General features: G+C 43.3%; 3 protein-coding genes across 3 annotated transcripts; 2 read left to right on the top strand and 1 right to left on the bottom strand.

Moving 5' to 3' along the window:
• Positions 1-19847: 19847 nt before the first annotated feature.
• Positions 19848-147121, bottom strand: strn4 (striatin, calmodulin binding protein 4). Its single transcript, XM_039768041.1, has 18 exons — positions 146735-147121; positions 115955-116058; positions 106365-106441; positions 98924-99002; positions 95430-95651; positions 88528-88702; positions 88283-88439; positions 85939-86052; positions 74757-74875; positions 74499-74674; positions 67666-67713; positions 66199-66320; positions 54615-54782; positions 44767-44907; positions 37396-37494; positions 37215-37301; positions 27767-27969; positions 19848-21346 (listed from the first exon to the last, which is right to left on the bottom strand). The coding sequence occupies exons 1-17, from the start codon at positions 146990-146992 to the stop codon at positions 27800-27802; spliced, it is 2316 nt and encodes a 771-aa protein (XP_039623975.1). The 5' UTR covers positions 146993-147121; the 3' UTR covers positions 19848-21346; positions 27767-27799.
• An 87-nt stretch (positions 147122-147208) lies between these two features.
• LOC120538658 (fukutin related protein) lies at positions 147209-187104 on the top strand. Its single transcript, XM_039768042.1, has 4 exons — positions 147209-147830; positions 173960-174007; positions 180423-180615; positions 184353-187104. The coding sequence occupies exon 4, from the start codon at positions 184702-184704 to the stop codon at positions 186277-186279; it is 1578 nt and encodes a 525-aa protein (XP_039623976.1). The 5' UTR covers positions 147209-147830; positions 173960-174007; positions 180423-180615; positions 184353-184701; the 3' UTR covers positions 186280-187104.
• Positions 187105-201210: 14106 nt separating this feature from the next.
• On the top strand, positions 201211-270071 carry rtn2a (reticulon 2a). The gene is made up of 11 exons (XM_039770095.1): positions 201211-201283; positions 209675-209728; positions 210086-210604; positions 223823-223987; positions 239904-240023; positions 257875-258085; positions 262617-262755; positions 263071-263140; positions 263985-264031; positions 264752-264810; positions 269812-270071. The coding sequence occupies exons 1-11, from the start codon at positions 201226-201228 to the stop codon at positions 269852-269854; spliced, it is 1485 nt and encodes a 494-aa protein (XP_039626029.1). The 5' UTR covers positions 201211-201225; the 3' UTR covers positions 269855-270071.
• The last annotated feature ends 10168 nt before the right edge of the window (positions 270072-280239 follow it).

The raw sequence follows: 280239 nt of genomic DNA on the forward strand, positions 1-280239 counted from the left end.
CTATCCCTTTCTTTCTTTTTCCTTTTATATCTCCTTTCTTTCTTTCCTTCTTCACTTTTCCTTTTATGTCACCACGTTTTCTTTATTTGTTTATTTTTCTTTCTTTCTTTCTCCATTCTTGTAGTTTGTGCCCAGGTGTGTCACAAAGTGAGATGGGAACTGAGGCAAAAAAACAAACCTTGGACAGGGTGCAACTCCAGCTCAAGGGGCAGAGCATTCATAATATGCTTGTTATGAAAGGAGTTATATAAAATGAATACTGTCTGGTTGCTCCTGTTTCTATTAATGCAAATTAAAGTGGCTTTTTTGTTATATAGATGTGCTAAAAAAATCTTTTGTTTTATGATCCTATCAGTTGCTGTCTCTTTACTTCTCCTTCCTTCTTTTTTTCAGGTTTTCTTCATATTATGAGATTTTTGAGACCCTGACAACCAATTACTGCCTGCATTGAAAAAGTTCAGCGCACAGCACAGTTGGGGGAATTTGCTGGGTCTAAAAAAATCACATAATATATATATATATATAAAAAAAAATATGCTAAACTCCACACAGATGAAGGCTAAGTGAGGGATTTATAGATAGATAAACATGAAGGCAATAGATAGATAGAGTGAAAGGCACTATATGATAGATAGATAGATAGATAGATAGATAGATTGAGTGAAAGGCACTATATGATATATAGATAGATAGAAAAGCACTATATGATAGAGTGAAAGGCACTATTAGATAGATAAGGCACTATATGATAGATAGAGTGAAAGGCACGATAGATAGATAGATAGATAGATAGATAGATAGATAGATATGTAAGGCACTATATGATAGATAGATAGATAGATACTCATCATCCTTTAAAAGGCAGGATCAAGCCACTTGAACCACCACCAATGTGAAGCGCCCACCTGGATGAAGCAATGGCAGACTTTATGCGGTGGTACACACGCCACACATCAGCCATCAGATGGTGATGGGATTAAAGAGACAGTTACCAATCAGAGACAGGATACATTTAGGGGGCCAGAATGAATGAGTCTTGGTGGAGAATTTAAGCAGGACATCGGGATACAGTCGACTCCTTTTCGAAGGATGCTCTTTTATGCCCACAGAGAGTCAAGACCTCATTTGAAGGGTGCCTTTATTACAGTACAGTGTCCCAGTCACTGCACTGGTGGGCACTGGGTTCCACACACCGAGCACAGGGTAGGAGCCCCCTGCTGGCCTCGCCAGCACCTCTTTCATCTGCAGGCCAAGCATATTCCTAGATGGTCTCCCACTCACATACTGGCCAGACCCAAGCATGCATAGCTTCAGGTGGTACGGATGCTGGACGTGGACTTGGCACCTGCAAGGCAGCAATGTCAGCCGCTGTGCCATCCCTACAGAATAGTTATGAGTCTCTTTTCCAGTCCATTTGCGATTCAAAGTCACACAAGCATTTATGGCCATGCTGCTTACGCGTATCTTTGCTAACTCATGTGTACACTGGGAACATTTGTTCAGATGGTTAATTATTTGAAAGTTCCTGAGCCTGTGATTTATTAACCAAAGCCACCAGAACAGACTGACAGTCCCCACCATGGGATACACAGAGAGCAAGTCTATTCATCCATTCTCTGTATTGTAAGGCATATATCCCAACATCAGAGGTTGGGACCCACCCTGGATGGGATGGCAGTCCATCACATTGCCCACTCACATACTGGTAAAGTTTAAGATGAGGGAGATAAGAGAAGAACGTTCAGGAGATGGAGAGAGCAGACAAAGGTACACTTGAACCCGGATCTCGTGTCACGTTAAGTCGCACCCTTACCCATCATGGCACACTTCCAACATGAGCAAAAGACTTGGCACATCTGACATGACTTTATAGAAACGAAGAAACAATTGTTATTCCAACTGTAAAGAGATTTAAGTTAGAGTTCACTATGGAAAGGCACTATATAGAGGCCAGAACTCTTCACTCGCTACAACCTTCACCTTCTGTGACCCTCAGTGTGTCACTTCACATGCTTACCTTATTAAAAATATGACAAGAATAGTTACTGTGAAAGAACAAGCCCTGGGGAGTAGTTCAGCAGGAAAGGCGCCATAAAAAAAGCTTAAGGAAATGTTTCCACTTCCATTACTGGCCTTCTGTGTGGCTCTGATGGAGACACGTCACATACTTCAGTAATACACTCAGTGGCCACTTTATTAGGTACACCTGTTCAACTGCTCGTTAACTGAAATATCTAATCAGCCAATCACACGGCAGCAACTCGGCCTGTAGACGTTGTCAAGAAGTTCAAACCGAGCATAAGAATGGGGAAGAAAGGGCACCCGAAGTGACTTTGAATGTGACATGTTTGTTGGTGCCAGACGAGCTGCTCTGATTGTTTCAGAAACTGCTGATCTGCTGGGATTTTCACACACAACCATCTCTGGGGTTTACAGAAAATGGTCTGAAAAAGGGAAAATATCAGTGAGCGTCAGTTCTGTGGGTGAAAATGCCTTGTTGATGGTAGAGATCAGAGGAGAATGGCCAGACTGGTGTGAGGAGCTAATAGAAAAGCAACAGGAACTCAAATAAGCACTCGTTACAAGTGAGGTGAGCAGAAGAGCCTCTCTGAACACACAACACGTCAGACCTTAAAGGAGGTGGGCTACAGCAGCAGGAGACCACACCGGGTGACACTCCTGTCAACTAAGAACAGGCAATGAAGGTGACAATTAACACTGGCTCATCAAAATGGGACAATAGAAGATTAGAGAAACATTGCCTGGTCTGATAAGTCGCAATTTCTGCTGTGACATTCAGATGGTGGGGTCAGAATTTGGCATCAACAACATGGAAGCAGGGATCCATCCAGCTTTGTGTCAAAGGGTCAGGCTGCTGGTGGTGTGATGGTGTACGGGATATTTTCTTGGCACATTTTGGGCCCCTTAGTACCAATTAAATGGTACAGCGCACCCGAGTGTTGTTGCTAATCATGTCCATCCCTTTATGACCGCTATCTTCTGATGGCTCCTTCTAGCAGGATAAAGCGCCATGTCACAAAGCTCAGATCATCTCAGACTGGCTTCTCAAACATGACAATGAGTTCACTGGACTCAAATGTCCTCCACAGCCAGCAGATCTCAATCCAGTAGAGCACCTTTGGGATGTGGTGGGACAGGAGATTCACATCATGGTTGTGCAGCTGAGAAATCTACAGCAACGGAGTGACGCCATCATGTCAATATGGAGCATATACCTGAGGAACGTTTAAAGCACCTTGTTGAACCTACGCCATGAGGAATTACAGCAGCTGTGACGGCAAAAGGGGGTCCAGCCAGCAAATAGCGAGGTGTACCTAATAAAGTGGCCGGTGAGTGTAATAGATAGATAGATAGATATGAAAGGCCCTATATAATAGATAGATAGATAGATATGAAAGGCACTATATAAAAGATAGATAGATATGAAAGGCACTATATAATAGATAGATAGATAGATAGATAGATGGATATGAAAGGCACTATATAATAGATAGATATACTGCTCAAAAGAATTAAAGGAACACTTTTTAATCAGAGTATAGCATAAAGTCAATGAAACTTATGGGATATTAATCTGGTCAGTTAAGTAGCAGAGGGGTTGTTAATCAGTTTCAGCTGCTGTGGTGTTAATGAAATTAACAACAGATGCACTAGAGGGGCAACAATGAGATGACCCCCAAAACAGGAATGGTTTAACAGGTGGAGGCCACTGACATTTTTCCCTCCTCATCTTTTCTGACTGTTTCTTCACTAGTTTTGCATTTGGCTACAGTCAGTGTCACTACTGGTAGCATGAGGCGATACCTGGACCCTACAGAGGTTGCACAGGTAGTCCAACTTCTCCAGGATGGCACATCAATACGTGTCATTGCCAGAAGGTTTGCTGGGTCTCCCTGCAAAGTCTCAAGGGCATGGAGGAGATTCTAGGAGACAAGCAGTTACTCTAGGAGAGCTGGAGAGGGCCATAGAAGGTCCATAACCCATCAGCAGGACCAGTATCTGCTCCTTTGGGCAAGGAGGAACAGGATGAGCACTGCCAGAGCCCTACAAAATGACCTCCAGCAGGCCAGTGGTGTGAATGTCTCTGACCAAACAACCAGAAAGACTTCATGAGGGTGACCCAAGGGCCCCATGTTCTCTAATGGGCCCTGAGCTCACTGCCCAGCAGCATGCAGCTCGATTGGCATTCGCCATAGAATACCAGAATTGGCAGATGCACCACTGGTGCCCTGTGCTTTTTACAGATGAGAGCAGGTTCACCCTGAGCACGTGACAGAAGTGAAAGGGTCTGGAGAAGCCATGGAGAACATTATGCTGCCTATAACATCATTCAGCATGAGCAGTTTGGTGGTGGGTTAATGATTGTCTGGGGAGGCATATCCATGGAGGGTCACACAGACCGCTACAGGCTTGACAAAGGCACCTTGGCTGCCATTAGGTATCAGGATGAAATCCTTGGACCCATTGTCAGACCCTATGCTGGTACAGTGGCTCCTGGTGCACGACAATTCCTGGCCTCATGTGGTGAGAGTATGCAGGCAGTTCCTGGAGGATGAAGGAATTGATACCATTGACTGGCCACCACACTTTCCTGACCTAAATCCAATAGAACACCTCTGGGACATTATGTTTTGGTCCATCCAATGCCACCAGGTGTACCTCAGACTATCCAGGAGCTCAGTGATGCCCTGGTCCAGATCTGGGAGGAGATCCCCCACAACACCATCTGTCATCTCATTAGAAGCATGCACTGATGTTGTCAGGCATGCATACAAGAACACAGGGGCCATACAAAGTGCTGCGTACAATTTGGAGTTGCTGCAATGAAATTTGGGCAAAATGGACTAGCCTGCCACATCATTTTTTCACTCTGATTTTTGGGGCGTCTTTGAATTCAGGGCTCTGTAGGTTGATCATTTTCATTTCCATCAAACGATGTGGCATCCTTTCGTTCCTAACACATTACCCAGTCTATATCAGTATAGATATCCACGAGGATTTCTTTGTCCCATTGAGATCTGATGTGTTTTCAAAGTGTTCCTTTAATTTGTTTGAGCAGTTTATGAACGGCACTATATAATAGATAGACAGATAGATAGATAGATAGATATGAAAGGCACTATATAATAGATAGATAGATATGAAAGGCACTATATACTAGATAAATATGAACAGCACTATATGATAGATAGATAGATATGAAAGGCACTATATCATAGATATGTGAAAGGCACTATATACTAGATAGATAGACAGAGATATGAAAGGCACTATATAATAGATAGATAGATAGATAGATAGATAGATAGATAGATAAGATAGACATATAGTGCCTTTCATATCTACCTATCTATCTTATCTATCTATTATATAGTGCCTTTCATATCTACCTAATAGATAGATAGATAGATAAAATAGAGATAGATAGGTAGATAGATAGATAAAATAGAGATTGATAGGTAGATATGAAAGGCACTATATATCTATCTATCTTATCTACCTATCTATCTATCTATTATATAGTGCCTTTCATATCTATCTATCTATTAGGTAGATATGAAAGGCACTATATAAGAGATAGATAGATAGATAAGATAGACATATAGTGCCTTTCATATCTACCTATCTTATCTATCTATCTATTATATAGTGCCTTTCATATCTACCTAATAGATAGATAGATAGATAGATAGATAGATAAAATAGATAGATAGATATGAAAGGCACTATATAATAGATAGATAGATAGGTAGATAAGATAGATAAGATAGATAGGTAGATATGAAAGGCACTATATAATAGATAGATAGATAGATAAGATAGATATATAGTGCCTTTCATATCTACCTATCTATCTCTATTTTATCTATCTATCTATTATATAGTGCCTTTCATATCTACCTAATAGATAGATAGATAGATAGATAAAATAGAGATAGATAGGTAGATATGAAAGGCACTATATAATAGATAGATAAGGCACTATATAATAGACAGACAGACTTAACCGTTTCTGTGTTGCGACACTGTGAGAGGTGACATTGGGGACGAAGGTACATTACATTCATTGTTCTTTGCAGTCCATGCCTCAGCCCCAGTCCACCAGCCCAATGGTGTAGACGTCGTGACTCAGTAAAACTTTATTTAATTTTGCACGTTGACCCCTAGTCGTCTAATCCTAAACCTTCTGGCAGAGGATGAGCCAATCCTTGAGGGGACTCCATTCACCTTGGAGACTCTAAACTGGATGACTGTCCTGTTATCGGATGTCTTTTTCTTTGGTGGTCTTTCCTCCCATTGGCCCAAAGCTACTAAAAGGGGCTTTCAGATGCACACAACCCTTTTATGGCAAAAAACAAAGAAAATCAGAAATATTGGGAAGGACAGATTATGCTAATGACTCTGCTCCCGCCCCCCCATGCTGCCTTCTCATTGGTCCTGCTTGTTTGGTTTTTTTCTCCTCTCTCACCGCTCCTTCCGTTTCTCTTCTTTGATGGGCACCTGTTGACACCCCGGCTGAATGGCCACAACTTCCACTTTTTACAAGCAGCCACTGGACTCTCGACTCTCCTTCAGCAGGCCGTGGAGATGACCCTGAACTTTTCTGCCGAGTGAAATGTTGCCTGAAGCTGCAATTACAGGCACTTCAAGTGCTAATGGAGCAGAGACGCGGACTTTCCATGGGTGAGGCTGAATTTCAATGCTGATTTTTAAACTCCAGCATGCGATGCACACACAGGTCCCGTTCCCATTTTCAGGTGTGTTTCAGTATTACGTGAGAAAGCTCCAGCTGTCATCGTCATACACTACATGGTTTCCGGACACCGGACCACCACACCTGTACGAGCCTGTTGTACTTCCCATTGCAAAGCTACGGGCATGAAGATGGGGTCTTAATGTCTGTTAGGACGTGTGGCTATTGAACCAAAACAGCACTTGTGACATCAGTTAGTGACTTTGGATTAGAAGACCAGCCTCGCCATCGGCGTTCCACGTCATCCCAAAGGTGGTCTGTAGGGTGGAGGTCAGGGTTCTGTGCCGCCCACTCGAGTCCCTCCATGTCTTTATGGAGCTTGCTTTGGGAACGGGGCGCAGTCACGCTGGGACAGAAAATGCCTTCCAAAAAACAGTCGGCAGCACACAATCGTCACAACTGTCTTTGTAAGCCGTCACTTTCACAAGACCCTTCAATGGAACCGAGGGGTCGAGCCCAAAGCCGGCCATGGTAGCCTTCACCTCCAAAACCATCCGTCAGACTTCTAGAAAGTGAAGTGGGACTCGTCACTCCAGAGGACGCACCAGTACGATGACGGCCATGCTTTACACCAGGGGTCCCACACACCAGTCCTGAAGGGGTCTCAATGGCTGCAGGTTTTCATTCTAACCCTTTTCTGAATGAGTGGCCTGTGTTTGTTGCCAATTCACTTCTTTTGATTTCATTTTAATTGACTTGTTCTTGAAGACTCGGACCCCTCAACTGTTTCTTTTTCTTTAATTAGCAGCCAAACACATAATGAGATACAAAATGAGCCAAAACAACTGGTGTCCATCACACAACATCCATCCATTTTCCAACCCGCTGAATCTGAACACAGGGTCACGGGAGTCTGCTGGAGCCAATCCCAGGACAGACACACACACACGCCAAGCACACACTAGGGCCAATTTAGGACCCCCAATGCACCTAACCTGCATGTCTTTGGACTGTGGGATGAAACCCACGAAGACACGGGGAGAACATGCAAACTCCACGCAGGGAGGACCCGAGTCTCCTAACTGCGAGGCAGCAGCGCTACCCACTGTGCCACCGTGCCACCTCACCACAATAAAATCTGAAAATAAAGAACGATGAAGGTCACAGGAATGTCGATCTTCTCAGGTCCACAAAAAGAGAAAATCAACAATTTCAGAAATGTCTGCCAATGCACCACAAGAGCAGCAACAGGCCAACGGGTTTAAAATTAATGACAAGACTCGGCGCCTCATTAAGCAGCTGGTTGGAGTGAAACTGGTTGGAGTTTGGGGCCCTGACTTAGCTGGACGTCTGCTGGCTCCCTCACTTCACATTTCATTTCTGTTTGGGTGCCATTTAAGGAAAGAAATGAAGCAACTTAGGGGAACAAATCTTAAAAAAGTCAATTAAAATGAATGGAAAAGGAGTTAATTAGCAGCACAAACAGGGCACTCATTAAGAAAAGGGTTAGAGTGAAAACCTGCAGGCACTGCGGGGTTAGGGTTGGAGTTTGAGACCCCCTAATTTACACCACCACAGGCGACAAAGTGACGGAAGTTCTCGATGTACAGTACTGGCATACTACAGAGATCTACAGAGCCCTCCAAGACCCGTCTGTCCTTGATGTCCCCCTCTGCTCCACAGTTTCAGTGTACGTCTTTACATTTCCTGACATTAAATTTCATCTGCCACAAATCTGCCCGAGCCTGTCTGCTGTCCCAGTCCTTCTGTGATGATATAACGGACTCCAAATGATCTGCTAATCCACCTATCTTGGTAACCAGCTTGTTACTTCTATTCCTATCTAAATCATTTAAAGATATTACAAATAACAGCGGCCCCAGCACTGACCCCTGCTGGTCACCACTCTTAACATCTTCCAGTTCTGATGAGGGTCCTCACACCATCACCCTCTGCTTCCTGTGGCTGAACCAATTCTGCAGCCATCTGAAACCATCACCCTGAACTCCCACTTCTTCTAACTTGATGCCCAACCTCTCATGTGGCACCTCATCAAATGCTTTCTGAAAGTCCAGATAAATCATCTCATCTGCTCCACTTTGATCGTATCCTTTTGTTGCCTCCTCGTAGAATTCCAGCATGTTAGTAAAACACGACCTCCCTCTTCTGACTCCATGCTGACTGTTCCTAATAACTCCTGTCCTTGCCATGTGTTGCTCAATCTTATCCTTAATAATTCCTTCCATTAATTTTCCTGTGATGCTTGTTAAGCTTACTGGCCTATAGTTGCTTGGGTCTGCCCGGTCACCCTTTTAATATAATAGGATGATATTTGCCATTTTCCAGTCCTTCAGAATCTCTCCAGTGCGCAGTGACTTCCTAAAAATACGTGTCAAGAGTTTACACTCACCTAAAGGATTATTAGGAACAGCTGTTCAATTTCTCATTAATGCAATTATCTAATCAACCAATCACATGGCAGTTGCTTCAATCCATTTAGGGGTGTGGTCCTGGTCAAGACAATCTCCTGAACTCCAAACTGAATGTCAGAATGGGAAAGAAAGGGGATTTAAGCAATTTGGAGCGTGGCATGGTTGTTGGTGCCAGACGGGCTGGTCTGAGTATTTCACAATCTGCTCAGTTACTGGGATTTTCACGCACAACCATTTCTAGGGTTTACAAAGAATGGTGTGAAAAGGGAAAAACATCCAGTATGCGGCAGTCCTGTGGGCAAAAATGCCTTGTTGATGCTAGAGGTCAGAGGAGAATGGGCTGACTGATTCAAGCTGATAGAAGAGCAACTTTGACTGAAATAACCACTCTTTACAACCGAGGTGTACAGCAAAGCATTTGTGAAGCCACAACACGCACAACCTTGAGGCGGATGGGCTACGACAGCAGAAGACCCCACCGGGTACCACTCATCTCCACTACGAATAGGAAAAAGAGGCTACAATTTGCACAAGCTCACCAAAATTGGACAGTTGAAGACTGGAAAAATGTTGCCTGGTCTGATGAGTCTCGATTTCTGTTGAGACATTTAAATGGTAGAGTCAGAATTTGGTGTAAACAGAATGAGAACATGGATCCATCATGCCTTGTTACCACTGTGCAGGCTGGTGGAGGTGGTGTAATGGTGTGGGGGATGTTTTCTTGGCACACTTTAGGCCCCTTAGTGCCAATTGGGCATCGTTTAAATGCCACGGGCTACCTTAGCATTTTTTCTGACCATGTCCATCCCTTCATGACCACCATGTACCCATCCTCTGATGGCTACTTCCAGCAGGATAATGCACCATGTCACAAAGCTCGAATCATTTCAAATTGGTTTCTTGAACATGACAATGAGTTCACTGTACTAAAATGGCCCCCACAGTCACCAGATCTCAACCCAATAGAGCATCTTTGGGATGTGGTGGAACGGGAGCTTCGTGCCCTGGATGTCCCACAAATCTCCATCAACTGCAAGATGCTGTCCTATCAATATCGGCCAACATTTCTAAAGAATGTTTTCAGCACCTTGTTGAATCAATGCCACGTAGAATGAAGGCAGTTCTGAAGGCGAAAGGGGGTCAAACACCGTATTAGTATGGTGGTCCTAATAATCCTTTAGCTGAGTGTATATCTGTACTCACTAGCCTCCTTAAGATCTCGAGGGTAAATATTATCTGGTCCTGATGAATTGTTTGATTTCAACTTATTTAATCGGAGCAGCTCTTCTCTCTCTACAATTTCCAAATCCCTCAGTACCTCCTTAGTGGTCGCGTTTACCTCTGGGAGGTTATCCACACTTTTCTTCTATCAAACACTTCTCTTCTTGATGGCCGGGTAATGACGCTCCTTGGGAACACAGAAATGTGATGGCTTGTTCCTCCTCATCGAAACCTCAGCTCCTATACCAAGCGCACTTGCATCTGTCTACAGAATGAACTCCTTAGAAAAGTCTGGATTCGGCAAAACTGGGAATGAAGACAAAGCAGATCTCTATTCAGAGAAGGACCTTAATCAGCCGTATTTCATCCCAGCTTTACTTACTCAATGCAACCTAAAACGTCCAAATGAAAGACATCACAGCTACAGTTCAGAAAAATGATTAAAAAAAAAAACAAAAACCAGACCTACTGAGATTAATAAAGGATCGGCCCCCCAATGTCGATGTCATTTTGTTGACCCCCCTTTTGCTTTAATGTCAGCCTTGAGTCTGTTGATTCTTCTCTATCAGCTTTGCACATCTTCATTTAGAGCCCACTCAATATTTGCCCCCCACTCTTCTTTACAGTTGAACTGTTCAAGTTCGGTCAGTTTGGCTGGTGAGCTTTGCTGGTCAGCTATCTTTAGATCTTTCCACAGATTTTCCGTGTGATTTAGTTCTGGGCTCTGACTGACCACACCAGGACATTCACTTTCTTCTCCCTCAGCCACTGTGTGCTCCATTTTGCTGTGTGCTTCGGGTCGTCGTCGTGTTGAAAGGTGAACATTCTGCCCGTCTTCAACTTTCTGGCAGAGGGTAGCAGGTTTTCCTTTAGAATTTGACGGGTATTTTTGCCCCATCCGTTTTTCCTTCTACCCTAACGAGAGCCCCAGGCCCCCCACTACAGGATGCTGTCCCCTCCATGCTTTACTGTAGGTATGGTGTGTTGTGGATGGTGAGCTTCATTGGTGGACCGTTTGGTGTTGAGGCCAAACAGTTTGATTTTGGGCTCATCTGACCATAAGACCTTTTTTTTTCCACTTGGCAGCAGAATCTTCAAGGTGCATTCTGGGAAACCTCAAACGAGCCTTAATGCCAAACAAGCCACAGTTGTGGAGCGCTTGTGCACACAATGACCGCTCTTTGCCATAACATCCTGTAACTCCTTCAAAATGGCCATTGGCCTCTCGGTAGCCTCTCCTACCAGTTTCCTCCTTGCTCTTCTATCCAGTTTGGAGGGTCCTAGTCTTACCAAACACTTGGCACTTCTTTATGATGGACTTTACTGAGCTCCTTGCCTTATGTCTGTCCACAACTCTATCCCTGAGATCTTTTGAAAGTGGCCTGCCACCCACAGTCAGTTGTTTTACCAAGCAAGAGAATGAATGGACCAGGAAGAGCTTCACTAATCACACTCATTACAACTGAGCACAGGTGGGAGGAAGCCAGTAACCGCCATGGGAATGGTGGGCACTGCCACCTGATTGAGTTTACGTGGGGGGTGACCCTTTATTAATCCCAGGATTTCTTGTTTTTGATTTTTTTTTAAATTCTTCTGAACTGTAGCTGTGATATCTTTAACTTGGATGTTAGAGATTGCATGGAGTAAGTAAAGCTGGAAAAACATATTAGTTTGTGTGTTGAGAAACGGGACCCGGACACAGACAGGCGGACAACGGTTTATTATATTTACAATATTTACAAGTTATGTCACGTCCCAGTGCCTCCAGCACCGATACCCCAAATGTCCGGGCCTCACAGTCTCTGGCCGCCTCCATTCCCCTCTCCAACTCCGTCCTCTTCCACCCGACTTCCGCTCTCGACTGTTGGGAGGCGGCCCCTTTAATCACATCCCAGATGGGCTCCAGCTGCTTCCCAGCATTCCTCCGCGGACATGCCCCAGTGTGGCAGAAGTGCCAGCTGCGCACCCGGAAGCCCTCCGTGTGTCCCCTTGTCTTCTTCCCCCCAGCACTTCCTGGTGTGGCGGAAGTGCTGGGCTCCAGGGTTCTTCAGGCACCGGGGCGCCGCCTGGCGGTGGCCACGGGTCCCTAGAGGATTGGGCTTCCAAGCCCCCTTACCCGAGGCCACCAACAAAACCAGGGCGGTTGCCCCCTGGTGGTCGGGAGGAGGCATCAGCCCTCCTCCGGTCCCCTCGGGCGTCCCAGCTGGGTTTACATTTAAGGGTGTAAAGCAAAAAAAAAAAAGGGAATATTTCAAAGGAGGCATTCCTTTCTATACCCACTGTACGTACATACATACATAATTAATGAACTAATTAATTAATTGAAATAAAACTAAACACACAAGAGGACCCACCACCCACCTAGACCATTCAATGAACCACAAGGGGCTGTGGGGTTGACCTCAGCCTTTATGGGACCAAAGGCAGACCCTTGATGGTGATGGGCAGGTAGCTCCACCACGTGGGGGATACAAGGAGTAGAAGCACAAGACGCTTTGACAAAAGAAACTAAATGAACACCAATGTCAACGTTAATAAACTTAACAGAGACATCAGAACCCCAGCCAGGGGTCCCATAATTGTTCACAGAAAAACAAAACAAAGCATACCTTGTGACAGGAACATCATGGACCCTGACCTCAGCCGGCAGCTCTTTGGATCTTCTTCTGCAGCTTCTTGAAGGAGTTGTCGCCAAGCCGTTGGGGTCATTCGGGCAGGCCTAAATGTCCTCCATGTTGAGGAGACGGCTGGGAGTAGCAGATCCTTCTAAATGGCTTTGTAACTGGTGTGATGGAGCCAGGTCATCACCAAGCCCCGAAACACGATCACATGAACACAGTTCTGGGTTCAAATAATGGATGGTTTTATTACCCAATACCTCCAAACAGATGTAAGCACAAGCACAAAACAAGTAATCTCTCTTCTCACCACCGCACTGCCCTCCACCAGGAGAGTGTTGCTCCTCGTCCTCCCAGCTCCGACTCCTCTGGATAAGGGAGTGCAGTCCCTTTTATTGAGGACCACTGTGCGATGGAAGCACTTCTGGGTCTTATGAAAGTCCCATAAATTGGGGCATGCATCTCCCTGCAGAACCCAGCAGGCTACAACTCCCAGCATTCCCTGCTGGTTCCTGAATGAGCACGGATATGGAGGGCTGCTGCCTGGGGAGGGGGGGAGATAAATATCCCTCTGTGTCAATCCACCCCTGTCCTCTTCTTTTATCCTGGCCAGGGAAGGAACTGAAATCATGTCCAGCTACGATGTCCACTCATCACTTGGGACAGCCGTGTCCGAGTGCAACCTCCTTTCTCTCTCTCGGCCAGGATTGCCTTTCTGTATTCTTGGGGTCTCCTGTACGGGTAGGGGATCATCCCGATTTCCCGCCGGGATGCCTGTCCAATCTCGTATGCCTCCTACACCCTTTAATGACAGGGAAGTTTCCTGCAATTTGCTTTCATCGAGGCCAAGTGGTGACCACTTCACCGTCCTGGTGAGGTTCAATAGGTGGGGAGGCTGAGGGTCAACAGGGCTGTCTGTGTTCAGTCAGCAGAATCGCATTCTGAACTTTGGTCAGCGGTCCGAAGTTGAGTAACTCAGGGACAAATGACCTTTTTACAACAGGCAATGCAGGTGTACGAGAACTTGACTGCTTTAATAGATAGATAGATAGATAGATAGATAGATAGATAGATAGATAGATAGATAGATAGATAGATAGATAGATAGATAGATAGATAGATAGATAGATAGATAGATAGATAGATAGATAGATAGATAGATAGATAGATAGATACTTTATTAATCCCAAGGGGAAATTCACATATACACTGAGTAGACATTTTAAAATGGTATTAGACAGTGCCCTCCATAATGTTTGGGACAAAGACTCCATTGTCCTTGACTTCCAAACAGACGATTCATTCAATTCTTGGCCATTCAAGAAGTTTCCATTTTTTAGCTTTGAGACAAACTCCTGAGCTGCCTCTGCAGTCTGTTTGGCTCCTTATCTTGTAGGGTGAAGTGCCATCCAGTGAGGGCATTGACTGGCATTCTGAGCAAATCAGATGTTTCGGCACACCTCAGAATTCATTGTGTGTCTGCCATCAGCAGTTCCACCACAAATGAAGAGAAGGGTGCCAGTACCTGTGCCAGCCATACATGTCCAAGTCACAACACCGCCATGGCCAAGCCCGTTCACCCAATTTCAGTCCAATTGAGCAGGCCGTCCATAAGCCGAAGTGAATAGTTAAGGGAGGACAAGTCCCCCAAAAACAAGCAGGAGCTGAAGAAGACCCTCAGCACCTGATGATGCCTATGAATGGCAGACTTCAAGCGGTCATTGCATGCTGGGATATGCGACAAAGTCCTAAATATGACGATGGCTTTAACAGAACCTGCCATTGCTGTGTCCAAACATTATGGTGCCCTGAAATGGGGGACCGTGTAGAAAAAGTGTTGTCATGGCTACGTGGTATAAACTAAAAAAAAAGGTATTTTGGTGGGCTTTAAAAAAGGACTATCATCCCATCTGGGGCTTGTTGAGGCCTTGTCTTCAACGCCACCAGGGTATAAAAAAATGAATGGATGGATGTTTAATAAAGTGAGTGCGCTCATCTTCTGTGTGAGTGCCCACCAACTCAGAGGTGATTCTTTTCATTTTGAGGGTTGGTCCTCTTCATGGTGTGAGGGCTCAGAGCGCTTGTGTGAATTCACATCTACAACTTAATGACAGTCCACTGCTGGAGCCTACAGAACGTGTTGATCACACAGCCAGACACGGCCATTTTAATTGAGTTATCAGAAGTACTGTGTGCCAACCATGATGGTGCCCTGAAATGGGGGACTGTGAAGAAAAAGGTATCGGGTAGCCAAAAGGATAAAACCATTTATAAAGATTGTGAGGGGTCCCGGGACCACTGCGCCCTCAACACCTGAGAAAACAGAAGACGTTTGGAACCAACAGGGTCGACCGTCCAGCTAAACTGAGTAACCAGGCAAGAAGGGAGGACCAGATCTAGAAAGTGCTGTCGTTTCTACATTCAACTGCCCTGAAATAAAAGTCTGCCATTGGCACTTTAATCACGATGTCTGAATTGTTTGATTTGTGATTTTAAACTGTGGAGCCGAGGGGGAAATCAGGGGAATAAAAAATGTGCCCCAAACTTTATGGAGGGCACTGTATGTTCCCATTAGTCAGTCAGTCATTATCCAACCCGCTATATCCTAACACAGGGTCATGGGGGTCTGCTGGGGGCCAATCCCAGAAAACACAGGGCACAAGGCAGGAACAAACCCCAGGCAAGGTGCCAACCCACTGCAGAATATTCCATTTATTAATTAAAATAAAATAAAAGTAAACACGCAAGAGGACCCACCACCCACCTGGAGCATTCAATGAACCACAAGGGGCTGACCTCAGCCTGTATAGGACCAAAGGCAGACCCTTGATGGAGATGGGCAGGCGGTCCCACCTCTTTGGGCACAAGGAACACAAGACACTTTGACAAAAGAAACTAAATGAACACCAACGTCAACGTTAATAAACTTAACAGAGATATCGTCTTTTTTTTTTCCCCCAATTGAAGCCCAGGCGGGTGAAGTGACTTGCTGAGGGTCCCGCAGTGGCACTGGTGGGATTTGAACCCACAACCTAGTGGTTTAGCCTTAACCACCGCCACGATTATCAGATTAGGGCAGATACTTTTTCCCCAGCACTGTTTTTGTGTAAACAGCTATTGTACAACTGCCAACGAAACTTGGCATGAAAAGTGGAAGCAATGCTTGCCTTGCCAAAACAATGCCAACACACATTGGATTCTGCTAATAAAGCACAGAGGAGGTCAAACTGAAGCAAAACACCAAATCCGCCAAACTGCAAACACAATTCATTAGGCTACCGTCACATTTTAAAAGCAATGAGTGCCAAGCCGTGGGGGCCCACAGCCGCCGTTAAGTTTAGGTTAAGTGGGCACCCGGCTCCTCATCTACAGGGCTGCCCTGCAGAAACAGAACAGAGGCCGTGTATCATTTATGTGCAAAATCTTTTTAATCTTTGTTTGCATTTAAATGGCATACAGAAAGGAAATTAATTTGATACAAGCTAAGCATTACAAAAATGTGGTTCTTGTAAATACAGGAAAATTGAAGAGTAAAGTATAATGATGTATAAAATATCACACAGTGATACACTGCTTGAAAGAACAAAAAAAAAAAAAAAGAAAACACATAAAACTAGAGCCCTTTACACTTGGGGTTGACCTTTCTATCAGAATTTGACTTCTTCTTCTTTTTGTTTTGTTTTTTTTACATCATTTACAAAGTTTTCTAACCCTAAATATGCAACTACAGGACATTTTTATTAAAATAAAAAAAAAAGGTATCAAAATGTTTGATGACATCTACAGACACGCAGTTTTCCGTTCTTTACAGTATATACTGGAATGTCATTTTGTATTTTCTTTCTTATTTAAAAATGGAGATGTTTGGGTTGGGGGGGGGGTTCCAATGTAGGAATACAAAGTGTATTCTTTCCGTTCACCACAAGAGGGTGTCATTGAGAGGCATCCAGACTAACGGCTTTGAAGAATCTCAGGGTTCAGGAATACAAAGTGCATTCTTTCCGCTTGCCACAAGAGGGTGCCATTGAGAGACGTCTAGACTAACGGGTTTGAAGAATCTCAGGGTTCAGGAATACAAAATGCATTCTTTCCGCTTGCCACAAGAGTGTGCCATTGAGAGACGTCTAGACTAACGGCTTTGAAGAATCTCACGGTACAGGAATACAAAGTGCATTCTTTCCGCTTGCCACATGAGGGTGCCACTGAGAGGCATCCAAGCTGGACCAACGGCTTGAAAGCCAAGTGACGAATCTCAAGGTTCAGCACTCCCCGTGTTAACCCCCCCACTCATCTCCTTCCCTTTATGTCCTTTCATATTTATACAAAGTGTGCCTCGTGTAGCGCCTAAACCGCACATCAGCCACCGCCATTCTTGCTTTGTAATGAAAATGAAGCAGCTCAGCTCCGGTGGGTCCATTTCATCGATTTTTTTATTTTTCCCCACTTTTTTGAAGGGTGCACCAGTGCAAATACGCAGGACAAAGTCCAGGTAGTAGCGGACTGGCTGCACACATGTCAAAAGTAGAAATGTTTTTTTTTTTTTTGTCTCAGTTAGTCCTATTCCAGTCTGGGAAGGTTTCATTTTTATTGTTGAAATGTTTTGGGCCTTTCAGAAGAAGGGAGTATGACCTTTTTTTACACTTTAAATCGGACATTGTAACAATATTTTTTTTTTTTTCCAGTCTGAGGTATTATGTTCATATTGGCGTAAATGAATAGTCGGCGGAAGTGCAAGAGAGGATGCCGATAACCATTGGGCCACTCTAGTGAGAGCCCTTCCACGTCCCATCAATCACCGTGAATGGAGTACGAGAAAAGCATCACGATTTCGATTAAAAAAAAAAAAATACATAGAAGAAATGTTTACACATGGAAGAAAAAAGAAAAAAAAAAGAAAAGAAAGAAAAGGCGCCTTATCCACACGCACAAGCCAGTTCAGGTAGGCATCAGCCTCCATTGCAGGGCCTATTATTCACCGCCACTGCCGGCAGGTTATTTATTCACCCGTAGGTGCACGACTTGAAATGAAGCTTATGGGTTTTTTTTTTTTGTTTTTTTCCGCTTAATGTCTTTCCCATAGGCTATGGATTCTGGTGGGCCTCTTGTTTACAGATTTATTTACTGTGGGAAGAAGGCCAAAGCGCAAAAAGAAAAAGTCAGCAGACAGAAACAGACGCCAACTGCAAGATACGCAGCCTCTTGTTAAGTTAAAGTCCTGACCTGCTGAATCATAAAGAGATTTTGGTCAACTATGTGCTGTAAAAATAAATATAAAAAAACAAATGAAAAGAAAGGAAGATGCAAAAAGCAGATTGTAGTTTTGTATCCCAATAATGACCTGAACAAACTGAAGGCTGCCCACCCGCCTCTCCCTTTGTCTTTAATAAACTACAGGCTGGCCCGGTCACCCCTCACTGCTACAACACAATACTTTTTGTTTTTCTTCTACTCGGGCACCTTGACACCATCTCGCCACATCTCCCCCACCTACTGGGGTTGGGGTGTCCTATAATTGTTCACAGAATAACAAAGAAAAACAAAACAAAGCATACCTTGTGACGGGAACGTCAAAGGAATTAATTAGGCCGAAGCGACTGTGTGGCAGGTTTTCTTAGGGGTGGGTTAAACAAATTTGGCGATGGGCTGACGTGCCAAGAAATTCTTCACAAAGAAGAGAGGAGCTGCTCTGAGCTGGAAAGGAAGTTCGACGCACCTGCAAGAAAACTACAAACAGGAAGTGAACACAAACTTTCCTTAAATGCCTGGAAGTGGAAAGCTATATTTAAGATTAGAATTCAAAAAAAATAAAAGAACAATGAAGTCGTAAAAAAAAAAAAAAATTGCTCTTTTAACCCTTTCCCATTAATAAGAAGAAGATCACTGTCCTATTTTGAACAGATCACTAAATGGAAGTGGTGAATGGTGCACCTTTCACAGAGCCTGTTGATGGCTCCGCAGGCCTGTCACCCAAAGCTGTGCCCACCACATCCCTCGAGTGTGCCATGCCTGATAAGAAGAAGCGGACCACACGGACGTACGACATTCAATGACCGTTTTCTATGAAAACGAACACAATAGCTTTAACACGCCGATCTCACAATTCACTTCTCATTTAACACCGCGTTCTGGAGAAGTGGGTGAAAATCTGTTTGCTTTAGTGTTATGCGACTCTGGTGTCGCCGACATTCCCAACGAAATATGAAAAAAAACACAACGTCATGTGACGCAGCAGCCATTGTAGGACACGGTCCAGTTTGCACTTATATATCCTCGGCGGGTCACTGCAGCAGCTGCTTAGCTCATCCATACCTGACAATTAGGTGTTCCTAGAAGGCTGACGAGCTATCAAATACACCGTTCCCGATCGTGTATGGTTAATATTTGCAGACATGAAAAAACGTATTTTACAAGAGCAGCATCATCCATCGTTTTAATATGTGCAACAACTTTATTGCTGTATGCAGCACGACTGCTGTAGTAGCAAAAGTTCTAGATCGGAAAAAACTTATTGAGAGCTGTGTCACTGATAGCGTCACTTCAGAATGAATCTTCTACCCGCCCAGAAGAAAGTAATGGACTATTATAAACACTTTTTTTAATGGACTACTTTTAATTTATTTTTTAAAAGGACTAGATTTAACCTTTTTTTTTTTTTATCTCCACCAGTAACTGTCAGATTTACCTCACTAGACTCCAGAAAGGGCAGCAGCTATTTTAATCAGAGCCCTGGACTGAGAAGGAGCTCTTGGGTCAGCCATATACACTTTATGGCTGCTATTTTAATCAGAGCCCTGGACTGAGAAGGAGCTCTTGGGTCAGCCATATACGCTTTATGGCTAAAATGTAAGCTAACCATGGAGGTGTTGGGGGTTGGGGGTTTATATTGCAAAAATAAAGGTATTCAATACCAATTTTTTGTATCAGAAGAGGTGGAAACTGATCCCCTACATGACCAAAAAGAGACCAAAGAAAAACGGGCTGCTTATTCCCAGGTATCTCCTTCATCCCCAGGTTACGCTTTATACACCTTTAAACTTATCTCAGTCCACTCTTCAATATAGCAAAACCTTTTTTTAAGCCATCTAGAATGAACAAAAGAGCAGTCACTAATAATAGACTAATATCTTAATGTATTTAGTCGTCACGTAACAAAGTGAAAAAATAATAAAGACGAGACAAGATGGCGAGTAAATGAAATACTCCTTATTATAAAGTTCTTGTTGGTGAAACAGAACCTTTGCCAGGAGGATAAAATGGTCAGGTGGATAAAGCCGATGTGATAAACACGGCGAGTTTGATAATCAAATTAAAAGGCCGAGAGATGGACAGGGACAGATACAGAGGAGAGCGCAAACTCCCTGAGGACAGGAGCAAAACAAAATGCTATGCTATGAAATGCACACTTGACAATTTTGTGGTCCCTGATTTGAAAACTGTTTTAGCACCAGGAATAAATTACATAACTTAAAAGAAACCGTAATGTTTACCCTTAATGTGAAAATACAAATCACATTGTGGTCTAAAATTTGGGAATTATTTTTACCCCTTCCAAAAAATAAAAGGTCCTAGAAATACAGACAACTTACTGAACACGGCTTCACAGAAAAAACCTAAAGTGGTCGTGGAAAGGAAAATCAAAGCTACCCACTGCTGGATGGGAGAACTAGACGTTGGGGGGAGAGATATCTTACAGTGACCACCATCAAAACGGCTTCTTCGAAGAGGAACGCTGGAGAGCAGCGACCTAAAAAAGGTCAGAGGTAACCACACACCTAATCCTGTACAAAAAGCAGGGGAGGAGAAATCGATGATTCTGATCAGCACCTGTTTCTTTACATCAAGTACATCAATTTGTTTTTAATGTCGACGGCCTCTGAAGAAAGGAAATGAAGATCCATTCAAGGTACTAAAATAGTCTGCAGACAGCTAACAGTTTATAAGACGGCCATTTTGCATTAGTGTTCTGTGCACCACGTCTCCGAGAGGCCACGCACCTGGGGTTTACACTTGCATCAGGATTCAAGGAGGCTTGCAAAGAACGTCTTCCCAGAGTCGCAGCAGAATGCGAGAACATCATCCGTGGAGAAGGAAAGAGGACATCAGAGAAGTCTTTTAATGGTGCAAGAGATACCTTTGGGTGCAGGTGGTCGAGCCCTGAGCTGCTTTTTCTGTTTTTGTGTTTCATTTAGTTGAAAATTAAAGCAGCAGCAGCAGTAGCAGACGTCGATTCGATAAATGAACCTGTAGAAGATGACAAGCTGAGCACACAATCGGGTGGGGCGCCTTGGGGGGCGATGAGGGGGATATGTCACAAGAGCGTGTTCCACCCAGCATGGAGGTTCAGCCGCTTGGTTGCTAACCTGAAATACAAATAAATAGCTCAATGTTAGATTCAAATCTGTTAAAGAGATTTCACGACCGCACCACCAAGGATTTGAAAATAATTCACCTACAATACACAGCTATGGTGCCTTATTTTTATTTATTTCATTTTTATTACTCTTTAATTTAATATTGTTTTTTTGTATCAGTATACTGCTGCTGGATTATGTCAATTTCCCCTTGGGATTAATAAAGTATCTATCTATCTATCTAATGCATGGAAAAGCTGCTATATCAGTGGTTCCCAAATTTGATCCTGAGGACCCCCTGTGGCTGCAGGTTATTTGTTCCAATCACATTCACAACTGATAACAATTGATCTCATTTAATTAGCTGCTCTTTTTTTTTTTAAACTCTGCACTTATTCTGCATTCAGAAACACACCACATTATGGTTTTTACATTTACTAGCTTCGATCGCTAACCCCTTCAAACCCCGTCCCCCAGCCAGGGGAGGTGAACGCACCCCAAGGAGACACGGTCGCTCCTCTGAAACCCCTCTTCAATGGTGACACAACAGGAAACAAATAACAGTTGTTTTTTTTTTTTACCTCCTCGTTGCTCGATCAGCTGTTGGCTTGCTACGTGATCAGCATCTCTCCCCGCGCTCCTAACATTTAAAAGCCTGTACAGCAGCTGTCCATTTGTCTCAATGCCTTGTCTCTCTTCTCCCCCAGACATCCTCAAACACTAATCGATCTCTTTTCGCTGTTTCGTTATTTCACCGAGTAATATTTTCCGTTTGTTTGCGCTAAGGTGATCTTTACTCTCATTTTTTTTTTAGAGACTTTCGAATTTTCCTACTTCCATTATCTCTAACCTGCTCTGCATGTGTATCACGGGACTTGCATCCAAAGGCTGTAAGTATGACGTGACCGTCTCATGGGATGTGAAAGTGTCTCTCTGTTTCTCTTCAACATATACATTTATGATCCATCCATCCATTATCCAACCCGCTATATCCTAACTACAGGGTCATGGGGGTCTGCTGGAGCCAATCCCAGCCAACACAGGGTTCAAGATAGGAAACAAACCCTGGACACGGCGCCAGCCCACCGCAGGACACACACATACACATACCAAGCACACACTAAGGACAATTTAGGATTGCCAATCCACATAATTTGCAAGTTTTTGGACTGTGGGAGAAACCCACGCAGATCAGTTTCTTCCATTCCAACCTCTCCACCACCATGGGCAACATCAAGGAGCTGTCAAAAGGCATCAGGGACAAGGCTGGAATGGGCTACAAGACCATCAAGCAAGAAGCTTGTAGAGAAGGTGATGACTTTTGGTGCAAGTATTCAGAAATGGAAGAAATCTAAAATGACCATCAATCACTCTCGGTCTGGAGCTCCATGCAAGATCTCGCCTCATCATGAGAAAGGTGAGGGATCAGCCCAAAACTATAAGGGAGGAGTCTGTTAATGATTTGACGGCAGTTGGGACCACCACAGACACCAAGAACACCATTGACAGGCCTGCACATGTGCCTTCTTGATCAAATACTCATTTCCCCCACTGTAAAATAGTGTAGCATTGGCATATAAGAGGAGACCTGACTGAAGTGTTTAAAATGATGAAGTGAATTAGTCCAGTGGATCGAGACTGGGACCTTAAAATGAGTTCATCAAGAACACGGGGACACAGTTGGAAACTTGTGAAGGGTAAATTTCACACAAACAGTAGGACATTTTTCTTAACACAGGGAACCACAGACACCTGGAATAAGTGACCAAGTAGTGTGGTGGACAGGAGGACTTTAGGGACTTTCAAAACTTGACTTGATATTTTTTAGAAGAATTCAGTGGATAAGAATGGTGAGCTTTGTTAGTCTGAATGGCCGGATTGTTTTAATGTTCAAATAGCTGAATGTATGACAAAAGACAAGCTCTGCTGAAGGCATACACTGATGTGCTTCAGTTTTATGACAGGAGACGTGCCACTTAATTTTCATTGAACTGTATGCTGATGCATATTTAGTCTCCTGTAGCAACAATATGAATGTAACACCAAAAGTTCACCTTACGTGAAGGATTGAGGAGTCGTAGTGGACTCTATGCTATTGACTTCCCGACAGTGTTCAGAAGCCATTAAGAAGGCTAACAGAATGTCAGGTTATATAGCGCCTTGATGTGTGGAGTACTTCAAGTCACAGGAGGTTCTGCTCAAGCTTTATAACACACTGGTGAGGCCTCATCTGGTGCAGTTTGGGTCTCCAGGCTACAAAAAGGACATAACAGCACAAGAGAAGGTCCAGAGAAGAGGGATGAGGCTGATTCAGGGCTACAGGGGATGAGTTATGAGGAAAGATTAAAAGAGCTGAGCCTTCAGAGTTTAAAGAAAAAGGAGATTAAGAGGAGACCTGAGTGAAGTGTTCAAAATGATGAAGTGAATTAGTCCAGTGGATCGAGACAGAGACTTTAAAATGAGTTCATCAAGAACACGGGGACACAGTTGGAAACTTGTGAAGGGGAAATTTCACACAAACATTAGGACATTTTTCTTCACACAAAGAAACACAGACACCTGGAATACGAGACCAAGTAGTGTGCAGGACAGTTGGACATTAGGGACTTTCAAAATTCGACTTGATATTTTTATTTTAGGAGAATTAAGTGGATAGGACTGGCCAGCTTTGTTGGGCCAAGTGGCCTGTTCTCATCCAGAGTGTTCTAATGTTCAAATAACCTACACACATCCTCCCATATTCTTTGTATATCCAATCTCTAGATTACTTATAATAATTATAATAATAATTTCATTTATATAGCACCCTTCCCATGCTCAAGGCACTTCTATAATACCTATTACAATATAAATGCTATGCAAAGAGTTGTTATATTGTATTGTTTAGGGAATCAGGTCTTTGGCAATTGACATGCCACTTTTCAAAAGATCAAAGGTTTTTTATTTTCCCATTGCAAGACTGTACTTTACACTCCTTCTTGACCTTTGAGGGATTACATTGACCACTTAAATGCTATTTTTAAGAGCCACTTTTTTTTTTTTACAAAAACAAAGGGGGCACAAGATGTGATGCCAAGGGCCTCACAGCGCCTTACAGTAGGGATTGCCGACTGAACAGCTTTGGTTTTAAAGAAGTGCAGAGCAGCACTTGTCACTGAGTGTGCCTGTGTCTGTACCAATAATAGGTTTGTCTGATAAAAGTTTAATATTTACAGTGGACTGATTACCTGCAGCCAGTCTGTGTGGGTGTCCAAGTCGTTTCTAGCTTGTGCAGCCATTTGCATGCGTGTGTGCCACGTATAGACAGCCTTATTAAAGTTTAAAGCCGGTGCCCTGGCCAGGTGTCTATGGGCGAAATGATGCACATACTGTACTTTTACTGGATCGGGGGGAACAATGGTTCAAGGAAGTCCGATTTCATTTTAATTTTTATGGTTAGTGTTCTGGATGGCACGTTGGTTGCTGCCTCACACTAAGGAGACCTGGGTTCGCTTTCCGAGTCCTCCCTGCATGGAGTTTGCATGTTCTCCCCGTGTCTGCGTGGGTTTCCTCCCAAAATCCAAAGATATGCAGGTGCATTGCAGATCCTAAATAGTCCGAAGTGTGTGCTTGGTGTGTGGATGTGTGTGCGCCCTGCCCAGGATTTGTTTCCTGACTTCTGCCCTGTGTTGGCTGGGATTGGCTCCAGCAGACCCCCCGTGACCCTGTGTAAGGAAATAGCGGGTCAGATAATGGATGGATGGATGGATGGATGGTTAGTGGTCATTTAGTTTTCAGGAATGCGTACAGTTGTGCTCAGAATAATAGCAGTGTGTTTAAAAAAGTGAATAAAGCTCCAAATTTTTATAATAGCTTTTATTTCCATAGACACAAATGCATTGGGCACACTGCACATTCTATTGCAAATCAAAGCATGAAGAACAGTTCATCAAATTTGTGTTATTCCTTTACAGAAAGTGAAAAAAATTGAATATTTTTAAACACACTGCTATTATTCTGAACAAAACTGTATGTGTCTTTTGTGTTTTGTTTAAGGGTTGCAGTACTATGGGAAGCGGAAAGATGGAAACCGCTTCCCACCTTGTCTACTGGTACTGCCCAGGAGCTGAGTTAGGGTACGTGAGCGAGAAAGACCTTTGATTTATTTATTTATTTTTTATAAAAAGATGACTATTTCCAGAAAACGGGGTCAATCGATCTACGGTGTAGAACAAGGGTGCTTCACGCGAGCAGAGCCAGACTCCATCTGCCGACCTCCAGAGCTCCACTCCATTGAGGAGGTTGTCGCTTTGTATTACATATGGCAGTGATAACACCTGGATAAGATTAGAGTTGAGGGGATGGCTACCTGACTCATGTGATAAAAAACCTGCAATCCAATTGGCTGTCCGGTAGAGATACTGAATGGCAGAGCTCTCACCTGAAGAGCAGTGTGGCAGCTCAGCAATTCCCTGTCATATGGGAGCTCCCATGGGGCGTTTCATTTAACGCTGGGTAATCCAACATTCGCATGGATTCAGGATAGAACTCAGGTGTAGGAAAATTGAAGTTTGCATTTCAAAACATTATGAATTTTTCTTTTTTTCATGAATATTTTCAATCCATGATTGGTTGAACCCGAGGATACACAGGGCTGACTGAATACTTAATACAAGTAACAAAAGCAGTCTTAACTATTTCTATACTGTTATTTTACTACTCTATAGCTTCAAATGTAGTATATATTGCCCCAATAGGAAGCCACAGGAGGACTGAGTCCACCTTGGCTGCATCTTTTTGGAGTGGCTGCTGCTTCACCACCTGAGGCCACAGGTCCGCCACGCCCTCGACCCTCTGCAGATCGCATACCAGGAGAAGGTGGGAGCGGAGGATGCCATCATCTACATGCTACACCGATCCCTCTCCCACTTGGACAGAGGCAGTGGTGCTGTAAGAATTAAGTTTCTGGACTTCTCTAGCTCCTTCAACACCATCCAACCTCTGCTCCTCAGGGTCAAGCTGACTAAGATGGGAGTAGATTCATACCTGGTGCCATGGATCGTGGACTATCTTACAGACAGACCTCAGTATGTGCGTCTCGAGAACTGCAGGTCTGACATTGTGGTCAGCAGCACAGGAGCGCCGCAGGGGACTGGACTTTCTCCGGTCCTGTTCAGCCAACATACATCAGACTTCCAATACAACTCGGAGTCCTGCCACGTGCAAAAGTTCGCTGATGACACTGCTATGGTGGGCTGCATCAGGAGTGGGCAGGAGGAGGAGTATAGGAACCTAATCAAGGACTTTATTAAATGGTGCGACTCAAACCACTTACACCTTAACACCAGCAAGACCAAGGAACTGATGGTGGATTTTAGGAGGCCCAGGCCCCTCATGGACCCCGTGATTATCAGAGGTGACTGAGCAGAGGGTGCAGACCTTTAAATACCTGGGAGTGCAGCTGGATGACAAATTGGACCGGACTGCCAATACTGATGATCTTTGCAAGAAAGGACAGAGCCGACTATACTTCATTAGAAGACTGGCATCCTTCAACATTTGCAATAAGATGCTGCAGATGTTCTATCAGACGGTTGTGGCGAGCGCCCTCTTCTACTCGGTGGTGTGCTGGGGAGGCAGCATAAAGAACAGGGACGCCTCACGCCTGGACAAACTGGTGAGGAAGGCAGGCTCTATTGTAGGCACGGAGCTGAACAGTTTGACATCCGTGGCTGAGCGACCGACGCTGAGCAGACTCCTGTCAATCATGGAGAATCAACTGAACAGGATCATCTCCAGACAGAGGAGCAGCTTCAGAGACAGACTGCCGTCACCGTCCTGCTCCACTGACAGACTGAGGAGACCCCACACTATGTGACTCTTCAATTCCACCCGGGGGGGTAAACGTTAACATTATACAAAGTTATTGTCTGTTATACCTGCATTGTTATCACTCTTTAATTTAATATTGTTTTTATCAGTATGCTGCTGCTGGAGTAGGTGAATAACTCCTTGTGATTAAAAAAGTATCCATCTGTCTTGGTAAAAGGCAGGAATGTAATCTGGACGGGACAAAATGAAATTATCAAAAAGGGAGAATAACATGCATGTGATTTTTGCAATTTGTTTGTTAACTCAGTTAAGTGCAAAGCTCAAAGGGCACAGTAGATGAACTGGAACCACCGCACCGACTTGACAGACTGCTAAGTATTTGTGTGTTTTTTAATTACTGCTACTCCCATGTTAGTCAGGCAACCCACACCTATACGTTAAAACCAGAAAAAGTGGTTTAACATAATGATTATTGTCAATACCTGGAACTGAGAGAAGGGAGTTTCTTAATAGTTTAAACAACACAAGTAATTACCCTGCCTTTCCAGTAGCACATGTAGGACATCAGACAGGAAGGCTAATATGATTAAACCCCACAGCAAACGCTGAGTGCCGTACCTCATCCAGACGCACATGACGTAGGTGGTGGGGCTACACAAAGATCTTAGCCAGAGCGTCGGCCCCACCACTGGCAATGTACGGCTGACTCGGGTGAAAGGCCACATCATGGATCGCCTCGTCGTGTTTCTTTCGGTGGGCCGTGATCTCCTGCACACACGTCCGGCTGTCCAGCATCCAAAGACGCACTGAGCAGTCATGACCTGGGAACAAGGAATAAAGAAAAGCGTGGATTACTAAGGTCGGAAAATAAAACAACACATCTTTGTCCTAAAACAAGGAAAGCTGAAACACAATTGTTCTTTGATAATGGAAAAAAACATAAAAACAATTGAATTAGAACAATTAGGGCAGACCACTGTAAACATTGCTGTCACTCTAACACAGCGGTGTCAAACTCCAGTCCTGGAGGGCCGCAATGGCTGCAGGTTTTCATTCTAACCATCTTCTTAATTAGTGACCAGTTTGTGCTGCTAATTACTTCTTTTAATTAACTTGCTCAGGCCCTTTAGCCGTTTCTTTTTCCTTAATTAGCAGCCAAACAATAATGAGACACAAAACAAGCCACCACATCACACAAAATCTGAAAATAAAGAAAGGTGAAGGTCTCAGTAAGATTGATCTCTCAGGTCACCAAAACACTTTGACGATGGTCTTACGAAAAACAGAAAATCAACAGTTTTGGAAATGTCAGCTGTGGCAGAACGAGAGCAACAACAAGCCGTGGAATTAAATAACGAGTTTAATTAACAGCAAGAATTGGCTTTTCATTAAGAAACTGGTTGGAGTTTGAAGCCCCAGTTTAGCTGGTCATCTGCTGGCTCGTTTCACGTCTCATTTCTGTTTGGCTGCATTTTAATGAGGAAACGAATCAATTCAGAGGACTGAATCCATCTAACAGGGATATTAAAATGTGAATTAGCAGTGAAAACAGGTCACTGATTAGGAAAAGGGTTAGAATGAAAACCTGTAGCCGCTGCGGCCCTCCAGGCCTGGAGTTTCGACACCTGTGCTCCAATATTACTTAGTGGCGTGACTTGGATTGTTGATTGCATTTGATGATATGCATTATAACAAAACTAGCAACTTGGTGTTGGATGACCACAGTTGAAGGACTCAATCGTAAGGACCTCTCGTCGGGTGTCTCATTGGCACGCTTTTGCCTCTTTCTTTCGCGATCACGGCGTAATCTGTCTTCTCTCTCTGTAGGGGTTTCAGTTGTCTTTCGTTGTGCGGCAGTGACGCGTCGTTGAGCTAATCTGTGTGAATGCTGAGCGTCCATTTCTTGCGAGCGACTGTCAGGCCTTTGCCTCTTTGCTTCGTGATCACGCAACAATGATGGACGGATTAAAAGGAAGAAGTCTACGTGACCATCATCATCATCATCAAGCCCTTCCGTGAGAATCCTAAATCCAAAGAGGACTGTTTCATTTATGTTAGGTAGAATGCCCAGAGGGGACTGGGCGGTATCATGGTCTGGAATCCCTACAGATTTTATTTTTTCTCCAGCCGTCTGGAGTTTTTTTGTTTTTTCTGTCCCCCCTGGCCATTGAACCTTACTCTTATTCTATGTTAATTAATGTTGATTTATTTTTTATAATTGTGTCTTTCATTTTTCTATTCTTTAATATGTAAAGCACTTTGAGCTACTGTTTGTATGAAAATGTGCTATATAAATAAATGTTGTTGTTGTTGATGTGTCCTCTCTCGCAGCAGCAGGTTTAGTTGCGTTTCGTTTCGCCATTGTTCCGTAAGGTCTCCTCCGTACAAGTGCACATGGGTAGCTAAAGACGGAAAGGCATAGTGGGCATAGTGAAACACACGAATTGGTGACCAGGGCAACCATCCGACTCAGACACGGGGCTCAAAATACTCAAGTGCACATGTTATTTATAATTTAATTTTTTTTTTGTTATGAACTTCCGCAAAAGAGTTGATCCCTGTAAATAGTTAATAGTATATCAACAATATAATCTGTTGTAGTACGGGCGTCAATTAGCGTCACACCTCACAACCTGCATACACCACGTGTTTGGCTGTAATGCCAGAAGCGCGGTGGACGCTGTAAGGGTAGGTTGTGGTTTCTGTTTCTTTCGGGATTTTTTTATTTCATTTTATTGATTATTTAATAGGCAGAGGGGAGAAGACGTTAATGTGACGCTCTGTCTGTTTCTTTACTTTTCTTTTGAAAAGATTTTTTGGAACAGGAAAAATAAAAGCAAAGGGGAAAGAATGGAGGGGGGTAAGTAGGAATTCTGAGAGGGGACGGACTGGGGCTTTTCTACGGGGCGGATATACAGCCAAAAGGAACGCAGTCCCGGACATGGACACCGCGCTGGGCTTTTATTATATAGATTAGACAGATGGATACATTTGGGCCCACCAATAGAGATATGACATCAATACTTAGTTGAGCCTCCTTTTGCTCCTTTGATCCTCTAGACGCTGTCCTCCTATAGCCTGTGATGAGTGTCTGGATTCTGGATGGAGGTATTTCTGACCATTCTTCATTCAAAATCTCTCCAGTTCAGTTCAATTTGATGGACAGCCTGCTTCAAATCATTCCATAGACTTTCGATGATATTCAAGTCAGGGGACTGTGACGGCCATTCCAGAACATTGTGCTTCTCTCTCTGCATGAATGCCTTTGTAGATTCCAACTGTGTTTTGGGTCCTTGTCTTGTTGGAATATCCAATCCCTGCGTAACTTCGACTTTGTGACTGATGCTTGAACATTATCCTGAAGAATTGGTTGATATTGGGTTGAATTCATCCCACCCTTGACTTTAACAAGGGCCCCAGTCCCTGAACTGGCCACACAGCCCTACAGCATGATGGAACCTCCACCAAATTTGACAGGAGGTAGCAGGTGTTTGTCTTGGAATGCTGTGTTCTTCTTCCGCCATGCAAAGCGCTTTTTGTTCTGACCAAATAACTCCATTTGTGTCTCATCAGTCCAAAGCACTTTGTTCCAAAATGAATCTGGCTTGTCTAAATGAGCATTGGCATACAACAAGCGACTCTGTTTGTGGCGTGAGTGCAGAAAGGGCTTCTTTCTCATCACCCTGCCTTACAGATGTTCTTTGTGCAAATTGCACTGAATTGTAGAACGATGTACAGATACACCATCTGCAGCGAGATGTTCTTGCAGGTCTGTGGAGGTGATCTGTGGTTGTCTGTCACCATTCTCACAATCCTGATCATATGCCGCTCCTGTATTTTTCTTGGCCTACCAGACCTGCTGGGTTTAACAGCAACTGTGACTGTGGCCTTCCATTTCCTGATTCCATTCCTTACAGTTGAAACTGACAGTTTAAACCTCTGAGATGGCTTTTTGTAGCCTTCCCCTAAACCAGGAGACTCAACAATCTTTGTTTTCAGATCTTTTAAGAGTTGCTTTGAGGATCCCATGCTGTCTGTCACTCTTCAGAGGAGAGTCAAAGGGAAGGAAGCACAACTTGCAATTGACCACCTTAAATACCTTTGACCACTCATGATTGGACACTCCTGTCTATGAAGTTCAAGGCTTCACGAGCTCATCGAACCAAGTAATCAGCATTGAGCAGTGACAGGCATTCAAATCAGCACAATGACAAGAGGACCCACATTTGTGCACAGCCAGTTTTTCACATTTGATTTAATTTCTTTCAACTAAATACCGCTTCACTAAAAATCTTTGTTCGGAAAACACCCCATTACTCCGATGTTCCTAGGAAATGAAAGACATACCACTGGTATCTTTTCTGTAGAAAGAAGAGTCAATTATCATGCAGGCTGAGAGGGTTTCCCAAACTTTTTCCTAAGACTTTATGCACCAACGCCAGCTGCCAGTCCACACTCCAAGGCAGTTTTGGAACTCTTTTTTTCAGGAATGGCGCTGCACAAAAATTCCTAACTCGAGTCGCCGCACAAAACCCTCACATGGAGTTGGCATACAAAAACTCTGACTCCTCAATTTATGGTACCACTGACACAAACTCCAACGATTTTTGTATTTTTGACAAAATTTGAAACCTTTTATTTATCAAGATATCATTACATTGATTTAAAATATAGTTGAGGCATTACTAGTATGTATAATGGTGTGGAAAATACAAAACCGCTTGATCAATCTGGTGTACGTGAAAGAGCCATGTAAAATTCTGCTTGCCCATGGCGAACGTGACAAAGGCTCATGTAGACCTTGCGTGCCTAAAGTGTGCGTGCTAAGTGCTACTTCTTGTTTTAAGGTTACTACACAAAAAAAAAAAAACGACTTATCGAGCCCCAAACTAAGGAAACTAACAGATGTATTCCACCTTTAGATATCTGGTAATGCTGATTCAGGCTAATATTTTGAAATACTTGTGTAACTAAAGTCATAAGACCTATAAAAATTTGGGACACCGACCCCTCGGGGCAGGTGTCCTAGGACTGTGCTTCTCTGTCATTTAACCTTTGCCTGGTGTATATCAATAAAAGATTTTTACTAACTTTAATTATATCTCTCTGTCTTTAGTCACAAGAAATGACACCATAGAAAAAGTGTCAACAATCGCTATTACTCTTTGAAAATAGTGTTTTTTTTTTATTTTTTAATTTATTACCCGCACATGGCTGCAAAGCCCCAGTTTTCAGCAGCCATTCCTTACGTGTCCAATCGGTCAACTTTCTTTGCTTATCCTTAATTAGTCAGAAGTTGAAGCTAATCAGTTATTACAGAAACTTTTAGCTCCGCTGAAACCTGTTATCCTGATCACCTGTGTTCCAAGTTATTGGAATTCCTAAACTTCAAGTCTGAGTTAAAAAATGGCCAGAATGAAAGCTCTTCCTCAAGTAACATGTCAGTCTAGTGCTGTTTTTTGTTTTATTTTGCAGAATGAAGGTTGTTCCATGTGACAGACTGCCAAGAAACCGAAGACTTGATACAATGGCTGTGTGTTACTGTCTTGAGAGAAGACAGCAAACTGGATCTGACCAGGACAGAAAAATAAGGGGAAGGCCCAGATGAACAACTGCATAAGAGGAGGAGGAGATCAGAGTGTGTACGTGGGACGTTCAAAAAGTTTCCATATTTTTTTTTTAACTCTGTTCATCAAGAGTTTTAAAAACAAATGACGTCACTTTACTACTTAGTCACGTTCTTTTGTGATGCAATTTTCCCAGCGTCGTACCAACTTTTTAATGCCACCAGCAAGAAACGTTTTTGGTTGAGCCCTTAGTCATTGATGCACCGCTATTTTCACGTCGTCATCATCATCATTACATGGCTGTTAGCTGGACATCAGGACCGCTCTTCATCCGTCATACTAGTGCGGCCATTTTCGAACATTTCAATCCACTCATAGATGACTCAATGAGAGAACACTTTACCCTCATACTGAGTGCTCATGTGGAAATGAATTGGCGCTCCTTCTACCCACAATAAGTGTATGACAGAACGCTGTTCCTCTTTGGTGCAGCCATCTTCACCACAGGGTGATAACTCTTATACTATAAACTGCATGGGCAGCCGGCTTGCCAGACAGAAGAGTCACATGACCCTCTCAGACACGCCCAATTATTGCTGCTCCTCCCACCTTCAACGTTTCCAACGGAAATATAAAAGTGTGGCAACTTTTTGAACGACCCTCGCAGTTTGAGAAATGAAGGCCTTCCTAACATGAAACAAGAGACAAAACTTCTAAAATAAAAAGGTTGTAATAATTTTATCAAAAGGCTAAAAGACAAAAATAGTTTATAGGTGAAATCAGAAATTTTAACACATTATATGATTATATCTTGCGGTGGGCTTGGGTCCTGCCCGAGGTTTGTTTCCTGCCTTGCGCCCTGTGTTGGCTGGGATCGGCTCCAGCAGACCCCCCCCGTGTCCCTGTAGTTAGGGTATAGCGGGCTGGAAAATGGATGGATGGATAATTACATTTCACCTAAAGAAGGGGCCTCAGTTGCCCTTGCATATTGTAATCTTTTTAGTTAGCCAAAAAAAGATGTCATTTTGCTTGACTTCTCATTACATTCATAATGGCTAACACGGTACAACACCCTAGTACTACAAACACATTATACTGCGATTTACATTTAGTCATTACAGCTTTACCGACTCCAGCAACCCAAGAATTGCTTCTGACTCCACACTCCACTCTGACTATTTTTTATTATTATTTTTTACTAATTGATCGATTTGCAGGAGCAATCTGCAATGGGATATTGTTGCACAAATCTCTCCTGTTTCAACTTGTGCTTGTATGAACACACACTCGAAACACAGGTGGGCCTCAGATAACAAACAAGTTGACGTTCCTGCTGACATCCGTAATCCAACTTTATATACAAGTCAGAACTTGAACTGAAAATGGCAGTTAATAGAAAAAAAAATGTCAAAAATGCATAATGCTTTAAATAGTTCCTTTCTCTTTGACGTCTTGTAAAGCACTTTGAGCTACACTGTATTTAAACGTGCTACAGAAATACAGGATGTTACAGAAGAACATTTAGAAGCTGCGGGGGTCTGCAGCTGGACCCCTCTCACCTGAAGAGCATTGTGGCGGCTCAGCAATTCCCTGCCATATAGGAGCTATAAGTTTGCTCCTTTGAGACATTTCATTTAACTCCCACGGGATCAGGGGGTATGCCAACATTTGCATGGATTCAGCATAGTACTTGGGGCGTGGAAAATTGAAGTTTTGCATTTCAAAACTCTATGAATTTGTTCTTTTTTTTTTAATGAATATTTTCGATCCTTGATTGGTTGAACCTGCGGATGTGGAACAGATGGATACACAGGGCTGACTGAATACTTAATACAAGGAACATAAGAAGTCTATTCAGTTACCTTAGTTATTTTACTACTGTTTAACTTTATATGTAGTATTTATTTGTTTATCATTTGACCTGTTTATCTAATGGAAAGCCACAGGAAGCCCGAGTCCACCTTGGCTTCATCTTGGTAAAAGGCAGGAACTTAAACTAAATGGGACTGGCAGGCCATAACGCAGTGAAACTACCGTATATACTCGTGTATAAGTTGGGACTTGAAACCCAAAAAATCGATAATAAAATCAGACCCCGACTTATACGGCCATTCAAAAACGCGACACTTAAAAGTTTTTTGTTTAACATCTTCTTGCCGCCTCCAATTTCGCACCAGTTTCTCTGATGCATTGAATTTTGTTGCAGCAGCGCAGTTACCAATTTATTTCGCTACTTCAACAACTTTTAATTTAAGACCAGCTTCATATTTTCTTCTGATCGAATGCTCCATCATAGACAAGGGATGCTCTTACGATAAAGGTGTATGAGGGTGTGAGATACAAATAACACTAAACAGTGCAAATGTCACTTCGGAATAGTTCGGGTATTACCGTGTGGTCACGTAGGCACAATAGAGACAGAGACAGAGAGAGAGAGAGAGGTAAGGAGCACACGCTGATACAGCACATTGCCACACCCACATACAAAATAAAGGCAGTGCGCTCCGTAGTTACTCTCTCAGGTGGGCATTAGCATTTCATAACCTCTTGGACCAATAGCGTGAGAGTTTTCCGTATTCGACTTATACGAGCGACATTACAAAATACCGAAATTATACGGTAAAATCAAGTCCTGACTTATCCATGGGAGAACTCATCTGCGAGTATATACGGTATCAGAAGGAAGAATAATATGCATATGCGTTTTTTACAATTTGTTTCTTAACTCGGTTTAATCCATGAAATTTATTTAATTAAATAAAAGGTGAAACAATATAACTGTACTGTAAATCACAAAGTAAATCATTTGAACTAAAATGAATCACAAGTACCGCATATACTCATGGATAAGTTCTCCCGTGTATAAGTCGGGGCTTGATTTCACTGTATAATTTCCAGTATTTTATAATGTTGCTCATACAAGTCGAATGCGGAAAACTCACACCATTGGTCCAACAGATTACGATATGCTAATGCCCACCTGAGAGAGTAACCATGGAGCACACAGCCTTTTTTTTTGTATGTGGGTGTGGTAATGCGTTGTATCAGTGTGTGCTCCTAACCACTCTCTCTCTATTGTGCCTATGTGATCACACGGTAATACCCAAACTATTCCAAAGTGACGTTTGTACTGTTTTGTGATTTTCGTATCTCACACCCTCATACACCTTTATCATAAAAACCACTCCCTTGTCTATGATGGAGCGTTCGATCAGAAGAAAATATGAAGCTGGTTTGGAATTAAACGTTGTTGAAGTGGCGAAAGAAATTGGTAACTGTGCTGCTGCAACAGAAACCGATGTGTGTGAGAAACTGATGTGAGATTGGAGGAGGCAAGAAGATGTTAAAAAAGGAAATTAGTCCAGTGGATCGAGACGGTGATTTTAAAATGAGTTCATCAAGAACACGGGGACACAGTTGGAAACTTGTGAAGGGAAAATTCTGCACAAACATTAGAATGTTTTTCTTCACACAGAGAGCCACAGACACTTGGAATAAGATACCAAGTAGCTTGGTAGGCAGTAAAACTTTAGGGACTTTCAAAATTTGATGTTATTTTAGAAGAATCAAGTGGATAGGACTGGTGAGCATTGTTGGGCTAAATGGCCTGTTCTTGTCCAGATTGTTCAAATTAAATAAGCTCGCTTTAGACTCCAACTTATGACATGACCCATCTTTTAGGGGCTCTGTTTCTCAAGATATTCTTATTTAGACACTTTTGATTTTCCTCACATTTAAATCAATTGGAAAATCCTGAGGATATTATTACTTCCTTAGAATCACTGCTGGTTATGTTTTAACTTTTTTATTTGTGGATATTTCACTCTCTTTTTTCCACAGCAGCTTCTCTTTTTGTGAACAGTAAAACTTGGCATTATTCAAGCTGGTGTTTATATTATTACTAGCTGTGTAAGCCCGTGCTGTAAAAAGCCTGGGCTCCAAGAAACTATTGAACTCGTCAGAAAAAAAACTGAAATGGAGAGTCGGCAGTTTCGTTTTTCGGACGTGCTCGCCCTCCATTATCTATCAGTTGGAGGTTTCGTTTTGCCGATGTGCTCGCCTTGCTTGTGTATCAGCAGCTAAGCGAATTTGTCTTTTGTCGTTTCCTTCAGCTTCATACTGTAGCCTTACACTTCTTTCTTCTTCCAACTTGTTAACATGAAGCCGCCTTGCCGGCTCTTTGAGCTTCATGCTGTAGCCTCGCACTTCCGGGCCGGACGGACAGACAGACACACAATTCAACATGTAGACATTTACATGTAAGATTATATGCCACTAAAACTGACCATTTAAAAAAAAATGTTCATTTTATCACAACAATGGTATATGCAGCTACCAGACAGCTGGTGAGATTCACACTCACTTATTGAAAGCAATTAAAGATTAAACTTTCATACCAGGAACAACTTACTTTTTCATAAACTAAGTTCAAATTTGTAGTTTTTTAAAAATATGATACATTTCTCAAGTTTACATGGCATCAAAGCCCATTAACTTACTGCCTGAAATGAGGTAAACTCCACTGGGATCTGCAGCCAGGCAGGTGACAGCGTCCAAGTGTGCCACCATGGAATGGATAATTTTACCTGAACAGCGGATTACAGAAATCAGAGTCAACTAAATTCATTTCTGAATTTTTACAGTAGGTGCACAGAAAGAGAATAATGGGAAACACCATACCAGTTTTATTGTCCAGGAAGCGGATGCTGCGATTCTCGTGAGCGGTAATGGAGATGGGCAAAGATGGGTGGCTCACAATGCGGTTGACCAAAGTGCTTCCTGTAAAAGGAGAGAATGACAGAAAAACTGAGACTGAAGTCGCAAATACTTAAGGGAAAGGTAAGCAGGTCCTACTGTCCTAGTGTCTGATAAGTAAAGCATATTGTTCATGCTATGTTAATATAAACCACAACATACATATCTGATAAAATTTCTATGTTTGAATTATTTTCTAATTCCCATCATACCTTAATTTACTAAATCAGTTCTATGTGATTTTACTTCTGCACTACATCATACTCCTTTAATTGAGGGATAGGAAGATCAATTACAAATGCAGTAAGTAGCTGGAAAAGAATAAAATTTTATGCTAATATTAAGACTTTGCATCCAGCAGCACATTACCACAAACACGGTTGGCATTACATTCTTACTGGTGAATTCTAAACCTTCAGTTATTTTAGGAACACCACAGTAATAATATTCCATGGCTGCAGTGATATTTAGTAATACTAGCCAAGAATAATATGTGACATTCATAAACAGGAAGGTCTTGGGTAATGGCGGTCTCGACTTACGGCTGTCCTTCATGAAAACCCTACATTTTTCTTTGACTGAATTTTAATTAATTTTCATCTAGTGACATCCAATTTCTACTTATGAAGGAAGCAAACTAGATTTGTATAAGGAGGAATACTTAGCAGGTGTTATTCATGGAGAGGAATAGTACTCCACTTATAGATTTTGTCACCATTTTCATTGTGCCGAATCCAAACAGTAATGTGTACAATAAGCTCAATCAAAGTAATGCAGCTGGCAGTTTAGCCGAACAGTAAAAGTTTCTGCCTGGAATTCCCAATGTCCAAGGTATGTGTGCCTGTCACACAGTCTTGGGGAGTAAGGTCTCCAAGAAGGGAAAGCAATCCTCCAAGTAAGCCATCAACAAATGCAGCACCTTTCTGCTGAGGGACCAATCGTCACTTAGCCAGTCATTTTCTAACTCACTTAGACTTGAACAGGGTCACAGGGCGCCAATCCCAGCTAGCACACAGTGCAAAGCAGGTACAAACTCTGGACAGGACAAGATGTTTATTTTTTTATCATCATTATACCTTTTCCATCTCCCTGAGGTACTGTGTCATATATTAAAATATGTAGTATTTTTAAGCATAAGGTTCAACATACTGGACATACCCGTGGTTCATTTTTGTTTAAATTAGCTGTTCCTGTGGCTCTGCCTGTGAAGTAGTGAAACAGGATAAACTTTAAAAGTCAATAAAAAATTTTTAAAAAATGTAATTTGTACTGAGACAAATTTAGATTGATAGCTTTCATATCCGAAGGCCTCTTGATCTATACTAATAAAAGGCAAAGCCCTCACTGACTGACTCACTCACTGACTTGTCACTAATTCTCCAACTTCCCGTGTAGGTAGAAGGCTGAAATTTGGCAGGCTCATTCCTTACAGCTTACTTACAAAAGTTGGGCAGGTTTCATTTCGAAATTCTACGCATAATGGTCATAACTGGAAGCTATTTTTCTCCATATACTGTAATGGAATTGAGCTTGATGGCGTGGGGGTCTTGGGTGGAGTTTCGTGCGACATCATCACGCCTCCCACGTAATCACATGAACTGTCAATGCAATATGTAGAAACCAAGGAAGAGCTCCAAAAAGCGCTGAAGAAAACATGCATTATACAATTGAGAAGGTAGCGAAACAATAAGAAGCGAGCGACTGACACATACAACCATATTCATGAGTGCAGCTACTTCGGTAACAAAGCACGGTGTAAACCTAAAGTTTAAATTAAGTTCATAGACAGGCTGCCGCTGGCATTTGTCATGCCCACGGCTAATGTGGGATACAAGTTTAATGAGAGGACGCAAGATATAAACTAGAGTTTTGATCACTTTGTAACTAAGTTAAAATTGCTGTTGAAGGGCTGTGCTTATGCAAATTCTGAGAGACTGTCTTTGTGGGGGGATTGACAGTTAAGGCTGGTGGGGAAGTCACGTCATCATCTCCCCTCCCATTCACCTAATTTCGCTCTGAGCTGAGCTCCACAGCTAACGCAGTCTTGCGGAACCAACTTTGTGACGCTGCCACCAAATACTCACAGAAAAATCCACAAGTTAATACACACGCTGTCTCTACAGTTTCTCCACACTCTGAATCTCCAGGCACTACTTAAAAAAGGTTACATTGACAATCATGTTACGTTATTTTTAAAATCTTTCCTTTTCTTAGCACAAGCACAGCTGAGAAGCTTCGATGCATGTGCTCCATAACGCGTTAAAAAATAACGCATTTAATCACACTTTGCATTCCAAGCAAAGGGGAACTTCTCTCAATTCATGATTTCCTGGTACACCGATTACATTGATCAGCGCTTCCCAATTCATTTTACCCTCTCACCCCCTTGGTTTGAGAAGAAGTATGAAAAAATATGAGGTTAACGCAGAAAAGCAGATCACCAATTGAAGCTTTATGAATAATCGATTCGCCATCAATAATTGTTTTGGTAAAGCCATACTCAGTGTAATCCCCCTTCCATTTTATAATTTTTCCGCGACTAGCCATGATTAAATGAGCAGTAAAAAAGTAAGAGCGAAGCAAGGGTGACTTATTCAGGCAGGCAGGCGACAGCTCAATAGCTCGAATTTGAATATAAAGTAGGTTCTATTTAGTCGCCAGAAATATCTTTGGTAGGAATGGAAGTAAAATTTTGTCTTTAAATTTCTAATGTGAAGAAAAATGTATGCAATGATGACTAAATTCAACTTACATTCCTACTAAACATATTTCATTCAACTAAATAAAAATTACTTATATTTAAAATTTAAATAGAACTTGAACAGATATGATACCCACGCAGCACTAAGTGCATGTAAGAGCAGGAGTCATCCGTTTTAACAAGCAGCATATTGCACTGACATGAAATAGCCTGCCCATTTAATTATTTAGGAATGGATAAATTAACATTTTGTACAAATAATGTTTTTAATATATATATATATATATATATATATATATATATAGATGTAGATATACATATATAGATAGATACATACATATAGATACATACATACATACATATATATATAGTATATATATATATATATAGTATATATATATATATATATATATATAGATATATATATATATATATATATATATATATATGTGTGTGTGTGTGTGTGTGTGTGTCTATATATGTATGTGTATAAATGTTGGCAAGGTTTTTCTGGCCAAGCGTAAAGTAGAAATGTCAAACATTGGCACTGTACTTGATCATGTTCAGATCTGACGGGAGAGCGTCCCCCACATGGAAAAAAACAGTATGTGGCTGTGATATCTCTGGCAATGATCAGCTACCCTATAAAATACACTTAGCTCTGAGCTCTCTCCGAAAAACATCAAACATTACTCCTTAACAATCTGTAGATGATAATGTCTGCTGAACAAACAGGTATTGCTAGCTAAGCAGAGGCAAGGTACGCTCCAACACATGGCGAGAGGTAGAGCAACTCGAACGGAGGCTGGCGCGTGAATGAGAAGGGCTCCGCCTGACTCCTGAGGTCCAGCCACACCCTCGTCTCGGGCCCACAGCCTCTGTCTCGGATTTGTGGAATTAAATCTGTACTGCAAGTGAACTATGATACTTCGCAAGAGGAGAGAAGTCACAAAATCAACTGGAATGTTCAAGCACATTATAAAGAAAAAACACGATCTAAATCCGTTAAGTAGTTATTTTGTGAAAAGCGGACAAACAGACAGACGTTGGATTTTATATATACAGTGGAACCTCGGGTCACGAACATCTCTTGAACACGTACAAATCGGGTTACGACCAAAAAGTTTAACAAATTTTTGCATCTGTTCACGACCACACACTCAGGTGACAAACAAGCAAGTTTCCCTTCTGGTTTGTATGCGCCGATGACTTCCGCACATGTTCAGTCTCTCCCTGAGCATTCGTTGTGAACTCTTTGTGCTCCGTTTCATTTCCCATCCGGTTCGTACGCGCCGGTGATTTACGCATGTGTTCAGTCTCTCCCTGTACAGTACATTGTTCTCGGTTAGACATGCAACGCGCAGTGGGACTTTACCTCAAAACTGTAATCTCCTCTCCACCCAGCTCCTGCTCACTTCCTTCATGCCAGAACTTGACTCATGCAAGGTTAGTTTTCTTGGTTGTTTATGGTTAGTTTTTGTATAAATTAAGGATTTGTCAAATTTAAATTTTTTCCCTGTGCTTAAAACTCATTAAAAAAAAAAAGTGTTTACAGTGAGCGGTTCGTAAGGCTGTAGCATGAACTCTTGCAATGTTAGTTTTCTCTGTTCAAGGTTTTCTCAGTTTTTTTACATTTAGTTTACTATTACACTGTGCATTCTATGGTATAAGTAACTATTTTTGTGCTTAAAAATCTTTAAAAAAATATATTTACATACAGCTTGTACGGTCCAGAATGGATTAATTGTATTTACATACAATCCTATGGGGGAAATTACTTCAGGTCACGACCAAATCGGGTTGCGACCAGAGTTTTGGAACGAATTACGGTCATGACTCGAGGTTCCACTGTAGAGAGATATTTTATGAGTTGTGATTTAATGTGCAGTGATTTTGCTTCAAGTTCATTTCATTACTGAGTTTGAAATGGATTCTACAAAATACGCAATATATCATTAGGCATTTTTACCATATTTTCTGAATTGATTCCATCATTCTAGAAAGAAGGTGTAGGATAGAGAGCAAAACAGAGGAGGAGCAGTGTGGTTTTATACCAGGGAGAGGAACAACTGATGAAGTCTTTGCATTGTGACAGCTTATAAAGAAGAATCAAGAAAAACAGAAAGGTCTGCATATGGTGTTTATATATCTGGAGAAGGCTTATGATGGAGTGTCACGTCAAGAGGTCTGCAGGTGCATGAGAGAGAAAGGACAACCACAGAGGTGTGTGGGAGATTGTACAGGATGTGTATCAGGGAGTGAGGACTCGGGTTCAAAGCAGTGTTGGGGTAATGGACAAAATCCTACATAGAGTAGGCTTGCACCAGGGATCGTTCTTTAAGTCCTTACTTCTTTGATGTGGTTATGGATGTATTGACTCGTGGCATAAAAGACCAACCACCCTGGTGCAAGGTGTTTGCTGTTGACATTATGTTGTGTAGCACCAGAAATAAGGAAGTTTAAGAGTGGAGAAGGGCTTTGGAAGATAGAGGATAAATGGGGGAAGAAGAACAAGAAGGACGACAGAATATCTGAGGTTTAGTGATGATCAGAATTCAGAAGTTTGAGAAAGGAGGACCAGAGAAGTGTGTGAGGATTGTCCATGATATGTATGAGGGAGTGAGGACTCGGGTTAGAAGCAGTGTTGGGGTAACAGACAAGATCCTGGTTAGAGTAGGTTTGCACCAGGGGTCTTCTTTAAGTCCTTACTTCTTTGATGTAGTTATGGATGTGTTGACTCAAGGGATAAAAGAACAATCCACCTGGTGCAGGGTGTTTGCTGATGACATTGTGTTGTGTAGCACGAGAAATGAGGAAGTTTAAGAATGGAGAAGGGCTTTGGAAGATAAAGGATTGAAGATAAATAGGAAGAAGAAAACAGAATATATGAGGTTTGATGATGATCAGAATTCAGAAGTTAGAGAAAGGAGGACCAAAGAAGTGTGTGAGGATTATCCGTGATATGTATGAGGGAGTGAGGAGGTTAGAAGGTTAGAAGGAGTGTTGCAGTAACAGATAAGATCTAAGTTCCAGTAGGTCTGCACCAGGTATCTTCTAGAAGTCCTTGCCTCGTTGAACTGGATATGGATGTGTTGTCTCGAGGGATACAAGACCAGTGTCTCCTGGTGCCAGCTTTGTGCTGATAACATTGTGTTGTGTAGCACCAGAAAGGGTGGAATGGTGAGGAAATTGGAAGAAAGAAGAAAGGCTTTAGAAGACAGAGGAAGGAAGATAAATAGGAATAAAATGACAGAATATCGGAGGTTTAATGATGATCAGGATTCAGACGTTAGCCTTCCAGGAGAGCCACTGAAAACAGTGGAGAAGTTTAAATATCTAGGATCAGTGGTAGCCTAAGATGTAAAACTAGATGCATAGTGCAGTGTGGATGGAACAATCGGAAGAAGGTATTGGGAATGTGATTGAAGAATGAAGGTGAAGGTTAAAGGTAAGTTTAATGAGACCATCAATGACATATGGAGCTAAGACATGGACAGTAAAGAGAGCACAGAAGGAGAAGTAGTTAGATATGATGGATGAGCAGAGTCACAAAAAAGGACAGAATAAGAAATTAAACAATCACAGGAACAACAAGGGTGGGAGAGATGTCTAAAAAAGTACAGGTAAGTAGGCTGAAGTGGTATGGACATGTGATGAGGAGAGACAAGGAAGATGTGGGCAAAAGGGTGATGGGAAAGGAAACACAAGAAAGTGAGGGAGGACAAAGAGGTGAACAGATAAAGTAAAAGAAGATCTGAAGGAAAAGGGCTTGACTGGTGTGGAGAAGGTTCATCAAGCACATCCACCCCACACAGAAGTGGGAGAAGATGAAGAGGAAGAAGGCGTCATTTTTGCCATATTTTCCATTAACGGACATCTTCAGTGCAAATTCCGACTTGCATATAAAATAGGGTTACGATTCCCTGTAGTAATGGAGCTTATTTGCAATCCAAGGCCCGTCTGTGTTTGAAGCCTTTTGCTATCAGAACGTCCATAATAAAGCAAGAAACAGCTATGAGATAGACCAGATTTCTGAGTCCAATATTTCCCTGGAGCATAAGCAGGAATAACGTTTCCAGGTTTTGCATTAAAATGTCTGCTGACTACTACCTCCTTGATTATCTTAAATTAGAGATGCATAGAATGTAGAAGATCAACATTTACATCAGATGAGTTACACGAACAGGAAAGGTTTTAGTTGGGACAGCAAGAAGGGTAAGATTTGTTATAAACTGACAACATACACCAAGCTCTGATGTGAAAAAATACATTTAATATTATGGTGCCAAGTCATTACAGTGTCACACACGTGCATATGGGAAGCAGCTAGAGGGCATAAATAATAGTAATACCATGCCAGACCAGGGGGAGGCGAGCTGCACTAACTCTCTCTCTCCATTCTCTGCAGACTATCCTCAGGAAATCCCACTAGGTGCCGGAGGCTTTAAAATGACCAAACTGGAAAGGAAACTTGGGCCTCACTGTACACTTGATAAAGGAAACTCTGCAGGGCTCATTTATTGCTTTACACATCACACTTACAGCAATGAAAGAACTATGACTTTTCAAAATTACAAAAAACATATCTGACTTACCCTCTTTGCTTTTCGAGTCCAGCTGTAGAATGCTTTGCTCAGAGTTAAGATCATACAGGACCGTCTCTCCTCCATTAAAAGAAGCCACAACCTGCGTGGGGTCAGAGTTCACAAAGGCCACTGAGGTAGGAATCCCATACTCTGTAATGGGAAAAGACAGGTTGAGAAATAAAAAAATAAAAAAAAACAGGCAGTGGTCTCCCCTCGACTTTCTCGTATACTCAGATATGGGGATGGGTATTTGAGGAGTAAGCTGCAAGTAAACCAAAATCTACATTTTGTACCTTATACTTGTATGCAAAATTTGGTTGACCCAAGTGAAAGCGTACTCAAGTTATCGTGACACACACACACGATTCCAAAAAACGGTATTTTTAGACTCAGGGAGGTCTAAAACATTGAGACTCATCAAAATCTCGAAATCGAATTTTTTGGACGATTACGAAACTTTCCCTATACTTAGTATACAAGAAAGTAAAACTCTGATACCCGACCCTGTAACTGATGCACTGACATTAGAAAATGTGCCCTGTAGAAATATGATACGCAGATTGCTTGATCAGGTAGTGACTCTGCTCAGATTGGTGCGAGTGGTGACTGCATCGTCCACTGAAGTGGTGAGAAGTTCTAACACCCTCAGGAGATTAAAGACAAGGCTGTGAACCAACATGGCACAGAATAGACTCAACAATTTTGCTGTCTGCCATGATCATAAAGAAAAGCTTGATCACTTGGACAAATTGCTGGCGGAGATGTTCTTAGGCACATCTTTAGGTTCTTTCTTTAGAAAACACAACCATGAGGACTCACCTGTACACACACACGAGTTGTAATGATAGTGGCCTTTATGTCAACTGAGTGACTAGAGGACTCTGAGCAGAAACCTCTGAGAGGTTTGTATTTGCAAATCTGGATTTTAACTTTAGGCATCATACAGTTTACACAATGTGTGTTGACACAGTTCTAAACCGTTTGATGCATCGAGGTATTTTTATTATAGTCGTTAACTGCATAAATATTCGAATGAGTGGCACTGTCGAGTCCTTCCCAATAAATACGGTGAAGAAAATCCCCTTTAAATATGAAATGAAATGTACATCTTTTCCTGCAGTTGCCAATGCATGTGCAGATGTCAGGGTGTAACTAATGAGTAGGACTTCACCTTAAGTGAAAATGTACTCAAATTACTTATGTACCGTATATACTCATGTATAAGTTGGGTCTTGAAACCTGAAAAATTGATCATAAAATCAGACACCGATTTACAGTAATCCCTCGTTATATCGCGCTTCGACTTTCGCGGCATCACTCTATCGCAGATTTTATATGTAAGCATATCTAAATATATAACGCGGATTTTTCGCTGCTTCGAGGGTTCTGCGGACAATGGGTCTTTTTACTTCCTGTACATGCTTCCTCAGTTGCTTTGCCCAGCTGATTTCTTACAAGGGACGCTACTGGCGGATGGATGAGAAGCTAACCAATCAGAAAACGCAGATTTTGGTCTCGTCCGATGCGAGAGATGGACGTCTGAAGTGGAGCTCCGCTAGCAGTGGTGCTATTTTTCATATTATTTGCTTATTATTCTGAGATATCCTGTATTTATTCAACCCGAGAGGGACCGCTACAGTATATGTAAACACATATAAACATGGCCAACAAGAAGGGGGGTCCGAAAGAATCGAAGACTAAAGCTACATCCAAGCTGCGATCAGCAAGCCCTAGTTCGAGATACGGCCTCTCAGAGACAGACCTGGATCAGATGGGCGAAAGTACAGACTCCTCGGGACCACGGTCCGCTACATCGTCGCCTGCTGAGAGCGAAAAGGGGAGCGAAGGTGCGATCGTGAGTGCAGATGTGGATAGCTCGCCGATTGGAGAGGATTACCTGAAACTGGAAAAGGCCGGGAGGTCCGCGGCTTCAGTTACGCAATCACGCGGGACTGGAGCAGCGGGACACCGCTTCAGCAGAGTCTGCTGCTTCATCTACGGTACAAGAAGGCACATTTGAGCTATCTGAACTGAAAGTGTTGCTCGCTGACCTCAGGCAAGATATAAAGAAAAGCGAGAAGGCTAATGAGAAAGCAACGGCAAAGGCACATGAGAGACTGAAACAGGAGATGAAACAGGCCAATGAATGTCTGCGACAGGAAATCCAACAGGCAAATGAAAGGCTTCGTCAAGAGGTACAGCTTGAACTTCGACAGGTGCTGGGTAAAATTGAAGAGCGCATTGAGAAAAACTCGCTAAACTGAGCACGCTTGCTGATCGATTGGAGCATCTTAGTGAGACATTCACGAATCGGATCGAAATAGCGAACATCTAGCTGCCAGTGCCGAGGAAAGAGCAGTAAATGTCAGTTTGGAATGTAAAAAACTCGGAGAAAAACTTGGAGACAGACTGGCTGCTTTAGAAGATGGGAATAGAAGGTATAATGTCAGAATTGAAGGCTTGCCGGAGAATCGAGAAAGTTTAAACCCGGTGAAATTCGCAACTGAACTTTTTTCTAAAATAATCGGGGGCGACTTTAAAGCAGAATCTGAGATAGCAGCGGCTTACAGCAGACGCTGATCAAACACCGTCAGACCCGACCAAGATCTTTTATAGTCCGTTTTGAACGATTATCATTTAAGTTAGAGGTGATGGAACTCCTCAGGAAAAAAAAGGAAGATATTATATATGAAGATTGCCAATTCGCGTCTTCCCTGACTTCTCTCCAGCAACAGCTATCAACCGCGCCGCCTTCTATAATATTAAACAGCGGCTACGGCAAGCCAATGTCAAATACGGCCTCCTGTATCCGGCAAAACTGAAAGTGGAATGGCAGGGCATTTCTATGTTTTCGCTAGCAAGGAGGAGGCAGAAAACGAGTTAAGAAAGCTGATCCCGGGACTATTCTGATACATAATTGTGAGTCATGGCGGTAAATGATAAAGCTAGGATTAATAATCTACTGTCTGATCTATTTGTTTTAAAATACGGGTTTTTATCAGCATATATTCTCATATTCTTATATTATTATTACTTACTTATTACTTATCATTACTTAGTATTACTAGGCTAAATGTTTGTGTTTTATTGTGCTTAATTACGTTTTCCTCCTTTTTTTTTTCTTTTCTAATTATTTCATGTGTACCCTAAATGAGACTGTTCAATATCATACCCTTGGTTTGCTGTTATTGCTATTACTGCATTAAGACTTGTTATGCTTGTTTTGGACACATCTTTAACACCATCACCTGGGTTTATTATCTGGGGATATCATCTTAATGCACTAAAATTGATGAAGATTATATGTATGTATGTATGTATGTATGTATGTATGTATGTATATATATATATATATATATATATATGTATATGTGTATGTGTATATATATGTATATATATTAAGTGCAAAATTCTTTTTTTTTTTTCTTTTTCCTCTTTTAAAGACTATATTGGTAACAGATATCTCTATCTTTTAACCTTAAAGCGCCACTGCATGGGGGCTTGATGTGCTTTGGACGTGCTCTGTCTCTGGGTATGTCAGAGGACTGGGACTGCATGAAGTGGGTTTTAGCCTCACCTGGGGAGGCAAAAGGGAGGGTGGGGGTTAAGGGGAAGAGAAAGAGAGCAGGCTTGATCTATATCTAATCTATCATCTCAATCTTTATAATTATAACTATCAACGTAATAATAAGCTGCATGGCAACAACTCTTGGGGGAATAGGAAATTAAGACCTAAACTATTTCACTTCCAGTTAAGACTATAATATGACACCAAAAACTCAGAATCAGTGTCTCCATGATGGGACAGTTAACTTCGTAAGCTGGAATGTTAAAGGCCTGAATCACGAATTAAAGAGAAAGAAAGTACTTTCTCACCTAACAGGTCTAAATGCTAAAATAGTATTTTTACAGGAAACCCACTTACTAAGTAAGGATCAGTTCCGGCTGCAAAAAGACTGGACTGGCCAAATGTTCCATTCTAGTTTTACAAAGAAAACTAGAGGGGTGGGAATTCTCATACATAGAACAGTACCATTTGTAGCATCAGATGTAGTATTGGATCCTGAAGGGAGATATGTGATGGTCATGGGAGACTTATCTAACTGTAAAATGATTTTGATAAATGTTTATGCACCTAATGTTGATGATAAGGAATTTATACAAAATTTATTTGCATCCATTCCCAATCTGAACACTCATAAACTTATAATGGCTGGGGACTTTAATTGTGTTCTAAATCCACTTTTAGATAAGACTTCCTCCACAGGGGGCAACGCAACTAACACCGCAAAGATAATTACAAAGTTTATAACTGATCACAACTTATCAGATCCCTGGAGGTTTTAAACCCAAATTCAAGAACATATTCTTTCTACTCACCAGTACATCATTGCTACTCAAGGATTGATTACTTCTTTATAGATAATAACTTCTTGCCTAAGATTAAATCTTGTAAATACGATGCTATTGTTATTTCAGACCATGCTCCGATGATCTTGGAGCTGAAATTACTAAGCCCCATACACTCACCCGCAGATGGCGTCTCAATCCGCTTCTATTAGCTGACGAGAATTGTACTGAATTTATATCCAAACAAATTGAATTCTTTCTAGAGACAAATACATCCCCTGAGATCTCTGCAGGAACACTCTGGGAAACTCTTAAGGCCTTCTTAAGAGGACAGATTATCTCATATCTTTCCCACAGAAATAAATCCGCGAAGAAAGTAGCAGAGATAAAAAGCGAAATTACTAAAATAGATGAAGAACATGCCAGACTACCAAGCGAGACTCTACATAAGAGGAGGCAGGCTCTACATTCAGAATTAAACCTCTTGACAACTAAAGAAACCGAACAACTAATTTACAAATCCAGACATCATTATTATGAACATGGAGAGAAAGCTAATAAGCTTTTAGCGCAACAAATTCACAAGCAAGAAGTGCGCAACGCAATCTCGTAATTACTAACACGAATGGAGATAAAATCATCGAACACAAAAATATAATGTGCACTTTTAGAGACTACTATAAATCCCTATATACTACTGAGTTTAAAGAAGACAATATACAATCTAATGCATTTCTGGATAAATTACAGATACCACAAATTGACGCTATTAGTGTGGAGGAGCTCGATAAACCTCTGTCATTATCAGAATTACTGGATGCTATAAAGTCACTCCAAGGTGGAAAAGCAGCAGGCCCTGATGGCTACCCTGCAGAGTTTTACAAGAAATTCTCCGCTCAGCTAGCTCCCTCCTATTAGCAACATTTACAGAAGCCAGAGATAACCAATCTCTTCCACAAACCTTTCGCCAAGCACTAATCACTGTCTTTCCAAAACAAAATAAGGACTTATTACAATGTGCATCATACAGACCAATTTCACTTCTGAATAACGACGTTAAAATACTCTCTAAAATCATAGCTAGAAGGATGGAGAAAGTGCTCCCTCAATAATATCACAAGACCAAACTGGATTTATTAGGGGCCGACACTTATCTTCAAATCTTCGACGCCTGTTTAATGTAATATACTCACCAACTAAATCAAACACCCCAGAAATATTATTATCATTGGATGCAGAAAAGCATTCGACATGATTGAATGGAAATACCTTTTACTATTTTGGAGAAGTTTGGGTTTGGCCCAACATTTGTGCATGGATTAAATTACTGTATACTAACCCAGAAGCTTCAGTTTGCATCAATAACATTTGCTCAGACTACTTTAAACTAGAACGTGGCACAAGACAAGGATGCCCTTTGTCACCACTGCTGTTTGCAATTGCCATTGAACCACTGGCAATACATTGTCGAAATACTGATCAGATAAAGGGGATTAGCAGAGAAGGACTGGAACAGAAAATCTCATTATATGCAGATGACATGGTACTGTATATATCGGACCCAGAAAATTCTGTGCCTGCAGTCTTAGCAGCACTCACAGAATTTCAAAAGCTCTCTGGTCTCAGAATTAATCTGAATAAAAGTGTACTCTTTCCGGTGAATTCGCAAGCATATAATATTAGATTAGACACCCTTCCTTTTATCATTGCAGAACAGTTTAAATACCTCGGGTAAACATCACAAGTAAACATAAAGCTCTTTATCAAAAAATTTCGTCGTCTGTATGGAAAAAATTAAACAAGACTTGCATAGATGGTCAACCCTTCATCTCACACTAGCTGGAAGAATTAACACTGTTAAGATGAATATTCTTCCTAAGCTCCTTTTTTTATTTCAAAACATACCAATATACATTAATAAATCGTTCTTTAAGCAATTAGATTCAACAATAACCTCATTTATTTGGAATTCTAAACATCCACGCATCAAAAGAGCGACCCTACAAAGACAAAAGGCAGAAGGCGGCATGGCTCTACCTAACTTCCAGTTTTATTACTGGGGCAAATATACAGTCGATAAGAACCTGGACACAAATAGAAGAACATACACAGGCATGGACCGCAATAGAAGTAAAATCCTGCAGTACTTCTTTGTATTCCTTGCTTTGTGCTCCAATAAACACACGTTATCGGCAATACACTAATAACCCAATTGTGCTCCACTCACTTAGAATCTGGAACCAATGTAGAAAGCATTTTAAGACGGAGAAGCTTCTTTCTGTGGCACCCCTGCAAAAGAACCACCTCTTTCAACCCTCACAAACATATGCAGTTTTTAATATCTGGAAAAATTTGGAATTAACTTGCTTAGAGATCTTTATATAGACAACGTCTTTGCATCCTATGAACAATTACGTTCCAAATTTAACATTCCAGCTACAAATTTCTTTCACTATCTTCAAATCAGGAACTTTGTTAAACAGAACCTTCCAGATTTTCCTCATCTTGCACCCTCATCCACGCTGGAAAAATTATTGCTCAATTTCAAGGAGTTAGACTCCATCTCTACAATATATAAAATCCTTTTACAATCCCTTCCTTTCAAAGATCCAAGAGGACACTGGGAAAATGACCTCTCAATTAATATATCAGAAAAGGAGTGGAAAGTAGCAATGCAGAGAATTCACTCAAGCTCCATATGCAAAGCATACAATTATACAACTCAAAATTATATATCGAGCACATCTGTCTCGACTAAAACTCTCAAAATGTTTCCAGGGCATGATCCAACCTGCGAACGTTGCAACCAAGCCCCAGCCTCACTAGGTCACATGTTCTGGGCCTGCTCCAAATTAACATTATTCTGGACAAAAATTTTTAATTACCTCTCAGACAGTCTTGGACTCACAATCCCTCCTAACCCATTAACAGCTGTGTTTGGGGTTCTTCCAGAGGGTCTTAAAGTGGAGAAAGACAAACAAACTGTGATTGCATTCACTACACTGTTGGCACGCAGACTTATTCTGATAAACTGGAAGAACCCAAACTCTCCTCTTTAAGTCAGTGGGAAACTGATGTGTTATATTATTTAAAATTGGAAAAAATCAAATACTCAGTTAGAGGATCTGTGCAGACTTTTTTCAAAACATGGCAGGATCTAATCAGTAATATTTTGAAATGATTTTATAAAGCACAGAGAATTTGTTGATTTAGGTATTTTTAAAAGCCTTAAATTTTACACCGTTTGGCTTGCTCTCTCTCTCAAGGGTGGGGATCGATCTGTTCTTAGCATAATTCTTTTTTTTTGTAAAACTTGATTGCTATGTATTGATTGTAATAAAATTAATAAATAAATAAAAAAAAAAAAAAAAAGAAAACGCAGTTAAGTTCCTGTGTGCTGAATGGCTCAGCTGACGGGCTGAATTCGATTCCACGGCGTTAACCAGGAAGTCTCGTCTCGCTCATTCAGCATCAGCGTGTTTCGCTGTGTAAAGAGTTAACTTTTGTGATCTTTTGTGTTTATCTTTGTGTATAGTCAAGCCCTTCATTATGGCTCCAAAAACGATCTACGATCTGCTACTGCTTCAGGGGCTGTGCCCAAGCGCCAACGGAAGATGTTATCGATTGCCGTTTTGGATATGTTGAAGGAAGGGAAAAGCTACACCGCTGTAAGACGCCATTACGGCATCAATGAGGCTACGATTCTTTTTATTTAAAAAGTAAGAAAGGAATATAAGATCTACGGCCGCAGTGTCCTTTAACCAGGGTGCAAAACGAGTTGTAAGTGGATGTAATAAGGCGGTAGTCCGGATGGGATCTGCTTTAGGGATTTGGATTGAAGAAGAACAACGGCGGTGCTACACAGTCACCTGAAGAGGCTCCTTTAGAAGAGCTGTGACGCTCTCCTTTGTTGTGCAGTAAAATTAAACTCATCGTTATCTGACAAGTCATCGAGTCATTGTTGGTGAGTAACCATAATTAATTTTCTACTTACAGTACTTAGTACATGTACGTACGTTTAGTGTCACTGTACACACATTTACTGTATACTATTTTTTTTGCATTGTACGTATTTATTGCTGGTGGCCTGTCTATCATAATGGCTGTAACATATGTGATATCGGAGACACTCGATATCTTTCAAATAATATTTAGGTTTTACTGTATATAAACAGTGTGTTTACATACATACTGTAATTTCAATGAATCTTACCTAATATGTAAGAGAATACAAAGGGTTTATGCTGTATAACTGTGCGGGAAATGTTTAAAAGAGTGTGGGAGAGTTTATCAGGGCTTAAAATATATAAAAATAACCATAAAAACATATGGTTTGTACTTCACGGATTTTCACCTGTCGATCGAGGAGGGATTACTTATTATTTTTTTTTTACATCTTCTCGCCTCCTTCAATCTCACACCAGTTTCTCAGACACACTGAATTTTGTTGCAGCAGCCACAGTTACCAATTTCTTTCTCTACTTCAATGACTTTTAATTTAAAACCAGCTTCATATTTTCTTCTGATCGAACGCCATTGTAGATGAGGGATACTCTTATGATAAACTTGTATGAGGGTATGAGATACAAAAAACACAAATCAGTGCAAACATCGCTTCGGGATAGTTCAGGTATTACGGAGGCACGATACATAGAAAATAAAGGCCGTGTACTCTGTGGTTACTCTCTCAGGTGGTCATTAGCATATCATAATCTCTTAGACCAATAGCGTGAGTTTTCCACATTCGACTTATACGACCGACATTATAAAATACCAGAAATTATACGAAAAAATCAAGCCCCGACTTAAACGCGAGTATATAAGGTAGTTAAATTTCAAATAAGACACAAAGTGTTGTTATGGATGGCCGTGAAGCCAGCCAGGTGGAAGGACCGAAGGAGAGAGAACAGTTGGGACATAATCTCAGCTGGGATGCTGGAGGGCAGCTCCTCTGGGTTGCTGTGGCACCACGGATTCCCACAAGGCAAGCTGGAGCAGCCCCGTTGAGTTCCGTGGGCACCGCCAGAGGGTGCTGCAGAGATGATGGAGCCCTTCGAGGCTGTGTTTTCTGCCACACTTGGAAGTTAAGCCGGGAGAAGGTCAGGGAACATCTGGAGCACTTCCCAGGTGCCCTGTAAAAGGAGCCACCTCACTGCAGTTGAAAAGTCAGCATTGGGAGGAGGTGGACAAAGCTAGCTGGATGAGGAGTGGAGACAGAGAAAGGGAGGCAGAGAAGAGGAAGAAGAAAAGGACTGTGTTTATTTGAGCATTTGGTGCTGGTACTGTGCTGTGTAGTGGGGAGCAAAAAAAAAACATCTCCCCTCTTACTGTGCAGCAGTACCGGGCTCTGTGTCTATTGTGACTGGGGTTTGAGGAACTGTACGCTCCCTGGTGGTCCACAGTGTACAGTAGTGACATAAAAAATTGCATTTTATAACATATAGCACTTGATGAAGTTTTCTACCATGATATTTAACCAGAACATTTCAAACAGCTATTCACATGACCTTTATCTTTGTTGAAGACACTGAGGCAGGCCGGAGTCGCGGAGTCGTCCCAGATGCGGATGGTTCCATCAGCAGAACAGGAGGCCAGGCGCTGCTGATTCAGACTGAAGGCTAAACCCCATACGGCATCAGTATGTCCTATCATCATGCTGTGCTGAACGCTGGGATCTGCAGCAAAAAGAAAAACAGAGGGATGATTTGATTACTATTTGCAAAATAAATGAAGTGGCAAATGTAAGCATAAATAAACAGGTGCACTCATTACAAGGGAGGACAATTATCTTTAAGCTACAAATATTTATCCATTCATTATTTTAATTAGAACAATCTGGACGAGAACAGGCCATTCAGCCCAACAAAGCTCGCCAGTCCTATCCACTTATTTCTTCCCAAAAAACATTGAGTTTTGAAAGTCTTGCTGTTCGCCACACTACTTGATCGCTTATTCCAAGTGTCTATCGTTCATTGTTTAAAGAAAACCTTTCGAATGTTTATGCGAAATTTACCCTTATCAAGTTTTCAACTGTGTCCCTGTGTTTTTCATGAACTCATTTTAAAGTCGCCGTCTCGATCTACTTGACTGAATCCCAACACTTCACTAAGGTCTCCTCTTAATCTTCTTTGTCTTAAACTTTAAAGGCTCAGCTCTTTTAATCTTTCCTCATAACTCATCCCCTGTAGCCCTGAATCAGCCTCGTCGCTCTTCTCTGGACCTTCTCTTGTGCTGTTATGTGCTTTTTGTAGCCTGGAGACTCCAGATGAGGCCTCACCAGTGTGTTATAAAGCTTGAGCAGAACCTCCTGTGACTTGTACTCCACACATCAAGGCGCTATATAACCTGATATTCTGTTAGCCTTCTTAAAGGCTTCTGAACACTGTCTGGCAGTCGATAGCATAGAGTCCACTGCGACTACTAAATTCTTCCCATAAGGTGGACTCTCAGTTTTCCGACCACCCATTGTGTATTTAATCCTAACATTTTCACTTCCTATGTGTAATTCTTTACATTTACTGACATTAAATTTCATCTTCCACAAGTCTGCCCAAGCCTGTCTGCTGTCCAAGTCCTTCTGTGATGATTTAACGGATTCCAAATTATCTGCTATTCCCCCATCTTGGTATCATCTGTTAACTTAAACAGCTTGTTACTTATATCCCTATCTAAATCCATTCATTATCCAACCCGCTATATCCTAACTACAAGGTCACGGGGGTCTGCTGGAGTCAATCCCAGCCAACACAGGGCGCAAGGCAGGAAACAAATCCCGGGCAGGGCGCCAGCCCACCGCAGGGCACACACACACACACGCACATACCAAGCACACACTAGGGACAATTTAGAATTACCAATGCACCTAACCTGCATGTCTTTGGACTGTGGGAGAAAACCCACGGAGACACGAGGAGAACATGCAAACTCCACGCAGGGAGGACCCGGGAAGCGAACCCAGGACTCCTAACTGCGCGGCAGCAGCGCTACCACCACCGTACCGCCCAATTCAATTTAATTCAATTCTTTATCATCATGTGTATAAGTACAAGTAGCATGAACAATAAAAAGTTTGCTTGCACGTGCCCCCCCACAGACAGTGAACACACAATAAATAAATGAATATAAATAAGTAAATAAATAAAACCAGAATCCTAGGAGTAAATAGGAGACAGTGGCAGAAGTTTATGTGCAGGTAGCAGTGGAGGTGACACAAGGTTACTGATTGTTCATGAGTGTGACTGCAGTTGGGTAGAAACTGTTCCTGAACCTGGAGGTGCGCGTCCAAATGGACTTTAGTCGCTTCCCAGATGGGAAGAAGGTGAAAAGTGACAGTGTAGGTTGCCTGGGGTCCCGCCTGATCCTGAGACAGTGTGTAGTGTGGATGTCATGGATCGCAGGGAGCTGTGTAAATTCATGAAAACGTAACAGGTTTAAATACATTAAATAAATAGTACGTAAGCGTGAACATTTTATTCACGAGGTACCCGACTCTGTCCATTATGTAAGCATAATGTATGGTGGACCAAAATTACCTTTATGAATATTTATGACGGCTCCACATGAATATTCAGAATCTATTTTGAGACAGAAGTTTCCATTTTCAATGACCTCTCCTATTTAAATCCTCGACATTTACAGCAAACCCACACTAAAAACTCGAGACAAGGAACAAATGGATTGCTCTTAACCAAGCTCCCTCTTGAATATTTCAGCTACATTACCATCCATTTGTCGCACAAGCTTGTTTAACAATTTACAGGGTTTTTTTAAAGTAAGAGGATATAAAAAAAGAGTAGTACCACAGTAATTAAAAGTAAGTCTTGCGGGGGCCAGACGTGATTCTAAAACGACAACACACATCCAAGGACAACCCGTTAAAAATCCAAAGTGAACAGCAGTGGAATCTTGAGCTGCAAAGGCTCCACACACAGACCTCCAATTTCTTCAGTCTGTGCATTTTGATTGTTTAGATTGATGAAGTATTCAAGCCCCTTGAATGTCATCCTAATTTTCTCCATGACAAAAAAGTTGTGGAGATATTTATCTATTCAGGACTTTTACTATGAACTCTTCTGCTGTAACAATACATTTCCAAAGTCCAAAGAAACCATTTTCTGCAGACCTTTAACTGGAGAAGAAAAACTCAAGTTTTTGTTTAAAGTTTATAAGTTTATGTTTAAAGTATTTAAACCTCTGTATGCTGGTTTACACAAACGAATCACAAATGACGCAAATGTGACAGTCGTAATCTCTATATATAATCTTCATTTCGATCTTGATCTTTGTTTGTCCGTGAATGAATTAGAAGAAGAAGCACTAGATGGCAGTAGAGAAACAGCTAAAACATAGGCATTGCATTAAGAATCTCCTCCAGGCTTATACTACTGAAGACTGTAGTACGCCAGTCACACCTCAAAACACAGACATTCAAACTAAACAAATTGTTGTGCTTTAAATTAACTAAAGAGATCTTCATTTAGATCTTGATCTTTGTTTGTCCGCGAATTCCACGCATGCGTAGACCACCTTCCAGTTTAGTACGTTGTTGTTACTCACGGATGTACCAACAATGTGCCGGAATAACGAAAGGGGTGGTGGACAGTGTTACGCTGGTTAGCTCCTGAGGCCTGCTTAGAGAATGAGATTGCCGAAGATAAAAGGTACGTGCCTACGTAACATATGAATGAAAGAAAGACAGTAGGGCGGCACGGTGGCGCAGTGGTAGCGCTGCTGCCTCGCAGTTAAGAGCAGGGCTGTGGAGTCGGTAGATAAATGCTCTGACTCCGACTCCTCAGTTTCTAAATCTTCCGACTCCCTGACTCCTCTGTATGTATATACTATGCTAATGTATTTTCTACATCCATTGAAGGAAAGGAAGGCAACATACATGTCATTTCACCACAGAACTACTGGCTAGGAAGCCAACACTCTACTATAATGCCAGATTAAAGACAAACACAATTGATTGGCGGCCGTAGATTGCGGGTGTCCACATGGACGGGCAGATCCAGCTTGCTGAAAATCTCGACCACCGCCCCCATCCAAAGTAATGTGATGCCTCTGTCTGCTGCAGTGGCTGTCTCCTCTGTCAGCCAGCCGGACGTTTAGTGCATTGTGTCACACACCGGCCAGCTGATCAGCAGAACGAGCCTCTGCTGGAGACAGGTAGGGAGATCTGTGTTCTCGGCTCCTTCGGCCCCCTTCACTAGCGCATAGCGAAGGGGAACCGATGGAGCTGAGAACACACCAGATGAGTTTTCAGTCGTTTGACGAGTGATGACTCGTTGAACGGCCGAAAAATCGGCAGTGCATCTGTAAATGTATGGGGGGCTTTAGGCTAGGTTCACAGTTCCCTGTAACAGTGGAACACGACACAATGGAAAGCGGTGCCGCACCTTACCTGTGCATTACATCCCATATAGTGACGCATACAGTCAATGAAAAGCATGCTTCATGGTTACTTGACATGTTCGTTTTGTGGTAACATTATGCACTGCATGCATTGGGCTTTATTCTTACAGCAGAGAAGTAGTTCATTATGACTGTTTGTGAATTGGGACATTTCAACTTACTTTTTTAATTCCCATTTAAATTTAGTAGGAGTCGGTTAACTTTTTGCCGACTCCGACTCCAGGTACCCAAAATTGTCTCCGACTCCGACTCCACAGCCCTGGTTATGAGACCTGGGTTCGCTTCCCGGGTCCTCCCTGTGTGGAGTTTGCATGTTCTCTCCGTGTCTGCGAGTGTTTCCTCCCACAGTCCAAAGACATGCAGGTTAGGTGCATTGGCGATCCTAACTTGTCCCTAGTGTGTGCTTGGTGTGTGGGTGTGTGTTCTGTGGTGGGTTAGCACCCTGCCCAGAATTGGTTCCTGCCTTGTGCCCTGTGTTGGCTGGGATTGGCTCCAGCAGACCCCCGTGACCATGTGTTCAGATTCAGCGGGTTGGACAATGGATGGATGGATGGAAAAACAGTGGGTAAAATGAATGACAACATAACAGCACGTTCCGGAAATCATTATTGTTAAATTGTAGCTGGCGAGTGCTGCGCGTCTCACAGTTGTACCGTGGCTTGCTCACATGTCAGTGAAGTGATCCCTATTCATGCTTTGAAGAGCCTGGATACCTATGTGTCCCCCTTTTATAACCATTGCTCCGTGTATATTGCCTTACTCTTTGGATTGCCACAAAGCAACCTGCGAGATTGGAGAAAGGTTGATTAGATAGATAGATAGATAGATAGATAGATAGATAGATAGATAGATAGATAGATAGATAGATAGATAGATAGATAGATAGATAGATAGATAGATAGATAGATAGATAGATAGATAGATAGATAGATAGATAGATAGATAGATAGATATGATAAGGCACTATAAGATAGATAGATAGATAGATAGATAGATAGATAGATAGATAGATAGATAGATAGATAGATAGATAGATAGATAGATACTTTATTAATCCCAAGGGGAAATTCACAGAGAAGAGATTATGAGAGCAAACAATAGTGTCGTGAAAACGAGACGGACTGTGAATGGACAGAAGCAGAAATGCTCCCACACCACCACATAATTACGATTCGGACAGTGATTCCGAGTAGGCCGTTCCTATCGAATCAATGTCCAAGGGTTTTCTTTTGTAATTTTGTTTCCCTTATAAAAAATCATAATGCTGTGCTACAAAGGGCCCAGTTCACGACTGGCAGCCGCGTTTAAACAGGGAGCCCTTCACACACAACTTTAACACGCGCAACGAAGTTGGCTGCACATGGCTAGTTAAACATAATGAGGTGCTATCCATGAGTCTTTTCTCTCTGGATATAAGAATCTCCCCTTGTGAGGGCCATAGTATTTGTTGGACCATCACTGCAAAAATGGCAAAGAAGCATCTACTAATGTGAGAAATAAAGTCATCAAAATGCACAAAGCAGGAAATGCTACCAAAAAAAAATATAAAAGAGTTTGAATGTCCTGCTGCACACTGCTGGATCCATCACTAGAAAATGGAAGGTTCACAACAGCACCCAGAATCTGACTAGAACAGGCCATCCTTCAGAGTAGGACGTCGACTGGTCAGAGAGGCGACTAAAAATCCAACCGTCACTCTCAGAAGTCTGCAGTGCTCTTTGCTGACACTGGAGTGGAAGTGCAGAGTCCACAATTTCAGGAGCTCTCCATAAAACAGGAGAGTAGTGAGAAAGAAGCCATTCCTTAAGGAGGTCCACATAAAAGCATTTTGCTACAAAGCAGGAGGAAGACCCAGTTAAGACGTGGGAGAAGATTTTATGGTCAGAGGAGACCAAAACAGAACTTTTTGGCCAGACTTCAAAGAGGTATGTGTGGTGTAAAACTAACACTGCCCAGGCCAGAAGAAACGCCAGACCTACAGTGAAATATGGCTGTGGCAGGCGGGATGCATTCACAAATTGGCACTGGGAATCTTGTGAAAGTTGAAAGGACAGAGGATGGACACAAATACCGCACAGAATTGCAGGAGAACTTGTTCCAGTCTGCTATGAACCTATGGTGGCTGAGGAGAAGATTCATTTTTCAACATGACAGGGCCTCTAAGCATATGGCAAAAGTCACACTGCAATGGCTCAAAAATAGAACGGTGAATGTTCTGGAATGGCCAAGTCAAAGCCCTGATCTTAACCCTATTGAGAATCTGTAGCACTATTTGAAAACTGCTGTCCAGACGTGCCATCCCACCAACCTAGAGGATCTCAATCAATTCTGCCAAGAAGAATGGGAGAAGAATCCCTCCTGAACAATGTGCAGAACTGGGACATACTGACATGGCCTAAAGAATGAAGGCTGTTATGGCAGCAAAAGGCTTCTCGACAAAGTAAGAATGTGGTGGGCTTGAATACTTAGGCAAACACAATCTCTGGAGTTTGTCTTCTTCAGTTAAAATTCTACAGTAAATGATTTACTTGGACTTAGGAAATGTATTGTTACAGCAATTGAGTTCACATGTAAAATACTGAAAGGATAAATATATGGAGAAATCTTTTGTCATGCAGAAAATTAGGATGATTTTCAAGGGGATTGAATACTTTTGTATGCCATAGTCGGCCAGCCAGTTGGCAGAACTTTACTTGTCCCCAGAAGGAAATGTCTTTTAACAGAAGCCCTTTAAATACAGTAAATAAATAAATACGTAAATAGATAAATAAACACACACACACTTTGGTTTGAACACACACCAGAATGACTATAAAGCACAAAAATTAAAAGAAATAAAAGTTCTGACTTGACTGTCACAGTCCCAGTGAGGCGCTATACAGGTGTATTGCTGTTGGCATAAAGGAGCCCCAGTTGTGTTTCTTTGCCCACTTCTGCTGAACAATTCACTGGCTGAAAGTCCTCAGTGTTGGTGTGTCGGACAGAGGATGTTCAGCATTGTTCATAATGGCACTCAGTTCTGTTTTAATTCCCTCCTCTACTACAAACTACAAGGGGTCCATAGTGCATCCAATAGCTGAGCCTGCCCTTTTAATTTGCTTGTCAATTCGGTGGGCCTCTCTTGAAGTGATGTGGCCAGCTCAGCACACCACAGCATAAAAAAATTGCACTGGCCAAGTAGATTATTTGTGCCAATGTAATTTGTGAAATTTATTTCACAAATCCATTGTGCCGCACACCCCTCTGACGGAAGGACCAGGAGAGAGAGCTCCTGCGTGACACTACCTCCCATGGGACACTAGAGGGCAGCCCTCCCGGGCGGCAGTGGCACCACGGATTCCCACAAGGCACGCTGGCAGTTTGGTGAAGCTCTGTTGGGTTCCATGGGGGCCGCCAGGGGGTGCTGCAGAGCCTTTTCTTGAAGTTCCATCACACCTGGGAGTGATTCCAGGTAACGCTAATGAACCACCTGGAGCACTCCTGGGAGCAACATAAAAGGGGTCGCCTCACTCCATTCGGAGAGCCAGACTCGGGAGGAGGTGGACGAAAGGGAAGGAGTGGAGGCAGAAGAGAAGAGCAGAGGAAAAGAAAAGGACTGTACTATTGACTTGGTGTTTGGTTGTTCTGTGGGGAGCAAAATAAAAGCGCTGCCCCCCCACGTGAATAAAATGTGTGTACTGGACTTGAACTTGTGTCTGCCTGTCTGTGTCGGGTAGGGTGGCTAGTACGCCCCCTTGGTGGTCCACACCATGTCATTCAGCTGAGAGAGAGAGAAAACCAGGGAGATTGACAAATGACAGCTGTAAATCAGATTAGGGACATAAGGAGAAAACACGTGAAGGACACAAGCAGGTTGTTTTGGGAAGTGCTGATGTCTGCTTAATCAATATGGCTCCAGAACTCAGTGTGTATGAAGGTATTAATAACCAGCCAATTCTGACATGAATTCTATGAAAATGTAATTGTGTGATTATAATGACGAAGATCCAGCATGACGTTAGAAGCGTCACTATGCCACCCAACATTCTCACTGTTGGATAGAGACATCCGATTTGTCAGCATTCTCCCACTTGGCTGTGATATCCTAAAGCTTCTCTCCGGCCTAAATATGTATGTATACAGGGTTATGCATTATATTTAATGGTACCTGTTAAAGCAAGTTAAGTGCATTGTATGGTTTCTATACTCTTTTGGGACTCCCCCTAACAAGACGACACGCCAAAGAGCATCCCAAAGCAAGATCGTTGCATCTGTGGAAGACAGCCTATCTGTTGCAGGGGCAACCGCAGGCTCCCAACGAAAACAAATCCGAGCCGACCACGTTCGTGTTATAAGTGCCTGTCATCGATGGGGGATGCAAGGAACATTATAAATGCAGGGAACAGGATTATTTGGCCAATAACCCAACTACGACCCTGCCGGATTGTCTGGGTATGGCTGAGTAGTATACCCCGCTACAATAAACAACCCTGCTGTTCCCGTTTCAAGCTGAATAAAGCTGGTTTTGCTAAAGTACTGAGACTCAGCCTTGTGTTTTGGGGTGCAAGAGAGGGACTCGCACGTCACAACATACATCACTTTCTGCACCATATTTATCTCTCTTGTAATTATTTTCCGCAAATAAAAAAGGTATGGCTTCTAGTCAGTTCTCCATCAAAAAACACATTCCAGGGAGAAAGAGCGCCACCTGCTGGATACAGCATTACAGTTTAAAACCTCTACTGGGGTTTCAGGGAGAAAGCAAAAGATACTGAACAAAAGCCTTGACGGCGAGAGAAAATAAAAAGCTAAACTTTCTGTTATCCATTTAGCAGCTAAGTACAGCAAAGTAACTGAAGCTTAATAATTAATTTGCATGTTGTAATGAGCACTGTGACAGTGGAGACTGACAGACAGACAGACACACAGAGACCACTGCAGCTACTGGAGCTCCACCTGTTTCAGACGTGCCTCAGTCTGCTACAATATCTTTCTGTAAATTTAAACTATTACATCACTACATGACATAATAACAGCAAATCAGGTTTAGATAAGCATTGTGGGCTGTAGAGATACGTCGTGTTAAAACACCACGGATATTTTTGTCATGGCATGTCTGATTAGACAGTCATGTTAAATTTCTTCAGTTATTCGTTCAGACGTGAAGACAGAAGGTGGATGTTGTGCAGCCTCATCTGTGCATCTACTGGAGTCGTAAGGCTGATTTATTATTATTCAGGTGTTTTGAGTCCTGAAATCTGCATCTCCTGTGCCTCATCACGATCAGCTCTTAATGGCAGTCCTTTTGACAGAGTGCGACATGCTGTTTATTTCAAACGCATATTCCTGCAGTTTATACTTTGATAACTATAGCTGCCAGTTCTTTCAAGCTTACATCGACTCCTGTGCTATCACCGTAACGCTGAACAGCAGACAGCACACATGGCACCTGTGACAACGTACTGTTCATGTTTACCAGTCGTCTATGGATGTCTTCAAATGCTAAAGTATCATTTGAACAGAAAGGTTTTTCCCTTGCATCAGTTCATGTTTAGTTTTAACACGTACTTTCTGCACACATGGCACACATTTATAGATTATTTAATAGGACTGTTTTAAGGAGACTTTTCATTGCAAACAGAAGCTTGCCGTCTGTCAGATCAGGTTGATGACTGCACCTCTGATCAAAATCCTCGCCCCTGCTTTGAGCATTGACTTCAGGTTGGATTAGTTTTGAAATGCAACGTCTAATCGTTACCACCCAGTCTTCAGCAAAATTCAATAATGATGCTCTCCAGACGTATATAATAAACGTCTGGCTTCAGCAAGACTATATATTTAATAGAGAGTAACCAACAAGTAGAAAAAGAGAACATTTAAAATAGCATAAATATTTACTCTTGCTGGTTCCCACTCATAGTGTTTTAATTCCCCGTCACTTGACAAACAGTCATATGAAAAAGTTTGGGACCCCTTCTTAATTCTTTGGATTTTTGTTTCTCATTGGCTGAACTTCCTTTTAATATCTGACATGCCTTATGGAAACAGTAGGATTTCAGCAGTGACATTAAGTTGATTGGATTAACAGAAAATATGCAATATGCATCATAACAGAATTAGACAGGTGCATAAATGTGGGCACACGAACAGAGATATGACATCAATACTTAGTTGAGCCTCCTTTTGCTCCTTTGATCCTCTAGACGCTGTCCTCCTATAGCCTGTGACGAGTGTCTGGATTCTGGATGGAGGTATTTCTGACCATTCTTCATACAAAATCTCTCCAGTTCAGTTCAATTTGATGGACAGCCTGCTTCAAATCGTCCCAAAGATTTTCAATGACATTCAAGTGAGGGGACTGTGACGGCCATTCCAGAACATTGTACTTCACTCTCTGCATGAATGCCTTTGTAGATTTCCAACTGTGTTTTGGGTCATTGTCTTGTTGGAATATCCAACCTCTGCTTAAGTAACTTCAACTTTGTGACTGATGCTTGAACATTATCCTGAAGAATTTTTTGATATTGGGTTGAATTCATCCCATCCTTGACTTTAACAAGGGCCCCAGTCCCTGAACTAGCCACACAGCCCAACAGCATGATGGTACCTCCACCAAAATTGACAGCAGGTAGCAGGTATTTTTCTTGGACTGCGGTGTTGTTCTTCCGCCGTGCAAAGTGCTTTTTGTTCTGAACAAATAACTCCATTGTTGTCTCATCGGTCCAAAGCACTTTGTTCCAAAATGAATCTGGCTTGTCAAAATGAGCATTGGCATACAACAAGCGACTCTGTTTGTGGCGTGAGTACAGAAAGGGCTACTTTCTCATCACCCTGCCATACTGATGTTCTTTGTGCAAATTGCGCTGAATTGTAGAACGATGTACAGATACACCATCTGCAGCGAGATGTTCTTGCAGGTCTTTGGAGGTGATCTGTGGGTTGTCTGTAACTATTCTCACAATCCTGCCCATATGCCGCTCCTGTATTTTTCTTGGTCTGCCAGACCTGCTGGGTTGGTTTAACAGCAACTGTGCCTGTGGCCTTCTATTTCCTGATTCCACTCCTTACAGTTGAAACTGACAGTTGAAACCTCTGAGATGACTTTTTGTAGCCTTCCCCTAAACCAGGAGACTCAACAATCTTTGTTTTCAGATCTTTGGAGAGTTGCTTTGAGGATCCCATGCTGTCTGTCACTCTTCAGAGGAGAGTCAAAGGGAAGGAAGCACAACTTGCAATTGACCACCTTAAATAAATTTAACCACTCATGATTGGACACTCCTGTCTATGAAGTTCAAGGCTTCACGAGCTCATCCAACCAATTTGGTGTTACAAGTAATCAGCATTGAGCAGTGACAGACATTCAAATCAGCACAATGACAAGGGGACCCACATTTGTGCACAGCCAGTTTTTCACATTTAATTTAATTTCATATGACTAAATACTGCGTCACAAAAATCTTTGTTCGGAAAACAACCCAATACTCAGATGTTCCTAGGAAATGAAAGACATACCACTGGTATCTTAATTGTTGAAAGGAGACCAATTATTATACAGGCTGAGAGGGGTTCTCAAACTTTTTCATATGACTGTATACTGGACTGTAAGCTTGCAAACGTAATAAGGCATTTTACGGAAAAAAAGAGAGTATAAAAGAATAACTGATTCACGGTTCCATAATAATGCTCTCTTTTATTACTCACCATAATTATCATAAGGATCCACATTTAAATCAGGAATCTTCCAGCAACGCACACTGCCATCGAGACCACCACTGTAGCAAAAGTCACCATTTTCCCCCATAGCGAGTGAGAGCACAGATCCACTGGAAAGAAAAAAAACAACAATAACATTCAGAATACAGGTAACGTGGATTTAAAATTGGAACTTGATTCGAGTAATTTAGGTTGGCACAGTGGGGCAATGCGGTGGGCTGGCGCCCTGCCCGGGGTTTGTTTACTGCCTTGTGCCCTGTGTTGGCTGTGATTGGCTCCAGCAGACCCCCATGACCCTGTAGTTAGGATATAGCGGATTGGATGGACAGTGGAGAGTGCTGCTGCTTGGCTCACTGACAGGGTGACAGAGATGTTCCTGTACCAGCCCAATTCAACAGCCATGGACACGGTGAGAGGGACTTTAAAGTCACAGTGCTTATGGGCAACTTCAGAACACAGCAAGAGAGAAAAGAATGGGATGTTAAACTCATGCTAAAATATAACACATTACATCCATCCATCCCGCTATATCCTAACTATTTGGTGCACAGAAAATCCAAATCCATGAGAAAGGCCTTCTCATAACTTCACTTTAATTTAATCCTGATACTCTGTATATTCAATTCATCACAATAACTATTCATGGTGGCTCTAAAATCCGTAATGACCCCTACTCTCTCTTGTTTCTTTTTCTGGTTTCTTTGTGGTGGCGGCCTGCGCCACCACCACCTACTCAAAGCATCATGATGTTCCAACATTGATGGACTAAAAGCTAGAAGTGTACATGACCATCATCATCAAGTCCTTCCGTGAGAACCCTAAATCCAAAGAGGACTGTCTCATTTATGTTAAGTAGAATGCCCAGAGGGGACTGGTCAGGGGGTCTCATGGTCTGGAATCCCTGCAGATTTTTTTTTTCTCAAGCCGTCTGCAGTTTTTTTTTTTTTTTTTTCTGTCCTCCCTGCCCATCGGACCTTACTCTTATTCTACGTTAATTAATGTTGACTTATTTTTCTTACCGTGTCTTCATTATGTAAAGCACTTTGAGCTACATTTATTGTATGAAAATGTGCTATATAAATAAATGTTGTTGTTGTTAAAGCAGTGCTAACCACTGCGCCAACATACTGCCCCTTCAAAGACCAAACAAGTTTTAATCAAAGACAACTATTTGCTCATTTTACAAAAACAACTGCTTCTGTTAAGAAACGTACTGTAATACATTCACTATTATTATTATTGCGAAAGAGGAAATTGCAGCCTTAATAAACAAAAACATTGCGACTATCAGAGACGAGTGCTGGCATGTGCCAGGAGCACTTGGAATGTCTTATTTATTTTCTGCTTAACTGGAAATGTCACAGTGGCATCTTAGATGTTTCAGATTCATTTCTGAGAAGAAGGCAGGTACTGTACATTCCAAAGTAGTACTGGGCCAAAATAAAACTCTCATACCTGTGTGCCCGAAAAGTGTATATGGGTTCCACATCCAGGACTGCATTTCTGCAAAAGACAAAAAAAAAAATAGTTTTCTATGATAACGACAGTAATAAATTCCAGATCACAAAACTTTGCCCAGTGGTTAGTGGTGTTCACCAGGACTCTATCTTGGGCCCCACTTCCACTTATCATTAACCCTCTTCCTTTAAGTCATATTTTTATGAAATTTGATATTGACTTGCACTGTTATGCTGATGACACTCAACTGTATCTGTCTCCTAAAAGCCTGATTCCACCCTTCCACTCTCTCTGACTGCTTGTAGGAAGGTAAATTAGGGTTCTCTGCTAACTTTCACAAATTAAACAGCGATAAAACAGAGGTTCTTCTGGTAGGAACTAAAACTGTCATGGCCAAATGTGGCAATATTTCTTTGACAATTGAAAATTCTCTAGTTCACGCTTTTGTTTTCAGATGGCTAGATTACTGTAACGCACTCCTCCCAGGACCACCCAAAAAAGACATCAATCAGTTACAACTCGAGCAGAATGGAGCTGCCAGAATTTTAACTAGGAAAAGAAAATCTGAGCACATCACCCCAGTTCTGATGTCACTACACTGGTTACCAGTGCCATTTAGAATTGACTTTAAAATACTGCTGATGGTTTACAAAGCCTTAAATCATCTTGCTCAGTCCTATATTTCAGAATGGCTGTCACCGTACACTCCAAATCGTAACCTCAGATCTTCAAATGAGGGTCTACTTAGAATTCAGCTACAGCTACACTTAAAAGAAGTGGTGAGGCGGCCTTTTGCTGTTAGGCACCTAAAATCTGAAATAGCTGACTGACAAATTCACCAGGCTGATACGGTGGAGCACTTTAAAAAACAGATTAAAAACTCATTTTTGTAACATGGCTTTCTCATAGCTTCATTTTAGTGTAACCCTGATATTCTGTATATGCATTGATTTATCTTTCTTCATGGCTCCTCAATCCATAATAACCCCCAATTTCTCTGCTGTTCTTTTTCCGGTTTTCTGTGGTGTCGATCTGCGCCCATTGTGTATAGGCAATTTCTTATTCATTGTTTTCAGACATTACGTATTTTTATGCATTTTTTCCATTACAAAAAATACACCGTTACTATTATTTAACATTTCAATAAAAGCTTTAAATGAACAACTTAACACAAAACCTCAGCAAACAAATAAAGGCCAATCTCAACAACAACACAACACAATGACTCTTTGAATAAAAGTTTTTAGGCCAGGAACATACATGGGGTTTAGGGCCTGTACAAAAGTTGTAAATCCAATGTCCTCCACAATGGAAAATGGTTGAAAGTCACTAGCTATCATTTTAGCCAGCTCCTCGTCGGCACTTATTTGTTTGTCTGGCATCATTTGTTTTGGAATAAATGTGCTTATTTTGGTTTGAACTGAAGACCGTGTTATACCTGTAGTTTTCGGTAAGACAGTGGATGCTGCAGCAGAAGTACTTGTCTCTTTTTCAGGGTCAGTGGATGGCAGGAGAGAGGGCATGCTCTCCTCCAGTTGCACAGATGGGTGGGTGGATCTTATAGCCTATGTCTGTGCAGGTTTGTTGTTGACCCTGCTCTAACGGATATTTTCATATTACAAATTCTGCACTTTGCTTTGCAGTCTCCAATATCACTTAAATGCAGCCAGATGCTGCTTCTTTTTCGGCTTTCACTCATCTCTTTACTCTTCTTTTTTTTCTTCACGATGCGCTTGCATTTAAAAATGGCTCCTCGTCTGTCGCATCGACAGGTACATAGAGCGACATTGTCATGGCCTGTACCAACACTCGCTGTCTTCGGAGCATCTGCCCCCCCTTCCTTCTTTCACATAGTGGTACGATCCTAGTCCGATGTGTCATTTGTGAACGAGCCGGCATTATGAGCAAATGTTCTGTGTGTCCATATAAATAAAGTCCCATCCCTGCCGAATGGATTTTCAGCAGAGCTGAGCAGGAGCGGCTGAAGCTTCGGCTCTGCTCGACGGGCATCGGCTCCTCTCGTTCGCTTCAAAGCATCGGTTCTTAGAGCCGGCTCGTTCACGAACGACACATCACTAACGTGAACCCTGAATACCATGAGGACTGATTGTGAGGTCATTGATATCAGGTAAAATGACTAGAAGGGGCTGGCTGGGTGGTCTCGTGGCCTTGGAACCCCTGCAGATGATTTTTTCTCCAGCCGTCTGGAGTTTTTTTTTTTGTCCTCCTGGCCATCAAACCTTACTTTAATTCTATGTTAATTAGTGTTCCCTAATTTTATTTTCTTATTTATTTTGTCTTTTTTCTCTTCCTTCATCATGTAAAGCACTTTGAACTCCATCATTTATATGAAAGCAAAAAAAAAAAATATATATATATATCTTAAATATAAATATATATATATATATATATATATTGTGGAAGACTGCCGGCTTCCCAGGCCGGTCTGCACCCCAGGCCGACAGGAGGAGCTCTCCGGCAGCAGGATCGTGCCCGAGGTCCAGCAGGGCCTTATGGACTCTGTAGTGTTTATACACAGCCCTGCTGGATACCCTGGGGACCACCAGGAGGCGCTGTGGGAGGACTTGTGGGATCTGTTGTGCCCTATGACCGGAGTACGTCACAGTCACGTGGACGGGAAGGAATGGCGTGCTCGGGGTGAAGTAAAGACTGATTGCCCTGACCGGAAGGAATAAGGAACTGTGGACTGCTGGGACAGGAACACCTCCGGGTCAGGGGCTATAAAAGGACAGTGCTTCAGTCCAGACACTGAGCTGAGCTGGGAGGTAGAGGAGCAAGTGTCTGGGCGAGGAGGAGTATTGAGTATTTGTGAGTTTATTGAATGAGTAGTGTGGAAGGTGCTTGGTGCACTGTGAGTCACAATAAAAATATTGGACTTTTATCCGTTGTTTGGAGTCATCCCTGAGGGTTCAAGGGCTATATAGCGCCTTTTCACTATATATATATATATATATATATAAATATATAAATATATATATATCTTAAATATAAATATATATATATATAAATATATATATATACATACACACACACATACATACTTATATCTGTGTGTGTATATGTATAAAAACATCTACGTGTGGAAGTGTGTGTCTCTCTGTCTGTCTGTCTGGCCCAGGAAGTGCGAGGCTACAGCATGAAGCTGAAAGAAAGCGACTCCATCACCAAAGTGAAACCGACGAGGAGAGACAAAATGAGAGAGAAATTTGCATAGCCGCTGATGGACAAGGGGGGTGAGCACATCTGCAAAACGAAACCACCGACTCTGCATTTCAATTTTTTTTTCCCTGAGGATTTCAATAGTTTATAGGAGTCCAGGCCTTTTTACAACACAGGCTTACAAAGCTAGTAAATATTATATCTCTCTATTATAAAAAAAAATCTTAGAGAGAAACAGTAAGGTGACGAGACGTGATCTTTACGTTAAGATCAAGGAAGACACTTGAAAGACCCGCGAGACTAAAGAGATTGGCCACGGAGCGTCTCGCGGGGACCTTAAATATGAGACTTTGTGCAAAGAGATTGACCCCGGAACGTCTCACGATGACGTAGATCAGGAGATTCTTGCAAGACACGTCCTACTTACAAATAAATAAGAGCACGGGCAGCCAGCAAACACACTCAGTTGTGCTTTGGCTTTGAGCAGACACAGATCCAGAGCTCTCAGTGCACATAAAGTATAAGGACAATACGTTATAAATGGAACACAGACGACTAAGTGAAGAAGAAAGCAGCACAGAGAAAAGAGACTCAAAAGCGTTGGAGAGACAAAAAAGAAAAAGAATAATCTCGGTGCAAATTCAGAAAATAAGGAAAGTAATTATCAGCCCGGAACAAGTGGAATTAAATAAAAAGCAGGCCCAATCTGGACGTTGGCACTAAACACATGCAGAGCAGGTTAGAGATTAGGAAAGCTGTGGAATTCGAAAGGCTCAAAAAAAAAAAGTTGTCACAATACACATGTGGAGAAAGTTAAAGAATATGAAAGTAGGAAAATTAAAAATTATAAAAAAAAAAGAAAGAAAAGATTGCAGGAGCGCAAACAAATGGAAATTATTACTCGAAAAAGGCAAAATAATCTCCACAGACCAGGAGTCATTGAAACAAAAGCAGGATAAATCGAGGTCAGAAATAAAAGACAAAGAGTAGAAAACAAAGTAAAACACCATAAAGAGGTTAAAAAACAAGGGGGCCAAACACATCCACAGCAGGTTAGAGAAAATGAAAACTGGAATTCAAAAGACTCGTAGAAACACATGCGGAGCAAGATACAGAATATGAAGGCAGAAAAAAATGACAGGGTCAGAATAAAGAAAGTAAAGATGGCATTAGCGCAAAGAAAGAGAAATTATTACTCTGAGAAATAACGAAAAGGCGAATAGAAATCGAATATATGGACACAGGTGATATGTCAGAAGTATGTAAATATTGTAAGGTTTTGAAGTTTAAGTCAAGTGAATTTCAAAAACGGAGTTTACTGCACATGCTTTTATTGGTTAATTTGCAAAAAAAAAAGATTAACTGCTGATGATGTCGATCGTTCTGTCTGTGCTTAAATTCCAAAGAGATACACCTATCCTGAATTATGGTACAAAGTCATTCAACACGACTCACTGACCTCATTAAAAAGATTCAGCACATTGGGATTCAATAGATTCCAAGTACTGTTTTTCACAGATGTTCTGAAATAAAAGTGAAACTAATGAAATATCAACAAATCAAAGAAAAAAAAAACGTAAAAGTGCGTATCCGGGAAAACAAAAAAGGGGGTTGGTGTGTGGGTGTGTGATAAAGTGAATGTGTGAAATTAGGAATTCAAAGCATGAGACAATTAAAATTTCAAACATTTCCTTGGCATTCTATGCAATGCCAAAAGGCAAACTGGCAAGTCATTCTGTACAATGCCTAGGGAAAGTATATAGCATATTAAAGTAACACAGACATTTCATGCGTTGCCTAAAAACATCACACATTCTATAGAATGCCTAGGCATTCGGTACAATACCTGCTTTTATACTGCCGGTAGCACACATTATCTCTAAATATATAAAATCCAACATCTGTCTGCCTGTCTGTTTTTCATGAGAAAACTACTTAACAGATTTAGATCGGGCTCTTTTTTCGAATTTGCTTGAACATTCCAGTTGATTTTGCGACTTCTCTTATCACACTAAGAATCATAGTTTTGCTTGCAAGAGCGATATATTTGTGATAATCTGAGTCAAAGGCTGCGGGCAGAGGGGAGGGAGTCATGTGACATCAGGAGTGGGGAGATGGGTGAGGACCTCCTCGCTGTCTTGTTTTACTTCAACACAGGCAGAGCCACAGGGCATAGTTAGTATCTTTATACAATATCTCTCTTTCTCTTTATATATATATATATATATATATATATATATATATATATATATATATATATATACACACAGTGGTGTGAAAAACTATTTGCCCCCTTCCTGATTTCTTATTCTTTTGCATGTTTGTCACACAAAATGTTTCTGATCATCAAACACACTTAACCATTAGTCAAATATAACACAAGTAAACACAAAATGTAGTTTTAAATGATGTTTTTTTTTATTTAGGGAGAAAAAAAAAATCCAAACCTACATGGCCCTGTGTGAAAAAGTAATTGCCCCCTTGTTCAAAAATAACCTAACTGTGGTGTATCACACCTGAGTTCAATTTCCGTAGCCACCCCCAGGCCTGATTACTGCCACACCTGTTTTAATCAAGAAATCATTTCAATAGGAGCCGCCTGACACAGAGAAGTAGACCAAAAGCACCTCAAAAGCTAGACATCATGCCAAGATCCAAAGAAATTCAGGAACAAATGAGAACAGAAGTAATTGAGATCTATAAGTCTGGTAAAGGTTATAAAGCCATTTCTAAAGCTTTGGGACTCCAGCGAACCACAGTGAGAGCCATTATCCACAAATGGCAAAAACATGGAACAGTGGTGAACCTTCCCAGGAGTGGCCGGCCGACCAAAATTACCCCAAGAGCGCAGAGACGACTCATCCGAGAGGTCACAAAAGACCCCAGGACAACGTCTAAAGAACTGCAGGCCTCACTTGCCTCAATTAAGGTCAGTGTTCACGACTCCACCATAAGAAAGAGACTGGGCAAAACGGCCTGCATGGCAGATTTCCAAGACGCAAACCACTGTTAAGCAAAAAGAACATTAGGGCTCATCTCAATTTTGCTAAGAAACATCTCAATGATTGCCAAGACTTTTGGGAAAAAACCTTGTGGACTGATGAGACAAAAGTCTCATCAAATTCCTGACCTGAATCCAATTGAGATGCTATGGCATGACCTTAAAAAGGTGGTTCATGCTAGAAAACACTCAAATAAAGCTGAATTACAACAATTCTGCAAAGATGAGTGGGCCAAAATTCCTCCAGAGCGCAGTAAAAGACTCATTGCAAGTTATCGCAAACGCTTGATTGCAGTTATTGCTGCTAAGGGTGGCCCAACCAGTTATTAGGTTCAGGGGGCAATTACTTTTTCACACAGGGCCATGTAGGTTTGTTTTTTTTTCTCCCTAAATAATAAAAACCATCATTTAAAAACTGCATCTTGTGTTTACTTGTGTTATATTTGACTAATGGTTAAATGTGTTTGATGATCAGAAACATTTTGTGTGACAAACATGCAAAAGAATAAGAAATCAGGAAGGGGGCAAATAGTTTTTCACACCACTGTATTATGCAGGCAGCACAATAACCTGACCCTGTTGCATATTTTTTTAACTGACTTTTTGGTCAAGTTACCCATAGACTAAATCAAGTGCTAAGACTGCTCACTTCTTGGAGTGGATGGCCTTGTGCAAATTCCAGAGTTTGAGGGTACCATCCTCAGATCCTGTCAGCAGAACTGCTTGGCTTGGATGGAAGGCCAGCCCTCGGATCCCATCAAAGTGGCTGCGCAGTGTAAAGCGGGGATTCCACGTCTTTTTGAACTCCTCCCGGCTATCCTGCAACTACAAAGAACAGAACAGCTTATCATGCGCGGCCACAACTTTATTTAGGAGATCCAAGAAGACCACACCTTTAAATACTTACGTCAATTGTCAGGTCATTGTCATTGGCCACCGTGAGGTCTGCAAGTTCCCCCAAGTTCATATCTCCACCCCCCACGGTATCCAAAATAAAGACATCAGAAGGGAAACCCAGAGAACTCCCTGAAATAAAATCCCAGTAATATCAAACATTATACCAAAACCAAGGAAAGATATTTTTTAAATTCAGTTATTACATTATTATCTAACTGAAAAAAAAAATCCAATGAAGTATCACTGAAAGAAGCAAAGGATTAATGAGAAAAAGCAAACAAATACCAAAAAACACCTTGACAATAATAATAAATACATTTACATTTTATTTATACAAAGGCACCTTTCTAAGCACTCAAGGATACCAAACAAGCAATAAATAAAAAGCACATCTGTTATGGTGTATAAAATCTGAACATTTTGGTTTAATTTTCCAATTATGTTTTGGTCAAGATAAGACAACAGATGAATTACATTCAGAACAAATCAAAGCATGTCATCTTCCCTTACACCTCACTTTTATAACAGTTGTTCACAGCATAGTGTTAAAATGGTATTACAGCCTGGGAAAGGAAGACTGAGCCATGCCTCAGGTTACTGATTACTTTATGGATGGACATCTGGGGCAACAATTTGGTTCACAGCATGGGAAAGGAGGACATGAGGCAATATCAAAGAACTTTATTATCTGGGAAGAGTTTGAGCAAAATTCATCCATCGTATTGACAGCCAGCCAATCAGGTGCATGTGTTGTGAAACCGCGGCATGACATTTCATAATAAATATGCCTCATTTTGAAAGCAACATCAGAAGAAGAATGTAAGGACGCAAGGAAGGCGGGAGGAAGATGAATGGACGAAGACGTCACTGGTCATCAGAAAAGCATCTTGAAAATCGATTGCTAAATCAAACGCCGCCCTGGGACATTCATCCTTGACATCTGTTAACTTTTTCGTAAGCTTTTTCTAAAAACTATATACTGTACATCCAGACTTTCCTATCGGGTAACTATATTCTATTATTCGTTGTTCCAGCGGTATTATTATTAATCCTGTAATAAATACCATGCTGCTTTTAACTTTCTATGCTTTGTCTTCATGTCTTGAGTGATTGAAGTAATAAGGTAGATTTCTTTGAGCACCTAGTGCAGCCAGATATTTGCCATTACCTCTGTGCTACGAGGTTTATTTTGGCTGAAGGTGAGAGCTCCACTCAATAGTAGGAACAGTAAGTGAAGAAGGTATTCGTGACTGATAAATGGCCTATAGTCAAGAGTGCTGAGTCTTTGTATGTTTAAATGTATTCTTGTAGACCAAGAGTAATATTTAGGTCTGAGATATCATTAAAACATCGTATGTTGTTCGTGCTGATAATAAGTAAGTCTCTTGAAGTGCTGAGTGAGTGAAAGGCTGTGTTATTCCTAAAGCACTTGTAAGGTTTAAAGTGCTAAAGGTTAACGTGTGTGTGTGTCATTCATGGGGCACTGTTGTGGTGAGGATCTGTGTGTATGCGTATAGCTATGTATGTATGTATGTATGCGTGTGTTCGTCTTAGGCCGGAGTTATACTTCACGCGACGCATGCTGCAGCGGATGCTCCTGTTACGCCAGCGTTGTAGTGTTTATACTTGCGTGCGTACTTTACGTAAATATGGAGGAATCCACCTGGTGGCAGTGCGAGATATAATCACGGTGAGAACATGTTCGGCTTCTCTGTGTTGTGAATTGCCTAAAACACCTATTAAATTCTGATAACACCTTAAAAGGATGTTTATTGATTAAATCCATAAATCCAGGGATGTATGTGTCCATTCCAGGAAGCATTGGGCACGAGTGAGAAACCGTCCCTTGACGAGGCCTCAGCTCATCGCAAGGTGAATACAAGCACACACATACACTAGCGTCATTTTAGCGGCACCAAATCCCCAAATCTGCACATCTTTGGAAGGAAACCGGAGCACAGTGTGGAATACCAGCAACATAACTCCCTGCGAGACAGCAGTGCTATCGCTCCGCCACCGTGACACCCCCATGCGTGTGATTATTGCCTCATGTGTGAATTTATTAACAGTATTCATTATTTAAACGAAATTATATGTAAAATGTAACATACACATTTTATTGCATTTCATCATGAAAGTGATATCAAGTATAAATCTAAACATTCTAAATGTGCAGAAAGTTGGAATATCATACATTTAATTTGTTCTGTTTGGCGATCTATTGCTGCTTTCCGCTGCTGAAGCAAAATGCTGACATACAGATGCATTCGTGGTGCTTTTATATTCAAGCGTCGCATATTCCCGATCGTAATGACACGATACATTTTAAAAGTCTCACATACCATCTTTTGTGCCATCTATTTTTTATTGTTTTACTTTACCTGCTGTCAGGTCCAAGAAGCTCATAGCGATTAAAAACTGGGATGACGTTTACGACCGTCTGCTTTAATGATAAAGTAAACTACGAGGTGAAAGAGGACATTTCGAGATTAAAGCCGAAATTTCCACTTTAATCACAAAATACACGTTTTCACCGTGTCCTTTATTTTTTTCTCAGTGGCTCAAATACAGTGGAACCTCGGTTCACGAACGTCCCGGTTCACGTACAACTCGGTTCACGACCAAAAAGATCGCCAAACTTTTGCCTCGGTTCACAACCACACACTCGGTATACAAACAAGCCAGGTTCCCTTGCCTGCCTGCAAGCTGAGCTGAAAGAGAGAGAGAGAAAGAGAGAGAGAGAAAGGGCGAGCGAGCACTTGCCTGCTAGGGAGGTGGAGGAGGAGATTGCTGCACGTGTTTGCTGAACAAGCCAGTTTCCCTTGCGTCCTCAGTTGAGAGAGAGAGAGAGAGAAAGGGCGAGCTAGCACGTGCCTGCTGGGAAGGGGGAGGAGGAGATTGCTGCACGTGTTTCCTGCCTATCTGTAGGCTGTAGTGCAAGCGAAAACATCATTTAAGCAAAGCCGCTCCTTGTTCATTGTTTTCAATAAGACGTGCACTCTCTTTGTGCTCTACAGTATTTCGTGTGCTTTTGCAGTTAACTATGGCTTCTAAGCAAGTGGAGAGTTGTCAGAAGAAAGTTTTGAAGAAAATTGAAATCGAAGTAAAGAAAGAAATTACAAAAGGTGGAAAAAATGTTTACCAGTTTACTCATTTACCAATCGGAGAACCCTCGTGCTTTCAAGCAGCATAATTTAAACAAAGCCAGACTGCCAGTAATGTGGAGGGTCACAAGAACGTTCTTTTTGGAATGGCTGCATGAGGCTTTCACTCCCACCAGCTAAACAGCTAAAAGCACCAGAAACCCAAGAAATCACAAGAGAGAAAACACCTGAAGGAAAACACTTCATGCCAGAACTCGTTTCATGCAAGGTTAGTTTTCTTGGTGGTTTTTGTATTGCGGATTTTTCAAAAGTTAATTTTTAGTTCATAATGCGATATGTTGCAATGTTATTTTTCTCTTTTTTCAAATGTTCGCTTTTTTCCTTGTGCTTAAAACTCATGAAAGGTTTACAGATGGAGTTTTTCATAGCGATTAGGTCGATGTTACATTTCTCTTTTCAAATGTTCGCTTTTTCCTTGTGCTTAAAACTCATTAAAATTGTTTACATGGAGGACTTCATCGTGTGATTTGTTGCAATGTTACTTTTTTGGTTGCTTGCGAGTTGGTTTTTAAATGAAGTTCGGATTTGTGCGATGTTTTTTTCTGCTGTGCTTAAAAGTCATTTTAAAAACATTGTTTACAGCGATCAGGCTTTAGGTTTAATAGCGTGATCTCCTGCAATCTCGCTTTCTTGTTTGCTTGTGAGTTGGTTTTGCAAGCGCTTTGGAATTTTTTCTGCTGTGCTTAAAAGTCATTTTAAAAAATGCTGCGAGCACGTGCTACAGAGAGATTAGAGAGCCGGGCAGCTGACAGGGAAGGGATTGGGGGGACGGATAGGTGTGTGTGTGTGTGTGTTTGTGCTCGCTACACAGAGAGAGAGCGTGAGCGAGCCAGCTCCTGTAGCTGATCAGGGAGCCTGGGTGTTTTGTGTCAGTGTTATTCAATGTTTTTACATTAGTTTACTATTACACTGTGGATTCTATGGTGTAATTAACTATATTTGTGCTTATCTGTACATATTTTTACATATTTGCATACAGTTTGTACGGTCTGGAACGGATTAATTGTATTTACATACAATCCTATGGGGGAAACTGCTTCGGTTCACAACCAACTCGGTTTACGACCAAAGTTCTGGAACGAATTATGGTCGTGAACCAAGGTTCCACTGTATAAGGTTATGCATTATGTTGCTGTTGTTAAGTTGCAAAAATGAAAACATAAAAAAGACATATATAAATGACACGATACATTTTAAAAGTCTCACATACCATCTTTTGTGCCGTCTATTTATTTTTTTTTTTTGCAACTTCACATCGGCTACATAATGTATAGAGCTGTATTTGAGCCATTCATCAAACAGCAAAGTGTGCACATCGATCCCCGAAGGATCTCCATAGAGGCTTGCTGTCACATGGAGATAGTAAACAGAGACTCTGACGTCACGTTCCGACTTTGAGCACACTGCGCCCCCCGACTTTTTGCTGGTACTGCAACTCGCGCACGCGTTAATTTCTGAGGACCTGCTCAGAGGACGCGTGAAATGAACGCTGGGAACGCATGGCAGCCATGATGCGGGCGCGTACGCGTTCTGAGCCCTTAAAATGCAACAGTACACCAACCCGATAAACTTGACGAGAACACTTACTCTTGAGGGAAAACAGGTAAAGGGTAAATAGAGGGAAATACTACGATAATACAACATTGTAAACAGAACTAAAAGTACCAGAAAATAAGATGGTAAAACCAAACAAAGCCATTGTAATCACAAAGAAAAAGCCATTTTGAACAGATGGGTTATAAGTTTACGTTTGAATGTTGAGAATGATTCAGTATTTCTAAGCTCAGTTGGTAGTGAGTTCCAGAGCTTGGGAGCAGGATGGCTAAATGCTAAGCTCCCAAAGGTGGTTAGAGGGGAGAGAGGGACGCTCAGGTGGATGAAGGAAGGAGGAGGATCTAAGTGTTATGAGAGGGAATGGCAACATGAAAAAGGTCGGACAGGTATGGAAGGGCGAGGTTATGAATGGCCTTAAATGTTAACAGAAGAATTTTACAATCAATTCGAAACTTAATCAGGAGCCAATGAAGCTTTTGCAAGACCGGAGTAATATGGTGACTAGGCGGGGTTCAAGTAATGATGCAGGCAGCAGAATTCTGAATTGCAATAGTCCAGACAAGAAGTTACAAGACTGTGAACAAGGATGGCAGTGGTATGGGATTTGAGGGAGGGGCAGATGTGATTAATATTACGTACGTGGAAGTAGGCAGATCGGGTGATGTTTTTAATGTGAGATAGGAAAGATAAGAGTACTGTCAAAGATGAAACCAAGTCAAGTCAAATTGGGGAGCATGCACTGGCACAGTGTATTGCCGCACCCACTACACAACGAAACAACTAGGGATCCTGGTTTGCAACCCCCCAGGCAGACACAAGGTTCAATCCCACCCTCAGGAAATGACCCTTTATCTGCCACAACCAGGTTTTACGTGGGCGGGTCCAGCCGCTCGGGTGTCCAACAATGAGGATCTTACAAGCCGGATCACCCTCTGGGAAATGCGCCACATGGCCGTAGTGCCGTAACTGATATTCCACCACATAATGTGGTAATGTGCCTCATTCGGGAGTCCATGAGCAACACAAAGTCAAACCAACGGTACCCAAGGATTTTCCAGAGTGACACAGTAGTGAAGGAATACAGTCTTCATCTCAGGTCACTGGATATCGTCCATGTCTCACAACCATATAGCAAGACAGGACTCTAAAGACTTGGACCTTCATTCTTTTGCATAGATATCAGTAGCACCACACACCCCTTTCCAGCGAACTCATGACCCCCCATGCTCTGCCAATCCGTCTGCTGATTTCATAGGAAGAGTCACCAGAGACATGAATGTCACTGCCGAGGTAAGTAAACCTCTCGATGAGGTTGACACTCTCTCCACAGACAGACACACTGCTGATGGCCATGCTCAAGAGGTCATTAAAGGCCTGGCTCTTGGTTTTTATCAGGACACACACAAGCCCAGACATTCAGACTCCTCACTCAGTCTCTCGAGCGCCCCAATCAGAGCCTCGATTGACTCAGCAAAGATTACATCATCGTCAGCAAAGTCAAGATCCATGAACCTTTCTTCACCAACAGATGTCCCACAGCCGCTGGACCCCACGACCTTGCCCAAAACCCAGTCCATACAAGCATTGAACAGAGTAGGAGAAAAACACACCCCAGATGGACCCCAGAATCAGCTCCTACTCTACTCTGATTCTGATGACACCCCAATAACATAAATATCCATTGTAATTGCCTTCAGCTTTTCTGGATATTTCTCAACCGCCACCTATCAAAGCACCACGATGTCCCTACATTGATGGATTAAAGGCCAGAAGTCCACATGACCCTCATCATCAAGTTCTTCCATGAGAACCCTGAATACCATGAGGACTGATTGTGAGGTCATTTATGTTAGGTAGAATGCCTAAAGGGGGCTGGGTGGTCTTGTGGCCTTGGAGCCCCTGCAGATTTTATTTTTTCTCCTGTCATGTGGAGTTTTTTTGTTTTTTCTGTCCTCCCTGGCCAGCGGACCTTACTTTCATTCTATGTTAATTAGTGTTCCCTAATTCTACTTTCTTATTTATTTTTGTCTTTTTTTCTCTTTAGTCGTTATGTAAAGCCAAACCTCAGATTCAGGAGGAACAGTGTGGTTTTTGTCCTAATCGTGGAACAGTGGACCAGTTCTACACCCTTAGCAGGGTCCTGGAGGGTGCATGGGAGTTTGCCCAACCGGTCTACATGTGTTTTGTGGACTTGGAAAAGGCGTTCAACCGTTTCCCTCAGGAAATCCTGTGGGGAGTACTCCGAGAGTATGGGGTACCGGACGACCTGATAAAGGCCGTTCGGTCCCTGTACAACCGGTGTCAGAGTTTGGTCCACATTGCCGGCAGTAGGTTGAATCCGTTTCCGGTGAGAGCTGGACTTTGCCAGGGCTGCCCTTTGTCACCGATTCTGTTCATAACTTTTATGAACAGAATTTCTAGGCACAGCCAGGGTGTTGACGGGGTCCGGTTTGGTGGACTCAGGACTGGGTCACTGCTTTTAGCAGATAATGTTTTCCTGTTTGCTTCATCAGGCCGTGATCTTCAGCTCTCTCCGGATCAGTTCGCAGCTGAGTGTGAAGCAGCTGGGATGGGAATCAGTACCTCCAAATCCGAGACCATGGTCCTCAGCTGGAAAAGGGTGGAGTGCCCTCTCAGGGTTGGGAGCGAGATCCTGCCGCAAGTGGAGGAGTTCATCAAGTGGAGGAGTTTAAGTATCTCCGGGTCTTGTTCACGAGTGAGGGAAGAATGGAGTGTGAGATCGACAGGCGGATCAGTGCGGCATCTGCAGTGATGAGGGCTCTGCATCGGTCTGTCGTGGTGAAAAAGGAGCTGAGCCGTAAGGTCATGAGCTATGGGTAGTGACCAAAAGAGCGAGAAGGCGAACACCATGGGCTGAAATAAGTTTCCTCCGCAGGGTGTCTGGGCTTTCCCTTAAAGACAGGGTGAGAAGCTCAGTCACCCGGGAGGAGCTCAGAGTAGAGCCGCTGCTCCTCAGCATTGAGAGGAGTCAGACGAGGTGGCTCGGGCATCTGATTAGGATGCCTCCTGGACGCCTCCCTGGTGAGGTGTTCCGGGCACGTCTAACCGGGAGGAGGCCACGGGGAAGACCCAAGACACGCTGAAGGGACTATGTCTCTCGGCTGGCCTGGGAATGCCTTGGGATTTCCCCGGAAAAGCTGGAAGAAGTGGCCGGGGAGAGGAAAGTCTGGGTATCTCTGCTCAAGCTGCTGCCCTCGCGACCTGACCTCGGATAAGTAGAAGAGGATGGATGGATGGCATTATGTAAAGCACTTTGAGCTCGATCATTTGTATGAAATTGTGCTATAGAAATAAACGTTGTTGTTGTTAAGTTACAAATGAGACCCGTCACATAGCTAAAAGCTGGCAGTGAAAAACGTCTGTCCTCTGAAAATTGATAAAATGGAAAGCAGTTGTCCCTTGAATACCTGCATGTCTTTGATATGTCATCGAGTAAAGCAAAGCAAGCGTGACAACTGACCAACCACAAAAACTCTACACAGAGATTTTAAAATGGCCTGGACACATTTGTTGGGACATCTACAAAAGATCCTGATATCGGATTTAACAGATTTTTCAAACTCACTGCTTTCCTGAATTCGTATCACACATGTATCGAATTGTGCCATCAGTCTTTCAGCCGAGTTAAAAGAAGATAAGTCATCACTCTGCTGTTTGGTGTCAGTGTGTGTCGCACACTGAACATGGACCAGAGAAAGCAAATGGGAGAGTCTTCTGAGGAGTCCAGAAAGAAAATGATAGACCAGCATGTTAAAGACAAAGGCTAGAAAACCATCGCCAAGCAGTTTGATGTTCCTGTGACAACAGTATCAAATATTATGAAGAAGTTTAGGTTCCGTTTGACTGTAGCCAACCTCTCTGAACACGGCCTCAAAGGAAAATCAACCCCAGAATGGGCAGAAGGATAGTGAGAATGGCAGACATAAAGCCAAGAAGAACATCCAAAGAGATACAAGCTGAATTCCAAATTCAAGATCCATCAATGTCTGACTGCACCATTCGTTGCATGTTGAGTGACAGAGAAGCAATGGAAGAAGACCCAGGAGGACTCCACATATAAAAAAGCCAGAGTGGAATTTGCTAAAATGCATAAGCCATAATACTTCTGGGAGAAGGTCCTTTGGACAGATGGGACACAACTGGAGCTCTTTGGCGAGTCACATCAGCTCTACAGTGGGATGAATAAGTACTTGATCCCCTATTGAATTTGTAAGTTTGCTCACTTATATATAAATGGACACTCTAATTTTTATGGCGCAGTTTCATTTTAATGGAGAGAGAGACAGAATATCAACCAAAAATCCAGAAAAAAACACATTTCATAAAAGGTATACATTGATTTGCATGAAATTGAGAGAATTAAGTACTTGATCCCCTACAACCCAGCCAGAATTCGGGCTCCTACAAATTGGCTGTGTGCATCAATCAATCAATTCCAGATACTTCAGATCTCAACTTGTTACGTGTATAATGCACAACTACCTGTCCACATAATCAATTTCTTCCATTCCAACCTCTCCACCACCATGGGCAACACCAAAGAGCTGTGAAAAGACGTCAGGGACAAGACTGTAGACCTGCACAAGGCTAGAATGGGCTACAAGACCAAGACCATCATTGGTAACAGTCAAGAAGGCACATGTACAGACCTGGATGTTCATTGGCAAACTTAAGATGGAGCTGTACACGTGTCTTCTTGAGCAGGGGGACCTTGCGGGTGCCGCAAGATTTCAATCCATTACGGCGTAGTGTGTTACTAATGATGTTCTTGGTGACTGTGGTGATCACAACTGCCTTCAGATCATTAACAAGCTCCTCCTGTGTAGCTTTGGGCTGATCCTTCACCTTTCTCATGATCATCTTCACCCCATGAAGAAAGATTTTGCATGGAGCTCCAGAACGAAGGCAATTGATGGTCATTTTAGATTTCTTCCATTTCTGAATAATCGCACCAACACTCGTCACCTTCTCTCCAAGCTTCTTGCTGGTGGTCTTGTAGCCCACTCCAGCCTTGACCCTGAAGTCCTTTGACAGATCTTTGGTGTTGCCCACGGTGGTGGAGAGGTTGGAATGGAAGAAACTGATCCTGTGGACAGGTGTGCAAGTTGAGATCAGGAGTATCTGTGATTGATTGAGGCACACAACCAATCTGTAGGAGCCAGAACTCTGGTTGGGTTGTAGGGGATCAAAAACTTACTTCACTTAATGACATGTAAATCAGTATATAACTTGTATGTAATGTGTTTTTTCTGGATTTTAGGATGCTATTCTGCCTCTCTCCTTTAAAATGAAACTACCATAAGAATTAGAGACTTTTCATCTCTTTGTAAGTGAGCAAATGTACAAATTCAGCAGAAGATCAAATACTTATTTCCCCCACTGTATGTCCACAGATAAAAAATTAAAAAAAAACCCAAGGACATGGAGGAGGATCACTTTGGTTTTGGGGATTATTTGCCATGTCTGGCACAGGTTGCCTTGAGACTGCACAGGAAACAATGAAATCTCAGGACTATCAAGACAATGTGGAGTGAAATGTCGTGCCCTGTGTCAGAAAGCTCTGTCTCAGTCACAGGATAAGGAGCCAAAACATGCAATGAAAAGCACCCAAGAATGGCTGAGAACAAAACATTAGACTAATTCAAAGTGGCCTTCTATGAGCACTGATTTGAAACCCATCAAGCAGAAGGAACTGAAACATGCAGTCTGGTGAAGACCCCCATCAATCCTGACAGAGGTGGAGCAGTTTGCTCAGGACGAGTGGGCCAAACGACGTGTGGACAAGTGCCGACATCTCATGGAGAGCTCCAGGAATCGCTTGTTTAAAGTGATCGCCGCTAAGGGTTGTGCAACCAAATATTGGGTTAAGGGTCCCATCATTTTTTTTCATGCCATTGTCATTTGCGTTATTACTTGAAAAATTTGGTTGAACCAAAAGTCTGAATAAACAATGATGGGTGGCAATTACTTTTGTCACATTCAAGTTACTTCAGAGGCAATTGTGGGAAGTTCTTTTTTTATGATAGATAGATAGATAGATAGATAGATAGATAGATAGATAGATAGATAGATAGATAGATAGATAGATAGATAGATAGATAGATAGATAGATAGATAGATAGATAGATAGATAGATAGATAGATAGATAGATAGATAGATAGATAGATAGATAGATAGATAGATAGATAGATAGATAGATAGATAGATAGATAGATACTTTATTAATCCCAAGGGGAAATTCACATAATCCAGCAGCAGTATACTGATACAAAGAAACAATATTAAATTAAATAGTAATAAAAATTAAATAAATTAAAATAAAATTAATATGGAGGGGGTACCAACAAATTTGTCCACGTTTGTAATAGTAAAGATGTGCCTATAAAATTCAACACAAATGTTTTCCTATTAACTATAAAACAAACAGGTAGCTAACACCATAAGTAACTTACCTTCATTGGCTCTGGACTGGGTGGGTCCTGTGGAAGAGATGGCGCATTTTGTAGATAAACCATCAACGTCACGGAGATCAGAAAGCATGCCCTGAAGTTTATTCCTTCTGTTCTCTGCAAAGTGGAGCAAAAATAAGCAATGATTAAAAACAAATAGTTAGGAATATGCATTTTTAATACAATTTTTCCCCTGCTTCAGGGCACTATTGGACAACAGTTCATTAACATGAAGACACACACATATGCAGCAAACCTTCACTCACTCACACACGACTTATTCTGAATCATTTTATCCACCTAATGTTGGACAAGTGAACCAGTGAATGACTAACCAACCCACCATGTTTTACTTTGGGGTGTGGAAGCATATTGGACGGCCAATATCCAGTTGTGTTGTCTGAGATATAGCGGGTCCACGGCTCCGAAAGAATGGTGGGGTTTATAAATAATCCATTGGCCGTGTCAGCCTCCGTGAGTGTGCTCGCACAGCTGCAGGGAGTGGATGAGGTTGAGGTTGAGTTGGGGTGAGTCACACCTGCACGTGAGGGTGCCATCTTTCTCAGTTACTTCACTGGCTTCCAGCGGTGCACGATTGAGGTGCTGTGCCCATGGAGCTGTATAAGTATGGGCTGGCACAGTAGGGGAGAAATGAAAAAGGAAGTGAAACAAAGGAAAAAGGAAAGAAAGGCAGACAGAGTGAGAGTGCGCCATCGGGGCAGTGCAAGAGAACGAGCCAGCCGGCTGAACAGAGACAGAAAGAGAAGGCAGCCACCCACTAAAGAATTGTTTTCTAATTTGGGACGTCACCGTTTGGAGGAATGCTGAAGTTTGTTCGGAAGGCGAGATGCATAGTGATGATGGGCTCTTTGTTTTTAAAGAACGCTTTGACAGCAAAAAGCAAGGTGTGCACCGGACCAAGACATGTTGCAGACTGAAAACTACAAGGGATCGCCTTTCAAAGGACCCAACTCAACTACCTTCACCTCACACAATGACCTGGAGAAATGGGGTACCTCATTTTGGCTCACCCTGTACCTCCAGAGGAACATTCATTAGTTCATTCGGTTGTCAGCTCTCCTGCACACACAGTTAACCCCTCTGTGTGACTAGAGGTCCGTGGCAAAGCACAAGTTTTAAGTAATCACATCCCGGAGCAGGCAGGCTCCGATAGGGTGCAATGGAAAAATCTGGTAACTGCCATTTTTTTTTGTAGTTTTTAGCGTTACTAGGTCGTTCTTTATGTTAGAATGTAGTGGTGATGACCAAATATGTCTTCGTTCCGGTCATAGCACGATGGAAGAAGCTGGTATGAACCCAGTATTGTACATACTGCAAGACAAAAACGTAGCAGCTCCACTAACCAATGAGGAAAGACCGCCCACCAATGAAAACATCTTATTACGATCACATGATTTAAATGCTGTGACTGTGTGATTTAAATGGCAGACATTGTTGATTCATGAAAAAAAAAAAAAAATCAATATTGTGTACGTGAAGCTTGGGGAAAAATTAAATCTTGAGATTGTTGATTATAGGGGTGACATCAACCTCTCTATTTGCCGAAAACTTGAAAGATGTGACATACAAGGTTTTTTTCCACAGTTGGCGAGAGGTGTATGCAAATAAAAGTCACTCCGGGGTTGATTGGGCTGCTTGGCTGATCGTCTTCTCACGTGCAAACGCGAGCGGATCAATCTGACGCCTCATTCACACCTAAGAGGAAGTGGAGTACCACATCCCTGCCCAATCAGCTAGGATATAAGGGAAGCCTGCACGGCAGAAAAGAAAAGACAAAAAAGGAAAGGAGGATGAAGACAGACAGAGGTTAATGGAATCGAAAGGAAAGGGCAGGAACAGCACAGCAGCCAATGTGATTTGTGAGGGGAAGCAGGCGACCAAGAAAGTGATGCTCAGGAGAGGAGTGTGTGGCTGACGCTCAAGAGGGAGCTGAGGGTTGCTTCTGCAGTGCAGCCAGGGAGTAGGAGTGACCAACCACTCCAGGAAGACTCCTGTGTAAGGCCGAGGATCGGCAACGGGAGGTGAGGGTGTAAAGCACGGCACCTTGTAATGGCCACCAGACTTTAACTTGGGAGTTTTTCCCCTTCAGTTAAATATCTGCTTTATTTTGACTTTGGAAACGTATTGTTACAGCATAAGAATTCACAGTGAAAGTACTGAATGGATAAATATGTTCAAATCTTTTGTCATGCGGAAAATTAGGATGACTTTCGAGGGGATTGAATACTTCCGCACACTACTGCAAAGGAAGAAAAGCAACATTAAATAACAAAACGTTGTAAATTAAATTCTAAATAATATAGTAATAAATTACAATCTGTATTACCTAGCTCTCTGCCGTCTCCAGAGACACGGGCCTCTCCCGCACCTTCGCCTCCTTCTCCGGAGCCCAAAAAGTCAAACTCATTCAAAGCGTCCTCAGAGTCATCCTCGTCCTCCTCATCCTCTGGCTCAAATTCTGCTCCAGTCGGCTCTGACCCCATCTGAACAACAGGAAACAGGGAGTCAAGGATAGTGCAGTTTTCTTTGTTGAGCCATGTTTACCACCTCCGCGTTCTGAATAAAAACTACCTTGACTCGATCCTTTTTGTGCTGCCTGGGGCCATCGATGCGGTCTGTGGTGATGCCATGGAAGTCATCCTCCTCATCGCTGTCTTCATCTTCCTCACAACCCCGTAAAAATGGGATCTTCTCCAAAACCGAACTAGTGATGTGGTCTTTTGTGGACTCTTTACCTGCAGCATTTCTAAATACAATAACAAATATATTTTACACAAATAGGTGGAAGGGTAGCAGAGTGCTTACCACAGTTGTCTCACTGATTCAATGATCTAGGCTCTTCAAGCATTTCTGTGGGTTCTCCTCCATGCACTCTAGAGATGGATGGATGGAAAGCAGGGCCGTCACCTGCTATACATCCAGTGCCGTGGGATAAGCTCCATTCAACTCTGAATTAGATTAAGAGGCTGTTTTTGATTAGAACACTTTTTAAAAATGTTATCCATGTTGGTTGCATTTATTTTCTCGTCTCTTATTTTTCCTAATATTTTGTGGCTTTACACCATGTGGAATTAACCTGTCTCAGTTTAAAGTCTATTGAAAGTACTTAAAATGACTTCACATCCTCATGTGACACCATTTTGTTTTCATGGGTGTTGCTATTTTGTGTCAGTGTCGCTATTAACAACAAAACTTATTTCTATAGCACATTTTCATACAAATGGTGTAGATCATAGTGCTTTATAAGATAAAGTTTATATGAAACAATACTAATTAAAGAATAAAGTAAGGTCAGACGGCCAGGAGGACAGAAAAAAAAAAAAACTCCAGAGGGCTGGAGAAAAAAAAAACAAAATCTGCAAGGGTTCCAAGGTCTCATGTGAAAGAATTTGATGATGATTACACAACAAACCGCTACTAGGGGACGCCACCTGGAGGTCCCATCGCTTTTAGGTGAAGTTATCATTTTAAAAAGTTTCATTTTGTTTGGAGTGTGTTTAACATTTCCAGGCAAAGAATTTGGTGAACTCTTCCTGATTACAAATTAGGGTTATGTAATGAATTTGGTAATTGGACAGACAGTGACATTCGGCCTCGACCACAGCATATTTTTGACCACAATTAGTAAAAAAAAACAACTTTTTTTTCCTCCTGCCATTTTTACTTTCTGGTATACAAAGTATAGGGAAAGTATTGCAATCATCCAAAAATCTGATTACGAGATTGTGAAGAATCTCAACATTTTAGACCTCCCTGACTCTGATTTACTTTCTGATAGGAAAGTATTGTAATTGTCCAAAAATTTGATTTCAAGATTTTAAAGAATCTTGACGTTTTAGACCTCCGAGTCTGAAAATACCATTTTTGGAATTGTGTGTATAAACACGATAACTTGAGTATGCTTTCACAACTCTCTATCAACTTTTGAGCTATTTCTGCTAACTGGAAGTACTTGTTTATTAATTGCAGATGCAAAGTCAGATTTATTCAATACTAGCAAAATACCCGCGCTTCGCAGCAGAGAAGTAGTGTGTCTGAGACATTACACACTGCATGCACGGGTTTACCTTTCCCAGTCCTTCAATGTCAGTTCATGTGAGCCGCTCAGAGTACATGCATCGAAGATTCTCAGCTGTGCTTGTGCTATCCCGTGCGATCTCGCGATGTCCACGGATTAATTTAATGTTAGCTCAGATACTTGCGCTTCACAGCGGAGAAGTAGTGTGTCTTAGACATCACACACTGCATGCACGGGTTTACCTTTCTCAGTCCTTCAAAGTCAGTTCATGTGAGCACCTCGGAGTACATGCATCGAAGATTCTCAGCTGTGCTTGTGCTATCTTGTGTGATCCTGTATGCGTCACTCGCTTCATATTCTGTTGCTGCCTTCTCAATTGTGTAATGCGTTTTTTGAACAGGTTTCATTCATGATCACTACCCAAATCGGTACTCATGAATCTAAGATGTTTAACAGGCATTCCCGGTATTAAGTTGTGGATTTTCTTGCGAATATTTAGTGGCAGCCTCATCTTCGTTTGCATAAGCACAGTCCTTCACCCGCGAATATTTAGCGGCAGTGTGTCTATTGGATAGTTGCTGACGGACGGCCTTATATGAGCAGGCACTCAATTACATGGGAGGTGTGACGATAAGGGTCGCAACTCCACCTCACACGGCGACCGAGCTGCAGGCTATGGCCATATATATGTACCGAAGTAGGTTCCAGTTATGACCGTTATGCGTAGAATTTCAAAATGAAACCTGCCCAACTTTTGTAAGTGAGCTGTAAGGAATGAGTCTGCCAAATTTCAGCCTTCTACCTACATGGGAAGTGGAGAATTAGTGATGAGTGAGTGAGTGAGTCAGTCAGTGATGGTTTTGCCTTTAATTAGTATAGATTACTTATTTAAATAATTGTTCAATATATTATAATGTACATAATATAAAAATATAATCATTGTCTTGCGGTTTACTCCACATATACAAAAAAGTCGAAGGGAGACCACTCCCGGCTTTTTTCTTAGAATAACAGTGGCTTTGAGAATGCAAGTACAAGTGGAGTCAGAAAGTATTGAGACCCCTTCTGTTTCTGCATACTTTATTGTGCTACACACTTTATTTAAAATGGATAAGTTGCCAGTAGTCTACACCCAATAAACTATAATGACAAAATGAAAAGCTATTTTCAGGTTTGCAAATACTACATTAAAAATCAAAAACTTTAATCACTTATTCATATAAGTATTCAGACCATTTGCTGTGCAAGATTCAAGATGCAATACAATGAAATATCGTTTGGAGAAAGCCTATAGATGGCTTAGATAAAGTTATATAAGAGTTGATAATAAACTGAGTAAGCATTAAACTATGAGACGCACGGTTACTATTAAAAGATCCAAATATACACAGAGTAAAAGCAAAGGTAAACATGTAAGCATAAAGAGATAAATAATAAATTAAGTCACGGTGAAGATTTCAGTCAATATAATGGCAATGAGTTCCACATGGGTCATGTACAAGTGTGTGACTATGCATGATTGCAATCAGTGGTGGTCTCAGTTATAGGAAGGGACCGGGGTCGCTGTGCATTTAACACTAGAATTACCAAAGCCTATGAACAAACTTGTAAATCAGGCCCACCTTAAATCCCTTTGCACCTCTCCGTCAGCGTCTTTTGTCTTGTAAATGTGTCGATCAACACAAGCAGCAAGCAGCCTGCTATTCCATCCCACCCAACAGTTCTCCCAGCTCAAGCCTGGATTATCTGGGAGTGAAGTGCTGGAGTTTTAGAGGGGAAATAATAGATTGTTATTTGGAACACATGCATTTCATGTGTGTTCCGTGTCTACAGCAACCTATGTAAACACATTGTTAAAACAGAAACGTTTTTCATGTTTTAGTAATAAATAACAAAATGTCGACTTGAACTATATAATGTGTGAAGGCTGAAGTCCAAATATCAAATAAACATTTTCACAAAAGGAGCATGTGGAATACGACAGTTTCCGTGGTGTAGCGGTAAGAACTGTTGACTTGTAATCTAAAGGCAGTGGGTTCGATCCTGGGTGGCACGTAAATTTACCGTTTTGAGTACGGAGACGCTCTTATTGTTAATATTATACAATAAAAACATACATTTGATTTGCATCTGTAACATACAGTGTAAATTTATAGTACTTGTAAAAGTTTTTTTTTTCCACTTTTATTCTCTCGATCACGATACAAGAAGGGATCGGACACGGTTACTTTTTATTTGAAACTGGGAATAATTATAGATGTGAGTGGTGTTTTGAGACAATGGAACTGGAAATTCTCTTTACAACACAAAAGATGCTGACAGAGAGGTGCGAAGGGATTTAAGGTGGGCCGGATTTACACGTTTTTTTCGTAGGCTTTGGTAATTCTAGTGTTAACAGGCTGATTGCTTTGGGTTATAAGCTGTTCTTCACTGTGCACATGCAGGGCTCTGGTACTCCAAACTGTGCTCAGGTGCCTCCTGTTTGCTTTTATTCTCCTTCTGACAGTGTCTAGAACTTGTGAGGGGAGTCCACGTGTGTTAAACAGAACTGACTGGGCGTCATTTAGAAAGGCGCACATGTGCCTGTGGATAGAAGGTCCTACAATTCACGCTGCATGTCAGGACAAAAAAAAAAAAACAAAAAACAAGCCATGAAGTCCAAGGAACTCTCTGAAGACCTCTGTGATCCAAAAAAAAAAATCAGGTCAAGAGGATTAAACTAAACATTTTGAGTGTTCCCAGGACCATTGCAGTCTCAATAACTGTAAAACAGAAGAAGTTTGGAACCGCCAGGAGTTGACCGTCTGGATAAACTAAATAACCAGGCAAGAAGAGAGGTCCAGGTATAAAGAGGGTCGTCATTTTTACAGGGTGTGACCGTAACGTATACAAATGCCCTTAAATGAAAGTCTACAGTGTGCACTTTAATCACAATGTCTGAACTGTTTGATTTGTAATTTTAAACTGTGGAGCAGAGGGAGAAACAAGAAAAAAAAATGTGTTTTTGTCTTATGAAGAGCACTGCACTTCAAAGGTCAACACAATACATAATCTGGCCAGGGATGTCCAAACTTTTGCACTTTGGCACAATAGCTGTGCTTACCCAATACGCTTCATGTATTTGTCAGTTCTGCCTTATTTTATTTGATTAAAACATACATTTTAGGTAAAACTCAATCCAGAGGCGTAGCTCGAGTTTGTGCCGCTCGGGGCGGGGTGGGGCTTCAATTTGCCGCCCTCCAACATATTTGAATATGTTAACCTATTTAAAAAGAAAATTTAAATCACATATAGAGAAAAATGAAGATAAATTTTGCATAGATTTGTTCATATATAGAAAAACAGCAATAATTTTTCACATATAATTATTTATAAGCATCAACTAGACAAGAATATTGTATAGACGCACTGATAAGCCGTGTTCTAATTATTAGTTTAATATAATTACGCTGCGAAAACCAGAACCAGTGCAATGTAAAGTGATAGGTGGGGATGTTTTCTGCGCAGAGCAAGAATGCATTCAGATTGATAACGAAACAAAATGATAAATTAGTTGTTTATCTTCCTAGAAATGATTATCGGTGTAATGTTCATGTTTATTTTTGTTATTGCCTCATAAATTTCAACTGCTGTGTCTGATGCTGTCACAGAAGGAGAGTCTGAAAATTATTTTTGAAGCATTTGTGGATAAAAATCCAAGAATTTTACTGTTTTCATTCATGAGTGATATTTTTCCGAACCCTGCTGCTTACATACAAATTGTACTGAGCCTTTTGGCCAATAATGCCGCCCCCAACTACGCCACTGACTCAATCTGCATAAATGCATACATATGGTGCTTCATTGCTAACAGAAACAAAAAACAAATCAAGCTTGAATAAGTCAGAGTGTCCTCCTAGTGTTTAAACGTGGATCTACTAAAGCCCTTTTGAAAGACGTGGCTCTGTAAACTGCACCTTAATGGTCACATTTTGCTCTTTGGTGCTGGAATAAGTGTAAAATTTGTAAGCAGTATATTTCATTTATGTTTTCCAATTTCACCATCTAGTGGCCAAAAGATGTAGTTACACTACACAAAGAATGAATGTTATGTATGTAGTATGTACTGTATCCTCCTCCTCATCATCATCCTCATTCAATGGCAACTCTAAAAAAAAACCACACAGGGCCATTTATTGTACCAGGAAGTAATCAGGTGGAGGCAAAAACAGTAAAATTTATTTAGTTATTTATTTTTACCACACTTAAAAATTAAGCTTCTGTTGCTTCATGCACCCAACTTCTTGAATCTCATCACCTGTCATTGACCATATGGAGTTTGCATGGTCTTAGGCTTTCCTGCAGATACCTTAGCTTTTCTAAAACACCAACAAGAAAGTGCAGGTTAGGTATGGATTCTAAGCTGGCGCTGTGCAAGTGTTAATGTGAATGCGAGTGTAAGTCAGCCCTGCGACTGACAGGCGAGTCTAATTAGTGTTAGATTGGTGGTAAAATTTTGACTTTGGTACCGGTACCAAAATGGTTCCAAATCAATTACCGGATAACTCCCCAAAAACCCAGCCATCTTATTCCAGCCTCACTGGTGCCACACCATGCGCCACTTTCCTCTTGCCAAGAAGCTCTGATCGCACAAAAGCAATAATACGTCCGCTGCAAAATCACCTTCACGTTGAAGCAATAGTGTGTGCCCCCTGAACTCAACATCACATCTGATGCAATAAGGGGTTGGGGGGATTTGGATTGCATAGGATGTGCCAGTCGCAGAGAAGCAGGCATTTCCATTTCATGAATCCTATAACCTAACCGCAACTGTAATAGCGAGGAAAGCCGATGCTTACTTGCAGTACCAAAAATCCCAAAATGTAAGTAAGCATCAATCCATTTTAAAATTTGAGTTTTTGGGTATCCTTTTCCATTACCAGTATACCGTGTGCTCCTACACCCAATACTTGAGAATGGCTTATGATACCCCACAGACCCAAAAAATGGGTTAAGGGGATTTAAGAATGTCATATGGTACAAAACTGACAGTATAAATAAAATAGCATTTCAGAAAATATTTTTATTCATAGGGCGGCATGGTGATGCAGTGGTAGCGCTACGGCAGTTAGGAGACCTGGGTTCGCTTCCTGGGTCCTCCCTGCGTGGAGTGTGCATGTTCTCTCCGTGTCTGAGGGGGGTTTCCTCCCACAGTCCAAAGACATGCAGGTTAGGTGCATTGGCGATCCAAAATTGTCCCTAGCGTGTGCTTGGTGTGTGTGTGCCCTGCCTGGGAGTTTTATCCTGCCTTGTGCCCTGTGTTGGCTGGGATTGGCTCCAGCAGACCCCCGTGACCCTGTAGTTAGGATATAGCGGGTTGGATAATGGATGGATTTTTATTCATCCCACTCCAGTGACTGTACATCTCCTGCTCATGACTTTGAAAATGACCACAGACCCACTTTTCTGTACTCACCTCTTAATCTGCTCTTCAATCTGTTTTACCAGCATTGACTCTCCAGCCACACTTCCTCCTACTCCTCCTCCAACTCCACTTCCTGCTCGGGATTCCACATAGGGATCGCTGGGCTGAGTAGCCGTGCCGTTTACTTCTGAATTACCACGACCCAGCAGCGAGCGCACCCTTTTGGAACGCATATCTAGTATAGTGTCTGTGTAGCCCACCTCCTCTAGATACCTGTAAATAATAATTAATAACGGATTACTCAACAGGAAAAGCTACTAGCACCAGAACCAGTTCATTAGAAAAATTTGCGAGAACAGGCCATTCAGTTCAACAAAGCTTGCCACACTTACACATCTAATTTCTCCAAACAAAGTTCATTTTTGAAGGGCCTTTAGGTTCCCTAACCATGATGTGTCACAGGTCATCTGCATGTTAAGAAAAAACATAAGTTTCCAACTGTGTCCCCGTGTTCTCGATGAACTCATTTTAAGGTCACAGTCTTGATCTACTCGACTCATTCCCTTCCTAATTTTAAACACTTCAGTCAGGTCTCCTCTTAATCTCCTTCTCCTTAAACTGTGAAGGCTCAGCTCTTTTAATCTTTCCTCATAACTCATCCCCTGTAGCCCTGAATCAGCCTAGTCACGTTTCTCTGGACCTTTTCTTGTGCTGTTATGTCCTTTTTGTAGCCTGGAGACCAAAACTACACCCAGTACTCCAGATGAGGCCTCACCAGTGTGTTATAAAGCTTGAGCAGACCCTCCTGTGACTTGTACTCCACACATCAAGGCGCTATATAACCGGACATTCTGTTAGCCTTCTTAATGGCTTCTGAACACTGTCTGGAAGCTGATAGCTTAGACTCCACTAGGAACCCTAAAGTGTACTTTCGATTTTCAAATCTCCCACTGTCAATTTAAACCTAACAATTTTACAATATGCAAGCTTTCGAGGCAACTCAGGCCCCTTCTTCAGGCAAGATGTAACCTTGTACATCTTTCCTGAAGAAGGGGCCCGAGTTGCCCTTGCATATTGTAATCTTTTTAGTTAGCCAATTAAAAGGTGTCATTTTGCTTGGCTTTTCTCTACATTCATAATGGCTAACACGGCACAACATCCTAGTACTACTTTCTACAAGTAATACTTTACATTTTCTGACGTTACATTTCAAGTGTCACAAAGCAACTCAACCCTGAATACCGTCCAAGTCCCTCTGTATTGATTCAACAGCCCTGACTCAGCCTCGTCGCTCATCTCTTGACCTTCTCTTGTGCTGCTATGTCCTTTTTGTAGCCTGGAGACCAAAACTGCACCCAGTACTCCAGATGATGCCTCACCAGTGTGTTATAAAGCTTCAACATCAACTCTTGTGACTTGTACTCCACACATCAAGGCGCTATATAATCTTTCTATCACATATACTTACAAAGTTACAACTACTTTAAATGGGACACAGACTTTCTGGACACCCTGTATTTATATGAGCCTTCATATTAGGACGTGCCAGATAGATAGATAGATAGATAGATAGATAGATAGATAGATAGATAGATAGATAGATAGATAGATAGATAGATAGATAGATAGATAGATAGATAGATAGATAGATAGATAGATAGATAGATAGATAGATAGATAGATAGATAGATAGATAGATAGATAGATAGATAGATAGATAGATAGATAGATAGATAGATAGATAGATACTTTATTAATCCCAAGGGGAAATTCACAATGTTGTGAAAATATACTTTACTTTTTTAAACGTATTTCTTTGTCACAAATGTCTCCCACCTTCTTGTGGGTTCCACTACAGAGATGAACCTTTTGAATTTAAGACTAAGAGGGGAAATTATTGAAGTTATTGTTATTATGAAATTAATTACTATAATGGACCCTAGAGGTTACTTTAAAATGAGTTCTTCAACAAGAAGACAAGGATAGTAATGGAAATTTATTACATGGAAAACTAAGGGGCTCGGCCCCGTGCTCGCTTCGCTAGCCAAACCCCGGGGGGCAAGTCATGGCTGACCCGCCCGAAGGGTGTTGGGGTGCTTCTCTGTTACAGAATACGATTCCATTTAAAGAGATGGCATATAGAAGAGTACGACAGTTTGGTCCTTAGTTATTATAGATTGAGTATTTAACTATAACTGTCTATTTTAAATTCCAATGAATAACAAAACATAGTAAAAAGTAGAAGTAAAAAAGTCAAACATAATAAAACATAAGAAAAAGTAAATAAAAAATTTAATCACATTAATGTGTCAAAAACAAAACTGCTAATTACTTATCCTCTAACTTACATTCTATAAACTTTGCCTTTTTGCGTTTCTGTTTACATTTTGATCAAGATAGTTTTCTCTTTTTCACTTATTGGACGATTCCCTTTGTTCTTGATTTTTATTATATGCAACTGTTTTTTGTTCATTTTCTTCTTTTTTTTGACATCCATTATCAGCTCTTGCCACTGTTTGTCTACTGCAATCTAAAATCTGACGTTCTTGAATAGACAATTTGCTTTTCCGCCTCGCCATTATAACCGACAGCATTGAAGGGCGAGTTAGCAACTGAGATGGAGAGAGGATGTGCACAGTAGGAGTAATGATTGGGCGAGCAGTGTGGAGGGGTGTGGTCAAGGCTGAATAATGGCGACACGATAGAATACTTTAATATAATAGAGAGATATGACAGAAGTGATAGAAAGCTTTTCTTCTGACACATGAAATAAATTACCAAAAAGTCTGGAAGACAATAGAACTATAGTGACTTTAAAAAAATATTCAGGAAAAATTAAGTGGGGAGGATTGGCAAGCTTTGTGGGGCTAAGTGGCCTGTTCTCTTCAAAATTGCTCACAGACGGCCTACCACAATGGACTAACGTCTTTTTGAGATGTTTTGTTGGAATTTATCAAGCCATCTATCTTTTGGTCCTTTTCTCTGAACTAAACTATTGAGCCAACGCTCCAGCCACAGACGTGGATCTTGTCCACAGTTCCTGTTGTACCAGAGACTCTTGTCTGATGAAACTGAAATGTTGCCCTTAAAGCTGCGTGTTTCAGGAAGTTAAACTAACATTACATGTTAAGCAAAGGGCTATTTCTCTCTAATGTTAAGTGTTTTGTTGTACACTCCCTATTCAGAGGTGCGTCTTGGTGCATTTTTTCCTCTATTAATGGGCTGTCGGGTAACAATAACTTATTTTTCAAGGGCCACATTTTAAATGTTGTAGTAAAATGACTGGAAGCAAAGCAGACATCACTGGCCCACTCTTCTCTGGTGATTTCATATGAAAAATAGCTGCACTGTTTCATGCTATTTTTTTTTTCCAAAATTCCCACATGGAAAGAGAACTTTTAAACAATAAAAAAAACTTGCCTTTTCCCCTTAAAAACCTTGCACATCACGTATATATTTGGTACATACGTCAGAGGCTCACATTATGCTAAACTGCACTACCTTGAGTTGACGTTAGTTTTCAAACGTTTAGAATGAATACTTACTTGCGCAGAAGCTGGCGTCCATCTTTCCAGGACATCTGGCTTCCCTGTTCAGCATCAGAGTCCAGTGGCCCATTAGTGACTGTTGGGAAAGTTAGGTTATGACAGATCAATAGAGAAACCTTACCCTGTAACCATCCTTCCCTATTACTACCCGGCAATAGCTGTTCATTTTATTAATACGATAGCTTGGGACATTAAAAATCCTGAACTGCTCTGCTTGAAGTTCTAGTGCGCAAAGAGCATCTACTGTTCTGACTGCTAGTACACCATGTCTTCTCACCTAGGTAGAAGAATCCTAACTTAATTAGTTGTAGGAGATGGCCCGGTCACAGACAGGTAGACATGGTTAAATCACCCAATACACGTTTATTTACACAACTACTATATACAAGGTGCAGCACAACCCCAAAACTCCCCCAAAAACCCAGACCTCACAATGCCTCTCTCTTCTCTTCAGGCCGCCTCCGCTCCTCTCCTCCAAGACTTTGTCCTTCTTCCACCCGACTCCAGCCATCAAATGGAGTGAGGCGGCCCCTTTAATACACACACGGATTTGCTCCAGGTGCCTCCCAATTAGCTTCCGCCAGCTCTCCCCAGTGTGGCGGAAGTACCGGCTGCGCACCCAGATGCACTCCGGGTGTCCCTGGTCTTCTTCTCCCCAGCACTTCCGGGTATGGCGGAAGTGCTGAGGGCCAGGGTTCCTCAGGCATTGGGGCGCCCCCTGGCGGTGACCACGGGCCCCTATACGGTTGAGCTTCCAAGCTCAGTTACCGCAGGGCGGTTGCCCCCTCGTGGTCTAGAGGAGGCATAATCTCTGCTCCAGTCCTCTTGGGTGTACCGGCTGGGAACCACCCCCAGTCTCACGCCACATCTACATAAATATAAAATTCTTTTCATGTTTGAAACGGAAATTGCATATGACCACGCGAAACAGAAATTACGTATGACCACAGAACATATTATAATACAGGAACTAATCACTTTGTTTGTGGACGCCATTTTTATATCGTCTTTACGAATTGTTATTATTTGTGCGAGAGTTATTTTACTGATATTGAAAAGAAGTAAACACAAACACACCGATCTATCCCATAGAAGCGCGCCCCGCGTCGCCCTCCTCTCTCGACTCCAGCGCTGAGCTGTCCGCCGCCAGGCGCATTCTGACAAAGAAGTTTTATATATTCGTCCGTGTGTCTGTCATGGATTGTCACATTGTAACTTTTTTTAATTGGCAGTACTTGATAGTAGAACAGATGAAGAAAACAGCTTTGCGTCTTTGTACTTTTTAACTGCGCCGAGCTGTAAACAATGTGAAGATGAGACCGCCTTCAGCGGCGAGGGGTCGTGACAACAAAGTGGACGCTGGGAGGTGCGGAATGTCGGGCTGCTCCGCCGGGTCGAGCTTTGCAGTTTCGGGCAGTGTCCTCTCTTCCCACACCGTTTGTGACACTTCAACTGCCCCGTCGGCTCTTTGGACAGTGGAAATCTTAACGAATGAGTGTAATGGGCGCATTCAAAGCGTGACTCTCTTGGTAAACTGAGCTGCACGGCTACTTACTGTGCCTTAAGGCGAGTTCAGGTCACTAAAACCCCGCAACATTCAAGGTTGCTTTTGTGATCGATTCTTTTAAAAAGATGGAGGGTTTACATCCAAGAAGATGTACCGACCTCTTCATGTGAAGTATTGGACTTGGGAATTGTTTGGACCTTCTGCCCGTTAAGCACGGAAGGGCAGCGTCCAGATTTCTCAGACAACTTTTTTCTCTTAAATCACAGGCACGTAGTGCAAGGTTGTCAAGCAGGTAGTTTACCCGAAACCACTGCAGTAGTACTCAATGTATCTTTACTTCTTAAATGTTAACGTTTTACTGTTTAATAATTTATACACTTCTTATATGTTCTTCAAATTCTTTTATCAAAATGTTTTACTACTTAACAACTTATTTTATAAATACTACATTTTATTTTTTTCCCTTGCACTCAGTGAGCAAAGCTACTGGGTAATCAGCTAGTAGTATATAAAAAAGGGAATCAGGGGCCTATTTGACTTTAAAGTTGAGAAAATGTAAAATTATGAAATACTTATGGGCGATGACTTAAAAATCTTTTCAATAAGCATATTGAACTATGGCTAACGTATTGGCCATTTCAGTATTTTTGTATGATCATATCAATGGGGAGGGTTACGTCAGGAAGGTGTAAAATTTTGCGAAATCAATATGCGGACAACAATTTTGGATGATCCGCTGTGGCAACCCATAACGGGAGCAGCCAAAAGAAGAAGAAGATAACATAGGATGGCGTGGGTACTAATAACGTACTCTAAAGCACGTTTTTTTTAAAAACAGTACGGTACCAGCAGTTTGTTAATAATTTTGCATCAGAAGTGAACAGTCATTTTCATGCACCTTGCACTCAGTTATTTCCAAGCGTAAGTGGAACTCCGTGGTTTGATTTTAATATACAGTCCCCTTCAAAACTATTTGTTTTTGCTGTACACTGAAGACATTGGTGTTTGAGATCATAAGATGAATATGAGCAGAGAGATCAGAGTTTCAGCTCTTATTCCCTGGTACTTAAAAGAGAAGAGAGCACAGTTTGTAACAAGCCACACCGTTTTTCAAATGTCTTCACTGCACAGCGAAAACAAATTTGCTGGCCTTACCGTTCCAATACTTTTGGAGGAGACTGTATGTATTCAATATGCCTCAAGTCACCAAAGGGCCCAAACCACTCTTTGAACAGATACGGGGTTATGGAATGAGTATCTGATCCCCTGCTGAATTTGTAAGTTTGCTCACTTACAAAGAAATGAACCATCTCCGATTTGTATGGTAATTTTATTTTAACGGAGACAGACAGAATATCAACCAAAAATACAGAAAAAAAAACACGACATATAAAGTTATAAATTGATTTGTATGTCATCGAATGAAGTTAAGTTTTTGATCCGCTAAAACCCAGCCAAAATTCTGGTTCCCACAGATTGATTGATTGTGCCACAATTAATCAATCAGTTAGCAATACTCCTGATCTCAACTCAAACACCTGTCCACAGGATCAATTTCTTCCATTCCAACCTCTCCACCACCATGAACAACACCAAAGATCTGTCAGAGGACGTCAGGGACAAGACTGGAGTGGGCTACAAGACCAAAGTGACGAGTGTTGGTGCGATTATTTGGAAATGGAAGAAACAGAAAATGACCATCAATCGCCTTTGGTCTGGAGCTCCATCTTGCCTCGTCATGAGCCCAAAACTACACGGGAGGAGCTTGTTAATGATCGTAAGGCAGCTGGGACCACCACAGTCACCAAGAACACCACTGGTAACACTCAAGAAGGCACGTGCGCAGGCCCGTCTTATGTTTGCCAGTGAACATCTGGGCCTCTACATGTGCCTTCTTGAGCAGGGGGACCTTGCAGTTTATTTTGTTTTATTTTAGTGAACGTTCTCAAAACTATGGATTTTTTTTTTAATACTGAAATGCTTCTCTTTAATAGGTTGTGAATTTTGTTTAATATGAATGCAATCAGTGTATCTTTTGTATAATAGTTCCTGTTACCTGTTGTAGCAGGGGGGGCTTTAATTAATGAAACACCCATAGGGTGCACATGTAGCGTAACAGCAGGGTCACGGCAAGTTAAGGGTGCAGGTAAGACGCTTCTCAGTATTCTCCGTCTCTTGTGTAAGCTAACAAGTTTTGAAATGGTGTATTCTGTCTCAAACTGCATAGAAACATCACGTCATGTGATTATTGATGCATCTTGAGGTTCTGTCGTCACTTTTTGTTTAATCTGTCGGAGATCCAGCCTCATGAGCGTATTGTCTGGCTTGCTACAGGAGACTGAGAGAGCGCCTGTCGCTGCGTATGTTGACTGTGCCCCTTACTGCTCGTCTTATCGCTGGATGACATTGCTGCAGAATAAACAGCAGAATTTGGATACGGGTGTGTCCGTCTTCCGTCAAAGCATCAGCAACCATTTTAAAGCCGTTACACTTGCATTGCAAGATTCCAATCCATTACGGCATAGTGTGTTACCAATGGTGTTCTTGGCGACTGTGGTGGTCCCAACTGCCTTCAGATCATTAACAAGCTCCTCCCGTATAGTTTTGGGCTGATCCCTCACCTTTCACATGAAGCAAGATCTTGCGTGGAGCTCCAGACCGAGGGCGATTGAGGGTCATTTTAGATTTCTTCCATTTCCAAATAATCGCACCAACAGTTGTCACCTTCTCACCAAGCTTCTTGCTGGTGGGCTTGTAGCCCATTCCAGCCTTGTTCCATCATCCTTTGACAGCTCTTTGGTGTTGCCCATGGTGGTGGAGAGGTTGGAATGGAAGAAATTGATTCAGTGGACAATTAATGAGTTGAGATCAGGAGTATCTGTGATGGATTGATGGATGGATGGATGCACCAGCCAATCTGTGGGAGCCAGAATTCTGGCTCGGTTGTAGGGGAACAAATCCTTATTTCTCTCAATGGTATGCAAATCAATTTATAACTTTTATGTCTAATGTGTTGGGTGGCACGGTGGCGCGGTGGGTAGTGCTGCTGCCTCGCAGATAGGAGACCTGGGTTCGCTTCCCGGGTCCTTCCTGCGTGGAGTTTGCATGTTCTCCCCGTGTCTGTTCTGGTTTCCTCCCACAGCCCAAAGACATGCAGGTTAGGTGCATTGCCGATTCTAAATTGTCCCGATTGGTGTGTGTGTGTGCCCTGCAGTGGGCTGGCGCCCTGCCCGGGGTTTGTTTCCTGCCTTGCGCCCTGTGTTGGCTATAGATTGGCTCCAGCAGACCCCTGTGACCCTGTAGTTAGGATATAGCAGGTTGGATAATGGATGGATGTAATGTGTTTTATTTTTTGGATTTGTGGTTGATATTCTGTCTCTCGCCATTAAAATAAAACTACCATACAAATTGTAGACCGTTCATTTCTTCGTAAGTGAGTAAACTTACAAATTCAGCAGGGGATCACATACTTATCCCCCATTGTGGAAAAATCCAAAGAGGAGGTTCCTCTTTTCCTCTTATTGATTCACATAGTGCGGCGCACAAGAGAGGAACGCATGCATGCAGGCTGGGGGAAACGCAAACAACAAAAAAAAATTAAATGGCACTTTTCAAGCGTTTTGTTCTAGTCCGATCAAAACAATAAACGTGCTGGAGGAGGCCCCTCTTAAGGAGAATGTATAGGCTGGTTTATACTTGATGCATCTGCACTGGGATTGAGGGCCATGTGGCATAACTGGCATCAGGTTTTCGTCATGTGTCGTGCACAGAATCTGGTGATGCAGATGAACTGCCACGTATCCAAAGTGGTGAATTTCAAGGATAGGCTGGTTACGTGGGTGCCAGAATGATGAATGAAGGGTTCAATATGTGCCAAGCGTTGGACTGCAGTGGTGCAGGGAGGCGCAGGTTGGGGGATCAGAACTATATTCAGGTGCTATATAGCCTAGAAAGGTTGGTTTATATTTGACGTGCCGGCACTGGGCGTGAGGGCCACACATCAGGCACAAAGGCAAGCTCATGATGGGTTTCTGCTGTATGCTGTACGTATACAGTGTGGTGAATTTCGAGGAGAGGCTGGTTACATAGGTGCCAGAAAGATAAACGTAGGGCCGAACAGAAGGCAACACGTCATCAAAACGCAGGAAGCCTCAGAGTGCCGTGTGCCAGCTGTGTGCATGCGGGCTGAGGAAAGAAACAAAAAAAAAAAAAACAAAAACTAAATGGTAATTTTTAACCACCTTGTTCTCTGTCCTTCATAAGCACAACTGGAATTGTAAGGGAGGCCCAATTTAGAGCCCTCAAACCCCCAATACGAACATATATTAATGAAAACCTACTGCACGGTCCAAAGCGGAGGCTCCTCTCATAGATGTGCGGAGTACAACAAAGAGACACAACTGTGCACCCGAGTAGCGAGGCGCATGTGTATGTGGGCTTAGGAAACAAAGCAGATGTGCGATGATTGGGAGTTACTCATTACTTGCTTTCGGAACCATTTTGGTGCCATTACTGAGGTCCACGAGCTGGTATTTGCACTGAGGTCAAAATTTTAGCAATGCTCCAACACTATTACAGTATGTCAAATTAATTTTATCGCTACACATCCTTATCAACATTTCACCTGTTATCAGTTAGGCATGTCTTAAGAGAGCCCTACATGCTCCTACTGACTTGCTGGGAGATGAAGTCCCCTCAGCAACACCTTTACAGACTCAGCTCATTAAGAACAATTAAGAGCAAAACTGCACTCTAAGAGCCTAACGAGACCAAAGATTTCACTTAACCATTATTACTAGTGACAGGGAAATAATGCAAACTGGGAGAAAGATGGAGGTGGCTTACACGTTTCCCAAACTGAACACCTTTTGGTATCACGCTATTTACAAGTGCAATTATGCTCTTTAAATTCACTGAGTTGATGCCCCATACAGGCCTGCACCAATGACTGCATGTCTTTCTGAGTTGCTTCCTAACAAACTCTCTGCACTCTGCTTCATACTTTAAAATGTGCGATCCTTTCTCACCGATGGGCTGCTGCCACTCAAACATCTAGCCCCGCCCATACGGCTACCACTGAAAACGTTTTGCCCCACCTAGATGTGATGCCACTCAAACATCTAGCCATGCCCATCCTGCTGCCACTCATATCTAGCCCCGCCCCTACTGTTGTCACTCAAATGTCTAGCCCCACCCATACTGCCACACTAAATGTCTAGCCCCACCCACACTGCTGCCACTCAAACCCAGATGTGGTGCCACTTAAACATCTAGCCATGCCCATCCTGCTCCCACTCAAATGTCTAGCCCCACCCATACTGCTGCCACTCAAATGTCTAGCCTCACCCACACTGTTGCCACTCAACATTCTAGCCATGCCCACACTGCTGCCACTCAGATGTCTATCAACCCCACACATTGCTACCCCTCAAGCTTCTTACCCCATCCAGATGTGCTGCTACTCAAACATCTAGCTCCGCCCATATTGCTGCCACTCAAATGTCTAGCCCTGCCCAGACCCACTGCCACTTGTTAGAGTTAGTTTTACAGCCAGACACTACACTTTACTGGCCAGCCATGGAATCCAGTTGTCACAAGCATGATCTTTATTACAAACAACTGTGGATGATGTCCAGCAAGCCCATTTTTTTAGTACACCACAGACGGCACAGTTTGCGTCATTTAGCACAAGACATTAGACACAAATTAAAATCAAAAATAAAAAACCTATGAGGAACTAAGATATACAGATATGGTAAAATTAATTTATGCAAACTGAAAAAAAGCTAGTCACTATAATCTAGGTACAATTTTTTGGGTCAGTCGTTGCCACAGTCTAATGTGACAATAGAGAAAACAAAACAGTACTGCCGTTTACATATACAGTATTAGCATATTAAAGTAGGTTGGCACAGTACACTGTGTCATTACCTTGCTCTGTTTCTGTATCTGCCTTCTTCTCCCCCTGATTTGGGTCATTACCAGATTTCAGTTTTTGATGTTTTGCTCTGTTTAAGAAAGAAAAAAAAAAGATGCATCAAGTCTACGGCAGGACACGGACCCTTCCTATGAAGTGAAGTCTTGAAGTTGAGACGCTTGGGCTGGGGAGGTTGTCAAAATAACCACCGGGGTGTTCGTGCAATCTTTTTATCATTAAAGTTCCAATCATACCGTGCCTTATATTAATGTTAGGGGCAAAGACCCACTTGTCCTTAATTTCCCCCTCTGCTCCACAGTTTAGAGCTACACAAACAATTCAGACATTGGGATTAAAGTGCACATTGCAGACATTCATTTCAGGGGATTTGCAGACATTTTGGTCACACAACACTTTTTCTACATCTTCCTCCTACTTCAGGACACCATAATGTTGGGGACAATTAGCGTCACAGGTGTTTGTGATTCCCGAGGTGGGTTTCATGGTTTCATAAGATACCTCGGCTGGCTTCTACCCTTTGGAGTCTGTAGTGGGCCATTGTTCAACATGAGGACATAAGTTGTGCCAATGAAAGGCAAATGAGTTATTATGAGGCTGAAAAACAAGAATCAAACCATTAGAGACATCGGTAGAACTTCAGGATGAATGAAATCAACTGCCTGTAATATCACACTGGTGGGCTCAATAATAACAATGGGACTGGTAGACCAAGGAAGATCTCCACTGCCGATGGCAGAAGAATCCACACTATGGGCAAGAAAAAGCCCCCAAAGCCTGTATGACAGATCATGCAATCTTCAGGGCGCCAATGTGGACGTGTCAGAGACAAATATCAGCAGAAGACTTCATGAACAGAAACACAGAGGACACACTGCAAGATGAACACCACAGAAACAGGATGGCCAGATTACAGTTTGTGAAAAAGGAACCTCAAGGAGACTGCAGAATTCTGGGAAAATGTCTTGTGGACAGACGACACAAAGATGAACCTCATCAGAGTGATGGCGAGAGCAGAGTGTGGAGATGAACAGGAACTGAACAAAGCAGACCACCTCATCTGTTAAACATGGTGCTGGGGGGTGTTATGACTTGGGCATGTATGGCTGCCACAGGTCCTGGCACACTTCTCTTCATTGATGACATGACTGCTGATGGTAGTGGCACAACGAATTCTGAGGTGTGTAGAAACATCTCATCTGCTCAAGTTTCAGTAAATACCACCAAACTCTCTGGATCGCCCGTCATCCTACAACAAGATTATGAGCCAAACAGACTGCTGAGGCAAAGCAGGAGTTTATCGAAGCTAAAAAATGGAAATTTCTTGACTAGCCAAGACAGTCACCTGATTTAAATCCAACTGAGCAGGCCATCCATAAGCTGAAGAGAAAACTTAAGAGGACAAGCCCACCAAAACAAGGACGAGCTGAAGATGGCTGCATGAGAGGCATGGCAGAGCAGCACCAGAGAAAGACCCTCAGCACCTGCTGATGTCTATGAATAGCAGACATCAAGCAGTCATTGCACGTGAGGGAAATGCGACAAAGAACTAAATATGACAACAGCTTTAACAGACATGCCATTGCTGTGTCCAAACATTACGGTGCCCTGAAATGGGAGGACTGTGTAGAAAACGTGTTACCATTTCAGTACGGTGTGACTGAAATGTATTCAAATCTCTCTATTAAAAAAAAAAAAAAATCTTGGGCGGGAGACGAGGGAAACGAGACGTAATCTTCTCTGAAGACAATTTGACGTCCCACGAGAGACACTTTAACGTCACGCGAAACAAGGCAGTGAGACAGGAGGACAGCTGCTGTACAGGCTTTTAAATGATCGACGCGCAGCGTGCCAAGCAGAACATGCAGCTCGGCAACAGCAGCACAAACCAGCAGCTGATCTATCCGCATCTCCTTAGCGTGCGTTCAGCTCCCCTCTTCACAAGACGAGCGGCAGAGACGGCAGAGCGGGGTTAGGGTTGAGGGGAATGAGAAGCAAACAAGACGTGATCATCTCGGAGAGACACTTTGACGTCACGTTAGACGAGACATTACAACCTTAGGAGGCAAGACCCGTGAGACGGTGACTTTTGCACGTCACACCCTACTTACAAACAATTTAAAACAAGTTCACGGACCTGGAATGCTTTTGGCAGACACACTTCATGTGCTCCCAGCTCTTAAAACAAACGACGAGCGTCAAGCAGAACAAGCAGCTCGCCAGCAGATGATCCAACCGCATCTGCTTAGCGTGCGTTCGGACCCCCTTTAAAACTTTTGTAATGCCCGGGGCCGGAAATAAAGGACAAATATTGTTTTTACAAAAGTTTTAAAGTAAAAATGAAAATAATGCATATGTAGCAATTCCCATGAAAATAACAGTCTCCACACTTGTTACAATTCAGAACCCTTAGTTGCCTATTTAAGTTTTAATTGTTGCCTGTTTTCGTAACCAGACATAAGTTAATAAGGAAATGTAGATAATCAATAAACCAACAGCTCTCCAGCTAATATGCTCCCTTGTATCAGGTCAGGTCAGGTTGGGAAGCATGCAATGGTACAGCATGTTGCCGTACCCACCATACAATAAAAGAGTTCGGGGTGCCGATTGACAACAAGGCAGACCAGTCCCACCCTCTGGAAATGACCCGCTAAGTGTTATGTGGACGTCCCCTTGGCCTGGTTCAGCCACTTGGTTCCTCAACAATGAGGATCCTGTGAGCTGGATCAACCTCTGGGAATCGTACCACATGGCCATAGTGCTGTAACTGACGCTTCCTCACAATGCAGGTCATGTGCCTCATTCAGGATCCATGAGCAACCGCTCATTAGACACAAAGTCAAACCAGTGGTACCCAAGGATTCTCTGAAGAGATGCAGAACTGAAGGAATCCAGTCTTCATCCCAGGTCACAGGATAGCGTCCATGTCTCACAAACAGGAAGCACCAGGACTCTAAAGACTTGAATTTTTGTCCATTTGCAGAGATATCAGGAGCGCCACAACCCCCTTTCCAGCGACCACATGACCCCCAGTGCTCTCCCGAATCCATCTAATGACTTCATAGGAAGAGTCACCAGAGACATGAATGTGACTGCCGAGGTCAGTAAACCTCTCGATGAGGTCCATACTCTCTGTGCAGACAGACACACCACTTCTAAGAACATACAGAACAATATCATTTTGGGTGGAGAATTTTATTTAGACAAATGTTACAGTTCAATGAACTCCTACACATAAATAACACAGAATAGACAGACGTCCCATTGGCCTGATCCATCCACTCAGGTCCTCAACAATGAGGATCCTGTGAGTCGAATCACCCTTGGGAAATCGCGCCACATGGCCGTAGTGCCGTAACAGACACTCTCTCACAATGCAGGTCATGTGCCTCATTCGGGACTCCATGAGCAACACAAAGTCAAACCAGCAGGACCCAAGGATTCTCTGAAGAGAGACAGAACTGAAGGAGTCCAGTCTTCATCTCAGGTCACCGGACAGCATCCATGTCTCGCAAACAGGAAGCACCGGGACTCTAAAGACTTTTTGCATTGACCTCATGACCCCCATGCTCTCCCAATCCATCTACTGACTTCATAGGAAGAGTCACCAGAGACATGAATATCACTGCCGCTGCAAGTAAACCTCTCGACGAGGTTGACACTCTCTCTGCAGACAGACACGCTGCTGATGGCCGTGCCCAAGAGGTCATTCTGAAGGAAGAAAAAAAAATGACTTGTTACAAAACTACTCTTCTTCTTTCGGCTGCTCCTGTTAGGGGTCGCCACAGCAGACCATCTTCTTCCATATCTTTCTGGTCCTCTGTGTCTTGTTCTGTTACACCCATCACCTGCGTGTCCTCTCTCACCACATCCAAAACTATTTAAGAAAAACATATAACTGACTCTTGGATGAAGTAAACAAAACAATGCAAACTGCTCCAACTTTCATATCTAGTAAGAGCTGCCAAATGCATCTGAATGTGACACCATGCCGACATTGTCTTTCTTTCTCCACTTGATTATGGCAATCCAGCAGTGACATTGTTTCTCTTGTTATCTGAATGAGGGGTTATCAAGCACTTGCCGTGTGGATGCTCTCTGGATCACACAGTAAACATCCATCCATCCATCCTCTTCCGCTTATCCGAGGTTGGGTCACGGGGGCAGTAGCTTGAGCAGAGATACTCAAGACTTCCCTCTCCACTGCCATTTCTGCTAGCTCTTCCAGGGGAATCCCGAGGCGTTCCCAGGCCACCCGAGAGACATAGTCCCTCCAGCATGTCTTGGGTCTTCCTCCCAGTTAGACGTGCCTAGAACAACTCACCAGGAAGGCATCCAGGAGGCATCCTGATCAGATGCCCGAGCCACCTCATCTCTCGATGTGGAGGAGCAGTGGCTCTACTCTGAGCCCCTCCTGGATGATTGAGCTTCTCACTGTATCTTTAAGGGAAAGCCCAGACACCCTGTGGAGGAAACTCATTTCAGCCGCTTGTATTCACGATCTCGTTCTTTTGGTCACTACCCATAGCTCATGACCATAGGTGAGGGTAGGAACGTAGATCGACTGGTGAATTGAGAGCTTTGCCTTACGGCTCAGCTCCTTTCTCACCATGACAGACCGATGTAGACCCCGCATCACTGCGGATGCCGCCTGTCGATCTCCCGCTCCATTCTTCCCTCACTCGTGAACAAGACCCTGAGATACTTGAACTCTTCCACTTGGGGAAGGATCTCACTCCCAACACCTGAGAGGGCACTCCACCCTTTTCCGGCTGAGGATCACGGTCTCGGAGTTGGAGGTGCCTATGCCCATCCCAGCCGCTTCACACTCAGCTACGAACCAATCCAGAGAGAGCCGAAGATCACGGCCTGATGAAGCAAACAGGACAACATCAACTGAAAAAAGCAGTGACCCAATCCTGAGTACACCAAACCGGACCCTCTCAAAGCCCTGGCTGTGCCTAGACATTCTGTCCAAATAGAATCGGTGACAAAGGGCAGCCCTGGCGGAGTCCAACTCTCACCGGAAACGGGTTTGACTTACTGCCGGCAAAGAGGACCAAGCTCTGACACTGGTTGTACAGAGACCGAACAGCTCTTATCAGGGGGTCCGGTACCCCATACTCCTGAAGCACCCCCCACAGGATTCCCCGAGGGACACGGTCAAATGCCTTTTTCCAAGTCCACAAAACACATGTAGACTGGTTGGGCAAACTCCCATCAAACAGTAGAAAGTGTTCCACAATGGGTAATTTCACACGAAGGTCCTACTAAGCACACTACATCCCATAAACTTCAGATGCCCTTCTTTGGCTAGCACAGTCGAAAGAGCACATTCTGTTCATTACATGGCGAGACAGAGAATGGTTCAACTCGAACATCTCTAAGAGGAAGGCGTGTGCAAGACGGAGGCTGAGCGAGCTATCAAAGTGGCTTGATTCAGGTCAACAAGGAGGAAATCCAGACAGAGGTTGGGATTACACAGTCACCTTTATTTGCATCCGTCTGAACATATCTTTGATTTTCTGTGATACCCAACTCAGTTTTCATCTAAACAGCAAACAAGACCACAGAAACGCTGAACTGGAACAGAGACCCACATTCTAATGTCTGATACGATTTCACCTTTCTCAAATGAGTGAAGATGCACATGTTGTCTCGTGTTTTTTTTGCCCAAGTCTAAAACAATTTGCCAAGATTATGGTGCAGCATAAAGTGGATTTAAAAAAAAAAAGTCTACACACCCCTATCAATATCTCAGATTTTGTGTAATTAAAAAAAAAATGAAACCCAAGAGAAATGGGAACTCATTCCAGCTTTATTGTAAAAATGCAATCTATGCTGGAGGTTGGCAAGTCCGGTTTTCATTCTATTTTTTTTTTTTTAAACGAGTGTCCTGTTTGTGCAGCTAATTAACTTCTTTTGAATTCATTTTAATTGAATTTTTTTTTTTAAAGATTTGCTCCCCTGAATTTCTTCATCGCTCCTATGAATTGCTTCATTACTTTCCGTAAATGGCACCCAAACAGAAATGAAATGTGAAGTGAAGGAGCCGACAGAAGACCAACTCAGTCAGACCCTCAAACTCCAACCAATTCCTTCATCAGGCGCCGATTTTTGTCATTAATTAAACCCGTTCTTTAATTCTGTGGCTTATTGCTGCTTTCATTCTGCAATAGCAGACATTTCTAAAATTGTTCATTTTCTCTTTTCTGTTAAAATTTTTGTGGACCAGAGCAGATTGACATTCCTGAGACCTTCATCTTTCTTTATTTTCAGATATTGTATGACGGACACCAGTTGTTTTGGCTCATTTTGTATCTCATTATTGTTTGGCTTCTAATTATGGAAAAAGAAACAATTAAGGGGTCTGAGCCTTCAGGAGCAAGTCAGTTAAAATGAATTCAAAAGAAGTTAATTAGGAGCACAAATAGGTCACTCATTAAGAAAAGGGTTAGAATGAAAACCTGCAGCCACTGTGGCCCTCTGGGACCGGAGCTGTGGACGCCTGCTCTACACAAAAGAAAGGTCTCTCAGTCTGAAAGGGGGCTTTGGTGGTAGTACAGTCCTTGATAGATACTGTATAGAGCAGGGGTACCCAACTCCGGTCCTGGAGGGCTGCAGTGGCTGCAGGTTTTCATTCTAACCCTTTCTTTAATGAGTGCACTGATTGTGCTGTTAATTAACATCTTTTGAATTAATTTAAATTGAATTGCTTTTTTATTTTTAAGATTTGTTTCCCCTGAATTTCTTCATTTCTTTTCCTTAAATGGCACCTAAACAGAAATTAAATGTGAAGTGAGGGAGCCGACAGAAGACCAAGTAAGTCAGGGCCTCAAACTCCAACCAATTTCACTCCAACCAGCTGCTTAATTAGGTGCAAATTCTTGTCGTTAAACTCGGTATTTAATTCCTTGGCTTGTTGCTGCTCTCGTGCTGCATTACAAGACATTTCCAAAATTGCTAAAATGTTTTGTGGACCTGAGCAGATCAGCATTCTTGAGACCTTCATCTTTCGTTATTTTCAAATATTGTATGACGGTCACAGTTTGCTGGTCCTGTTTTGGCTCATTTTGTATCTCATTATTGTTTGGCTTCTAATCAAGGAAAAAGAAACAATTAAGGGGTATGAGTCTTCATTTCTTTCCTTAAATGGCACCCAAACAGAAATGAAATTTGAAGTGAGGGAGCCAACAGAAGACCAACTCAGTCAGGGCCTCAAACTCCAACCAATTTCACTCCAACCAGCTGCTAAATGAGACGCCAAGTCTAGTTATTAATGAAACCCGTTCTTTAATTCAATGGCTTGTTGCTGCTATCGTGCTGCATTACAAGACATTACCAAAATTGCTGATTTTCTCTTTTCTGGTAAAAGGTTTTGTGGACCTGAGCAGATCAGCATTCCTGAGACCTTCACCTTTCTTTATTTTCAGATATTGTATGATGGTCACCAGTTGTTTTGGCTCATTTTGTATCTCATTATTGTTTGGCTGCTAATCAAGGAAAAAGAAACAATTAAGGGGTCTGAGTCTTCATTTCTTTCCTTAAAAGGCACCCAAAAAGAAATGAAATGTGAAGTGAGGGAGCCAACAGAAGACCAACTCAGTCAGGGCCTCAAACTCCAACCAATTTCACTCCAACCAGCTGTTTAATTAAGCGCAAATTCTTGTCGTTAATTAAACTCGTTATTAAATTCCTTGGCTTGTTGCTGCTCTCGTGCTTCATTACAAGACATTTCCAAAATTGCTAAAATGTTTTGGGGTCCCGAGCAGATCTGCATTCCTGAGACCTTCATTTTTCTTTATTTTCAGATCTTGTACTTTGGACATTATTGTTTGGCTCCTAATTAAGGAAAAGGAAACAACAAAGGGGTCTGAGAGTCTTCAAGAGCAAGTCAGTTACAATGAATTTAGAAGAGGTTAATTAGCAGCAAAAACAGGTCACTAATTAAGAAAAGGGTTAGAATGAAAACCTGCAGTCACGGTGGTCCTCCAGGACCGGAGTTGGTGACCCCTGATCTACGTAAAGAAGGTGAAAACAAATCAAAAGCTGTTTAATGAAAAAAGGAAAAACAAATCCTACACAAACTTGCTGTCATTAGGTGTGCAGACCCCCTTTAATAATCAAGGGGCAGAGTTCAGAATCCACCAATCACATTGCGTCTCATCTCAAATAGTAGTTCGCAGACAGCTGACATTAAAGTGGCTCTGATTGATTGAGATGTTCATGTACGATTGTTCTGATATCCTCCTGATTACAGCCATGGTGTACAAAGAGAACATGAACGGGATCTCATCACTGACAGGGCTACACGAAAGTATCCAAAGTATTAAACATCCCATGGAGCATGGTGAAGACAGTCATCGACAAATGGAGAAAACATGGCTTACCAGCGACTCTTACCACAATCAGCACGTCCCACCAAGACTGATGAGAAGACAAGGAGAAAACTGCTCGGGGAGGCCACCAACATTAATGAAGCTGCAGGATTTCCTGTCAAGTCCTGGTCGTTCCCTACAGGTGACAACAGTCAGTCGTGTTCTGCATATGTCTGGTTGTGGGTTAGGGTAGCAAGGTGAAAGCCTTTTCTCACAAAGAACATCCAAGCCCAGCTAAACTTTGCACAAAGGTATCCCCCCATCTCCCACCACCATGTGCAAAAATTGATTAAGGTCTGATGAGACCGAGATTGAACTATCTGGCCATAATTCCAAAATGAATGTTTGGTGCAAAAGTAACAACAGCACGTCATCAAAAGAACACCACAGCCACCAAACTGAAGCATGGTGGAGGCAGCATCGTGCTGTGGAGCTGCTTGTCTTCAGCTGGAACAGGGGCTTTAGTCCAGGTGGATGGAATCATGAAGACCTCCAAGTGTCAGTCGAGGTCCAAAACCTTCAAGCATCTGCTAGGAAGCTGAAGATGAAGAGGAACTTCACCTTTCAGTATGATGACAACATCAAAATCAACAAAGCAGTGGCTTCATCAAAGGAGGGTCAATGTGCTGGAATGGCACAGACAGAGCCCACCCAGACCTGTGCACAAGGGATGCCCTCATCATTGGACAATGGGCCAAAATCGCCAAGTCCAGCTGTGTCAAACTGATAGGACGGAGTGCGGGAATCAAATCAAAAGGGGCTTCAAATAAGTCTTAGTTTAGAGGGTCTGCAAACTAAAGGTTTCTATAGGATTTTTTTTCCACTAAACATTTTCTGATTTGTTTTCACCTTCTTTGCATAGATTGCAATTTTGCAGTAAAGGTGGAACAGGTTCTGACAGGATTTGTTTTTTTATAACACATAATTTGTGATTTTGGCAGGGGAGTGTGGACCTTTTCCTATCCAGTGTATCTAAGTAGCTTCTTCAACGTACCCCTCAAGCAAATGGATGGGTGGCTAAAACATAATCAATAAAGGTTACAGGTTGCTACAGGGAGATGACAGGCTTAATTTCATTTTGCAAAAAACCTAAGATGAAAGTCGCACAGACGAAAAATTGGATTTGATGAAATACCAGTTGGCAAGGTCGAGACTGATTGCAGTCGGGACGTGTTTGCAGTATTCAAAACAAATATGGCGATGCTTACCTCTCTTGTTTAAGAGCATACTCCAGCATCTTGATTCTCCGCACTAGATCTTGCTTCATGTTTTCTTGGCCTTTCCTCTCACCCTGCAGAAATGCAACCTGAGCCTGAAAAACACGATAAAAAAAAATTTGGACATGAGTGTCATTTGACTTTGTGTCTTAGGGAACCAAGTTACCCAAACTATTCTCTAACATTTCAGTAATTATTTACCACTCTGATTATAATTGTTCTGATCAAAAAATAGGTCATTATGATAGCAACTGAGCCCCGGGTTCACTTCTTGGGTCCCCCCGCGTGGAATTTGCATGTTCTCCCCGTGTCTGCGTGGGTTTCCTCCCACAGTGCAAAGACATGCAGGTTAGGTGCACTGGTGATTCTAAATTGGCCCTAGTGTGTGTGTTTGGTGTGTGCTTGGTGTGTGTGTGTGTGTGTGTGTGTCCTGCAGTGTGTTGGCACCATGCCCAGGATTGGTTCCTGCTTTGTGCCCTGTGTTGGCTGAGATTGGCTCCAGCAGACCCACGTGACCCTGTAGTTAGGATATAGCAGGTTGGACATACAGTGGTGTGAAAAACTATTTGCCCCCTTCCTGATTTCTTATTGTTTTGCATGTTTGTCACACAAAATGTTTCTGATCATCAAACACATTTAACCATTAGTCAAATAAAACACAATTAAACACAAAATGCAGTTTTTAAATGATGGTTTTTATTATTTAGGGAGAAAAAAAAATCCAAACCTACATGGCCCTGTGTGAAAAGTAATTGCCCCTGAACCTAATAACTGGTTGGGCCACCCTTAGCAGCAATAACTGCAATCAAGCGTTTGCGATAACTTGCAATGAGTCTTTTACAGCACTCTGGAGGAATTTTGGCCCACTCATCTTTGCAGAATTGTTGTAATTCAGCTTTATTTGAGAGTTTTCTAGCATGAACCGCCTTTTTAAGGTCATGCCATAGCATCTCAATTGGATTCAGGTCAGGACTTTGACTAGGCCACTCCAAAGTCTTCATTTTGTTTTTCTTCAGCCATTCAGAGGTGGATTTGCTAGTGTGTTTTGGGTCATTGTCCTATTGCAGCACCCAAGATCGCTTCAGCTTGAGTTGACGAACAGATGGCCGGACATTCTCCTTCAGGATTTTTTGGTAGACAGTAGAATTCATGGTTCCATCTATCACAGCAAGCCTTCCAGGTCCTGAAGCAGCAAAACAACCCCAGACCATCACACTACCACCACCATATTTTACTGTTGGTATGATGTTCTTTTTCTGAAATGCTGTGTTCCTTTTACGCCAGATGTAACGGGACATTTGCCTTCCAAAAAGTTCAACTTTTGTCTCCTCAATCCACAAGGTATTTTCCCAAAAGTCTTGGCAATCATTGAGATGTTTCTTATCAAAATTGAGACAAGCCCTAATGTTCTTTTTGCTTAACAGTGGTTTGCGTCTTGGAAATCTGCCATGCTGGTTTTTGCCCAGTCTCTTTCTTACGGTGGAGTCGTGAACACTGACCTTAATTGAGGCAAGTGAGGCCTGCAGTTCTTTAGACGTTGTCCTGGGGTCTTTTGTGACCTCTTGGATGAGTCGTCTCTGCGCTCTTGGGGTAATTTTGGTCGGCTGGCCACTCTTGGGAAGGTTCACCACTGTTCCATGTTTTTGCCATTTGTGGATAATGGCTCTCACTGTGGTTCGCTGGAGTCCCAAAGCTTTAGAAATGGCTTTATAACCTTTACCAGACTGATAGATCTCAATTACTTCTGTTCTCATTTGTTCCTGAATTTCTTTGGATCTTGGCATGATGTCTAGCTTTTGAGGTGCTTTTGGTCTACTTCTCTGTGTCAGGCAGCTCCTATTGAAGTGATTTCTTGATTGAAACACGTGTGGCAGTAATCAGGCCTGGGGGTGGCTACGGAAATTGAACTCAAGTGTGATACACCACAGTTAGGTTATTTTTTAACAAGGGGGCAATTACTTTTTCACACAGAGCCATGTAGGTCTGGATTTTTTTTCTCCCTAAATAATAAAAACCATCATTTAAAAACTGCATTTTGTGTTTACTTGTGTTATATTTGACTAATGGTTACATGTGTTTGATGATCAGAAACATTTTGTGTGACAAAAATGCAAAAGAATAAGAAATCAGGAAGGGGCCAAATAGTTTTTCACACCACTGTAGATGAAGGTTCGCTTCCCGGGATGTTGAGTTTGCATGTTCTCCCCGTGTCTGCGTGGGTTTCCTCCCACAGTCCAAAGACATGCAGGTTAGGTGGATTGGCGATCCTAAATTGTCCCTAGTGTGTGCTTGGTGTGTGTGTGTGTGCCCTGCGGTGGGTTCCTGCCTTGTGCCCTGTGTTGGCGGGGTTGGCTCCAGCAGACCCCCGTGACCCTGTGTTCGGATTCAGCGGGTTGGAAAATGGATGGATGGATGGATGGATGGATAGCAACTGATGAGAAGAATTCATAATTAATTGCAGAACGATGGTATCTGAGGGTTCCTCTAGAGCAGCACTTCCCGATTCATTTTACCCTCGCACCCCCTGTGACACACAAGGCTGATTTCGCACCCTCTTTTGAGAAGAAGTATGAAAAAATATGAGGTTAACGCAGAAAAACAGATAACCAATTGAAGCTTTATGAATAATGGATACTTTATTCTCTATCAATAATTGTTTTGGTAAAGCCATACTCAGTGTAATCCCCCTTCCATTTTCTAATTTTATCACAACTAGCCAGGATTAAATGAACGGTAAAAAAGTAAGAGCGAAGCGACGGTGACTTATTGAGGCAGGCAGGCGAGAGCACAATAGCACGCGGGCTCGATGTGGTGCGCGTCAAGTCGATCTAAAATGCGCGGTCAGATTCGAAAAAATATTTCTATTTTCTATAGTTCTACTTGGATATAAGTAGGTTCTATTTAGTCGACAGAAATATCTTTGGTAGGAATGTAAGTCAAATTTAGTCTTTAAATTTCTATGGTGAAGGAAAATGTATGCAATGATGACTACATTTAACTTACATTCCTACCGAACATATTTCTGTCGACTAAATAAAACTTACTTATATTTAAAATTTTAATAGAACTTGAACAGATACGATAGTTCATAATACCCACGCAGCACTAAGTGCACGTAAGAGCGGAAGTCATCCGTTTTAACAAGCAGCGTATTGCACTGATACATATTAGCCTGCCCATTTGATTATTTAGGAATGGATAGATAAATTAAGATTTTGTACAAATAATGTTTTTCATTTTTCTTCCTCGATGGATTCTGGCACCCCCAGCTGCTCTAGAGTCGTGGTCTCAAACTCCGGTCCTGGAGGAGCCCCAGCGGCTGCAGGTTTTCATTCTAACCTTTTTCTTAATTGGTGACTTGTGTTTGCTGCTAATTAACTCATTTTCCTTTTTATCGACTTGTTTTTTTAAGATTTGTTCCTCTGAATCGCTTCATTCCTTTCCTTAAATGGGACCCAAAGAAAAATAAAAATGTGAAGTGAGGGAGCCGACAGAAGATCAACTAAGTAAGGGCCTCAAACTCCAACCAGTTGCATAATTAGGCACCAATACTTGTTAATTAAACCCGTTCTTTCATTCTCTGGCTTGTTGCCGCTCTCATTGTGCAATAGCAGACATTTCTGAAATTGTTGATTTTCTCTTTCTAAGAGCACTGGTAAAATGTTTTGTGGACCTGAGCAGATCAGCAGTCCTGAGACCTTCATCTTTCTTTATTTTCAGATTTTGTGTGATGGTCACAGTTTGCTGGTCATGTTTTGGCTCATTTTGTATTTCATTTTTTGTTTGGCTGCTAATCACGGAAAAAGAAACAAACAATCAAGAGGTCTGAGTCTTCATTTCTATGTTTAAATGGCGCCCAAACAGAAATGAAATGTGAAGTGAGGTAACCAACAGAAGACCAACTACGTCAAGGCCTCAAACTCCAACCAGCTACTTAATGAAGTGGAGAGTCTTGTCATTAATTAAACTTGTTGCTGCTCTCGTGCTGCATTACAAGACATTTCCAAAATTGCTGATTTCCTCTTTTCTGGTAAAATGTCTTGTGGACCAGAGCAGATCAGCATTCCTGAGACCTTCATCTTTCTTTATTTTCAGATATTGTATGATGGTCACCAGTTGTTTTGGCTCATTTTGTATCTCATTATTGTTTGGCTGCTAATCAAGGAAAAAGAAACAATTGAGGGGTCTGAGTCTTCATTTCTTTCCTTAAAAGGCACCCAAAAAGAAATGAAATGTGAAGTGAGGGAGCCAACAGAAGACCAACTCAGTCAGGGCCTCAAACTCCAACCAATTTCACTCCAACCAGCTGCTTAATGAAGTGGAGAGTCTTGTCATTAGTTAAACTTGTTGCTGCTCTCGTGCTACATTACAAGACATTTCCAAAATTGCTGATTTCCTCTTTTCTGGTAAAAGGTCTTGTGGACCAGAGCAGATCAGCATTCCTGAGACCTTCATCTTTTTTTATTTTCAGATATTGTGTGATGGTCACAGTTTGCTGGTCTAGTTTTGGCTCATCTTGTATTTCATTCTTTGTTTGGCTGCTAATCACGGAAAAAGAAACAATCAAGAGGTCTGAGTCTTCATTTCTATGTTTAAATGGCGCCCAAACAGAAATGAAATGTGAAGTGAGGGAACCAACAGAAGACCAACTACGTCAAGGCCTCAAACTCCAACCAGCTACTTAATGAAGTGGAGAGTCTTGTCATTAATTAAACTTCTTGCTGCTCTCATGCTGCATTACAAGACATTCCTCTTTTCTGGTAAAATGTCTTGTGGACCTGAGCAGATCAGCATTCCTGAGACCTTCATCTTTCTTTATTTTTAGATATTGTATGATGGACACCAGTTGTTTTGGCTCATTTTGTATCTCAGTATTGTTTGGCTGGTAATCAAGGAAAAAGAAACAAGGGGTCTGAGTCTTTAAGAGCAACTCAAATAAAATGAATTCAAAAGAAGTTAATCAGCAGTAAAAACAGGTCACCAATTAAGAATAGGGTTAGAATGAAAATCTGTAGCCACTGAGGCCCTCCAGGACTGGAGTATGAGACCTCTGCTCTTGAGTGCATCTCTCTCTCTTACACGATTTGGCTCAAAAACTAATCAGTACAGGTGGCACGGTGGTGCAGTGGCAGCACTGCTGCCTCCCAGTAAGGAGACCCAAGTTCGCTTCCCTGCGTGGAGTTTGCATGTTCTCCCCGTGTCTGTGTGGGTTTCCTCCCACAATCCAAAGACATACAGATTAGGTGCATTGGCGATCCTAAACTGTCCCGTGTGTGTGTGCCCCGTGGTGGGCTAGCGCCCTGCTTGGGGATTTGTTCCTGCCTTGCGCCCTGTGATGGCTAGAAGTGGCTCCAGCAGACCCCCCGTAACCCTGTGTTAGGGTATGGACAATGACTGACTAATCAGTACATCATCATCTCAGAACAGGCTTAAGTTTCAAGTTTGGCATTTTTCAGTCCAGCTCTTTTATATCTAGGCTGTCCTCAAGAAATTGTGACACACGCACACAGACAGACACAAACCCATCATTGAGATATCGAGAACCCTAAAAACGTTGAGATCCATTTAAAAACGGAAAGAACGAATCTAAAGCTTTAGCTCCTTCCCCTACAGACGATAGGTTATGGTGGAAGAGGGCACAAAAGCAAAAAGGAAAAGAATGGATTAAAAACGATATCTAACATTTTTTGGAAGCACAGTAGCATAATGGCTGGCCGTGCTGCTGTACAGTTCCAGCATGGTGGGTTCCAATCCCATGTCTGCTTACTGTCTGTGTGGAATCTGTATGTTCTCCTGTGCAGGTTAGGTCAGCTGATGAAATGAAATCATTGCATTGTGAATGTGGCTGTGTGGCCCTGTGGTGGACTTGCCCAGTGCACTGGATGACCAACTCTGACCCCGAACAGTATTATGCGCATTTGAGAATGGATGGAAACTCGGTTAAGAAGTGAGGTGATGATTAGTGAGCAGCAGTGTGATTTCATGCCAAGAAAGTGCACCACAGATGCAATGTTTGCTCTGATGATGTTGATGGAGAAGTTTACAGAAGGTCAGAAGGAGTTGCATTGCGTCTTTGTGGACCTGGAGAAAGCAAATGACAGGGTGACTGAGAGGAGCTGTGGTACTGTACGAGGAAGTTGGGAGTGGCAGAGAAGTACGTAAGAGTTGTACAGGATATGTACAAGTGAGTGTGACCGTGGTGAGGTCAGCGGTAGATGCATTCAACGGGGAGGTGGGATTACATCAGGGATCAGCTCTGAGCCCTTTCTTATTTGCAATGGTGATAGACAGGTTGACAGACGAGATTAGACAGGAGTCTCTGTGGTCTGTGATGTTTGCTAATGACGCTGTGATTGGTAGTGAGCAGGTTGAGGAGACCCTGTAGAGGTGGAGATATGCTCTAGAGAGGAGAAGAATGAAGGTCATTAGGACCACCAAGACAGAATACATGTGTGTAAATGAGAGGGAGATCAGAGGAATGGTGAGGATGCAGGGAGTAGAGCTGGTGAAGGTGAGTGAGTTCAAATACTTGGGATCAACAGTACAGAGTAGTGGGCATTGTGGAAGAGAAGTGAAGAAGAGCGTGCAGGCAGGGTGGAGTGATTTGTGACAGACGAGTATCAGCGAGAGTGAAAGGGAAGGTCTACAGGACGGTAGTGAGACCAGCTATGTTATATGGGCTGGGGACGGTGGCACAGGAGACAGAGCTGGAGGTGGCAGAGTTAAAGATGCTAAGATTTGCATTGGGTGTGACGAGGACGGACAGGATTAGAAATGAGGACATTAGAGGGTCAGCTCAGGTTGGACGGTTGGGAGACAAAGTCAGAGAGGCGACATTGTGTTGGTTTGGACAAGTGCAGAAGAGAGATGCTGGGTATACTGGGAGAAGGATGGTAAGGATAGAGCTGCCATACAAGGGGAAAAGAGTAAGGTCAAAGCAAAGGTTTATGGATGTGGTGAGAGAGGACATGCAGGTGATGGGTGCAACAGCAGAAAGATATGGAAAAAGATGATCCACTGTGGCGACCCCTAACGGGAGCAGCCGAAAGAAGAAGAAGACGCATCTCTTAACGTATAAAACATTACTGACTGATCCTGGACAATGAAGCAGTAACTATCAACTTTTGACCAATCAAGAACAGCATGACTGACATGTGACTCCTTTGCTGTGAATATGCACAGCCCAGTACATCACAACACGAACCCAATTTCTGTCCATATTGTGTGCTTCTCTAAATACCATACCATACCATATTTATTTGTTGAGTGCTTAAAAACACAGCATTACAACTGACCGAAGCGCTGTACAGTTACAACAAGCAGGACTAAAAGCAAAATATTAAAAACAAACATTAAGAGAGAATTAAAACAGAGATACTAAAAACAGGTCAGAGGACACAATAAAACTGAGAAATAGGAAGAAGCAAGTGGAAATGAGACAGGTTAAGAATTAAAAGCCAATGTGAAGAAGTGCGTTTTTAGGCGTGATTTAAATGTGGCGACTGAGGCGGCTTGCCTAACCACTAAGGGTGCACAGACGGAGAAAGCCCTTTCACCACGAGCTTTAAAACGTGCCTTGGGAACGGTTAGGAGCAACTGATCTGCGGATCTAAGAACACGAAGAGGATTGTGACAATGGAGCAAGACACTCAAATATGCGGGCTAGACCGTTTAGCGCCTTATAGGTTAAGAGGAGTATCTTAAAATCGATTCTGAATCTAATCAGCAGCCAGTGTAGGGTTTTTAAAATCGGTGTAATGTGTTGGCTTCTGCTGCTTCCAGTTAGGAGCCTTGCAGCCGCATTTTGAGCCAGTTGAAGTCTAGAAAGAGTGGCTTTACTGATACCAAAAAGGCAGGAATTAGAGCAGTCGAGCCGGGACGTAATGAATGCATGGATTACTGACTCCAGGAGGTGGTTAGACAGAATAGGCTTGAGTTTGGCGATTCGCCTGAGATGGAAAAAGCAGGATTTTACTGTGCTGTTGACTTGAGCATCCATTTTCAGGACCGTATCCATTTTGATTCCAAGAGTGGAGACAGACGAAGTTACTGGAATGGGAAGAGAGTCGAGGCCAAGGGGTGGGGTCCGTTTGCAGTCGGGACTAAAAACAATGACCTCGGTTTTTGAATCGTTCAGGTGAAGGAAGTTTACAGCCAGCCAGTCCTTAATGTCAGATAGACAGTCGAGGAGAGGTTTGGTGGAGTCAGTTGGCTTGAGGGAGAAATAAATTTGGCAGTCGGCAGCATATAGGTGATATGAAATTGCATGTTTTCTAAAAATTGCACCTAAAGGCAGGATATAGATTGAAAAAAGTAGTGGCCTTAAAATGGAACCCTGGGGGACCCCACATGGGAGTGGGACTGATTCAGATGAAAAATCGTCTAGCGTGAATCTTGAGAGTCCTGTTGCAGAAATATGACCTAAACCAGTCGAGGGCTAAGCCACATACACCAGCCCAGGATTCGAGTCGGGAGATCATGATGTCGTGGTCGATTGTGTCAAAAGCAGCAGATAAGTCGAGAAGAACCATAACCACGTGGAGTCCTGAGTCCAATGCCAAAAGGACATCATTTAGGACACGTAAATGCGCAGTTTCTGTGCTGTGTTGGGGCCTAAAGCCTGACTGAAAAAGATCCATTACCTGATGGTCCTGTAGGTGATGAGTTAATTGCTCATAAACTACTTTTTCTAGTATTTTTGACAAGAAAGGTAGTTTAGAGATTGGATGAAGATTGGAAAGAATGGCAGGGTCAAGATCAGGTTTTTGAACAATTGGATGTACAACTGCGTGTTTGAAAGCACGAGGAACTATAGCCGAGGACAGACTACTAGTTATGATCTTTCGGACATCATATCGAATCACAGGAAACACATCTTTCAGCAGTCTGGACGGCACCACATCGTCCGGAGAGCCCGAAGGCTTCATTGAGGCGACGATTTTTTCCAGATGGGGGAGTGAAATGGATTTAAAGCTGGTGAGGGAACCGTGTGCAGGAGCGGCTAAATCAGCAGAGCCAGAAGAAGAAATGGAGATCTGGGATCTAATGTTCGTGACCTTATAAATATGTGTGTCATGGCCGTCCGTGGATCTGACGATGATGCTGTACATCCATTTATCCACTCCGACACTCCCTCTTCTGTGAGTACGCTGGTGGGAGAGCAGACACTGGGGGGAGATTCAAGATTCTTTATTTGTCACATGCCCAGTACAACATGTATTAAAATGTGCCCTGATCGGCTAAGAGAGGCTGTGCAATAAATTAAGTGTATTTCATTACCGTCTTTTCTTTTTACCTTGGTTGACACTTGTGGCCGATGGCCAGGGGCAGCGCACGGCTGGGACGTCTCTCTGTATGGTCCGGGGGAACAAGCATGGACAGAACAGTACCTCAGTGGGACGCTAGATGGCAGTGGTGCCTCAGATTCGCGCAGGGCTCCATGGGATGTTGGGATCCGGGAGTGCCACCAGGGGGCACTGCAGTTGTTACTGATCCTTTGTGGGAAGTGCAGCTGGAAATAGGTCAAACACCTGGAGCACTTCCTGGTGGGCTATAAAAGGAGCCAGAGTCGGGAGGAGGGAGACGAAGCTTGCCAGAGAAGAGTGGTGGAGAAAAGTAAAGAGAAGAAGAATTGTGTGGCATTGTGCTTGTAGGACTGTGTTGTGCCTGTGGGGAACGGGGGAGGCGTTGCCCACAGACAAAGAAAAAGAAATAAAAACATTTTTTTTTTTCATCAGTGTCCCTTCTGCGTCGGGTTGAGCACCGGTATAGCGTCATCGTCACACACTCCGTTGTTCACCTGTCATCACGTTCCCATTCACAATATTCTAAGACCCGGAATTAGTAAGATCACTAACAATTCTAATATAAATATGGCGGCAGCCTCAGTATCTTTCTATAATATTAAAGTTTTCTGTTGTGACGCCGTTATTCAGCCTCGACCACACCCCACCACACCGCTCACCCAATCATTACTCCTACTGCGCACATCTTCTCTCCATCACACCCTGTGACACTTTCAGTGCTAACTCACCCTTCAGCGCAGTCGGTTATAATGGCAAGGCAGAAAAACATATATATTCAAGAACATCAAATTTTAGATTGATTGTTTTTGATGAGATGTCAATGTAATTACATTTTGAATTTAATTCATACTACATTTTACTTTTCTCTACATTTTATTATTCATTGGTGTTGTAGTGAAATACTCAAGTAACTGATTTTCTATCTATAATAACTAAGGACCAAACCGTCTTCCTCTTGCTCCCTGCATATTCTTCTATATACAGTACCGTCTCTTTAAATACAATCCCCAACGCCCTTTGAGCGACTCAGCCATAAGATAGCAACGCCTGGCGCCAGCCCCTGAAGATTGGCGAGTAAAGCAAGCAGTGGACAGAGCCCCCTAGGTCACCGAAGCAATAAAGTGGAGGGGATGGATGACATCAATCGATTATCTGTCAACAATCAGAGCACATCCTAGTTTAGAGAATGCATAGCTCATGAGGGGCCACAATACGAGCCCTATAAGTACTGCATGAAGGCAGAAGGAGGCTCAGAGTTCAGCATTTTTGCAGCTAATATCAAACACTACCCTGCTCGCTCAAGTATTAGTCCATCATTATTAAGTGCTTAATTTTAAACAATGCCTTTCATACAAAGTACTAGGCTTTATAGTGCAATTAAGAACGAGAAGTTCCAATCGTGACCATAAATTCATTTTCTAAACCTTCGCTTTTTTCAGTACCAGGTTATGTGAAGCCTAAAGCTTCACCTCCTCAATAAGACCACCTCAATAAACCTGCTATTCTTAATAAGTTTCAGTCGGGTTTCAGCACAAATCACAGAACAGAAACTGCACTAATTAAAGTAGTCAATGACTTGTGGGTAAATGCAGACAGAGGCCGTTTATCCGTTTTCATCCTCCTAGACGCGAGTGCTGTATTTGATACCATATATCACAATATTCTTAGAAATTGCCTCAGTCAATGGGTGGGCCCCTCTGGCAGGGTCTTAAATTGGTTTGAGTCTTACCTGGCAAGTAGAACATTCTGTTTTAGTTGTAGTAATTATACTTCAAAGACCCCTGATATTCTATATGGTGGTCCACAAGGCTCTATCCTGGGTCCGCTGCTCTTTTCGATCTACATGCTTCTGTTAGGTCAGATTATCTCAAGTCCTAACATGAGCTACCACAGCTATGCTGACGACACACAACTGCATTTTGCAATAGCGCCTGATGACCCCGACTCTCTTGGTCCACTGACCCCAATGTCTTACTTGTATTTCTGAATGGACGAGTAGTAATTTTCTCAAACTAAATAAGGATAAAACAGAAATTTTAGTGATTGGCAAAAATGGATATAATGAGGGTATTAGAAATAAACTTGATGTATTAGGATTAAAAGTCAAGGCAGAGGTAAAGAATTTAGGGGTAACTACGGACTCTGACCTGAATTTTAAATCACATATTAATCAGATTACTAGGGCACCATTTTTTCACTTAAGAAATATAGCAAAAGTTAGACCTCTTCTAACGTTGCATGATGCTGAGAATTGAGTTTACGCTTTTGATTTTAGTTGACTAGATTACTGTAACACACTCCTCTCAGGACCACCCGAAAAAAGACATCAATCGACTGCAACGAGTGCAGAATGCAGCTGCCAGAATCTTAACTAAGAAAAGAAAATTCCGAGCACATCACCCTAGTCTTGATGTCACTACACTGGTTACCCGTGTCATTTAGAATGGACTTTAAAATACTGCCGATGGTTTACAAAGCCTTCAATAATCTCACTTCATCTTATATTTCACAATCGCTGTCACCTAACACTCCAAATCGTAACCTCAGATCTTCAAATGAGGGTCTGCTTAGATTTCCAAGAGCTAAACTTAAAAGAAGTGGTGAGGCGGCCTTCTGCTGTTATGTACCTAAAATCTGGAATAGCCAATAGAAATTCGCCAGGCTAATACGGTGGAGCACTTTAAAAAACTGATACAAACTCATTACTTTAACATGGCTTTCTCAAAGCTTCATCTTAGTTAAATTCCGATGCTCTGTATATTCAATTAATTATCATTCTTATTCACGGTGGCTCCACAATTCGTACTAACCCCTACTTTCTCTGCTGCTCTTTTTCCGGTTTCCTGTGGTGGTGGTAATCTGAGCCCCCACCACCTGATCAAAGCACCGTGATGTCCTACATTGATGGATTAAAGACCAGAAGTCCACATGACCGTCATCATCAACTTCTTCTATGTGAAGCCTGAATAGCATGAGGACTGATTGAGGTCATTGATGTCAGGTGTAATGCTTAGAGGGGGCTGGGTGGTTTCATGGCCTTGGAACCCCTGCAGATTTTACTTTTTTATTTTTGTCCTCCCTGGCCACTGGACCTTACATTTATTCTTTGTCAGTTAGTGTTCCCTAATTGTATTTCTTCTATTTTGTCTTTTTTCTATTTCTTCATCCTGTAAAGCACTTTGAGCTACGCCATTTGTATGAAAATGTGCTATAGAAATAAATGCTGTAGTTGTTGTAAAGCGGTTATCAGTTGCAAAGCAGGGATCAACTCTGAAAATAAATCTTTACCACTACCATAGAGAGTACTAATGATAAAAAAAAAAAAAAACTACCAGGACAAAGCAGACTTGGACAACTCTGAGATGCGATAGAAATCCAAAATATACACACACTGATAGAAGCAAGACAGTGAATGGACCAGAAATCAAAGTTAGTGCTGTGGAGCTGCATGGCAGTCCTGTTAGCCACCCTGCTGTGTCAAAATGTCACGACAGAATAACAAGATAACAAGAGGAATCTTCAAGTACACAGCTTTAATGAGCAAACCTCTTCTTCTTTCGGCTGTTCCCGTTAGGGGTCACTACAGCAGATCATCAGTTTCCATCTCTTCCTGTCCTTGTCATCTCACTCTGTCACCAACATCACTACATCCATTAACCTCCTCTTAGGCCTTCCTATATTTCCTCTTGCCTGGCAGCTCCATCCCTAGCATCCTCCTCTCAATATTAACCCAGCCACAGGGGATGCACAAACCAGTATGTTTCTTCGTGTCGGTCCCAAGCCCAGAAAAAGGAAGGGTTACATCAGGAAGGGCAAATTTTAAACACTTTAAAATTTCAACACACGGATAGCCTAATGAGCAAACAATTTGGGGGTTGAAGGCAGCATCACCCAGCAGTTTAACTAGAACTCCACACCAGCAGGGTCTTCTCAGTGCTGTGAAAAACACAACACCAGTTGCCCTTTACGCCGCCTTCTTATTTTTCCATTTTTATTTGGAGTCGATGTGCTTGATCAGCCTCCTCCACGCAGCTCGGTCCTGCACCTCCTCACCAAGTCAAGTCAAGTCAAGTTGGGGAGCATGCATTGGTACAGCAACAAAACAACTCAGGATCCCGGTTGGTAAACCCCCAGGGCAGACAAGTGGTCCAGTTCCACCCTCCGGAAATGACCCTCCATCTGCTGCAGCCAGGTGTTATATGGGACACCCCTTGACCTGGTCCCCTACAATGAGGATCCTACGACTGGATCGGACTCGGGGGAAACACGCCACATACCCGTTGTGCCGTAACTGATGCTCCCTCACAATGCAGGTCATGTGCCTCAGTCGGGACTCCATGAGCAACACAAAGTCAAACCAACGGTACCCAAGGATTTTCCAGAGAGAGACAGTAGTGAAGGAGTCCAGCCTTCATCTCAGGTCACTGGATAGCATCCATGTCTCATATAGCAAGACAGGAAGCACCAGGACTGTGAAGACTTCGCCCTTTTGCAGATATCAGGAGAGCACCACACACCCCTTTCCAGCGACCTCATGACCCCCAATATGCTCTGCCAATCCGTATACTGACTTCATAGGAAGAGTCACCAGAGAAACGAATGTCACTGCCAAGGAGTGTAACTCAATGTTCCTTGCCTTCTAGGTGTTCAAACCACTTGTATCACATGTGAAAAGTAGGTTCCTAACAGAACTTCACTGTGTGGATCAGTTTCTACATGATGAACCAGCTGTAACACTTCTTATCATTATCACCAGTCAAGCCATTTTCCTTCAGATTTTCTTTTCCTTTTTCCATACACTTCCGCTTTGGCCTCCCTCACTTTTTTCTACTCCTGGACATCCACTCCCATCACTTTTTTTGAGCTTCTCTTCTCATCACAGGTCCATACCACTTCAATCTACTTACCTGTACCTTCACCTTAATTCTTCCTGCCTTAATTAATACCTTCATCCAACTGTTCTGGCCACACTGCACTCTGTGGGTTATCCCTGCATCCAGTTTTCCATCTTGGGCTACCACTGATCCTAGACATTTAAACTTCTTCACTCTTTTCAGTGGCTCTCCTGGTAAGTTCACTTCTGAATCCTGATCATCATTAGCCCTCAGATATTCACTCTTCTGCTTCTTCTTCCTATTTCTCTTCCATCCAATATCTTCCAAAGCCCTTCTCCATTCTTCCAACTTCTTCTCCACTTTCCCCTTTCTGGGGCTATACAACACAACGTCATCGGCACAAAACCTGCACCAGGATGAGGACTGGTCTTGTATCGCTTGAGTCCACACATCCATATCCAGTTCAAAGAGGCAAGGATTTCAAGAAGACCCCTGGTTGCAGACCTCCTCTAACTGGGATCTTCTCTGTTACCCCAATACTGCTTCTAACCCAAGTCGTCACTCCCTCATGCATATCCTGGACAATCCTCTCACGCTGCTGTGGTCGTCCTCTCTCTCATGCACCTGCGGACCTCTTGACGTGACACTCCATCATAAGCCTTCTCCAAATGCATCAACACCATATGTCGGCCTTTCTGTTTTACTTGATCCTTCTCTACCAGCTGTCTCAATGCAAAGACTGCATCAGTTGTTCCTCTCCCTGGCGCAGAAACAAACTACTCCTCTACTATGGTGGTCTCTTCCCAAATATTCATTGTGTGTGGCATCAGCTTTATCCTGCTATGTCACAGGTGTTGAACTCCAGTCCTGCAGGTTTTCATTCTTACCATCTTCTTCATTAGTGACCCGTTTTTGCTGCTAATTAACTTCTTTTAATGAACTGGACTCAAGCCCTTTAGTTGTTTCTTTTTCCTTAATCAGCAGCCAAACAAAAATGAGGCACAAAACAAGCCGCCACATGACTAGCTAACCTGTACCCATCGCACAATATCTGAAATTAAAGTAAGGTGAAGGTCTCAGTAACGTTGTTCATTCAGGTCACCGAAACATTTTGACGGCGTTCTTAAAAAAAAAAAAAACAGAGAAATCAACAGTTTTGGAAATGCCTTCTGTGCCACAATGAATGCAGCAACAGGCTATGGAATTAAAAAAATGGGTTTAATTAACTGAAAGACTTCTCGTTAAGGGACTGGTTGGAGTCTGAAATCCCAGTTTAGCTGGTCATCTGTTGGCTCGTTTCACGTCTCATTTCTGTTTAGCTACCACTTAATGAAAAATTAATCGGTAACACTTCACATTAAGTGTCCATAATTACACTGTAACTACTGCGTAATTACCTGTTGTGGTATATGGCTGGTTTGTCATCCCGGCCAATACCCCCAGACCGCCAGATGGAGCCCTCCCAGCAGTATGGAGGTGCCCCGAAGACCAGCAGGGAGTCATGGACTATGTAGTTTTTATACACGACCCTGCTGAATACCACAGGGGCCGCAAGAGGGAGCTGCAGGGAGGACCGAAGACTCATTAGTGCCCTACAACCCAAAAGTGCGTCAAACGAACAGCGACGTGCTTCCGGGGTGAGAAGGAGGACTTGTACCTGACCCGGAAATGATAAGAGAATCACATGGACTGGGGATTGGGAACACTTCCAGGTGAGGAAGGATAAAACGACTGCGGGAGCTCCCAGATGGCGAGCTGAGCTGGGTAGAAGGGTGGCAACGCCTCTGGCAGTGGAGGGATTGTTTATTGTGATTATTGTGTATTATTTAATGAGTATGGTGGAGGAGAGGGTGCTTTGTGCACTGTGGCTTACTAATAAAGTCGATTATTGGACTTTTACCTGGTGTCTGGAGTCGTGGACAGAGGTTCAAGGGAGCGATACAGCCCTAATCTGTCACACTGTACAAGTACAGTGTAACTACGAGTTATGACTCCGTACTTACTGTGTAATACAAACTAACGCTATAGTTAATTACTCAGTTGTCACTGTTATTCTACAGTTTATATAATTACAATGTAACAATTTATCGCTGATCCAAAAACAAGTGTACTTACATAGTTACATTGTATCCGTACTTTCAAAATGTAATAAAAACATCGGAGTATGTAACTACAACTATGTAACAGATGTTCCATTGCCTGGGCAATTGTAATGGAGAATTGCAATGATAACTGCATAGGTTTTCAATGATATCTCAAGATCTTCTCTAAATGGTGAACACGCCTTTGCAAAATGGTTTTTCCCAAAAATCTGGAGGGGCACCTCCTTGACATGTCTCGATTAAACAAGCATTTGTCACATTCTTGTAGTTGTGTTACACTATTTATTGTTAAATTTTTTGGGCTATTATTATACCCATCCCAAACATAATTCTGCCATACTTGCATCATTCAATCAAGGTACACAGGACCGCAGACCCATTCCAAGCATCACCGGGCACAGAGGGCAGGAAACGGCCCAGGATGGGATTACAAGGCCCACTGAAAAAACATACCAGCACTCGCGCTCTCAAACATTTGGCCATGTAACCCAACCTACATGTCCCTGGGATGTGCCAGTGAAACCCATGAAGACGACATAGGGACACGTGTAGAACGTACAAATTTTACACACATATCCATCCATCCATCCATTTTCCAACCCACTGAATCCGAACACAGGGTCATGGGGGTCTGCTGGAGCCTCCAGACAGAATTCCATCTCAGGATAATGGATCTGTGAGGCAAAAGCGTTAACTATTTAAAAGCGTCTAACATTCCTCCGAGCAGAGAGGGAGTGCCTGTGATGTAACAGTGAGTTTTGTCGCCCTCTACCCCTGGATGTCAACTTTTATCGACATGCGCCCTCAACCCCTCCTGTCGACAAAAGTCGACATCCACCCTAAAAATGTTAAACTGTAAACACTCAGCTCTTTTAAACTTTCCTCATAACTCATCCTCTGTAGCCCTGAATAAGCCTCGTCGCTCTTCTCTGGACCTTCTCTTGTGCTGTTGTGTCCTTTTTTGCAGCATGGAGACCCAAATTAGTGCTACCGGACTAATTCCCTTTATAAATTTAAACACGTTAATTCCTTGACTTAAACTGTAAAGGCTCAGCTCTTTTACTCTTTTCTCATAACTCACCTCCTGTAGCCCTGAATCAGCCTCGTCGCTCTTCTCTGGACCTTCTCTTGTGCTGTTGTGTCCTTTTTGCAGCCTGGAGACCCAAACAGTACCCAGTACTCCAGATGAGGCCTCACCAGTGTGTTATAAAGCTTGAGCAGAACCTCCTGTGACTTGAAGTACTCCACACATCAAGGCACTATATAACCTGACGTTCTGTAAGCCTTCTTAATGGCTTCTGAACACTGCCTGGCAGTTGATACTGTAGAGTCCACCATGACTCCTAAATCCTTCTCATGAGGTGGACTCTCGATTTTCTGACCGCCCTTTGTGTATTCAGACCTCACATTTTTACTTCCTGTTTGTAATTCTTTACATTTACTGGCATTAAATTTCATCTTCCACAAATCTTCCCAAGTCCTTCTATAATGATTTAACAGATTCTCAATTATCTGCTAATCCACCTATCTTGGTATCATCTGCCAACTTAACCAGCTTGTTACTTCTATTCCTATCTAAGTCATTTATAGTTATAAAAATACCAGCAGCCCCAGCACTGACCCCTGCTGGACACCATTCAGTTCTGAAGAGGTTCCTCACACCATCACCCTCTCCTTCCTGTGTCTGAGCCAATTCTGCACCCATCTAAAAACATCACCCTGAACTGCCACTTCTTTTAGTTTGATGCCCACCCTCTCATGTGGCACCTCATCAAATGCTCTCTTATCATGCGTCTAAAAATAAAAGATTTGAGAGCCCTCAAGTTCACCTTTCTCTCCATATCCTCCATCTTGACTATCATGTGGTTTTTATGCCGGAGACTGGGCCGACACCCCTCATCCAGAACAGACTGTTACGTCAGGCAGCATCCGGTTACACTTCTCATCTTCGATGTACCAACGTGTAAAACTTCCTTCCTCTCCCCTCTGACACTTTTCCTGCATCTGCTTCATAACAAAGGATTTGTCCATTTTTGCTTGTGCAAGCATGTAAACAAATCGCCTTTCACCTGATTGCATGTTTCATTTTCTGAGGATTCTCTAGACCAGCGGCATCTAACTCCTGTCCTTGAGCGCTACTCTAGCTGCAGGTTTTCATTCTAACCCTTTTCTTAATTAGTGTCCAGTTTTTGCTGTTAATTAACCTGTTGACAATAACAGCATGATGCTTACTCATGTGTTTAGACCCAAATCATCACTAGTGGCATGCATGGATCTTTTTAATTATTCATTTTCGCTCATTTTCATGGACTTGACTGTACACACTCACTTGATTTGTCCACTGGCGCCCCCTAGGCTCTGATTTACTTTAGTAACTCGTCTGCCTTCATTTTAATTGACTTGCTATTTCAAACTCAAAACACCTTAATTATTAGCCAACCAATAATGAGATATACAAAATGAGACAAAACCCAGCAAACTGTGTCCATCATACAACATCTGGAAAATAAAGATGAACGTCTCGGTAATGCCACCTATTCAGATAACTAAAACACTTTGACAGTGGTCTTGGGGGAAGAAAACAGTTTTGGAAATGTCTGCTGTGGCATAAGAAGAGCATCAACAAGCCGTGGAATTCAATAATGTCAGTCACTGTCTCACCTGCTTAGTCCTAAACAGGGTCACCGGGGGGTCTGCTGGAGCCTATCCCAGCAAGCACAGGGTGCAAGGCAGGAACAAACCCTGGACAGGATGCCAGTCCATTAGAGGGCAAATACACACACACACACACATTAGGGCCAATTTAATGTCACCAGTTCACCTAATCTGCATGTCTTTGGACGGTGGGAGGAAACTGAAGCCCCTGGAGAAAACCCACACAGACACAAAGAGAACATGCAGACTCCACGCAGAAAGAATCCAAGACGTGAACCCTGCTCTCCTTACTGCAAGGCAGCGGGTTTAGTGAATTAACAAGAATCTATCAATAAGAATTTGAGGCCCCGACTTGGCCAGCCATCTGTCGGCTCACTCACGGCCGTTTAAAGGCCAGGTTTATATTTCACGTGATGCGACGCGTGCTCCAGAGGACACTACTGCTACGCAAACGTTTTACTGTTCATACTTGTGTGCGTACTTTACGTAAATCTAGAAGATTCCACCAGGTGGCAGTGTGAGATATCATCACGGTGAGAAAATGTTCGGCTACACTGTGTTGTGAATTGCCTGAAACATCCATTAAATTCCGAGGACACCTTGCCACAATATCTCTGAAAAGGATGGATGTTTATAGATAGATAGATAGAATAGATAGATAGACAGACGTGAAAGGCACTATATAATAGATAGATAGACAGACAGGCAGACAGATAGATGTGAAAGGCACTATATAATAGACAGACAGACAGATAGATGTGAAAGGCACTATATAATAGATAGATAGATAGATAGACAGACAGACGTGAAAGGCACTATATAATAGATAGATAGACAGACAGACAGACGTGAAAGGCACTATATAATAGACAGACAGACAGATAGATGTGAAAGGCACTATATAATAGATAGATAGATAGATAGATAGACAGACAGACGTGAAAGGCACTATATAATAAATAGATAGATAGATAGACAGACAGACGTGAAACGCACTATATAAAAGATAGATAGATAGACAGACAGACGTGAAAGGCACTATATAATAGATAGATAGACAGACAGACAGACAGACAGTCAGTCAGTCAATTAATCGCAAGGGGAAATTCACAATTCACATCAATCCTGGGATGTGCCCATTCCAGCAAAAATCAGGCGTGAGACAGAAACAAAAGCCTTAAACGGGGAATCGGCTCATCGCAAGGTGAACACAAGCACAAGCACACACACACACACACACTGGTGTCATTTTAGTGTCACCAAATCCTCAAAACTTTGTGTTTTTGGAAGGAAACTGGAGCACATGGTGGAAACCCACCAGGAAAACAGGCAAACTCCAGGCAGGGAACACCAGGGACGTAACTCCATACTGCAAGGCAGCAGTGCCACCGTGTCGCCACAAGTGTAATTATTATCAGTATTCATTATTTAAATGAAGTTAATGATTTATCTGTAAAATGTAACACACATACTTTAACATATTTCACCATGAAAGTGATATCAAGTATAAATCTAAGGATTCTAAATGTGCAGAGAGCTGGAATATCAGAAATGTAACATGCTCTGTGTGGTGATCACCGCCTGCATCTGCTGTCACGTCAGAAGGAAGCTCCAGAAACAGGTAGCCATTAACAACTGGGTCGCTTTAAAGATGACGTTTACGACGATCTACTTCAACCAATTGGAATTTGAGGCCCCGAATTAACGATTCATCTGTCGGCTCACTCACGGCGGTTTAAGGGGTAAAGTGAAGAAAAGTTAGAGGACCGAGCTTTAAAAAACATTTCAAGTGAAATGAAAGGTAAAGATGTGACTTAACACCAGAAAAACTGGGCACCAATTAAGAAAACGGTTTGAATGAAAACCTGCAGCAGCAGCAGTAGTAGTGCTCCGAGACCGGAGTTGGAGACCCCCACGCTAGACCTTCTTCACGGATCGCCCTAAGTTTTGGGTACTGGAATAAACATGTGTTTCTCTTTCATAGATCAGACAAAAGTTGGTCAAGTCAATTCATTTATTCGTTCATTTGACTGAATGCTAGAAAGAGAAAAATAATACACCGTTAACATTAAGTTTACGTTTTGTTACACCAAATGGAACTTTGTATCTAAGAATGAGTTGATGAGGAATTCACCGTGAACTCCTATGTGATAGGACAGCAGCAGCAGACTGGGGACAAAGCAGCGTATTCATTCTGTTAGACTTCAGTGCAGCATTTGACACTCGGGTCAGACGTGACATTCTACTGTCCAGAATGATAGAGAACATGCTGGGTATCCCTGGCACTGCCCTCCAGTGCCTTATGTGATCGATTGGCAGGTGTTTTTTTAGCAGGTCCATCTCAGTGCCAGTCATTTGAGAGGTTCCTCAGGGCTCTGTCCTCGGCCCCTCTGCTCTTCCGTGTCTGTATGCCTCTCCTCGGCCATATCATTCCTAGCTATGGACTGGCTTGTCATCGTCACGCAGATGAAACTCAACTCTACTTCAATGTTAAAAGTGAAACTTCATCAGAGCTTTCTCAGCTCGCGACGTGTCCTGAATGGAGCAGAACTCTTTAAAATTAAACTGCAACAAAACTGAACTCCTGCAAACTGGCACAACGTAAGAACATGAGCTCCTTCTCAGTCCCATCAGACCTTCTTCTGATGGAAGGAATCTTGATGTCATGTCTGATTCCTCCCTTTCTTATTCCACCCACATAAACCACGTTAAGAAACTTTCTTATTCCCATCTCCTTAACATAACCCGTCTTCACTTGTTCCTCTCCTCTTCTAATGCTGAGACACTTGTCCCTGCTTTTATCTCATCCCGCACCCATTACTGGGACTCCCTACTGGCAGATAGGTGCCCCTTCTACTCTTCTATCACAGTTCCAGTTGATTCAAAATTCTGCTGCACAGACCAGTAACAGCGAGCACATCCCAGCCATCCGGCTTTGCCTCCACTGGCTCCCTGTGTCTTATTACATGACTGAATATAGTACTAGGGTGTTAGCCATTATGAATGTAGTGAGAAGTCAAGTAAAATGACAACTTTGATTGGCTAACTAAAAAGATTACAATATGCAAGGACAACTCAGGCCTCTTCTTCAGGCACTACATACAGAAACTGGAGTTCCCTGTGCTTATGTAGACAGCAGGACAGATAACACTGGGAAACCTTTAGGTGAGACATCTTGGATGTAAAAAATTACCAGACAGTTGGGAAACTACAGCAGATGTAGTAAGGGTGACAGCAAGAAGGGTGCTTGGCATGGCATCTGGACAGATGATGGAGGAAAGGGAAACCTGGTGGTGGAATGGGGAAGTACAGGAGAGTATACAGAAGAAGAGCATGGTGAAGAAGGACTGGGATAGTCAGAGAGATGCAGAAAGTGGACAAGAATACAAGGAGATAAGGCGCAAGGTGAAGAGAGAGGTGGCAAAGGCTGAAGAAAAGGCGTATGATGAGTTGTATGAGAGGTTGGACACTAAGGAGGGAGAAAAGGACCGGTGGGCTACAGAGAGGGGCCGAGTTGGGAAAAATGAACAGCAGGTCAGGGTGATAAAAGAAAAAGATGGAAACGTACTCACAAGCTGTTTCCTGAAGAGGCATTAGCTCTCTTGGAAATGTGTTCTTTTGAAATTGTGGCATATTAAATAACTAAATATCGTAATATACCAGAAAAGGCGATATCCCTCCCATCGTGATTACGGCGGTACAAGAATCACATGAGAAAAAATATATTTTAGCTTACATTTACTGATGGTTAACGCGGTTACAGACGGAAGGCAAATGGACAGACTTTATCCAGGTGGGAATCTGGATCAACACAGGCTGCCATTTCTCGTCCCCACGCTGGGAGGTTTTTCGAACTTTGTCGACACAGCCTCAAAGGGTCTGGCTGCTGTCCAAGCCTTTATACTGTTCTTCTTCAATTTGCTGGTCTTTTCTCTCTCCAGACAAGGGCTGAATTCCTCCTCCACAAAATACAGAAATATCATAGTGCTTACATGCCGGTTCTCATTCTCCCAATAAGGAAAGAAGATTTTGCGCTGACAGAGGACAGAAATACACTATCCTGTGTTTAAGGTGACTATATAAGCCTCCAGTTGTCTTTGGCTATCTAATCCAATGCCTGACTAGCACCTCCAACTGCTGAGCCCCTGTGTGCCAAATTTAACATGCACATGTGAATAAAACTCATAACAGTATTGTCCAGATATAGTGACATAAAGAAAAATGTAGTATAACACAAGCAAGGAGAGTGTGTTGAGAAGATGGAAAGAGTACTTTGAGAGGCTGATGAATGAAGAGAACAAGAGAGAGAAGAGGTTGGATGATGCGGAGATAGTGAATCAGGAAGTGCAACGGATTAGCAAGGAGGAAGTAAAGACAGCGATGAAGAGGATGAAGAATGGAAAGGCCGTTGGTCCAGATGACATACCTGTGGAAGCATAGAGGTGTTTAGGAGAGATGGCAGTGAAGTTTCTAACCAGATTGTTTAATGGAATCTTGGAAAGTGAGAGGATGCCTGAGGAGTGGAGAAGAAGTGTACTGGTGCTGAAATTTAAGAATAAGGGGATGTGCAGGACTGCAATAACTACAGGGGGATAACATTGATGAGCCACAGCAAGAAGTTATGGGAAAGAGTAGTGGAAGCTCAGTTAAAAAGTGAGGTGATGGTTAGTGAGCAGCAGGATGGTTTCTTGCCAAGAAAGAGCACCACAGATGAGATGTTTGCTCTGAAGATGTTAATAAAAAAGTAGAGAGGAGGCCAGAAGGAGTCGCATTGCGTCTTTGTGGACCTGGAGAAAGCATATGACAGGGTGACTGAGAGGAGTTGTGGTGTTGTATGAAGAAGTCGAGAGTGGCAGAGAAGTAGGTAAGAGTTGTACAGGAAATGTACGAGGGAAGTGCAACCATGGTGAGGTCTGTGGTAGGAGTGACGGAGGTGGGATTACATCAGGAATCGGCTCTGAGCCCTTTCTTATTTGCAATGGTGATGGACAGGTTGACAGATGAGATTAGACAGGAGTCCCGGTGGACTGTGATGTTTGATGAGGACGCTGTGATCTGTAGTGAGAGTAGGGAGCAGGTTGAGGAGACCCTGGAGAGGTGTAGATCTGCTCTGGAGAGGAAAGGAATGAAGGTCAGTAGGACCACCAAGACAGAATACATGTGTGGGAATGAGAGGGAGGTCAGTGGGATGGTGAGGATGAGTGAGTGGAGTTGGCGAAGGTGGATGAGTTTAAATACTTGGGATCAACAGTACAGAGTAATGGGGATTGTGGAAGAGAAGTGAAGAAGAAAGTGCAGGCAGGGTGGAGTGGGTGTAGAAGAGTGTCAGGAGTGATTTGTGACTGACGGGCATCAGCAAGAGTGACAGGGAAGGGCTACAGGATGGTGGAGAGACCAGCTATGTTATATGGGCTGGAGACGGTGGCACTGACCAGAAAGCTGGAGGCAGAGCTGGAGGTGGCAGAGTTAAAGATGTTAAGATTTGCATTGGGTGTGACGAGGATGAGCAGGATTAGAAATGAGGACATTAGAGGGTCGGCTCAGCTTGGATTGTTGGGAGACAAAGTCAGAGAGGCGAGATTGCGCTGGTTTAGTCATGTGCAGAGGAGAGATGCTGGGTATATTGGGAGAAGGATGTTAAGGATAGAGCTGCCAGGCAAAAGGAGAAGAGGAAGGCCTAAGAGAAGGTTTATGGATGTGGTGAGAGAGAACACGCAGGTGATGGGTGTAACAGAACAAGATACACAGGACAGAAAGATATGGAAGAAGATGATCTGCTGTGGCAACCCCTAACGGGAGCAGCCAAAGGAAGAAGGCGGCTGAGATTCATTCAGCAAGAGAGGAGAACAATGTATGGTCAAGATCTTTGGATAAGATAACTAACTGTCCAACAAAGTCTTTTGAAGTTTCTGAGGTGTTTTTCAATACAATGTGGGTCTGTGGACAGGTGCTCTGTGTCAGTGTGAGAGATGCAAACAATATGCAGTGTCTCCATGGCTGTTGAAGTGAACTGCTACAGGAACATCTGTGTTGGACACTGTGAAGGGTCTTTAAAGTCACAAGGCTTATGGGCAACTTCAGAACACAGCAAGGGAGAAAAGAATGGGAAGTTAAACTTGCGCTAAAATTGAACACATTGAGTCAAGAGTTTTATGGCCAGATATGAGGACTGTTTGCATCTCTCAGACTGACCCGGACAATCTGTCTACAGACAAACATTGTGTTGAAAAACCTCATCAGGAACGTCCAAAGACTTTGTTGGACAGTGTAGATGCCACACGGGCTGGACGGACATCCCAGCCAGGAAAGGAAGCAGACCCGGAATGAAGAAATTGACAGACAGCCCCCTATAGAAGCAGAGAGATCGCTAGAGAACTGTTAATCCCCCAGCACGCTAGATGGCAGCAGTCCCGGATATCTCCATCCAGTGGGAAGCCAGCAGGTAATGCTGGGAAATGAATTCTGGCAGGGCAGCCCTGCTCGAGTCATGGGGTGTCGCAAGAGGGTGTTCCAGGGAAACAAGGTACCTACGCAAATAATAAACTTCCATGTGACCCAGAAGTACATCCATCAGGCAATCACCCTGGCACCAGAAGTACTCCCGGGTCTGTAATAAAAAGGGACTGCACTCCCTTACTCAGGCGAGTCAGAGCTGGGTGGTAGAGAGGCAACACTTGACTGGAGGAGGGCAGTGCGGTGGTGAGAGGAAAAGGGCCGGTGTTTTGAGAGTATTGGTGATATTTCTGGAGGTATTTACTTTGATAAAGGACTGTGTTTTGGTGATCGTGTTGTGGTTTGGGGGATCACAGACGCCCAGGGTTTATCACAACAGTCATCGTATCCAAAGATCTTGACCATACATTGTTCTCCTCTCCTCCTTTTACATTTAAGATGTCTCACTTAAAGGTTTCCCAATGATGTACCTTTCCAGATGCCATGCCAAGCACTCTTCTTGCTGTCACCCTTACTACATCTGCTGCAGTTTCCCAAATGTCTGGTAATTTTTTACATCCAAGATGTCTCAGTTAAAAGGTTCCCCAATGTTGTCATCTGTCCTAGTGTCTACATAAGCACAGGGAACTCCAGTATCTGTATTATATCTTGGCCTGAATTGCCTCGAAAGCCTACATATTTTACTTAGCCAATAAAAGATGTCATTTTGCCTGACTTTTCCCTTGGACTGAATATAAAATTCTAATATTAAACTACAAAGCTTTAAATGGCCTCACACCGCACCACATAAGTGACCTTCTCTTCTCCATCGATCAGCTCCTGCTCGCTCACCGAGGTCCTCTGATTCCTGTTGTGCCCCACACTTACCTGTACTCTGTGCGTGACAGGACTGTCAGCTGGTATATAGCGCCCTGACCTCAGCTGACGCCATTCATTCTTTCAAACCTCATCTGTGCAGGAAGGCCTTTAACTTCACCTGACGCTCTGACCCTTCTTTCAGTTCACCTCTCCGTGCAGACGCTCAGGATAACGTGTGTGTGATATCACAAATAATATTAGCATTTTACTCTGCTTTATCATCGCTTTGCATATCCTGTATTTATCTGTTTTAGTGTTTGATGCAGAAATATTTGTATCCAAGGTTTCACATACCTGCTGTTCTTTCTGAGACTCTGTGCAACGCCTTGAGCGCGGGAAAGGCGCCATATAAATGAAATGTATTATTATTATTATTTTTATGGCTGTTCGAAGGGAGCCTTCTTTATATAAAACTGGCTGTGTAAGCCCGTGCTGGGTCCAAGAAACTATTGAATTCGTCACAAAATAAACTGCAATGTAGAGATGTCAGATAAATTGAAAGGAACTACTCTGGGTGTCTCGCTCTCTCTCCTAGGAAGTTTCGTTTTGCCGACGTGCTCACCTCGCTTGTGTTTTAGCGATGGAAGGCAATGTAAAAGGGATACCTACGTTTTGCCGATGTTAGCGGCTAAGTGACTTTGTCTTTCTTCGTAGGTTTCATTTTGCTGACGAGCTCGCCTTGCTGGTGTTATTAGTGGCTAAGTGAGTTTCCTGTTCCCTCAGAGGCCTTACCCCGACTCCATCTCTCACTTCCAGGCCGGACCGACAGACAAGACACTTCCAACACATAGACATTTATTTACAAGGCTATAATGTTACTTTACCCTATCGGGGTACGATCATCACAATATGGCTAATGGAAAAGGATCACGCCTTGATCAAATCGCTAAAGTCTCAGACAGCAAGTCTCCATTGCTTACAAACCTACAATGGTTTATCCATCCATTCATTATCCAACCCGCTATATCCTAACTACAGGGTCACGGGGGTCTGCTGGAGCCAATCCCAGCCAACACAGGGTGCAAGGCAGGAAACAAACCCTGGGCAGGGGGGCACACCCACACACCAAGCACAATTTAGAATCGCCAAGGCACCTAACCTGCATGTCTTTGGACTGTGGGAGGAAATCCATGCAGACACAGGGGAGAACATGCAAACTCCAAGCAGGGAGGAAGCGAACCCAGGTCTCCTAACTGCGAGGCAGCAGCACTACCTATTGTGCCGCCCTCAATGGTTTACCATAAAGGAATCTTTCCAAGGCCCGTGTGTATTTTTTTAGCTCTTTAAATCTCTATAGGTACTTCATTTTCTAGTTTTCAATGTGAAATTGAACTCAGTCTTATTACTCTACTGAGACATGTAAACGGACACCAAAACTGAGACAACCTGTCACACTACATTTGCATTTGCGTATTTGGCTTTTGCCTTTTTCCGTACTGACCCCAACTCTCTCTTCTGTTTCTTTTTCCGGCCTGCGCCACCTCCACCTACTCAAAGCTTCATGATGCTCCAACAATGATGGATGGATTAAAAGGCAGAAGTCTACGTGACCATCATCATCATCAAGCCCTTCCGTGACAACCCTAAATCCAAAGAGGACTGTTTCATTTATGTGAGGTAGAATGTCCAGAGGGGACTGGGCGGTCTCATTGTCTGGAGTCCCTACAGATTTTATTTTTTCACCAGCCGTCTGGAGTTTTTCTGTCCCCCCTGGCCATTGGACCTTACTCTTATTCTATGTTAATTAATGTTGATTTATTTTGTTTTCTTATTGTGTCTTTTATTTTTCTATTCTTTATTATGTAAAGCACTTTGAGCTACTGTTTGTATGAAAATGTGCTATAGAAATAAATGTTGTTTTTTCCTCAAGTTGGATGAGATTTTGGTACAAACAAACAAGCTCCATGTACTAAATGGTCTTTTCTCGTCCGTTTTAATGATTTCTCATTTATGTCTCAGTGTTTGTATGGTACTTCCCTACTGCATGCCCCTCGTTACTTATTAGCACCAATTTCTCGGCTGCGTTTTATGTTGCCTACATTTGCTTCACCCTGAATGGCTGGACTGCACTTTAATTGAAACAACTACAGCTGGAGCCCAGACAACTACCCAACACCATCATCCAATAGTCAAGCTGCTGTGCTGACTTCTTGTCCAAATCAAACTCCTCTTAAATAGTCAGTTGTTCTGGTACAAAGCCTTAAATACAAAAAGAGCTAAAAATGCTGCCTAAACTACCTTTTTAATATAAACTAGCCACGGTACCCATCTAGGATGGGTTGAAATCTAAGTAATCAGCAGAGACCCTCGATGTTAATGTTTGTATCTATTGGAATGTATTTTGTAATGCATGTACTAATAAAATAAAAAGCATTTGTCATTCCAATAGATGGAGCATCACATACACTTGTAGTAATAAAACGCATAACTACAAATTTTTGCAATGCACCATCTGTTGGAATATCAGGGACATACAAGGTAACTGAACAGACACACAAATAATACACTTTACCAACGTGGATTGTCTGATTTCTCTCCATCCGGCAGTTACTACCTGGTGGATGTATTCAGTGCACCGTTTGTTGGAATGCATTTTGTAATGCATGTAGTCATAAAATACAGTGCATTTGTCAATCCAACAGATGGTGCATCACATACATTTGTGGTAATAAAATTCATTACCACAAGTGTTTGTGATGGCCCATCTGCTGGAATGGCAAAAGCAATGCATATATTTCTGATACATGCCATTTGATTGGGGATTTGTAAAAACAGTGTTAATGGTAGTGACATGCCATCTAATGTAATGGCAAATGCAATGCATATGTGTATTACATGCCAATTGATATGGGCTTCATGAAAGCAGCGTTACTGCTTGTGATGCATTACACTATTGCGATGCATTTTATTACTACAAATGTTTGTGATGCACCATCAGTTGGAATGACAGATGCAATGCATGAGTTTATAACATGTCATTTGATATGAGACTCGTAAAAACAGTGTTAATGGTAGGGACATGCCATCTGTTGGAATTGCAAATGTCTATGTCTGTTTGATGCCATTTTGATATGAGATTCATTAAAGCAATGTTAAGGTTTGTGATGCAACATATAAATGTAATGCATTTTATTACTACAAATGTTTGTGATGCACCATCTGTTGGAATGACAAATGCAACCCATATGTTTATAACTTTCCATTTGATATGAGATTCATAAAAACAGTGTTAATGGTAGTGACATGCCATCTGTTGGAATTGCAAATGTAATGCCTATGTCTGTTAGATACCATTTGGATATGAGATTCATAAAAGCAATGTTAATGTTTGTGATGCAGCATATAAATGTAATGTATTTTATCACTACAAATGTTTGCGATGCGCCACCTGTTGGAACTACAAATGCAACCCATATGGCTCTGTCATATGCTATTTGGTATGAGATTCGTAAAATCAGTGTTAATGTTTGTGATGCACCATCTGTTGGATTGACAGACTTAAACGGATTTTTTGTATGAATATGTGCTACATAAATAAATGTTGATTGATTGATTGACTTTAATAAGGCAGGTAAACCAATTTCTGTCCATTCAGCAATTACTGCATATTGGATGTATTCAGTATTAATGTTTGTGCTGCACCATTTGTTGGAATGGATTCTGCAATGCACGTAGTAACAACATGCATTGCATTTGTCATTCCAACAGATGGTGCATCGCAAATATTAGCACTGCTTTTACCAACTGGCATATAACAGTCACACAGCAACCGGACACACACATACACAGACACTTGCTCTTTTGTTAAGGTGGATTATTTACTTATTTTGGGGCTTCTCTAAAAAGCCATATTTCTCCCGGGAGGCCAAATAAAGTTCCATTTATCTATCTCAAGAGAAAAAACAATTTTGTTGCGCTATTTTGTTTTTTTTGCCACAATGCTAGTTTTAAGCTTTCTTTGGACTTTTGCAAGACCTGGCAAACCAGAGAGTTAAGACTTGTGAAAACAATCCAAGGTAAATCGGAAAGCCGATTACACATACTTAGCATCTGAACGAAACGTTACTGGAAAAGTTCAGCTGGAAAGCGTGAGGCATTGAATGCGTCCAAATTAAAGTGTCAGAAATCGGAATAACCGTTTTAAGGCGTTTAAAGGTTTATTGCCACCTTGACTGGCCTTCTTCAAGGTGTGGCACGTGAGTCCCTGCTCTGACATTTCCCGGCCACTTCGCTGTGTTGTCACCTCCTTCCTCCTTTTCACTACCTGCATCTCTTTGTACGTACAAGACAGCCGCACGTCCTCTTCTAATTCGGCATTCCCCTTCAGGCGACTCATTTTTCGACGGGATGTTCAAAGCAAACGTCGCTCTGTACGCGTCGCACAACAGTCCACAGTAAACGCTACCCCAACGAGCGCACACAACACCTCCAGCCCGGTGTCCGGGACATGCTCGATCCGGCCTACGCGGGGGATGTCACGACTCTCCAACCGTGTTAGCCGCCCCCCTTCTTCCTCCCCCCGCATAGCCCACTGGCATTGGCGCCTAGTTAAACATGCCTTACCCTCAGCTCGTCCCTCTCGGCTTCCCAGCGATATTTCTCTGCCTGGAATCGTCCCCATTCGTGCTGGATGAAGTGCAGGATGCCCGGCAACGACAGGCCCGCTTCGCCTTCGTGCATCTCTCGTGTCGAGGTGGAAGAAGCGGCGGCCGCTGCAGCAGTAGCAGCAGCAACAACAGACCCCATCGCCCCAGACGCCGGACCGGCTTTGGGCCCATTTGGGTTGCGTGCCGCTCCGCCACCGGACCTATCCGGCTCCATAACGGAGTACGAGGATCCTCCACCGTAATCAATAGGTGGAATGGCTGCCTGCCTGTCTATCCGTCTCCCTTCTCCTCCTCCTACTCTTCTTTCTCCAAAGCAAACGCCGCTGCCAAATTGTGAGCTAAACCGTCAGATAACTGCTTCCCGCTGCCCCCCGCGTTTCCTGCCATATCGGGAGCAGCGGAAAAAACACACAATCGTGAGATGGGAAGGATTGCGAGCGGACGGCGCACGCTCGTTGGTCAAGAATGGCAACAAGCATTTATTTTTTTATTCATTTTCATCTAACGTTTTGTACAGTGGCGCCTGTTTGGACGATCCTCCTTTTCGTCTGTATGCAATATTGATGCATGAGTGTTAATGCATTTACTTCTCGTACAACGACTATATTAGCCTATTTCCACGCCCTGTTTGAATACAAGCCCCGCCTATTTCTACATACCGCCCCCTTTCATGGCTACATGATCCTGCAAACTGTAAGACGAGGGAGCTCGGAAGCCTAAGTTGTACGATCGGACGCTTTGATTTTGGCATTTCTGACATTTACTGGCCTGATAAACTACGAGAGGCTACAGAAACAGAGCCGCGGTCCGAGCTCTCTTACGGACTTAAGCGTATTTTTTATATAGTTTTTTTTTCGATTGTTTTTGGATGATGGACAGAAAAGGTTTCCAGATAACCACAGCATGACCTCCGTCTTCTTCGTGCAGTCCCGCTGTCTTTCGCGACGGGTGGAGGGCAGCGCATGGATCTTGACCACCAGTTGGGCGGATACAGCAAACGCCAGCGGCTAAGATGCTCTACTGTGATTTTAATTTATCTGACTGCGGCGAAGGTCTGGCAGATCCTTTTCTTTATTGACTTAATTGAGCATTGAAAAATAGCTGGGGTGGGGATCGAAGTGAGGTGCTGTTCACATTTAATGTGTCAAAAGTGGGCGATGGGGCAAGCAGGTAATTCAAATGTGGCCTTATCTCTCTCCAAACGGTACTCCTCCATTTATGCCCCAGGGCGACAGATTTTTGCAATGGTTTTCAGTGCTGCGAGGTTCGTAAATGTTTCCTTGTGTAAATACACTGGGATGTTTTATTTACAACCAGTCTTTTAGAAAACACTATATGATATACTGTAGAATTTTCAAACCTACTTTAAACCAGTTTGGGGTAGCAATCCTGGCAGTACTGGGCATAAGGCAGAATGAAACCAACCTGAATAAGGTGCCTGTTCATTGCACAGCATAATCACAGAACTGCTATTGAGCCAAGCCATCACATCTCCGGGGACGTTAGGAAAGCCAGTGCAGACACAGGGAGAACATGCTAAGTGCACATGAACAACGGTCTGGGCTTCAAACCCATGATGCTGGAAAAAATTACACTCTAAATTAGGGAAACATTTAACAGAGATATATATATATATATATATATATATATATATATATATATATATATATATATATATATATATATATATATATATATATTGTAGCGACCGTGGAGGAGTCTTTTAAGATTTCGAGCGAACTCTGCGTGCACCTCTCCGAAGCTGTCGGCTAGCGGCTTGCCAGCGTCATGCACGCAACTGCACCCAGCTCTTTAAGAAGAGAACACTCGTGCCCCATACACCGCACGACTCCGAGTGTCTCGGTAGTTTGCTTAGATAAATCTTAGCAATAAACAGCTCTGTCCTGTTGTATCTTTTATTACAGAAGATAGTCAGAAACAAAAGCTCAACATTATTGCGGCCATTGCCAAGGTCAAGCACGAAGACACATTTCAATAAATTGGTACTTTTACAAAATAAATAACCCCGGACGGATAACCCAAACCCACCCAACCAATTAAATACAAACACACCATTATTTACAACACAAATGACAATACGTAAATTCGACATACAATAAGCTTTTTATAAATTACCCATAATTTCCCCAAACTATTTACATAAATTACCCATGAGGCGTCACTCCGCCAGCGCTTGCTGCGGGTTGTTACACAGCCCCCTCCTAAGAGGGTTAGTGTCCCCACAACCCTACTCATCACAGATAAAATCACGTAAATGTCCTGGCCGTCGACGGACACGCTTTGTCCTGCCGGAGGTGCCATCACTGGTGTCGGGCTCAGTCCTGTCACTGTCTGACTCGGTGCCGGGGGTGGAGGTTGGAGAACGCTTATATTTTCGAGTTGTTGTTGCTCTGGGGCCAGTGGGTGGTATGGTGCTAAGCGGTCCTTGTGCAGCACCACCCGTCTGCCTCGTCCAGGCATTGGACTCGGAAAACTACCTCCGATATTTTGTCCAATATTTCTCCCGGTCCTTGCCAATGGTGGGCTAGTTTTGGGGACAATCCCCGTTTCCGTTGCGGGCAAAATACCCACACTTTGTCCCTGGCTTCAGCGTCGGGCCATGAGCCCGAGTCATAAGCCCGTTTTGGCGTGCTCCAGCTCCCTCCAGGGCCTCCCTGGCCAGTCGATGAACGGTGTCCAGCGCTCTTTTAGCCGTCTAAAATAATCCATTTCGGGCCCACCAATAATCTCAGGCTCAGGGGGTGAGCCAAACACTAAATCCACCGGCGTGCGAAGTTCCCTTCCAAACATCAGCCCCGCTGGCGTGCATTGGCTCGACTCCTGCACTGCTGTCCGATATGCCCATAGGACCAAAGGCAAATGTTGGTCCCAGTCCCGCTGGTGTTGACTGGTCAGAATTGCCAGTTGAGTGGCCAGGGTGCGATTAAATCGCTCGACCAATCCATCACTTTGTGGGTGAAGGGGTGGTCGGGTCTTTTCACCCCAGTCGCTGACACACCTCTCTGAACAAACGGCTCTCAAAGTTCCGCCCTGATCGCTGTGGAGCTCGTCCGAACTCCAAATCGAGTGAACATTTCATCCACGAGTTTTGGGCAGCTGTGGGGCACTCTGATCCGAACTGCATACGCCTCTGGCCATTTGGTAAAGTAGTCCATTGCTACCAAAGCGTAGCGATTTCCGGCTTCCGTTACAGGAAAAGGACCCAGTATGTCCACGCCAATTCTCTCCATGGGTGCCCGACCAGGTATCGTTGCAATGGGCGTGAGAACGTTGACCAGGTCCTTTTGTGCAGTGCAGACGTCACAGCAGTGGGCGTGTAGCTCTGCGTCTTGCCGACACCGGGCCAATAAAACCGCTGCCGTAGTCGGCGCACTGTCTTAGCGTTCCGTAATGTCGGATCCAGCCGCTCCGTGGACCCATCGGAGGACCTCGCGCGCAAAGCCTGGGGAACCAGTAGTTGTAGCGGTCAATTCCTCCCGGTGCGTGCCACCGCCTGTAGATTACGCCATCGTGCAACTCCAAGTTGCCCAACTGAGAGTGGAGTATTTTGAGTTCAGGCCCCTGTGGCGACACGGTTTGCCAGTCGGGGCGTTCTTGTGTCTCCAACCAGCCCTTTACCTTTTCTAGTGCTTGATCGTTAGCCTGTAACTGCCTCAATTGGTCAATAGTGTACGGCTCCCCTACTCCAACAGTGTCATCTATCCTTGCGGATGCGGGCGATGGCCCCAGCCCCTTTCTTCCTGTCGGCGGCAATATCGACATTCATTGCTGAGGCATGGGCGCCTGGAGAGGGCATCAGCGTTGGCATGCTGCCGTCCGGTCGGTGCTGTATCTCAAAGTCATATTCTTGTAGAATCTCCATCCACCTTGCCACCTGGCCCTCTGGTTGCCTGAAATTCAACATCCAGGTGAGGCTAGCATGGTCAGTCCGCAGTGTGAACCTAGTGCCCAATAGGTAGGGCCGAAAGTGCCGTGCCGCTAGGATCACTGCCAACAGTTCCCGCCGAGTGACACAGTAATTCCTCTCCGTCGACTGAGGCTGCAGCTGTAATAAGCTATCACTCTTTCTCCAGCCTCCCCCTTCTGTGAGAGCACGGCCCCAATCCCCACATTGCTAGCGTCAGTGTCCACCACAAAAGGTTGGTTGGGGTCAGGGTACGCCAGGACGGCGCTGACGAGGGCAGCCTTTAACTGTTGGAAGGCGGCTGTGCAGTCCTCCGTCCACCCAAACTGTTGGCCCTTACTCGTTAGTCGGTGCAAAGGGCTGGCAATGGTCGCAAAGTTTTTCTGAATCTTCGGTAGTAGGAGGCTAAACCCAAAAAGCTCCGCAGTTCAGTGATATTGGCTGGGGGGGGCCAGTTGCTCACGGCAGTCACCCTCGCGGGGCTGTAGCCACCCCACTCTCGCTGATTACGTGCCCTAGAAACTGAGTCTGTCGGGAGAAGATTGCATTTCTCAGGGTTTAACCGCAACCCGGCGCTACTGAATGGCGGTCAGGACCTCCCTTAAATTGTGCACCGCCTGGTCAAAGTCTCTGCCATGAATCAGCAGATCATCTAAATAGACCACACAGCGGGTTCGGGGAATGTCTTTTAGGACCCGCTCCATTAGTCTTTCAAGCGTGGCGGCGCATTACAAAGTCCAAGCGGCATTACCTTAAACTGCCACAGCCCTTGTCCGATGGTGAATGCAGTTTTGGGTCGGTCCTCTGCTGCCAGTTCTACCTGCCAATATCCACTGCGCAAGTCCAAAGTGCTGAACCAACGGGATCCAGCCACATAGTCCAATGCATCATCGATGCGAGGCAATGGGTAAGAGTCTTTTCGGTGACTGCATTTAATTTTGAAAGTCCACACAAGGCGCCAACCCCGTTTTCTTCCGCACCATGACCATGGGTGCGGCCCAGGACTGTCCGAAGGCTCAATGATGTCGTTGGTTACCATCTCGCGAATCAATTCTTGGCAGCTTGGCGTTTTGCAAGAGGCAATCTGTGGGGGCGCAACCGAATGGGGGCGGCGTGGCCAGTGTCAATGTGGTGTTTGACTAACGAGGTTCTGGTGCAGTCCTCTTCTCGAGCCGCAAAAATGTCCACAAAGTCGTTCAATACTTTCTGGAGTTGCTCCTGCTGTGGCGTGCTCAGCTGTTCACCACGATGGCCCAATTCCTCCACAGCAGCAACCGTCTCAGTGGATGGGTGGTCGTATGAGGAAAACCGTTGGGGAGCACTGGTCTGAGCTGCAATACTCTCCTGGGGGTCCTCTTCAGTCCCTGCATCTTCCGAACAGCGGTCGGGAGCGGTGAGCCGTGGTGTCCAGGCAAATCCAAGCTAACAGCCCTTCCAGGATGATTCCAGCCCGATTGGGCGACACAGTCTCATTACCTACGCAGAGGATGGCCCTGGACACATCAACACATGCTCCCCAGTGGGCCAGCAAGTCTAACCCAATTATGCATTTGTCTTTAATGTCCATGAGCCAGAATTCGTGGCTGGTCTGGCTCGTCCCTACTACTACAGTCAATAGTTTCTTTCCGGGCATTTTTGTCCGTTCACCCGTAACCGTCGCGCAGTTCGATGTTAGAAGGAGTCCAGTCTTTTGGAAGAGGACCAGCTGTTTGGGCAACACTCCTCTCTGTAATAGACAAATAGTGGACCCGTGTCCACTAAGGCACTACATGGCCGTCCGTCTATAATGCAGTCTAGGTATAGTCCACCTGAAAACCCACAGCCCCACTTTAGGGCAGTCATTGCGGAGGGATGCTGAAAATTGGGCGAGGGTCCCCTCACGGCCTCACTCCGAAGTCGTTTCCCGAAGGTGATGTTGTACGAGGCAGGGGACTTGGAGCAGGGCAGTCCCTGGCAAAATGCCCTGGTTCTCCGTGATCGGAAACAGCGGTCCGATCTTTGTCTCTGTCGGGGAATTGATGATGGCTGGGCGACTGACCTCCACACCCTCAGGCTGGTCCCTTTCTACCACTCGCTCAACTGCTCGATAGCGGCTTGGGCGTGATGATTGACGTGCGGAGACCCAAACTGTAGTACCTCTTCAGCCCGTTCAGCCTCCCGTAGTGCCTCGCTCAAATGTCTGGGCGACAGACAGACATGCTGGCGAAGACGCTCTGGTGCAAGGCCCGCAGGAAAGCATGAAGACTGAGTTCTTCCCTTGCTGCTGTCGAGAAAGTAGGGTAACCTTTCCGTACATAGACCCTGATGTCAGCTGCAAATGCTCCCACACTCTCACCTTCACGCCGATGTCGGTTTGTCAGCTCCTCCCTGCTGTGTTCCGCTGAGGTTCTCTGTCCAAAGCGACGGGTGAGAGCATCGGTGAGGGCCTGAAGATCACGACACTCCTCAGGCGGCAGGTCGATGAGTACCTGAAGTGCGGGACCCTCCAAGGCAAGGGCCAAGTGTGTTGCAGCTTCCTCGCAGCTCCAACCATTGTGAAGAGCAGCCAGATCCACTTGTGCAAGGTATGGCTCCAGGGGCGTCAACCCGCTGTATCGTGGCAGCTTAGCGGGTGACCGTGTGGGGAGGACCGGCCGACTGGTGATTTGGGGTGTCGTTGCGGCAGCTACAGGTTCATTCGGCCGTGCCTAGAAGATCGCAACACTGTCCGGGGAATACTGGCACCCTCAGGCCAGTTTGTCCTTTTTCTCCGTGCAGTTCTGCTGATCAGGCGCTCCAACATAACGCTATTTTCCGAGATGGCACGCTCTATTTCTTCAAGACTCTGTTCCATGACGGCGTCTTCTAAACAGCCTGGTCTCCCACTTCTGACACCAATGTAGCGACCCGTGGAGAGTCTTTAAGATTTCGAGCGAACTCTGCCGTGCACCTCTCGAAGCTGTCGGCTAGCGGCTTGCCAGCGTCATGCACGCAACTGCACCCAGCTCTTTAAGAAAGAGAACACTCGTGCCCCATACACGCACGACTCCGAGTGTCTCGGTAGTTTGCTTAGATAAATCTTAGCAATAAACAGCTCTGTCCTGTTGTATCTTTTATTACAGAAGATAGTCAGAAACAAAAGCTCAACATTATTGTGCGGCCATTGCCAAGGTCAAGCACGAAGACACATTTCAATAAATTGGTACTTTTTACAAAATAAATAACCCCCGGACGGCGATAACCCAAACCCACCCAACCAATTAAATACAAACACACCATTATTTACAACACAAATGACAATACGTAAATTCCGACATACAATAAGCTTTTTATAAATTACCCATAATTTCCCCACAAACTATTTACATAAATTACCCATGAGCGTCACTCCGCCAGCGCTTGCTGCCGGGTTGTTACAATATATATATATATATATATATACACTGCTCAAAAGAATTAAAGGAACACTTTTTAATCAGAGTATAGCATAAAGTCAATGAAACTTATGGGATATTAATCTGGTCAGTTAAGTAGCAGAGGGGTTGTTAATCAGTTTCAGCTGCTGTGGTGTTAATGAAATTAACAACAGATGCACTAGAGGGGCAACAATGAGATGACCCCCAAAACAGGAATGGTTTAACAGGTGGAGGCCACTGACATTTTTCCCTCCTCATCTTTTCTGACTGTTTCTTCACTAGTTTTGCATTTGGCTACAGTCAGTGTCACTACTGGTAGCATGAGGCGATACCTGGACCCTACAGAGGTTGCACAGGTAGTCCAACTTCTCCAGGATGGCACATCAATATGTGTCATTGCCAGAAGGTTTGCTGTGTCTCCCTGCACATTCTCAAGGGCATGGAGGAGATTCTAGGAGACAAGCAGTTACTCTAGGAGAGCTGGAGAGGGCCATAGAAGGTCCATAACCCATCAGCAGGACCAGTATCTGCTCCTTTGGGCAAGGAGGAACAGGATGAGCACTGCCAGAGCCCTACACAATGACCTCCAGCAGGCCACTGGTGTGAATGTCTCTGACCAAACAACCAGAAAGACTTCATGAGGGTGACCCAAGGGCCCCATGTCCTCTAATGGGCCCTGAGCTCACTGCCCAGCAGCATGCAGCTCGATTGGCATTCGCCATAGATTACCAGGATTGGCAGATGCACCACTGGTGCCCTGTGCTTTTTACAGATGAGAGCAGGTTCACCCTGAGCACGTGACAGAAGTGAAAGGGTCTGGAGAAGCCATGGAGAACATTATGCTGCCTGTAACATCATTCAGCATGAACAGTTTGGTGGTGGGTTAATGATTGTCTGGAGGGTCACACAGACCGCTACAGGCTTGACAAGGCCACCTTGGCTGCCATTAGGTATCAGGATGAAATCCTTGGACCCATTGTCAGACCCTATGCTGGTACAGTGGCTCCTGGTGCACAACAATTCCTGGCCTCATGTGGTGAGAGTATGCAGGCAGTTCCCGGAGGATGAAGGAATTGATACCATTGACTGGCCACCACACTTTCCTGACCTAAATCCAATAGAACACCTCTGGGACATTATGTTTTGGTCCATCCAATGCCACCAGGTTGCACCTCAGACTATCCAGGAGCTCAGTGATGCCCTGGTCCAGATCTGGGAGGAGATCCCCCACAACACCATCTGTCATCTCATTAGAAGCATGCATCGATGTTGTCAGGCATGTATACAAGAACACAGGGGCCATACAAAGTGCTGCGCATACAATTTGGAGTTGCTGCAATTCAATTTGGGCAAAATGGACTAGCCTGCCACATCATTTTTCACTCTGATTTTGGGCGTCTTTGAATTCAGGGCTCTGTAGGTTGATCATTTTCATTTCCATCAAACGATGTGGCATCCTTTCGTTACTAACACATTACCCAGTCTATATCAGATATATAAACTGCTCAAAAAAATGAAAGGAACACATTCTGGCACCCCCAGCAACAGTTGCTCACACCCCAAAGAGTGTATATATATATATATATATATATATATATATATACATACATACATATATATATACTAGCAAAATACCAGCTTACATGCGGAGAAGTAGTGTGTTAAAGAAGCAATGAAAAGAATAGGAAACATTTTAAAAATAACGTAACCTGATTGTCAATGTAATTGTTTTGTCACTGTTGTGAGTGATGAGTGTTGCTGTCATATATATATATATATATATATATATATATATATATATATATATATATTTACACACACACACATAAACATATATATACATATCTATACATATACACATATATATACACACACACACACATATATACATACATATATATATATCTACATATATACACATACATATACATAAACATATCTATACATATACACATATATACATACATATATACACACATATATAAACATATATATATACATATACATACATATCTACATATATACACACACAGCTATTTCGTATCAGTGCAATACGCTGCTTGTTAAAACGGATGACTCCCGCTCTTACGTGCAAGTCTGCGTGGATATTATGAACTATCGTATCTGTTCAAATTCTATTTAAATTTTAAATAGAAGGAATTTTTATTTAGTCGACAGAAATATCTTTGGCAGGAATGGTAAAAACAGACAGGAATATTATTCGTGAATAAATCAACTCAAACCTTAAACAACTTATAATATTTTGCTCTCCATAAAAATATATCCTGTCTAAATTATACAAGTTAGAAATTAAGTAAACGTTAAAAGAACAAACATTCACATTTCTTTACTCTTATGTAATTTTATATAAAAAATAAACTTAGATTTTAAATATCCCAAAAGATTTTGCTCTCCATAAAAATATATCCTGTCAAAATGATACAAATTCAAATATGAACATGCTGCATAACAAAACCTGGAAATATAAATAAAATGTGTTCCTTTCAGCAATAACAAATCAAATCATTCAGTTGTCTTTGCTCAGATGTCATTTTAGAGCTGGACGCCTGGCATCTTTTTTTGGCCACAAGTTCGTTTCTGTTTGCTGTGAGGTTCTGTGTTGTGGAGATTCTCAGGATGGATTGCAGGTGCTCATCAGTGAGGCGACTCCTGTGTGCTGTTTTGTTAGTCTTTATCACTGAGAAGAGCTTCTCTCACAGATATGTGCTACCAAACATGCACAAGGTTCGAGCTGCATGTAGACGGACTTTTTTTGTTCTTCAAAGTCACCAAAGCGCCGTGCGAACTCAGTGCGCTCAGTTTATCAGCAAAGTGCGTATTTGGGAACACCGTAGTAACGACTTGGTTCAACATTACTTGGCAACAGGGAAAGTGAACTGGTGCATTTGTGTCTCTCATAAAAGCAGCTTCACTTGAAATCACTTTGTGATTGTGCACGGGTTAAAACGTCCGCTGAAGTGTCAGATTCTTATTTAATTATGCTGCTTTCTGTATCTTCTGCATTGCATTCAGGTTACCCTGATGTTTTGTCTCATAGTGCCGTCTTAGATTAAATTCTGTAATTACAGCCACATTAGCTCCACAAATGAGACACACGGGTTCAGTAAACATATACTCAGCCTCCCATCGGTTTTTAAAGGCTCTATTTTCAGAATCAACTTTTCTCTCCAGCATCGTGTGAGCTAGCTTCGCAATAACTCGCAGCAACATAAGCTAGACTTGATTAACGCGGTAAGTGTTCGGCAAGGCAGCTGAAGCACTGCATTATGGGATCTGTAGTTTATTGTGTTACCAGCGCTTCATATACCCGGCCATTAATAACAATAATACAGTATATAAAATGATCTCAAGGGCGGATATAATTACACGCCGGGCGGATGTGGCCCGTGGGCCTGGAGTTTGACACATATGGACTAAATAGAACTTGAAAATTATATATTTCTTTAAATGTGATCGCGCAATTCAGATAGAGTTGACGCGCACTACAGCCTGCATGCCTCAATAAGTCATCCTCCCCTCGCTCTTACTTTTTTACCGTTCATCTAATGAATACACTGAGTATGGCTTTACCAAAACAATCATTGATGGCAAATAAAGTATACATTATTCGAGTATGTAGATCGGGATATATATATACATATATATATACCAGATCAGCGGAGAAGTAGTGTGTTAAAAAAGCTAGAAAAAGAAAAGGGAACATTTTAAAAATAACGTAACATGACTGTCAATCTATATATATAATTCACTAAGGCAAGACAACCATGAAAAGCACGCCGGAAGGGGCGTGGATTCACTAAGCCGCCGACAAGTGAGACACCTATGGTGCACGAAGGAAGGAGCCACGCCCACCAACTCCATTGGATACAACGACAACTAGCAGGGCCACGCCCACCAAGTCAGACGCAAGAACACAGAAAAAGTGGCGTCATTTATATTCGTCTGTCGTGGAGGCCACATGCGGTGCAGGGCAGGTTAATGTCATGCACCTCCGAGCTACGTTGACTGTTCATAGAGGCATGTTTATCGCCATATACAGCATGTGAGGGGTATCTCATGGGATCTTTAAAACAATCCTTTACAACTGAGGTTAAAACACAATGAAGTAAGCAGTCTTTAAAACCGAGTTTTCGGTTACAACGCATGACCGCTTGCACCACTGTTTTACACACTACATACAGCAATTCGCATCCGCGACAAACATGCGTCTTCTTAGATGCTCCTGCAGGAACACGGAAGACGTTTTCCTACCCACCAACACTCCTTTTTCACCGGCCCGCGTCTACCCTCGCTCTCTAGGCATTCACACTGCCTGCCCATGTGCCCGGACACAAAAACTCACCGACCACCCAGTTAGCCCCTTTCGTCTGTGCTATGAGTCCACATGCACGTCTATGCCACGTTGACTTTTCATTATTCTTTTTGGTTTCGACACCATGAAAAACCATGCGAAAGGAACAACGAAGCCCCGCCCAGAAACTACCCCTCCTCCCACGTGCTCAGGAACGCACCTCAGACCACTGCCCGCCAAATCAAACAGCTCATCAAACACATACTCGCTCGCTTTGGTCTGTGCTCCGGTCCAAACCCAGCTGTGAGCCACGTTGACTATTCTTTTGCCCTCCATGGCTGCCGCTTCAAATGTATTTCATGGAAACAACAATTCTTTCAATGTTATGGAAATTCCTGCTTCAGGTAACTGTTTGTTTCTGTCAGTCGGGTTTTTGGAGAAATGTCATTTGAGACTGTTGCTCTCAGACTTCGTGACATGGCTCTTAGCTTTGTTTGCCAACATTGGGATAACTTCGGTGACGTGGTGTCCGTTGTTCTTAGTCACAGAGGCATTGTTATACAGTCTGCTCAACAATACGCTGATTACATGAATACGTCCGGACTCTATGGTGCAGCGTGTCAAACGGTTTGCGAGGGGTATCCCATGGGATCCTTAAAACAATCCTTTACAACTGAGGTTAAAACACAATGAAGTGAGCAGTCTTTAAAAACGGAGTTTTCGGTTACGACACTCCACCATGTGCTCCATGGCAAACTGTTTTACACGCTACATACAGCAATTCGCATCCGCGACAAACATGCGTCTTCTTAGATGCTCCTGCACTTTGTTCACACCCCCCTCCCACCTCGCTACTACCGTGGTCAGGTGTCTTGGTGGATTATATATAGAAAGGCAGCCGAAACCGCACAGAGCAATGAAAAGTCTACAGTTCCATCTTTTCATTCACTTTCTGTTGTATCCTCAAACCCTCCCTTTTTAGACAACTGTGTCTTTCCAGAAGTGTTTAGCATTCAATAAATAATTATGCATGACATTGACCGTGTGTCTACCCGGCGTGGGTAAGCCGTTGAGCCCCATTCGGGCTGCAAACCGTGGAATTCCGACTCATACGCTCCCCAGGGCCGATTCTGGCGACGGGCAAAAACGTGCCCCGCACGTGGGCAGCCAAACTCAAAGGCGGCCGTTGAGGAGGCGATGCAGCAGCGGCGGCGCTGCGACCGGCAGCTTTCCGCCTTTGAATTTTAAAGTCTGAGCGCGGCCGACGACTATAGCAGCGGCGGCGTTTGCAGTGAGCAAAGTTTGACAAAGTGGCGTGTATTGTAGTCGATGCATTGATGCCTATTAGGGACTCCACATACATAGCGATTTGCTTTCGCTGTGGCATAAAAGCCTTTGATGGTCGCCGGCTCATCGCGCGCTCTGTCTGAACGGTTCCATTGCTTACCATGTGTTTACGACACGCTCTCTAAATGTGTATAGTCCCTTAGTCAACGTTCAACTTGCATGTTTCATAGTTGCGTCGCGAAGGCGATAGATTTCATGTGAGACGCGTACGTTCCTCAACGGGATTGCGAGTCAAGAGAAGCGGCAAAAGACAGCGGGGCTGCGGCGATCTCTGAATTGACTGTCACTGTGTGCAGAGCTGCCTGTCGCTTAGAACGATTAAATAAACCGGCTTTCTAATCTAGGCTGGTTTGGTTTAAAATTAATCGTTTGAAATTAAATTTTATTTATACATCCCGACTCTAACCCTAACACCGTCTTAATCCTGTTTGAAGTAGTACATGTAATAGTAATATCCGTCATATCATAATAGAAAATAGGTACGTAGGGCGGTGAAACCACATTCGCACAAAGGCGGCCGTCTACCCAGGATCGGCCCTGACGCTCCCACTGGTTGCGTCGCGACAAACATGCGTCTTCTTAGATGCTCCTGCACTTTGTACACACCCCCCTCCCACCTCGCTACTACCGTGGTCAGGTGTCTTGGTGAATTATATATAGAAAAGCGGCCAAAACCGCACAGAGCAATGAAAAGTCCACGTCAGTCACATGTACATCTGGACTGTGTAAAGACGACGACTCAAGTGACAAGTTGGAGGTGGGCACATGACGGGCAGTACATACTGAGCGAAATCAGCAGACTAGCATGACGGACGGAGCTGAATGGGCGTCCTTCTCTCCTCCTGTTCCACTCTCCGCGCCGTGAACCCCCATCCCTCCATCTGGCAGCAGAAGGCGCGAGGACGATCCGCCGGTTTTCAGTCACGGACGATTGTGTGTTGGTTTGTTCCGTGCATTGTTACAATGTTGCTTTTCTTGCCGATTTATTACATTACCGATTTTTCAAATGTTAATTTTCTGCCTGTGCTTAAAATTCATTAAAAAAATGGCCTGATTATGCGGCGTATGGTACGCCGCGGGTTGGCTAGTATACAGTATTTGTTTTGTGAGTGTTACTGAGTGTTGCGGTCATCAAGGATTTGATTATCATTATTTCTTTCAATCAGGTTCGTATTTGTAGGATGTGTTCAAGTTACATTCCGTGTTTGTCAATCGTTGTAAAGATGACAGGTTTCTTTCATCGATTCGTTTCTTACTGCATCAATAAACAGCTCGTCTTCTTCTTTATCTGAGACCTGACACACTGCATGCACATTTTTTTTTTTACACTGTCTTCCTTTAGCGGGACATTGACTTTTTCCACCGTGTGCTTTGTTTCGGCAGTAGCTGGATTTATGAATATGCTTGTATGTATTAGACGCTTCATATTTTTTGCTGCCTTTTCAATTGTGTAATTGGTTTTGTTCAGCTCTTTGGAACTGTTGCTTTTATCTGTGCACTGCGTCAGTTCACGTGAGCCGCTCGGTGTACATGCATCGAAGTTTCCCAGCTGTGCTGGTGCCATCTCCTGCTATGTGCATGGCTGTATTTAATGTTACCTTAGTCCTGGCACTTAAAACTTTCTCTCGCAGTTTCGCTGAGTTTGTACCAAACACCACCCTGACCATCTCATCTTCATCTGCATAAGCACAGTCCTTCACCCGTGAATATTTAGTGGCAGTTTGCTATTGGATTGCCGCTGACGGACGGCCTTATATGGGCAGGCACTAAATTACAACCGCCAGCGGCAGCCTGTCTATGAACTTAATTTAAAGTGTAGGTTTACATCGTGCTTTGTTTCCAAAGTAGCAGAACTCATAAATATGGTTGTATATGTCACCGCCGCTTCTTATTGTTTAGCTGCCTTCTAAATTATATAATGCATGTTTTCTTCAGCGCTTTTGGAGGTCTTCCTGGTTTTCTATGTACTGCGTGATTACGTGAAGGCGTGATGATGTCACACGAAACTCCGCCCCCACGGCGTTGAAGCTCATCTCCATTACAGTAAATGGAGAAAACAGCTTCCAGTTATGACCATTACGCGTAGAATTTGATATAAAACCTGCCCAACTTTTGTAAGGAAGCTGTAAGGAATGAACCTGCCAAATTTCAGCCTTCTACCTACACGGGAAGTTGGAGAATTAGTGATGAGTCAGTGAGTGAGTGAGTGAGTGAGTGAGTGAGGGCTTTGCCTTTTTAGTATAGATATATATATATATATATATATATATATATATATATATATATATATATATATATATATATATATACAGTATATATATATATATATATATATATATATATACACTCTTTGGGGTGTGAGCAACTGTTGCTGGGGGTGCCAGAATCCATCAAGGAAGAAAAATGAAAAACATTATTTGTACAAAATCTTAATTTATTTATCCATTCCTAAATAATTAAATGGGCAGGCTATTTCGTATCAGTGCAATATGCTGCTTGTTAAAACGGATGACTCCCAATCTTACGTGCTGGACTGCGTGGATATTATGAACTATCGTATCTGTTCAAATTCTATTTAAATTTTAAATAGAAGGAATTTTTATTTAGTCGACAGAAATATCTTTGGTAGGAATGTAAGTTAAATGTAGGTATCATTGCATACATTTTTCTTCACCATACAAATGTGAAGAGTAAATTCGCCTTACATTCCAACCAAAGATATTTGTGTCGACTAAATAGAACTTGAAAAGATATATTTATTCGAATGTGAACGCACAATTCAGATCGAGTTGACACGCACCAACGCATTAAGTGCTATTGTGGTTTCACTTGCGTGCCACAATAAGTCCCCCTCTCCTTGCTCTTATTTTTTTACCGTTCATCTAATGAATACACTGAGTATGGCTTTACCAAAACAATCATTGATCGCGAATAAAGTATCCATTATTCATAAAGCTTCAATTGGTGATCTGTCTTTCTGCGTTAACCGCTGTCACACACGCGCGCATGGGAGGCAGCTAAAGGGCTTGAGTGAAGGCAGTTCGGAGGCATGCGGGGTGTGGCAGAGTGCACTGACTCTTTTCTCCTTGCCTGTAGACCATCCCGGGGATTTCACCTGGATCTCCTGACATCACTTCGGGACTGAGCCAATGGAAGTCGGCCACACCAGCTCCAGTCCCTCTGATGTCACCTCCGCTCTGAGCCAATGGTGGAAGACCACGTGCCAGATCCATACGACCTCACTTCCTGTCTCCCCTTTAAAACCTGCCCCTTTTCCTTTGTTTCCTCAGTCTTGTTTTGGACTCGGTTGTATGCACTTCAGTGCTCTGTATTTTTACAAGAAAAACGACTTTGCAGCCAGGATACCACAATATACGGGTGGCTGCCCCAACTCTTTATCTGTCCATGTCTCGTTCTTGTGACAGTGGCGTAGTCGGCAGGATGGAGAAGTCCCAGAGGAGAAGGGGACAGGACCTGCAATATACCCAGGTGGGAGGGCGTGCGGGCCGAGTATTCAGGCGGGAGGGTGCCCGTGGTCGGCGTGACCGGTGCGGGCTCCGCTCCCAGCACTCATAACTAGGCCATCTGGAGAGGCCAGGGGTGTGCGGGTGGGGCTCACAGGTGGGCTGCCCTGGAGGGGGAGGCAAAGGGACTCAGTATGCTCTCTTGGGGAGAGTGCCTGCCTCCCCTGAAACCAAAGCCCCATTTACCACCTAGGGGTGCCCCAGACTGGCAGGTGAATAAAATAAAAATGGAGGTTGGACCCTGAGCGGCCGACCAACAACAAGCCTGGTCCTTATGGGCAATGGTAGGGCATTGGCTACGGCCATTTGAAAACACGCCCTACCAAATAATAGAGCAGGTAGCTTGCTATCTGCTCCTGGAAGAGCTTCCCCGTGGCTTCACCCAGCGGTTTGGGGCGGCGGTTTAAGAACATGTCTGAGCTCATAGAGCTTATGGAGACGCAGAGGCGGCCTCACACTCTGGGGAGCAGAACCGTCCTCATGTCAAACTCAGCGAGTGCGTTCCAAGACCTAGCCCCTCCCTGTACAATCCGGAGCTCGTGAGGCGTCAGCGGTGCTGGGCGCAAACCGCTTGGGGCAAGGAGGAATGCAGGTGGAGGGGAGGAGGGTTGGTGTGCTCTGCTAATCCGTTGGCGGTCCCACATACTGGCGTGGTGATCGTCAGCGGACACAAGACCACAGGTTTGTTCGACTCCGGCAGCAACATTTCCATTGTTGCCCGCCGCTTTGTGCAACCGCAACAGTGGCTAAAATTTAAGACCGGTATAACCTGTGTCCACGGAGACATCCGCTGGTACAGGTCCGCCGCATGTGTCATCAGTTACGGAGGGTCAGTTCGTAAACTCACCGTAGCGTCCTACCTGATCCTCCACACCCGGTGATACTAGGGCGGGACTGGTCTAAAATCAAAGCGGTGAGACACATACCACTCCGGGGTTAATTTGGGCCTCGTTATGGACGGAGATAACCCGTCTCAAGCTGCCTCCACGCCGTGTAATCAGCCGGCAGAGAGAGCGAAGCGTCGCCCTGACTGGCGTGGCAACTCCCGGCCGTCGCGGGCTAACCGTCATCCACCAGCGCGCGGCGGGCGGGAGAAACCACGCCCATTGAGGTCGGCGCTGACCCTCTCTCCGTGTTGCGGTTCCAATTTAAAGCGCCGGCTTCTTTTAGAAGGGAGCAATGGAATGATGACTCCCTGAAGTTTGTAAAAAATGCAGTGGTCCTTGTCAATGGCCAGCGCACTAATCAGTCGATGCCACAGGGCCCCTACTTTGTGCTAGATAATGACCTCCTTTACCGTGTAGCAATGCATGACGGGCAGGAGGCGAGGCTGCTGCTAGTGCAGCGTACCTTCCGGCGGCAGGTCTGCGAGCTAGCACACGCCCACCTCCTAGGTGGCCACCTGGGCACCGAAAAAACTCTGGAGCGGATCAAGCTCCGTTTCTACTGGCCAGGAATTAATGAGGAGGTTCGCCGCTTTTGCTTCCTGCCGGAGTGTCAACTGCGACAAATTCCTAGGAGGGACCGTGCTCCTCTGTTCCTATTCCACTGATTGGCGTTCCCTTCCACAGAATCGGGTCGACCTGGTGGGACCCTGGAGCCCTCAGCCGAGGACACAAGTACATTTTAGTCCTCGTGGATTACGCTACACGATACCCCGAAGCTGTTCCGTTGCGCTCAGCTACCTCTAAAGCCATCGCACGGGAATTACTAGGGGTATTCACGCGCGTGGGGATCCCCAAAGAAGTCTTGACAGACCAGGGGACCCCTTCACCTCGGAAGCGTTCAAGGAGACTGCCAGATTACTGAAAATAAAGCATTTAAAGACCTCGGTGTATCATCCTCAAACCGACGGATTAGTAGAGAGGTTTAATCAAACTCTCAAGCAAATGCTGCGTAAGGTGGTCAGCGAGGATGGAAGGAACTGGGATCAGCTCCTCCCCCTCGTCCTTTTTGCCTATCGGAAGTCCCACAAGCCTCCACGGGGTTCTCCCCTTTGAACTACTGTACGGGCGACAACCTCGGGGCATATTAGATATTTTGAAAGAAGGCTGGGAAGAAGAGGCTCTTCCCTCCACAAACATACTGGAGTATATCGCAGTTCTGCGATAGATTTGGAAAGATTCGCCTGTCCTTAAAAGTCACATGGAGGAGGCTCAAGCAGCACAGGCCGGTACTACAACCGCGCACGTCTCTTGGGAGTTCCGCCCGGAGATCGGGTCATGGTCCTAGTGCCTACCTCCCACTCTAAATTGCTTGCCCACTGGCAGGGCCCCTCTGAAGTTAAGGAGAGGAAGGGACTGGTCGACTATTTGGTGAGTCAACCCAATCGTCGGCCAAAGGAGCGGTTTATCATGTGAACCTGCTGAAACCGTGGAAGGACAGGGACCCGATCCCTCCTCCGGCCAGCCCCGCTCACTCTTCGCTCACACACACGACCTTAACTTCGGCACGGACTTAAGTCCCAGACAGCGGCAGGAGCTGGAAACAGTTATCCGGACCGTGCGGGAGGTAGTCAGTGAGAACCCCGGAAGGACCTCTCTGATTGAGCACAACATCGTGACAGAGCCGGGGTTGTTGTCCGAGAACGCCCGTATCGTCTTCCCGAGGCAAAAAGGCTGAAGTGGAGCTTGAGATCAAGCGCATGCTGGAGCTAGGTGTGATTGAGGAAAGTTATAGTCCCTGGTCCAGCCCCATTGTGCTCGTCGGTAAGCCTGGCGGAAGTTGGAGGTTCTGCAATGACTTCCGTCGGCAATCAAGTCTCCCAATTTGATGCTTATCCAATGCCCGCGTGGACGACCTCCTCGAGAGGCTTGGACAGGCTCAATACCTGACCACACTTGACATGACGAAAGGGTACTGGCAGGTTCCTTTAACGGACTCCGAAGGTAAAACGCGTTTAGTACCCCTAGCGGACACTGGCAGTATCGTGTCCTTCCATTTGGGTTACGGGGCTCCAGCAACCTTTCAGCGTCTGGTGGACAAAGTGCTTGACCTCATAACTCATACAGTGCTGCCTACCTGGATGGCGTGGTCATCTATTCCAGCACATGGAAGGAACACCTACAGCATGTCCAAGCGGTATTACGGACACTTGGTGAGGCGGGCTCGGATTAATCCCAGAAATGCTTCTTGGATTAAGCGAGGCCAAATATTTAGGCTACCTGGTGGGTCGGGTACCGTAAGGCCACAGTGCTCCAAAATTGATGCCATTCTGAAATGGCCCGTCCATGAACCAAGCGGCAGGTCCAAGCCTTTCGGTTAGCGGGTACTACCGCCGGTTTGTACCCGGTTTTGGAGAGAGCGGCGCCTTGACTGATTTAACAAAGAAGAGGGCCCGAACATTGTGGTATGGACTGAAAAACAGGCTGCATTTGGTGACTTAAAGCAGGCCCTTACGTCCACACCTGTTTTGATGGCACCTAACTTTTCTTTGCCTTTCATCCTCCAGGCGGACGCCGGACACAGGCCTGGGCGCCGTGCTGAGCCAAAGCGTCGATGGTGTGGAGCACCCCATCATGTTCCTGAGCGGAAACTGTTGGACCGGGAGACCAGGTATGCTGCGGTGGAGAGGGAGGCTCTGGCGATTAAATGGCGATTACTCAGCTGAGGTACTACCTGTTGGGCCGGGAATTCACCCTTGTCACGGACCATGCACCCTACAGTGGATGGCCCTCCACAAGGAGTCGAATCCGCGGGTCACCCGGTGGTTTCTTGACCTGCAGCCGTACAAGTTTTCGCTCGTTCATCGTCGTCGGCTCTCCGCCAACGCTGATGCTCTTTCGGGTTCACGACCTCTCGGTTAGGTCGCCCGACCCGTCGGGTCTGGGCTAAGGGGGCCTTGTCACACACGCGCGCATGGGAGGCAGCTAAAGGGCTTGAGTGAAGGCAGTTGGAGGCATGCGGGGTGTGGCAGAGTGCACTGACTCTTTTCTCCTTGCCTGTAGACCATCCCGGGGATTTCACCTGGATCTCCTGACATCACTTCCGGGACTGAGCCAATGGAACTCGGCCACACCAGCTCCAGTCCCTCTGATGTCACCTCCGGCTACTGAGCCAATGGTGGAAGACCACGTGCCAGATCCATACGACCTCACTTCCTGTCTCCCCTTTAAAACCTGCCCCTTTCCTTTGTTTCCTCAGTCTTGTTTTGGACTCGGTTGTATGCACTTCAGTGCTCTGTATTTTTACAAGAAAAACGACTTTGCAGCCAGGATACCACAATATACGGGTGGCTGCCCCAACTCTTTATCTGTCCATGTCTCGTTCTTGTGACACCGCATATGTTTTCATACGTCTCAAACCAAGGGGATGCGAGGGTAAAATGAATCGGGAAGCGCGCGTTCATACTCAGTGCACCCCTCTCGGGAATCGAACCTCAGACGTCGGTGCTAGAGATGAAGCCTCTACTATTGTGCCACGGCGTGTGGTTTACCTATATGAGAGTATGTACATCGGGGTTTATATATACATTATATATATATATATATATATATATATATATATATATATACCAGCGCATCGCAGCGGAGAAGTAGTGTGTTAAAGAAGTTATGGAAAAGAAAAGGGAACATTTTAAAATAATGTAACATGATTATCAATATACAGTAATTGTTTTGTGAGTGTTATGAGTGTTGCTGTCATCAGGATTTGATTATCATTATTTCTTTCAATCAGGTTTGTATTTGTAGGATGTGTTGTGTTCAAGTTACATTCCCTGTTTGTCAATCGTTGTAAAGATAACAGGTTTCATTCATCGATTCATTTCTTACTGCATCAATAAACAGCTCGTCTTCTTCTTTATCTGAGACCTGACACACTGCATGCACGGGTTTTTTTTAACACTGTCTTCCTTTAGCGGGACATTGACTTTTTCCACCGTGTGCTTTGTTTCCACAGTAGCTGCACTTATGAATATGCTTGTATGTATCACGCGCTTCATATTTTTTTGCTGCCTTCTCAATTGTGTAATTCAGTTTTTGTTCAGCACTCTTTGGAACTGTTGCTTTTTGTCTGTGCACTGCGTCATTTCATGTGAGCCGCTCGGTGTACATGCATCGAAGGTTCCCAGCTGTGCTGGTGCCATCTTGTCCGATTTCCACGGCTGTATTTAATGTTAGCTTAGACCCAGCATTTAAAAGTTCCTCTCGCAGTTTCGCCGAGTTTGTGCCAAACACCATCCTGACCATCTCATCTTCCTCTGCATAAGCACAGTCCTTCACCCGTGAATATTTAGCGGCAGTGTTTCTATTGGATTGCCGCTGATGGACGTCCTTATATGGGCAGGCACTAAATTACGTGGGAGGCGTAACTCCGCCTCCCACGGCCATCGAGCAGAAGTCTATTATAGTATATGAACGAAAAAATAGGTTCCAGTTATGACCATTATGCGTAGAATTTCGAAATGAAACCTGCCCAACTTTTGTAAGTAAGCTGTAAGGAATGAGCCTGCCAAATGAGCCTTCTACCTACACGGGAAGTTGGAGAATTAGTGATGAGTCAGTGAGTGAGTGAGGGCTTTGCCTTTTATTAGTATAGATATATACACACATATGTATATGTATGATATATCATTCTCATCCCCTGATTTTCATTCTGCCTTCCACGTGTTCTGGTTATTTAATCCATTATTTACTAATTGTTGGGTCTGAGGCTGAAGTAGTTGCAGCCTTTCATAATTCATTGTTGTTTGCCCGGGGCCTGCTCTGGTTGTTTTTAATTGTCATTACGAGGATACAATGAAGGGAGCAAACTACGTAACAAAAGGGCAAAATAATAAGAAATCAACAAACGAGAGTAAAGCAATTACAGCTATAGAATAAACTGAAATGTTTCTAAATGTCTTTTAAATGTAGAAATTGTACTGCTGTGTTCTGAATGCAGAATAAGAGAAGCAAAACAAGAACAGCTAATTAAATGAAGTCAATAATTATCTGTTGTTATCACTGATTGTCAGTCTGGTTGGAACAAAAACCTGCAACAACAGCTGGGGTCCCCTTGACCCGAGTTTGGGAACCACGGCTTTAAAGGAATACTATGCCCAAAAATATCTGGGTATAGCAATATGATGCTTAATGTCGTTTGTAGTGATGACCAAGAAAAATGTTTAATCTAACCCATCTATCCATTCATTATCCATCCCGCTATATCCTAACTACAGGGTCACGGGGGTCTGCTGGAGCCAATCCCAGCCAACACAGGGCCAAGGCAGGGAACAAACCCCGGGTAGGGCGCCAGCCCACCGCAGTTAATCTAACCTGATATGTGAAATGGCATTTCAGAGGTTCGCAATTCACCAAAATTGATTGAGGTGTGTTTTCCGACTTTATCCCGGTTTAAATGGTTTCTTAAAGTGCGCCGTTCTTTATTAATTGTTGCTCCTGTTCATTGATATAAAAAGAATCCGGCATTGCGAGTGTGTTTGTCACCTGTGAATGAGCTATAGAAATGAGCGTTCTTGTGGGTTCCTTGCAGCAGGTGGTGTAATCACATCCCTTTTCTATGAGAGAATGGAATTTGGACCTTACAATGATCCATAGAGAGTTCAGAGGTCAGGTATTGATTTCTATGCAAGCCCTGATTGTGAAATGTCACCAATTGATTGACATTTTTACTGGTGGGGACGAAGAGGGACTGATTTATATGCAACACCTGCTGCTTACCCCCGGTCCATCTCTTCTGCTGGCAGTCCGGGCAGCAACGTAGCAATTTGAACTTTGCGCCACATGATTTTGAACTGCAGTGCAGGTGTTATTGGGGGACAAAGCTCGTTGACTGTGTCTCATTAGTGTAGTGTGGCGTGGTGCTTTACAGCTTTGGACTTCATACCCTGAGGTTGTGGGTTCAAATCCCACTACTGACACCACTGTTTGACCCTGAGCACGTCACTTCACCTGCCTGTGCTTCAATTGGAAAACCAAAAGAAATGGAACCAATGTTCTTCTTCTTCTATAATACGCTAGCGTGCCTGTCCATTTGTCTGTCCAGGATTTTAAATCACCGTAAACCGTTTGACCTATTGACCAGAAACTTGGTACACATATACCACGTGATGTCTACTGTCCGCTTTCGAGGTGATGATTGACCTCCAAGGTTATTCCACTTTTTATTTTTATTTTATTTTATTGTAGAATCAACTCTCGGGAGTAGCCAGGAGGGCACCATTCTCATCCCTACAACCTTTGCTTTCACTTCCCCTACCTCTTCACATCTTAAATCTTCAAACTGCCTCAAGTGCCAGCTTAGGTGAAAAATTAAGGAAAACTTACTAATTAATTACAACACAAACTCTGACTTAATCAGTTTTAACACGAAAAGATACCGAAGAGAAGAAGGGGGCCGCTAGGGTGGAGAAAAGCACATCAACCTCTGAGCAAACGAATGCTAAACGTACAGGGAAAGAGGATGAAAACCAGGAGTCAAGTGTATTCACTGCACGTTATCGTGTAGTACGCTGTTACTGGTTATATTATAAATGTTTTAAGTCACCTCGGATAAAGAATTCAGCCAAATAAGCACATGTAAATATACTTAGCAGTGCGCTGGCACCCATTGCTTCACAGGGGGCTCTAATCCCCCACGCCACTCGATCATTGATTGTGTGTCATTTTTTCATGGCACTTGATGCTTCGCAGGATATCTCAACCCCCAGATCGTCAATGGAGCTTCTGAGCTTCACAGAGGAAACATTTACTGTACAAGATTATCGACATTTATAACATTAAATTGCTCACTTTATATTAAAATTTTATGCATTGAATTAGTAGGGCGTTGTACCGTGTTAGCCATTATGGATGCAATGAGAAGTTAAGCAAAATGACACCTTTTATTTATTTATTACAACCTGCCTGAAGAAGGGGCTTCAGTTGCCTAGAAACCTTGCTTATTGTCATCCGTGCCCGCAAAAAGTGTCATTACGCTTGACTTCTCGTTGCATGAATTAAATTAAAAGGTCTTTTTTTTTTTTAGTTCAGTTTATTCATTGTATGTTGGACGGTATGTGGTTCAATTTGAGATTCAAAAATGAGAAATTTAACTTTGTCATCTTCAAATGTGATATTACTTTATTAGTGGCAAATTTGGATATTATGACAGCATAAGAGTTCACATTAAAAATGCTGACTGGACAAATATGTGGACAAAGCAACTTTCCACCGGGTTGAAAACTTTTGCACTCCATTGTATATTTTGCATGTTTTGAGCAGAGGACTGGAAGACTTGAAATAAAATATGGATTGTGCAGCACGGGTAACGTGAGAATTTTTCATGGCGGTTTTTATATCATTTTCTGTTGTCCGTCATTGGTCTCATTCCATCAGAAACTTTGTCTGTTCTCCACAAATGAATGAGATTAAACATTTTTGTATGAAATCACTGCACACTAAATGGGGTAAGCAGTACGGTCATATGAAAAAGTTTGGGGACCCCTCTTAATTCTTTGGATTTTTGTTTATCATTGGCTTAGCAATTTCCTTTTAATAAATGACATGCCCTATGGACACAGTAGTATTTCAGCAGTGACATGATGTTTATTGGGTTAACAGAAAATATGCAATATGCATCATAACAAAATTAGACAGGAGCATAAATGCGGGCACCCCAACAGAGATATGACATCAATACTTAGTTGAGCCTCCTTTTGCTCCTTTGAGCCTCTAGACGCTGTCCTCCTATAGCCTGTGATGAGTGTCTGGATTCTGGATGGAGGTATTTCTGACCATTCTTCATACAAAATCTCTCCAGTTCAGTTCAATTTGATGGACAGCCTGCTTCAAATCATCCCATAGATTTTCAATGACATTCAAGTGAGGGGACTGTGACGGCCATTCCAGAACATTGTACTTCTCCCCCTGCATGAATGTCTTTGTAGATTTCGAACTGTGTTTTGGGTCATTGTCTTGTTGGAATATCCAACCCCTGCGTAACTTCAACTTTGTGACTGATGCTTGAACATTATCCTGAAGAATTTGTTGATATTGAGTTGAATTCATCTGACCTTCAACTTTAAGAAGGGTCCCAGTCCATGAACTGGCCACACAGCCCCACAGCATGATGGAACCTCCACCAAATTTGACAGCAGGTAGCAGGTGTTTGTCTTGGAATGCGGTGTTCTTCTTCCGTCATGCAAAGAGCTTTTTGTTCTGACCAAATAACTCCATTTGTGTCTCATCAGTCCAAAGCACTTTGTTCCAAAATGAATCTGACTTGTCTAAATGAGCATTTGATACAATAAGCGACTCTGTTTGTGGTGTGAGTGCAGAAAGGGCTTCTTTCTCATCACCCTGCCATACAGATGTTCTTTGTACAAATTGTGCTGAATTGTAGAACGATGTACAGATACACCATCTGCAGCGAGATGTTCTTGCAGGTCTTTGGAGGTGGTCTGAGGGTTGTCTGTCACCATTCTCACAATCCTGCTCATATGCCGCTCCTGTATTTCTCTTGGCCTGCCAGACCTGCTGTGTTGGTTTAACCGCAACTGTGCCTGTGGCCTTCCTTTTTCTGATTCTATTCCTTACAGTTGAAAACAGTTTAAACCTCTGAGATGGCTTTTTGTAGCCTTCCCCTAAACCAGGAGACTCAACAATCTTTGTTTTCAGATCTTTTGAGAGTTGCTTTGAGGATCCCATGTTGTCTGTCACTTTTCAGAGGAGAGTCAAAGGGAAGGAAGCACAACTTGCAATTGACCACCTTAAATACCTTTTACCACTCATGATTGGACACATCGGTCTATGAAGTTCAAGGCTTCACGAGCTCATCCAACCAATTTGGTGTTGCAAGTAATCAGCATTGAGCAGTGACAGGCATTCAAATCAGCACAATGACAAAGGGGCCCACATTTGTGCCAGTTTTTCACATTTGATTTCATTTCATACAACTAAATACTGCTTCACTAAAAATCTTTGTTTGGAAAACACTGCAGTACTCAGATGTTCCTAGGAAATGAAAGACATACCACTGGTATCTTAATTGTTGAAAGGAGAGTCAATTATTATGCAGGCTGAGACGGCTTCACAACCTTTTTCATATGACTGTATATATAAAAAATATGTAAATTTTGGGTGGCGAGAGTTAAAGGTGCTAAGATTGGCATTGGGTGTAAGGATGGGCAGGATTAGAAATGAGGACATTAGAGGATCAGCTTAGGTGGGACAGTTGGGAGACTGCATTGGTTTGGACATGTGCAGAGGAGAGATACTAGGTATATTGGGAGAAGGGTACTAAGGATAGAGCTTCCAGGAATGAGGAAAAGAGGAAGGCTTAAGAGAAGTTTTATGGATGTGGTGAGAGAGGACATGTAGGTGATGGATGTGACAGAGGAAGATGACGAGGACAGGAATTTATGGAACAAGGTGACCCACTGTGGCGACCCCTAACGAGAGCAGCCCAAAAAAGAAGTGTTCATTTACTACATGGCAGACCAGAACTTAGCCGTCACATATAAACTTTTTACAAATTAATAAAATAGTCATTATCATAATACTTACGGTATATTATCAGTTATAATCATATTGCATATAAAAAAAATATTAACATTAAAACTTAACTAATGATTGAGAACAAAGGTAACAAGTCAGCCCACAATTTAAAGCTGTTGAAGTTTACTAATATGAACATTATTTAAATATAATATCCATTGAATTGAAAGTGTATTTGAGCATATTTCTTTGTATCCTAGGAAACTTAAACCTGTGACCTGTTGGCGACAACTGGAATTGTGAATGTGGTAAGTCAGTTTCATCTGTCAGATGCTTATAGTTTATAAGATCATTGTTGTTGTATGTACAGAGACAAAAGAGACTAAAGATTTTTGGAGCAGCTTGAAGGCTAAACCCATCTTATATATATAAACGTCTACGCGTGGAAGTGTCTGTGTCTGTCTGTCCAGTCCGGAACTGCAAGGCTACCGCATGGCTACCGCATGAAGCTCAAAGTAATCGACTCTTTTGCCAAAGTAAAACTGTTGACAAAAGAGAAACTCGCTTAGCCACTAATACACAAGTAAGTCAAGCACATCAGCAAAACGAAACCTCCGAGGAGAGAGAAACTCACTTAGTCACTAATACACAAGTGATGCGAGCACATCGGCAAAACGAAACCGCCAAGGTGAGAGAAACTCGCTTAGCCGCTAATACACAAGCGAGGCGAGCAAATCGGCAAAACGAAACCTCCGTGGAGAGAGAAACTCACTTAGTCACTAATACACAAGTGAGGCGAGCAAATCAGCAAAACGAAACCGCGAAGGTGAGAGAAACTAAACTTAGCCGCTAATACACAAGCGAGGCGAGCAAATCGGCAAAACGAAACCGCCAAGAAGAGAGAAACTCACTTAGTCACTAATACACAAGTGAGGCGAGCAAATCCACAAAACGAAACAGCAAAGGAGAAAGAAACTCACTTAGCCGCTAATACACAAGCCAGGCAAGCACGTTCGCCAAACGAAACCGCCAAGGAGAGAGAAACTCACTTAGTCACTAATACACAAGCGAGGCGAGCAAATCGGCAAAACGAAACCCGCCGAGGAGAGAGAAACTCACTTAGTCACTAATACACAAGCGAGGCGAGCACATCGGCAAAACGAAACAGCCAAGGAGAAAGAAACTCACTTAGTAGCTATTACACAAGCGAGGCGAGCACATCGGCAAAACAAAACCTCAGAGGAGAGAGAAACTCGCTTAGCCGCTAATACAAAAGAGAGTCGAGCACATCCGCAAAACGAAACCGCCAAGGAGACAGAAACTCGCTTAGCAGCTAATTCACAAGCAAGGTGAGCACATTCGCCAAACGAAACCTCCATGGAGAGAGAAACTCACTTAGTCACTAATACACAAGTGAGGCGAGCAAATCGGCAAAACGAAACCGCCAAGGAGAGAGAAACTCGCTTAGTCACTAATACACAAGCGAGGCGAGCAAATCGGCAAAACGAAACCTCCGAGGAGAGAGAAACTCACTTAGTCACTAATACACAAGAGAGTCAAGCACATCCACAAAACGAAACAGCCAAGGAGAAAGAAACTCACTTAGCCGCTAATACACAAGCGAGACGAGCAAATCGGCAAAACGAAACCGTCAAGAAGAGAGAAACTCGCTTAGCAGCTAATGCACAAGCGAGGCGAGCACATCGGCAAAACAAAACCTCCGAGGAGAGAGAAACTCACTTAGTCACTAATACAAAAGAGAGTCGAGCACATCCGCAAAACGAAACCGCCAAGGAGACAGAAACTCGCAGCGCTAATTCACAAGCAAGGTGAGCACATCCACAAAAAACGAAACAGTAAAGGAGAAAGAAACTCACTTAGCCGCTAATACACAAGCAAGGCGAGCACGTTCGCCAAACGAAACCTCCATGGAGAGAGAAACTCACTTAGTCACTAATACACAAGTGAGGCGAGCAAATCGGCAAAACGAAACCGCCAAGGAGAGAGAAACTCGCTTAGCCGCTAATTCACAAGCGAGGTGAGCACATTGGCAAAACGAAACCTCCGAGGAGAGAGAAACTCACTTAGTCACTAATACACAAGCGAGGCGAGCAAATCGGCAAAACGAAACCTCCGAGGAGAGAGAAACTCACTTAGTCACTAATACACAAGTGAGGCGAGCAAATTGGCAAAACGAAACCGCCGAGGAGAGAGAAACTCACTTAGTCACTAATACACAAGAGAGTCAAGCAAATCGGCAAAACGAAACCGCCAAGAAGAGAGAAACTCGCTTAGTCACTAATACACAAGCGAGGCGAGCAAATTGGCAAAACGAAACAGCCAAGGAGAGAGAAACTCGCTTAGTCACTAATACACAAGTGAGGCGAGCAAATCCACAAAACGAAACAGTAAAGGAGAAAGAAACTCACTTAGCCGCTAATACACAAGCAAGGCGAGCAAATCGGCAAAACGAAACCGCCAAGGAGAGAGAAACTCACTTAGTCACTAATACACAAGCGAGGCGAGCACATCGGTAAAACAAAACTTCCGAGGAGTGAGAAACTCACTTAGTCACTAATACACAAGCGAGACGAGCAAATCGGCAAAACGAAACAGCCAAGGAGAGAGAAACTCGCTTAAAAGCTAATACACAAGCGAGGCGAGCAAATCCACAAAACGAAACAAAAAAAGAAGAAAGAAACTCACTTAGCCGCTAATACACAAGCAAGGCGAGCAAATCGGCAAAACGAAACCGCCAAGGAGAGAGAAACTCACTTAGTCACTAATACACAAGCGAGGCGAGCACATCGGCAAAACAAAACCGCCAAGGAGAGATAGAAACTCACTTAGTCACTAATACACAAGTGAGGCGAGCAAATCGGCAAAACGAAACCGCCGAGGAGAGAGAAACTCACTTAGTCACTAATACACAAGCGAGGCGAGCACATCCACAAAACGAATCCGCCAAGGAGAGAGAGAAACTCACTTAGTCACTAATACACAAGTGAGGCGAGCAAATCGGCAAAACGAAACTTCCGAGGAGTGAGAAACTCACTTAGTCACTAATACACAAGCGAGACGAGAAAATCGGCAAAACGATACTTTCGAGGAGAGAGAAACTCACTTAGTCACTAATACACAAGCGAGGTGAGCAAATCGGCAATACGAAACCGCCAAGGAGAGAGAAACTCGCTTAGCCGCTAATACAGAAGAGAGTCGAGCACATCCACAAAACGAATCCGCCAAGGAGAGAGAGAAACTTACGTAGTCACTAATACACAAGTGAGGCGAGCAAATCGGCAAAACGAAACCTTCGAGGAGAGAGAAACTCACTTAGTCACTAATACACAAGTGAGGCGAGCAAATCGGCAAAACGAAACCGCCAAGGAGAGAAAGAAACTCACTTAGCCGCTAATACACAAGAGAGTCGAGCACATCCACAAAACGAATCCGCCGAGGAGAGAGAGAAACTCACTTAGATACTAATACACAAGTGAGGCGAGCAAATCGGCAAAACGAAACCGCCAAGGAGCGAGAAATTCGCTTAGCCACTGACAGACAGTGGAGGCGAGCAGATCAGCAAAATGAAACTGCTGAGGAGAGAGAACCTCGCTTAGCCGCTAATGCACAACCGATGAGATCGATTGATTGATTGAAGTGCCAGAATCCATGGTTTCTATGAGCCCGGGCTTTTTACAGTATTGACTTACACAGCTAGTCTATTATAGGATTGAAAAAAATGAAAGAAAATGCATGTTAATAATGCAGTCATGTCGTTCGAACTTATTCAATCAGGCAGGCTGCCCAAGATGGTGGTTTTTCCGGTTATGACGGGGTCCAGGTGGTTTGACCCCAGAAGTAATGTCATGAATGGAAAGGTGTCGGTCTTCCTTTCTTCAGATGGAGGAGAAGAGAGATCGTTATTAGACAGTGCCACCTCATGTCTCGGTGGAGTATTACAATCGCTCAATACCATATGGCATTCTCCAACCGCACACACCTGTAACACAGAGTCCAGTGAAATTCTTACTCGCATGTGCTAATCACCGTGCGACATGTCATAATTCTCTAACACCATTTGATTAGTAAGTACAACTACAGTTCCCTCTATAATGTTTTCGACAAAGACATATTTTTCCTTGATTTCCCCCCTCTGCTCCACAGTTTAAAATTGCAAATTAAACAATTCAATTAAAGAGATTTACAGACATTTCGGTCATTTGCCAAAACTCATTCACACACTTTCGTTGCTGCTGCTTTTATCCCATTCAGGAATTAATTCAGAAATAGATTTGCGTGTGCTTTGAAAGCGCAATGATCAACTGTGAGTTGTAATCCTTTAATTTGTAGCGTCATGAAGTTTGTAAAATGAGCTGAGATGAAAATGGGATTATTTGCTTTTTAGCGTAGTGTCCTACATAGTACTAAAATAGGAATGGAAGCTTTGCATTCATTCGTTGATTGTAATGAGCACATTGTGGTCGTGCACAGGAGTGACAGGCTGATATGCTGATAACTTTTTGGGGCTTCAATCTGGCTGTCCCAGTATACTTAAAGGTTTGAGCAAAAACTAAAAGAATCAAAATTGCTGCCACCATAACACTCTGTCTAAGTTAGTTGGTGGGGCTTCTTTAGCTATAGTTAAGCTCTGGAGCTCCTCTGCTCAGGTTGCTTGGACAAGAAGTGATGCCTCCTTCCAAGCGGTCCTGCTTTTATGGCCCAGGGACCGGAAGAGATGGGGTCAGTTCACCTCACTGGGTGATTTCTTTGCACTGTACAGAAAGAAGGCGGCAAGACAGTTACTGTCACTGTCCCCTCTTGGCTTGGGGTGGCAGGAACTCGGAGGGTGACCACAAGAGTTACAATATGGCACCTTATCAAATACTTTCTGTTTCACTTTGATCGTATCCTTTTGTTGCTTCCTCATAGAATTCCAGCATGTTGGTAAAACACGACCTCGCTCGTCTGAACCCTTGCTGACTGTTCAGTAAAAACTCCTGTTCCTGCCATGTGTTGTTCAATCTTATCCTTAATAATTCCTTCCATTAATTTACCTGTGATGCACATTAAGTTTACTGGCCTATAGTTGCTTGGATCTGCTCGGTCACCCTTTTTATATCATGGGATAATATTTGCCATTTTCCAGTCCTTCAGAATTTTCCCTGTGCACAGTGACTTCCTAAAAATATATGTCATGGGTGTATATGTGTGTTCACTAACGTACTTAAGAACATGAAGATAAATATTATGTGGTCCTGGGTATTTGTTTGATTTTAGCCTATTTAATCTATGCAGCTCTTCTCCATCTACAATTTCCAAATTACTCCGCACCTCCTTGGTAGTCTCTTGCACCGCTGGAAGGTTATCCACTTCTTCACATCTGAAAGACGTCAGAACAATGCAAGTTTAGAGTATCTGCTTAATGTAATACAGGTCTTTGAAACTGTAGGAGGAAAGCTCAGTCGGACATTTGTAACGTGTGTGAGAATTCATACGCAGAGCCCTGGATGTATGATGCAGCAGTGCCTTAACGTAAACTGGTTCATTAAATACAAAGAGTGATTTAGTGTTCTCAAGTCTGTAATTTGGGGAAGATCTCTAGTGAATATGATCTTGGCGTATTTAATCTACGCAGCTCTTCTCCCTCTACAATTTCCACATCACTAAGTACCTCCTTGGCAGTTGCTTTTACCGCTCGGAGGTTATCCACTGCCTCACATCTGAAAGACTGCCACAAAACTGCAAGTTTAGAGAATCTGCTTAACATCTTTGACTCTGACACTTGTAACGTGTGTGAGAATTCCTACGCAGAGCCCAGGATGTATGATGCAGCAGTGCCTTTACGTAAACTGGCTCATTAAATACAAAGAGTGATTTAGTGTTCTCAAGTCTGTAATTTGGGGAAGATCTCTTTAGTGAATAAGATCTTGGCGTATTTAATCTACGCAGCTCTTCTCCCTCTACAATTTCCACATCACTAAGTACCTCCTTGGCAGTTGCTTTTACCGCTCGGAGGTTATCCACTTCCTCACTTCTGAAAGACTGCCACAAAACTGCAAGTTTAGAGAATCTGCTTAACATCTTTTCGCTCAGACACTTGAAACGTTTGTGAGAATTCATACGCAGAGCCCTGGATGTATGATCCAGCAGTGTCTTAACGTAAACTGTTTTTTTGAATTCAAAGAGTGATTTAGTGTTCTCAAGTCTACAATTTGGGTAATACATCTTTAGCAAATATGATTTGTAATAATACCATTGAATCTCTGCACATAAACCGTGTGCACACTTGGATAGACTTGTCTTTATTAATAAGGAAAGTTAAGCAGCAGGTTGCCTTATAAAATCTATACCTGGGCAGATTAAAGCATACAGTATACTGATCTCCTGCTGTATGTGGCCATGCTGAGAGGTAAGGTAGTTTAGAGCTTCTGTTCTGTGACTATGTCTGCCATATCCGTGCCAGTGATGCAGAGCTTACCTCCCACATACAGAATGTCAGCCTACACTCTTGTGTTTCAAAAAAATACTTCATTTCTTAGTAGACAGTATGGCTCGTATAATTTGCAATTTGGGATAATCAAAGATTCATGCTTTGTAGCTCTTCATTAGCTAAATGAGCAGAAACAGTGGAAGGCCTCGGATCTTGTACTTTAATGGTGTTAACGTTTAAGAGCACGTTAAAATTACAAATGGTACTCTATGCTGCTATTATCGTCTTTTCAGACAGCACCATCAGAAGGAGCTTTGCCATCCTCACATCACTGCAAAATGTGGCTTGCTTAGCCTCATGGAAACGCTTGGAAGGTGTGCTTCACAGAGAAGGGGGCACAAAGGTGAATGGGCATTTGGAACTGTAATCTGGGACTGCGACAAGGCCAGCTTCAGAAAACCTCTGGTGCGTCACAGGATTTAAAAGGTAAACCGCTTGTATTGTCGTGATATTTTCCTCTTCTTACCCTTTACCTAGGGGTAAGTCTGCTGTTGAACCTTAAGATTAACACACGCATGCATAGCTATACGCATACACACAGACACTAACCACAAAAGCGCTATATAAAAGACGTATACACTTGCATGTTACTCCCTAGCACTTTAACCCACACAAGTACCCTATGAATACCACAGGCAGGGTCCGCTTTCCCTGGTATTCCAAGAGACTTACTTATTATAGGCTGGAACAACGTATGATGTGTTCGATCTTAGATCTCAGACCTAAATATTACATTTGGTCTCCAAGAATATACCGTATATACTCGCGTATAAGTCGGGTCTTGAAACCTGAAAAATTGGTTAGAAAACGCTTGTTCAAAACTATGACAATGTATTTATTTCTTTAACATCTTCTTGCCTTCTCCAATCTCGCATCATTTGGAGAAGACACGTCTACAGCGTTTCCCCAGGTATCACTCAGGCCCAACATTTAGATAGGACATGCCTACACCATTACCCGAGTAACACTCTGCACTAACACAGTTGGCACTTTTACAGCCCGAGTAAACCTTGGGTCTTACATGAGACACGTCTATGCAGTTGCATGAGTGATACTCTGGACTAAGGCTTTTGGCAGTTTTTACAGCCCAAGTGAAGCTCATGCCTAACACTACGGAGGTTAATATATATAAAATGATTTGAATGGGAATATAAACAAGAAGTTGGTTAAGTTTTTAGAGGGTACCAAGCTAGGTGGGCTGACAGATAATCAAGAATCTGTTAAATCTTCACAGAGGGACTTGGCCACCACACAGGCTTGGGCAGATTTGTGGAGAATGAAATTTAATGTCTGTAAATGTAAAGAATGACACATAAGAAGTAAAAATGTGAGGTTTCAATACACAATGGGAGGTCTGAAAATCAAAACTACCCCTTATGAGAAGGATTGAGGAGTCACAGTGGACTCTACACTATCAACTGTCAGCCAGTGTTCAGAAGCCATTAACACTAGAATTACCAGAGCCTACGTTAAAAAAACTTGCACCTCTCCGTCAGCGTCTTTTGTCCTTTAAATGTGTAGATAAGCAGCAAACAGTCTGCTATCACATCCCCACATCCCACGCAGTTTTCTCAGCTCAAGTCTGTTTACCTGCGTGTCAGTTGCTTAGAGTTGTATAGAGTGAGAAGTCAAGCAAAATGACACTTTTTATAAATACTAGATCGTTATTTGGAACACATGCTTTTCATGTGTGCTCCGTGTCTACAACGATCTATGTAAACACATCGTTAAAACAGAAATGTTTTTCATGTTTTAGTCATAATTGACAAAATGTAGACATGAAGTGTATAATGTGTGAAGCCTGAAGTCCAAATATCAAAGAGACACTCACAAAAGGTACAAATATAACAGAACAAATGCACTTTTATTCAAAAATATAACTGCAGAAAAACAACCCACGTTTACCTGCGACATTGACGCACATTCGTTATCACAGCTTTGGTGGCACAACGGTATCAGCCATTGGCAGGTAATCAAAGCGTCATGGGTTCGATCCCGGGCAAGTCCGTTTTGAGAACTGAGCTGCTCGTATTCTTACTATTTTAGAAAAAAAAACTTACATTTGATTCCAGTCTGTAACAGCCGGTGTAATTTATGATACTTGTAAAGGTTAGCTTTGTTTTTTTTTTTCTGTTATTTTCCCTATACCCATCCATTTGTTTTCACATAGACACGCTATAACAGAGGTAACCTCAAATCAAGACGACGGTTCTACATCGGATCAAAAATGCACTTTTGCCATCGCTGTACTTTGTATATGTACATGGGAAGCTCTGCACTCCTGACTTTAAGCTGTATATCTTGTTCTTACATACAAAGGATGGTGCATGTGCCCAAAACATTAACATTTATATGTTACTTATAGTACTAGGTTGTTGTACCGTGTTAGCCATTACGAATGTAGAGAAAAGCCAAGCAAAATGACACCTTTTATTGGCTAACTAAAAAGATTACAATATGCAAGCTTTCGAGGCAACTCAGGCCCCTTCTTCAGGATCTTGCCTGAAGAAGGGGCCTGAGTTGCCTCGAAAGCTTGCATATTGTAATCTTTTTAGTTAGCCAATAAAAGGTGTCATTTTGCTTGGCTTTTCTCTATGTTACTTATATAAAAGCCAGTTCTAATGTTATTTACCTATTTACTGCATAAAGTCACGAGTGCAGAGCTTCCAATGTACATATACGAAGTACAGCAATGGCAAAAGTACATTCTTGATCCGATGTAGAATCGTCGTCATGATTTGAGCTTACCTCTGTTATAGCGTGTCTATGTGCAAACAGCAGTTTCAAATGCAGTGGGGGGGGGTAGGGGGAGTTGGGATCGTGAACGCTGCTGAGAAAATAACTGAATAAAAAAAACAAAGCTAACCTTTACAAGTATCATAAATTACACCGGCTGTCACAGACTGAAATCAAATGTACGTTTTTATTCTAAAATAGTAAGAATACGAGCAGCTCAGTTCTCAAAACGGACTCGCCCGGGATCAAACCTGTGCAGCTTTGATTACCAGTCAATGGCTGATACTGTTGCGCCTCCGAAGTTTTGATAAGAATGCATGTCAATGTCACAGGTAAACGTGGGTTGTTTTTCTGCAGTTATATTTTTGAATAAAAGCGCACTTGTTCTGTTATATTTGTATCTTTTGTGAAAGTGTTTCTTTGATATTTGGACTTCAGGCTTCACACATTATACACTTCATGTCTACATTTTGTCAGTTATTACTAACACGTGAAAAACGTTTCTGTTTTAACGATGTGTTTACATAGATCACCGTTGACACGGAACACACATGAAATGCATATGTTCCGAATAACAATATAGTATTTATAAAAGGTGTCATTTTGCTTGACTTCTCAGTCTATACAACTCTAAGCAACTGACACGCAGGTAAACAGACTTGAGCTGAGAAAACTGTGTGCCGGTGGGGGATGTGATAGCAGGCTGCTTGCTGCTTATCAACACATTTAAAGGACAAAAGACACTGACAGAGAGGTGCAAAGCCATATAAGGTGGGATGGATCTACAAGTTTTTTAGTAGGCTCTGGTAATTCTAGTGTTAAGAAGGCTAACAGAATGTCAGGTTATATAGCGCCTTGATATGTGGAGTACAAGTCACAGGAGGTTCTGCTCAAGCTTTATAACACACTGGTGAGGCCTCATCTGGAGTTCTGGGTGCAATTTTAGTCTCCATTAAGAGATAGCAGCACCAGAGAAGGTCCAGAGAAGATCGACTAGGCTAATTCAAGGTTACAGGGCATGAGTTATGAGGAAAGATTAAAAGAGCTGAGCCTTTACAGTTTAAGTCAAAGAATTAATGTGTTTAAATTTATGAAGGGAATTAGTCCGGTAGATCAAGACTGTGACCTTGACATGAGCTCAGTAAGAACATGTGGACACAGTTGGAAACTTGTTAAGGGTAAATTTCACACAAATGTTAAGAAGTTTTTTCCCCACACAGATAACTACAGGCACTTAAGTGACCAAGTAATGTGGTAGACAGGAGGACTTTATGGACTTTCAAAGCTCGACTTGATAGTTTTTTTTAGAAGAGTTAAGGTGCTGAATGGCCAGTTCTCGTCCCGATTTTTCTAATGATCTAAACACCAGGGTTGAATCAAACCAGCTGTAACTCTTCTCTTTTCTCTTTGTCTCTTTCACATTACAGTTTCTCATCAGCGTCATCTGAGGTACGTGTTGAAAGAAGTACCAGTTTTTTGCTCTATAATGCACCCAACACTGGATCTCAGTTTGGCCAAAGTTATTTTCTGGTGGAATACTCATCTTGCCAGGGTACCAGCGTGCTGCCTTGGCACTAGAATGAGAACTTGATACTTCTAGACCTCAATTTCAGAAAACATGAAGCTCAGATATTTGGCCTAGTGTCAGTCCAGGATGCTTTTGTCAGCAGCCTCCCTCAAACCTGCTGTTAGTAGAACAGGCTGAGGAATGTCACCTGTTGGCCGTTCAATTGATCGGAATCTTGGAATTGGATTTAAGAGCAAACATTTGGAAAAATGAGAATCAGTTTCTGCCAAGGGCTGTTGACATTCGCCATTGCTGTCAACTTGGTGATCCTGTACTATGTTTCCAGGGCACAGCAGCAAATGATGGAGAAACAGCGAGACTCTGGCAAGGGCGTACCCAAGCGGACATCAGAGCTTGCTTCGGGTCCTGGATTCTTCAAGGGCGGCGGCGGCGGTGGCGACAGCAAAAATCCTGGCATCACTGTATTAGTGCGAGAGTTTGAGGACTTTGAGAACTACGTTGCTGAAGTGGCCCAGTCTTTTTTGCAGCAGAGGCCCCAGATCCCAATTCTGGTCGTAGCTGATTCTCTTCCGTATCCCCCGATGACACTGCCAAGTGAAGCTAAACTGGTAGTTTTAAATGTTGGCCCGGATCAGCCACCATATGTGTCCAGACCTGAGTTTTACATTCACACAGACTATGTTCTGATTGTCCCAGACGGCGTAATTCTGGATTATGGTCGACAGTTGGACAGGCTACAGAAGGAGCTGGAAGTGGAAGGAGGTGGAGCGGTTCGGTTAGTCGCGGCCCCAGTTTTGTCTCGTTCTGCAGTCCAGTGCCTTCACCTGCAAGTTAACCTTAGGGAGTGGACGGCGACATACACCCCAGCAGCATCTGGGAGCAGTGGTAGCATCTGTACGGCCTTGCAAGGGGATGCAGTCATCCTAATCCGGACCGAGGATCTTTTTAACCTCTCGAGTCCTCACGCAAGGCCGCTGATGACATCTCTCTTCATGCAGACTTCCCTGAGAGGCTGGAAGGTGAAACTTCTCGAAGGAGCGGTCTTTGGATCGAACCGGAGACCTCTGTTTGGGTCGGCGCACAACCAGTGGAAAGCAGATACCCGCATGAAGGAGACTACCAGTCGTCTGATGAAACGGTTTGGCATCAAACAGGTCATCCAGGCTGACGGCAAACAGCAGTGGTTTGGGTGCAGCAAGGAGACCTCCCGGTGTTTTGGTACAATTCACGACGACACGCCTGAATATCTCTACGTGGATCGCTGGACTCCTCCTTGCTGCTTGCGAGCACTCAGGGAAACTACGAAATATGTCATCAATATTTTAGAAAAGTCTGGGGTGCGCTATTGGCTGGAAGGAGGGACACTTCTAGGCGCTGCTCGCCACCAGGACCTTATACCTTGGGATTATGATGTGGATCTGGGAATCTACTTGGAAGATATACCTAATTGCGACTTCTTAAAGAATTTGGACTCAGGATCCTTGGTGGACGCGAATGGTTATGTGTGGGAGAGGGCCGTCGAAGGCGACTTCTACCGCGTTCAGTACAGTGAAGCCAATCACTTGCATGTGGACCTCTGGCCCTTCTATCCTCGCAATGGCATGATGACTAAGGACACCTGGATGGACCACAAGCAGGATGTTGAGTTCCCCGAGCACTTCCTGCAGCCTTTGGTCCCCATGCAGTTTGCAGGGATCACAGCCTACGCCCCTAATAATTATCGCAGCTTCCTGGAACTCAAATTTGGGGAAGGAGTGATAGAGAACCCCCAGTACCCAAATCCATCCAAAAAGAAGCTTGAAAGGAAACTTTTGGTTTGGGCTTAATCGTCTATTGCCGTTTCTGGAAAAGGAAATTTGAATAACACGGCCAAAGGGAAAGGTGGAGTCAAAAAAGTGGCCATGTCGTGACTACTACTGTAATTACGCTGCTAATGGGTGTGTAAATTGATGTTTGCAGAAAAACATGTGACTCATCATCCCGCCTCGGTATTAACGTCGATAAATTCATATGGCTGCAGGCTCGTTTTGAGTCAAATTCCTTCAGTTGTCTTTTCGTAGCTTTGTGCTTGGGACCGTCACAATACTAAACAAGATGTAATATCTGGGGGGCAATGCCCCATCTGCCATCGCTGTATAAACAATCCCCGTTCTGAGACAATTTCTATATGCCTAACTGAATTCCGTGTTTTACTGAATTGCTCCTCAGTTTAGAACATTGGGTTTCATTTTTAAGACACTTCTCTCTTTTGAACACTGCATTGTGGCACCACGCTCCCAAATACTGTATCTGTGCCATACTGACTTTCAGAAGTTCTGGAGGAAACCTTGTGCTTCTCCATGGCCAAAATGTGTTGTAGGTGGGTAAGGCATGTCACGTTAGTCGTTAAAGAAGCAGTGGATGAATGATAATGTGAGGCAGAGCCGCGTTAAAGAATCTAAAAGTATACACAAACTACTGACGTCTGATTCTCACCAATGAGGATGAAGAGACGCTTGTTAATGTTAACACCCGTGCATCTTCCAAGTGTGTGCGTCGACACGTGTTTTTCACATGCATAGGTCTGTGCGTTTTTCATGTGCTAATTCCATATGCATCTGATTCGTCACTTTGTGCTTAAATAAAGTTCTTTGGTGAGAAAAAAAACAAAAACATTGCAGAGTCTTTTTTATGATACGCTGACATTCTGTTGAGCCACATTGGTTGATTTTTGTCTCGCATACGGACTCCACTGAAATTCTTCATATATGTGCAAATCAACACGGTGCCATGATTAGTGGAACACATGGGCATCAGGGGAGCTCCTCACAGGTTGTGATAACCCGCCGGGACAAGGGGGGGGGGGCACTATTTTCCTCCTTTCCCTAGCCCCGCCTCTTCCAGCATGCGCTATAAAGAAGCTCGGGTATACCCTGGTCATTCTGGCTGAGGTGTTACCCCTCGAATGGCTGCACTCTGGTCCTGATCTGGTTTGTCATGTGGTGGATATGCTGTATCAGTGCCGGCTCCTAACCACCACTGCACACCCAACCTACATGGAAAGGGATCTCTCTTTGAACTTCCTTTCCTGAGATTTCTTCCATCCATCCATTATCCAACCCACTATAGCCAAGCTACAGGGTCACGGGGGGTCTGCTGGAGCCAATCCCAGCCAACATAGGGCGCAAGGCAGGAAACAAACCCTGGGCAGGCTGCCAGCCCACCACAGGGCACACACACACACAAAGCACACACTAGAAACAATTTAGAATCGCCAATGCACCTAACTGGCATGTCTTTGGACTGTGGGAGGAAACCCACACAGACACAGGGAGAACATTCAAACTCCACGCAGGGAGGACCCGGGTCTCCTAACTGCAAGGCAGCAGTGCCACCCAAAACTCAATATTTATATATATATATATATATATATTGTCACACTACGATGTGCATGGGGGGCAGCTGAAGGGCTTAGAAAATACTGATTATACATCTGCCCAGGGGAGCAGGTACGCTGACGCTCTTTCTGAGTTCTCTGCAGGTCTTACCGGAAATCCCACCAGGAGCCGCCATTTCCAGGAAGGACACATCACTTCCGGTTCCGGCCCCAAGGATGATGTCACTTCCAGCTCCGGCCCAGAGGACGACATCACTTCCGCCCTCTGTACTATAAAGCCCACTGCCTTTGCTCTGGCAGGCAGTTCTGTTTTGGACTCTGTTGTGTAAACTTGACTATGATGTCTCAAGTACGTTTGCAGCCAGGAAACCGAATTAAACGGGTGGCTGCCCCAAACCTTTTCACGCCTCAAGTCTATATATATATATATAAAATATATTGTCGCAGTAGGGGGCAGGAGCACTCCCTTGAACCCTCAGGTACCACGCCAAACACCTGGTAAAAGTGCTACAATTATTCTTTTTATTATAATAATGCGCACTAAGCACCCTCCACTCCACACTATTCATAAATCAATACACAATAATACCAACAATCAATAATCACAATCCTCCACTCCCAGACACCGTTGCCCTCCTACCACCCAGCTTAGCTCGCCGTCTGGGAGCTCCCAGAATCCTTTTATAGTTCCTGACCCGGAAGTGTTTCTCATCCTTCAGTCCATAATTCCCTATCACTTCCGGGTCAGATAAAAGTCCTTTTTTTTACCCCGGAAGTACTTCCAAGTCACATGAGCAGAAGGGATAATGTGGGCATAGGGCAAAAAGAAGTCTTCGGCCCTCCCTGCAGCTCCCTCTTGCAGCCCATGTGGTATCCCGCAGGGCTGAGGATAAAAACTACAATGTCCATGACTCCCTGCTGGTCTTTGGGGCACCTCCATACTGCAGGGAGGGCTCCATCTTGGGGGACATGGCCGGGATAAACCGCCGGGCACAGTCCACAATACTTCCAAAAATTATAATTTTGAGCGTCCTGCCCCGCGAGGGATGTCTTCCTCCAGGAGGATCCGAAGGTCGGGCCTTGGCCTCCCTGGAGAACCTTGGGGGAACGTTATAACGGGCATCCCTCTGATCCCCTGTCCTCCAAGGACAGCATCGCCACACATGACCCCTCCGACGACAGTTACAGTAGATCCGCTGTCCTCCTGGTTGCCCTCCTCCATGACACTGGAAGCACCTCAGTACTCCTGGCTCACTCCATCTGTCCGCTGGGACGGGATTATCGGCCGCTCTTACATTTTCCAACCCCTTATCCAACTTGTCAGGAGACCTCCATTTTATTTTAGGGATCTCCTTTTTATTCTTGGGCTTATCTGCAGTTTGAGTCTCTCTATAGGAAAGAGAGACCCCTTTCACTGCTTTCTCGACCTTTAATTTATTTATTGCCGGAGGTGGCGTCTTTAGCACCGCATCGTCGCGAGAGACAGCACTTTTTGATCCGATCGGCGCTTCCTCCCCTCCTTCGGTCATCACGCAACAATCCCTTGTTGGGTTTGCAGTGACTTGGCACCCGCTACTTATTAGCCGCGGGGCCAGTTCGCACTGCGTCCCTTTATACTGTACGGTACCGGTCCCACTCACCTGTACCACCGTATCAATCATGAGGGGAGCCTCCCGACCAAAACACTTTAGATAATCTTTTATCCTTTTCAGCGGCGCTTTGGCCGTCGCTCCCAACTCTTCCATCTGTTTCTTGACATCCGCCAATGTCTGTAAGAAAGCATATACGGGCTCGAGCAATTTCTCGAGATCCTGCAGTCCCACAATGTCATATATTTCTGCCAAAGGCAAGCTACTCTCATTATTTATCTTACCTTTCGGCCGGGAGCCAATCAGCACGTCCGCTCCTGGCACGTGCTCGGCAGGGTCTTGCAAAGGCTCTTGGGAATTGGAGTTTTTTATTTAGAGGGCTGGGGTGGCGCCACAGGCCGACTGTGATCCGTCTTTTCTATTTTATCGGCGGATCGTTCAGTCACATCCCGTCCCTCTTTATCTTCCAGAATAGCTGCCGCTGCTTGGCCTGCCTTCCCCTTCCCCTTCAGGGAGCTTGATTCCATCGGGGAAATGCTGACCTCACCTCTGGACTTCCGGGGCATAGGGCAAAAAGAAGTCTTCGGCCCTCCCTGGAGCTCCCTCTTGCTGCCCCAGTGGTATCCCGCAGGCCTGAGGATGAAAACAACAATGTCCATGACTACCTGCTGGTCTTCGGGGCACCTCCATACTGCAGGGAGGGCTCCATCTGGCGGCTTGGGGGACATGGCCGGGATAAACTGCCGGGCGCAGTCCACAATATATATACTGTATATATATAGTATATAAGTCAATGTATGTGTGTGCCTGCGGTGGGTTGGCACCCTGCCCAGGATTGGTTCCAGCCTTGTGCCCTGTGTTGGCTGGGATTGGCTCCAGCAGACCCCCATGACCCTGTGTTTGGATTCAGTGGGTTGGAAGATGGATGGATGGATGGATGTGTGTGTATGTATGTTCCAGCATCACTTCTGAATGGCTACAGTGATTTTCATTAAACGTGGTACACATTTCTCCTTGGTCGACTAAAAATACTGTAGGGTGAAATCAACACCCTTCTGTGTAGGGTGGCAGGTGATCTTAACAAACAATGAAGACTCAACTAATGTGCTTGTCTTGTGGTCTTGTATGCATGTTATCATCCAGTTGACCCTTGGAACGACCACCAGAGGGTGAACTGGAGGTGACTGGCGGCATTCTGTATGTTTGAGGACCACCGCACCCCAGTTGCTTTTAAATTAAATACAGTTGGCCGGTTCCGAGTGTCAACTGGATAATAACATACAGTACATACAGGACCGCAAGGCAGGAAACAAACCCTGGGCAGGGTGCCAGCCCACCGCAGGGCACACACAAGCACCCACAAACCAAGCACACACTAGGGACAATATACAGGGTGGGCCATTTATATGGATACACCTTAATAAAATGGGAATGTTTGGTGATATTAACTTCCAGTTTGTGGCAGATTAGTATATGTGAGGGGGGAAACTTTTCAAGATGGGTGGTGACCATGGTGGCCATTTTGAAGTCGGCCATTTTGGATCCAACTTTTGTTTTTTCAATAGGAAGAGGGTCATGTGACACATCAAACTTATTGGGAATTTCACAAGAAAAACAATAGTGTGTTTGGTTTTAACGTAAGAAGAGTGGAGAAGAGTGTCAGGAGTGACTTGTGACAGACGAGTATCAGCAAGAGTGAAAGGGAAGGTCTACAGGACGGTAGTGAGACCAGCTGTGTTAAATGGGCTGGAGACGATGGCACAGGAGACAGAGTTGGAGGTGGCAGAGTTAAAGATGTTAAGATTGGCATTGGGTGTGACGAGGATGGACAGGATTAGAAATGAGGACATTAGAGGGTCGGCTCAGGTTGGACGTTTGGGAGACAAAGTCAGATAGGCGAGATTGCGCTGGTTTGGACATGTGCAGAGGAGAGATGCTGGGTATACTGGGAGAAGGATGGTAAAGATAGAGCTGCCAGGCAAGAGGAGAAGAGGAAGGCCTAAGCGAAGGCTTATTTATACTTCACGCTAAGAACGTGTACGTGCACACATCATGGCTGCCATGCTTTCCTAGCATTCATTTGACGCATCCTCTAAGCACATCCTCAGAAATTAAGGCGACACGTACACAAGTTGCGGTTTCCAGAAGAAGTCAGGGGGCGCAGTGTGATAAAAGTCAGAACGTGACGTCAGAGTCTCTGTTTACTATCAACATGTGACAGAAAGCCGCTTTGAGGATCATCTGGGATCGATGTGGCTGCTTCGATGTTTGATGAATGGTTTCGATGTGGTGAAGCAAAATGCCGACATACAAATGCATTTGTGGTGCTTTTATATTCAAGTGTTGCATATTCCTCATCGTAATGACGCAATGCATTTTAAAGGTCTCACATACCACCTTCTGTGCCATCTTTTTTTTTTTTTTTTTTTTGCATCATCACAACATCATCAGAATGTACGGCTGCATGTTTGAGCCACAGAGAGAAAATTTAGAACACGGTCAAAGGGTCTATTATGTGATTAAAGTGGAAACTTCTACTTTAATCTCAAATTGTCCACTTTAATCTCGTACTTTATTTTATCATTGAAGTAGACCATCGTAAAGGTCATCTTAATGTCGGCACAATTGTTAATGGCTACCTGCTTTCTGGTGCTTCCTCCTGAACTGACAGCAGCGGCAGACATTGATCGCCACACAGAACACGTCACATTTCTGATATTCCAGCTCTCTGCACATTTAGAATCCTTAGATAGATAGAAATGAAAGGTACTATATAGTAGATAGATAGATAGATATAAAGGGCACTATATAATAGATAGATAGATAGATATAAAGGGCACTATATAATAGATAGATAGATAGATATAAAGGGCACTATATAATAGATAGATAGATAGATAGATAGATAGATAGATAGATAGATAGATAGATAGATAGATAGATACTTTTAATCCCAAGGGGAAATTCCCAAACTCCAGCAGCAGCATACTGATAAAGAACAATATTAAATTAAAGAGAGATAACAATGCAGGTATAACAGACAATAACTTTTTATAATGTTAACGTTTACCCCCTCAGGTGGAATTGAAGAGTCGCATAGTGTGGGGTCTCCTCAGTCTGTCAGTAGAGCAGGATGGTGACAGCAGTCTGTTGCTGAAGCTGCTCCTCTGTCTGGAGATGATCCTGTTCAGTGGATGCAGTTGATTCTCCATGATTGACAGGAGTCTGCTCAGCGCCCGTCGCTCTGCCATGGATGTCAAACTGTCCAGCTCCGTGCCTACAATAGAGCCTGCCTTCCTCACCTGTTTGTCCAAGCGTGAGGCGTCCCTCTTCTTTATGCTGCCTCCCCAGCACACCACTGCGTAGAAGAGGGCGCTTGCCACAACCATCTGATAGAACATCTGCAGCATCTTATTGCAGATGTTGAAGGACGCCAGCCTTCTAATGAAGTATAGTCGGCTCTGTCCGCTCTTGCACAGATCATCAGTATTGGCAGTCCAGTCCAATTTATCATCCAGCTGCACTCCCAGGTATTTATAGGTCTGCACCCTCTGCACAGTCACCTCTGATGATCATGGGGTCCATGAGGTGCCTGGGCCTCCTAAAATCCACCACCAGCTCCTTGGTCTTGCTGGTGTTCAGTTTTAGGTGGTTTGAGTCTCACCATTTAACAAAGTCCTTGATTAGGTTCCTATACTCCTCCTCCTACCCACTCCTGATGCAGCACACGATGGCAGTGTCGTCAGTGAACGTTTGCGCTTGGCAGGACTCCGAGTTGTATGATATCACTTTCAAGGTGAAATGAGTTAAAGTATGTATGTTACATTTTACAGATAAATCGTTAACTTCATTTAAGTAATGAATTCTGATAATAATTACACACACGGGGGTGACACGGTGGCAGAGTGTTAGCACTGCTGTCCCAGACAGTGTCTCGTCCCTGGTGTTCCCTGCCTTGAGTTCTCATGTTTTCCTGCTGGGTTTCCACACTGGGCTGCGGTTTCCTTCCATAGATATGCAGATATGGTGACACTAAAATGATGCCAGTGTATATGTGTGCTTGCATTCAACTTGCGATGACCTGATGCCCCATCCAGGGCTTTTGTTTCTTCCTCGCACCCGATGCTTGCCCGAATGTGCACATCCCCGGATTGATAGATGTAATCATTAAACATCCACTCTTTTCAAAGATATTGTGGCAAGGTGTCCTCGGAATTTAATGGATGTTTTACGTAATTCACAACACAACAAAACCAAACGTTTTCTCACCGTGATGGTCTCTTGCACTGCCACCTGGTGGAATCTTCCGGATTTGCATAAAGTACGCACACAAGTATAAATGGTACAACGCTTGTGTAACAGTAGCGTCTACTGGAGCACGCGTCACGTCACGTGAAGTATACAACTAAGAGGAGGTTTATAGATGTGGTGACAGATGACATGCAGGTGGTGGGTGTGACAGAGCAAGATGGTGAGGACTGGAAGAGATGGAACAAGATGATCCGCTGTGGTGACCCCTACCTAAGAAGAAGAAGATTCCTCTGCCCGACTCTGACACAACCCTTACAAGGGGTTTCCCCCACATGCTTTAGGTGCACAGAAACCCAACCTTTTGGTTGACGATTGATGCAAAGTTTTGTTCATTAAGGCTGCTAACCGTTGAGGTTTTGCCCCTTTGTTCACTGACCAAGTGTTATAAATGGTACATTATGCAGACATGTGTGGATGCCATGTGCCTGTGATTGCTCAGTCTTATTAACTGAGACTCAGAGGCCACATTTCAAAGAGGTGCCACAGTGAGGCGCTGAAGTTAAGTGGCCTCTAATGCAATAGACTTGTGTGCCAGGGCAAAGTAGGCAATACCAGTCTGTCCCACAGCTGTATGGCCTACAATCCATTATATGGTGCAACCAAAAACTCTGATGGTTTCCCTCAATCCTTACCAGCATGATGTATCTGTATATACAATTCAGAGTGAAACTTATTTAACCAAGAAGACATGTATTATGGATCAATATAACCCTTTTATTTTATAAAGATGTTTCACCCTTTTTTGGTGTCTAGTCAGGGTTTGGACGGTATCAACTGTTGAAGTGCTTTTTGGGGCTCCCCAGTCAAGTTATACAGGGTGGTCCAGATCTAATTATGCAGATCCAGATCATCTGGATGACTTTGATTTATGCGGGGGACGATTCCAGTTCGGTGTGAAGACGATTCTTCATGTCGTCAGTTCGCACACTTCTCGATGGTCCGGGATTTTTCGGGTGATTTTCTATGTAATAAACTTAAGTTATAGTGTAATGAAAATTGCATAATTAGATCTGGACCACCCTATAGATTAGATACAGAAGTATTAAAAAGCTTGGGATCCCCTCTTAATTCTTTGGATTTTTGTTTCTCATTGGCTGAACTTCATTTTAATATCTGACATGCCTTATGGATACAGTAGGATTTCAGCAGTGACATTAACTTTATTGGATTAACAGAAAATACGCAATATGCGTCATAACAGAATTAGAAAGGTGCATAAATGTGGGCAGAGATATGACATCAATACTTAGTTGAGCCTCCTTTTGCTCCTTTGACCCTCTAGACGCTGTCCTCCTATAGCCTGTGATGAGTGTCTGGATTCTGGATGGAGTATTTCTGACCATTCTTCATACAAAATCTCTCCAGTTCAGTTCAATTTGATGGACAGCCTGCTTCAAATCATCCCATAGATTTTCGATGATATTGAAGTCAGGGGACTGTGACGGCCATTCCTGAACGTTGTACTTCTCCCTCTGCATTAATGCCTTTGTGTTTTGGGTCATTGTCTTGTTGGAATATCCAACCCCTGCTTAAGTAACTTCAGCTTTATGACTGATGCTTGAACATTATCCTGAAGAATTGGTTGATATTGGGTTGAATTCATCTGACCCTCGACTTTAACAAGGACCCCAGACCCTGAACTGGCCACACAGCCCCACAGCATGATGGCACCTCCACCACATTTGACAGGAGGTAGCCGGTGTTTTTCTTGGAATGTTGTGTTCTTCTTCCACCATGCAAAGTGCTTTTTGTTCTGACCAAATAACTCCATTTGTGTCTCATCAGTCCAAAGCACTTTGTTCCCAAATGAATCTGACTTGTCTAATGAGCTTTGGCATACAACAAGCAACTCTGTTTGTGGTGTGAGTGCAGAAAGGGCTTCTTTCTTATCACCCTGCCATACAGATGTTCTGAACTGTAGAACGATGTACAGATACACCATCTGCAGCGAGATGTTCTTGCAGGTCTTTGGAGGTGATCTGTGGGTTGTCTGTAACCATTCTCACAATCCTACCTCTTCATATGCCGCTCCTGTATTTTTCTTGGCCTGCCAGACCTGCTGTGTTGGTTTAACAGCAACTGTGCCTGTGGCCTTCCATTTCCTGATTCCATTCCTTACAGTTGAAACTGACAGTTTAAACCTCTGAGATGGCTTTTTGTAGCCTTCACCTAAATATTGAGACTCAACAATGTTTGTTTTCAGATCTTTTGAGAGTTGCTTTGAGGATCCCATGCTCTCTGTCACTTTTCAAGTCAAGTCAAGTCAAGTCAACTTTATTTATAAAGCACTTTACCTACAACAGCCGCTGACCAAAGTGCTGAACGTAGACTAAAATACATTTTAAACAAAACAAACTAATAAATAAGTAGATAAAATACAATAAATAAAATAAATTAAAACATAGTAAAAACAACTAAACAGAGTTTACACAGAGTAAAATCAACTGCTCACACAGGATCAAATGCCAAACCAACAAGACCAAAGAGCAGACTTAAAAATGGGCAGTGAGGAGGCCTGTCTAATTTGGATCGGCAGTGTATTCCAGAGCCTTGAAGCCACAACAGAAAAAGCCCAATCCCCCCTGAGCTTTCGCTGAGTCCTCGGCACATCCAGAAGCAGCCGACCAGCCGATCTGAGTGAGCGGGAAGGAGAGTGCAGATGCAGCAGCTCAGCGAGGTTGGGTGGAGCTCACCCATTTAAGGACTTAAAAACAAATAAAAGAATCTTAAAATGAACTCTAAACTGAACAGGCAGCCAGTGCAGTGAGGATAATACAGGAGTAATGTGCTCACTCTTTCGCGTGCCAGTTAGAAGACGTGCAGCAGCATTTTGCACCAGCTGCAGCCGAGACAGAGTGGACTGGCTAACACCAACATACAACGAATTACAATAGTCCAATCGGCTTGTAATGAAAGCGTGGATTACTGTTGTAAAGTGATTTTTGGAAAGAATGTTTTTTATCTTCGCCAAACGTCTTAGCTGAAAAAAAAAACAGATTTCACCACCGCACTGATCTGACCATCCAGTCTAAAATTCTCATCTATCCTAAAATCCAAATTCGTAATAACAGGCGTACCATATTGTGCAAGGGGACCCAAATCCACAGGAGCAGAAGTAGAAATAGACCCACTGGTGCCCTTCAGAGGAGAGTCAAAGGGAAGGAAGCACAACTTGCGATAGACCACCTTAAATACCTTTGACCACTCATGATTGGACACTCCTGTCTGTGAAGTTCAAGGCTTAATGAACTCATCCAACCAAGTTAATCAGCATTGAGCAGTGACAGGCATTCAAATCAGCACAATGACAAGGGGACCCACATTTGTTCACAGCCACTATTTCAACACTAAATACTGCGTCACTAAAAATCTTTGTTCGGAAAACACCGCAGTGCTCAGATGCCATCCATCCATCCATTATTAAACCCGCTGAATCCAAACACAGGGTCACGGGGGTCTGCTGGAGCCAATCCCAGCCAACACAGGGCACAAAGCAGGAACCAATCCTGGGCAGGGTGCCAACCCACCGCAGTACTCAGATGTTCCTAGGAAATGAAAGACATACCACTGGTATCTTTATTGTTGAAAGGAGAGTCAATTATTATGGAGGCTGAGAGGGGGTCACAAACTTATTCATATGACTGTATACATTCACCTTTATTCAAGATGACTTACAACATTTATGATATGATTGGTTGCATTTCTTTATATTTATATTGTTTTCCAATTGGAAAAATTCTGATATCTTGAAACAAGAGTTAAACTATCTTGTGTATTCAGCTGGCATCCCTGCCACGTCACATCACCTGTCTGTGCTCCAATTAGAAAACCAAAAGAAATTGGACCAATTGTGTCATAAATGTTGTAAGGCATGGGCCAGATAAATAAATGTAAATGTAATTTTCTGTGCTTTTTGAGATATTTTAAGATGTATTTCAGGAAATCTCAAATTTTACTTCAAGATATCTGAATATCCATTGGCTTCTGCCATTACCCTGCGGGGACGCCAGCTGGATGGGCAGGCTAGATCAGATCTTGTTTCAAGATATCTGAATATCTGCATATCCCAAATTTAAAATGTATTGCGCATTTCCGGACATCTGAATATCCACAGATCTCAAATGAATGTTCCGTACACTAGGAGGTATCTTACGGTGTTATGTCAGGATATCTCCAGTTTTGTTTCAAGACACCCGAATATCCATATATCTCAGATTAATTTTCTGAGCATTTTGAAGTCTCTCAGATGTACTACCAGATAATCTTATAGTACACTGAAAGTCCTGCTGAAGAGTAGCAAATGTTAGAGGAAGTAACTTTGAGATTTTGTAAAAAAGGTTCTTTTGTGATATCTTAAAATGCTTTGCACATATCTGAATATTGAATAGCATTTTACAGTATGATAAATGTATTTTGCAGTGTCTAAGTGTTAATCTAGATTGCTATGGAAGGGGCTTCTATTTACGGAGTAGTGTGTGTTTTAGCCACAAGAGGGCAGTAAAGCCACAGACTCTTGGCAAGCCTTTGCTCATATGATGGAAACCAGAGAGTCAGTGAACCGCCAAACCCTAACACGGACACACCAGGACAGTCCTGCATTCAAATAATGGAAGGGTTATTTACTAAAAATCTTCCAAAAGCAGCACAAACACAAACACAGGCTTTCCTTCTCTCTCTTTCAATACTCTCTCCTCTCAATTCCTCTCTCCACCGCACTGCCCTCCTCCAGTTGAATGTTGCCTTCCTTCCTCCCAGTGTGGTCCCTTTTATTGAGGACGCTGGAGTACTTCTGGTGCCAGGGTGATTGCCCAATCGAAGTAGTTCCGAGCCACATGGAAATCCCCTAAATTGGGGGCCAGTCCACCCTCTATAGCACTCTCTGCTGCACCAACTATTGTTTGTGGATGGCTGAGATGGCATGAGCAGGGAATAGTCAGGGCCAGGGCACATCATACCTTAGCCAGGAGCTGCACATGCCATGCCAACATCGACCAGGCTGGCATCCCAATTGGATTCCAAAAGAAGATCTTAGCTTTCCCTGGAAGGAAGCTAACCAATATGTCATGCACCACCAGTGCAGTGGGTGACAGCATTCTTGGGCCAGTGTACCCACATCCAGAGCCACCTTGTGATGATGTCTGCTGTTTACATCAGTGAGTGTCACATAATGAAGAATGACAGACTGACTGACTCACTGCCACCTTTGAGTCACTCCCAGTGTAATAATCTGCAGGCTGCTCTATGAAACAGCCATGATGTCATAAAGCTACAACCACGGCAAAACTTTGTCACTTGCCAGTATGGCATCTGTTAAGAGCTCTGAGATGTTATACATGATGAAAGGTGACATTTAAATCACAAGGACACACAGAGGCACATCTGACCTCAGACACCTAGTGACACCCAACAAGTCACTTCTGCGCTAAAATCACATCATCATTGGCATTAAACCACATGTCAGATTTGTGCTTCAAGATGGTGCTCACTGCAAGGGGCACTGCAGTAAATCAGGCGCAGCTCGGCCCTCAACAAATCAGGCACATGCAGGGACCTCCCATTCGATAAACATGGAAAAGAAGGGTGAAAAAATAGGAGAGAAAGGTTGTGTGCGTGTGTGTGTGTGTGTGCACGCTTCTACATTAACAGACATGTCCTGGTAAACAGAAGACACAGCTGACGTCAGTGACGTTGGTTTATGTGATGAAAAAGTGTGTGAGTACTTTAATGGTTCAAAGTTACACATCCTATACTACAGGAGAAAGTAGGGTGAAATGACACCTTTTATTGGCTAACTAAATACATACAGTAGTTTACAAATGCGAGCTTTGAAGGCAGCTAATGCCCGTCTCCTGTATCAATGTATGGCTAACACGGTACAACACTCTACATCCTATACTATAAAGTGCCTTTAATATCTATCTGTCTATCTATTGTGGCACGAGACCCGGACACAGACACACGGACATCGTTTTCTCACCCAACACACACATTTTATTTTGCCACTAATTAAAGTACAGTGCACAGCCCAGTGCCTCTGCACCAATACCCCAAAGTCCAGACCTCTCTTTCCAGTGCCTCTCTTCTTCAGGCCGCCTCCACTCCTCTCCAGCAAGACTGTTGTCCACTTCATATGCCCGGATGGGCTTCAGGTGCTTCCCGACACTCATCCGCCGACACTCCCCTGTGTGGTGGAAGTGCCTGATGTGCACCTGGAAGCACTCCGGGTGTCCCCAGTCTTCTTCCCCCCCAGCACTTCCGGGTGTGGTGGAAGCACTGAGGTCCAGGGCTCTCCAGGCACCAGGGCGCCCCCTGGCGGTGACCACAGGCCCCTACAGGTCCCCAACGCAACCAGGGCGGTCGCCCCCTCATGGTCTGGAAGAGGCGTAAGCCCTCCTCCGGTCCTCTCGGGCGTCCCGGCTGGGTACCACCCCCAGCCGCATGCCACACCATCTATCTATCTATCTATCTATCTATCTATCTATCTATCTATCTATCTATCTATCTATCTTTTGATTTTCTTATTAATGTGTGGAGTAGGAGGAGTGTAAAGGGGCAGTAGTGGTGGTAATCTGATATATACCTTTTGTTTTATCCTGTATATTGGGCTTGTTTCTCTTTTGACTGTGTATGTTGTTAATATTTTTCTTTTAATGTTCACAATAAAGGTCATTTTAAAAATAAAAATAAAATATCTATCTATTAAATAATGCATTTCATATCTATCTATCTATCTATCTATCTATCTATCTATCCATCTATCTATCTATCTATCTATCTATTATATAGTGCCTTTATCTATCTATCTATCTATCTATCTATCTATCTATCTATCTATCTATCTATCTATCTATTATATAGTGCCTTTCATTTCTATCTATCTATCTATCTATCTATCTATCTATCTATCTATCTATCTATCTATTATATAGTGCCTTTATCTATCTATCTATCTATCTATCTATCTATCTATCTATCTATTATATAGTGCCTTTATCTATCTATCTATCTATCTATCTATCTATCTATCTATCTATCTATCTATCTATCTCTCTGTCACTTTATTTATTTCTCTACTTTCGCACAGCACACATTTCTTCATTCATGGATTTAAACTATCAGATCGATTCTTTTGTGTTCTGTGATAGAAAAGCGCACATGTAATTATTTCTTTATATTCTAAAGTGTCTTTCCTAATTATTTATTGATTTATTTAATTTTTTATATTCATAAATATTTATTTTGGGTGTACAATTTGTATTTTCTTTAGAATCTGTGTTAGCAGTGTGTGTGTGTCTTGCTATTAAGGCACCTTTGAATGGAGCTGAAGAGAGTGAGTTGGTGGGGGCACTGAAGGGGATGGAGTGGAGGGAGGGCAGCCGACAGACATTGAGAGGGGGGGGGAGCGAGCGAGCGAGCGAGTGAGTGAGTGAGCGAGTGAGAGCGAGGGAGCAGTGGCGGCGGTCGGGGGCAGCGGGGTAGAAGGCTCGCCGAGGTGAATGGGCCCCGATGGTGCCGGATGGAGCATGGGCCAGGTTTTAGGATTTTCCCACTGCAGTACGTATGGCTCTTTATGTGTTTGGCGCATGTCTGTCGCGTGTGGTTGGCTCGAGTTGAGTGGGGCAGTGATGCTTCAGCTCAGCAGTATCCCAGTGCCGGGCTCACAGAGCACATTGTTGTGGCCATTGTTGGCTGCCTGAGCCTTTCCAGCTCTTTTTGTTTTGTGACGGAGGGCTGCTGGTGTCATGCAGCCAGCCCCCCTTCTTTGCATTGCTTTTTGGATGAGGTGGGCCTGACAGAAGGAGAGTGACCTGGCCGTGCCTTGGTCAAGGGTGGACAAAGGGCAGCGCCCTGATCTTGTCAGCCTCTGGGTATTCGTCTGGTCAGATGCAGGTGGTCCATCGGCGTGGGTGCAGGTGACTCTGCTGGATCTTCTGTAAGGGGCAGGGTGGGTCCAGGTTGGGCGGGGCAGGGCCGGTGCCTTCATTGTTGTCTCTCCATGTGACAGGGAAGCTTGTGCTTTATTTCTTTTAATCTTATTTTTTCAAGTAATAATAATAATAAGAAGAATGCAATGTATTTATATAGCACCTTTCCCATGCTCATTTGTGAAGCCGTTTATTAAAACGCTTCCTTACAATCACTTAAACGTCAAGAGTCAGCGAGGGCAGAGTGAGGTGTGCTGGAATTCCTGTCATCAGCAAACAGCAGTATTTGTGTATTTTTGTACCTGATATTTAACTCTGCGGCTCTCCGGTGTGTCTCAACTCCACAACTACACTTCTATGATCTTGTTATGCGCATTCTTGTGATGATGTGTTCTGTGAAAGGCACTATATAACATAACGGCAGATTCACATTCGTCAGTAAAGGCACAGTAAGTAGAGTTTATTTGTGAGTTCATATGTATGTGACTTTGTTTTATATAGTGCCTTTCATAATACAATACAATACAATTACAGTATTTTCGTTTAGCCCAAATACACACAAGGAGTGCCGCAATGGGCTTTAACAGGCCCTGCCTTTTGACAGCCCTCCAGAAACTGGAATCAAACCAGCAATCCGTGTCTTCTTTATCGAAGCCTTTTTATTCAATTCAAGGTTGCACGACCATCTAAATATATGACAAAAAATTTGGTTTTAAATTAGGGTATCAAAGAACAAAAATGTTTCATAGGGACGTTCAGCTGACCAAAACATGAGAAAACTGAAAACTGCCTTCAATTGTGTGTGTCACATCTGATTTTTGCTTTTGTGGCGGCCATGTTTGTAGTCTTTTTGCGCATTCGATTCCTTTGAGTTGACTGAGGTTTTCACGGCCTGAGGACTACAAATATGGCCGCCTTATGGGTCAGTTGTACTGGCACCACACATTTCAAGTCAACATCTGGGACATTCCGCCAAGCATATGGGACAAACAGGACACTTTATATTTACTTTTCAAGATTAGTCTGGTATTCGATAATAAGGGCTGTTTTCGTCTTCTTCTTCTTCTTCATCGTTTCCCACTTATATGTGCTATTGATGTGCTCGATGAACCTTCTCCAGACACCTCCTATCCAGCCAAGCCCTTTTCCTTCTGATTGTCTTTTACTTTATCCATCCACCTCCACTTTAGCCTCCCGCATTTTCTCTTCTCCTGGACTTCCATTCCCATCACTCTTTTGCCCAGATCTTCATCATCTCTCCTCATCGTGTGTCCATTCCATCTCAATCTACTCCCCTGTACTTTCTTAGCGATGTCTCCCACTTCTGTTGTACCTCTGATTGTCTCATTTCCTGTTCTGTCCTTTTTTGTAACTCTACATGTTCATCTCCACATTCTCATTCCTGCCAAATCGACCTTCTTCTCCCACTGGCCACGTCTCAGCTCCATACATCAATGGTGGTCTCACCACTGCCTTATAAACCTCACCTTTAACCTTCTTCTTACTTGTTCTGTCACACACCACTCCTGATACCTTCTTCCAATTGTTCCAACCACTCTATGAGTTATCCCTGCATCCAAATCTCCATCTTGGGCCACCACTGATCCTAGATATTTAAACTTCTCCACTCTTTTCAATGGCTCCCTTTGCAGGCTAACACCTGAATCCTGACCATCATTAACCTTCAGATATCTTCTTCTTCTTCTTCTTCTTCTTCTTCTTCTTCTTCATCCATCCTCTATCTTCCAAAGCCCCTCTCCATTCTCCCAACTTCCTCCCCACTTCCTGTAAACGACTTCCCATCAATGGTGTCTGCATTCTCCTGATTTGCTGTTGCAGACAACAAGACAAGTTAGACGTAACGAGAGTTGGGGGTCCCAGCTGGGACATTTCTTTATAATCTCAAAAAAAGGAAAATGAATTAGGAAAAACAACAACAGCCATGCAATGTAGTGCTACTCGTTCCCTAGATGAGCTCAGAGAGAGTCACGTCAAATTCATTCACTGTGGGTTTCGGACTCCATCAAGGCCACGTCTTATTTGTGGTTTTCATGGACAGGATATCAAGACGCTGCCGAGGATGTGAGGGTGTCTGGTTTTTGGAGGTAGCATCGGTCACTTTATGAAGATGTCCCCTTTGACTGGTTCACTGATGAGTGTGATGGGCCAGGGATGAGGATCAGCACCTCCAGGTCTGAGGTTGAGGGTCTCAATCGGAAAAGAGTATCTAAGTTAGAGGGGGAACAACTGCCCTTAGTGGAGGAGAGGTTCATATAATTTTGGGATCTTCTTGTTCATGAGTGATGGAAGAAGGGAATGTCAGTGAAAGCAGCAGATGGAAGCAGCGGCAGCTGTTCTGTGGGCACTGCCCCGATTCGTGTAATGAAGAAGACAAAATTCTTGGTGGTGTCAAAAACAGAAGTCTGATTGAACAGTCAGCTTGGGTTCAGAAGAGGGAGGTCATGTTTTACTAACAGGCTGGAATTCTACGAGGAAGGAACACAAGGGTATGACCAGAGTGGAGAGTATGATATGATTTATCTGAACTTTCAGGAAGCATTTGATAAGGTGCCACATGAGAGGGTGGGCATCAAACTAACAGAAGTGGCAGTTCAGGGTGTGATGAGTGTAGAATTGCAACAGACACAGGAAGCAGAGGGTGATGGTGCGAGGAACCTCATCAGAATTGGGTGATGTTGATAGTGGTGACCAGCAGGGGTCAGGGTGTGAGGGTCGCTGCTATTTTTAATATCTCGAAATGATTTAGATAGGAATATAAGTAACAAGCTGGTTAAGTTTGCAGATGATACCAAGATAGGTGGATTAGCAGATCATTTGGAATCCGTTATATCATTACAGAGGGACTGGGATAGCAGACAGGCTTGGGCAGATTGTTGGCAGATGAAATTTAATGTCAGTAAATGTAAAGAATTACACATAGGAAGTACAAATGTGAGGTTTGAATACACAATGAGAGGTCTGAAAATCGAGAGTACACCTTATGAGAAGGACTTAGGAGTCATACTGGACTCTAAGCTATCAACTGCCAGTCAGTGTTCAGAGGCCATGAAGAAGACTAACAGAATGTCAGGTTATATAGCGCCTTGATGTGTGGAGTACAAGTCACAGGAGGTTCTGCTCAAGCTTTATAACACACTGGTGAGGCCTCATCTGGAGTACTGGGTGCAGTTTTGGTCTCCAGGCTACTAAAAGGACACAACAGCACAAGAGAAGGTCCAGAGAAGAGCGACGAGGCTGATTCAGGGCTACAGGGGATGAGTTGTGAGGAAATATTAAAAAAGCTGAGCCTTCACAGACAAGGAAAATTAAGAGGAGACCTGAGTGAAGTGATTAAAATTATGAAGGGAACCAGTCCAGTGGATTGAGACGGTGACTTTAAAATGAGTTCATCAAGAACACGGGGACACAGTTGGAAACTTGTGAAGGGGAAATGTCACACAAATATTACGATGTTTGTCTTCACACAGAGAATGACAGAAGCGATCAAGTAGCGGGGCAGACAGGAAGACTTTAGGGACCTTCAAACCTGACGTGATGTTATTGGTGAGGTGTTAAGTGGACAGGCCTGGCACGCTTTGTTCTGCTAAGTGGCCTCTTCTCGTCCAGACTGTTCGGATTTTTACCAGTTGTTCTCCATTCTTGTCCCTATCAATGGTCATAAGCTGTAGGAAATGTCCAAATGAAATGAGATCACGGTTACTAAGTGGCCTAAATGAGGTTTCTTCACAGGATGGCGGGGCTGATGCTCCTTGACAGGGTGAGAAGCTAAGAGATTCGGGTGAGCCTCAGAGAAAAGTAAAGACGAGGTCATTGAGTTGGTTTGCACATGTCGTAAGGATGTCACCCTGGGCAGCTGTCCCTGGTGCTTTATGTGTGTGTCCCACTGAGTGGAGACCCTACGGCAGACCCTGGATATTCTGAGGTCCTGATCTGCATGATTAACGTGCCCCTTGTGTTATTTTAGGCTACCAGGCACAATGACTTCCACATTTCCCCTGATGTGAACCTTGACTGTTGCTGCATTGTGAGCTATGCTTAGTCTTTCTAACGTCTTTCTTGTCCTTTCGTTTGATCACAGTCATTTTGCCTTTTTGCCACGTAGATACTGCACGCCATTACAACATTACACGACCAAATTCACCAGGCGTTTGATGGCGTTTCAGTCGCACAGCATCATATGCATCAGTGTCACTCTCCGTGTCAACTCACATTGTCCCAACTCATGGTTGAATAACTGCTCCCCCTGGTGGCCCTCAGGGACCCCAGAAGGGTTGCCTATCGAGACTACAGATCCCATGCTGCACTGCGGGTCTGTACATGGGAGATCCTTCAGAGGGCTGCTGCAGCTGGTCCCAGGGGGGAGTCTTCTTCCAACTTTCCATTATAAAGCTTTCCTGGCCGGGTAAGGAACCACCCATGTGCTCTATGAAAATTCATATAAACGCAGGTGACATGGGTTAATAAATGCAGGTGACATGCATCGATGAAGGCAGAATACATGCATTAATAAATATAGGTGACATGTGTTACTAAAGGAAGGTGACATATGACACTAAATGCAGGTAACATGTGTCATTAAATGCAGATGTCATGTGTCATTAAACACAGGTGACATATGACACTAAACGCAGGTGATGTGCCACTAAACGAAAGTGACATGTGTCACTAAACGCAGGTGACATGTGTTACTAAACACAGGTGACATATCACTAAACACAGATAACATATGACACTAAACGCATGTAACGTGACTCTAAATGCAGGTGACATATGACTCTAAACGCAGGTGACATATGACACTAAATGCAGGTAAGATGTGTCACTAAACACAGGTGACACATGTCGCTAGACCCAGGTGACATGGGGTAAAGATTTTGAGGTAAGACTCTTGGCCAATGAATGAAGGGGGAGAGAGAGGGTGGTCTTCAATGCAAACGCTCAGTATTACGTGAGTGCCTTCCTCTGTTATGATGTGCTCTAATTTTTCTGAATGTTTCTAATATTTTAGCTGAAAATGCCCGTGTTTTGCATGTTTTGAACACACAATGGGATAAATGACATGTGGATTATGCAACACAAGTATTGGACATTTTTAACAACAACAACTACAACATTTATTTCTATAGCACATTTTCATACAAACAGTAGCTCAAAGTGCTTTACATATTAAAGAATAGAAAAATGAAAGACATAATTATAAAAAATAAATCAACATTAACATCGAATAAGAGTAAGGTTCAATGGCCAGGGGGGACAGAAAAAACAAAAAAAACTCCAGACGGCTGGAGAAAAAATAAAATCTGTAGGGATTCCAGACCATGAGACCACCCAGTCCCCTCTGGGCATTCTACCTAACATAAATGAAACAGTCCTCTTTGGATTTAGGATTCTCACGGAAGGGCTTGATGATGATGATGGTCACGTAGACTTCTGCCTTTTAATCAGTCCATCATTGTTGGAGCATCATGAAGCTTTGAGTAGGTGGAGGTGGCGCAGGCCGGAAAAAGAAACAGAAAAGAGAGTAGGGGTCAGTACCGATTTTAGAGCCACCATGAGTAGTTATTATGATGAATTGAACATACAGAGTATCAGGATTAAGTTAAATTAAGATTAAAATGAAGTTATAAAAAGGCCATGTTAAAGTAATGTGTTGTCAGCAGTGTTTTAAACTGCTCTACTGTATCAGCCTGGTGAATTCCTATTGGCAGGCTATTCCAGATTTTAGGTGCATAACAGCAGAAGGCCGCCTCACCACTTCTTTTAAGTTTTGTTCTTGGAATTCTAAGGAGACACTCATTTGAGGATCTGAGGTTACGATTTGGAATATAAGGTGTCAGACATTCCGATATATAAGATGGGGCGAGATTATTTAAGGCTTTATAAACCATAAGCAGAATTTTAAAGTCAATCCTGAATGACACAGGTAACCAGTGTAGTGATGCTAAGACTGGTGTGATGTGTTCGGATTTTCTTTTCCCAGTTAGGATTCTAGCAGCTCCATTCTGCACTCGTTGCAAACAATTTATATCTTTTTTGGGTAGTCCAGAGAGGAGTGCGTTACAGTAATCTAGTCGACTGAAAACAAAAGCGTGAATTAATTTCTCAGCATCTTTCAGTGATATAAGAGGTCTAACTTTACTTATGTTTCTTAAGTGAAAAAATGCTGTCCTAGTGATCTGATGAATATGTGATTTAAAATTCAGATTACAGTCAACAATCACCCCTAAATTTTTTACCTCCGTCTTGACTTTTAATCCTAATGTATCCAGTTTATTTCTAATAGCCTCATTGTATCCATTATTGCTGATCACTAAAATTTCAGTTTTCTCTTTATTTAACTTGAGAAAATTACTATTCATCCATTCTGAGATACAAGTCAGACATTGTGTTAGTGAATCAATAGAATCAGGGTCATCAGGTGCTACTGATAAGTACAGCTGTGTGTCATCAGCATAGCTGTGGTAGCTCACGTTGTGCCCTGAGATAATCTGACCTAACGGAAGCATGTAGATTGAGAAGAGCAGCGGACCCAGGATAGAGCCTTGTGGACCACCATATCGGATATCATGTGTCTTCGAGTTGTAATTCCACAACTAACAAAATATTTTCTCCCTGTCAGGTAGGATTCAAACCAATTTAAGACACTGCCAGAGAGGTCCACCCATTGACTAAGGCGATTTCTAAGAATGTTGTGATCAATGGTGTCAAATGCAGCACTCAGATCTAAGAGGATGAGAACAGATAAATGGCCTCTGTCTGCATTCACTCGCAAGTCATTTACTACTTTAACGAGTGCAGTTTCTGTGCTGTGATTTGTTCTAAAACCCGACTGAAATTTATCAAGAATAGCAGGTTTATTGAGGTGGTCATTTAACTTCATCATTTGATGTTGTGCAGCATTGGTCACCATTACCATTATCTTCATTCTACACAAAATATGAGATTCAATTTTTGTCTCACCAAACACTACAAGCTACATGGGGTAAAGAACATAAAGGTGAGGTCAGGTTGGGGACTATGCACTGGTACAGTGTGTTGCTGCACCCACCCCATGACAAAACAGCTCAGGATCCCAGTTGGTAACCCCTTGCAGACACACGGTCCAGTCCCACCCCACCCCACACCACCTTAAATGACCCTCTATCTGCCACAGCCAGGTGTTATGAGGGGGTCTCCTTGGCCTGGTCCAGACACTCGGGTCCTCAAAAATTGAGCCGGATCGTCCTCAGGGAAATGCGCCACATGGCCATAGTGCCGTTCCTGATGCTCCCTCACTATGCAGGTCATTCGGGACTCCGTGAACAACACAAAGTCAAACCAGCGGGACCCAAGGACCCTCTGAAGAGACACACATGAAGGAGTCCAGTCTTCATCTCGGGTCACTGCATAGCGTCCATGTCTCGCAAACAGGAAGCACCAGGACTCTAAAGACTTGGACCTTCATCCACAATTTGCAGAAATATCAGAAGCGCCACACACTCTTTTCCAGTGACCTCATGATCCCCCCATGCTCTCCCAATCTGTCTACTGACTTCATAGGCAGAGTCACCAGAGTCATGAATGTCACTGCTGAGGTAAGTAAACCTCTCGACGAGGTCGACACTCTCTCCGCAGACACACACACTGCTGATGAGAACAAACAGAACAATATCATTTTGGGTGGGGTATTCCGTTAAGACAATGTTACATTTTAATGAAACTCCTACACATGTATAAGTAACACAGAACACCCAGCAGCACGCCGTCCACTTCACCAAACATGGTTGACGTCAGCAGGTTCATCTGAAGGAAGGGAACAGACCAGGTGGGCCATCACAGGACACATGTACATTACATGTACATTACAGTCATTACTTACTGCTATGAAAGCGAGGGCACAGGTGGTCTGGAAAGGAGTACAATGAAAAGAAGGCAGTCAATGAACCCCTGCCTGAGTGTCTCTCCCACCCCCTTACCCCCTTCATCCTCACAACTGATGCTCTTTCTGATTTGGTTACAGAAGAATTTGGCTCCGTGTCTACCACTCCGGACTCCAGCCCATCCAGCACGGAGGGTAAGTTGGAAGAACATGTCATTTCATATTGAAGGAATTTTCTGTAAAGCTCTACTGTTGTGTGAAAAAGTAAGTGCACCCGAAGGAGATTGTTGACTTTTTCATCTTATTTGACTAGGCAAACAAAAAGGTGATGTACAGATGACACCTAAAATTAACACGGTGTATTCCCCCTCGTAATCTAAATTAACAATAGGGCAGATTTGTAACATGGGTAAAGTAAGTAGACTCCCTGCCTTTAGCACCTCTTGAACTCCTTCAGATTAGAATCAGGTGTTCCCAGATTTGGTGTCAATGCTCAGAACCTTCAATTTCTTGAAGCGTTCACTATGCCCTGCATTATTTTTTTTTTAACAGGTGGTAACGATGAATCCGAATTTCCGGAGCTACAGACAGCACATGACTGGTCAGCAGAGGATGATGACGATGGCAGAGGAAGCCCCCTGGTGTGGGGTACCCCACGACAGAACTCCTATGAGCTCACCTTCTCCTATATCACTTTCGCTGAGCCTCAGGGCAGTCCCTCAAGGCGGGAGCCAGTGGGTTGTCGCCGGCCAAGGAGAGAACGGCCGGCTGGGTTACGCCGCACGGACACCACAGAGACCCTCCTTCCAGAGGATGCGGTGGATGCTTTCCCTCAGTGGGACCCTGCCTTTTCATTAATGGAGGACCCTGAGCCCTGGGACAGCAGGTTGTCAGAAGATCTTGTTCAGGGTGCCCACGGGATTTTAGACGGTCATTTCCATTTGGGAACCCGGGTATCGGAGATGAATGGACAGGAAGGGGACAGAGGGATACATAGGCAAAATCCTGATGTCGCCACATGTCCCCTGGGATCAGAGAGTGTCACCAGTGGCAGAGTGAGCCACAGTCCAGGTAAGAGCGCAACCACCAACTGCCATTCATTATAGGGCATAAGATTGGGGTGGTCGTAGTTGCGGTGGCAGGGTCATGTGCTTTGAAGGATAAACTAGTACAAAGGTCCAGGTGCTGGACTAACTTCTCCAAGTGGTCACTAATTACGTCTTTCACGAAGATTAGCCCCTCATATCCAACTGCTCTGTCACATATGGACACAGAAAGCTCAAAAACTGGCCTTCAGCTTCAAAAACTAGACCTTGGACTCCAAGATGTGAAGCAGGCCTGGCCCTAAATCTCCAAAGCGGGCATGTGGCATTCACACTCAAAAAGAGGCCTAAGCCTATACAGCCTTTATTATTATTATTATTAGGCTGATGCTTTGTCCAAAGTCACACACCACACATGACATACAGTTGGTTCTATTTCTTTTGCTTTTACAGTTGGAGCCACAGGCGGGTGAAATGACTTGTTCAGGACCAGCTGGTGCCAGTAGATAGATAGATAGATAGATAGATAGATAGATAGATAGATAGATAGATAGAGTGAAAGGTACTAATAATAGATAGATAGATAGATAGATACTTTATTAATCCCAAGGAGAAATTCCCATACTCCAGCAGCAGCATACTGATAATAACAATATTAAATTAAAAAGTGATGACAGTGCAGGTATAACAGACAATAACTTTGTATAATATTACGTTTACCCCCCCGGGTGGAATTGAAGAGTCGCATAGTGTGGGGTCTCCTCAGTCTGTCAGTGGAGCAGGATGGTGACAACAGTCTGTCACTGAAGCTGCTCCTCTGTCTGGAGATGATCCTGTTCAGTGGATTCTTCATGATTGACAGGAGTCTGCTCAGCGCCCGTCGCTCTGCCATGGATGTCAAACTGTCCAGCTCCGTGCCTACAGTAGAGCCTGCCTTCCTCACCTGTTTGTCCAGGCGTGAGATGTCCCTCTTCTTTATGCTACTTTCCCAGCACACCACCACGTAAAAGAGGGCGCTCGCCACAACCGTCTGATAGAACATCTGCAGTATCTCATTGCAGATGTTGAAGGACGCCAGTCTTCTAATGAAGTATAGTCGGCTCTGTCCTCTCTTGCACAGATCATCAGTATTGGCAGTCCAGTCCAATGTAACATCCAGCTGCACTCCCAGGTATTTAAAGGTCTGTACCCTCTGCACAGTCACCTCTGATGATCACGGGGTCCATGAGGGGCCTGAGCCTCCTAAAATCCACCACCAGCTCCTTGGTTTTGCTGGTGTTCAGTTGTAAGTGGTTTGAGTCGCACCATTTAACAAAGTCCTTGATTAGGTTCCTATACTCCTCCTCCTGCCCACTCCTGATACAGCCCACCATAGCAGTGTCATCAGTGAACTTTTGCATGTGGCAGGACTCCAAGTCATATTGGAAGTCCGATGTATGTTTGCTTAACTGGACTGGAGAAAGTACAGTCCCCTGCTGCACTCCTGTGCTGCTGACCACAATGTCAGACCTGCAGTTCCCGAGACACACATACTGAGGTCTGTCTGTAAGATAGTCCACGATCAGTGCCACCAGGTATGAGTCTACAGCCATCTCTGTCAGCTTGTCCCTGAGGAGCAGAGGTTGGATGGTGTTGAAGGCGCTAGAGAAGTCCAGAAACACAATTCTTACAGCACCACTGCCTCTGTCCAAGTGGGAGAGGGATCGGTGTAGCATGTAGATGATGGAATCCTCCGCTCTCACCTTCTCCTGGTATGCGATCTGCAAAGGGTCGAGGGCGTGGTGGACCTGTGGCCTCAGGTGGTGAAGTAGCAGCCACGCCATGTTCTTCATCACATGTAACGTCAGGACGACAGTAGTGGGATTTGTACCCACAACCACAGGGCTTGAAGCTCATAGTTCTCTAACCACTATGCCACACTGCTACTGCTATTTCTTTTTTCATTTATGGTCACATTTCACATTACATTTTCTTATTTACATTGTCTGAAATATTCCTCCACATGCACACACACTCTCATTCGGCTTGTTCTCATCCGTTTTTAAATCTGCCTACCGTATATACTCGCATATAAGTCGCGTCTTGAAACCCAAAAGACTGATCATAAAATCAGATCCCGACTTATATGCCTGTTCAAAAATACGACACTTACATTATTTTTTTTTTCATCTTCTTGCCTCCTCCAATCTCACATCAGTTTCTCAGACACATTGAATTATATTGCAGCAGCTCAGTTACCAATTTCTTTCGCTACTTCAACGACGTTTAATTTCAAACCAGCTTCATATTTTCTTCCGATCGAATGCTCCATCGTTGATAAGGGACGCTCTTACGATAAAGGTGTATGAGGGTGTGAGATACGAAAGGCACAAATAGTGCAAATGTCGCTTTGGAATAGTTTGGGTATGAATGAAGCTGCATATAGGGAAGAGGTTTAGACTCTGACAGCATGGTGCAACACCACCAACCTGGTGTTAAATACCAAAAAGACCAAAGAAGTGATTCTGGGCTTTAGGACCACTAAAAAGACCAATCACAGTCCGATAACAATCAATGCAGAGGCTGTGGAGAGAGTTTCCATCTTGAAGTTTCTAGGAGTCACCATCTCAGAGGACCTGTCCTGGGCTGGAATAGGCAAAGCACAACAACGCCTCGGTTTTCTCAGGAAGCTAAGGAGACCTGACCTCCCCCAGAGGCTGCTGGTTAATTTCTATAGATGCACTACAGAGAGCATCTTAACTAACTGCATGATGGCCTGCAGGTACAACAGCTGCACCGAGGCTGCTAAAGAAGCCCTGCAGCGGGTCGTAAGAACAGCAGAGGCCATTAGTAGGACTGAACTTGAACACTTGTGTAAGACTCTCTGTGTGAGAAGGGCCAAAAACATTCTCGAGGACAAAACTCATCCTGGAAATTCTTTGTTTGAGCTCCTCCTGTCAGGAAGACGCTTTAGGTCAATCCGTGTCCGCACAAACAGATTAAAAAAGAGCTTTTTCCCATCTGCCCTAAACTTTCTGAACTCTGAATCTGCTCAGTCAGAGATCATTTTTTAATTGAACATGTGGGATAAGCTGTATCGGTAATGTGCAATATGCTAATGTGATATAATATAGAATATCCATCCATCCATTATCCAACCCGCTATATCCTATCTACAGGGTCACAGGGTCTGCTGGAGCCAATCCCAGTGCGCAAGGCAGGAACAAATCCTTGGGCAGAGTGCCAGCCCACCGCAGGGCACACACTAGGAACAATTTAGGATCACCAGTGCACCGAACCTGCATGTCTTTGGGAGGAAACCCACGCAGACACGGGGAGAACATGCAAACTCCACGAAAGGAGAACTCGGAAAGCGAACCTGGGTCTCCGAACTGCCAGGCAGCAGCGCTACCCACTGCGCCATCTGTGCCACCCAAAGTAAAATTTGAAAATATTTATTTAATAGAAATAACAGAGTAAATATTAATATTATTTAATACAGGCAGTTAAGTAACAAGCAGTAACAACACACTTTGCGGACGCTGTATGTTGCAATGCTGATACAGAAGAGCCAAACGGTGAGAGTGTCGCCATCTTCTGCCAACCAGAGCCACTGAACAAGCTGCAAACAGGCAGCAAACACGAGTTTCCTCGTTACATTTTCATCAAGAGAATCTGAGAAAAGAAAGTATAATAACTTATAAAGTTACAACTAAGTACCGTAAGAAGGTAGTAACAATATATTTTTATGACAAAATTTGAAAATGAACGAGATACAGGACATTGGGGTGTCCCTGAAAGGTCAGTACGGGACAGGGGACAAAATTATCAAATATGGGAAATAAGGGATGTCTGGCAACCCTACCCACCCACCTGAATGATGCGACGGCAGCCATTTTTGTGCCAGTACGCTCACCACATATTAGCTGTTAGGTGATGAAGAGAGAGAGATAATAAGAGACAGGGGATGATTAGGGGTCCAGAATGATTAGGCCATGGTGGGCAATTTAGACTGGACTTTGGGATACATCCTACTCTTTTAAGAAAGATAGTCAGTTGTCTTTACTGTCCACAGAGATTCAGGACCTCGGTTTTATATCTCATTTGAAGGACGACGCCATTGTTACAGCACAGTCTCCCCGTCACTGCACTGGGGCATTAGGATCCTCGTTCAGACCACAGGGTAAGCATCCCCTGCTGGTCTCACCAACACCACTTCCAGCAGCAGCCCAAGATTTTCCAAGATGGTACTGGCCAGGCCGGAACATGCTTAGCTTCAGGGGATGATACCTGCTTCTAAATGAGACTTTAATTAAAAAACAAGGCCTAAAGGCTCAACATAAGAGTCAAAGTCAACCGGGCCCAAAACTCAAGAAGAAGACCTCACGGCCTGCACAAGTGATGCCAACTGGAAAAATAGAGAGGGGAACTAATAAAAACCCCAGACCTGCAATTACTAAACACATTTTCTTTCTTCAAATTTAAATATTTGTTAAAGTTTCTGTTTTCTAATGCTAAAATAGAACTAAAAAAACGGAGAGGGGAACCAATAAAAACCCCAAGCCCACAATAAAATAAAGTTTCTTTGTTTATATTGAAATATCTGTTAATGTTTTTACTTTTATTTTTTTCTTCAAAAGCTAACATAGAACTAAACAAACATCAAGGGGAACCAAAATAAACCTCAGGTCTAAGATAACAAAATAAAGTTTCTTTGTTTATATTTAAATATTTGTTAAAGTTTCTATTTTCAAAACCTAAAATATAACTACAAAAACTGAATGAGAGGAACAAATAAAAACTTCAGTCCCAAAATAACAAAACAAAGTTTCTTTGTTTTATATTGAAATATTTTTGCTTTTTTTTTTCTTCCAAAGCTAACATAGAAGCAAAAGCAAAAAAAAAAAATATCAAAAACAAGGCGTGTCCCAAGACCACCCTGACGGCATCAAAACTGTCACGACGTCCATCGTTCTTTACTTTTCCTCTCGTATCTTTCCTACCAGTTTTACGTCTGGCTACATTTTTTGTTTTAACCCATGGATTCCGGATCTGATCTCAGTTAACCTCCAGAACGTGTTCTTGAGCTGGGAGTTTGCGGCTGTGACATCACAAGGTCAAGGTTTAAAGGCCACATACAGCATTTCCCATCAGTCTGAGATTGAGGAAGAACAACAGAAGAATGGTGTGTGTTTGTTTAGTTTGTGCTCCTGGTAGACGACTTCCGAATTTGTATTCTGGACTGTGATTTACGGTTTTGGATTTTTGACTTGGCGATAGAGTTTAATGGACGTCCTGGTTATGAATCTTTGCTTGTTATTTTTTTTTTGTTTGTTTGTTTCACATCTCTTCTTCTGGTCTTTTATTTAATCCTGTGGCCCCGAAGTAGACCAGGGATGCTGCCCTCTCGTGGCCCAGGGGTGCTATTGTCCCTCTCCTGGTCCTACCAGGCATCCCAGCCGTACGCCACACCAGCAACAAACACGTATTATCGTATATGCTAATATCCTCTCTGTCAAAAAAGAAGTGAAATAGATGCAAGTATACATATAAATGACCACTCTATTTCCATCCATCCATTTTCCAACCCGTTGAATCCAAACACAGGGGTCTGCTGGAGCCAATCCCAGGGAGCAAGGCAGGAACCAATCCCGGGCAGGGCGCCAACCCACCGCAGGACAAACACACACCAAGCACACACTAGGGCCAATTTAGAATCGTCAGTCCACCTAACCTGAATGTCTTTGGACTGTGGGAGGAAACCCACGCAGACACGGGGAGAACATGCAAACTCCACGCAGGGAGGACCCGGGAAGCAAACCCGGGTCTCCTAACTGGGAGGCAGCAGCGCTACCACTGTGCCACCGTGCCACCCTCCGCTCTATTTCCAACCGTGTGAAACAAATTGTGACCGCGGGACCAGCGTGTAGGTGAACTAACATATTACACTGCTGGTCAAATTATGCTGCTGGTCAAAATTCACGTCACATATTGCATGTCAAATGGGAAAAAATATAAAGTGGCCTCGCAAAGTAAAAGCGAAAGCGGAGCTTCACCGGCAAAGCATTTGTACAAAATAAATAGTTTGTAAAAATCCAGTCTTTGTGCTCCACCCCTACGTTATGTTTCATCTGGACCTAAACCAGATTCAGAATGTCACCTAAAACTGAATTAAGCGCACATTCAGGTTTATCACTTGCAAATCAGTCAGTCATCGCCCAACACCGCTATATCCTAACACAGGGTCACGGGGGTCTGCTGGAGCCAATCCCAGCCAGCACAGGGCGCAAGGCAGGAACAAATCCCGGGCAGGGTGCCAGCCAAATACGTTACGTTAAGTTAACCGTTCTTAGAAAAATGAGCTTGTTCAATGAAGGCCCTGTTTTGAATTCATTCATGCACAACACTGCCTGCCACCGTAGGATGCCACTGGGAGAAGACCTCTCTGTTTTGTGGAGCTTCGGCTTCCATCGTGCAACACGGTAGCACCGGAAGGTCTCCAAGATCCGGCATAAAAAGGAGTTCATCTGCGTCATTCGAGAAGTTGGAGTCATGAGGGGCTTACCTGGAGGAGAGTGCAGGACGATCTTTGGAACTGAGTTGACCCTTGTTTGATGGTGAGGGTCTGGCTCCTAGCTCCATCTTTCCATTTGGAAGCCTCTTGAACCCGACACCATTGATAACGTAACTGGGATGAGCTGTCAGATGAGGACAAATCACACTGAGCAAGGGAACGGTGTAAAAGGTGTTCAGTGCTTACAGTAAAGGGCAGAAGACACTCCATAAAAAAATAATCCTTAAGACAGCGGTTCTCAAACTGTGGGGGGCGCAAAGTAACAAAAAGGGGGGCGCGAAGATGTTTGAAAAAGAAAATAAGAATCGAAAATATGAAAAAATACATCTATTGAAGCCAAAACAAATTAACTTAAACTACATTGTGATACTAGAAAAATAAATATAGAGTTAGATAAATGTCGATAAAAGTTGAGTAGGTATAATAAAATATGCATCTATGATATATCATTATTTAAAAAAGAACAAATTAGTATTAGTGGGCTCCTTTCAAAAAAAGTTAGGGGGGCGCGATTAAAACTGTTATGAAAACTCGGGTCGCAAATACTTAAAGGTTGAGAAACGCTGCCCTAAGAAACAGGTGACAAGTGGAGGTTAAAATCCCTAATAAATAAATCCTGTAAAACGAGGTTAAGAGACTGGCTGGACGTTTTCCGGTGCCTTCTCCCTTTTAACTGGCGGCTTCGCCTCCTTCTCCCATGTGGGTCTTGCAACAGGAGAGTCGCCCCATCTGCATGTACAGCCGACTTTCCTCTGGTCTGGTAGCCTTCCGTCCCATGCCTACATGCAGCACCCATGCTGGGCTGAGACTCGGGAGACTTGGGTTACCTCCAGCGACCAGGGAGCTCACACTGGGGCTCTCCCTCCCAAGCCTCCTCGACTCCCGCTTCCTTCTCGTCATCCACATTTCCGGTGACGCCAGCTCCTCTGAACCGCTCAGCTGGAGGGGCCGCTTCTTACTAAAACCGAGTGTCGGCCAAACATTGGGCCTGCTCTCTCTCTAATATTGCTCGCTCCCACACCGACTCTTAGCGCCCCCTGCCTTCTTCCTCTCCCTTTAACCTCCGTCCGTGTCTTTCCTCTTTTTTATTCTTCTTCCTCTAACCTCCGCTCTCTTTCTCTTTCCTTCTCTCTCTCTTTTTTATTATTATGCAATTATTATGCAGGCTGAGAGGGGTTCGCAAACATTTTCATATGACTGTACTTGTGCTTCTTGGAGGAAGCAGCTGGTTAATCTACAAGGAGTGTTATTTCACATTATATTTCACAATATCTGAGATTTTGACAGGAGTATGCAGTCTTCGGTGGCGCAGTGGTGGCGCTGTCACCTCACAGTAAGGAGACCTGGGTTCACTTCCCAGGTCCCTGTGTGGAGTTTGCATGTTCTCCCCGTGTCTGCGTGGGTTTCCTTCAGGTACTCCGGTTTCCTCCCACAGTCCAAAGACATGCAGGTTAGGTACATTGGCGATTCTAAATTGGCCCTAATGTGTGCTTGGTGTGTGTGTGTTCATGTGTGTTTGCCCTGCGGTGGGCTGGTGCCCTGCCCGGGGTTTGTTTCCTGTGTTGGCTGGGATTGGCTCCAGCAGACCCACGTGACCCTGTAGTTAGGATATAGCGGGTTGGATAATGGATGGATGTGCAGTCTTCTTATATCTGCTGTACGCTTGTATTAATGTGAAGCCCTTGATGGGTTGTGTCCATTGTGTCCGTTAAAGTTGTGTCCATTACTTAATTTCTGGTCTCACTTTATTGGCTCCCAGTTAAATTAAGGATTCTTTTTAAAATTTTACTTTTGGTGTATAAGTCGCTAAATGTTGCTGCACCATCCTATCTGGCCGAGTTGCTGGTCCCGTATTCACCAGTCCGCTCTTTACGTTCCTCTCAACAGCAATTGTTGGCTGTGCCAAAGTCTAAGATGAAGACCAGGGGGTGATCTGCCGTTGTAGTTCCAGCACCAAAGTTATGGAATGCTCTGCCAATTGAAATGAGGTTAACTTCTGCAACTCAAATGTTTAAATCAAGACTTGTTTTTAATTGCCTTTAACTGTATATGAGTAACTCTGTTAGTTATTATACTAATAATACTATACTACTATTAATTTTATTAATAACTAGCAAAATAACTGCGCTTCGCAGCGGAGAAGTAGTGTGTTTAAGAAGTTATGAAACAGAAAAAGAACATTTTAAAAATAACGTAACATGATTGTCAATGTAATTGTTTTGTCATTGTCATGAGTGTTGCTGTCATATATATATATACACACATATAAACATACACAGTATATACATATACATACATATCTACATATACACATATCTGCATATATATTATATATTATACTGTATACATATACTTTTATTTATTTTTATTTACCTTTATTTAACCAGGCAAGACAGATTAAGAACATTTTAAAAATAACGTAACATGATTGTCAATGTAATTGTTTTGTCATTGTCATGAGTGTTGCTGTCATATATATATACACACACACATATATATAAACATAATCAGTATATACATATACATACATATCTACATATACACATATCTGCATATATATTATACTGTATACATATACTTTTATTTATTTTTATTTACCTTTATTTAACCAGGCAAGACAGATTAAGAACATGTTTCTTATTTACAACTGTGGCCTGGAACACATCTACATATATATACACATATATACACATATCAACATATATATACACTGTAATAAGTGGAGACCAGAGACGCGGAAAGGTTTGGGGCAGCCACCCGTTTATTACGGTTTCCCGGCTGCAAAAGTCGTTGAGGCATTGCAATAGTAGTTTACACAACAGAGTCCAAAACAGAACTGCCTGCCTAAGCCAAGGCAGTGAGCTTTATAGCACAGAGGGCGGAAATGACGTCGTCCTCTGGGCCGGAACTGGAAGTGACATCATCCTTGGGGCCGGAACCGGAAGTGACCTCATTCTTGGGGCCGGAAGTGATGTGTCCTTCCTGGAAATGGCGGTTCCTGGTGGGATTTCCCGGGTAAGACCTGCAGAGAACTCAGAAAGAGCGTCAGTGCACCCCGCCCCCCCCTGGGCAGATGTATAAACAATATTTCCTAAGCCCTTCAGCTGCTTCCCATGCACACGTGTGTGACAACACATACATATACACACAGACACATATATACATATATATACAGTATATACTGTACATATCTACATATATATATATATACACATACATACATACATACATTAACATATATACTGTATATATAGTACAGGCCAAAAGTTTGCACACCCCTCCTCATTCAATGTGTTTTCTTTATTTTCATGACCATTTCCAGCACTCCATCACTCTCATTCTTGGTCAAATAGCCCTTACACAGCCTAGAGGTGTCCTGTTGAAAAATAAATGATCGTCCAACTATCCTGACTTCTGCACAACACAACTGCTGGTCCCAACCCCATTGATAAAGCAAGAAATTCCACTAAATAACCCTGATAAGGCACACCTGTGAAGTGAAAAGCATTTCAGGTGACTACCTGTTGAAGCTCATCAAGAGAATGCCAAGAGTGTGCAAAGCAGTAATCAGAGCAAAGGGTGGCTGCTTTGAAAAAAATCTAGAATATAAAACATGTTTTCAGTTATTTCACCTTTTTTTGTTAAGTACATAACTCCACATTCATAGTTTTGATGCCTTCAGTGAGAATCTACCAATGTAAATGGTCATGAAAATAAAGAAAACACATTGAATGAGGAGGTGTGTCCAAACTTTTGGCCTGTAATATACAGTAATCCCTCCTCGACCCCTCCTTCCAGACCCCCCCGCGATAGGTGAAAATCCGCGAAGTAGAAACCATATGTTTGTATGGTTATTTTTATATATTTTAAGCCCTTATAAACTCTCCCACCCTGTTAACATTATTAGAGCCCTCTAGACATGAAATAACACCCTTTAGTCAAACGTTTAAACTGTGCTCCATGACAAGACAGAGATGACAGTTCTTTCTCACAATTAAAAGAAAGCAAACATATCTTATCTTCAAAGGAGCGCCGTCAGGAGCAGAGAATGTCAGAGAGAGCGCTCGCAAAGAAAAGCAAACAATCAAAAAATCAATACATGCTTTTAAGTATACAGAAGCACCGCGATAAAGCGGCATTTTGTAGAGGAGCGTCCGTGTCCTCTGTGCAAACAGCCCCTCTGCTCACACCCCTCCGTCAGGCAGAGAGCGAGAAAGATAGAGAGAAGCAAACAAGCACCGCGCGGAAAGCATATCTTATAGCATTGAGGAGCTTTAGTTAATATGCAATACATGCTCTGATCGGGTAGCTTCTAAGCCATCCGCCAATAGCGTCCCTTGTATGAAATCAACTGGGCAATCAAACTGAGGAAGCATGTAACCTAAATTAAAAGACCCATTGTCCGCAGAAAGCGAACCAGCGAAAAATCTGTGATATATGTTTAGATGTGCTTACATTTAAAATCCGCGATATAAAAGTCAAAGCGCGATATAGCGAGGGATTACTGTATATACATATCTACATATATATATATAGCAAAATCCCCACACTTCGCAGCAGCGAAGTACTGCTTTTAAATTTTTATTAAGAAGAAAAGAAAACCTTTTTAAACTGAGGAAAAATATACCAATAACTCTCTGTTAAGGATCTCTTTGTATACCATGTTTTCAGTTCAACAGTCCTGTTGTGATATGACCAAACTGTGCGAGCTCACTCTTGAGCATGCAACGTATAGTTGGCTATGTGAAAAGCAATCTTGCCTCAAATCAATGGCAACCTTTTGTAGGGTCTGTCCCTGAGACTTATTAATTGTCATTGCGAAGCAGAGCCTTACTGGAAATTGGAGGCATTTGAATTGAAATGGGAGATCAGAGGATACAATGGGGATGCGAGGAATACATTGAGTGTGGAGAAACTCTAGAGACAGCGTGTGTATTAACTTGTGGATTTTTCTATGAGTATTTGGTGGCAGCGTGACGAAGTTACTTCCGCAAGACCGCGTTAGCTGTGGAGCTCAGCTCAGAGTGAAATGAGGTGAATGGGAGGGGAGATGATGACGTGACTCCCCCACCCGCCTTAACTGTCAATCCCCCCACAAAGTCAGTCTCTCGGAATTTGAATAAACACAGTTCTTCACCAGCAATTTTAACTTAGTTACCAAGTGATCAAAACTCTCGTTTATACCTCGTGTCTACTCATTAAACTTGTATCTCGCAAATATCGTATTCGTCGTGGGCATGACAAACTCTAGTGGCAGTGTGTCTATGAACTTAATTTAAACTTTAGGTTTACACCGTGCTTTGTTTCCGCAGTAGCTGTAGTCATGAATATGCTTGTATGCGTCATTCGCTTCATATTCTTTTGCTGCCTTCCCAATTGTGTAATGCATTTTTTGAACAAGTTTGATTCATCGAAGTGATCACTCGTACTGCGTTCAGTCAGTTCACGTGAGCTGCTCTCTTGTGTGATCTTGCGATGTCCACGGCTTTATTTAATGTTAGCTAAGACACGGCACTTAAAAGATGCTCGCTACAGCAGTTTTAACTCCGTTACAAAGTGATCCAAAGTCTCGTTTATACCCCGTGTCTTCTCATTAAACTTGTACCTCGCGAATATGGTATTCGTCATAGGCATGACAAACGGCAGCGGGAGCGTGTCTATGAACTTAATTTAAACTTTAGGTTTACACCATGCTTTGTTCCCGCAATAGCTGCACTTATGAATATGCTTGTATGCGTCACTCGCTTCATGTTCTTTTGCTGCCTTCTCAATTGTGTAATGCGTTTTTTCTTCAGCGCTCTTTGGAGCTCTTCTTTGTTTTTTACGTACTGCATTCACAGTCAGTTCACATGATTACGTGGGAGGCGTGACGATGAGGGACGCAACTCCACCTCACACGGTGACCGAGCTGCCTGCTATGTCTGTATACAGTATACGAAAGTAGGTTCCAGTTATGACCGTTACGTGTAGAATTTCGAAATGAAACCTGCCCAACTTTTGTAAGTAAGCTGTAAGGAATGAGCCTGACAAATTTCAGCCTTCTACCTACACGGGAAGTTGGAGAATTAGTGATGAGTCAGTCAGTGAGTGAATGAGTGAGTGAGGGCTTTGCCTTTTATTAGTATAGATTTATACATTTTTCATATATATTGTTTTTCTGTAAATTGTTTATCTTCTAATCAGTTCTTTTAACTTATTTGTTTTATCATTTATGTTATTTTTTTCCTTTGTTTGTTTACTAATTTATTATTGATATTTTTGATTTTATTGTACAGCACATTAGTTTGGTGTTTTAAAATTGTGCTTTATAAATACATTTTAATTAGATTTTTTGATTTGATGGTGTCAGTACACTTTGTGTCACGTGTCTCAGACGACCCCTCCATAGTTTAACTAATCTGTTAATGGAAAGATGTTGTTGGTTTCCATTTATGTTACTCAGTTTAATTTTTCTTTTCTGTCTGTTTAAACCAATTTGTGTCTTTATGTGTACTGATTCTCTACTTAGTCATTTGTAAAATTCATACTCGCCATTTTACCTGACAACTTGTCACAGCGTTCTGTGCCTGCAACTGAACTGAATTGAATTGAACTGAATGGAATGGAATGAAGGTTCCCTCATCGCCTTCTCCTCCTCTTCCCTCCACCACCAGCACTGCCACCTACTAATGCTTGTCACTTCATCATTTCCAGAATACCACACCACCTACATGACCCTCAACTTCTCCATGGAGTCCGGATATCAAGAAGACAAAGACTTGGGGATTCGCTGCTCCCACCCCAGAGGTCAAGACACTCAGGTAGCGCCGATCATCAGCCAATCAGAAGCATTTGGAGACGGCCAGCACTGGACGAAAGGTGAGTCAGTGGGCATCTCAAATATCAAAGTGAATGAGCGTAGAGATCGGGGGTGCAAGTCTGGCCCATGACAGATGAGCCCTGAGGACATTCAGCCATCAAGATGTTTAATAGAAACGCGGCAGTGGAGAACATCAACACCTCCACAGATACGCTGGGATGGCACCTCACTCTGGCTGCGCTCTTATCTTAACCTGAATCAGACATTTACTCTTCTTAAAGTCATTTGATATACGTTCTTGAACATCTCTATCTATCTATCTATCTATCTATCTATCTATCTATCTATCTATCTATCTATCTATCTATCTATCTATCTATCTATCTATCTATCTATCTTTTATATAGTGCCTTTCACATCTATCTATCTATCTTTTATATAGTGCCTTTCACATCTATCTATCTATCTATCTATCTATCTATCTATCTATCTATCTATCTATCTATCTATCTATCTATCTATCTATCTATCTATCTATCTATCTTTTATATAGTGCCTTTCATCTATCCAGTATTTTATGATATGATCTCTCAAGGTTTCCCTGAAATGCTCGTACTCAGTGTTGGACTTCATGTCTGCTTCTGCTTTGTTTTTCTAAACACCCTAACAGTTATTTGACTGCCATTACCTATTATAGTAATATTCCTTGTTTGGGTGATTTGTTTAAAGGTTTTCTTTGCTTTTGGAGTAGGCGTTTTTTCTTTCTTTTATATATATATACTATAGAGCTTTGCCCCCTGTTTGCTTCACTCACCCAGCCCCGGGCCAGTGTTTTGCAGCTCTGCAGCTCGCGTATGGGGAAGTGGATGTACAACAGATCGTTATTTTCATAGGTATTGTTACATATGCCTCAATAGAACTAACTATTTTACATTACAACGTCATAAATTGAACATAAATTATGTTTCATATTGCGTTTGAGTTATTTGTTACGTTATGCGATTTCATTCTGTTTGGCTTTTAAATTAACATGCAAATACTTTTTAAATTTACACTTGTACTATAAAACTTCAGTAAAAATAATTTTTTGAATTACATTTTCATCAATATCACATTGAATTTTGATTCCGTGTTTGAACTTTCATCGTGACAACACAACGTATAACTGCCCGTGAGTGAATTTCGTTTCTTTCTCTCTAATTAATAAACCGACTTTTTCGAATGTTTGTCTCTGCGATTTGTTAATTTTCATAGCAAAAGCTATTGTAATGGGAAACTGTAAATGTTTTAATACGAATGGCATATCAAGATCTCCTTCGGTGTCTGATGTTATCCACTGACGATGTACTCCATCACCTTTCTTGTCGCCTGTTAATATTTTACATGTCAGAATTGTTTGACTATTTTTGAATACAACTACTCTTGTCCTATTGCATAGCCCATCACTCATACATAAATTCCGCAATAACACTACAATACATCCTTCTTTCTACAGTAATTCGGCCAGTGGAAGACCACATGGTGTTAACAGTTGTAGATATTCTTCATGATATTGTAAGTTGATGTTTTCATCTTCTGCACCATCACCACCAACTGCTTCAGCAGAGTCTATTGATACGCACTTCACCAATTTACCGTGTAAACAATCGACATTTTTGCTGTTAATTCGTTTGACTTCATCGTTTCTCGGTGCTAGGATTGCCCATGAACTCATTTCTTCTGTTGATAATCAGTTGGGATGAAATTCTTCAATAAGATTTGGACATAATAAGTGTTCTTTAATTGGGAACTTAAAGTGAGGAAAACGTTAAAATTTATAAGAACTGAGAGCGCAGGAACTGTGTCTGACAAAAGCATTCACACGAATGAGAGGGTTAGGATTAGGGTTAGGGTTAGGGTTAGGGGTGAGAGGACTGTGAGCGAGGGGCGTGAACCGGAAACGGTGGACAGGAGGGCGGGGCTTGAAAAAATCTCAAGGCAAAAGTCTCAGTTTAGGATTTCCTTTTATAATAGAAAGATTTATTTATTTATTATACTAGCCCTAACTCTAAACTGAGCGCGTCGCTGCTCCTTGATGTCCGCAGCACTGTCAGTGATCTGTCACCTTGTCACATCACTTTATCCAATTCTGAACAAGAAAGGGACACTCCTGTCAGAGGTGTAAGGTGACAGATATCCAAAGATGTTTTTATTTTGTGTGGCCAGCTTTACGGCTTCTGAAAGTTGAATGGAGTTTCGTTTTCTGGAGGTTTCACCCTGCTGCAGAGAGGCTGTGGACGGAGGCCTGTGAGCCTGAATGTGCTGTGCATTTACAGGAGGGATAAATGTGCCCACCGTCACTGCAGAGCGCATCTTGCATTATTTATTATTTTTCAGTATTACGTAATGAATAATATATTTTGCTGCTGACGCACTGTCCATTTTTCTTGTCTGTAGAGTGAATATTTGAGAAGTCATTTTCAGAAGTTACTTATTAAACTTCAGCAGAACACAATCTATACTATCAAAAACTCGGGGGCAGATAAGGAGGCTTTAATGATCAGCTCAGTTATCACTGGATGGCGGCCCGCTGGTTTATGCTGTGGCCCCCCACATTTTGGACCTCCATCCATTCAAATCAATCCAGTCAGTAGTTGGGTTAGGAGGGCATGGGAGGTCATGAGCTCACTGAAAGGGGTGTGTGGCACTCCTGATATCTATAGAAGAAGACCAAGGTCCAAGTCTTTAGAGTCCTGGTGCTTCCTGTTTGTGAGACATGGACACTGTCCAGTGGCCTGGGACGAAGACTGGACTTCACCTCGTTCTCTCTTCAGAGAAAACTTGGGTCCCACTGGTTTGACTTTGTGTTGCTGATGGGGTCCCGAATGAGGCACATGACCTGCATTGTGAGACAGCGTCAGTTACGGCACTATGGCCATGTGGCGCGATTTCCCAAGGGTGATCAGCTCATTATTGAGTACATAGTGGCTGGACCAGACCAAGGGGCGCCCACATAACACCTGGCTGCAGCAGATAGAGGGTCATTTCCAGAGTGTGGGACTGGACCGGGTGTCTACCTAGGGAGGTTGTCAACCAGGATTCTCAGTTCTTTCACCGTGTGGTGAGTGCGGCAACACGCTGTACCAGTGCCTGCTCCACAACTTGACTTGACTTCAACACCGGACAGGGGAGCCCACTGTGCAGAAAGACAAAGACACTCCAATTACTTGAAATAATGGAGAGGTCAATGATTATTATCTTTATGACATCAGGAATATACGGAATGTGTTTACACTGCATATGTAGTGGAGATAACAATCCTGTCTATACATGCTCTGTGTGTGTGTGATTAGACATGTATAGTGGGATCCTCAGATTGGGGCTACACATTTATATTTTACTTCAGGTGTCCCTGTTATGTTTGTGTGTGTGATTAGAGATGAAGTGGGGTCCTCTGGTCAGGGTTTCACGTTTATGTCTTAATTCAGGTGTCCCTGTTGTGTGTGTGTGTGTGTGATTAGGCATGTAGTGGGGTCCTCAGATTGGGGCTACACATTTATATTTTACTTCAGGTGTCCCTGTTATGTATCTGTGTGTGTATACGTGTGTGTGTGTGTGTGTGTTTGTGTGTGTGTGCGTGTGTGCATGTGTGTGTGTGTGTGTGATTAGACATGTAATGGGGTCCTCTGGTTAGGGTTTCACGTTTATGTCTTAACTCAGGTGTCCCTGTTGTGTGTGTGTGTGTGTGTGTGTGTGTGTGTGTGTGTGCACAGCTGTATCCCAGGATCCCATCCCTCAGTGCCGTGTATCACCTGACCAGCATCCCCAGTTTTCGGTGGTCTCCTGTTCTCAGTTCGTTGTTAAATTCCGCACTCATTCCCTGAGATTGCACAGTCTGGTACCAAAATGGAGACCAAAGAGCATTCAGAACAATGACATTAGAAAGAGGGAACAAGGTGGACAAGGCCCCCTCACTGTGGCGTCTGCAGCATGTGGACAGTGTAATCCATAGGACTTCTCTGATGAAGTCATTCACCATGTTGATGTGTATGATGGTGATGGTCGACCAGATGGATCTTCATCAGTTACACTCGCTCTTCATATTCATTGCTGACTTAACTCCCTTACTAAGCCAACATCCTTCGGTGAATGTGAGCCTTTGGCCTTTGGTCTGAGGTTGACGGTGATCTGGACCTGGTTTTCTTGAAGGTTTCCGCCCTATGTTGCCCGTGACCCTGTCTCGTCTACTAGCCTTCAACCCCACAGCATGGTGCTGCCACCATTAGGCTTGGAATGGTATTGCACAGGTGATGAGCACTGATGTCTACAGTATCTCTCTGGATTGACTGCGGTCCTCCAGTCATGATGCTAATCCTCGTTTCATCAGACCGGGGACTTTTATTTCTCAAAGTTGAAGAGTTTTTATGAACTCCAAGAGTGGGCTTCCATGTGTCTTTTATTGAGAAGAAGCTTCTGTCTGGCCAGTCTGTCATAAAGTCCAGATCGGTGGAGTGTTGCAGTTGATGGTTGACCTTCTGGAAGTTTCTCCCGTCTCCACACAAGTTGTCTGGAGCTCAGCAGAAGGGACCATTGGGTTCTTCATCTTCTGCCCTGATTACTCAGTTTGGCCGTACAGTCGACTCTAACAAAAGTTTTGGTTGTTCCAAAACTTCTTACATTTAAAAACCATGGAGTGCAACCAAGCTTTTGTGAACCTTCAGTGCTGTTTAAATTTTTTTTTTTTTTTGGTAGACTTCCCCAGATCCGTCCCTCGACACAAGAAATCCTGCAGGCAATTGTTTTGACCTCATGGTTTCAATTTTTGGCTCAGTTGTGGGACCTTATATGGAAAGTGAAAAGGAGTGAAGACAGCAGGAGACACGACAGACCCTTGTGGTGCTCCAGTGTTGCTCACACAGTCCACAGTCCAGTCTCACAAATGGTGGTCTGCCGAGACAGATGGATTAACGAAAGCTCTGGGCCTTTCCTCATCTGTGCCATCAACTGAATGGACCACTGGTGGACTCCAATGTCTCAGTGATTGATGATCAATAGGAGGAGATAAACCTGGGCCAAGGCAAAGGGTCTGAAAACTTATAGAAATGTAATATTTCAGCCTCTTTATTTCTAATTAATTTTCAAAGAATCCTAAAATCCTCTTTTCACTTTGTAATTCTGGGTGTTGCTTGATGGAGGAAAAAAAGGTTGCAAACTAACAAAATGTGGACAAAGTACAGGGGTCCGAATACGCAGTGATGGTGCCATAGACCCCTCAGCTCTGATGTTTAGATAGATAGATAGATAGATAGATAGATAGATAGATAGATAGATAGATAGATAGATAGATAGATAGATAGATAGATACTCCAGCTTTGAATTCAAAATGGAACTTAACTGTCGACTGGCGCCCCCTCCTGGGCGACTTCACACACTGGGATGATTAACAGTAGGTTAGACTCCATTTGACCTCACTACACATTAGGATAAGTGGTGTAGAAAAACAGATGAATTATTGAATAGACTCGTTAGATTTAAAATCCTTAAATGACATAAATGCAAGCGTAACACTGGAAGAATGACGGGAAACACAAATGTCCACTCCTGTGTGCTCCGGGAGAAGGGGCAGACGTGTGGTAATAATAATAATAGCTCTTTACATTCATATGGCACTTTCTCAATAATAATCATTATTTACATTCATATAGCACTTATCTCAATAATAATAATAATAATAATAATAATAATAATAATAATAATAATAATAATAATAATAATAATAAAAATAACTCTTTACATTCATATAGCACTTATCTCAATCATGACAATAATAATAACAGTAATACTAATATCTATCTATCTATCTATCTATCTATCTATCTATCTATCTATCTATCTATTATATAGTGCCTTTCATTTCTATCTATCTATCTATTTATCTATTATATAGTGCCTTTCATTTCTATCTATCTATCTATCTACTTAAATTATATAGTGCCTTTCATGTCTATCTATCTATCTACTTAAATTATATAGTGCCTTTCATGTCTATCTATCTATCTATCTATCTATCTATCTATTGTGCCTTTCACTCTATCTATCTATCTATCTATCTATCTATCTATCTATCTATCTATCTATCTATCTATCTATTATATAGTGCCTTTCATGTCTATCTATCTATCTATCTATCTATCTATCTATCTATCTATCTATTATATAGTGCCTTTCTATCTATCTATCTATCTATCTATCTATCTATCTATCTATCTATCTATCTATCTATTGTGCCTTTCACTCTATCTATCTATCTATCTATCTATCTATCTATCTATCTATCTATCTATCTATCTATTATATAGTGCCTTTCACTCTATCTATCTATCTATCTATCTATCTATCTATCTATCTATCTATCTATCTATCTATTATATAGTGCCTTTCATTTCTATCTATCTATCTACTTAAATTATATAGTGCCTTTCATATCTATCTATCTATCTATCTATCTATCTATCTATCTATCTATCTATCTATCTATCTATCTATTGTGTCTTTCACTCTATCTATCTATCTATCTATCTATCTATCTATCTATCTATCTATCTATCTATCTATCTATCTATCATTTTATACAGGCCAGTCATAAGCTTTGAAGCCAAGTCTTGAAAGCCACAAGGCAGCAGCACTAACCACTGTGTCACCGTCATGTGCCCCCATTATGATGTCATGTTTAGAGCTCTTCTGTATGTTCCAGTGAACAGACTGCTGTAGTAGAAGACCTGAATTGATCTTTTGGTTCATTAGGTTTCAGTTTGACCTTTGGCGATGCCATTAATTGATTAAAACAATCAACAAAGTGCCCACCTGGGGGTGCCAGATTAATGCTGCAGATGTCAGAGGTCTCTGTTTCACCTTGCAGCTGGAATGCTAAACTTATGAAGACATCTGTGCAATTCATAAATTGGCCAATGTCTACATTACCAATTCAGATCCCCCTACTGCTGCAACAACTTCATGATAGTAGTCACTGGTTCAGAGAAACTGCTTTTATTAAACATATTAAACAAACATTCAGGCTTCTTCTAGAAAACATCCACAATAACTGAACTCCCTCCAGCGGCCCCAGAAGTCTCCGGGATGTTTCGGATGTTCCAACTACAATTCCCATAAAGCCCTGCGTGAGTCCAGACCTGTGCAGCAGAAGACACATGCTGCCTCCTGCTTTACTGAAAGACCACATTACCCCAGCAGGCAGTCCTCCGTTGCCTGTCATTGTATTTGGGTCCCATCCAGTAAAGGTACCACCCTGCCACTTATTTGCATTCCCTTCGAGGTGACATTTCAACAGTTTGTCCGAATGACTACATGAATGGATGGCACTCCTTACATTCCCTCAGTTAGTAGAGTAGGAGCAGACATTGAGCCCAGGTCCTGGGAGCCATGAGGCAGTAGCACTAACCACTGTGCCGCCTGTATGCTCTCCCTGTCTAGTTCATATGTGTGATTAAATTGAAAGAAGACGACCACGATCTCTGATGTTATTAATTAAGTGCCATTTTCTGGCTCCTTGCCCTTATGCCCACTTCCTGCTCCATTCCTAAGTGGTGGCATGCTGCGTCTGGACCAGTGCTCACTGCCATTGTTTTACACCCTGAGTTTTCTGTTCCAGTCTCGTGGGAGGTCTGCTTCTTCTCGTCCACGATCAGCTTTCATGCCAGTTGTTTCACGCCGACAAGTGCAGGCCTTCACGCTGACTTTGGAGGCTTCATGTTCAGTCAGCACTTTAACAAATCGGCCCAGACGATGGCGTCATTCCGCTGCACTCCCGACTGTCATCATGTGTACTTGGCTCCATTAAGGAGACCCCCAGGTCGACTATCGATCCCCTCTCTCCATGGTTTCCCTGGTAACCGTCCTCTCGAGACTAACTGAGTCATCAGCCTCAGACGTGGCCTTGCTGAATAAGCCTGGCGTGGAGTTAACAGCCCACCTCTCTGCTCCAGCCTTCCTGTCCTTCACAATCTGACGCCAATCTGTGTCACCTTTAACATAAACGAGGGTCTGCAGAGCAGGGAATGGCAGGTGACCGGGAAGACTTGACGCTGGCTTGTGACAAATAAAAGTGGTCCTTTTAAAGGTAGTGAGTGACCTAAAAGAGCAAAAGTCTAATGAGGTAGGGAGCACCACCACAACATGGCGCTATATTGGTGGCAGTGGTGGGATGAGAAGACAGCGAGTGTTGTAGATACCTAAAATGGACTTGCTGGACTCTTCAGAGGTGCTGAGATCTGGGATCAGGAATGCAGGAAGGAGGACAGCTGAGAGGCCACAATCTGTCATATTCCAAATTAAAAATTTCAATTTTCTCTTTCATGTCCTTTTTAGTCCATTTTGGCTAATAGTGTTCTTGGTGTTAATTACTTCCATTATTCCTATTTTCTTATTACTTTGATGTATTATTTAATTTCTATGCATCTATGATTGTCCCACTATGTGCCTTGAGTTTTATGGGTGGTCCCCGAAGTCATGTCCATCAAGTGACTTCCCTCAGTCTTATCAAGGCAGAGAAAAAACCCCACAGTCCCCTGCGGTTCATTGAATGAACGTGGTGATTGGTGAGCTCCCCTGTGTTTATTGCTCCTTTCGATTGTTTGTGATTGACTGCATTTTTGTATTGGGACTTGGTGTCCTGACTTGGCAGGGAAGAAAAACAGATAACTTGCCTTTCCTCTTGAGGAAACTGAGAGATGCAAGCCAAAGGTAAAACAAAGGAAAATAAAAATGAAACAAAGCAACCAAAATCCAGAGCAGAGGCAAAAGTCGCAGTCAATCAAGAGGCAATAAGTCGAAAACCAGGCAATCACACGGGAAATCACACATGTAAATGACGTTTTATCTGCTGATCGCATAAAGCTCAGCAAACACCTGACCTTTAATCCTGTCTTCTGATTGGGTCAAAGGTCACGACCTGCAATTGCTCCGTCCTGGTTATGACGTTAACCTGCATCCAACCTTGCAAGCGGGTCCTCCAATCTACTCAAGTTTGGTTTCAGGGGTGACACTCCAGCCACCATAAAAAAACTCACCCTGTCCCAGTGTGGTGCTGAGGGGTCACCTGCTGCCCTCGGGTCCCAATCTGGATGGTTTATCATGTGGTGGGTGTGACAACGCCCTGTAATCAGCGTATGCTCCCCACCTCCTCCTCTTCCTCCATGACCCCAGAGACCACGCCCCTAGAAACATGGAATGTGACCCTGACAACTGTACACAAAATGGCTTCCCTAACAGGAAAAGGCTACAAAACCGCAATTTTCATCAAAGATCGGAGTATTATATCCATAGGCCTGATCGCTGTCTGATTATTTGGGTGGTCTGGTATTACCAGGTTCTGTCAGCAAACATCCGCCCTGCACTCTCAGTTGCAAGACGCAGATCATAGCCATGTTATATAGTACTAACCATATATATATATATATATACTAGCAAAATACCCGCACTTCGCAGCAGAGAAGTAGTGTGTTAAAGAAGTTATGAAAAAGAAAAGGAAACATTTTAAAAATAACATAACCTGATTGTCAATGTAATTGTTTTGTGACTGTTATGAGTGTTGCCATCATCAAGTATTTGATTATCATTATTTCTTTCAATCAGGTTCGTATTTGGAGGATGTGTTGTGTTCAAATTACATTCCGTGTTTGTCTATTCTATCCCTGACCATCTCATCTTCGTTGTCAACCGTTGTAAAGATAACAGGTTTCATTCATCGAAGTGTTCACTACCCAAATCGGTACTCGTGAATCTAAGATGTTTAACAGGCATTCCCGGTATTAAGTTGTGGATTTGCCTGCGAATATTTAGCGTCACCGTGTCTATGAACGTAATTTAAAGTTAAGCTTTACTCCTTGTTTTCCTATTGATATGTCTAGAAAGGCTTGTTCAGATTCAGACGGTTGTTCCTTTCCTACTGCATCAATAAACAGCTCGTCTTCCTCTTTATCTGAGACATCACACACTGCATGCACGGGTTTACCTTTCCCAGTCCTGCACACTTTAGCGAAGTGGTTCAATTTACCACATTTTTTACACTGTCTTCCTTTACCTGGACATTGACTTTTTCCACCGTGTGCTTTGTTTCCTCAGTAGCTTCACTTATAAATATGCTTGTATGCGTCAGTCGCTTCATATTCTATTGCTGCTGTCTCAATTGTGTAATGCGTCTTTTGTTCAGCCCTCTTTGGAGCTCTTACTTTTTTTTTCATGTGTACTGCGTTCACAGTCAGTTCACGTGAGCCGCTCAGAGTACATGCATCAAAGGTTTGCTGTCTCGTGCGATCTTGCGATGTCCACGGCTTTTTTTAATCTTAGCTAAGACCCGGCACTTAAAAGTTTCTCTCGCACTTTCGCTGAGTTTGTGCCAAACACTAGTCTATCCCTGACCATCTCCTCTTAGTTTGCATAAGCACAGTCCTTCACCCGTGAATATTTAGCGGCAGCGTGTCTATTGGATTGCCGCTGACGGACGGCCTTATATGGGCAGGCACTCAATTACATGGGAGGCGTGACGATGAGGGATGCAACTCCGCCTCACATGGTGACCGAGCAGCAGGCTATGGGCGTATATATGTACGTAACTAGGTTCCACTTATGAACACATAGAATTTCGAAATTAAACCTGCCTAACTTTTGTAAGTAAGCTGTAAGGAATGAACCTGCCAAATTTCAGCCTTCTACCTACACGGGAAGTTGGAGAATTAGTGATGAGTCAGTCAGTCAGTCAGTCAGTGAGTCAGTCAGTGAGGGCTTTGCCTTTTATTAGTATGTATATATATATATATACTGTATATATATATATATATATATAGTGGTCCCTGGCCGGGGCTGGAGCCGGTCGGGACGCCAGGAGGACGAGAGGAGGGCTTGTGCCTCCTCCAGACCGCGAGGGGGCGTCCGTCCTGGTTCTGTTGGGGGTCATGGGTCGAGGGCATGGAAGCCCTACCCTGTAGGGGCCCGTGGTCACCACCACGCGGCGCCCCAATGCCGGTTTATCCCGTGTGGTCCTCGGCCGGGGCTGGAGCCCGGCCAGGACGCTTTGGAGGACCAGAGGAGGGCGTGTGCCTCCTCCAGACCGAGTGGGGGCGTCTGTCCTGGTTATACAGGGGCCTCGGGTAGGGGGCTTTGAAGCCCAGCCCTGTAGGGACCCGTGGCCACCGCCAGGCGGCGCCCCAGTGCCTAATTGTCCCTGGAGCCCAGCACTTCCGCCACACCAGGAAGTGCTGGGGGGAAGACTTTATGTGGCGCCCGGAGAGCTGCCAGGAGGACAGCCGACACTTCCGCCACGCTGGGGCGTGGCTAAGGAGGGGATACCGGGAACACCTGGGGCTCATCCGGGAGCATTATATAAGGGGCCGCCTCCCTCCAGTGATTGGTGTATGTCGGGAGGAAGCAGACAGAGCTGGAGAGAGAGAGAGAGGATGGGAGGCGGCCAGGAAGGCACAGAGACTGTGGGCCTGGACATTGGGGAAATCGGTGCAAGAAGGCACTGGGGTGCACGGGAGCAAAACTGTAAATAATAGTATTGTAAATAAACGGTGTGTGGGTGAAAATATGCTGTCCGTCTGTCTGTGCCAGGGCCAGATTTCACAATATATATATATATATACTCTAGCTGGTGTATGTATATTTTGTGGAAGATTCAGCAAAGACACAGACCTTGAGACGAACATCCCAAAAACACCCACGTTTATTTTCCTTACAGCTCTACAGCACCACACAATGCACAAATTAGCACAAATAGCTCACAGGCCTTTCTTTCCTTTTCCCTTCTTCTTATTCTTCTGCTACCTCCACTCCTCTCCTCGCAAGCTCTGTCTTCTACCTCCCGACTCCGGCTCCCCGAATGGAGTGAGGCGGCCCCTTTTATAATGCACATGTTTGTGCTCCAGGTGCTTGATGACCTATTTCAAGCTGCTCTCTACGGTTTAGCAGCAGCTACAGCACGCCCTGGTGGTGCCCATAGATCCCAACATGGTTACACCAAACTCCAACTCCCATGAAGCCCTGCGGGAGTCTTAGGCACCACTGCAACCCTGGCGGGGCTGCCATCTAGTGCTCCAGGAGGGGGAGAGAGAAGGGGTATTGCTCTGGATAGACTGGCTTCCTCAGTCTTCCCAGCATGGAGGTGTCTGCCACAATACATATACAGAAGAGAGAGTTACACATCCCAGCTCCTCTCTGCGTTCACACAATATTCCAGACTTGGAGTTGTCTTGTTATACTGGGTAGGCCTGATGAATTATAGAAGTGTCAATGTTTGGGTTGCACCAGCTGTTGGAATGATAAATGCAGTGCATTCTATTACTGATGGAATATCAAATTCAATGCATATGTCTCTGTTATAAGCCATTTTGTATCGGATTCATAAAAACGGTGTCAATGCTTGGGTTCTTGCAGTGGGCTGCCACCCTGCCTGGGGTTTGTTTCCTGCCTTGCGCCCTGTGTTGCCTGGGATTGGCTCCAGCAGACCCTGTAGTTAGGATATAACAGGTTGGATAATGGATGGATGGATGGATGAATGCTTAGGTTGCACCAGCTGTTGGAATGATAAATGCAATGCATTTTATTACTAAAAATGTTTGTGATGCACCGTATCTTGGAATGACAGAGACTTAGCCATCAGCCAGACACATAGATGCGCCGATGCTTTTCCTTTTATTAAGATTTATACCTGTGCTCGCCATCTAATAAAATAATTTGAATTATTTAAAGCTAAATTGCTTCCACGGTCAATACTGCGCCATAATAAGAAGAGACCTTCAGGAAGCTCACCAGGTCTGCTAGATATAACTAAGAGCAATGCAGTATTCCCCTGGTGATGAATGCTGAATGCTGCCCTTCATCTGTCTTGACAGGTCTTCCTCACTGTAGTTCCTTTCTTGTGCCCAATGCAGATGCTCATCCGTTCAGTTCCTTTCCCACTCTCACTGTACCCCCTTCCTCCTTTTGAAGAAAAAAAACAATGGCGCAATTTATGCAAATGACCTCAGAAGCTGGACGTTCAGCTGTCCATCATCCCCCGTTTATTCCAAAACAGCACATATGGGTGGTCTTCTTTGCCCACACCAGCAGACCAGACAGACAAGTGGCAAACACATAGGTGACAGTATGGACGTAAGGTTATAGTATGGACGTAGAAGACTATAGCGATGCTACTGGGTAAAGAAACTCCAACTCCCAGCACCCCCTGCATTGGCTCTGATTGGTTGTCGGCTGAGGGTACAGTAGGCCGGCTCGGCATTTAAAAGTGGGCCAGTGACACAAAAAGAGGGGAAGTCTTTTGTGTTTTGTGTCTTGAGTTTCCTGTCTGTGTGCCTCATGTTCTGTGGATCCTTGTTCTTGTTGTGGATTGTCTCCTGTTTAGGGTGTATGTATGGACTGTCTGGTGTCTTCCTGCTGCATGAGGACTGTCTGAGGATTTATTGTCATCCTGTGAAGAAAGGAACGCTCCTGATCCCTATTCGCCCATCTTCATCTCATTAGGAAATCCCGGACTGACCTTTACACTCACACACAGTGTGCTGATCTCTGGACTGTCTGCCTCCATCATTGCATTTCATCAGTTGCCGTTTTCCAGGGACTTCATAGGGAGTGCTTTTTGTTTGTGGTTTGTTTGTGTTTATTGTATATCGCCATTAGGGGATCGGGGTGGGATCGTTTAGCATGTAGTTATATTTCATTCATTAGTGTTTAATATGTTCTTTAATGGGCAGCATGGTGGAGCAGTGGGTAGTGCTGCTGCCTCGTAGTATGGAGACCTGGGTTTGCTTCCCAGGTCCTCCCTGCATGGAGTTTGCATGTTCTCCCCGTGTCTGCATGGGTTTCCTCCCACAGTCCAAAGACATGCAGGTTGGGTGAATTGGTGATCCTAAATTGACCCTAGTGTGTGCTTGGTGTGTGCGTCCTGTGGGCTGGCACCCTGCCTTGTGCCCAGTGCTGGCTGGGATTGGCTCCAGCAGACCCCCGTGACCCTGTGTTAGGATATAGTGGGTTGGGAAATGACTGACTGGCATTCTTTAATTGTTGTTTTATTACCGGTTGCTTTTTCCTTTGTCTCTGCTTGTGAGTGTGTGTGTGTGTGTGTGTGTGTGTGTGTGTGTGTGTGTGTGTGTGTGTGTGTTTCAAGGCTGGGTGCGTCCCACCAAAAAAAAAAAAAAAAATCACCCTTGATAAATCTTAGCGGCACCGGACTGCTACCACTCGTCGCTATTGGAAATGCAAAAATAAAACTCATCTTAGCTGAACCCTGAACTGTCTGTGTGTCATTGTGTCTGGGGTTTGGGGGCTCAGTGATGCCCCCTACAGGCCATGCTATGTTAAACCAAAAAAATAAATACTCCGGCAGCATGATGTGCATGATTTGTACCGATTGTGTACTTGTCTGATGCAAAAGCTCCACTCCTGCTCTCCATCAGCAGTTGGGAAGAAATTTAAATAATCAATGAAGACCTCAGAGATAATATTTGCAGTGCACCATCTGTTGGAATGTACAGTACTTTGTAATGTATGTAGTAAAAAAAATGCATTGCACAGAAGGTTCATCACAAACATTTGTATTTAGAAAGTGCATTGCTACAAATGTTTGTGAGGTGCCATCTGTTGGAATGGTAAATACAATGGAGCGCCATCTGTGGGAATGACAAAGAACGGCTATGAGTTCAAATCCTTATCCAGGCTGTGGATCCCAAAAACTCTGAAGAACTCAAGGTTTGTCACGGTGATCTTTTCTCGTGTGTGTATTTTCAGTTTTGACCCTCTTGTTCTCTTGACCACGATTATCATCTCTCATATTAGGCTTTGGTTTTGTTTCGCTTTCTACCTTTTTTGCTTTGCGCCCCTCCCTGACCCTTCATAACCTTCAAAATCTTCTTTGGGGGAGGAGCAAAAGTTTCAGATTTATCAAAGATTTCAATCTCTGATTTTTTGACATCCCCTGATATCTCGATGATGGGTGTCTGACTGGGTTTGTGTCACGGTGTCTCAGGGATGGTCTGAGAGCTAAAATGGCTGGATGGAAAAATACCAACCTCAAAACTTAAGCCTGCTATGAGATGACGATGTGCGGATTAGTTTTTGAGCCAAATCGTGCAAGAGACAGAGAGAGGCACTCAAGAGGAACCCTCAAATACTGTAATTCTGCAGTGCGCCATCTGTGGGAATGACAAAGGACGGCTATGAGTTCTGTAGAACTCCAAGTTTGTCACGGTGATCTTTTCTCGCATGTACTTTCAGTTTTGACCCTCTTGTTCTCTTGACCGCGATTATCATCTCTCATATTAGACTTTGGTTTTGTTTCGCTTTCCTCCATTTTTGTTTTGTGCCCCCCATAACTTATTTTCTTTGGAGGAGGAGCAGCAAAACTTTCAGATTTATCAAAAATGTCAATCTCCAGCTTTCAAGAGATCTCCATCAGCAGTTCTACCTTGAGGCTTCATGACAGAGTGGAGCCCTCCATTGAGTACGTCTTTGAAGAATAAAGTCACAGACCCCCCACAACTAACAAGGGCACATATTGTCACCTGGCCATCTCTTAAAGCTGTCACCAGTCTATCTGGGCTCCGTTTGTGACTCCATGACACTGTGAAGCGCTGTCAAAAAGCGTCGGATTTCTATTAACATGTCTTGTTCTCATTTCATTTTAGTGTAAGTCTCATTGTACACAAATATGCATTAAAAAACTAAAGAAAAGTGCAATGGGCTCCAACCTTGAAGCCCCCAAATGCACCTGACTGTCTGTCTAATGTGTCCCTTCAGCCCGCAGCGTCTGCTCCTAAATAAAGCTGACGTGTCCCTCAGTGCCACAGCGGGACCGCCAGAGACGCCGGGACACTCCTCTGCAGCCTTATAGAGTTTCCCACAGACCACCCCCCCCCACCCACGCACACCAGCGCAGGGGTCACAAAGCAGGTGGGACTCCAGGCGGGATTGGCTGGATATAATTAGGCAGACTGGCCTTGGTTTTGCTGAGCAAACAGTTTGGGCTAAAAACAGTCCAGGAGCAGAAGTGTGCAGCGGAGAGGCGAGGCGAGGCCGTGGGAGACCCTCACAAGATGACCAGCCAAGGTGAGCGCGTCCATGCAGGGCCACTAAGGGGTCTGGCCAGAAGTTTTAAAACGTGTGCTTGGCAAGCAGCAGAGTTAAGTTTTGGCACGGCTTGGGTTCGGTGGGGGTGGGGATATGCTGGGCTGTGGCACACAACTGCCCGGGGCTTTGAGGGCAGAGCAGAGCAGAGTGGGCCTTTGTTGGTCCTTGGCAATGGCGCCAAGACAGTTAGAGACCGTCAGACGTTGGATTGTGTGAATGAAGTTACAGTTTAACAGTCGAGCTTTCGCTGTCTCTGATGTTCTCAAGCTGGGCGCCCGAGGCGCTGAGTGAGACGGGTGAAGAGTGAAGGCACAAACAGGTGCTTGAGCTCCTCTGACGGGTGAAAGGGCAGCCATCTGTGGAGACGCTGAGAAGCAGGCGGTGGATTGTTTTGAATGATTAAATAAAAAAAAAAAAAAATGAGAGGCCGGCCCTTGGGTCGGACAGGCTGAGGGGTCCTGGATCGAGTCACAAAGCCAAAGCAGATGTTTCAGGGGGACGCCCAGCGTGGGACTTTATATGACGAGGCACAATCTGCCGTAAAGCTCGACTGAATGAACCTCACGAGATAGAGATGAATTCCCACTGCTGGCACCCTGCGTCACCCTGAGCAAGTGAGCCAACCTGATGTCACTCAGGTTATTAAGAGTAGGCAATGCGATCGTTCCCTATTGTCATGAAAGATGTTATATAAAATGAAAAGGTGGGCTCTCTGAGTGACTCCTTCAGTTGGCGAAAAAAACGAGAACGTAAAAGTACCTCAGGGCGGTGCAGCATGGTGGTGCAGTGCTGTTACCTCAAAGAGCCAGTAACAATAATAATAATCATAATAATAATTAAAAAAAAACATTTTACTTATACAGTGCCATGCCCATGCTCAAAGCATCCAGGGTTCAAATCATGAACATGATGATGGTCTCCATGGAGCTGGCATGTTCTCCCCATGCCTGTGTAGAATTTTCGTCCTGCAGGCTCAAAGATGTCTGATGCTGTTGTGATAGCCCACCAAAGACCAACGCAGGCCTGACATATGTGGTCTTACATGAAATAATCAATAAGGCTGACCTGTTGTTTTAGGCAAGCTTTTGTGATATGTAATATGAAAGACAGAATTTGATGTGGGCAGCACGGTGGTACAGTGGTGGCGTTGCTGCCTCACAGTTAGGAGACCTGGAGTTTGCTTCCCAGGTCCTCCCTGCGTGGAGTTTGCATGTTCTCCCCGTGTCTGCATGGGTTATCTCCCACAGTCCAAAGACATGGAGGTTAAGTGCATTGGCGATCCTAAATTGTGCTTGGTGTGTGTGTGTGTGTGTGCCCTGCGATGGGCTGGCACCCTGCCCGGGGTTTGTTTCCTGCCTTGCACCCTGTGTTGGCTGGGATTGGCTCCAGCAGACCCCTGTGACACTGTAGTTAGGATATAGCGGGTTGGATAATGGATGGATGAAGAATATGATGTGAGATCAAATTGATTATATGCAGTGAACATATGAAGTAATGCTATAAATCACCAGCTGTGCTACCCATCTAACTTGGGAAGAAATTTAAAAAATCAATGAGGGCGGCATGGTGGCACAGCGGGTAGCACTGCTGCCTTGCAGTAAGGAGACTTGAGTTCGCTTCCTGGGTCCTCCCTGCGTGGAGTTTGCATGTTCTCCCCGTGTCTGCGTGGATTTCCTCCCACAGTCCAAAGACATGCAGGTTAGGTGCATTGGTGGTCCTAAATTGTCCCAGCATGTGCTTGGTGTGTCTGTGTGTGTGCCCTGCGGTGGGCTGGCACCCTGCCCAGGGTTTGTTTCCTGCCTTGTGCCCTGTGTTGGCTGGGATAGGCTCCAACAGACCCCCGTGACCCTGTAGTTAGGATATAGCGGGTTGGATAATAGATGGGTGGATGAAGACCTCAGAGTTAACATTTGCAGTGCACCATCTATGCCCAGAGGGGGCTGGGTGGTCTCGTTGCCTCAGAACCCCTGCAGATTTTATTTTTCTCCAGCCGTCTGGAGTTATTTTTGTTTTTTCTGTCCTCCCTGGCCATCAGACCTTACTCTTATTCTATGTTAATGAGTCTTGTCTTATTTTTTTATTTATTTTGTCTTTTTTCTCTCTTTTGTCATCATGCAAAGCACTTTGAGTTACATTATTTGCCTGAAAATGTGCTATAGAAATAAATGTTGTCGTTGTTGTTGCATTGGAATGCACAGTACTTTGTAACGTATGTAGCAAAAGAACGAATTACATTTGTCATTTCTACAGAAGGTTCATCACAAACATTTATATTGATAAAGTGCATTGCTACAAATGTTTGTGAGGTGCCATCTGTTGGAACGGTAAATACAATGATGCGCCATCTGTGGGAATGACAAAGGACGACTATGAGTTCAAATCCTTATCCAACTGTGGATCCCAAAACTGTGAAGAACTCAAGGTTTGTCACAGTGATCTTTTCTAGTGTGTGTATTTTCAGTTTTGACCCTCTTGTTCTCTTGACCACGATTATCATCTCTCATATTAGGCTTTGGTTTTGTTTCACTTTCTACCTTTTTGCTTTTCGTGCCTCCCCACCATAACCTATCTTCTTTGGGGGAGGAGCAAAAGTTTCAGATTTATCAAAGATTTCAATCTCCGGTGTTCGACAGATCTTGACTTTTTAAGGGTCCCCTGATATCTCGATGACGGGTGTCTGACTGGGTTTGTGTCACCATTTCTCAGGGATGGCCTGAGAGCTAAAATGGCTGGATGGAAAAATACCAACCTCAAAACTTAAGCCTGCTATGAGATGACGATGTGCGGATTCGTTTTTGAGCCAAATCCTTAAGAGACAGAGAGAGGCACTCAAGAGGAACCCTCAAATGCCGTAATTCTGCAATTAATTGAGAGTTCTTCTCATCAGTTGCTATCATAATGACTAATTTTACAGCGCAAATCCGACTGACGCTCACGTCCGAATTTTATTTTGTTTTGTTTTTTTACACGCATCTCCCTGTGTTGCTTAAAACGTTTATCTCCCAAATTTACTAACTGGTTATTTTAAATTTGAAAAGCCTAAACCCCATTTGTGGGCATGTGCAGGCCAGAAGCCTTCTTTTTTAAGTTCTTTATATCGTCTTATACAATTTCTCACATTAGGAATTTGTTGGTTTTCGCATACCCCTTAGGGTCAGAGAGCAGGGTCAGCCATTGTACAGCACCCCTGGAGCAATTGAGGGTTAAGGTCCTTGCTCAAGGGCCCAGCAGAGTAGGAACTCTTTTGGCAGTGACGGGGATTCGAACCGGCAACCTTCAGGATACCAGCACAGATCCTTATCCTCAGAGCCTTCCATTTGAGTTTGGGTCTAGGCTGCCCCTGGATGACTTTACTGTGTGCGAGTGGTTGCTGCACAGAATGGTAGTGCGATTAAACGGGATGGCGTCAGGAAATGATGCAAAAAATATTTAAAACAATTGTGGATGGGTGAATAGTTTCGAGTCCAAAAAGCAGTGGGGTGCCAACAGGGGTCGACCCGACAGAAATGTTTCCTTTGGGTAACCTTTTGTGTTACAGGGTAACTCCTTTTTGCCTTTTGTGCTCCCGTGGAGCTTCACTCCTCTGGAAGAGCAGTTTTTGTGAATGTGAAGTCTTTTGATTTATATAGACTATGCATTTGTCCTTATTGCAAGCCGGGGTTTGATGGTGAAATCCCCCTTTAGTGGCCATTTCTGGAAGTATTTATGTGCTTTGGGACTCCCAGTTCATAATAACCAGCAGCAATAAAAGCAGTTTTGACATTGTGTTTGGGATCCTTGCAGCCTGTTGTGCTCATTTGTATTTCTAAGTTTTCACCCTCTCTTCTTGTTTACGGTAACATTTCCATCTTGGATTTGCTTGCTTTAACCCTTAAACACCAGAACCGGCTATAGTCGCTTCCCAGTGCAATTTGCCAGCACGCTGGAGCTGATCAGTCCATGCCATACATTCATTGGGCAGCCCGCTCATGACCACTGGCGCCCCCTGCAGCCTCACTGTCCCCACTAGACTGGCCTGCCAGCATCAGCGTTGGCCTCTCTGTGTGCTCGCGTGCAGCCAGTTCAATCGCAGTTGGCGCGGTGATTTACTGAATTTCATCAATGGCATCAGTTGCACCTTCTATATAGAATAATAGATTGTTCCAGTAGTTTATTTTATAGTTTTTACAGTTCATTGGCAGTGTGTAAAATGATCAATGTTGCAGTAATTGTGATGCTCTTTGCATGAAAAAAAATGTGTTCCATTGAAATGTCACTTTGTCTTTGTGATGTTTCCTTAAAAAGTCCATAAAGGTGCATTAACCCCCAAATATGTGTCAGTTTAAGGGTTAAAGGCCAGACCTGTTTTTGCTTCTTTTTATCCCCGTCCTGCTTTTCTCATTAGCCAGCCAGCCAACGAGGGTGCAAGGGAGGAACAAATCCCGGGCAGGGCACACAGACACACACACACACCAAGCACACACTAGGGCAGTGTTTCTCAACCTTTAAGTATTTGCGGCCCGAGTTTTCATAACAGTTTTAATCAGTTTTTTGAAAGGAGCCCACTTATACCAATTTGTTCTCTTTTAATTACTGATATATCATAGATGCTGTGACAGATAAGGGGCACCGTCGTCCCCTTGAACCCTCAGATCAGACACCAGATAAAAGTCCCAACAATTTTATTTTTACAATAATAAAGTGCACAAAGCACCTCCACTATACTTCAATAATACAATAATACACAATAATAATCATAATCAATACTTAATAATTCTCCACACCTCCCAGCAGCTCAGTCACCCTTCCTCCCAACTCGGCTCACTGCTGGGATCTTCCACAGTCCTTTTATACTTCTTGACCTGGAAGTGTTTCTTTCTCTGTCCATGTGACTTTATAACACTTCCGGGTCGGCTAAAACTCCTATTCTTCAACCCGGAAGTACGTCATTTCCTCTGTCCCCGTGACTGGGACGTACTTCTGGGCTGTATGGAAAATATATGTCTCTGTGCCTCCCTGCAGCGTCCCCTGGTGGCCCGACGTTATCCAGCAGGGTGTGGTCCCCGGCTGGGGCTGGAGCCCGGCCGGGACGCCCAGGAGGACGAGAGGAGGGCTTGTGCCTCCTCCAGACTGTGAGGCGGCGTCCGTTGCTGGTTTTGTTGGGGGCCTCGGGTAGAGGGCTTGGAAGCCCAGCCCTGTAGGGACCCGTGGCCACCGCCAGGCGGCGCCCCGATGCCGGTTTATCCCGTGGGGTCCCCGGCCGGGACGCCTAGGAGGACCAGAGGAGGGCTTGTGCCTCCTCCAGACCGCAAGGCCCTGGTTGTATTGGGGGCCTTGGTGCCTGAGGAACCCTGGAGCCCAGCACTTCCGCCACACCAGGAAGTGCTGGGGGGAAGACTTAATGTGGCGCCCGGAGAGCTGCCGGGAGGACAGCCGACACTTCCGCCACGCTGGGGCGTGGCCAAGCAGGGAATGCTGGGAACACCTGGTGCTCATCCGGGAGCATTATATAAGGGGCCGCCTCCCTTCAGTCTAGAGCGGAAGTCGGGTGGAAGAGGACGGAGCGAGAGGAAGGACTGGAGGCGGCCAGGAGAAAGGCAGTAGGACTGTGTGGCCTGGACTTGGGGGAATCGGTGCAGGAGGCACTGGGGTTTGTGAGTGCACATTACACCTGTAAATAAAAAGTGTGTTGGGTGAAATATGATGTCCGTCTGTCTGTGCCCGGGCCGGCTTTCACAAGGGATAATTAAAACTCCAAAATCCATGATGCCCTGCTGGAATTCGGGGTATCTCCACATTGCAGGGAGGGCTCCATCTGGCGGCTTGGGGGTATTGGCCGGGATAAGTTGCCAGCCATAGTCCACAATGCATATTTTATTATACCTGCTTAACTTTTATCAACATTTATCTAACTCTATTTTTATTGCATCAGAATGTAGTTTAACTTAATTTGTTTTGGTTTCAATAGATGTAGTTTTCAAATTTTTGATTCTTATTTTCTTTTTTTCACATCATCGGGCCCCCCTTTTTGTTACTTTGCACCCCGCTAGGGGGGTCCACCCCACAGTTTGAGAACCACTGCACCAGGGACAATTTAGGATCGCCAATGCACCTCACCTGCATGCCTTTGGACTGTCGGAGGAAACCCACGCAGACACGGGGAGAACATGCAAACTCCATGCAGGGAGGACTTGGGAAGCGAACTCCAGGTCTCCTAGCTGCGAGGCAGCAGCGCTACCCACTGCGCCACCGTGCCACCTCCTTTGTAGAATCTTCATAAAATAAAAGTTTAATATCACAAAAATGCTCTTCAATGACAATTTTTTATCAACTTGGAGTTCCAAGGAGCATAAGTCCCACAAGACACATCCAATGATGCCCACTAGAACAGGAGTCGCCAAGTCCGGTCCTGGAGGACCACCATGGCTGCAGGTTTTCATTCTAACCCTTTCTTTAATGAGTGCCCTGTTTGTGCTGCTAATTAATTCCTTTTTCTTTTATTATAGTTGACTTGTTTTTTAAGATTTGTTCCCCTAAGTTGCTTCATTTCTTTCCTTAAATGGCACCCAAACAGAAATGAAATTTGAAGTGAGGGAGCCAAGAGAAGACCAACTCAGTCAGGGCCTCAAACTCCAACCAGTTTCACTCCAACCAGCTGCTTAATGAGGCGCCAGTTCTTGTTGTTAATTAAACTCGTTCTTTAATTCCATGGCCTGTTGCTGTTCTTGTGGTGCATTGGCAGACATTTCTGAAATTGTTGATTTTCTCTTTTTGTGGACCTGAGAAGATCGACATTCCTGTGACCTTCATCGTTCTTTATTTTCAGACATTGTATGATGGACACCAGTTGTTTTGGCTCATTTTGTATCTCATTACTGCTTGGCTGCTAATTAAAGAAAAAGAAACAATTAAGGGGTCTGAATCTTCAAGAGCAAGTCAGTTAAAATGAATTTAAAAGAAGTGAATTAGCAGCAAAAACAGGTCAGTCATTAAGAAAAGGGTTGGAATGAAAACCTGCAGCCACGGTGGTCCTCCAGAACTGGAGCTGACGAGCCCTGCACTAGAGGGATAAAACCGTCAAAGCCAGGGTAGTAATAGGGAACATATAGGATCTTTATAAAATGAAGAATTTATTACCAGGAACTGTGGGAGATCAAAGAGAACTGAAGAATCATCAAAAAAAGAGCAAAATGTAAAAATTCAGAAAAAGTGCAAAGCATAGCAAAAAGAGAGAAACTCACCAAACAGCTCCCTCACGCATTTGAAATGAAATACCAGGAAGTGTGGGTGACCCCTCCAGATTTATAAGGCAGAGGGAGGGTGGTGATTGGCAGGTGGCCCGCCTCCTTTGGGTCCACCCACAAAACACATGGAACATACCATAGGCAAAGAAAATCCAGGAGATGATTGACAAATGTAACATCCATCCATCATCCAACCCGCTATATCCTAACTACAGGGTCATGGGGGTCTGCTGGAGCCAATCCCAGCCAACAAAGGGCGCAAGGCAGGAAACAAACCCTGGGCAGGGTGCCAGCCCACCGCACGGCACACCCACACCCACACCAAGCACAATTTAGAATCGCCAATGCACCTAACCTGCATGTCATTGGACTGTGGGAGGAAACCCACGCAGACACGGGGAGAACATGCAGACTCCACGCTGGGAGGACCCGGGAAGCAAACTCGGGTCTCCTTACTGCGAGGCAGCAGTGCTACCACTGTGCCACCATGCTGCCCGCATTTCTCATTAGATCTTTTGAAACCCTGTCAATAAATAATGCCATTTAATGGAACTTCAGTGTGTTTATAATTGGACCAGAGGTTTTACAGAATTCCTCTCCTCCTATTGGTTAATTTGAATTTGAAATCCCTTACCTCTATTTTTTTGGGCCAGCTCAGGCCAGATGTCTGTTATTTGAGCTTCTGGACAAGGCTGCCAGTAGTGAGGCCTATCCGGTGGGTATCGATTGGTGTAGAAGGCAGGTCTGGCATTTGATGTGTTTTATTTTGAGGCCTGCAACCATTTTTAAGTTTTGTCACAGCAGGAGTTTACAACGCACTGCAAATGAATAGTACCGCCTTAAAGTTCTTGCTGCAAAACCTGCGAAAATCAAATGTGTGAAAGCAGGTTGATGTTATTTTAAGAAAGGAAAAGAAAATGAACAGAGGAAAGGTTAAAGAAAAGAATTAAAGAGGCACTAATTACAGTCATGCTTATTCTTTCGAAGAAATAGAAGTAGACTCATGTCGCGGACGGCCCAGGGGCCTTACCTGGCTGGGATACCACCATTGTGGAAGGACTAGGGGAAGAGAGCGTGCTCAGGGCATTATCTCCCCCGAGAAGCTAGAGGGCAGCCCCAATGGGTTGCTGGGGTGCCAAGGATTCCCACAGGGCATGCTGGGAGCTGGAGCTCTACGCAGGCATGTTGGGTGTCTCTGCCGGGAGTGATTCCAGACCTCCCTAACGAGCCACTTGCAGGACTCCCAGGCGAAGCTTAACTCTTTTAGGGCTATTTTTTTTTATTTCTTATCTCCCAGGTCTGAATATTTTTCCAAGAACTAACATTTTTTAAAAAAGAACACAAAGCAATTGTTTAACATATCAAATCAACAAACAATATTTACTTTTGACAAATGTTCCTGTCTTGCATGTTGTATGAGCCTGCATACTCGATGATTTCACACTCATATCACATACATTTTACACAGCAAAGTCCTGCGCAGTCTGATGTCGCTCAAAGCAGCCAATTTCAGTCATTGCCACATTGCACTGCTTACAATACGTGTTGCTTTGGCGCCTACTTGTCAATTGTCTGTTGCTGCACTTTCTCACATATACTGTTAGTGTGTACTGTAGAGAGACAAGTCACCCTTTTGCCATCATGCCATTCCACTGCCACCAAGTTTTCTGCCCGCATGAAAACCGTATTGTCACCTCTTTTCATCTTCTGAATCTTTATGAACTTTATGCATGTTATTATAGCCTGGCTCACCCCATGGGATTTGCTTCTGTTTATTACAGAAGTGAATCAAACTTTGCAGCAGCACGTACCTGTCACCATGCTGCATAACCTGTCCAAAGCCACCAGGGGACAAAGCACGTTTGGACCAATGCTCCCTGAAGTTATATCACCAGTTCTGTCCCATCTCTATTTGTAATACCACAGCACGCTTCATCTCGTCTTTTGTTGTGGGTTTACACTTTGAAAAACGAGAATGCGATGCAAACGCAGCCCGCGATTCAAAAAATTTCTCTGCCTACCTGTTTGTCTCGTCTGACGGTAGCTGAAAAGCAGCATCAGGAGAGAGCAGCCTGAAGTACAGCAGCTGGTGATCTGTCGTGTCCAACAGCAAGCCATGCCGTCTTGTGAAGTCCAATACCCAGATCGGCTCTCAACGGATCAATGTCTGTGTATTTATCCCACGCGAACCTTGCCGTAGATGCATCGGCTGCGCGAAACACTCAACTGGCAGCAGATCCGCTGGCACGCCATCGGCTGGTGTTTGATCAGCTGATGCCGTCTTCTCACTCTCTTGCTCGATCTCCTGATCACTGTCAATAAAATCCAATTCTGAAAAATCAGAGTCCGACTCTGCAATAATGCACAAAACATTGTCTGCCGAGTGTTTTCTTTTCTGCACTCGCTTCGCTCCCTTGTCACATGTCGATGCCATCTTGCCATTGTTTACATTTCGCAACTCATGCACACGCTAGGATTAGTTGTCGAGTCAACGAGTCTAGCATTCCTACAAGCACAGAGGGAATGCCTGTGACGTGACAGTGAGATTTGTCGCCATTAACAGCTGATTATCACCCTCAACCCCTCCTGTCGACAAAAGTCGACATCCGCCCTAAAAGAGTTAAAAGGAGCCGGAGGGATAGAGACAAAGCTTGCTGGAGGAGGAGTGGAAGCGAAGGAGAAAGTGAGAGAGAAAAGAGAAAGAAAGGAGAAAGACAATGAAAGTGCTGTGTGCTGTACTCACTGTACTGTGCCTCTTGTGCGAAAGGTGTGTATGAGTAATTAAACCTGAAAATAAAGTAAATTGTGTCTGGTGTCTGTCTGTGTCCGGTTTGGGCGGCTGGTGCGCCCCCTTCAGGCCACACTCACTGATATCAAGAATCAAAGGAAAACATTATCCGACATGACAATTGTTATGTTTCAGCCTGGGTCCCCTGCGGCTGAGGGTTCAGATGGCCCATAGTTGCTTATTTGGCTCATTTTTGATGTTAACAGAGTGTTGATGATTTCGTTTTCCATGTGTCTCTGTGTCTTCTGCTGTGTCTTGCGGGTGGACTCCTAAGAGGCGGGGCCACCTGCTCCATCACTGCCAGCGGCTACCCTCAGCCCTATAAAGGCTGGCAAAAGCCGGAGTCCCTTGCGGTTCATTGAATGCATTTGATTTCATTGGTTTTCTTACTGGATTTTGTTTTACCCAATGCTCTGTTTTTGACTTTGCATTGTGGATTGGTGATTGGGACTCGTTTGCTTTTGGATTACCTTGTCAAGCATCCCCAGCTGTGCCTTTTGTGCTCTTGAGAAGCTTCTTTGCCTTCAGAGTATTTTTAAAAATTATGAAATCTTTTTATTCATAAAGATTCTGTTACCCTTTTCTGAACAACCTGGGGTTTAACGGATGTTCCCCCTCTAGTGAGCATTTGGGACTCTGTGTGTTTGGGATGTCTTTAGTGTATAACGTCAAACGCTATGAACATCATATAACAGTTGTTGTATTACTGCGAAACTCGATTACAAGGTAAATACATTTGTAAAATACCAAAACCCAAAAATAATGACTGAAAAACAATGATTTTGTAAGAGACACTATAGAATACTGACTGGCATCCCACTGGCTTTGCACGCTATGCTAGCTGGGATGGACTCCAGCAGACCCCCATGAGCCTGTTCAGGACTATGTGGGTTAGATAATAACTGACTACAAAATCCTAATATCAAGTGTAACCAAGAAGATGGGTCATCAGAAGGTAAATGAGACACAATGAATGAAGTGTATAAATATACTCTCCGGCCACTTTATTAGGTACACCCATTCAACTGCTTGTTAACACAAATATCTAATCAGCCAATGCAGTTCGACCTGTAGACATTGTCCAGATGGTATCCTTAAGTTCAAATGGAGCATCAGAATGGCAAAGAAAGGGCATGGAAGTGACTTTGAATGTGACATGGTTTGTGGTGTCAGATGGGCTGGTCCGAGTATTTCAGAACCTGCTGATATGTTGAGATTTTCACACACAACCATCTCTAAGGTGTACAGAGAATGGTCTGAAAAAGGGAAAAATATCCAGTGAACGGCAGTTCTCTGGGCAAAAATGCATTGTTGATGCCAGAGGTCAGTGGAGAATGGCCAGAGTGGTCTTCATAGTGTAGATTCAATAAGGTGCTGAAGACATTCCTCAGGAATTTTGGTCCATATTGACATGACAGCATCACGCTGCAGATTTGCCCTCTGCACATCCACAATGCGAATCTCCTGTCCCACCACATCCCAAAGGTGATCTACTAGATTGAGATCTGGTGACTGTGAAGGCCATTTGAGACCAGCGAATTCATTGTGATGTTCAAGAAACCAGTGTGAAATGATTTGAGCTTTGTGACATGGCGTGTTATCCTGCTGAAAGGAGCTGTCAGATGATGGGCACACTGCAGTCATAAAGGGATGGACGTGGTCAGCAACAATACTAGCTGATAGAAAGGCCGCAGGAACTCAAATTAGCACTCACTACTTCCGAGGTGTCCAGAAGAGCATCTCTGAACATGCAACACATTGAACCTTAAAGCAGGTGGGCTACAGCAGCAGTAGACCACAGCAGGTGACACTCCTGTCAGCTAAGAACAGGCAACTAAGTGTACTATTCACACAGGCTCACCAAAACTGGACAATAGAAGATTGGAAATGTGTCATCTGGCCTGAAAAGTCTAAATTTCTGCTGTGACATTCAGATGGTGGGTGAGAACTTGGCGTCAACAACATGAATTCAGGGATCCATCCTACCGTGTATCAACGGTTCAGGCTGCTGGTGGTGTGATGGTGTGGGAGATATTTTCTTGGCACATTTTGGGCCCCTTAGTACCAAAGAGCAGCGTTTAAATGCCACAGTCTACCTGAGTATTGTTATTGATCATGTCCATCCCTTTATGACCACCATTTTCTGATGGATCCTTCCAGCAGGACAACACGCCATGTCACAAAGCTCAGATCATCTCAGACTGGTTTCTTGTGCATGACAATGAGTTCACTAGACTGAAATGGCCTCCACAGTCACCAGAGCTCAATTCATCTTTGGGATGTGGTGAAGCAGGAGAATCACATCGTGGATGTGCAGCCGGCGACCCTGCAACAACTACATGATGTTGTCATGGACGACAATTCCTGAGGAATGTTTCCAGTACCTTGTTGAATCCACGCCATGAAGAATTATGGAAGTTCTGAAGGCCAAAGGGAAACCAACCCAGGACTAGCAAGGTGTACCTAATAAAGTGGCCAGTGAGTGTATATACAGACAAGCTTTGTTACCCGACTTCAATTTTCGTCACAAGACGGGGCATCCTTTATAGTGCCAAGCGTATCAGAAGCACTAAGTGCTTTCCTGTACGTAATATTCAGAGGGTTTGTTTTTACATTATTGGCAGACAGTGTGCTATACATAGTGCCACACACACACGACTGGCATGGAGCTGAAACGACCATGTGGAGGTAATTCCACGCCGGGCAAGGGGGTGGCAGGGTACACTAAACCTAATTCTGTTATCTCTGCAGGCCATACACGGGAAACCCCTTTTTGTGTGTGTCCAGTCTGTTCATTTCACAGTAGAGATTAAAGCTTTGGACTTCTACCCCAAATGCTTGTAAGTTCCAGTCCTGAGTCACACATGCACAGCTAGGGGGCAGCCAAAAGCTCCAATGAAGCGCAAAAAACTCACCGGAGGGGATATAGGACGGCATACTCACGCTTCTTTCATTTATTCATCACAAAGATTAAAGAGCAGACGAATCCCAATACGTGAAGTCTCCGCTAAAAAATGAGCATGAACAAGGAAGACCTTCCACATTCCAGCCGTACCTATGTGACAACTTCAATCCAGTCGCCCTCTGATGACATCATCTCTGTCCCATACCGTCCACGTCATTTCACCTCTAGTCCAATTTCCGCTCCATTCGCCATAAAAATCAGCCACCTTTGTATGCTAATTCTGATTCACCGACAAAAGCACGATAGACATATGCATCTCGACAAAACCGCAATGGACAAATGAGCGCCGACAAATGAGCTAAATGGTTTTCGACAAACGTGCTCCGACAAAATCGCGAGAGAGGCCAAGAGAGTGGGACGCCCTTGCTGCAATTCTTCCTACATAAGCAGGGCGTGATCTTAAGGACTATCTGTGTGCCGTGCTGATGGCATGCCGCGTCTCATAATGACTTCTAAAATAAACATTATTATATATGCTTTAAACTAGTAATTCATATTTGATGAAACTTTCGCGATTTTGTTGGGGCGATTTAATCGGCGCTATTATGTCGGCGCGCATATGTCTATCTCGCAAATGTCGGGTCACAGCTAATTCTTACTCTCTGTAAAAGAAGCAGCAAATATTCCGGTTCATTGACTGTATAGTCATATGAAAAAGTTTGGGATCTCCTCTTAATTCTTTGGATTTTTGTTTCTCATTGGCTGAGCTTTCAAAGTAGCAACGTCCTTTTAATATCTGACATGCCTTATGGTAACAGTAGGATTTCAGCAGTGACATTACGTTTATTGGATTAACAGAAAATATGCAGTATGCATCATAACAAAATTAGACAGGTGCATAAATGTGGGCACCCCAACAAAGATATGACATCGATACTCAGTTGAGACTCCTTTTGCTCCTTTGAGCCTCCAGACGCTGTCCTCCTATAGCCTGTGATGAGTGACTGGATTCTGGATGGAGGTATTTCTGACCATTCTTTATTCAAAATCTCTCCAGTTCAGTTCAATTTGAAGGACAGCCTGCTTCAAATCATCCCATAGATTTTCGATGATATTCAAGTCAGGGGACTGTGACGGCCATTCCAGAACATTGTGCTTCTCCCTCTGCATGAATGTCTTTGTTGATTTCCAACTGTGTTTTGGGTCCTTGTCTTGTTGGAATATCAAACACCTGCTTAAGTAACTTCAACTTTGTGACTGATGCTTGAACATTATCCTGAAGAATTTGTTGATATTGGGTTGAATTCATCTGACCCTCGACTTTAACAAGGACCCCAGTCCCTGAACTGGCCACACAGCCCCATTGCATGATGGGACCTCCACCACATTTGACAGGAGGTAGCAGGTTTTTTTTTTGTAATGTGGTGTTCTTCTTCTGCCATGCAAATCACTTTTTGTTCTGACCAAATAACTCCATTTGTGTCTCATCAGTCCAAAGCACTGTTCAAAAAGGAATCTGACTTGTCTAAATGAGCATTTGAATACAACAAGCGACTCTGTTTGTGGCGTGAGTGCAGAAAGGGCTTCTTTCTCATCACCCTGCCATACTGATGTTCTTTGTGCAAATTGCGCTGAATTGTAGAACGATGTACAGATACATCATCTGCAGCGAGATGTTCCTGCAGGTCTTTGGAGGTGATCTGTGGGTTGTCTGTCACCATTCTCACAATCCTGCTCATATGCTACTCCTGTATTTTTCTTGGCCTGCCAGACCTACTGGGTTGGTTTAACAGCAACTGTGCCTGTGGCCTTCCATTTCCTGATTCCATTCCTCACAGTTGAAACTGACAGTTTAAACCTCTGAGATGACTTTTTGTAGCCTTCCCCTAAACCAGGAGACTCAACAATCTTTGTTTTCAGATCTTTGGAGAGTTGCTTTGAGGATCCCATGCTGTCTGTCACTCCTCAGAGGAGAGTCAAAGGGAAGGAAGCACAACTTGCAATTGACCACCTTAAATACCTTTGACCACTCATGATTGGACACTCCTGTCTGTGAAGTTCAAGGCTTCACAAGCTCATCCAGCCAAGTAATCAGCATTGAGCAGTGACAGGCATTCAAATCAGCAACAAGACAAGGGGACCCACATTTGTGCACAGCCAGTTTTTCACATTTGATTTCATTTCATACAACTAAATACTGCGTCACTAAAAATCTTTGTTTGGAAAACACACAGCAATACTCCGATGTTCCTAGGAAATGAAAGACATACCACTCCTATCTTTATTGTTGAAAGGAGAGTCAATTATTATGCAGGCTGAGAGGGCTTCACACACTTTTTTCATATGACTGTATATGAGGACGGTTCCCCAACTCTTAATCTGTCTCTTTGGTCTCTTTATCTCTCCTGGTACCAAAGTGAAGTCGGTGGTCCCACAAGTGTTTTTTCGATTATGCAGTGTGGTCAAGCTCGGGATGCGAGCAGCTCTGATGTGTTTGATGAGGCCATCAGAAGTCTTAGCAGATACACACGGTCTGCATGCTGGGGGACACATAATTACACACCTACAGTGTCCTCTATTATGTTTGTGACGAAGACTCAATTTGTCCTTGATTTCCTCCTCTGCTCCACAGTTTAAAATTACAAATGAATCAAATCAGACATTGCGATGAAAGCGCACCCTGCAGACTTCCATTTACAGAGGTGCCACAGATAAAAGATTCTCCATTCTAAAATGCTTTCTACATTGGTTCCATATTCTGAGTGAATGAAGCACAATTCGATTATTAGTATATTGGCGATAACTTACATTTGTTGGGGCATCGAGTAGGGAATATAAAGAAGTACTGCCCTATGTAGAGCCTCGCTTGGACGCCTGGCATGTTCTTCATCATTTCGCTTCTTAGCTCTGATACTTTCTTGGTTTCTAATTTATTCCTGTGGGAAAGATATGAAATAATCCGTCGTCTTAAGAAGGCCTTAAGAGTTTCCCAGAGTATTCCTGCAAACACCTCTAAGGATCTATTTGTCTCTAGGAAGAAGCTGATTTGTTCGGATATAAATTCTGTACAATTCTCGTCTGCTAATAGAAGCAGGTTAAGACGCCATCTGCGAGGTGAGAGTGTTGGGCATAATGACTTGAGCTCCAAGATCAGAGGTGCATAGTCGGAGATAACAATAGCGTCGTACTTGCAAGATTTAATTGTAGGCAAGAAATGATTATCTATTTTCAGTAAGGAGACTGTGGAAGATTGTGGGTTCGCTTCCCGGTTCCTCCCTGTGTGGATAGTGCTTTGAGTACTGAGAAAAGCGCTATATAAATGTAATGAATTATTATTATTATAAAGAAATAATCAATTCTTGAGTAGCAATGATGTACTGGTGAGTAGATCGAATATGTTCTTGAGTTTGGGTTTAGAAACCTCCAGGGGTCTGATAAGTTACAATACAATACAATACAATACAGTTTATTTTAGTATAGCCCAAAATCACACAGGAAGTGCCGCAATGGACTTAAACAGGCCCTGCCTTTTGACAGCCCCCCAGCATTGACTCTCTAAGAAGACAAGGAAAAACTCCCAATAAAAACCTTGTAGGGAAAAATGGAAGAAACCTCGGGAAAGGCAGTTCAAAGAGAGACCCCTTTCCAGGTAGGTTGGGCAGCAGTGGGTGTCAAAAGTAGGGGTCAATACAATACAATATACAGAACAGAACAAATCCTCAATACAGCATAATAATAAAAATTTTAGAAGTATGGTCTAACAGTAGATGATATGACATAATTAGGTTTGGATATTTTTAGAGTCCTGGAGACCTCATCCATCTAGCTGCCTCCCCATTTGGCCATGCCACGGCTGAAACGTTGCTCCGATGAAAGGACCCTTCTTTCCTATGATTCCTGTGATCCTCCATCAGGGATGACTTTACCATAGGCAGGCAAACAACTTGGTAGGTGGGCCGTGGCACCAATTGCCACATTTGGGTACCGAGAAAAGAAACAGAATAGGTGATGGTTAGTATTCAAATATAATTATCATGTTACTTATGTACATGAAGTTGTGGTCAGTTACAAACTGTGTAATTTTCTTAGATGTGTTAGATGTCGTCCCCCCTGTGACAGGAGTCCTATCCAAGAGTGGGTTTAAAACACAATTAAAGTCCCCCGCCATTATAATTTTATGAGTGTTCACATTGGGAATGGATGCAAATAGCTTATCATCGATATTAGGTGCATAAGGATTTATCAAAATCACTTTACAAATAAATAAGTTGTCCCATGACCATCAGATATCTCCCTTCAAGATCAGACACTACATCTGATGCTACAAATGAGACTGTTTTATGTATTAAGATTCCCTCTCCTCTAGTTTTCTTTGTAAAGCTAGAATAGAACATTTGGCCAGTCCAGTCTGATCCTTGCTTAGTAAGTGGGTCTCCTGTAAAAATACTATTTTAGCTTTTAAACCTGTTAGGTGAGAGAGTACTTTCTTTCTCTTTAATTCACGATTCAGGCCTTTAACATTCCAGCTCACAAAGTTAACTGTCCCATCATGGAGACATTGATTCTGAATTTTGGATGTCATTTTATAGTCTTAGTGAGACAGCTTTAACCTTAATTTCCAATTTCCCCACAAGCTATTGCCAAGCAGCCTAATGTTGTGTTGATAATTGTAATTATAAGGTTTAAAAGGATAGATTAGATATAGCCTGCTCTCTTTCTCTCCCTCCATTATCCCTACTGCAAACTTCCATTTAAAGGGGATTTGCAGACATTTTGGTTTCACAGCACTTAAACGTGACACTTTTTCCACACGGTTCTTCCCATTTCATGGCACTGTAACGTCTGTCCCCCGGATGCTTCCTGAGTTGTCCGCCGACATCACGGTTTACGTTTTGCTTTCTCTGCCCCATCCAGGTGTGTCGGAACTCATCTACTGGAAAGATGCCAAGTGGACGGGCTTCATCTTCACTGGGCTCGTGGTGGCGCTGATCACCTTGTCGCAGATCAGCATCATCAGCATTGCCTCCAACCTGTCTCTGACGATCCTGTGCATGACGATTTCGGCTCGCCTTTATATGAAAATCCTGAAGGCCTTGAAGAAGTCTGATGGCACAAATCCATTCCAGTAAGTCAGCTTGAGACAAGGAGCAGATTCAATACTGGGGTGTTCATTATAGGGGGCGCTCCTGAGTCTGTCTGAAGCCCACAAAGGACGGGTCAAACAGAAAGAGCAGCTGAATGCACAAAGAAACCAAAAGAGCGTACCAGGCATGATGCCCGTCTGGGCCCTCCTAGAGGAGTCTCTGACCTCATCTATTAATGAGGTGATAAACATGGGCAAAGTGGGCGGCCACCCAGAGAGGCATCTTGCCAGGCGCAGCATGGGGCACCCTTAACCAAAAAATCCAGAAGGGCACAATTTATGAAAGTTAAGGAGCTTCATAAAATCCTTGCTATTGTACATAGAGGGGTGCCAATTACATAAGTGACGCAGAGGGGGACCCCAGTTGTCATAGTGAAGCAGTACTGTCTGTGAGCCCTGTATTAGCAGGGTGTTGTACCGTGTTAGCCATTATGGATGTACAACAACAACAACAATACAGGGAGTGCAGAATTATTAGGCAAGTTGTATTTTTGAGGATTAATTTTAATATGGAACAAACACAGTGCTATCAGTCAATCCAAAATGTTAATAAACCTGAATGTTTCACAACAGAAATGTGAGTGTGAACATCATCAGGGGAATACATATGTGCGCACAATTATTAGGCAACTATTAGTGTGCAGATTTATTATGCAACTAAAGGAAAAATGAAAATGTTCCCATCTCACTTGTTTCTTTTCATCTGTTATAGTGAGAATAATAAACAAACACCTCAAAATTTACAAATAAACATCTCTGACATTTAAAAAAAAATCAATCAATCAATCAATGACCAATATAGCCACCCTTCTTTCCAATAACAGTCATAAGCCTTTCCATTCATGGAGTCTGTCAGTTTCTTGATCTGTTGACGATCAGCTTTTTGTGGAGCAGTGACTACAGCCTCCCAGACACTCTTCAGAGAGGTGGATTGTTTTTCTCCCCCGTAAATCTAGCGTTTAAGAAGTGCCCACAAGTTCTCGATAGGGTTTAGGTCAGATGAGGAAGGGGGGCCATGTCATTATTCCTTCATCTTTAAGGCCTTTACTGGCTGGCCACGCAGTGGAGAACTTGATGCAAGTGATGGAGCATTGGCCTGCATAAAAATCATGGTCTTCTTCCTGTATCACTGTTTGAAGAAAGTGTCTTGAAAAACTGGCAGTAGGTTTGGGAGTTGATTTTGAGTTCATCTTCAATGCAAAAAGGTCCAACTAGCTCATCTTTAAAAATACCAGCTCATACCAGTACCCCACCTCCACGTTGGAGTGGAGCTCTGTGCCCATTACTGATCCACAGGTCCATCCATCTGGTCCATCAAGAGTCACTCTCATCTCATCGGTCCATAAAACCTGTCTTCAGATATTTCTTGGCCCAGTTTTGACGTTTCAACTTATGTTTCTTGTTCAGTGGTGGTTGGGTTTCAGCCCTCCTTACCTTGGCCATGTCTTTGAGCACTGAACACCTTGTACTTCTGGGCACTCCAGGTAGGTTGCAGCTCTGGAATATGAAAGTACTGGAGGATAATGGGTTCCTGGTAGCTTCACGTTTGATTCTTCTCAAATCTTTGGCAGCTAATTTGCGTCTTTTGTTCTCAACACGTTTCTTGCGACCCTGTTGACTATTTGCAACAAAATGTTTGATGGTTCTGTGATCACACACCAATATCTTAGCAATTCCAAAAGTGCTGCATCCCTCTGAAAGACTTTTTACAATTTTTGACTTTTCAGAGTCAGTTAAATCTCTTTTTTGGCCCATTTTGCCTGAGGAAAACTAGCTGCCTAATAATTCTGCACACCTTGATATAGGGTGTTGATCTCCTTAGGCCACACCCTCCCTCATTACACAAATACACATCACCTGACGTGCTTAAATCCAATAAGCATTCAAGTTAATACAGCTTGGAGTTGGAATATACGCATTAAAAATGATGATATGGTCAAAATACTCACTTGCCTAATAATTGTGCACACAGTGTATTTATTTCTAGAGCTCATTTTCATACAAATGGTGTAGCTCAAAGTGCTTTACAGGATGAAGAAAGAGAAAAAAGACAAAATATAAGAAATACAATTAGGGAACACTAATTAACACAGAATAAAATTAGGGAGGACAGAGAAAACAAAAAAAAAATAAAATCTGCAGGGGTTCCGAGCCAACAAGACCACCCAGCCCCCTCTAGGCATTCTACCTGACATCAATGACCTGAATCAGTCCTCATGGCTTTCACGGTTCACATGGAAGAACTTGATGATGATGATGGTCGCGTGGACCTCTGGCATTCAATCATCAATACAGGGCTCTGATCAGGTGGTGGGGGCACAGATTGGCACCACAGAAAACCCGAAAAAGAACAGCAGAGAAAGTAGGGGTTGGTACGGATTGAGGAGCCGCCATGATAGAAATGATATTTCAATGCACATCCAGAAGAGCAGGGTTACATTAAAATGAAGCTCTGAGAAAGCCATGTTAAAATAATGAGTGTTTATCAGTTTTTTAAAGTCCATCCATCCATCCATTATGCAACCGCTATATCCTAACACAGGATCACGGGAGTCTGCTGGAGCCAACACAGGGCACAAGGCAGGAACAAATCCCCGGGCAGGGCGCCAGCCCACCACATTTTTCTAAAGTGCTCCACCATATCAGCCTGGTGAATTTCTATCAGTCAGCTATTTCAGATTTTAGGGGCCTAACAACAGTAGGCCGCCTCACCACTTCTTTTAAATTTAACTCTTGGAATTCTAAGCAGACCCTCATTTGAAGATCTAAGGTTATGATTTGGAGTACAAGGTGACACCCATTCAGAAATACACAATGGAGTGAGATTATTTAAGGCTTTGTAAACCATAAGCAGTATTTTAAAGTCAATTCTAAATGACACGGGTATCCAGTGTAGTGACACTAAGACTGGTGTGATGTGCTCGGATTTTCTTTTCCTAGTTCAGATTCTGGCAGCTCCATTCTGCACTCGATGCAATCGATTGATGTCTTTTCTTGGGTGGTCCTGAGAGGAGTATGTTACGGTAATCTAGTCGACTAAAAACAAAAGCGTAAACTCATTTCTCAGCATCTTGCAAAGTTATAAGAGGTCTAACGTTTGCTATATTAAGTGTGAAAATGTAACCTGATTAACATGTGATTTACAATTCAGGTCAGAGTCAATAATTACCCCTAAATTCTTTACCTCCATCTTGACTTTTACACCTAATGGATCAAGTTTATTTCTAATACCCTCATTATATCACTAAGATTTCTGTCAGTCAGTCAGTCAGTCATTGTCCAACCCGCTATATCCTAACACAGGGTCATGGGGGTCTGCTGGAGCCAATCCCAGCCAGCGCAGGGCCCAAGGCAGAGCACCAGGACACACAGACAGACACCAAGCACAATTTAGGGTCTCCAATGCACCTAACCTGCATGTCTTTGGATTGTGGGAGCAAACCCACGCAGACACGGGGAGAACATGCCAACTCCATGCAGGGAGGACCCAGAAACCGAACCCGGGTCTCCTTACTGCGAGGCATCAGCGCTGCCACCGTGCCCCCCTTAAGATTTCTGTTTTCTCCTTATTTAGTTTAAGAAAATTACTACTCATCCATTCAGAATCACAAGTAAGACATTGGGGGTCAGTGAATCAAGAGAGTCGGGGTCATCAGGCGCTGTGGATAAATACAGTTGTGTGTCATCAGCATAGCAGTGGTCGCTCACATTAGGCCTTGAGATACTCTGACCTGATGGAAGCACAGAGATCAAAAAGAGCAGCGGACCCCGGAGAGATCCTTGTCGTACACCATATAGAATATCAGGGGTCTTTGGAGTATAATTACCACAACTAACAAAGAATGTCGTGAGAAGTCAAGTAAAATGACACATCGGCTCACTAAAAAGATTACAATAGCGGCTTTCGAGTGTCCCCCTCCATTCTAGAGGAAACAATAGAAAAGAAGTGAGTGACGGTGTGACTCTTTTATTCTTCTTGTCCATAAGCACACCCTACGCCTGCCTGTCAGATGGTATCGGTGAATTCTGCTTAGCCTTATACACTGAACTGGTATTTATTCTTCAATATTGGGAATGCAGGTGGCACAGTGGCTGCCTCACAACAGGGGTAACTGGGTGCATGAGGTTTGCATGTTCTCCCCGTGTTTGTGTGGATTTGCTCCAATTTCCTTCCATAGACATCAAATCGGCCCCTCATATGTTTTGGTGTGTTAACCCTTCGATGGACTGGCGCCGTGTCCAGGAGTTGCTCCTGCATTGTACCCAATGACTGTTGGGCTAGGCTCCAACTTCCCTATCACCCAGTCTGGAGAAGCAGGTTAAGAAGATGGGTGGATGGATATTGGAGCTGCTGTTAGTAAATTGGATTCACCAAAATTTAAGTAAGAAAGATATGGATCAAAAGGCAGGTAAATAGTTACAAGTTCATTATATCTGAGGTCACTAGTGAAAGGCGCTATATACCGTAGAGTAGGGTCTCATTCTGTGCTTCTGTCTTCACGCTGTACCTTAGGACCTATCTGGATGTGGACATCAGCCTGACACAAGAGCAGACTCAGAAGTTTGTGGACCGGATTATTCTGATGGTCACGTCCGCCATGACGGAGCTGCGCCGGTTATTTCTGGTGGACAGTTTCATCGACTCTATCAAGGTACGCCTTCGGGGGGGGGTTCTTAATTCTTTAATCCCATCCTGCTCACTTTGTCACTTTGTCATTACCTCAGTGACCTACCTGTCCCTTTTCTTTCTGTCAGTCTCAAGTCCTGCTTAGCTGGTGCTTGTAGTGGCACCGTAAAGAATGTGACCCCATCATCATAGTGCGGGCAGCAGTGCCTTTAGGTGGCGCTCTTTCGTGTCAGTCCCCTTCATCAGATCTCAGCCCCCATCTGTTAGTTGAGTCTTACGTTGGTTGATTTGCTGATGATTTGTTCTGTTTTTTAATATTTGAACCCGTGTCTTCTCTCAGTTCACAGTCCTGATGTACCTGCTCACCTACATTGGTGCCGTTTTCAATGGCCTGACTCTCGTCATCATCGGTAAGATGCAGTGGATCATACAGTCTGCCTGAGGCAGTGCATTGCAGTGTTGGTGGTGGGGGGGGTGTGGCAGCTGCTGGTCACTTTGTCACCCTGAGCAAGTGACTTAAAAAAAAAGAAAATTGTTAAAATTGTAAGGAGCTCTGAGATCATTAAAGAAGGGCACAATATAAAGTCTGATTGTGTCCAGATGTCCACCCCACTGACATAACTAGACAATTCATCCCAGATGTCCTTTTCTTAATTTTTATCCATTTTATTTTTAATGGCACACAGCATCCGGTCCTTATTTAATGGACATTTGCATGTTCTCCCAGATTCTGGATGGAGTCTCTTCTGAAATCCCCTGTGATGTGCTTGTCAAGTTGACTGACGATTGTAAATTATCCTCAGATTAGTGTGTGTGTGTGTGTGTGTGTGTGTGACTGCGTGTGGGTGGGCGCTGCAATGGACTAGCATTCCATCCAGGAGGACTTCTGCATGTCACTTGACACCTCCAGTGCAGGCTGTGCCCACCAGAAACGTTGAACTGGTTTAGACTTCATGACCAATGGGCATTTGAGGGCATACACCATGCATGGAGGCTCACTAGACTGGTACCACCTGGAAAGCCAGGTGATGGTGGTCATCATAATATGGGTATAGAAAATACAGTAGGTGATAGTCACAAATGAAATTGAATCAAGAACTGACAACTGGTGTGGTGGCCGTCTGGGGCTTTTCTGAATATGGAAGGATTAGATTCTGGGCTTAGAGCGCCCCCTGATGGCTCTACTCACTGTGAGTGGTAGAAAATGTAAAGAGGAAACAAATACATAAAGACTGACGTTCTTCTCTCTTTCAGCTGTGATCTGTGTGTTCTCCATACCACTAATGTACCGGCAGCACCAGGTAATATTTAAAGGCAGCAGTCAATATAACTCTTATATAGTGCCTTTCACATCTATCTATCTATCTATCTATCTATCTATCTATCATATAGTGCCTTTCATATCTATCTCTCTATCTATCATATAGTGCCTTTACATATCTATCTATCTATCTATCTATCTATCTATCTATCTATCTATCTATCTATCTATCTATTTTATAGTGCCTTTCATATCTATCTATCTATCTATCTATCTATCTATCTATCTATCTATCTATCTATCTATCTATCTATCTATTATATAGTGCCTTTCATATCTATCTATCTATCTATCTATCTATCTATCATATAGTGCCTTTACATATCTATCTATCTATCTATCTATCTATCTATCTATTATATAGTGCCTTTCTATCTATCTATCTATCTATCTATCTATCTATCTATCTATCTATCTATCTATCTATCTATCTATCTATCTATCACCTTTTAATACATTTATTATCACAATTCTGTGTCTGCTGATTGCACTCCACAAACCTCACCATACGCACATCACACAGCCAGCAGTGTTTATTGTATATACTTCAGCTCCTTTCACTGTCTGTACTATCACAACATATTCAGTTTTAATTTGCATACAGTTTAAAATTTTATTCAAACTTGTATCTGATAAACTCTTCAAGCTGTTGATATTGACGATCGTTTTTGTAATGTTGGTGTCTTTTCTCTCCCCTAAGGCACAAATTGATCAGTACGTGGGGCTGGTGACATCCCAGATTGGAAATATTAGAGAAAAGTGAGTATTTGCTTCCCTCTAGTGGTGAAGTTTATCCATATTTTTAGAAACATTCTTCCATCCTTTCATCCATCCATCCATTGTTTAATCTGATTCTCCAGCTCTGTGCCTCCGGGAGTGGGCACATGTTGAGCATAAGGTGGGATTCTATAATGGGATAGGGTCTGGGCACACTGACACAAGCACACGCCAGCACACTCGGCCAGCTTGGAGTCATCAGTTCACTTAACAGAACCACATGATCATGGTGTGGGACAAAAACAGTAGTGCCATCTATGCCCATTTTTTTTTTGTTGTTTTTAAATTATGCATCATCTGACCATCCATCCATTTTCAAGCCTGCTTGCCCCTGTTCAATGCTGGAGTAGCTGTAGCTTATCTTCTCAGAATTGTGCCCAAGGTAAGAACCTTGAGGGGGGGATGCCAGTCCTTCATTAGCTTGACTTGCTTATAGTTTGGCCAGATCTGCTTATTTACTGGAAGCAGGCATATTTGTGTGGTACCTTGAGAAGACTCCAGGTTGACAAAAGGAGAGTGGACTGATCCACACAGATAACCACCAGGGTGGGGCTCAATGGCTGCAAGTCCGCCAATTTCATTCTGCCAAGATTGTCAGTCCTTACATTTTCAAATGAGATGAACGGATTTGGTGGTAAATATTTTATTCAACCAGTCATCCGTACATTTTTCTATTACTGGGTCACAGGTACACGGAGCCCATATTGGCTAAACTGGACCTGGAACAGCAAACAGCTCTGAATGGTTGCACTCAATCAAGAAAAACCCAACATCTCCAAACCCCACATAGATAAACACCAGCCTGGGACAAAAAGCCAATCTGCTAAAGTTATGAACTCCCTGTTTATTATGAAAAGCTTATTATTTTATTCAACCATTTCTCTATTACTGGGTCAGTGACAGATGAGGTCTATTAGAACATTAGAACAATCAAGACAAGAGCAGGCCATTCAGCTCAGCAGAGCTCACCAGTCCTGTCCATTTATTTCTTCCAAAAAAAACATCAAGTCGAGTTTTGAAAGTCCCTAAACTCTTACTGTCCACCACACTACTTGGCTGCTTATTCCAAGTGTCTGTGGTTCTTTGAGTTAAGAGAACTCTAATGTTTGTGTGACATTTCCCCTTAACAAGTTTCCATCTGTGTCCCTGTGTTCTTGATGAACTCATTTTAAAGTCACCATCTTGATCCACTGAACAAATTTCCTTCATAATTTTAAACACTTCATTCAGGTCTCCTCTTAATCTCCTTCTCCTTAAACTGTAAAGGCTCAGCTCTTTAAATCTTTCCTCATCACTCGTCCCCTGTAGCCCTGAATCAGCCTTGTCGGTCTTCTCTGGACCTTCTCTGGTGCTGTTATGTCCTTTTTGTAGCCTGGAGACTCCAAATGAGGCCTCACCAGTGTGTTATAAAGCTTGAGCAGACCCTCCTGTGACTTGTACTCCACACACCAAGGCGCTATATAACCTGACTTTCTGTTAGCCTTCTTAATGAACACTGATCTATCTATCTATCTATCTATCTATCTATCTATCTATCTATCTATCTATCTATCTATCTATCTATCTATCTATCTATCTATCTATCATCTAGAAATTCTGAAACAACTCAAGACATCAGCCAGGAAGTTCAAACTTGGTCACAAAATTTGACTTCCAGCAGACCAACGATAGCTTAAAGACACCAGCATGAAAGTATTGGAGTGGCCATCACCATAACGTGATTGACCATCTCACGAGGAAGAAGCCCCTACTCCAAAACTAGCATTGAAAAAGCCAGGCTGACATATTCTCCAGGACAAAGGGGGTGGGATGGGGTGTTCTGTGGTCAGGCAATCAGAGGTACAAGAGAAGTGGAACAGAAATCTAAGAAAGCACAAGGAAGTAGGCTAAATTGGTGTGGACATGTGATGAGAAGAGACAATGAAGATGTGGACCAAAGAATGATGGGAACTGAAATCCGATTAAAACAAAAACTGAACTGTTTGACTATAAAGGTCACCACTATATGAGGGGTGAGACGTTAAGCCAAAGAATGCTAAACTCCTATTGTCAATCATGGTGGTGTCAGGGGCATAATATGGGGAGGGGGGTAAAGGGACTGGGGCACTTCAGAAAATAAATAACATCAGGAGGATGGAGGAAAAGTCACATATGGCAGCAATGAGAATGTGGAGATAGATGTGTGGAGTTATAAAAGGTGACAGGAGAAGAAATGAGACGATCAGAGGTACAAGAGAAGTGGAAGAGAAATCTAAGAAAGCACAAGGAAGTAGGCTAAAGTGGTGTGGACATGTGATGAGGAGAGACAATGAAGATGTGGACCAAAGAATGATGGGAATTGAAGTCCAGGGGAAGAGAAATTGAGGGAGGACAAAGAAGAAGTGGTGGAGTAAAAGTCAAAGAAGATCTGAAGAAAAAGGGCTTGACTGGCAAGGGGGTGCAGGACTGAACTGTTTGGAGGCTGATCAGCCACATCAATCCCACATAAAGAAGAAGAAGAAGAGGATGATGATGATGATGATGATGATGATGATGATGATGATGATGAGGAGGAGGATTATCTAGAAATTCTAAAGCAACACCTCCAGACATCTGCCAGGAAGTTCAAACTTGGTCACAGAATTTGACTTCCAGCAGACCAACGATAGCTTAAAGACACCAGCATGAAAGTATTGGAGTGGCCATCACCATAACGTGATTGACCATCTCACGAGGAAGAAGCCCTACTCCAAAACTAGCATTAATAAAGCCAGGCTGACGTAATCTCCAGGGCAAAGGGGGTGGGATGGGGTGTTCTGTGGTCAGGCAATCAGAGGTACAAGAGAAGTGGAACAGAAATCTAAGAAAGCACAAGGAAGTAGGCTAAATTGGTGTGGACATGTGATGAGAAGAGACAATGAAGATGTGGACCAAAGAATGATGGGAACTGAAGTCCAGGGGAAAAGAAATTGTGGGAGGACAAAGAAGAAGTGGTGGAGTAAAAGTCAAAGAACATCTGAAGGAAAAGGGCTTGACTGTCAAGGTGGTGCAGGGCTGAGCTGTGTGGAGAAGATTGATCAGCCATATCGATCCCACATGGAAGAAGAAGAAGAAGAGGATGATGATGAAGAGGAGTTGGTTGGAGGATTATCTATAAATTCTAACGCAACACCTCCAGACATCAGCCAGGAAGTTCAAACTTGGTTGCAAATTTGACATCCAGCAGACCAATGAGGGATCTGAAATAGTCCAGGACTGAGGCACATCCAGGGATGAATGAATGGATGAATGAAGGAGGTGCAGGGCCGAGCTGTGTGGAGAAATCTGATCAAACACATCAAGCATACCTAGAAGTGGAAGAGGAAGAAGAAGATGAGGATGGAGGATTATCTAGAAATTCTGAAGCAACACCTCGAGACATTGGCCAGGAAGTTCTAAGAGAGAGAGTGAGAGGTTGGGAGCCTGCGCTGATTACAGGGTGTTACTGCACCCACCACATGGCGAACCACCCGAATTGAGACCCGTGCAGCCATGCAGTGGGTGAGACCTCAGCACCACTCTGAACACTGTGAGTTTTTTTTATGGTGGCTACAGTGCCAGTCCTGCCACCAACCCCCAAATTTTACCTGTAAGTTGAAAGACCTGCTGGCAGAGCTGGCTGCAGATTAACATCACTCCCTGGATGGAGCAACTGCAGGTTAAGAGCCCCCTCCTTGCTGAGAGGTCCAACGGAGTAGAGTCACTTATGGAAGTTCGAAGTTGATCATAAATTTGACATCCAGCAGACCAATGAGGGATTTGCATCATTCAGATTTACTCCCAGGGATGAATGAAGGAGGTGCAGGACCGAGCTATTTGGAGAAGGCTGATTAAACACATCATCCATACCTAGAAGGTGGAAAAGATGAAGAAGAAGAAGAGAATGGAGGATCATCTAGAAATTCTGAAGCAGCACTTCAAGACATCAGCTAGGAAGTTCAAACTGAGTCACAAAAGTTGACTTCCAGCAGACCAATGATTGCTTAAAGACACCAATGTGAAAGGACTGGAGTGGCCATCGCAGAGTCCTGACCTGAATCCAATAGAAACAGAAGAAGCCCCTCCAAGCAAGGAGGTCCACAAACCCCTAATCTTAATGACTTACAGCAGTTCTGTCAGGACGAATGAGCAAACTGTCCTGCCATGCATTGTGAGACGCTTGTTGAAGGCGACCCTAAGTGTTTTGATTTATGCCAAACCAGTTAGAAGACAAGACAGGGACACCCCAACAATGGAAGGACTGGAGGAGAGAGCATTTTCAAGAAATTTTCTGCCCCGGACCGATAGAGGGCAGCCCCCTTGGCTTACAGTGGGTTTGAAGCAGGAAGCTCAACCCTGCTGGGACCCATGGCCGTCACCATAGGGCACCTGTACATTTATACGGCCCTGTTTGGCAGCACTTCAGCCACAACCAGGAAGTGCCTCCTGAAAGATGGTCGCTGGACACCTAGAGTCCTTCCGGGTGTCCCATTAAAGGAGTCAATCACCCTGACTCAATGCCCGGAGCTGGGAGGAAGAAGGACGAAGCTGCTGAGGAGGACTAGAAGTGAAAAGACTGTGCTAAGCTGTGTACGCTTCCCCCAACATGAAATTAAAGGTGTGCTGTGCAATATTTGTGTCCCGCTTGTCTGTGTTGGGGTTGGGGTGGCTGAATTACCCCTGGGCGTCACACCACCAAATATTAACTAACTGAATGGAGACCTGCTGATTATTTGATCTAAAGGTTGAAATTTCTCTCATAGCGAATATTGTAGGGAACATTACATGAAACACCTAGCTGGAAAATCTTTAGCCAAGGCGGACGGAAACTTCCAGGTTCGGCCGTATCTACATGGAGTCGCACAAATGCATAAAAACCCTTGGGAGGAAGCTCATAATATTATCATTCTTCCATTTTTCTTCGTCTTAACGTTCGGTGAGCGTTACATTTTTGATTTCACGTTTTCACTTTTTCTGTTTTTCCAGGTTCCGGGCAAAAATTCCAAGTGCCAAAGCCAAAGAGCAGTGAGAAGGTGGTACTTGGGGCAGTGGGTGGAGCCATGCTGAGAGGCGGGGATTGTGAAGACACCACAAAGTGCTTATCATTGCGATGGTCAATCGCTCCATTTTGGATGAAGCCTTTCTCTTTTGTCACTTATGTCTTAGCCGCCGAGCGCTCAAAGACAGGGTACCGATTTGCAAAGCAATGACACGTCTTTCCTATTAAACGACGACTTTTTACAATGTCTCTTGTCTGCTTTGTGTGTGGAGCTGCGGTTCAGTGTGGGTGGAGTGGGACTGAGGACAGACAGAAGGCAACCCTAATCCTAAGCCTAACCCTTTCCTTCTATAATAGTAAAGATGCTAATACTTTGCTCTTTATATAGCACCTTTCCTCTGGTCACTCTGGCCCTGTGTCCCCCGCTTCTATGTTGCTTTCATATTTTCCAGTTTAACTCTTTTAGGGCAGATGTCGACAAGGGGTTGAGAATGGACATCAGGGGCAGAGGGCGAAAGAAAGCTGTAAGTGTTGATAGAACTCACTGTGACGTTACAGGTAGACCCTTTTTGCAAGGAGGACTGTTAGAACTCTTTGACTTGACATTGAAACCCTATATGTGTGTGAGTAGCGTAGAGTCAGCAACGTCAAGAATGGCATCGACATCGGGCGATAGAGAGTGAAGCAAATGCACAAGGTGAAATACTCAGCATATTATTTATTTATTTTTGGCCTATTATTGTTGAATCGGACTCTGACTTCTCGAACTCCGATTTTTGATACAAGTAATCTGGAGATCGAAAACGAAAGTCAGGTGCCTGCATCAGCTGATCGGAAGGCTGGACACGATCATGCCTACGAAAAACACTCACCCTGTGGGGACGACACAGACATCGCTATATGGGAGACAAGCTGGCAACTGGACTTCACCAAATGACGCAGCCTGCTGGTGGACACAATGCATTCGCAGCCCCTTGACTACTTCAAGCCGTCTTTTATCAGAAAGAGCCTATCAGCTTATGAGTGATGGGACAAACACGTAGGTAATAAGTATGTGAATATACCTGCTGTAGGGGCTTCTGGAACATAAAACAGAGCGACATTGGTCAAAAATAAGGATTTTATGTTGATTTATGCGTGAAAATCGTAGCTGTGTGAGTTTTTTGGAAAAATATTCAGCCCTGGGATAAAAGGAAGTAAAAATAATTTGTTTTGAAAGAGTTAAAGTGACCATTTGGTGACATGCACAAGGTAAGCAGATTAAGAAAACAGAAAAAAATGAAAGCTTGTTCAGTGTGATCACGCAAGACCGGATGGGAGACCGGCAAGGTCAGGATGGCATGCCATCACCATTAATGTGTTTAATTTTATATATGTCACCATATTTTCTAACTTAACTTCTAATAAATTCTTGGGAGGACTAATGCAATGCATGCTGGGAGGGGGAGGAATCCGCAAGTGATTCCGGGAGAGCAATCCGGAAGTGGGCACACATGTGGTGGGTCCTTTAGAAAAGGGGTCGCAAAGTCCAGTCCTGGAGGAACGCCATGGCTGCAGGTTTTCATTCTAACCCTTTTCTTAATGAGTGACCTGTTTTGGGTGCTAATTAACTTATTTTTAACTAATTTTAATTGATTTGCTCTTGAAGACTCAGACCCGTTAATGGTTTCTTTTTCCTTAATTAGCAGCCAAACATTAATGAGCCAAAACAACTGGTGTCCATCATACAATATTTGAAAATAAAGAAAGGTGGAGGTCTCAGGAATGCTGATCTGCTCAGGTCCACAAAAAATTTTAAAGGTGCTCTTTGAAAAGAGAAAAACAACAATTTTGAAAATGTCTGGTATTGCACCACAAGAGCAGCAACAAGCCACAAAATTCAAGAACGGGTTTAATTAAAGACAAGAACTGGCACCTCATTAAGCTGCTAGTTGGAGTGAAATTGGTTGGAGTTTGAGGCCCTGACTTAGTTGGTCTTCTGTTGGCTCGATCACTTCACATTTCATTTCAGTTTGGGTGCCATTTAAGGAAAGAAATGAAGCAATTCAGAGGAACAATGTAGAAATTCAGGGGAACAAATCTTAAAAAGCAATTCAATTAAAATTAATTCACAAGAAGTTAATTAGCAGCACAAACAGGACACTCATTAAGAAAGGGTTAGAATGAAAACCTGCAGCTACGGTGGTCCTCCAGGACCGGACTTTAGAAGCACACTTCTGGATGGCCATCACCTACTATATAAGTATTATTACCAGGGCCATCCTAATGCATGGGCATGCTGGGTAGTTGCCCCATGAGCATAGGGGCCCCATGCTAATCTCTGTATGTTTTGACTTGCTGAGTGGTTTGGTAAGTAGGGGTGCCAGTGTACTGCTCTGCCCTGGGGTCTATAATGCTGTTAAGACGGCTCTGAGTATTCCAGCAGACTGCAATGCCAGATGTGACTCCTCACTCTCACTGGCAGACTGGAGGGAAGCATGGACTCCACTGCTTTTCATTGTTTTTTTTTTTGTCATCCAAGCCTGAGAAGGTCAATTAAATGCCAATTGATATTTTAGGTCATCCTGCATTGGTGACTATAACATGGTGAATGAATGTGACACCACGGGGAGTGAAAATTGGCATCACGCGTCACACTTGACAACAACAACAGCAACATTTATTTCTATAGCACATTTTCATACAAAAAGTAGCTCAAAGTGCTTTACATACTGAGGAATAGAAAAATAAAAGACAAAGTAAGAAAATAAAATAAGTCAACATTAATTAACATAGAATAAGAATAAGGTCCGATGGCCAGGGTGGACAGAAAAAAAAAATATATATATATACGATGGAGCGAGATTATTTAAGGCTTTATAAACCATAAGCAGAATTTTAAAGTCAATCCTGAATGACACAGATGACCAGTGTAGTGACATTAAAACTGGAGAGATGTGTTCTGATTTTCTTCTCCTAGTTAGGATTCTAGCAGCTCCATTCTGCACTAGTTGCAAACGATTTATATCTTTTTTGGGTAGTCCAGAGAGGAGTGCGTTACAGTAATCTAGTCGACTGAAAACAAACGCGTGAACTAATTTCTCAGCATCTTTCAGTGATATAAGAGGTCTAACTTTACTTATGTTTCTTAAGTGAAAAATGCTGTCCTAATGATCTGATTAATATGTGATTTAAAATTCAGATTACAGTCAACAATTACCCCTAAGCTTTTTACCTCCGTCTTGACTTTTAATCCTAATGTATCCAGTTTATTTCTAATAGCCTCATTGTATCCATTATTGCTGATCACTAAAATTTCAGTTTTCTCTTTATTTAACTTGAGAAAATTACTATTCATCCATTCTGAGATACAAGTCAGACATTGTGTTAGTGAATCAATAGAATCGGGTCATCAGGTGCTATTGATAAGTACAGCTGTGTGTCATCAGCATAGCTGTGGTAGCTCACGTTGTGCCCTGAGATAATCTGACCTAACGGAAGCATGTAGATTGAGAATAACAGCGGACCCAGGATAGAGCCTTGTGGAACACCATATTGGATATCATGTGTCTTGAGTTGTAATTCCACAACTAACAAAAATTTTCTCCCTGTCAGGTAGGATTCAAACCAATTTAAGACACTGCCAGAGAGGCCCACCCATTGACTAAGGCGATTTCTAAGAATATTGTGATCAATGGTGTCAAATGCAGCACTCAGATCTAAGAGGATGAGAACAGATAAATGGCCTCTGTCTGCATTTACCCAAGTCATTTACTACTTTAACGAGTGCAGTTTCTGTGCTGTGATTTGTTCTAAAACCCGACTGAAATTTATCAAGAATAGCATGTTTATTTAGGTGGTCATTTAACTGCATAATGACTGCCTTCTCCAGAACTTTACTTAAGAAAGGCAGGTTAGAGATGGGTCTAAAATTTTCAAGAGCTGAGGGTCAAGATTATGTTTCTTAAGTAGGGGTTTAACTACAGCAGTCTTAAGACAGTCTGGGAAGACCCCCGTATCTAGTGACGAATTTACTATGTCAAGAACATTATCAATTAGCACGCCTGATACTTCTTTGAAAAACCTTGTTGGTATCGGGTCAAGGACGCAGGTGGAGGGTTTTAATTGAGAGATTATTTTTGTAAATCAGGTAAATCTATCCTAGTGAAAGAGTTTAATTTGTTTATAACAGGATGCTGGGGTTTAGGAGGATCCTTAGTGTTGGAGGGATATACTATGTTATTTCTAATATCATTAATTTTTGATTGAAAATACAGCGACAGCCTCACAGGTTTCACTGGAAGTACTTAGGAGGCATTCCTTTGAGTTACCTGGGTTTAGTAGGCGATCAATTGTAGAAAATAAGACTCTGGGATTACTAGCATTGTTATTTATAATCTTAGAGAAATAGCAGCGTCTCTCAAGACGGACAGTGTTATTGTATTCTGTTATTTTGACTTTTAATATTTCATAGTGGATAGTAAGTTTAGTCTTCCTCCATTGACGCTCAGCTCTACGGCATGTTCTCTTTAAATCAGACACTCTTTGGGTCTTCCATGGTATAACAATGCTAGAAGATTTTTCACTGTCTTTTCAGGTGCAACTATGTCAACAGCAGCTCTCACTTTAGTATTAAATCTTTCCACCTTACTATTTACATTGTCCTCGCTATTATAGCTGGCACTATAAACGGACTGATTGCTTAAAATGTTTGTAAGTTTTAAAGCTGCTGCGAGTCAAAGAAGCGTTTTTAACAATATGCTTCTCATGAGTGTTTTTTATCATTATTTCTATATTAAAAAGTAGAAGAAAATGGTCTGATAGACCAATATCAATGATCTGTTTTATATCAACTTTCAGTCCTTTAGTAATCACTAAGTCTAACGTATGACCTGCTTTATGTGTAGGCTGATTTATGAGTTGTCTCAAATCAAAAGAATCCAGGAGGTTCATAAATTCTTTTACTTTTAGATCACACTGATTATCTATATGAAAATTAAAGTCGCCAACTATTAGGAGTGTGTCATAGTTAGTAATTAAAATTGACATTAAGTCAGAGAATTCCTCAAAAAGCGCGTTATATTTAGGAGGTCTATACACGGATAGTACTAGAACGTGAGAATCTCCATGGATAACAACGGCGAGATACTCAAAGGACTTGAACTTACCAAAACTGACATCTTTACATTTTAATCGGCTCGAGTAAATGTTAGCCAATCCCCCCCTTTCCCTGGCGGTCTGCACGAGTAAAACTGTAATCGGGGCAGATTCGATTAAAACAGCCGCATCTGAATTAAGCCACGTTTCATTTAGTGCAATAAATCTATTTTTATCACTAATAAGATCGTTGATAAAAAACGTTTTGTTAGTTAAAGCTCTAACATTCAATAGTGCCATATTTAATGTTTGGAGGTGCAGAGATGAGTACTATATGCGTTATTGATATTTGGAATAGGAACTAAATTATTATTATTAGCGCCGCTCTGTGTGTATTTTTTTCTAATCTAGTTTTAATACATTGTTCCTCTAAAATAGTAATTTTAATTAGATTATTGGAGTTTATGCCGTATTTCCTAGATTTTCTACGTGCATTGAGATTGCTTATTACAGTATTAATGTTGTGCACTTTAACGGAAGACTCTATTAAACATTCATCATGTCCTGGCACAACAGTATCATTTCAGAAGGGGTTAAGAGCAGAGATAGATAGTCAAGAAAAACGAATTACCTTCGAAATGTTTTCAGAGAGGACCCGGGCGCCAAAACTGTTTGGATGCAGGCCATCTTGCTTGAAGAGACGCGGCCTTTCCAAAAAGAGATTCCAACTGTTGATGAAACCGACGTCTTGCTTCTTGCAGAAACCCTGTAGCCAGTTGTTCAATCCTAACAGACGACTGTAGTCCACACCTTTTGCCTCATCTCCTGATGCCAGTCAGAGCTTATGGGTGTCTGAAGGGTTGAGTCTCTTACTAGTGATGCAGAGATGATCCCACCCTAACCAAAAAATACAAGGAACATAGGAGCACACAAAACAAAGTACATAATAAACAAATGGAACAAAATGAACAGAAAATATAACAAAGAATCCACAGATGACAAAAACGGAAAATAAGCATAACACCACTCATAATCAGGGGCAGAGAGAAGTATGTGGGATGTGGGCATCCGTCAGTGTGGCATCTTGGTGGGGGTGGCACGGAGTACCCACGCCCAAAATTTTGGAATGGTGATTACAGTCTGAGTAAGTTGATTAATTATGGGAAGGGCCATCTTAACAGCATTATAGGCCCCCAGGCAAAGCAGTGCATGGGGGTCCCTACCTACACAACCACTCAGCAAATTACAGCATACAGAGATTAGCATGGGGACCCCGGGCAACTGGCCAGAGTGCCCATGCATTAAGACGGCCCTGATTATGGGCATGCTAATATTAACAGAGGGGTGAAGTTTAATGCTGACCACCCTCTTTGGACATCTAGGGGTGCCACAACCTACACACACACACACACACACACACCTGGAGCTCCAAATGCACTTCAACCACCAGCACACATCAATGCCTCAGTAGCGGTCCTGAAGATTTTACAGACTTGTATAGGCCCGGGGGCGGGGCTACAGCAGCACTATTAGGGGCCCCTCCCACTCAGGCTCATTTGTGGAATGCAGAGCTCAGTGTAGTTGTGTGCCGTTTTGCTGTCAGTCATCCATCCAGCCCTGCATATATTCTGGATAACATGGTGGCTACTATTGTAATTCTTGACGTTGCTGTGGTAGCCACAGTAACATGCAGCTTGGCGCTACATCCTACCTTATTATATTTTCCTTCTTCTTCTTTGAATATTATTATTATATTTTGATCAAGCCTTAGCGTTATTATCAGAAAGCTACAAAACGTCATCATGAGTAACTTGCAGCTCGGGGTGTTGTAAAATCATTTATTCTGAAATGTCATCTCCTCCTCCTTGCTGGGAGACTCTGTAGGACTCCTCATAATTGCTTCACAGGTCCTACTCTGAGGGAGGACACATTCTATTGCCAGTCAGACTTTTAGTGCAATTCCAGGGAGTAACTCCAAGATGCTTGATAAATTTGACACAGATGTTTGAGTTTTAGGATTCTTTCTTAACAAAAATCTAAAAGCTTATTCAATGTGATCAGTCATGACTGGGTGGGAGACCGGCAGGGACAGGGTGGCATACCATCACCACCGTAAAAGGGTTCTCTTATGGTTTTGAACTTCACGCTCCCCTCTTTGTTCTGTCACTGATGAAGTGACATGGCAGGCCACAGGGTCTGTAAATGCAGGAATCACGAGAAAGGTCCAAAAGTCAAAAACTGGGGGATCAAAAAAATGAAGATGTTAACCGAAATTCAAGACGTTTTAAGTTGTAAACCTCAGAGATGTTTTAACTGCACTCGCTCAGAACTGTTTCAGTGTTCACAATCTTGATAAACCAGCAAGCACATAAAACAGACATTTACAGTATACTGTTGCCGCAATGATGTCACCTGTCATGCACTTCTCCTTGACTTTGCATAACAATCCTAACTGGCTGCAAAATAACATTGTGATCTTAATACAATAGGTGAGGTTTCATACATTTTTCTTGAGCTGTATAAGCTTTGTTGATAAACTGGATTAGTTTCCATTTATTTTCTTGCTAAACCTATGTTTGAATCTAGCCACCATTTTGAGCACTGGCTGTTATGATGTGGCACTGGGTTAATAGGGGGCATGTCCTAGAAGCGGTGTCACAGGACACGTTACTCCAGCGCTGTGTCTTCTAACACTTTGTCCAAGTTTGTGGACACTTCAAGAAACTCTCTTGTAAAAGGTCAGGAACTGAGGACCACTAAAGAATTGTAAGGGCAGCCCGGTGGCATGGTGGTAGCTCTGTGCCTCAATGTGTGGAGTTTGCATATTCTCCCTATGTCTGCGTGGATTTCCTCCTACTGCCCAAAGACATGCAAGTTATGCTAAATTGGCCTTAGTGTGTAGTTGGTGTGTGTGTGTGTGTGAAGGTCTGGCGCCCTGTCCAGGGTTTCTACCTTTTTTGTGCCCTATGCTAGCTGGGATAGGCTCCAGCACCCCCCATGACCCTGTTCAGGACAAAGCTGTTTAGAAAATGATGGACTGATTAACTGACTAAAGAATTACAGGAATGGCCACTACAGGGCAGCACTAGTTCCTTTAATACTGAAATAAGGCTCAAAATGAAATTCTGTGAGAGATGGCCACAAGAGGCAGAGCTGTGCAATTTCTCTATTATAAAAAAAATGTGATCTTTTGAAGAGAGACAGAGAGACACTTTCACATCCGGTGACACTGTCAAGTCACATCATACTGACATCCTTTAGAAGCCAGTCCCATGAGACGGTGACCTTGGCAAGTCAAATCCTACTTACAAACATTTTCAAACAAGCTCACGATCATCTAACCTCTCAGTCATTGACTAGAACTTCAAAAACGACTAAGCAAAGAAGAAAGAGCAGCTCTAAAATAATTTATAAGTTAAAGATGACATGTCCACAACTAAGCGAAGAAGAAAGAGCAGTGTGTGGAAAAGAGACCCAAAAGCACTGGAGAGAAAAAAATGCAAAAAAGAACAATAATAATCTATGTGTAAATTCTGATAATAAGGAAAGTAAGCAACGACTAAGCGAAGAAGAAAGATCTGCAACGTCTAGATAGATAGATAGATAGATAGATAGATAGATAGATAGATAGATAGATAGATAGATAGATAGATAGATAGATAGATAGTGTGATGTACGGCCAGCTGTTCATCCCGGCCAATACCCCCACGCCGCCAGGTGGAGCCCTCCCTGCAGTATGGAGGTGCCCCGAAGACCAGCAGGGCATTATGGACATTATAGTCTTTATTCACAGCCCTGCTGGATACCATGGGGGCAGCCAGGAGTTGTTGCAGGGAGGCCCAGAGACTATTTACCTTACGCCCAGGAAGTATGTCATAGTCACATGGACAAAGAGAACGATGTGCTTCCTGGGTGAACAAAAAAGGAATTTTTATTTGACCCGGAAGTGTTCCAGGTCACATGGAAAGAGAGGGTGAAACACTTCCGGGTTAAGCAGTATAAAGGACTGTGGGAAATCCCAGATAGACGAGCTGAGTTGCGAGGCAGGGTGGCTAAGCGTCTGGGAGTGGAGGATTGGTTTATTGAGTATTGTGGAGAGGAGCGTGCTTTGTGCACATTATTATTATAATAAATAATTATTTGGACTTTTACCTGGTGTCTGACGTGTGGTCTGAGGTCACAAGGGTGCGAGAAAACCCTAATTCTGTCACAATAGATAGATAGATAGATAGATAGATAGATAGATAGATAGATAGATAGATAGATAGACATGAAAGGCACTATATAATAGATAGATAGATAGATAGATAGATAGATAGATAGATAGATAGATAGATAGATAGATAGATAGATGTTGTTGAAGTAGGGGGATATGAGTTTGTAATGTAGACTTTGGCCAATTTATGAATTGCACAGATCTCTTCATAAGTTTAACATCCTGGCTTGTTGATCGTTTTTATCAATTACTGACATCAGCAAAGGTCAAATTACAGCGTTCTGTTCACTGGAACATACAGAAGAGATCTAAACTTGTCATCATGATAAGTGACGCAGTGGTTGGTGCTGCTGCCTCATGGCTTTTTTAAGGCCTTATTAAATGATAGATAGATAGATAGAGTTTAATATAAATAGATACTGTATGAAAGGCACTATATAATAAAAAGCTGTGTTTCTTTATCCAAGTGCATTGCTCAGACTGGCCTCTCCTAGAGACTTGTATTGGACCGCCACTAGAGGGCAGTAGCAGAGCACTCCGTATTGGCACTGAGACCCCTTTCTGGTGGTGTCTTTAGAGGTTAATTAGGTGGTCTGTCCAGAGTGTGTGACAGACCTTCCCTACCCCGGTGGCCACAGTTTTGTACCCAAACTGTCCCTAAGTGTTTTCACTCCACTCTCATGAATGGCAGTCCCCACTTTGGGGGCTATGGAAGGTCATTTCCCCTTTACTGGCACACTGACCTCTTATCTGTGGCTTTTTAAGCTCCCAGCGCTGGCGTCTTGAGTGCGTCCACCTTATTTTGTCTCTAACCATCTTGACTTTCCTGTTTGAATTTACTCATTGCAGTCATCATTGTCACGCTGCAGCCATTTGTGTTATCACAATTACAGTCACCATACAAACGGGCGACTAATTGATTCACATGAACAATGAAGGGCCTGCCAGTTCAAAAAGGCTGAACTGTAAAACGTCAGACCCCCTTGACCACCCCCTCCCTCAACTTCCTGGGTTGTCCCCAAGCCTCAGAAGACCAAGTAATCCCGGGTACTTTGCTGTTCAGCCGGGCACATCGGCGCTGACATTTGCACCGACCCGTGCCATGTGGCGCTCCGCTTGCGGG

The sequence above is a fragment of the Polypterus senegalus genome, chromosome 11 (genome assembly GCF_016835505.1).
Source record: "Polypterus senegalus isolate Bchr_013 chromosome 11, ASM1683550v1, whole genome shotgun sequence".
Classification (NCBI taxonomy): domain Eukaryota; kingdom Metazoa; phylum Chordata; class Cladistia; order Polypteriformes; family Polypteridae; genus Polypterus; species Polypterus senegalus.

What these genes read in the sequence shown, in the direction of transcription:
- strn4 (XM_039768041.1), bottom strand. Translation starts at nt 146,992, where the DNA reads ATGGAGCCGGATAGGTCCGGTGGCGGAGCGGCACGCAACCCAAATGGG. An exon ending in AGATACAGAAACAGAGCAAG is followed by an intron (nt 99,003 to 106,364) that starts GTAATGACACAG and finishes CTTTCCCAACAG; the next exon opens with TCACTAATGGGCCACTGGAC. An exon ending in CCAGTCCAGAGCCAATGAAG is followed by an intron (nt 74,876 to 85,938) that starts GTAAGTTACTTA and finishes ATTTTATTTCAG; the next exon opens with GGAGTTCTCTGGGTTTCCCT.
- LOC120538658 (XM_039768042.1), top strand. Translation starts at nt 184,702, where the DNA reads ATGAGAATCAGTTTCTGCCAAGGGCTGTTGACATTCGCCATTGCTGTC.
- rtn2a (XM_039770095.1), top strand. Translation starts at nt 201,226, where the DNA reads ATGGGCCCCGATGGTGCCGGATGGAGCATGGGCCAGGTTTTAGGATTT. An exon ending in CGGCCAGCACTGGACGAAAG is followed by an intron (nt 223,988 to 239,903) that starts GTGAGTCAGTGG and finishes GGATATAATTAG; the next exon opens with GCAGACTGGCCTTGGTTTTG. An exon ending in ATTGGAAATATTAGAGAAAA is followed by an intron (nt 264,811 to 269,811) that starts GTGAGTATTTGC and finishes CTGTTTTTCCAG; the next exon opens with GTTCCGGGCAAAAATTCCAA.